This window comes from Aphis gossypii, chromosome 1, assembly GCF_020184175.1.
Source record: "Aphis gossypii isolate Hap1 chromosome 1, ASM2018417v2, whole genome shotgun sequence".
NCBI lineage: Eukaryota > Metazoa > Arthropoda > Insecta > Hemiptera > Aphididae > Aphis > Aphis gossypii.
Window position 1 is genome coordinate 13960326 of NC_065530.1, and position 237680 is coordinate 14198005.

Consider the following 237680-nt stretch of genomic DNA (forward strand, 5'->3'; position numbering starts at 1 on the left):
CAACGGAAAGGAAAGAAAATCGATATTAACATTTGAAAGGTTAAACGTTTTTTTTTTTTTTAATAGTATTCCATTATACCTAACTAACAACTAGAAGAATAAATTAATTCGGACTTGATCAGCTTTTAGAAATGAGCCACAAACTTAATAGTGCCTATATATAGGGGTGGAAAATTCCAAATCTGTCACTGCTTGAGCATACTTCTATATGGCCATACACTCATGCGTACTATGTTCATTGTGAATACATGTTTAGGTATATACCTATGTATAACCTCGAATACCGTGAATGGTCAACGTACAAACCGTAACAATAGCTATATATGTGTAGGCGCGATGGACGTCGGTCTAATCGGATCGAATAATACCGATTAAACAATGTCAGATACATTAAATTATACCACGACATGTACCTCCGTCTAGGGTTCACATACCTACCGCAATATCCGCAGTCGCAGTGTGGGGGTTCGAGTGGGGAAACGTCAACTACATAAAAAGGTTAAGGTTAAGGAAAAGGTCAGGCACCTCGGGCGCGTTTTACGTTTTACTTAGTGTATTTCTAATATTTTACAGGTATACAGGTAGATAATAGTATCATGTATATTATATACTTAACCGACAATAATTATGTTTATGATGAAATTAAATATAAAATCGAAGAAATCCTATAATTTAATGGCTCTTAAGAAGCATGTGCGTTTAACGTAATAACTACTCTATAACCACGCCATTACAGCAGAGCCTTGGCGATAATTTTATGTATCGATTGTTTATTTGACGCTTCCTGATTCTGACAATCGTTATTATTATTATTATTATTAAATACAATGTTATTATATATATTATATTGTTGACTCCGTAATTTTGATATTAACTCTAAAATATCTACAAATAAAAACAGATTATTTATTGTGATTAATCGACCTCAGCGCGTGTTATAAAAATGTTAAGTAGAATAACAAATCGATATTCAAATTATGTGGTTCCAAAAATCCTTGTTTCTACGATTAGCGAGCAATATTTCATACGATTTATGCATAGTTACACCTGAATGTAATGTATAAATTTTAAGTTGGCCTAGGTTAATTCAACACCCATCAAGGACAAAGAGAGTTACTATTATTGTAAACAAACACGCCTTCCGAAATACTATAATTTTCATAATATTAACGATAACAACAAAAAGTTGTATGAACTACACAGATTCAAATACATGTTTTTATAAAATCAAATGATGAGACGTTGCTTAAGACTGATAAAATCGTTTCAATGGAAATGTAATGAAAAGATAAAAATGTTTAACAAAACTTGACATAAAATTAAAATATAATTGTTCAGTCCAAGTCATTCGACTATATACTTACACATAAAATAAAACAATGTTGAAAATCATCTTTCATAATTTTAAATCAGATCATAATATTAATATAATACACATCAAACTATTCATAATATTTAATAGGTAGTATTTATATATATATATCCTTTTTATACCTTTAGTAAAACTACATTTTCGATGAAAATAATTATAGGTTCCACGCCTACCTATCATGCGAATACATTTTGATAAATAAATACATTAAATGTTTCGTTTATAAATTCTATTTTATCGATTATATTATTATAATTTATAATTTTAATTATTTTACGATACAACTCTTAAATTAGGTATCAATAATCTTTGTTCATTGTTCATTTTTCTATAGGTTTTTTTATATGGGCGTGTCGCGTATGTAGATCAGTATCGGTGATCGATTATAATATTATTATTATATCTCAGACATTAATTTGACTAACATTTTAAAATTATGCTGCACGATAGTATACTTGTAAGTTGAACGTACTATATGTTCATTTTTTCAAAAAATTATCATTGCAACCCCAAATAAACGACTTTGAAGTTTGAATTATATATAATCGTATTTAAAGGATACGCCTGCCATATCACTATATCAGTCAGTAACGTGATTCAAAAACTTGGTCACCCTTAAAAAAAACATGGGCGAATATTTACAATAGTACTCGTATATTGCGAACTATGATTTTAATTTTGAAGTGCAAAAAATTGAAATGTGACTATCATAATTTATTTTCAAGGACTTGTTTTTATCATATAGAGCGAGGGAGTGGGTACTACTAATCTGTATTTTATGATGTTAGAAATAGAAATCAACATTTTGACTAAATATACAGTTTTTTGATTTTCTTCAGCATAATAAAATTCCAGTAACATATAATATATATTATAAATAGTAGCTACAAACATAATATTATAATATATGCAGTGTACCTATATATAGTACAGGGGTGGCAAACCTTTACGTGCAATGAAAAATATTATATATGTATATATATATTCAATATTGACCGATAAAACCGTTTGCTCAAAATATTTTTACCTGTTATATATATAGTAGAAATATTTAAATTTTTTGCTTGCCACCTCGGCCACACGTGCCATATGGATTTGCCATCCCTGGTATAGTATATACCTATATAATATGTATATTAATATATTAGATAATATTTATATTAAATGTTAAGTATTATTATTGCTACTCTATGTAGGTACCTATATAATTATAAGCTTTGTGCATTTTCTTAACTAATTTTTCGAACTATAATATTAATAAAGTAGATTTGTGATGTATATCTATATAATAATTATACAGAAAGTATATTTTGTGCATTATTATAAATAATGTCTATAAGTATATGTAAATCATAAATGATTATGAATGCGGATCCCTTTAAAAAAATATTTTCATGTTTAATCTTAATTCTAAATTTGTACATTCAACTAACTACAGGCACACGCTCGTTTATCAAACAAACAAATAAATTAAATTGAATAACATTTTAATCAGTATCTGTATTATGTTATGGGCCATGGTAAATCGACTTCATACGTCATATTTATACTTCATATTTAAAATAGCAATTACTAAATAGTTAATTTAAATATCTTATTAGACCACAATTAATTGATAATTATCATGGGATCAGCTGTGATAATCAACTAGTTATTATACTATACTATAGAGTACCGTTTAAAAAAAATTAAATGCTCGTAGGCTAAAACAAAAAGTAAAATTGATCACATATATATTATTTATTATATGCATATAATTATTATACGGTATATTTATTTATGAAGTTATCTAAAATAATTAAATGCAAATCCCTTAAAATGTATTATATTATTAAGTTATAATATTTTGAAAACTTCAAACTATTTATTTTTTTTTAACACGCGTCTGCTATTTTTTTTATATCTCATTCATATTTTATGTATTAAAAAAAATTTAGCTTTTTTAAAAATGAAATTATGCTATTAGTGTAATATTGTGTACGTATAATTTATATGTATATGGTTCTTATATTTTTTAATATCTATAGTAAAAACAATAATTCTAGGTATTATCTGGTTATTAATAACTATATATTTAATATTACAATCATAATTATATGCAATTAATAAACTTTCAGAAGTATCTTACTTTTGATAAAGTTTACTGTTTCTCATTTAATATTTATTGAAACAAAATGTGCTTGAAGAATTGCTGTGTTAAATCATTTATTTGAATGATCTATATCTATAGACTGAATTCTGTATAAATATTTGCTTAAACTATTTATGGTAATAGTATAAAACAGAACCATTTTTGTTAATAAATTAAAAATGTAAAAACTATATACTCTTATTTGTTGTTGGTTACAAAGCAGAAAATATTTATACTTATAAATAGGTTTTCGATGCCATAGATAATTAATATATTAAATTATATATATTTATCAATCAGCAATCTTGAAGCTTCACGCGTAAGTACCATACAATTGTATAGCAAAAAATATAAACTAGGAAATCTATATCATGACTTTCCAACAAACCGAGGTCAATTTGCTTTCAAAATTCCTCCCGGCTACGCATATACTGATCGAAATAAGCGAACATGTTTTTAGAAAAAAAGATCCTACTTCTTCATGTCAACAATTTCAAATTAAGACGTTTTCTACTGTTTAGTGTTTAACATCTTCGTCCTTGTATGAATGCTTGATAGTTTTCTCCTGTAGATGCTCACTTTAAAATGAGAATATTATACTACGGCTCCAAGGATTCCAGGAAATAATAATTTAAATCGTGTGTATAGGTAGATATGTGCATACACTTAGTTAAATAGTAGCCTAAAATCTATTTCTAGTAAATTTAATGAAGAAAATACTCGTGTAATGCATAGGGCATAAAATATAGTATTAGATTTAAGTATTGCAGAATTTTGCTTACATAAAATTAAAATCGACTATTGTTAAACCATATATATATATATATATAGTTACTGCAGATTCAATAATAAACCAAGTTAGTATTCAAACTATGACTTTGACTACATTTCATATATTATAATAATATATTGTAGATTAAAAATGTTAAAGCTTATAAATAATATTAAGCTAGTTATAATGGTAAAGTTGCTGTGTACACTACTGATACTTATATTTAATAATTAATATATAATATTATAATATAATAAATATATATGTATATATATATATAGAAATACGCATAATAAAGAAAAGGTATTAGGTATTATATTATAATAGAATATATAATATTTTAACGTGATCGTGTACTTATAATTGAACTAACTCTACTTAATCGTCTGCTAGTTACAGAACTTGTTCTTCTAGGTTTCGGTGCCTTCGCTGACTTATTCCTTCTCCTATTGGATGATTCGTCATTTCCTTGTTTGAACTTGAAAATATTGTACAGTATGCGCATGGTTACTATCATGAAAATAAGGAAACCAAAACCTATACACAACATTACAACAATTCCTTGGTAAGTAGATTTTGTGTGTTGATTTTTTTCTACGCTAGGCAAAAATTGCCAAATTGGCGACCAGTCATCTTCTTTCGAATCAGTTGCATCTTCTACTGATGTGGTTGTAGGTGGTTTAGTTTGTTTTATCTTATACGATTGACAAAATGCTGAACGATCAGATCTGTTTGAACGTATTGAGGCGGGCAAGAACACATTTTTCACAAAACTCAATCTATCACCATTAGTTAGTGTAGCGATCTGTGTTTATTATAAATAAAATAGTAAAAATATAATTGTTTAAATTAATGGTACTCATTATATTACCATATCGAATTGAATTGTAACTGTGTTCCACATATACACACTGACATGGTGTGGTATTTCCATTTGAAACCTAACTCTTTTTGGTCCTTCTGGTCCATTCATTATTGTCGATTGTGTCCTCAATAATGATGCCCATTCCATCGGTGGCATTGATTGAAGATTACGACAAATCCCTGGAGAATCTAAATTATACTTACATTTTTGATCTATTGACATTTTCAATGCATTTGCGAATAAATGTACTGCATATGTTATTGGAATAACAGTCGAATCCAATTCATCTTCAAGCGAATCCTAAAGTATACAATTTTATAATTAATTTGAAGTAATCAGTATTGTATTATGTTTCATACTAAACACATTGGATTATGATTGCAACTTCTTTTATATGTTCTGGTTTGCTCGTGGTAACTAATCAACAAAGAGTCATTAAAATATTGTTTGATATCATTTTTCACTGTGAATTCCCTGTAAATAGTTAATGATTAGTATAATTTATTTAACCTATATATAATTTAAAAAGTAGTGATGCCTAATTAGTGTAATAATATGAAATAATATGTAGGTACCTGGTACCTATATATTATTTAAAACAACGAAAAAAAATGTATTTTTTTTTTTTTTTTTGGTAACAAGTAGGTATATAAAATAAAAGTACTTACGTAGCTTCTTGCATAACTATAATTTTCAAATTATCAGACCTTGGAAAATCCCATAACTTTAAACCAACAGAAATGATGTAAATAACGAATGGAGATTTTTGAGAATTAGCACTGTTTGATAGAATCTTCAACAGAGGCTTTAGGGCTTCTGGTTTTTCAACAAGTATAAGTATTCCATCAACTGATGAATGAACTTGACCTAAACGTTCATATGACACATTTAGTACACTATATCCTACTGTATATAGCACTATTTAATTGATATAGATAGTAAAATTATTAGGAGTCAATAAAAAAAAAATCCATTTTATAAATCTATAACCAAAAGATATGTAATTACTTATTATAGATAAAAATAATTTAATCATACGTAATATTAAGATTTATTTAAAAAATTATAATATAGTAAAATTAATGACATCATTTAAAAATGTATAAAATACAAATTTAAATTATTATGTTTATTAGTAAGTAATTACTGATAATTTTAGAAATTTTTTTTACAATTAGTTAACATTTTATGACATTGTATTTTAATCAATATATTAATTATTTAATAATTTTCCGGTCTTGGAAATTAAATATTTTAATCATGTAAATTGTTGTAAATAATTGCTTTATCGCCAATTCATTCCCCCTCACTGTATTTAGCTAGGTCACTGTTCATTATAAAAACAAAAAAACTTTTAACTATTCAAAACTTAAAAAATAAATTAGAATTGTTGATTACATTATTTATGCGTTCACATTTTTACACAGGTATCTAAAATCTTATTAATAACTATCATATTACAAAAATCATACTTTCAATTATTTCTTTGTAAACTGTAGTATAACCATTTTCCGATTTTGGTAACATGATTGGTTTTCCAACTGGACAGATTTTTCCGTCCGACAAATCTACAAGTAAATCTAATAAATTAGTAGTTTGAATGGAATCTTCTACTACTGATATATAATTCTCCCAGCCTAAATTACTCAACATTGTAAGAATGGCCTGTTAAAAACAAAATAATTCAACCAATAGTTACATTAATTTAAATAAACTTCCTTTATAACATTTGTATTACTTTTGCTCTGATTCCAGTCTGGTCTGTTCCAATAAAGAAAACATTTGCAGGTTTTTCTTTCAAGTCAATCTTGTATGGCAAAACGTGAGTTTTGTTTAGTAAAAATGTTATTTTATGTACATTGATAAATGATTCTAAATCGTCTGGTCCTATATATCCTAAATTTTTAAATTTAATATTATGTTTTGGCATTGTGTAATATAGTGATGTCATTTTACTATTTTTGGTAGTTTTTTCTAGAGTATATAGGGGAAAATAATGGCGGGTCCGATAATCATATAAGTAGTTGAAAACAACTAGTTTTAATCGCGAGTCACTTTAAATCTACCCTAACCTAATGACACCACTATTCTAAAGTAAAATTATATTTTAGTATCAAACCTAAAAATAATGGAGATTTAATGCATGTTTGATCCGCAGAAACCAGTCCTTTCATAGTGGCTTTTACAGCTCTATTCGGATTATTACAAGTGTCCAAAATCTGTAAGCCTAACAATTCAAGTATTTAGAAAAAACAAATTAATAATGTACATATTAAATAATTGTACTTACTGATTTTTAAGTCTCCGTATTCACTAAGATCTGCATTTACTTTATTGAGTCCGTATTCCAAAGCAGCCAACTGTTGTATACCTCTAATTTGTGTTTCAGAACAATCGTCACCAGAATGCAATGGTAAAAGTGCACTTAGTACCGCATAGTCTTTTATACTCGGTTGATTGGTGCATATTGGTAACGCAAACACCCCCTTTAATAAAAATATAAACCACCAAATCTGAAATAAATAAACTCTTAAGTGATAAATCAAAATTCATATCTAAAAATTTGAATCGTTTGTACACATACAATCATTATTTATTATTATATAATTATCTTCAAAATTTTGATTATTTATTCCTTTAAAACAAAAAAAATTCCACTATAACAACATTTCTATTAAAATATTCATCATATAACGTGACTCCTGTACGAAAAGAAAGAAAGGAGTGTATTTCGGGGGGGAATTTACAACGATGTTCTATATTGCAAATTGGATTGTACAGTTGTAATCGTATTAGTATTTGGCTTCCTAGTGCCCTTCGTATAAATAGATCAATATCAAAGTTAATGATACAATTTAAATGTTAAAAGTAAGTTTATTTTTTTGGTAAACTGGTATACTAAAATTTGGTTGGGGTTATATGAGTAATGCACTACTCCGGACTCGTATTTTATTGATAATTATTAATATTAATATTTCTTACAATACAGTTTTAAATATAATATCCATTATATTATAAAGTGTACATATAGAGTTAATTTTTCGTATATAAAAAATAGAAAAAAATTTAATATTTTAATAGTTATTCATATTGTTTCGACAGTCTTAAAATTGCTATATTCCAACTTCTACCAATTCGTTTCCTCTAACCGCTCTAGGTCGCTGACCAGTGATGAATTTAGAAATTTGGAGTCCTTGACCTATTCTCAGACCCTGAGTAAAGGCTATTATTTTACAAATCCACATAATTAAAGTTTATATATTAAATAATGTATTACAAAAAAAATATTTAACCAAAAGTATAGTTGAAAAAAAGTAATTATACTAAAATAATGAACATAAAAATTAAATAAACTAATACAATAACAATAATTATTTATATTAAATGATGTATAGGTATTTAGTTTATACTAATATTCTACTGGATTTTATTGCAGCAAATTTTCTAGATATTTTAAAATAAATCTAATGATCTAAGCAGTATATATTTCTTTCATACTTAAAAGTGCAAAGTCTGATAGTCGGCTTTGTGTCGGGCGGGACCTGTTTCGCAAAAAAATGACCCTCACTGTTTTGCTCAAATTTTGTTTTTATATGATTTCCGTTTCGCTAGAGTAGTTTAGATCAATTTAAAATTAAGTTGGTAATGATTACAATATTTGAGCACCATTTAGCGTTATACAAAAAAATGAGGAGGTGATACTTTGTTTTCCAAATTTTTTTTTCACCAAAGTGATAAATTTAACAAATTTAAAATTTAGTCAACAATATTTATAAAAACATCATTAAAAAATCAAATTTACCTCATAATAAAAATTTACACATATAATAAAATCGATTTTAATCGTTCACAATATATTTATTAATACCTACACTTAATTTTTAAAATTATTACATATGCGTTTAATAAATTCATAGCGAGTAATTTAATTTGATCAGTATCTCGTTATTTGTTTCTGATTATGTACTAGCCTTTTAATTATATTTGCATCTTTAGATGTCTTTGGTATTTCGACGTATTTATATATGTATCTGTTTGGACTAAATTTCTCAAAATTTTTCTTTACAGATGTTGATCGATTTCAATTCAATAACGACTGAATTTCTTATGTGTTATCTACTATCGATTTTATATTATATTATTATTTATAAACGATATTTCTTTTGACTTAATTTTCCTAACTCTTCTACTAACTTTTTTTAACTCAATTACCCGTAATTTTATTACTATAGGTTTTATAACATTTCCTAAAATATAATATTTGACTGAACTATTGCCAACTTAATTTTAAATTTATCTAAACTACTCTGGGCGAAACGGGAATCATATAAAAACAAAATTTTGGGCGAAACAGGCTACGCCTTTTATGTCATCGAAATTATCGTAATCTGTTTTTATTAATTTCATTTTTGAAAATGATTGTTTCTCTATCAAGACCATTACATATTCAACACAGTTTCTATATTAAAAAAAATTACACCGTAAACTATTTTTATAAATAATACAGCCATGTCCTTAAGGCTCTAACTATAACTAAACAGTAAACACGGTTATATTTCTTATAACATATATATTTAAATATACAATATACATGATACAAATAATATAAAACAATATAGCACAGACACTTGTTTATATTATAATATATACATTATACTGCGAAAAGGATTATTTTTTTACTTAAAAATATGCTATCCGATTATACCTATTTATCAATACATGTTTACATAAGTATTATAAGATTACAGAACATTAGACTACTGATAATGAACTGGTATTTATCAACATATTTTAAACCAATTTAAATAGATATTTACTAACAAATTATAATTTGGTTAGCATATATCTCACTTGAATATTATTTTAACTAAAAATGTTTGTTTTAAATCTATTTTTCAAGGTAAAGAAGAATATAATATGAGGTGTTACTTTATTCCTCATCATCTCATATAATATAATTAAAATAGAAATTAATAAACAAATATTTAAATGAAAATATGATTTAAAAACATTTTAAATTATCAAATTATTGATATTTTTAAACTAAATTTAACAGGTGTTACTTATAATAAACTACTGCAACAAATATTGCGTACTTTTTCCATCTTTGTCCAGATATTTTCAACACGATTGCACTGATGTTCGTCAATTGCGACATTATTCTTAGAATATAAATTATAAGTACTTGGATTATTTAAATTTCTATTGCGCTAGAGAATTATTACAAATTTAAAAGTTCATATTAGATACTGATAATATTTTTTGATATTAAATTTTAACAAATTATAACTATCTATTAAGTTTACAAACGACGAACGACAAAACGACACGATTTGTGCAATTTAATTTAATTTAATGATAATATTATTATCTTATATGGTTTTAGTTAGTAGATACTCCATTTTGATAAATTTATAATTTTATCACATATTGTTGCTGTTCCATCACAAACGATGTAAATTTTAGGGAAAAATGTTTATATAAACCCTATACGTCACTTAGTCAAACATCATAACTTGTAGTGACATCGTTTATATCGTTCGATGCAATTGATGGATAAACTTTTTGAATCATATATTTATTTATTTATTTACCTAGAAATGCAGGAGTTTCCAAGTATGTCCCGAATGACCCTTATTTAATAATCCTAAGTGATTACCAAAGAAAAAAAGGCTTAATTTTTACTTAGATTGAGTGGGTGCCAGATTATTTATGGTTGAGTTTGATTAGTAACCATGATGCATTGATGCTAATTTATTTAATTATTTTGACTCTTTGGGCAAGTGTACTAATTTTTTATGTTTTCTTTTTATTAGAAAAATGTTTTGTTTGTTTTTTAATATCTAACATACTATATTGGTTTGACATATTATCTAGCAATAACATTATTTGTATAGGCTCCACGTGAAAATTATTTTTGTTTTTTCATTATTCTAATTTCTAACAACACAAATTATGTAGATGTATAAAAAAATATATTGATAACTAATAATAAAATTTACCGATATTACTACACGAAGTCAATACATAATACGCAAAAAAAACGATTTTTTCATCAAAATAACTAAAAAAACATTGCATCTCGTAGAAATTTTGAAATAATCGGTTCCAAATTATACAACAAAATTTAATCTTATATAATAATCCTTCCAATTAATTTATTTTTAAAAAACCTTCTGCAATGGTTATCATTGGAGTCTTCTAAAAAATGATTATATAATAATGTAATATATATATTATTAATTGTAAATCGTTGAAAGCTAATTTTAGTTTGAAAATTGAGTTCATCATATTATACTCGTTTATTTATAAAATCTCAAATTTTACTATGCATCTACCTATTATTTTTATGTATATTTTTTTTGAGTTCTTAAGCCCTCTCAGGCCACAAGTGCCCTCTCAGTTGGGCCTAATACTCATATGTACATGAAATTAAATTATATAAATAAATAAATATACCTTGCATGAATAAGAAAAATTTTCAATTATAATTTACTACTTTAATATAATCAATAATCAATTATTTTTTTGTTTTTATAAAAATAAAACATGTACCTAATATGCAAATACCTTATAAAATAATTCACTTTAATTATTTTTTAAACAATTCAAAACCAATGTAGTTTAGTTTCTTAGTGAATTTTTATTATGGTAAGTTATTTAATGTATAGTCTGGATAACTCGAATTTCAAGGTAGGTAAAATTTAATTAGACTTATATATTTTTCGAGTTACTAATATTGCATTGAATGTATAGGAATCCCCTAGGGACAAAAAAAATTCGAGTTATCGAGATTCAAGACTCGACTGTATTATAATATATTATATGTATTATTATGTTCATAATACATAATATATATATATATATATATATACATACATACACAATACACATACATGGGCGCCCATTGGGTAGGGCAAGATAGGGCACTTGCTAAAAAATATTAAAAACGTGTAGCTCAATAAATATTACCATAATATTATTATTATCCTTATTACCTTACATTTGAGAATTTTTTTATTTTGACCTCCCCTTAAATGTTTCCTATTGGCGCTCATGTACATAGATACATACATACATGCACAGTACACACATTCATATATATATATATATATATTTATACACATTTGTGATGTAACTAATTGGTTTAAAAAAAGAAAAAGTACACATGCATATCATTAATAAAATATATTCTTTCAGATTTAATTAACAATGCAATTTACATATATTAAATTTATTTTGTTGAAATGAAAAAAAATAATAAGTTAGGTTCTTAAAAAAAATTAAATTAAATTAATTCTCATTAAAAATTAATTTTTAAAATATCTTCTAGTAAATTATTAATTATTAATTATGACTTTATAAAGCTACTTTATTACAAGTCGTAATACTTATCAATTATTATTGCGTACATTATAATTATATCTCTTATTTGACGTATATTTTCTTCAAGATAACTCATGATTACTGTCTACTAATAATACAAACAATAAATATTTTTTTAAATGATTTTATTCTATCTAGACACGCTTCATTTGCTACAACTCCTACAACTAACATGCATTTTTAAAAATAACTCAGTATCTGTAAAAGAACGATTGTTTTTTCCAACATTTCAGTAACTACATAACTATTACTCATATAGACGAATCGTTAGTCGTTACGTAAATTTTGAGATTTGAAAATAATTTGCTGGCTACAAATAGAGATTTTCAAAAATGTTTTTTTTCGTTTTTCAGCAAGATTTCGGAACAACAGCCACTGCCCACCACCAACGTGAACCGACACTTCGAGGTTGACGTATTCGGAGAGAAGTGCCATTCAGGTTAGGTCAGATTAGGTTCGCTGTCCGCGTTGACTGCAGTTCGATTGAAATTCAGCTCGCGGCGGTTCGCGCTCCCGACCAGTATGTGAATTACGATCACCGGATGGACAATTTCACGATAGATGAGGCAGTGATCGATATCCGTTCGATGGCAGAGCGACGTTGAACACAAGTCACGACTTCAGCTTCCAAGAAGACTTTAACGGTACAGCCCCGATGAACACGCGGGGCCGCCGACACCTGGCCACCCGCTTATGATCTCGTCGAGTTCGATGATTATCGGTCCATGATTGTAGTCGAGCAATGCATCCAGAAATGGCTGAGTTACGGAATTTGGTTACTCGAGAATTTCGGATCCGTGCGATATGTCATCCAGGGGTGTATTTTAGGAGGACAATGGGGCCCGTTACACCTCCATAATCCATAAAAGTATTTTATACTTTATTTTTTATTATTAAGAGCATTAATATCTTTAGGCTCTTTATATACTCCATGTACGCAAATTTGAACTATTTGTTTGTCCCCCCCCCCATAAGACATTTCTAAATACGCCCCTGGCATCATCCTGTTCAGAGTGTGATATTGCTTGGGGGCCAGACGACTAAGACTATCGCCCTAACGTACCGCACGCAACAACTTACTTCGAGTGATTCGAAATACGAATGACAACCACACGACCGCCGACCGGTACTAGTTCAAAAAATGGGTTTCAACACAAATGTTCAAAAAACAAAAAAAATTTAACCATTTAAAAATGTTTTTATATCATCTTATTTTGCAAACGTGTTACAGATAGTACAAAAATAATTAATATAGTGTACTGCATTGTACTGAAATGCCGCATTTAAAATATATCTTAGATAATGCAAATAATAATTGTTGTGGTTGTCGAAATTCATCAACGTTCCTGCAGAATTAAAACAATTTTTAAATTATAGTAATGGCACAAATTGAATATGAATATATAAATTATGTACCTACATCAAAAAAACTAAAATCTCTTGTGTCATGTCATATGATATTATAATATTATAATTTATAATAAATCACAAACTAAAACAATTAATTATTGGGATTTTTTCGGTACCTACGTATACACGTATCGATGAGTCGATAACAATTCTGTCAATTCTATATAATATAATATGAAATGAATGTTTTCAAAACATTTTACTCCTTCCAGAAGCGGCTCCAGAATTTTGTTAGGGATAGGGGATCTTAAGTCATAATAATCCATAGTAATATAGGTATTTTAAATTATTATAGTTCATTTATTTTATACTCCATATAGTATAAATAATAGCCAATTGCCAATAGTACATAGGTACGCTTAACTACTTACTACTACACACTTGTACGAGTTGTAAATGTAGTCTATACCAGAGGTATTCAAACTTTTTCATCCCAAAGCTCCTTTGAGTCTTCACAAAATATTGACGGCTCCCAAATTAAAAATGACAAAAAAATCAATATTAGTATGAATGTAATTTATATTTTATAATTTAAACTAATTATTCATTACTCGTGACTAATACTGCCACACACGACATACGCACTGATAATTTAACGATGACAATCGATGGTTACAAACTTACAAAATGGGCTATTATTATTATAACAATTTAGCCGCTGTATTGCTATAATAATAGTAACTGGTAGTAATAATAAAGTACTATAAGTAAAAAACTTCAATTTATCGCTATAACATTAAGGAAACAAATTAAAGCTATATTTAGCGAATGATTATTGTAGAAAATTCAACGTTTCCCAACCAGTATGCCTCAATAATAATAATAAACGTTTTTCATAAAAATATTTATTGGTTTTCAATTATATGACCTTCGACAACTCCCGCGACGCCCCTGGGAGCCGCGACTCACAGTTTGAATATCTATGGTCTATACAGTAGTTCAGTGGTGGATTTAAGAAGGGGGCCAGAGGGGCCTGCCCCCATGGCTATATAATAATATATTTTAAAATACCATTTTATTAATATAAGTATTTTTATAAAAATATATACTAATGTAAAAAAATATGGAGGGGGTCCCCCAAAACAAAATCCTAGGTCCACCACTGCAGTAGTTAATGGTATGTTGATTGTTTTATAATTTTGTTTTTAACAATATACATTTTTTTAGAAATACGAGCTTGATGAAGCCCATAAAGTCTCAAAAAATTTGCGTCATTTGTCGAAGAGCCTTTTTTGAATTAGAGTACATTTCGATCATTAACTTATTTTAACCCAAGTAAAAATCGACTAAAGTGTAATTTCGATCATACCCATTCGCTGAATTAAGAAACAATCCTCAAATTAACAAATTTAAAATATATGCATGTAAGTACATGGAAATCTTGATGATAAAATGACCCATTATGTATAAAGAAAATATGCATTTATCAAAAATACGTATAACCTAGCTAAAACTAGAGAGCCTAAACTAGTTTTAAGCATAGACCTTCTATGCCTAAAACGAATTTGTTAGAATCTTGGATCATATACCTTAGGTAGGTCATATAACCTAACCTATATCATGATTTGATCTAAGGTGGTAAGGTTAGAATTGTACCTATATAGGTTCTTAAAAGTTGATGAAATACATATTTTGTAGTTTGAAAAACATCTTATCATGCAATCTAATACCTAATTAATAATATTTTAAATTTAAGTTTTATTTACCTATTTCTTATTTTTTTTTATTATTTACTGTTAATTCCAACAAAATTATATATTATTAACATTTGATATGTAAGGAACTAAGAAATCACAGTAATGTAGTTGTGATGTGCTATTGCCTATTATAAAATTTATCATCTTCAGAATAACAATTTGTTTAACATAAATATATAATTGTTATTTTAGTAATTCGTAGCAGCTCCGTAAAATATTTTAAAGTTTCGATGATTATTATTAACAATTCAAATAATTTTTGAACGAAAATGTTTTTTCTTTTATAAATGAAACACTGTATTATTATCACGACTTTATTTTTATCTTCTTTTAATTTTGATAATAATTCAACAATGGGTTTTAGCAATTAAATTCTAAATTAAGTTGTTTATATTTTTTTCGTTGGTTTGTATTTTCTATTTTAACGATCTTGAAAAAATTCTGTTTCAACTTCAAGTCGGTTTGGTTGAATAAATACAAGGTTTTACAATTACGATTACTCTAGCAATGTGCAGAGTGCAGACAAATATCTTAAGATATCGTGATATTTGTCATTAAAACTATTGAAGTAATCATTTTGATTAAAAAAAAAACATGGGTCGCAGAAGTGGAAAAGCATCAAAATTGAAACGCCATTCGTCTCTGTAATATATCATATAATACTTTTACACAACAGCATTAAGCTTATGAATAATTTTTAAATTTCAGTGATGATTTAACCGGTAGACCATATAGATTACCCATTGACCGGAATCAAATTCGTCAAGTTGACCAAATTGATAATCCTCAAAATGGACATGAATATCTTTACATGGCTAGGTATAAATTATGTTGCCTACTTGATTAATCAATAATTTTATTTTTCCTAGACATTTTGGTAATGTATATATTGTTTTATAGAAAAATGGAAGATAAATTGCCTCCAGTTATGACTGCTACTAATGTTGAACTTCAGCAATTCATAAACAAATTTGAAACCAATACTCCTACATATATAATAGTTAGTATTGAAATATATTTTGTTCATTAACTACTTTGATAAAGTTAAATTATTTGAACAACCAAGTTAACATTTTTCTAGATATACCTACATTTCTTAAATTAATGACACAAATCTTGATTTAATATACAACAAATCATTATTCATAACAATATTCCTATAATATTTTTATCATTTATTTATATGTATACCAATAAGTAATATATAAAATTAGATTTATTAATCTTATTGAAAACATCCACCACCTAGTTTTGTGTCAATTACCATGGCAATTAATATATCCCATTTGAACTACAAATTCGTTTTTTTAACCACTTCTGACTCAACAAAATCTTGGACCACAGTTCTCAAAATATTATGTTCCCTTTCCCCAGTATACGTGATTAATTCACTAGTTTTATTGAATTTTATTAAGTTATCTAAACATTAACTATACATATTGATGGCCCAGATAAAGTTGCTCCATACGCCTACTAGATCCTATTCCCGCTGTTTTTTTTCTTATACGATCAAAATATTCTTATTTCAATAATTTTTTTAAAAATGCTTTCAAGCTTAACTATATTTTTAAAATATATTTTAATGAACTTATTTTTTTTTTTAAATACTATGTGATTGATTTAGGATTTAGGTATAAAAAAGAAAAGGGCATTCTATGTAAAAGACTTATTATTTTAATAATTTTTTATATTTTTTGTGTTATTAACATCAAACTGATAATTTAATCATATTAAATTACTAAGAATTAAATTTGTTATCTAGTAATAATTTATTATTTTACAAATCATTATCGAAATAAAAACTAGTATGATACATTTTTTTTAGCCTCAACTTGAATTGCCTTCTATAAAAAATAAGAAATTACTGCCAACTAAAGCCGAAATAATGTCATACATTGAACAGTATGATGATGCCAGAACCAAAATTCAGCATGCCAGAAAATGTATTTCTCACCCTGAAAATATATTGGTATATTATGTGCCTATATTGTATTTGATATTTATTAAAATACAAAATAATAACTATACTTTCTAATTATATTTTATTGATAAATACTAATTTAATTGTTTTCAGCCAGTGTCTAATTCACCAACAGCTTGGTTCACATTTTTATTTGGAAGACAAATTAATGCTTCTACTCCAGTGAATCCTGTTCATAATATTGACAAAACTATTTATTTCTTTCAAGTAATTAAAAAAAATATATAACCTGTGGGAATTAAAATAATATAAAAATATAATATACTTGTTGTTATCAACATAATTTGTTTAATGAATGAATAAAATATAATTTTTTAGAGCCACTGTGCCGCTGTTATTTCTAATTTTGTTCAATGGATTATGAAAAAAATAATAAACACCAGTGATGTAACTTCTTGGACATTTTCAGTGTATGCCAGTATGGATAGTGATCCATGTGAAACTCTGTTATCAGATATGCGTATACTTACACAGTTATTTATTAATGCACGGGCAGAAATTGTAAGTATAATTTTATCTATACTTTGTTCATATTTAATAATTTTATTTTTATATTTTAAAGGAAGATCATTTGGATGTTTCTGCTTTACGTTATAGTTGTTTAATTAACTTGGTCTCAGAAAAATTTAAACAACACGATCTCGGTGATATTGTTAACTATAAAAATCATTACTCTGGTAGTAGCAAGGTTAAAAAATAAATATTAATATTAAATACGATTAATTGTTTATTTCTTTACATTATATAGTTTTCAGTATTAGTTCTACTATCATAGAACTTTTACATTAATTTTTAACTCATGTATGTTCATAATAATGCTTACTATTTAAACTTATTATGATTTAAGATTTATTTTTATTAATGTAAAATAGTTAAATAATATTTAAATATTATTAGATAATAAATATTAAGTATATCAATACAAATGTGAACTCTTCAGCCATAAAAAGTTGTTATTTTTGTTATGTACTGAAATTTGATATAAAAATGTATAATAAAGCTACTATTTTATACAACTATGTTCATTGTAACTATACAGGGATGTAGTATGTACTACAAATAGTTCATTTTTTGATATTAATCTATATGTATACTATTCAAAAATGTCTCCATATAATTTTTTTTCTTATCAATATTATCATATAATATTTTGAAACATTATTACTATATTAGAAAGTCTCATATTACATTTATTTTAATTTATGTTTTTTTTGTTTTTATTAACTCAAAATAAAATAATTTAAATTTGTATTTTTGTGATTATTAAGTGTCTAAAATAACCAAACTGTTGAATATTCATGCTAAATGCTTAAAAACTAAATCAGTAATATCCGTTAAATAATAAAATAGTTCTTAATGTCTAAGGTTTTTATTGAAGAAAGTGAATGATGTGTAGAACAAAAAAGTATAAACAAATAATTCAAATCTAGTATTATTAAAAATGATAATTGTTTATAATATTATGAAACAATTAAATTACACTGTATGCAAATTTAAAAGGCTTTTTATTATTTTAAAATAAACTTAGTTCCAAAGTTATAAGCAAACTTTTCAAAAATCAACAAAGTTCCACACCAGTTTTGTACAGTAAGTTTTATTATAAAAAATATACAAATGAAATTTTATCATACTTTTTGAGTATTTAGATTATTTATATCAATAAATACAGTCCTCATTGAAATATCAAAATGTTACAGACTTACCATTATTACCGTTACTATTATTACTATTATTATTATTAACTTATGTATAATGAGGGTCAAGGTGAGGTTATCACTTATACAATTAAATTTTATATTTATACTATTGTACTATGTATACTATACATTTACAGGTTTTTTAATAAATAAATAAATAAATACATTTTAGCATCAAGTATATAATGTATGGCGTATAGTATATTATACAGGTTACCAATATGTTATTTAATAATGTGTTGTATAGTCATATTAAATAAAATTTTTATAAATTAAAATTAATATTCGATTAAATTTCCAAGTCATGTTTCTTTAAAGAATCCCTTGACATTTGTTGTATATTTGTTTTTAAATGTGTAAATGTAATGTGTGCAAGAAAAAAAATCATCTGTTATAAAATTAACTAGTAATTAGGCATTTTATATTAATTTGTCCTTCAAAATTATTTAGTCAAATCATAGGACTACAGGACAATGGTATAACTACCGCAGGGCCAACAGAAGCAGTTACTTCAAAGTGTAAACATTTTTTTGTGGGTTCATTTTAATCAACAAAAGATATAGTATCTATTATTTTAGTGACAAAAAATTATTTTTATGTGTAGCAACGTCGCTACTTTATTGTGATTTAATAAAACTGATTAGGTTCTAACCAATGCATATAACTCATAACCAAGATGACTTGCTGACTATGATTCTTAAAACTGGGGTGAGTAATTAGTGATTATTTAGATACTTCATTGAAACATTGAAAACTACTTAATGCTTCAACGGTTTAACTTCAAAGTTAATCTTCGTCTCTTATATTTTAAAATAAATATTTTTCTTTAAAATTCATGTAGGTATTACAGCACTAGGTGGAATGAACAAATGATATAAGATTGAGAGAATAGAATGACTGGACGAAGATTATCCGAAAATTAAAATTAAAGAATAGAAAAGATTAAATCTATTCTATGACTGTAGAAGTGTTTTTAATGCTTAAATAAAGTCACGTTTTTTTCGATATTTCAACGATCGACCTATATACATAATATTTCTATCGTAGATTTTATACATATTATACATTCGATTTGGATAAAAGATCTAAAGACTTTATTTAATTATACGATAATTATTCAGTGTATGATGTTATTATATATTATTATATATGTTATTATTATTATTATATATAGTTCAATGTGTCTTTTATAGTTCTATGCTTAAATCGTGCCCCTCAGGCAGTCAGGTCTCAACCCTCAACAATCGCAATTCGCAATTCGCGGGCTTGTGTATTCAATGATTACATCATCTGACTGTGATAATCAATATCCTATTTTTATCTTGAACTATCCACGTTTGCAGATACTACTATCTTGATATCTTAATTCCTGACACGATTTTAAATCGTGATTCGTGGTAATATCACAGAATAGTTGAAATAATTTTAAATTTTTAAATTATCTGTGGTGCTATTTAGTATTTTGCTAATTTTTGTATCCGAAATTCCGGCACTATTTTATTATTTTTTTTTAGGATATTAATATAACTCGTACATGCCCTAAATTATTAAACTTGAATCTCAGTTCTTATTGTACCTATACGTTTTCAGAGTTAAATGAATCAGATCAAGAATAAAGTACTAAATTCAAACACACTTGCACACTGCTTTCGAACTTGTAAATAGTTCTTTAAAGTAAGTATTATTTAAACCATGTAAATGGCTGAACGACTAGAACTCCGAAATCTAGTAATCGAGTCGGATACACCATCGACAACTTCGCCAATAACGCCAAATGTCACGTCTTCCCCTAAAACGCAAATAAAAGTTCTCGGTTTATTGTTGGCTGCCATATCATCTTTATTTTTCTCTCTGAGTTCGTTAATAGTCAAATGGCTCAAAGACATCGACCCATTTGAATTGGCCGCTATTCGTTTTGTCGGAATACTACTTCCTTCACTACCCATATTGATCTACACCAAACAGAATCCATTTCCCAAAGGACAACGGTTTATGTTACTACTTCGTGGGATTGCTGGGGCCACTGCTATGTCTTTAATTTTCTACGCCATCAGACACATGCCCTTAGCTGATGCTTCGGTTATTGTGTTCAGTGTGCCTGTTATCGTTGCAATATTTGCAAGAATATTTCTCAAGGAACCATGTGGACTGTTTCACTACATAACGTTATTCATAACAATGATTGGAGTCTTATTGATCACAAGACCTCCTTTCTTGTTTGGGCATTCGACCAAACAATACAATTTTTTAGGTCCGTTAGCTGCTTTGATGTCGACATTTTTCGCAGCGATTGTTTATATATTACTAAGAGCTTTGAAGAACTTACATTTCAGTGTTATAATGGTGACATTTTCTGCTTATGCCATCATTCAAACGTCTATCATGGCTTGGGCTACAGGAAACCTATGTTGGCCAAAATGCGGTACTGAGACAATTTTAGTAATTGCTCTGGGTGTGTTCAGTTTCTCTGGACAAATATTATTAACTATTGCAACCCAACTTGAGGAAGCTGGATTGGTAGCGATTGCAAGGACTGTTGATGTGGTGTTTGCTTTCTTGTGGCAGATTATATTTTTCAACGAGGTACCTAATATTTTCAGTATTATAGGTGCAGTGTTGGTGACTTCATCAGTTGTAATGATTGGCCTTAGAAAGTGGATGATGTCTATGCCATCTACATCTAGCATCAGAAAAAAATTCGGATTTCTATTTTTATGACAACCACATTTTTTTTATTTATTGTTAAACTATTGATTTGCCTAGCACCAGTTTTATAATAAATTTAAATAATTAAATCACTCTATGTTTATCAAATATATACGGTGAAACTTCTATTTATCAAAGTCTCATGGGGAACAAAAATAATTGTATTATAGAGAAATTTGTTAAATAGAATTAATGCACAATTAATAATGAAGGTCATGGTTTTCAAAAATAATTTGTTAAATGAAAGTTTATTATAAGGTAGTTTCACTGTACTATGGAGTGTTAAAATTTGGTGAAAATCAAATAAATATAATTTAATCAGCTCAATTTTAGTTTATATGCTTATTAGTAATAAGTTATTACTTTTTAGCTGTAAATTTTAACATAAACCATATTAAGACTTGAATTTTAGGAACAACAGTTTGTGATTGTTAATTATATCATAAGTTTTTATTTTAATAGTAGATTAAAATTTAACAAATTAAAAGTTATGTTTTTTTTTCAATCACGAAAAAGTATAAAATATTTCATATTTTAAATTACATTTTTTGTACTATTTCGTTAAATATAAAATCATTTTTATAAAAGTATGTCAAATAATTTTTTGTAATAATTGAAGTATACTTCTAGAAATAACAAACCTTAAATTATTGTTAACTAACAAATTATTTATTAAAAAAAATTGTATTTGTATTATTATTAAGATTGATGATCTACGTTATAGTCTTTTTGTTGAATGATTTTCTGTAGACTGATATTTCTATGTAAAAAATCTCTAGTCAACATGTTATCAACTGAGTTATTTTTACACATTAAGTACTTGTAAAACATAATTTTAGGATTAAGTTAAAAAAATTTTTAATTTTCATAATGATTTTATGGTTAAAATACATATTTAATTACAAATTAAATTTTACAGTTGTTAATAATATTATTAAACTATTTATTTTGTACTTACACTTCTTAATAATTTATATAAATTAAAAAATTGTTCCAAACACTTACTACTTACAAATTAATATTTATTGTAACAAAACTAATAAATTATACAAGATACTTAATATGATTTCAATGTTAATAGTATAAGTGAAATTTCATCATTATAATAATGTTAATTTTAACTAGCTTGAATTATTTGTTTTGTTTGTTTGTTAATTGTTATTTAAAAAGTTTGTATTAACACTATTAACTAGCACCTATGGAAAAATGCAAGAGTATAATGTTATTTTACGTTCTGAACCGAACAATTAATGTTCATATTGATTTTACAATGACGTATGTTTATTATAATTTTTTTTTTTGTCAAATGTAAATACAACGAATACTGAATAGTTAAAAAAAAATTCTTTAATCTTTAACTTTTAGAATGATTTCTGGTAGAAATTTGAATCTAGGATGTACTTCCAAGAGATAAAATAAAAATTGGAATTTTTACTTAAAACCGATTTTATTAATTATTAGGTGTAACTCAAAAACAAATAACCACATATACCTATTTTAAACTTACTCTGGTTCATAACAGTATTTTAAATACATTATAAATTTTTTAAATATTTGGACTCAAAACTATTTATAGGTAAGTAGAGTGAGTAATTTTCAATTATTGTCGATAAGAAAAATTCAAGCAGAAACTTATGGAGCGGAAAAATTAAAATACCTACCTATATATTATCAAAAAAAAAAAAAAATTATGTTGCTATGATTATTTTAAAATAAATTTTTTTTTACCAGTTTTATAATCTTGACATTAGAGGGAAAATAGTATAATATAGTTCTATGTTTAATTTGCAATATTAAAAAATATTGATAATACTTAGACGAACGATTTGTAAATAATTTGTGTGCTACAAAAGTATGGAATAGTACAAATTGTTTGTAAATAATGGTTAAAGTTTGAAAAAAGTTTAGCTTCATATTGTTGGTCGACATATACATATGTTTTATACTATTATCCTTAAAAGGTTTTAAAAGTTAGCATTTTCAGAAAAAAAATACCAACACGAAGTCATGATATATCAATTTTTTCTTCCTGTATATTAAGGAATGAACATTGGATCATTTGGATATTCCGTTTGTACACTTACCATACAATTTATTTTGAACTATGACAACTTTTTTTTTTATCAAGTTTCGAACCGTCAGTCTTATCCACGATTAAAGATATCTTAAATCGTGGTCTTATCAATAGAAAACTTAGATACCAAGATAGCAGAATAAATACTCTATGATACCATCTTAAATCGTGTGTCGTGCTTATAATGCTTAGATAATACCACAGCAATTTATACATATGATCCAATTATATAGTTACAAATTATAATGTAATGTAATTTTATCATTAGTCATTGACTTTTGATAGTAGTTACTAGTTACTTAAGTAGTTAAGTAATAAGTGTTAAATATTAATAATTAATGTAACATTCCAACTATTAAAGTGATTGAATTTTCACGAAACGTAGGTTTAACTTGAGTTAATTAGGAAGTTTTCATTTTTAAACATGGTTAAATTAAAGTTTTATTACGACTTTTTATCTCAACCAAGCAGAACTTTATACATATTTATGAAGAAAACCGAAATCCCGTTTGAACCAAAACCATTAAATTTAAGACAAGGTAGATAAATGAAAAAATAATATTTTGACCTTATGGCTGAAATTAAAGTAAAACTTACTTTCCTTTTTTTTAACAGGACAGCATCTCACTGAAGAAATTGAAAGCTTAAATCCTTTCAAGAAAGTACCGTTTATTGAAGACAAGGGAACAGTTTTAATAGAAAGGTTATTATTTTCAAAAATACTCCAAATATGATTTAGATTAAGTCTACTTAAAGATATTTTGTCCATTTTATTATTTAATTATCAATTTCTAATTAAATGATATCTACTCAGTTGGCCACTATCTTATTATCTGGTCTCTCTAATGTCTATAATTTAGAACTTATTACCTATTTAAACAATTTGATAGTCATAAGAGTAGTACAAAATTATATTAATTATATATTATTTATGCTTTATCTAGTGTAGCAATACTTCGTTATTTATGTCGAACATATAACGTTGCTGACCATTGGTATCCCCAAGACATCAAAAAGCAGGCTCTTGTTGATCAATATTTAGAGTGGCAACATCATAATACTAGAGCTCATTGTACCGAGTATTTTCGACATAAGGTAATAATTGTTATTGTTGATTTTATTATATTATTATTACAAAAACTTGTTTTTTATCTTTAAAGGCATTATGGCCATTAAAAACTGGCCAGGCAGCAAATGTTGAAAATGTTGAAAAACTAGAAAAAAAAATGATTGAAAATCTAAATTTATTAGAAAATATTTGGTTAAAAGATAAACCATTTTTATGTGGAGATGAAATTACCATATCTGATCTTGTCGCTGCATGTGAAGTGGAACAACCAAGTAAAATAATTAAATTGTATTATAATAGTATGATATTCATGTTTAAAATTTTCTCTTAGGAATTGCTGGTTTTGATCCGTTAGTAGATCGTCCAAAGTTAACCAAATGGATAACTAAAGTTCAATCAAAGTTTTCACCTTTTTATAAGGAAGCACATCAAGTTGTCGAACAAACTGCTGATGAATATAAATATTATGCTAGTGAATTAAGTAAAAAGAATAGTTAACATTTTATATAAAAATGTATATTTGATTGTAAAATAATTTGGTTGTATATATTTAAGCTTTAACGTTGACAATTATAGATATCAAATAATAAATGATGTGTAATTTATCTCAATTTTAAACTAAAGTTCTTTACTTTGAAAATAAAAGTAACTACAAAGTTTTGAAAAATAGATCTTTAAATTCATTACCTAAAAAAATTAAACTTTTCACTGTAAGAACATTGGTTGAATTATTTCTGTTAGGTGTTATTTACATCAAATGTTGTTTTTTTAAACTATAAAAAATTCAAACATTTAAGTCTACAAAAAGGTCTCATTTATTTATTATTAGATATACTTAATTGGTTTGTGGAGCGACTTATTGTTTAACAAAACCAGTATAATATACTTTATTAAATTGGTATTATAATATAACTACAGATAAATAAAACATTGTATTTCCATGTTTATTCATCTTGTTCGTAACCATGAGAGGTAGCATTCAATTTCGGATTATGGAACAAAGTCTGGTCTCCGTTGCCCCATGGGAATCGCTGAAAAAATAATATAATGGTAAAATTAATGTTTGGGTAAGGAATATGTATCAAATACAAGAAATCAATTAATAACATGATCTGAAAAATTAATAAGAAATAAAAAGAACAAGCAATTAGCTTTTTTTTGTACAATAAGAAAGTGTACATAAAAATTAAAACTTTCTGTTAATAATTTAATACAAATTAGTTCAATTAAAAATAATATGTATAAATTATAATCAAAATTTATATTACTACATAGCTTTATGGCAGTTAAGTAGTAACAGTAGCAACTATTTTACTAACATCCTGAACAAAAACTCATTAGTTTCTCTATTTTAAAATTAAAATTTATATTTCATTTTATTCTATAATATTTAATTTAATTATTATTTTTCTTATACCTATACAATTAAAATTGTCGAGTACGAAAAGTCAAACTACGATTTTTGAGCTTGGCTTATACATTTGAGAACTGAATAATTTATATTCTTAAACATTTAGTTTGACTTGAATAATATACAAGGGAATTTTATCTGACAGTAAAATAATAAGTTCAGACATTTTCAAAATCAGACTAATTTGTTTTTTTGACTTATTGAAAGATTATCAATAGAAACAGAAGTTAATAAACATTAGACTTAACATAGTGTATAGATCATGAAAATACATAGGCTATATAAACATAATACATAAAAATTAATATTAATATTTAATTTAAACAATTGATTTTAATAATGAAAGCGAAATAAAAACATTTACCTTGAAATAAATATTAATTAAAAATTGTGTTCTAGTAAAACTTTGACTTTGCCACAAAAGATTTAGAAAAAATTTTATAGGTTTAGTTTATACTTTAAAGTCGATTGATATAGGACTACACGCATAATTGCAATTAATGTCGTATATTAGAGCATAATGGCCACTACACTTAATACTCAACAATAAATTCACTATGATTAAGATATTCTTAACTTATTAATTTATAAATCGGTTATTATATTGTATTCAGATAAATATAATATTGAAATAGGTACACACCCGAGTTCTAATGCGCAAATGTTCATACGGAATAAATTCTGGTCGCGATGTGTGTTTTTCATGTTCCAAATGTCCATTGATGCAGTAAATACTTGCCAACAAGCATCCTGGTAAACCAATAAAATAGGTCACTTTCTTCCATAATTCCAAACCTTGGACGACTTCTGTAATTTAATAAGACACAATAAGTAAGTATATACAAGAATAAGCATTCATTACAACAGTAATAACGTTAAAAAAAATCCACTTGCCGGGTTTTTCGTAGGCCTTGAGTTTGTCGGGAGTGAACTGCTCGTCCATAATGGCGCGTAATTGCTTGCCAGCAGAAAACTTCCGGGAAAACACCCTAAACGACATTTTATCGTTCTTGTTTAAAAATGAACAATGGAATACACGTTCAACGCAGTCACAACCGCTCGTAAAAAAATTTTCGAATGTGGAATTTAGTTTTATACACTTATCCAAGCGACAAGCTACAGAGAGCAGGAATGAAAATTGTAATCATATGGGAATTTTTATCTTTTTGAAGGTTATGATAAGAATGAAACCATCGATGAGCATGAATATCTCATCGATGTTTTATATTGTTATCATTGAGAATTGCCACCACTTTTCATAATTTTCGTTTCGATAAAAAAGTTGAACTACTTTTTATGTTTTCCAGTGACTTGTTTATAATTAGTTCATTCCAAAGCGGGGTAGTCTAGCCTTTTAGGGTTCATTCAGATAACATGGCAAAGTTAATATTTTATTATGATTTATTGTCACAACCATGCAGAGCATTGTATATGTTTTTTAAGAAAGCCAATGTTCCGTTCGAAGGAAAAGTTGTAGATTTACTGAGAGGTGAGTGGATATCATATTATATTATAATCGGTAATTATTTATTTATTTACTTCAACATATTACATGATATGTCTTTGTTGTAGGTGAACAGTTTACACCCGAATTTGAGGCCCTAAATCCATTCAAAAAAGTACCAGTAATCAACGATAAGGGATTTGTTCTTACTGAAAGGTAATAAATACATTTCTATAGATGCAACTAATGTGATATAGGTACCTACTATAATTACATATTTTTATTTTTATTATAAACAGCATGACTTAAGTATTATAAAGTATTATTTTATTTTATAGCATAGCAATTCTACGTTACATTACTCGAACTCATAATGTGGCTGATCACTGGTACCCTAAAGACTCAGTGAAACAAGCACAAGTAGATGAATACCTTGAGTGGCAACACACAAATACTAGAAGCGATTGTGCTCTCTATTTTTTACATAAAGTATGGCTCAATAGCGTACAATTAATTAATAATAAATATTTACAATTTATTATATTAAACTAATATAATCATATATATTTCAGGTATTATGGCCTGTTATGAATGGAAAACCAGTAAATGAACAAAAAGTTGCACAGTTAGAAAAAAAAATGATAATTACTTTAGACTTAATAGAAAATGTTTGGTTAAAAAATAAAAAGTTTTTGTGTGGAAATGAAATTTCTATTTCTGATATTTTTGGTATTTGTGAAATTGATCACACAAGTAAATATATTTTCTCAAAATAATATTTGATTGAATACATGTTTTAATTTTTTTTTTCTTAGGAATGGCCGGTTTTGATCCATATGCCAATCGTCCAAATTTGTCTGAATGGAAAATGAGGACATCATCATATTTAAGTCCGTATTATGAAGAAGCTAATGAAGTACTTGAAGAGCATGTAGCTTTATATAATGAGAAATATGGTAAATTTAATTCAAAAATATAATTTTACTTATTCTATAAATAACTTAAATTATGAAATTTTAAAATTTATATACTTATTAATTTATTATATAGTATCATTATTAATTTACTGAAGTTATTGTATATTTTTTTAGTCCCAATTGTTCAAATTAATGACTTAGGTTTGGTTACATTAAAAATTATTATTGTTAATAATTGGTTGATTATGATTCTTTTTTGATTTGAGTTTTTTACATTAATGGAACACCCTATTAGGCATCTGGTATTATAAATTTACATTACTTTATGCAATTTTACATCTCCTAAATTAAATGTTTACATTAAGTGTTAGGTTTGATTATTTTAATGACATTTTTGGACTGATTTTATTCATGATTAGGTTCGGTTAGGTTGTTACTAAAATACTAAATCAATGAAAAAAATCTATATTATTATTTTTATGATGAATCTTTAAACATGTATTGTTTTTGTTAATTAAACTCGTAACAATCTTGAAACATGTATGTATCCGTCAAGACAAGCTTATGTAATATAATGCCTTTTCAAACTCATAACTAATTTATTGCTTACTTAAATATAATTATTAATTTATATTTTCATAATAACATTGTATGAACCTCTACATACATACATATGTAGCAGGAGAACTGTTTATTGAAATGTTGATTAGTTTTAATAATTTGCTTTAGTCAATTTAAGTTGAATTGATTTTTTGAATACAAGTAATCATAAAATGTACAATAGAGTAAGACATGATGAAATTATGGTCTCATCAAAAATTGTTGTACTATGAGCTTCTCTATATGTGATATTCCCTGTTTCTTTTCTCTTATATCAGGGGTTCTACAAGTTGGCCAATACGCTCATAGTTGTTCTTTACATGTGAATATTTTTTAATTTAAGTTTCCTTAGTAACTATTTAAATTGTGATCTAATTACAATAACATGCAGTTTTCATGGATTTCTATTTTTTTTATTGTGATGGATGGATATACTATTTGGTTCATGATTCTTCTGACATATTTTTATGTAAATATGTCATTGGTAACATTTTAAGAGTAATTTGTGTGGTGAAACATATTTAATAATAAAGTCTAAGAACATAGGCATAGAATGGTGGTGGCTAAGAGGGCTGTAGCCCCACTAAAGTTATGTTAACCCAAAAAAAAATCCGTATCTGGACTCTTGTCATATTTTCCACAAGGAAAAAAAGGCTATAGCCCCTCCATATAAATTCATCACGCTACGCCTATATCTAAGAACCGAGAATCTGTTATTAACTTTCAACATTAAAATTTTTATTTTTAAACATGATGTACAATAAATTCATTGACATCATTTTTATGATATATACCATTTAATTTTTTATTAATGTGTTGATGTTACTATAGGACTCTATTGAAATCATTTACTATAATATTCACTATTCAAGCTTCTTCAAATGGGACATTATAACATTTATTTCAGTCACACTTATATATTGCCTTTTATAATCTATATATATTTCTTTTCTGATATTTTAATTTTTCTGCTTGATCTGAAGGTAACATATTCGCTGTATAAAATAATGGTATACATCATTATTCATAATTTGAAGTGTCATTCAATAGAAGGTTATAATATGCATTACCATTGAGTTAACAAAGTAGTGAGTATCAGCTGTGTATAACAATATTGTCAGTTGGAAAATGAAAGTTGTTATTCCTAGCAATAAATTTGACCTTGAGGTTTATTAATTTGTTTACAGTAAAATCTGACTGTAATTGTGTTTTTATATTATAGTGATAACTTCAAATTGTAAATTTGACACATTACACGTGAGGCAATATCAAGTACAGTATACACAGATAGGTAAACAATAAATTAAAACTAAAAATGTCAATCAACTTAATGTATTGAAATGCATTGATGTCATATACAATTACTTATACACCTTTCAAAAATATAACATCTATAGATAATATTAAATCTTAAAAAAAAAAAAGAAAAAAAAATATATATGATATTAAGAAAGAAAATATAATCTACAGTTAAAGAACGTAGATTAAATGTTTCTGAACATTAGTTTTTAAAATTAATATCAATATTAACGATGGCTTTTGATGAGCAATCAATTAGTATTTTGGAAAATAAAAAAAAAAAATTGTAAGTAAAACCATAGCAAGTCATTGAAGGAAGCGCTTGGATCTCATCACTTTCTGGTTGTTGGATGAGGCTTCAAATTTTCTTCCTTCCTGTTAGTTTCAGTGTTTTGCAATTTAGCTGAAAGTTTCCTTGAGTGACCGCTTGGATCGAAATGATTGGTGTGTTCGCTAGCCTCTTTCTTGCTTCTATTCTTACCTGTATAAAAAAAAAACACGTTAAAAATGTATTTCTAAAAACGTGCAGAGATTTACGATATTGATATTATTTTGTTCATAATATTACCACTGTGTCCGCTGTTGACTAATTTGTCTTGGTCGTAGTTGTACTCGTCGTATTCGTCTTCCATATTCATGGCGGCAGACATCTTCAAATCGTGTTTAAAATGGATTTTCGAATTTACTTTAGCAAGCGCACGCTGACAGTTATATGCGATAATTTCCGCGTTGTTTGTCTTGGACGGTGTGTCTGGTTTTTTTTGTATTATGTTTTCTATCCCCACTTGAAATCTACGTACCGAGTTACAGACAGACCTCTTCTGCGAACGGTTGTCTCAGCCGGACAGTCAGCTGTGTGGCGGTAGATAACTCACAGCAGTGTTGCCAATGCTGGTGACTGCATGGTCGACGGTATGTTTTTTTATAACCTTCTTATACGCGCGATATTTGATAATTCGAAAAGTTCATTAAAACAATTTAAAATATAAAATTATAAAAACTTGAAACAGTTGAAACTATCAATATTTTTTAATAATATATTATTAATTTTTCACCAAAGGAATTTACTTTTAAATTATATTTCATATTATATTTAATTCAGTGCGTAAGTTTATATTGATTGTTAACTGTATGTTGTGTTACATAGAGTAGGTAAAGAATATGGTGTGTAGTAGTAAGTATACTAACACTAATTACTAAGTAACTACAATATATACTATATAGGAATTATAAAAAAGATTTAATCCAGTTTAATAATATTTTTTTAACTAGTATAATACCGCCTATATATGTTCGTGTAACTGTGTAGTCTGTAGGTATCATATTCAGAGGAATTTGATGATTTAAATATTGATAATATAAATAAAAAGGTCTACCTACTGATGGGATTGATTTGAGTTTGATTGTTTATCGTGTTACATTGGTACATTCGTGAAAAATTATGTTACATTATACAACATTTTTTAACTATGCTAGTTTATCTATTATTTACATGTATACAATAAAAAATTGGATTTTAATAACAAGTAATACTTCAACTATATACTTGTAATAAAATAACTTAAATAAAATAATATAGACCTGGGTACCTTACACTGAGTAGTTATTGCTATTGAGTAGGTAATGAGTATATTTTTTACAATATATATAATGGGTAATATGTGATTGTGAACGTTTTTACCTGACTTTAATTTTGCGTGGTTGTCAGATTTGGTGTCAATAACAAATTTTTAAATGATAATTTTAAAAATAATCAAATAGTATCTAATAAAATAAGGGTTTTTTGCTATTACGCCGCATTTTATATTTAAGAAAAACTGGATATTCCTACTAAGGAAAAAATTTAAAAAAAAAAAGTAAAAATGTAGAAAAAAATTTTTAAAACTAGTATTTTGAATGTATTATATTTATATTATTATATTATCGACACTTCAAAAAAAAAAAAATCAAAAATTTCAGTGCTCTATAATAACTCAAAAAAAGTTAAAATATTTTGAAAATTTAACTGTATATAGATAACACTAGTATAAACATTTAGTGAAAATATCAAGTATTTACAGAGAATAGTTTTTGAGTTACAACCATATAAAAATCGATTTAGTCGAAAACTGGTTTTGCGTAAAAATTCCGTTTTTCTGTCACTTTTTTTTTGTTTTTTGTTTTCTTGATTTTTTTGAAAACTTTTCTTTTGACCTCTATAATGCAACGAATATCGCTTTAATCAATCAACATTTTAAATATTACATATTATTTTGTATAATTTTATTTTAGTTTGTAACGAAGAGTTGTTGTTTTAATTGTATTAATTAATTTAATAGTTTATAGTTAAAATAAAAAAAATGGATATAATAGATAATAAATGTTAAAAATAAATACATTTTTAAAATAGTCAGAAATTATAAACTTGGCAACGTAGTCTAAAAAAACGTTCGTAATCGTTCGTTTTTCAGCTAAAAAACAAATTCTTTGATAAGCGTCATTCGTTTGCAATCGTGTTATAAAAAAGGTAAACGTTCGCAATCGTGTTGTACCCATATATAATATACCTAACTACTTAATACAATAATACTAGCTATATGCTATTAACCTAACTTACTGCTCTGCTATGGGTATATTTGTGTATAATATATATATATATATATTTGTGTTTATAATAATAACTAGGGCTCGGATTTTAAAGCATACGAGTATGCTTCTTTTTTTATATATGAGATAGAAATATCTAAGTTTTATACATAAATTCGTTTCACGTCATTCTGATTCTAAATAAACCAATTTATTTTGCCTTTTTTCATGTAAATGCTTTTTTTTGTTGCTTTTTTCAATTATTTCAGCTGTAGAATTTTTATATGTTTATTATGCTGCTATAATAATAATAAGACATTGAATTAATAAGAGACGTAAAAACCCAGATGAGGACCATAATTCGATTAATATTGTTTTCGTTATCGGCTTGATTAAATGTAAGTATTAAATGTATAGATTGTCGATTTAAATATTATAGCCTGACAGCTTACAGTAGGTAAGACTTATACGGTCAGTATGCCTATAACATGGATATGGACCAATTTAAAATTTAAGATTTAGTGTTGTAATTTGAAACTTTTTGTATTAAGTACCTATGCACCGATTACTTCAGTGGATGTAGAGAGTTCGTTTACTATGATAAGTACTTAATTAATGTTTATTATTCTGTCGGACGATCTAGTCATTTTTACTACTGCAAACAGGCTCGGATTAAGGCGTAAGCAGTGTAGGCTTTAGCCTACACAACCACGGATTTAAGAGCACGGGCACCGCATACTATCCTGATGTTATTTTTATTTAAATATCGGAAATTTGAAATTTGAAACATTTAAAATAATGGTTCGTTATTTTTTATAATACGGTTATTTTATATTTTTATGTATCTAAATATATTTTGTTTAATTTTATGTTTTTACTTGTTTTCACATATTATATACATGTACATATTGATGTGGCTAATAAACCTAAAATAATATTTTATTATTTATTCAAGTATCGAGTAGAGAAATGTGTACAATGTTTTTTTAAATAGGGGCACCAAATTTTTTATAGCCTATGGGCACTGTAGATCTTAATCCGGGCCTGACTGCAAATCTATGGAAAAAAACGGTAATTAATTATTTATTTAATTTAAATTAATTGTTTTATTCATTTCTATAACTAGTTTGTGTTCATTTTTGGTAATGTTTTTTTTTTGCATTTTTAGTTGCTTATTGTGCTTTAAAATCTAAGCCCTAATAATAACTCATAAAGAATATCGTGTGCAATGTACTACAGCGAGGTGTTAACTTTTGTGTACGATACACTTGACCATACCATACTATCTTACAAAGTATAAAATTAAAATTAAGCCATTAAAAGCTTATATTTTATAATAATAGGTACCTGCAGCATTACACGGTCAAATTATGTGTATTACAGTCTCTACACTTTGACATAATATAGGGTTTGGTGCCACCGATATTAACATCAATACATTGTAATATAAGTATGGTGACCAGTTATAAAAATCCAAAAGAAAAAAACATTTTAAAACGTTGTTCCTTTATCATAAAAAAACCCCTCCTTTGGGATAAATGGACAATATATTCTAATATTTTACCTGTCTTATTGCCCATAGATAATCTCAATTTATCTACAAAAATTGTTTATTTTTTATCTGATTCAATTTAAGTTTCTGTTTTTAACTATAAAAACTAATTATTTGAAATTATAATTTCATTATCAACTTATTATGTGTATTTCTTTTTGATTAAAATTCTTTGAAACTTAATGCATTGAAAATAATATAGGAAATATTATATTGTATGATTATTGTAAAAAATAAAACTTTAAATACAAATATTTTTAAGTATTTGTTCCTACATAAATATTTAATAATTAACTTCATTAACATTATAGGTACGCATTAGAATGATTAAAAAATATAAATGAACGATCAAATTGTAAAAATCATTACCACGTATAGGTATAGGTATAGGTATTGGTCTGTATTAATGATTTCAAGAAATGAGTACCATTTCACGCTATGAACACTATTGCTAAGGAAGCTAGGACAACACATAAAAAAAAAAGAATAGTGCCCTATGAAAAATAGTTCGTCTGGTCACCAAATAAGTAAAGTATATGCAGGTATATACAACGCAAACATAAAAAATAAATCACACACGCTCAGGGTCGGACTGGCCCGGACCGCAGGACCGCAATCGCGGACTGGGCCCCTGGCTAGTTGGGCCCACAGACTTTAATTTTCATATTTTAAAATTAAATATAATGCCTTTGTTTTAGTAACTGTATTCAAACATTTTTTAAGGTTTCTTATTGATTTTATATTCATAAAGTAAATTAATATTAGGTCTCGATAAGGTTAAGTAAGGTGTTTTTATTATGAATATATATACAATGATATTAAAAATAATATAATTTAATACATTGTTTACCAATTTGAGTCTAGGATTCGTTCGCAACAGATGAACGGCCAAATATTTTATTAACTGCAGATAGATTTAAAATTAAAACTTTTAATTATACACCTATCTACTTGATATTTGTGCAAATAGCTTAGATTAACGACTTATAAGTAATTCAAAATTACTTAGTGATTGCATTTGTTTAGGTCCAAAACAATTTAATTCTCTATAAAAAGTGAAGTACCTGCAAACGCATTACGAGAATTTTCACTTCTAACAACTATTGATAGACTAGGTAGTAGCATATGAAATACAACAATTCGCTTTACAGTTTAATTCTATACTAAAACATGAAAATTACATAAGCTTTTATTGATATTAGATTTATTGAGCATTTGTCATTTTCTAGATAATATTCTTACCTTTAAATTTGATCATAGGTAAATTTACTCTAATATTAAAGCTAACGTTTTACGAATTATGTTTTGCTGAATGCAAATTTATTATGATATAGGCATGTTAATAAGACAGAGACAACACATGTGGGTTTGGCGTCCTCTTATAAATACAAAAATTAATAAGTTAAAAGCAGAGCTAACAATTTTTAGTATAATCTAAGGGCCCCTTAATCAGATTGCAGACTGGGCCTTTTGACGCCAGTCCGACCCTGCACACGCTTAAACGACGTTTGTATTATAATGTCGGGAAAATAAATTAACTCGAATACAAAAAAACAACAAAAAAAAACTTTATAAACACAAAATAATTTATAAATAATATATTATATTTAGGTAGGTAGTTGATGGAGCGTTCACGACATGGTGTTGTTTATGGCCGACAGATCGACGTCGTCCTCGTCGTTGCGGCGTCGGCGATTGTGATTGTGATGGTTGTGCCCGTGACTGCGGAGTCTGACGACGACGTCGTCGCCGTTTCCGCCGTCGTTCTCGTTGGCCGTCGCCGAATCGTCGTCGACGTCGTTTTTGCCGGGCGCGGCGGTGGTATTGTTGCCGTGTCGCTGTTGCAGCGAAAGCCGCAACGGTTTTTTGGGCGGCATCGGGGCCCGCCGGCCCGACTGTTCCGAATCGTAGTTGAGCGACCGGCTGGAACGCGGCGACCCTGCAGCCCCCGACAAGGAGGCCGCACCCGTCAGGTGCGAGTAATATTCGGTGCTCTTCAACCGGTGCGAGTCGGCGGCCGTCGCTTCCTGCTGCAGGTCGAGCGACCTCACGCTGCCGCCGCCGCCGCCGCCGCCGCCCTGCTGAAGCAAGTACGGCGCAACGCCGCCCCCGCCGGAAGACTCGGAGTCGAGGAACCGGAACAACGTCTGCTGGGCCTCGCGTATGTGCCGGGTCCTGCTGCTGTTCCGGCCGCCGGCCGTCGGGTACTTGTTCCGTTTGCCGTGCGCCGCGGCCACGCCGTGCAGGTCGTCGAACGACTTGTAGGCGGCCACCACGGCGTCTGTCGACGACACCAGCGATTCGACCGACGCCGAACTTCCGTACAGTCGGGGCACGGTCCGGATGCGCGTCTTGACCACGGGGCCGCCCTCGGGGGCCCTCATCGCCGCGGGCCGGTCGTCGTACACCACCTGTTTGCGCTTGTACTGTTGGATGGCCGACACGCCGTGCTTGGGACTCTTGCTCCGGACCATCACCGCCGCGTTGGCGCCCCTCTGGAACATCACGCCGCCGCCGCCGGTTCCGTTCGACGAGCCTGCAGTGCCCGCCGACGACGACGACCTGCACTTGATCAGCTCCGACACCTGGTCCTCCAGGTACGACACCCTGTGCGACAGTCTCACGTTTTCCGTCTTATACGCGTGCTTGGACCTGTCCGTTTCCTCGGCCCGCGTCCGGCAAGCGTCCAGCTCCCGCCTGAGCGCCGCCAACTCCATTTGGTGGCCGGCCGACGGCCCGTCGTGCATGACCACCACGCGCACGGACGACGGCGACACCTCCAGCAGCCGGTTCAGGTCGTGGTTGTTCTTCATCGACAGCACCACCTTACCGTTCACTTCCAGTAATCTGTGACGACGGAGAATACAAACGACAAAATGTATATTAATCTGCTAATATGAAATGTAATAATCGTCCTAAACGCGTATTAATATACTCTTGTACCTATCGTTATTACACAGTGGAAAACTGTCCAAAGTTGGAAGTTAGAAGATTAAAAAATAAGCTCATAACGGGTAAGGATCAAATAGTATTAATATACTAAATTAATGTGTATCTATAGGTAATTTATAAAAATGATATATTTTGTTATATTCATGTCGGGTTGCATAAAAAAAAAAAATTAAACTAATGGTTTGCGGAAATTTAACGGACCAGTCGTGGACCATTCAATCATGTTTAAGAGACCATATTTTGCTCAATATTGATTTATTAAATGATTAGTAATTGTTTTCGTAATCTGGCATTAGTATTTTATATTTATGATTGATACATATTGGGAGTTAAGAAAAAAATAATTCCTTTAATCGTTTAATAATAATTATTAATTATTCTTTCAATGGAACATCAAATAATTGCAATCATGTGTTTTTCACAAATTTGAGAACTTACCTATCTCCTTTGGAAAATCCCAAATCGTCAACTGTCCAGTCAATAAACAGGCCAGGCTTATCTTTTCTCGAACCTACACCGAACTTAGGACTCTTTGGATCGTATTCCAGCTCTACAGCTTGTAAGCTTATTACGGCTCTGGGATTAGAAACTAAATAACTAAAAAAAAAAAAAAAAATCCATTTAGGTTATGCTATTGAGTTGATTTTTATTGAAAATTACTTGTATAGTGTGTTATTTTCATTTTGTTCATTATGTTGTTCAATCTCTTCAAGACGACACTTATGTTTGTTGGTTTCTTCCATTAGACTGAGAAGATTAAGTTCCTCCCTGCCCAATTGGTATTCTAATTCTGCCTGTTGTATCCTCGTGTCAATGTTACTGGAACGATTAAAACAAATATAAACAACAATTAAACACGATGATTGTTTAAAAATAATTGGCTATATACATTTTCCTTCTACTTTTTATTTATTTTTATTAAACAGTGCGTCTTGCTTACTCTGTAACATCTAATTGTTCCAGTGACATTTTTATATTTTTAATAGCCAATCGTTTTTGGTCCATGTCATTTTTTAGGCTTTCTATTTTTTGGGTCAGTGAATGTTTTTCACTTTCGTTGACCGTATCGCTTTGTACTTTTTGATTATGTTTGTTCTGCTCATTGGTTTCATTGACTAGATGAGTTTGAAGTTTTGTACTGCAAATTATTATTTTTAAATAGATAAAAAGTTACGATCAATCATAAAATAATAAACCTATCGAAGAAAAACTCACTTGTTTCGTGTAATATTTTCTTTGTCGTGGTTATCCGTCATATACCCATTGCCTTTGATAGGTGTTATGATCTTATTTTGGGTAATCATCGCTGGTTGAGGACTACTTGGTATGACAGGAGTTGAACTTTTTTTTGCTTTTTTTAACGTTGTAGACAGTGAGACTTCAATGCTAGCCATCTGGAAATTTATTTTTAAAACTGTTATCGCACTCTAGTTGTTTTCAAAATCATTAGACAATACATATAATTCTTATGTGATAGGACAGGTATAAAATGTGATGTATTATTAGACATTTCGTTTAAACCGTGATTTTCTACTCAATGGATAGATACTGAATTTATACGTATTAGTTGTGTGTTGTACAATAATCAATTATTTTCGTGCTTATTTGATATTTCTATAAAAGTGTAAAAATTTCAGTAACAATTGTCTGTCTATTGTAGATGAGATTTGAATATTATTTTTTTTTGCTATCTTAGTTTTATAAACTTGTAGGTACCTAGCTATTAAAAATATATGTTTATAATAGTTAGGTAGGTATATCATTTTTCGAATAAGTATTTTATCTAATTATATAGGTAACTAATAATTATTTGTAATATATTGTTATTTTATATTTATACATTATATTTCTTAAGTTAGGTACCTTAGCTTCTAATGTCTCCAGTTGTGAGAGTCTGGGTTCCATAAATTGAGTTTGTGGTGGATGATGTAGCGAACCCTAGAAAATAAATTATTATCTAAATTTAAAAAATGAAACATTACATGATAGGTAATAGGTAATCAATAACAAAATATAATTTGTTTATTAATTAATATTTTACATTAAGAATAAAATTAATATTTTGATACCTATAATAAGAAAAAAAAAATTATAAATAGCTAAAGCCCTAGCTTGGATTTACTATGAAATAAAGTAATAAATAGTAATTAATATGCTACCAAAGCAAAATAGAAAATAAAGGGAATTTAAAAAAGAGTTTTATTGATTTTTGAACAAAATAATGTTGTGCTGAAGATAACAGTAGGTATAGAGTAGGTATGCTGTAGCCTATATATAGGTATTAAGTATCATCATAGAATGACATAGATAGAATTCACACAACTAAAATAATTATGGGCCAAAGTAAAAACTCAAGTTACTAGTTAAGTATCTAAGTAGGTACCTACATGTTACTTTATAATTTTATATATCTATACTTATAATAATCAAATATATTTCTATATAAAGTGGTATAGGTACCTAATACGCATGATAATTTTATATTTATAATTTACCTAAACGTATTTCAATAATTTTATAAATTAAAAGTAAATGAAGTAGGCTTTTACGTAATAAATAAAAATTGGAATGAAAAATAAGACCTTAGACCTTTGATTTAAAAATAGTATTATTATTATTTATTAGTAGTTACATGGGTGTAACTTTGGGTGATTTTTATGGGGAGGGACTTTATTTTATGTCGATATACCGTATACTTAAATAAGATGCTTAGAGACTAAATAAACTTAAGGGGATTGGTGACGGTGATTTCCTGTCTTTGTCTAACACACGCGCAACATAAGAATTCAGACGTTTTTTTTGTCCAACGTACCGATTGATACAGTAAAGCGATAAGAATTCTGAAAACAGATTTGAATTCGTTGTCAAGTCTACTTGAGAACGGTCAGTCCACATTTTTGATATTATCTGCCAAAATCTTAAAATTATTATATTACAAACGAGTAATTAAAAAATTTTCATATTTCAATTATTTAAAAAGTTATATTTTAATATAAAAATGTGGACTGGCCGTTCTCAAGTAGACTTGACGACGAATTCAAATCTGTTTTCAGAATTCTTATCGCTTTACTGTATCAATCGGTACGTTGGACAAAAAACACGTCTGAATTCTTATGTTGCGCGTGTGTTAGACAAAGACAGGCAATCACCGTCACCAATCCCCTTAATAAATACATTTTGATTAATCAATTCATTTTTATTTCTATAATAAATCTTTCTAAAATGTCATACCTATTTTTCAGTTTTCTTGAAAAAATAATTCTTACAAATCTAAAATGCCTTTTTGATAATATTTTTCAAATAAATTAATAAAACATCAAGGGGGCATTGTCCCGTTAAATTTTTTGAAGGGAGTAGTTGCCCCGCTTCTCGCCTCCCTCAGTTTTCGTCTAAGCCTTCCTAAATAGGTGGGTTATACAAAATACAGTTAATTTTATCTTCTAGGTATTTATACATTTTAAACTAGATTTTAATGAAAAACTATTAAAACAAAATACATTTGTATAAAGTTATAATTTATTAAAAACTTCAAACAATAATATTTAATAATTATATCTAAATAATAATATAATTATTATACCTATTAAAGTCTACAAGTTGCATTATTTTGTATACCCGCTAAAAGATCTTAATTTAATCCAGTTGGTATGTGGTTCCGTAGTGTAGTGGTTATCACGTCTGCTTTACACGCAGAAGGTCGCCAGTTCGATCCTGGCCGGAATCAAGTAATTTTTATATTTTTTTTATTTTAATTTTCCATACTTAATCTTATTTATTCTGTGCTTAAAACGTCATTTATAATAATTAACTAATCTTTTATTCAAAAATTATCTTAGAATTTATTTATATTTATTATAGATCAATTAAAGACAACATAAAGGGATGCATTTTTAATTTTAGGTTGTAAAACAATAGGAATAAAAAAAATCATCCTATATTCTATAAGCCTTATAGTATAATAAGTCATAGGTAAGGTGTGGTCATTTTTCTAGTAAAGCCAGTTTTAATCTTTGAAAAGGTTTGATTTTATTTTTCCTCATAATAGCTTATTGTATGACAGCTATGCCGTTTAACTAAAAATTTCATAAATTTTTAGCCTCTTACCTTAATTTAGTATACAAAACTATAAATTATCAATTATTCAATCTTCACCGAGAACTAAGATATTTTATCATTATTTTTTAATTTATCTTGTTTAATATTAATTACCTTATTTTAATCATTTTATCAAGACTTATTATAATTATAGTAATGTTTATGATCAATTGAACATTTATAATTAGTTCAATTTAAGATAATATAATTGATTTTTACTTACGTCATGTATATTATAATAGCCAAATAGGCACTACGTTTACGATTATGTTTATTATATTTATATAATATAATAGTATAAAAAAATATACATGAGTACCATAAACGACATATTTATGGGTAAATAACGCGTAAAAGTCTCATTTTTCGTGCCGAAAATGTATCGCAGTAGATCAACTTATGCCTTTTTTGAACTTTTTTAATTCGAACGCAACTATATCTAAGATCTAACTATCTAATTGATAATAATAATTTCGGACGCAAGTAGTATGTATCTTCTGTATTCATTTTCCCATCATTAAAATTAAGTGATAACATTATGTAATATGTTATTACAGATTCACGATTATTAAAAATGTAATGTAAATTGAGGAGTGAAGACACAAATTAAGAACAACATCCACGTATTATATTAGTCTAAAAATAATAATGGTGGGTATAAACCATTGAAGGACGAGGGTAGGTAGTTAATGTAAGCGTTTTGTAGGTTTGCACAACTCAACATCTGTTATGTCCCATAGAATAGGATATAGTAAATTATAAAAATGATACTAAGTGGTTCATTAGCATTCAAATTAAATTAGGACTACAAAAATTACATCTATTAGGTATAGGTATTTAGGTTTACGTTTTACCTACTTTAGATTTAATTATTATAATACTAATACGTCTATTTACACTCATCGATTTTGAACATATAATTAAATAACATTACAATTTATTATATTAATCGTATTTAAATTTTGTTCTCTAAAGTAAAAATTAATTTTTCACTTAATATTCCTAATTCCTTTAAGTTATAAGAAAATAGGTACAAAATTTTCTTTTAAGTTATTACAGACTACAGTATCATTTTTTATTATCTTATCATCATGTAAGTTGTACTCGTATAATTGGTGTTTAGTTTTATGGGCATAGACGCATAATCGTCTACAGGTAATAGAAGCCGCAATTAATATTTAATTATCTTTAAACCATAAATACAAAATATTTTTACTGTACCTACTATAGTGTACTATAATACGTCTGTACTACACTGATATTGATGACTATAGTAAAACAGAAAAATGCGCATGTCCGACATGTACCCACACCAGCATCGTATTTTCGTATCGTATACTACAACTACCTATACTTATATACGAAATAAATAATTTACTGGTGACTTGGCCAGACGATAATATAATATTACGATCAATTTACAATCGAGGCGGCTATCGGAATCTATACAACTTCTACGAGATTTTTAATGATTTCAAATAACAGGTTGGCCGGATACGGGTGGCTGTGCAGTGTGCAGTGTCTGTGTGTAATAATGTAATATTGTAACATTCAAAATATTGAATACACCGTATTCTCGATTATTTCTCGTATACATACATTATGCGGTATGCGTATCTATCAACAGTAATTATTATTATATACTGATCCGTTAGGAAATACACGACTGCCGAAATATCGCGGTTTCCTTGGCCTCTGGATTGCTTATACTTGCACTATAATACACACACACACACACGGGTATATAATATTGTTTCAAGAGAGGCTTTACTAATAATTGATTGCTGGGGATTATTCTCATGTATTGATATCTGTATTTACTTATAACATACATAATATATATTAAGTATTCTATAAATTTAGGTAGAAGGTATACTACCTATATATATTGCAGCTTGGATGATGTTTGATCATTGATCATAATATTCAAGATACGTTTTATATCTGAAATGCACAACAGCATATCAGTCTTTTTATGAACATCGGGATTCACTAAGCTAGTATGTCCCCATTTTTAAATTTTATAGAGAATTTATTCAAATTCTGATTTTTAGAAGGTTTAAATCTATACTTAAAGACTGTATTTTAAAAGTTTTGTTATTTTTTGTACTACCAAAGGAGATCTTGTGGTGATCCAAATTTCTGATGTTCAAATGAAAACTTCTTTCTATTTCGTCGTTTATTTAGGGGAATATTTTTTAAAAATATTTATGTGCCTAATTTAAAATGCGATCTAGTAGTTTTTCATTTTATTAAAATGTTTAATAAAAACTTAATCAAAGATATGAAAATCTTTATAAATTGTTTGAAAACTATAAAGTTAATTTGCAATTAGATCTAGTGTTTATGTTTTTTAGATTATTTTTACAAATTATAAATATTGATTTTAGATTAATGTTATTACTAAAATATTTAAATAACTATAGCTATAGTATTTAAATCTTATTATTCTTATTATTAGATTACTTCACAAACTTAAATAACTCAAAAATATTCGATCTAATTTTGATTTTAATAAGTTATATTTTAAGAAAAATTATCTGCAAAATAATTTACAGTAAAAAAGGATAGACCGATAGACGGTTCTCATTTGAAAAACAAAAGTTTGTATCTCCACTGGATTCTTTTTAAGTAGTACAAAAGAATTCAAGAATTTAAAATATGGTATATATAAAAATTCCAAAATTCCAAAATTCCAAAATTCAGATTTTGAATTACTGCATTATTGAAGAAGAAAAAAGGGCATGAGGGAATGCTTGGTCAATGGTCATGCAATAAATCACCCTGTGTTTATTAATATTTACAAACTGAACAAATAAGTATTGTTTGTTTGGTTTTACCAAAATAGTATTGTAAAATTATTGTTTATTTTCTTCTGAAATTTCCAATTATATTTTTCAAGCTCCATTTGTTACATCATACGCATTTGGATTAAGAATCTTCAAGTTTAAGTTTATCCTTATAGAAGATAATAAACATTAACTTTATCTGTATAATATACCTCATAACAAATATTACATTTTCGTATTCATAACTATAAATATATATTTATATTATTGAATAATAATATATAGTTTTCTTCGGATATCTATGTAACAATGATTTTTGTTTATATAAGTGTATAACAAATGAAAGGTTTGATAAAAAGTATTTCATATTTATCGTCTGCAAAGAATATTCACCAGTGTTGCGCGACGAATCTCCCAAATACCTCTTTGTTTATACATTTTATTTTTGTGTATAACTTTTAAGTTAGAGTTGGATAAAGTAAAATATAACCGTAACATTAAAATAAAGTACAGATTTAGCACTTAAAGTGTGTCTAAATTTCAAATGTATAAATAGTTCGAATTTTTTTTATACATAATATAGTTTGATAAACTTTCCTCCAACTTATGTGAGTAAATAATGCACAAAAACCACTATGCATATCCCCGAAGGACAAAGTTGTTCTTTTATGTCGTCTTACACCACATAAAGAGAAATATACAAGTACCTATACATGTATAGATAGTCTTAATATAATATATTTGAGAATGAAATTTCAGTGTTCTGAAAGCCACATTTACTGGTTAGGTTACTAGGTTAGATAATGTTGTCAAAACTTAAAATATAATTAATACTTAAAGAAGCGCACTAATACTCAACAATTCCTATTATCGAGAACTGCCTACCATAACTGCATGATTTATTCATTAAAAATAGAATTGATACTCGTAGGTTTTTTATAAAAGGAATTGGAAAAAAAACTAAAAATGTGAATCAATAAGAAATGTTTAAAAATAATTTATTTTGAGCACAGCACTTATTTATTCTATCTGTAGCCTTATATTATATTTCAATGTATACAATTTTTTTATGTATTAGTATAATTTAATTGAAAATAATAATAATTAGCATTTCAAATTTGGGGGAAATAATTTACTTATTTTAATGTGCTTTATATTAATTACTATTCATTTTGACAGTATAACACCAAGAGCTGTGGTACTTACCAGCGAAATGGTTCTTTGAGGCGACATTTTGGCCCTTTGGTCGGCTGCCACCATTTGACTGGCGTATAAATTGTTATACAAATCCGCGATAGTCGAGTTGTTCTTCTTTGACGACCTGCAACGACAGCAAAGTGAGTATGAATGAACAGGTTTTTCGACATTTTAGCGTTCACGTACATGCGAACGCTGCATATAAATAATTATAATACATATCAAGCAGCTATGTAATTATAGTTTAATTTTGCGTGTGTGTAGTTCATCGTAATTATAATAAGATTTCAAGGCAAAAAGTGTCTAACAAAATTGTGTTTAAAAATCAATATAAGTAGGTTAGGCAAAATATTAACAATTTATTAGGTATTTATTAAAAGAAAATACTTCTACAGGTATATTTTTTGCATGTATAAATATAACAGAGTTTAATAAATTGCAAATAAATATATTCGATTTGTATTGAAATAGATTTAATTTTGTCCTTTGTTTTTATACATTATAAATTATTAAATATATTATTCTATATTTTTGTTTTCTCAAGACTACAATGCATAAATATTTATGATATATTTATAATAAATAAAAATAACTTAATTTTTAGTTTTTAAAGACTGCACTATTATATATACAAATATTATTTTAAAAATAATTTAAGACGACAAGACGTTTTATATACTATTGACTTGACATATGTACAGTGTACACATTTATTATATATTGTATATTATAAATATTATTCATGCCTTTATTTTATGAAAAATTATAATATTACACATTACGCATAAATATATTTAGTACTTATGCTATAAAAAGTCAAAAGAATAAAAAACAATTTATAATAGTTTTTCAAATAGACATTAATCATTAAATAACGTCTATATTATCTTTATCTGAGCATAGGGTACATAACTACAACAGTATGAACATATTCGTGTGGATTATTCAGGAGTTCACATAGTAACATACGCGTGTTAGCTAGGAATTTCAGAGAGGTGAGGGTGTTGTTATGAAAAAAAACAACTGATGCATTCAATAAAATACACTATAGGTATGGTATATATTTGTCAATATTAATAAGTATTTATAACATGAAAATTAATTTTTATTAAATAATGCAATAAAAATGTTGAACATAAGCAGGTATATATATTAACATATTCTGTTAAAATAAACACGGTCATGTTCAATCTGCAGATTGAAAATATAAAAGTTTTTTCATAAATATGTAATTATAATAAATACTAAGTAATAACTAAACCTACCGACTTATATAGTTTACAGTGAATAATAAATTGGTTTGAAAAAATGTATTTTTTTTTTGTGTTTAAACACTTCAGTAGAAAAAAATTCATTAAACAACAATTTTGAAAGTGATTTATGGTAGAAAATAGTATCTAATAATCTTCTAATCAGGTATAATTTTGAATATTATTTTACTCATTAAAAGTAAAAATTTCCGGTATTTTTCAAAATAATTGAAAACAAAAATAAAAAAAAAAACTAGAACTTTTACGCAAAATTAGTTTTTGATATTAATTTTGTTTTTAGATTTTATTATAGGTACTTAATTTAATCATGAAAAACTGTAGACATGAATTTTTTATTGAATACGATGAGTCTTAGTATAGGGTTTCCAATAACTAATAAGAAATTATATACATTTGAAAATTTCTTTGCTGTTTTTGTTATACTTACAGAAATTTTAAATTTTGTTTTTTTTTAGTGTTGATAAAAATTGTAGATTTGGTAAAATAGTTTGAAAATTTAATGCGAGACTTCACAAAACTTTTTGTTTATTATTATATTATAGTGAATTTATAATCATTGAAAATATATGCGGTCCCAATTTTTTTTATAATCGTTTGAACTTCAAATTTTAATAAAATTCATTAAAATCATAAGACTGCAAATTATGTTGTAATTATAAATGTACCTATAAAGTTTTTTATTTTAATAGCTATATAGCTTAAACATTAAGTACAAAGTTCTTCATATAGTTTATTCTTACAGAAACCTACCAAAAAATCTCAATAAATATTATATATTCATGATTTTTATTTTAAACATTTTAAGTTAAAATTCCAATAAAATTGGGCATTTAAATAAAAAATAAATAAAAACTTTTTTCCATTATTAGGTTCATTATTATTTACTATACACAATAAAAATTTCATGATATTTACGTTCGTTTTAAACTTTTTATACGATGAACCTATTCATCCATTCTATATTTTTACAATGCGCTTTATTGACTTATTATGTACACAATTAATAACATCATCTTATAGTGTAATATATTATTAAGTATAATATAATGAATGCGAATTGTTATATAGCAAAAAATAATTTCAACCTACCACACTAATTGAAAATAAATGGGAATAGCAATAGAAATATATAATAAAGTAACTATAAAAATATATGCTGAGTGCTTACAGACCGTCTCCGAATAGAATCTTTTTGTCTATGCAATGATTGATCATTGAATACAAATTTAACACATCCATTAAAATAAATTACCTAATGACGAGGTTTACTATAGATATCTAATATATAGAAATGCGACGTCTATAGTTATTTTGATATTTATTCATATGAATTAAATTTAAGGTAATAAGTTTTCTAAAAGACTCATATAAATATTATATTATATATTTAATTTATAAAAAAAATGAACTTTATTAGAGAAGTTATACATATTTTACAAAATATGTACCTACATCATGTAAGTTTTTCTAAGATAACAAATTATATATCTATAAATATGTATACATATTAATAGTAAATTAATACTAGCATATTGTATATTCAAATTCTAAAGCAATAATAAGGTTTAAATTTATGTTTTTCAATCTCAATTCTCAAGTAAAATAAATAAAGTCTGATGTATTTTTAAACGAAATTAGTAGTATTTAGACAGTAAAAAGATATAATATTAAATTGCATAAATGTTATTAATTATTATACATATTTAGGTTATAACTTATAACGCAATACTTATTTCTGTAGCTAAACAAAATTTAATTGAACATTTAAGTTACATAACAAACATATCATATTTGTCCACGCTACTAATTATTATATGAACCATTAATATTTCAAAATTTAATAAACAATTCATTAGTAATTTGCGATAACCTCATAGGTATTTATGAGCATTTGAAGTATTATAGGTAGTAACAAATTGAATACGTTTTGTTAGTTTGATAAATAACTGTAATGGGAATCTTAGATTGTACGTTATTCCTTTTAATTTAAAATGTGTTATTTATATTATTATGATTACTTATACAAGCAATGTTATAAAAATGTTCACTAGATCATTCAATTTTTATTGTAATTATACTGTAACGTTGTGTGTAGATATACAATACAAATTACTTGAAGAAAAACATTTTGAACTTATCATTCGATTTTATTAAAATACTTTTGATGAAAACTAAATTATAGTATTTGTGGCTATAGTTTTGAAATTTTAAAAGTAATTTCAGTATTCACCTTTTGCCACATCGTCTTAGTAAATTGAAGTCACTAATTTGAGAAGCTGTAGAACTCATGATATCACACCATATGACCCTAAAAACACATATAAAGAAATGTTAGATATTGGAATTTATTAGTATGATTAAGTAGGCAGGTAAAGTATTCAGTTAAAAATGATTATAACTTAATATAATATTAATATGTATTTATTATATTATTTTACCTACAATAATAGATAAGTCTTCATATATTAATTATTTTAATAAAATATTGAACTATTAAAATTAAATATTCAAATGATAATTTATTATTATATTGTATTAGTAATTATTATATTTATTATTTGCAACATATATACATATACAATATACATGTATATTTATATTGGTTTAAGATTTAAGATTTAAAATTCTAATTCTTTATATTGATAATTAAATAAATTAAATAATTTAGAATCTAATACAATATTATATTATAATATGGTAATTAATAATTATATAGCTTAAAATGTATTATTATTGATTAATGCTATGTTAATGATACGAGTATAGCTGGTTTGTTTACAGTGTTAATTATAATATACAAAAGTTATGTTAATTTCTTTCTAATTTATTGTTTCAGACATGTTACGTCAAAGGTAGTTTATTTAAAAGAAAAATAGAATCTATTTCTTGTAAATTCTAAACGTTCATTCATTAATCATTTCATATATAGGTTTAATTTCAAGTATCGCAGTTTTCAGTAGGTATACCTACAATCTACATTCTATAATTATAATATGAAATAACGTTTCCTAATTCAAAATATTTTCATTTATAATGTAGTCATCCGAAGGAATGTTTTTCCTCCTACTAGGTATATAGGCGTTTCAAAAACAACTTTGATATTATTGCCTGCGATGACAACTATACAAACTTTACGGTATTTTTTTATTCTTATAATTTCACTTATCTCAAACGTAGTCGCCGACACGATTTTTAAATAATGGTCCTAAACATCGTCAGCTGTATAATATTATGTTTATATTTTATTTGCGACGGCTACATGCGTGACTGTACTATTTTAACGGGTCGTATAATATTACCTACATACATACACAGGGTGATTATATTAATGCGCGAATCAATGTATCTATGTAATCAGTATCTTTAAACATTCAACTAGTCTTATAATTTATCTAAATGGAATAATATTTATAAATATATGTTCTAAAAGTACGTACTATGTTTCGCACGGAAACGTGTCACATCCATGCGATAATTAATAATTTAGTAAATAAATAAGTAATTTAAGAATTAACTTTTTTTTTTTTTGTAACACTTAAACATTCCTAGTTGTGTATCGGTGTGCATCTCGAACCACCCTGTACGCTAATATAATATTATGTTTACAGACGAATTATCCACTCACACTCACATCGCATGCCGCTGCAGAGTTCGTTGATGGACCACGAAATCACGCACGCCAGAGCACACTATATAGTTGCTGCCACACTATAGCACAATGTACACACACGTTCTCCTTATTGTCCAACCTATTGTACGACGGCTTCAGCGTAGGCACAACGGATTGCGTCGTCAGAATACTCGGAATGTATGTTGTATGTATATAATTTGTATTTGTATATATAGTTATATATAAAATCGTATATTATTATAACGTGTATACCTACTGTACCTATTATAGTATATTAACGAAACCGTTGCGTAATTCGCTCATTGAATTTCGCATTCGTTTGGACAATTTTTCGTTTTATTACTTTTATATATGCCCAGGTACATCGTAGGTATTCGCCACCTCTGACGACTCTTGCCGGAGGACTTAAGTACCTATACTTAAAATATGTTGTTACGAGTCGAATCGTTAATAGACAGCGCAGTAGGTAGTGTTTAAACGGACGAACGGACGCACGCACACGCACACACACGCAATCACTATAATATGTATCTATTATTCTATTATTACACTTACGACATACCTGCACGGATGCTGCGCTGCTATTTTCGTGCGAAGATTACGCGCTTCTACACGATTATTGGGCAGGTATATGTACGAGTCTCGAAAATCTTAACTGTTATAATATACCTAGTCCTTGTCCGCGGCTCGCGGTATTTGCTTTGATTTACGAAACGTAATCGAATTATAGTTTGTACGCACTTTGAGATGTGGTAGGTACCTATTATATTATACTAATATAGTGGTAGTAGTAGAAGTTGTAGACAGTAGTTGTAGTTGTAGTGGTGTGAAAACTTGAGACAACACTCGGGGGATTTTGGGGGTAAGAAAAGTTTTTAGGCAAACATTACACTACGCCCGCGCGCGTGTGTAATTTTGCCGCACGTACAGTGTGTTTGCGTGCGTATGTATGGATGTGCATACGAGTTTACCATCCCTTTATGCCACCCCAAGTTCGCTGATGGCGGTGACAACGTGTCTTAAAACATTTCGTCCGTCTTAAACTAATATTACATAACCAGATCTGAAATAACTTGCGTGTATACGTGCAGAGGAAATATTTCACGAAAACCCGTTAAATTTATAGTTCTCAAATATTTCAATCGTTGTTTTGTATAAAAATTTTACAAAATAATACAATCAAGAATACAGCATAATAGTATTAATTAATTATAATTAGTAATAGCGATTATTCATTGTAATAAAAATGTATAATATTATATTTTAAGTAGGTATTTACTCTTCACAATAATATTAACGTTTGGTGCTTACTGCTTTACTCTTATTAGTTTTATTAGACTCTTATTGGTACATTGATAATTTACATTTATTTATTGGCGATTTATAACAAATTAAATATAAAATATTTTTGAGTTCCTAATCATAATTTATTATTCAGAAAACCAGCTACCTATTTCTCAAAATAATTATTGTTTTTTGCTTTTTTTTTTTAAACAAATATTTTCAATTTAATATATTTATTTTAATTATACCTACATAGTTTATTCAATTTGAACATATTTTAAATGGAATTTTTAGAAATTAATTTTTGTTTTACGATACTATATTATAATACAAACATTTCAATATTGATTTTATTATTTATATAATTTTAAAAGTAAGTACAATAAATAATAATTAGTAATTATGTTTATTTAGTTAAAATCTATAGTTTAAAGTCTGTGTGATTTACAATATTTAAATAATATAAAAGGAATTTAGACATTTAAACATAAATTATTTTTAGCAATTTAAATACTATACAAAAAAGTAAAATCGTTGGTAAAAAAAAAATATAAAATATTAATAATAAGTCTAAAATAATTTGTCAAACACGAATCGTAAAACTGAATAATAACGTTAATTTGAATATTTGTAGGTGAATACTTAAAATATATTATTATCAGGTCGTTAAAAACGTCCTTATGTCCAACATAGATATAACTATTATAAGCATTACACATTTACACATACCTATCTTTTAAAAAAATGTATAATGTAATCATGTACCATTCATTTTTCGCATTTTAACATAATATATTGTATAGAGATTGTAAATTCTTTCAAATAAATAAATAAAATAAATAAACGTTTTAGAAAAAATTAGTATATAACTGTACCTACGGTGAAAAATATTAAATTTCGACTAGTATTTTATTCAGTATAGGTAGGTAACTGTAACTGATGTAATAATAAACAGCCTTGTGAATTATTATCGGAAGAGTAATCTGAAGTGGGATGAAATGTAATTTTTTCATTCATATAACTTTCGATTTAACATATTTACCTACGAAATTATGTAAATGATATAAGATATTTCATCAATATCAACATTAATGGATTTTTTCTGATTAGAGTTAATTCAATTTCTAAACAAATTGTAATTTTACGTACGATATGTATTTTTTAACTAATTGAAATATTAATTATTGCAATTAAATTCAAACACAAGGTACATGGATTAAAAACCAATTGAAATTTTACGATCTCTGACAGTATGATTACGTATCTTAACAACTTCACTATATAAAAAAATACCGGAAACTTGAACCGTTCTGAACCGGTTTTACTAGGTTTGAAAATTGTTTAGATTATTTCTGCTCGTTCCCGTTGGTTGTGGTTACTGGTTACCAAAAATATTATTAATAATATTGTTATTCTGTTTTTTTGATTATCGGCACGATGGGACTGACGTGTAACTTGTGTGTTCAACCAAAATACACGCGAAAGCAAATATTTATTCACCACTTTAATTATAGATTTAATATGTACAAAAAATAAAAAAATAATAAAAATACTGTATAGTACCTTTATAGGAGTTAATTCTGTTAAACGCATTTCAACTGTTTTAATATATTAAGAGAATAATGCCTGCTATAATTTTTGAAGCAAACAACATAAAAAAATATATATTCTTGGGCAAGTATAGAAGGGGAAATTATTTGCACACCAAGTGGTAAGTATTAATAATTTATAATGGACTTGAGTTAAAAAACATATATTTTATTTATTTTGTAGGTAGGTACGCGAATTATTGTGAAACACACTACAAAATTAAAACTGGCATTGTTTTTTTTGCGTTAGTTATTAATGTTATTATTATTTATAGGTATTTAAAATGTTTTTGTCTGCCAATACAAATACCTTGGCATATCTACATATAAAGGTAGGTATAGTATATTGTTAAAACGTTTCATTGGTATAATTTGAAAAATAATAATACATATTTTCGACGTTTTAATATTTTATAAGTAACTGCAAAAAACCAATTATGTATTTTTTTGTTGTTGTGTCAACAAAGTTCTATGAAACTCAGGTCTTGATTAATATTTTATTAATACTGTTATATGAAATATATATTATTATTACCTTATTACCTATATTATAGTAACCATCGTAATTTTAAATGTGTAATGAATAATATGTACGTACGTATCCCACTTATAGTACCTATCAATATATCATATTATTTATTGATTTTATAACTTGTGACTTGGACAATTAAAAAGTAGAGTTTAGCAAATCTCATTTAAATCAGCAAACTTTTTTCAAATAATGAATAAGCGTGTTAGTTAATTTCTGTATAAATTGCACATTTTTGTGTATCTATGGCATTATTTAGTACAAACGTAAACTACAGTAATTTAGTAATGTATATTTGCAGTCCATATGTAGGTACCTACTATAGCACTATGGTTATTACATCAACAGAAAAAAATATTTATGTTTAACCGACTTCGATAACAACAACGATAACAAGTTGCATTATTTTGTTTGTAATAGAATACTTTCGAAACATTTTATAGGTATCGATATTGTTAAGTATGGTATATTGTAACGTCACAATGGTCAATCCGATCACGATTGTGTCCGATGCTCAAATAAGGATTTACTGGCATAATAATATACTTAACCGAAGCTTTAAGAAATAACTTTTTTTTCGCGGAGGTTATTAACTGGTTTTCCACAAGCGTCTGCAAATTTACACAAACGATAATAGTTTATTGTTTATTGACATTTATTGTATATTAGTTACATAACTATGGCGTGGGACTTAATTTTTTGTTATCAAACGCGTAAACGGATACATTATGACCAGACAAGATTTATTTAAGGAAAACGGTGCTTTTTACTATTTTATCTTACAAAACTGTTAATCAAGGTTCAAGACCATTCCCACGAGACGAAACAATGACCATGTATATACGGTTTGTCGGTTATAGGCTACAGCCGTTTGAATTTGGATCACGGTATAATGTAAATTGTTTTAATATACATACTTATTTATTTATTTTTTATTAATTCAAACGGGATGAACCCTGTAAACATTTCTAATTTGTAGGTTTTTTTATCTATTGAAATGAATAACAGAAAAAGTATATGTAGGTATATAAAAAAATAATCATAAAACAATACAAAAATATAATAATAATATACATTCAATATGTTACAACAAATAAAATAGATAGGTTAAGAAAAGAGGAATATCACTAAGTTCTTTAAAAACTAATGCATAAAACCGAATTCAATTAAATTTATTGTAAAATAAATTACTTTTAATATTATTATAGCTATTAACAAAATATAAGAGTTAAGCGAAAATAAATGAATATAGTAAATATTTACATACATTTAGCTATTTGAGTTCTTTTAAAATTAATATTATTTCTTCTTTTAATTTTAAGAAAAAAGGATATTAGACGTAGGTATAATTACTATAGGGAATTGATGTCATTATATATAAGTGATATGTTTGCAAGTTTGTTATTTGTTATCGGTAAATAGACATCAATCACGAACAACTAAACACTAATGAAAGGATATTTTCGTCACACAATAATTCATCAATAAACTTGTTTTTTTGAATAGGTATACTATGTATACGGTATGATAATGAAATGGACAGGACCAATCTTTCAAAATAAATGAAACATGAAGAAGTTGGAATCGTTAAAAATTGATAAAAGAGCAACAGGATCCCATAAAAAAATTGAGTCCGGTCAAGCTTAAGTAATATGTATTATATATATTTTTTATTAATGTTATTTCCTTGTATTACCATTGCAACCTACATACAAACATGTTTTCTCTTTAAACACTTGTAGACGCTACACGAAAATATCTACACAAAACGCGTTTAGAGATAAGCTTACAACATATACAAGCTGGTACCAAGTAAAAAGAAATGCTACAGTCAATTTCTTAAAAAAATTTAAAAATTGAAGCTCGAATTTACTACGTGCAGGTATACAATTGTTTATAAATATTATATTGTAAGTACAATATGCAAGGTGTATATTATGTATACATACTTATTAGTATATATTACTTATATTGTACTAACATTATTTCTAGTTTCTATACAAAAATGTATTTAAAAATTATTTTTTCAATTTAAATATAACAACGCATTTTTGAACAAGGGTCATATATTATAATAAATGCATTTCCGGTATAATTGATTTCAAACTCTTTTCTTGCAATGTTATGGGTACACTTATAATATGGTACAATTGTAAAGAAAAATAAGTCGAATGCATCGTGTGTTGAATGGTTCGAATGTAACGGTATGGGATATATTTTATACATGGTTATTACGATTATTAAACACAAAATACACTTGGCCAGCAGACTTGTAAGTTATGTTTTATGTTTTTAACGATAATACATAATAGGTTATTGTTTGAGGACTCTAATTAACGGAAGTAGAGTTATTGACGGCGGAAAGGTGCGCACATGTTATTAGATCCGGTCGGTTAAGACGTTCATTCGTGGCACAGAACAAAATTGGATTATCTGTAAGCACAGAGTATGTCTGTAAGCAATAAGCACCAATGTATAACCTCCATTTTTCACTGTAAATTTATTGTTTGTATACAAATATTGATATAGAAACATATTTATAGTATCATTTACTGGAGCTATTCTCGATACGCTATAAATGTTTATATATAATATATTATGGTATAAATTCATTATCTTTAGTATTTATTATTTAATATGTATATTATATAATATACTAAATCCTAAATAATTATGTAAATTATTATTTAAAAAGAATTATTACGATTTTTTCAGCTTGTAAAAGAATAATAAACAAATAAGTATTTATATAGATGTATAGTACAAAACTACAAACAATGTTTCACCATCATATTTGTTTTGTACGGATTTTCCGGTACAATTACAAGGTAGTTTTTAAAAAAAATGTTTGAATTGCCGGAAATCAGAGGAAAAAATGTCACGGCACCGTCACGAAATCCAATTGATGATTAAATAACTTTTTTTCGTTATTATTTTGATTCAAACATAATTTCTCCTCAGGAAAAAAACATAATATATACTATACATTCACCATACTACCTGAAGTCTACCGTCACGGTGCTATGACCACAGTTACTTATAGCTTTATATATAGGCACATAACCTTAACCTCTACTACCGGCTTTATGCAAATGATCGCAAATATCAAATGTATATTCTCACTTATGATATTATAGTGAATTTACTTCCATCCTCATGACTTAAGCAACAACCAAACAGAAAAACAATATACGGACAATGGATTATGTTTCTAATTTAGGTCTATTAAATACGATGCAAGTACTACTATATAGGGGAATATGATTAAATAAGTAATTTTAACTCGTATTATATACCTACACTGTCTATTTAGTAGGTATATAGACGTAAAGTTAATTTACAAATCCGGTGTCCGATATCCTGCATTCGTCGCGTGTTATTACGTCGGTTACGTCATCACATTATCACAATGCAGAGGGATAAATATCTAAAGTCATTAGGAAGTTAAAAGTGTACATACGCAGTTTAAATAAATTAAAAGGTGATAGTGAATTGATTAGATATTTGAATGAAAATTGAGAGTACCTATTTATTGACTATTTGAAATATTTGATGATTATAATGTGATTTAAATAATAATTAAATTAAAATTCGTGATGTGTGAAAATAATAGCTAAATATATTTTCTTGATTTTCAAAGTCTTAACGATTGTTAAGACGATTGTTCGGTTTAGAAATTAATTCACTGTTGTTTACTAAATTATACTAATTATCTATTTCGTGAATTGTATTAACGTGTTTAGTAGATGTAATAACATAATGATTGTGACTAATTGTGGTCGGAATGTAAAAAAAAAAAAAAAGTAATCCAACCTTATAATAGTACTATTTTATGTAAGACATATCATGTAAAATAAATCATCTGTATTAAAACAGATGACACTATTCATAATTATTAATGATAAATTATTCGTGATATCAATGATATTGAAATAAATTAGCTTATTTTTTGTTATTGTTTTTTTTAAAACCCATTTCATTACAATATATGTTTCGTTAAACGTTTTAATGTTTGGGTTTGCTTACATTTTTGGTTGTTAGATGTTTATTTAAAGGACCATTTTCCACTATCGTGAAGCTCAGTCAATGAATGGATTATTCCCTCAGGTAGTCCTACAGTCACTATTAATTCAATTTAATCATGCTCAGTATAAAGAATATTTGTTAACAAATTATATAAATTATTAATAATAAAAAAACCTAGATATTTATTTCATATTCCTGGAATATATTATATAATGAAATTTTACATTTAACGTCCTTAACATAGCTCAAATTTCAAATTTCCTCAGATTTTGCATTTAATTCTCATCTAATAGCATTAAACTGTTAAATAACATGAAACCAAATCAAATTATACGATGATGGTTTAAACTAGTAACTACTATACGTAATCCATATATTAAAGGATTCGATGATATTCAAATCGAATACAACTACATATAACGAGTGTAACACGATTGTATGTAAGCTTTATAAGTTTTTTTATTCAGCAGTTTGCTCGTTATTGTTCTACGATTTATAGTTTACAGTTGCCTATTATAATGTGGTCTATAGAGACTATGCGCTATAGTAAGTTGTCACAGGCGTTTTTAACCTTCAGCTGTTTGGTTTTGACATAATATTATTATTCTCGCGCATAAAATATACGTTGACAACGAATATCTCCGAGCGTTCAACACTGTTATGCTATTTGAGATACACTGATTTATGTTGTGCGTGGTCCCATATCAAAGCCGTGCGCCGGAATTACGGCGGACAAGAATGAATGATGAGATGTTATTGAGATAGGGAAGAAGACCTGTTATTTTTATTTTTTTCCATACGTGTAATTGCATCCGGTACACTTTGGTGCACCAACACAAATGGCAACAACAGATATGTTTAAAATGCAGGAATGTGCGTTTTCTTTGTACGGGCTAAAAAGTAAATCGTTTGAAAACAAATGAAAGAATGAAATCTGTCTAATGCAACATATTAATGTATATATATACCTACTACATATTATAATATTATATTATTATTATTATTATTGTGAATCAGGCGCATACCTACATATTACAATATGTTTGTTCTGTAATATTATTTATAACACACAACTTACACACAAATACGTGCACACACACACACACACACACACACACTTTGAAAATATAAATTTAAGTACTAGGTATGTGTCAGGACGTATATTATACGAGTATGTAATAATTCGCGGACCGACACATTTTCACGTCGAATCAAAACATATAAATTGTAGGTACGTGTATGCATATACAATTATGTTGTTTTGAGTTTGACTACATAGTTCGCGCAAATAACTATTCGACTAATATTCACATATTATACAAGATAATATACTATTCTAAATTTATGATTTTAAAATAACCTATAATCAAATAGTCTATAAAATAGCCTATAATCAAGAATAATTTCAAATCAACTTAACTTGGAATTATTTCATCTACTATTATTACATTTAAAACGATTGTACATAATAAATAATACCCAATATAATATACCTACTTATATCGAAGATATATATACCTATACTCGTTTATTGTTACAGCATGATTTTTTTAAGAAATCTTTACTAGAACTTAACTGCAATGTGATGAAGTTATACATTCTAAAGAAATCGTACTGACACAATAATGCCAAAGAAAATTAAAATCTATTTTAAGTAAAAAATCGATGCAGGTACATTTTAACATTTTGGTAGGCATGTTTATAATTTATTAATAACATTATAAATTGAATAAATTGTGATCAAACATTTTGTTTAGTCATTTGGATACATTAGCAACACATAACATGATTGATGTTTACAATTATGAATGCACCTACACAAATTTCAGCAAATAGCGTAACTGTGATACGAGTAGGTATATGTGTGTATAATTGAATTTGATACACATAATTCTTTCCTTCATAGTTATATATTATGGCGTATGTATAAAATTATTTTTTGATTACTGATTACAAAACTGATCATTGTTCGTTTATTGGACCAGTAATGACCGGATTTGGATTTTTCAAATAATTTTAGTTTATTCTTTGTTAATTTCTATGATAATGGCAAAAATACTGAGAACCACTGTAAATGATTAGGTAATTGTCATGCAAGGACGCAAACATAATATATATCAAACGATGAAAAAATATAAAATAAGTTTCAAATGTTAACGGTATGATGGTTGAAATTTTATAATAAAAAAAGCTATGGCTCACAAGTAAAAATAAAATCTGTTTACCGTAAATCCACAGCCTTACTTACAAATTCTGTAACTATGCATACTGATTGCATAGTAATGAAACTAATAACAGTAGCATTTACTTCTATTACATTAATAATAGTTATAATTACTCAAAGCCGTTATTATTTTATACTATACGATCAATAATTTATACTTATCATAATAATGTATAATATGCATCTAATTAACATCAATCATTTTAGGAGTAATAAATAACTATAAATATAATATAATATGTGTGTATTCTGCATAGTTTTCACAAAAAATTCGTCTATTTAGGCATTTAGATTATTATATATTATGTTGATAAGATAGATAGTTGGTGTATTTTCGTCCTATTCTCCATTGCGTAAGAGCAACTATGCAGTGTCTCCACAGCATAATTCTCCGGAGGGTTCAAACTAATCGTCGACGATAATATACTTTTATATTAAAATACGTTTTTAATTACAACTTAAGATGCGAAACCATAGTTTTTCTACGGTCATGATATAATTTAATTGTTTTTCATTTTTTAGGCAGTGACCTTAGAGAGCGAAGCGTTTTCCTTAGCTTGCAGCGTCGTGCAGCAGTTATTATTTTTTACAGGTAAAACTATAGCAACGTATACAATAGTAAAATATTGGAAGGAATCGACGATGATGGGAAGTAGAGAAGAATGCTGCACTAGTAAATTACGGTGTGCGTCGTTCTTCGCAATTATATTATATACATTAAGCATGATAATATATTATATACCGTCTATATTATTTGTGGTATATCCGGCATTAGGCCCAGAGCCATCGCTGTAATGCCGCAAGGACATTCGCCGGTTGAAATCACGACGACAACCAAGCCATGGAGTATTATTACTCTATGGACCAGGCACGCATAATGATAATGATCATAATAACGTATAACGACGATTGTTGTGCATTTTCGACGGAGCGCGTTCTGGGACTGGCTGGGTATCCCCCCCGCTCAAATTGTGACGGCGTGCAAAACTCACGTCGACGTTTCGTCCTATTAATCATATCGAGCAGCGGGTGATCGGATAACGAATGGCGGTGGCGGTAATTATACGAAGGTACATATTATTATTATTGCTGAAAACTAATTAACCGGTAGGTATTCGTATTGGAATCGAACGTGACGATTACAGTGCGCCGACAACAGCGTGGGTCGATCGGTAATATTATAAAATAATGTTAAATTTTGTTTTAAAAGTATGATTAAATTATTTGTTGTACTTGTGTATAATATAATTATTGTGGATGAGACGTACGGGCAAATATGAATATAAATAATAATATACATGCTATTATTTTATATAGTTTACCGATACTTCCTAACGTCATGGTCTACGATAAGGTGTTTTAGAGCTTAAATATATATTATATAATTGTGAACTTGAGTAGTATTCATAAAAATAATAGAAAACTATAATGTATAAAATGTAAAAATACAAAGTTGAAGACGATCGCAATGGTATAATGAATAAACGTTTTTATATCTATGTTATCTTGTTTTAAATTTTAATATAGTTTTAAAATGTTTTTTTTTTTTTTTTTTTAAGCGTTAAAGTCACTGCGGTGCCTCTTGCAACAGTTTGCGTCCTCTGTTAAAACTTTACAAGTGTAGATGAGTAACATCACATTTTATTCATTTAAAGTTAACTAAAATATTAGACGCATTCCTTCAGTTATTAGTATCATTTTATATATGATATATGATACATTGTTACATTGTAGTGGCGTCAGGATAAGATAGGTAAGTGGTGCATATTCTGCCAAATAGGAAGAAATAAAAAGTTTAACATTTATTAATTATTATGTTAAATTACAATGTAATTTATACATTGAAATGACTACTGTTCATTGATTCTCATATGAGTTTTATATAAAATAACATAGGTAAGTTTTATTTTTATATATTTCAATTTAAAACGATTTATTAGGTTTTTCGAAAGAAATGAAATTAATTTTTTTTTGTATAGGCAATTTCCTTACAAAAGCGCTCGTATTTTAAATTGTCCTGCCCGTACCGTTATTATAGATATGACCGGTTCACGGATGCGATAAAAGGGTATAAATATTCACGTTTTTATATGGCGGCTGAAAGCAACGCTGTGCCAAGCTGTAACAATATTTTTAAAAACGTAATTTTAATATTTTGCTGTTGCATATCAGATAATATTATTATTATCGTTATATTGTAAGTTTACGAATACATTTTCAATTAAAATTTTAATTTTTATCAATAAAATACCCTTTTTTAAGATTTAACTAGAAGTTTTATTTTATAGTATTTACTCAATATAAAATATCACTGCACAAACTACAGAATTATAGTATATACTTGGGTCTTTATAAAATTATAATTTGCATAGTAATCTCTATAGTATTTGTGTATTTATACACTATTTCAAATAAATATTTAAAATGTGTGAGACAAACTTATTGGCAGTATTTGAAAAAATGTTTTTTGACAATTTTTTATTTATATATTATATTATTATGTTGTTTTCTTTTACTAAAATTTTTTTTTTTATTTATTATAGCGCGCTTATGATATAAATAACTCACATTTTATCTAATTTTACTGGTACCTAATTAAACAAGTTTACCTATATTTTCATTTGTAATAGTGTCTTTTTTTACAGTATGCCAATAACGGGAAATTTATGTACAAGCTATCGAAAATTAATTACCTTTTTTATTACGCAGCGTCTTTAATAATGAGATTTAATTAACTTTAATTTTATCACATACGAATTATTAAATTTGAAATTCATCTGAAAATAAACTTTAAGGGAGAACACATAAAATGTTATTAATGTATAGTAACTTAAATATTTATAAATAATATTATGTGATAATTATAATTTTTAATTTTTAATTGTCACTAAATTAATTATATTTCAACTTAAGCATAGGATGAAGTACCAAGTTTTGCTATAGGCTCCGATCATGTTTTAAAATTTAAATCAACTGCAAAAAAAACCACCTATATGTACAAATTAAATATACAGCATACTATATATACGATTTCCAATAGTACCTATATGGCTGTATATAGTGAGATATGATGATATATTCAATGTGGACGTTTGTATGATTACGATTTCACAATAGCATCACAGCAGTCATATTATTCGATTTCCTTCAAAGTCGCCCACCCATGTACCTATTTATGCTTATTTATTTTTGAATACAATTTTTTTCTACATAAATGTTTTTTTTATGTTTATAATACAAGCGAAACGAATCGTACATGATCCGGCGAGACACGATAAGCTCACATACGTGTACCGAACAACAATAATAATCCATTTAACATTCGACGAGATAAACGACATAAAGTTACAACTCACACACGTTAAAATCGGCTGAAATTGATGAAACAATTTATAAATGGTGTTTTTATAGAGAATCGTCGATACCCGATTCTATGAAACGGGTCCTACTTTAAAGTTTTGAATGGAATTTTCCGTTGACCCAGTTATACATTTTATTATTGTCTATTGAAAAACGGAAATGTTATACCTCGCGTCCTTGCTGAATACATATCGTCAACAAGTATATCATTATACTATCAGCTACATGTATAGTAAAACGTGTATACTGTATACTCACACAATAGAAGCTTAACCGTCCCCTTATTATTTTAAAAGGTTTTTGAGAGCGAAATTATTTGTTATAAAAAATAAATACATATTGATAGAAATTCACATTGTTAAGTACATTTTTTGTTTTATTAAAGTCCATTTATAGTGTTCGTATTTATACTTATGTGTTTAATATAATTTAATATTTTAAACGACCATATAATAAGGATAAGCGTTTGTGATTGTATCGAATGTATTAATATTTAATACTTCAATATTATAGAAATATATGATGGGCAGGTGTGTATTTAAAAAAAAAAAAATTATGTTTCTAACAATTTGGTAATAAAGTTGTTAGTTCGTAATTATAGTAAATTGGTTCTATAATATAAATTTTACAATTGTTTTGACATATGTATTTTGAGAAATTTGAATTATTCATAACATTATCAATACATAATAATTTAAAAACAAATATTTTAGTAGACTGTAAGAATATTATTAAAAACGACTAAATAAAAAATTAAGATTTGATTTAGAAATTCAGTTTGAGATTTTGGTATTTAATTTTTTTAACTTTGTAATCCATTATGTGCATATAATGAAATCAATTAACAAAATAACAGATGATCAAAGAGGTCAACCACAATATAATCCCTATAGAAATAACTTGGTCTTTTAATGATCTACAATAATTTCGATAGACTTGAATGATTTTATAGTAAGCACGATAACTATATAATATTGTTGAAGTATTGATAAATCAACACTAGTTTAATATATAATATAAGAGTATATATACGTATAGGAGATAAAGACATTGTGTGTGTATCGTTACAATGTTACTTCTATTATTAAAGATCATAATATAATAACCCGCCCGAGTGACCCAACCGAAACGAATTTTAAATTATCGATGTGATTTCCACGGGACATTCATTTACGTGATGGAACGGAAAATTACACGGTGGAATCAGGTTATATTATATATATGGTTGCACCAGAGGTGAAAATTTAAATATTATTTTTTTATAATAGACCATATATATAATATTTTGCTATAATATATGGGCGACTATAGTAAACGTTTGTTCTTGGTATACAAACTTTTTTTTTACCTCATTCTCAGCTGAGTATAGTATTAGAGTTTTTAATCCTATAAACAGTGCATCTATATAGAGTAGGTATAGTTAAAATGAATAGCCAAAAGACAGTTTCAAACTAATTAACACGCGTCGAAAGCGCATTGAATTACTGTGGGGTGTATATAATGTGTAATGTTTTAGTTTGAATTCCTTTTGCCTGGGTTGCAAATTGTTGATTACGGTTTTAGTATTTAGGGAATATTTCGTAATCCTATATTAAGCGAATACGTTTTATATAATGTATGTGTTGAATACTAAATACTGTTTAAACATAACGAAATAAACCCAAAGTAAACAAATAATGGCATTAACATTTTAAATATATTCACTATGAAATAAATATATATATATGCATATTATATTGTAAATAATTTGCACCGAATAATAACAAAAAACAATTAACCTTGATAACATATTTAAGTTCATTTCTCATACTGCATTTTACTGCTATAATATTGCGCTGTAATTACGATAGGTATAGTGTATCTTCGTGATGGGACATTAGCTTATTGCATATAAATTAAAATAAATTTAGCATATTATGTATATTGTATTCAACTAATGTAATTTTTATTGAAATTGGTATAGATTGTATACTTAGTAATTTTTGTCAGGTGTACATACTGAAGAATTTATCAGATGGAAGTTCATATAAGTGTTAACTTTTTTGGAAAGTCCCAAAAATATACTTCCGGATCGAAAATCAGTGTATATAGTTAGTAGTTACTCGCGTTTAGGACTGCCGTTTTATTATTCAACCTAACTATTAAGTAATTAAGTAAGTAACCAATGTGAATATATTTTATCGTTTTATTTATAATATAAATTATAATTTATTGATTATAGAGAAGAAAACACCTATAGAAGTCAGCTGTACAGATGTTGATTTTCTAAAATGGCAAGCCAGTATTTAATTTAAATTTTACGTATTTATTACTTTAATAACATCAATACAAATTATTAAATTTTAAGAAAACATGATAGAATCAAATATATATAATAATTATTAAAAAATAGTGTGAAAGAGAACCGTAATGCATAGAATAGTTTTTAAATTCATAACAGTTTTAAACGTTTTAATTCCATTTAGTGCTTTCAAGTACATTATAGCTGGGCATCGCAGATGGATATTATACGTAATTTTAAAGAAATTAAATCATTTTAATTTCAAACGTAAGTACATCAATACATTTTTTATATTGTAATTTAAAATTAAAATAAAAGCTCCATATAAGTTACAAATAAATTATAATCGATGATGCAGTGATCTTCATCAATATAGGTACTTACACTCTTTACGTTAGTCTAAACAAACATCACAGTATTGAAATATAGAGTGTATATTTACTGTATCTAAGTACCTAAGATTTAGACATTTTTTATCGATTTATGTTGTCCATAATATGCCAATTTGGAGATGGCTCGCGTATAATATTGTGATTCGATTACTCGAGATAAATGCACGCGAATAATGTGTGCCAATTACAATGATCGAGTAGGTATAAGCGGAGATCATACTAATTACTTATAAACTTACTACCTATATAATTATTATTAATAACGTAACGACTATTGATTATGAGTATAATTTGAATTTTAATAGGTAATTGAATAATTCGATGTATGATTGGAAATTTTTCTTTTCCCGCGACAATTACCTACTTCGCTTTCCCAAACTGCAGATACCCATAGAACTATCGGAATATACCTACATCACTTAAAAAATTATACCTAAATATTAAAAAACTACCTTAACGATTTACCTGTATAGTGATAATGTTGTCGCGAGAACTCCGTCCGCCGAAAACTCGCCGATTTCGTGGGCACTATATAGCACGTACGCGTAGTTGAGTTATACTATCATTTCACGTCGTCGTCGTCGCCGTTATAACCGAATAAACGCACGTTACGCGCCGGACCCGTGAGTGCAGCGAGTGCGTCGGTAAAAAAAACACGACACATATAATAATGTAATATTACAGAAGAGCGGCGGCGGCGGCGGCGGCGGCAGTGGCGGCAGCTGTTCGTCAACGGTCTTTCTCGTACACACGTTTTGCCGCGTTCCGGCTCGATGGGTAGGCGTACTGCCGATGGGTGTCCGTTGAAAGGGGCGACGACGAGTGGGGAGATATATATATACGCGCACACGCGGCCTATAACGTCTATATACCTATAGCAGGTCTCTTCGTTTCCTGATCCTTTCCCTGCAGCAGTGCAGATCGCATCCGTTAAAATATATTAGTATTTTATTATTATTATTATTGTACGTATATATCTACCTACCGTTGTATTGCTGCAGCTTATGGGGCAAATGTGCACGACGATCAGGCGGAAGTCGTCTACAATACGATATTATATGTAGGTATATGTGTGTTGATAATGATAAATTATGGATATGTATAGTACACGTATTAGAGTGCGAGTGAGGTATAATAATATAATATATTAATCGGTCTTAATATAGTAAAAATATTAATATATGATACTATAAAACTTTCGGCAAAACGCCCATATTTTTTTACCGATTTTTTAATACGTTATATTACAAACAGTCACAAGGTTGAATACCGTATACATAACAAAATATCACCTGCAATTAAACAATAAATATATAGTTACCTATTATACGCTATACAGTGACGTTTGATCGTTTGGTCCAATTCCATAATGTTGTATTACCTATCTAATATTATATGACTTAACGTTTGAAACTTTGAAACGCATTTGATTATGAATGTTTTATACATGATAAAACGGTCTCCTGTATATAGATTATTGTGTACCTACCTATAATAATGCTACACATTATGTATAGTATTATACTAATAGCTATGTAAAAAAAAAGAACGTTATTCAGACGCATCTGCTGGCGTTGGTTTCGTTTGTTAATTAATATACATACAACCGTACCTATGTATAATAATATTATGTACTTGTGTGATAGTTATATGACTATGAACATAATATTGGTAATTTACGCGCATTTTATCGCAATACATATGCATAGGTTATGTAGATTATTAACGTTTATTTTCATTTCATCTGTTTAAAAACAAATATTTATCTATACTGTAGGACGCAAGTATGGATGTTATACCTTATACGAACATCACAAAACAGAAATCTGCGGTATGAACATTTGCGGTATTTCATTGACCGGTATTCGGTATTATAATGATTAATGACTTATTATTAAACATTATCGTTTTTATGGAAATATTTTGTGCCGCAGTAGTTTTAAATTTTTAAGCGAAACCTTTTTCATTTTCTAAAGTAACGTTAAAACTTGAGTTTCGATTATAACGCACCATAATAATATGTATTATTGCGGTCTTAATGTTTTTGTATAAAACACAATAATGAAAATATATTCAACTCGAGAGTTGATTTATTTTTATTAATAGGTAAATATATATATAACATTAAAACCGTTTTATTGGGGTTTGAAAGTCGAACACGATTATACTTAGCTTAAAATCTAATACCGATCTGGATTAAAAAATATTTTCTCCTCCAACAATTTTTCTGAAAGCATTACAAATTTAAAAAACCGGTATTTATCATATTATTCAACGTTCATTATTATTAGTATTACCTATATTGTTATTTATAATTTATAAACATAAATTTGTTTTTGATTTAAAATTAGTATACTAAATCAAATAGCTTGCTTTGATATTAAATCAAGTAATTTGGTTCAAAGAACAAGCATATTGAGTTTGGCCCACTATAAGAATACGAACCGATTTGTTTCTATATACCTATATAGGAGTAATGACAAATGGTTTTATTATTTTCATTTTATTTTATTTTTATTAACTATTTTATAAATTGATTTGAAAGTTGCTCAATTTTATAATAAATTTATGAGTCATTTATTCGTGTTTTCATGATAATTTTTAAGAAAAATATATAATATATATGTATAAAAATGGGATACTCATGCAGTGGTGGAGTGAACATTTTTCATTCATGAGACCAAACATTATTTTAAGGACTACCCACCTCCAAAATTGGTGGATAAAATTCTAAATATTAAAACTTAAGTACTAAAATACTAAAGTACCTACTCATCCAACCAAAAACAGCTTTGAGATCCGGGTCTCATAGAATCCTTGTCACGCTGCTACTGTATTAATGTGTAATAAATTTGGACTATAATAACATAATATTCTAAATTCGAAAAATTCAATAAGTTAATACGTATATGGAATAATTTTTTTTTGGAATTTAAAAATTATAGTATGAATAATACTGAATAGCATTTTTTTAAAACTACTTTTGTAGTACAGAAAATCACAAATTGTTTTCCTTTTGAGTAGGCAACAAATTATGCATGAATGCTATTTGAATTATGAACATTTTGATATTTTAAGATATCGATGTATCTCATATTTTATTTATCCATATAATTGTATTTCATTTTTCTTTAACATAACAACCTAACCGTAGTCATTTTTTCCGATTTACTGTTAATTTTCGATAGTTTTGAATTTTATAATTTATACTTTATAATATTATATTATATTGGCTATTTAGAATTGTATAATATATTGGTATGACATTTGTGTTTAAACTGAAATACTTAAAAACCACTCAAATACCCACTTATATTTATTTATTTATTTGGTGAGATTAAAAGAATTGTTATTAAATCATTGATCAACACAATATTAAAAAAAAAAAAAGTTTCGCATAAGTAAGAATGCATTAGATAAACTTCGACCAATTTTAATAGAAGCTTATTTTTAAAATTTTTTTTTAAATTATAGTAATTTAATTATGTTCCAACTGATTTGTGTAAATTTGAATGTGAATTAAAGTCTATAGAATATTGATCATGTTCATTAATGTGCCCACACACATAAGTAATAAGACGCAACTTCTACACTCACATGTACATAATATATCTATACAGAGCTTATTACTTACTTTTTTACTACTATCGGCATGATTACCGATTTATCTATTTATCAGATAAGATTTCAGAAAACAGGTTTGAATTCATCATTAAAACTATTCTATAAGAAATAATAATGGTTTTACTTAAGAAATAAAAAAAAACCAAGTTAAAGTAATATCAATATACTGCAGTAATCATAATACAATATATAATTATAAAAATTAATAAACCAACTGGACATTTTTATGATCAGTATTTCAAAATTTTGTTCTTATATTATTACTCATGAATTGTTATTCAAATGATAAGTATTACTTTATTGATTTTTGATGCGCAAATAAGACTTAATCTCGTAAACATTGAGATAATTTACTATTTAGTACTAAATGTATCATAATTGTGTTGAATTCGTCTTCGAGTTTTTTTTACTTTTTAAGTGTAATAAATTATAATTATAATCTAAAAAGAAAATATAACTATTAATGTGTATAAAATAAATAGTGAAGTGATATAAAAAAGTTTCTGCTGATCAAAGATGCTATTTATAAGATATAATTACATATTATTTAAACTTAAAAATGGTACAGCTGTACCTATTATACCAAAATAAATCGTAATTATTTAAAAATTTATTACATCATTAATAACACATGATTAAACTTATTATATTCGTATACAATATAATTTCATAATACGCTTGTATTATACTTTAAATGCAGACTCCAAGACGTGTATTCGATCATTATAAATTAACGATAAAAAAGTAATATTTTTGACATTTTATTTCTTTGCTTTGGCACACAGAATCGAAAAGCGTTATGGAAATACGTTATAGGGCGGTTACCCTGGTTAATTCTTTTTATATAATAATCAAATACAGATATTAGACGACGAATCATTGGTGGTTTTTAGTAAAAACCGCGTTACGCAAATTTGGTACAACTACTTTTGGAGCAATATCGCATAAAAATAAGAAACTCATTTTTTATTTTTTTTTACATTTTGATTATTTTTTTTTTTACATTTTTTTCGATTTTTTCAATAAAACTAACTAGATTTATAACATAAGAAAATTATTAGTAACCATTGAGAATTATACTAGAGACATAAAAAATTTAACACAATTTAACGACTAAAAATGCACAATTAGTAAATGACTTACCAACTGGTATGTCACGTTTGTAAGAACAAAATACAATAAAATGTTAGTACTATAATAGTAGAACCTAACTTTTTAAACCTTTTTTTATAAAACAACATAGATCAAATGTATTAAACATTTAACAAATAAAACATGGTATAAGTATATCATAATATACAGAAGAGTATTAATACATGATAATAATAAATTATACTTTTTCTTATCGTCTGGAAGTCAGTCGAGTTTTTTTATACTTATATATTTTTAACCTAACCTATGGATATTCTTAATTTTTAATTTTTTACTGGGTTTAAGATCTTGAAAGTGTAATACATACAATAAGGCTCCTCATTATATTTTGAACATAAGAAATTAAATTAAATTTTATTTTTTTTTCATTCTTTTATAAAAAAAAACATACTTCACATTTTTATTTAACAAATATCTTATAACCTATTTGATATAATGTGTATCGAAGATGAAATTTAATTTCAATAATTTTTCTCAGTTCTAACACAAAATTATATTTTTTACTAAGTAGAAATAGCGCAAGTGATAGATATCTGGATATCTGGTATATTATAGCCGTTATAGTAATAGAACTTATGTGAAAACGATTTAAAATTAATATAATCTAAATTAGTTTAATATTTATTTATGGTAATTTTAATTTTTATTAGTTTTTATGTATGGGGTTGCTATTTATTTTTAATGTGTGACGGCGTAAGTGTATAATAAAAAGATCACTATTCGTTTTTTCGGGCGCAGTTAATATACTCCTTTTCGGGGTACCCAATTTACAAAATAAACAATATTATTATTTAGAACCTAGAACTTACTTATGGAACTATTCTTATGTATAAGAATATAAAAGTGTTAGAAACTCGTTAGAAGTGTAGGAAGTACGCAAATCTTAGTCACGAGTACGTCATCTTAGTGTCCACGACGTCCACCTTGACTCGGACGGGTGTAAGCCGTAAGGACAGTAGTATAATATAATGATTTACTATAACGTACGTTATTGAATAGATTAAAGTCAACAATGTTGAATTGCTATTATTTATATTTTATATTTGTCTTACGACCTACGTCGTGTTAAAACCAGTTAATACAATTATTTTCTCGATAATAAATAATAATACAAAATATATAAAATGACCTCAGTGAAAAATAAACAATATGTTATATGAGTGATCGATACTGATTAAATGGATATTAAATCTATAATAGTCATCTGCAGTGTAGAATATCGTAATCAGCCATGTATTTAATACACTATTTTAGGTATTATATTATACTTTGTAAGGTACTTATACGAATAATTACAGTTTCCGGACGCATAAACAAAAACATAAGGTAAGGAGTTACTTACATCCACAATGACTACGCATAAAAGTATAGTTGGAAATTCATTGTGATGAAATTCTAAAGAAATAAAGTAAAACTTAAAACCACGGCACACTGTCTGACAGTGACTGTCATATTGATCATAAACAGTAATCTTGTATATCTATCGGATGTCATATACGCACGGGGCCAATGCACCTCTTCAGATATTGTCGATTTGTTACACGGTAAGTTGTTCTCAAGAATTTGTTCCAAGTCGTAGATTCCCGTGCGCTTAAATAATGCTTACTGTTAATTTGATTGTACATAATATTTATAAATATAAATGTTGTTTTTTTTTTTTAAATATTTTTACTGAACAATTATTTGTTCAAAAAAAAGTTTTATTTTTACAACACTATATTAGATATCGATATTGTCAATCAAATATCGTTCTTAATTCTTATTCAAATGTAAAATAATCAAACGATGAACGTACAGATGGTTGAAATATATTGTAATAAATAATAAATTCTAAATCGAATATTACATTATGACAACAAATAATGGGTATTGTCATTAGGTAATGACTATACTCGATATAATTTAATAAGTATAAAGGTGTGTATGGGTACTATGTCGGTTGTATTATATAAGTATAATTATTTTCTAAATAATTTATTGTGCATGCAACTTATACAGATACATTATACTCATAATGTTTAATTATTTAAATAATAGACTTTACGTAACAAAACACGAAAGTGTATAGTCAGTTTAGGTACAGTATTCAATTTCAAGCATAATGCACCTGTACAGCTTCCATATTATGGGATTTTGAACAGTATAATATAATATGAGAAATCCAATGAATTAATAAATCCGTGTAATAATATGATTAATGATCGAATTTAAATGCAAACAATTTCGAATAGTTTGCTGAACATATAATATTATAATTTAAAACGAGTAATTTTCGGTTTTGGTTTAAGTGTTTACACATATTAACAACCTGACATGTAGGTAGGTACGAATTATTATTATATAAACGTGATGAATAAACATTCGGATTGAACACCGTACATATTTACAGATTTTACCTTGTGCAAAATGTGGGTGGTTATAATGATGATTAACATCTTAAAAATTTATTTTCAAGGCTAAAAAATACGATTTTTAAAACGATCGTTATGTATCTCTGTGAATTGCTAGTAACCGTATCTGATTTAAATGTAATGAACATTGAACACTTGATGTAATATTAAAATGGTTTTCTAGTATACCTATACATAGTACCTATACACTATATATGGGTAGATTAATTTTCGTTGTACCTACATGTATATAATAAATATATTATGTGCTTGAAGTAATTGTGTACAATTTTTAAATTTAACTTTGGTTTTCAATGGACAATCTATATAGTATCGCTATGAAAAATACACAATACTTTTTAACGAAAATACCACGGTGGTTTTAAATGAAAGAGTCAAACTAAATCTCATGGTAATTAATTTTAATTCAGTGAGATTACATAATGAATCTCTTGACAAGACCATAAAAAATAATAATATGATACTCAAGTTCATTATGTGCATTTTAACGTGAATTTTTTCTACTCATTATTTTTAGGCCAATTTCTCCGCACTTAAGTTTATATAATATTATCGTGTATAAATGTACGCGAGTGCGACTCATTTTTAAATTCCCGTCGAATCGTGCCACGGTGACGCCAGCGCGAAATTGTTCGTCCTGACGCCGGTGAAAACGGTGTTTTATGGACAACGAAGGTTTGACGAAAAAAGGAAACCGATGTGCCGTTCGTGTCGTAAAATTTTGGATCTAGTACAGGATACTGATCCACACGGTATGAGTACGGACCCGTAACCATTTACGTCTAGACATTAAATTCCTTATTCCTTCGAGAAACAAAATAAATCCAAATGGTTTTCCTCCACTGTTCGTTTTACTAAATTAAAAAAAATAAGAAATCATCGTACTTTAATTAATTTAAACGAGCATTCATAGCTTCCTACTATTTTTTGAACAATAAAATACTCGTACTATTTATTTTTATTTTTATTTTTTATGTATAGTTTATAATAAAATATGAAATATATAAAAGCCAAAAATCATTGTATATTCTTTTTTTTTTTTTTAATTAAGTTTTTAGAACTTAAATAACTTTAAATTAAAAACACAATATTGGTGTAAATTCTAAATAATCATTTATTTATACCTAACGAACATTCATAACACAGTTTATAATAAAATAATAAAAGTATAAATTTATAATAAAAATATTATGTTGGCTCTTATTAAAATAAATCATATGCAAAACAACTCAAACCTCTATGGCATGAATACATAAACAAAACATTCTTTTTAAACAAAAAATTTTGGTTTTATGTTCATAACCGTTTATTAGCTTGTACGTACACGTTGTCTTTTTCACTACAATCTATTTCACTACATTTATTATGTCACGCTTTTCAAGAACTTCTAACGCCAGTGTTGCGATGCCAGTTAATACTGTGCCATCCAGGACTGTTACAGACCCATTGTACTTTCGGCGTGTTTTTGCTATGTATGGCCGATCAATTTTCGATACATTTCCAAAGACCGATGCCACCGTGACTTCTGCGATTGGTGATGTCACGATTTTGCCGACCGATTCGGCAAGAACTTTTCCGACTGACGCCACTGCGTCTTTACCAACTGATGACGTCTTCGCGATTTCGGTGACTTCGCCGACCGATTCGGCAGGAACTTTTCCGACTGATGCCCCTACATCTTTGCTGACTGATGACGCCTTCGCAACTTCGGCGATTTTACCGATCGAGTCTGCAGTAATTTTTCCGACTGAAGCCACTGCATCTTTGCCCACTGATGCCGCTACGTCTCTATCATTGCCGGTCGCTGCCAGACCGTTGCGCCGGGTTCCGCCTTTGTACTATCGGCGTGTTTTTCGTATGTACGGTCGATCAATATTCGACACATCTTCTAAGACTGATGCCGCTGAGACTTCGGTGAGTGATGATGTCGCGATTGACGTGAATTTGCCGACCGATTCGACAATAACTCATCCGAGTGATGCCGCTGCATCTTTGCCAACTGGCAATGCCTTCGCAACTTCGGCGATTTTACCGATCGAGTCTGCAGTAATTTTTCCGACTGAAGCCATTGCATCTTTGTCCACTGATGCCGCTACGTCTACATCGTTGCAAGTCGCTGCTAGTCCGTTTCGCAGTGTCGCGCTTTTGTACTTTCGGCGTGTTTATCGTATGTATTACCGATTAATATTCCATACAGTTTTGACCGATTCGGACCCAACTTCGCAAACTTTGTACCGTGTCGATTGATGCCAGTTAACAAATCGCCTTTGCCTTTGTTTTTAGTCGGCGCTACGCCTTCATGGACTTTACCTCCGCTTTTTCGCGGTATATTCCCGCCACATGAGTGAATTATCGTGTCGGCTTCGGGGTAAATTGCCACTCCGTAGTCATGGCTAATTAATAAAAAGTTAGTTTAATTGTTTATAATTTAAAATTGTATAATTTTAATTATTGTTTCATATTTATAGTTTTATTTTTATATTAAAATGTTATATTGTTGTATGTTTAATCAGTGTGTATTTTATTTACAATTATTGAGTATAGATATTGAATTTTGTACTTTTATATACGAGTATAACTCCAAGAATAAATTATTTTATTTATTATTCTGTTTAGAGTTGTGTAAAATTGAGTTTTTTGTGTTTGAAAAATAGAAATTTGTGTATATAACAATACTTTCTACAATTAGAAATTGACTTATGATTTAGCTAGGTAATTACTCGATTATAACAATTACGAAATATAACCAAATTTATTGTAAATACACTAAATCACTTTAAATGGAGCAGTACACGATTGAAGTATTTTTTATAGTTTATTTCAAGTAATAACTAGTCATTTCCAATAATATTATAAATATCCATGAATAATATGCACAATAAAAATAAATCAAATTTGTCGGTTTAAGTAAGTCTTATAATTTACATATGGAAATATAAAAAAAAATATGAGACCATAAGCCATAGGTACCACTAAAACAAGTATTTAAAATTTGAAAGGAATATTACAAAATATATTGCCAAACAATGATCAAAATTGAGTAAAAAATTACGGCTTGCTAACATTTTGTTTACTGATTTTTTATGATTTTCTATTGTTTTTTGAAATATTAACGAGTAATTCGAAAAAGAACCTTCGAAATATTCCAGTTTGATTAAATTTTCAGTATTAATTATGTGTGTGTATAAAGAACTTGGTGCAGATATTGAAAGACTATTCAAAATAGCTGCTGATCGGCACTTTGTAGTATCGAGATCAACCATATTATAACATGCAGGTTAAACACTGGAGAATAACACTGAGAATAAGGATCCGGGGATAACATTAGATATTAAAGTTGGCGATAAGGACTTGGGAATAACACTGAGGATAAAGGTTGGAGATGAGGACTTAGGGATAACATTGCATATAGCACTGGGGATAAGGTTATGAAGAATGTGGTCTTTATAAGTTTATGATCAATGTTTACACTTTACAGGGTCGGCCTTAGACTTTTTGCCGCCATAGGCAATCTAATTTACGCTGTATCCATATTCAATAGTTATTTTTTTTTGGAGTAACGGGTATAAATAAAGACATTCATTTTTTAACAATAAACCCTTGTTTTTATTAAAAAAGAAAAAGTTTTGAGTGACCTCAATTTTATGTACAACATATAAAATAATAAAAATAAAAATGAATGAAAATTGAACAAGTCATTATATTAAGTAGGTACTTGTACAATATCATACATTATTAAATTTATAATAAGTATTTAATTATGGATCGCCGGTGAATAGGTCGCCAGGATAATAATTGATTATCAAACGTCCTAAATACACAATAATTTGGAAATATGTGTATAATTATGTAATAACTAATTAGTATAAAAAAAAATATCTAAACAACTAAAAAAGTTCATTCGAGTGATCAATTATCTTGGTGACCAATATTGTATTCGCGATCAATTGTTTATGACCAAATACCTTAAAATTTAAATTATGATTGGAAAAATATAACTACAAAATTAAAAAATATATTAAATTAAATTTATTTTGTGAGTCTTTTAGCGTGCGAAACCAATCAATATATTTTTAAACTCAAGATTTGTTATCATTTTTTTTCAATTGAGATTATAGCAAGATTACTTATTTTGCTACTATTATCTTTTTGGGTTCATAGAATACCTCAAGGCTGAAATAATACTAAATGCTACAGCTGCGTTTGGTACTAAATTGTCATTATTTATAAAATACAAATTTATTTTAAACTGTAATGGGGTATTATTGGGTTTAAATAATCCAGATTATTGTTAATAACTCTTACTACAACTAAAATATTCAGCATTATTACAATATAATGGTGCGTCATCGGCAAGACGGCAAACAAAATAATATTATTGTCATATATATTTTTGTACTTTGTGTTTCGCATTTTCATTCAAAATTTGTTGCTATAGGGCGGCATAGACGGTTGTTTATTTTACTACCGCTTTTGGTCGACCCTAGTGAAATATATGATTACTTTGAGTGTATTTTAGTTTCTTTTAGTTTGATCGTGATTTTTTTCTCGAATAAATAATTAAGTTATTCTAATGTGAATCGAAAATTTTTATCTAGAAAATTTTTAAAGTTTTTTATGTATATAAATATAATTTCAATTAGTTTAATACAAAACTATGATCAAATGTGCGCAAAATCTTATTTCGCGGTGTCAAAAAACATTTGATGATAAGGACTTTATACAACAATTTTTCGAGGATATTTTTGAAATTCCTATAATATGTCTGATATATTTTTGGTTGATTTATTGTTTATATATATATTTATTATGATTTCTATATAAATATAATATTATATAGGAACTACTGATTGTTAAATAACTGTGTTAATGGAGTAGTTAAAAACCCATTACATTTTTAGAATAAAATATATCTCTAAGGGTTGATAATATAATTGAAGGTCCTCCATAAGTTGTTCTTACTTGAAAAAAAGGTTTTGCATAGGTAGGTGCTTATTATACATTAATAATATAAGACATGGTCGGTGCTCGGTAGTCGGTAGCTATTAGTTGAGTACTGCAATGATTCCCAAAGTGTTGTACCGGTGAAATTAGTAAAACTTAATTTAAATTTATTACGTAGTCGACGAATTAAGTTATTATTAGTTAATACAAATGACCTACTTGATTATTCCTAATACCTACGTACTATGTTTTTTTTTTTACTCATTCGTAACATATAAAATACATTGATTACAGCCTGCGGGATCTTTTATTAAAAACGTTGTAAGTCGTTTTAAAAAAAAATTGTATGCGATGGTGGTAAGTGTGTAGCAAATAACAATATTGATTTTTAACGTCTGTAAATTAAGTGGATCGATTAGGAAACCGTTCAATAACAATTTATTCATTACATTCGTAACTACTTATCCATATACACATTAAATATTGTACAATATGTTATATTATATATTATATATGTTCATAATTTAGAAATTTTAATACGAGTTTTTTTAATATGAATTTAACGAACATGTACGTTTTCAAGTTTTGTTGATGTGCAACTGCAGTAAACATTAGGTCATTGTACCTTTATCTTAGTTTTTGTACACTCAACGTTAATGGTCAAAGTACACAGATGATCTCAGCAATCTAAGTATCGTATAACAGTATATCATTTAAAAATCCTTTTTGTAAGATTATACTATTGACTATTATATAACTCGTATTTTAATTGAAGTATTGCAAAATTATGTTGGCGAAATCGCAAACTAATGTTTTTCCAGAAACAAAATTCAACAATCGACATTGATAATTAACCAAGTTTGTATACGATACTGAAGTAAATGTTGATAAGAAAAAAATTGAGTTGATATTATAATGCTATTTTTCGGTTATATAATTATTATAAATATCAACAAGTTGTCTCGCCGCATAATGGTTTTTAGCTTATAATATTTTAAAGTTTTATTTACGAATTCTAAAAATCAATTTCCAATTACTTGAAATTAATTCTCAAAATAATAGCATATTCTTCGAATCGATCTGATAAAATCGGGGGCCAATTTCACGGACATGTCACATATTACGTATTATGCGAATAATCTTAATATGTTCAACGTTGGTTTTGACATTCTAAGGTCACTTTATTGTCCGAGTTACATGTCTAATCATAACCTACAACGATAGCAATAGTTTAATAGATTCTTCGAGAAGTAAGTATATCATTATTAGTAATATTACCTATGCAGTCCTTAATAAATCAAAATGAAATCGCAGTATATACTATCATACTCTTAACTTGAAAGTACGTAAATGGACGGTACAGAACTACAGAGTATAATACTATTTATTTTTTATTCAATGCATATATTTTATTTTGTATATATTTTTAATTAAATTTTGTTGTAACCAAATAATTGGTGACAAGATCAGCATTAATTATTTTTGAAAAAAACCTGAACAGTTTTACTACAAATTATTGAATTAGTATTAAAAATTGAAAAGATTTTTGCGTTTATTCGTTCATAAATTGTCCTTCATCATTTTTCATAAATAATTCGAATATAGTTATAAAAAATGATAATATCACATTCGAGTATACAACTACTTAAGGGTATTTCTACCCTCCACTTAAAGGCATTTTTGACATACGGGTCAATTTTTAAATTAACTGAATTTCCAAGAATATTTTATATTTTACATATTGATTTGAATTTACTTTCCATTACTACTTACCTAGTACATAATTTAATTTACAAACAATAATAAATTTTGATGCACGACGACAAATAAAGATTATTATAACTGCGTATACACTAGCAACTACTGGATAATGACTTTTATATACTATATTATAATTTATGATAGTATAGTAATTTAGTAAGTCGCAGTATGAGAAATTTTCGGTTAATTTGTAGACGAGTTGCATACGATTAATAAAAATAATATTTATTGCAATCAAGGCGATCGAGTTAGTGTACAGACATAGTGAAAGGTACGATATTATACGTCGTAGGTACATGATATATATATAATATAATGTATGAGCGAATATAATGAATATATGCAACATGTAAAAACTATATATATATATATATATATTATGTTTATTATGTAAAAAGTATGGTGGTGGAAGATGTTGTCGATGTTAAGGACTTGAGATACAGCTGGCAGGGAGATGGCTCGACCTTGTCCGAAAGTCGAGGTCGAACACGGTTAAAATTGCTGCTATCGTAACGATATCTAAATACATATATTACGAAGAAAACTAGATCGATTGTTAATATCGCACCACTACTGCTGTGTAAATTATGATTTATAAGAAATATTAAAGTTTCTAAGAATTCAATCACTTTATCTGGAAGAGGAAATACTGGGTATTTCGAAATTGAAATAAACATGACTATGAAATTTAATATCATAATACTTTGGGTGCTATTCAAAAACAGTTGGTAGTGGATTATTGATTTCAGAAATAATATTTAAGATGAATAAAATTAATGTGAAGCTGTTAAGAGCTGCATATTATCTATTGTCTATTAACAGTTACATGTTATGTATTTTGTTCTTAGTCATATTACTCATATTTAGTTCAAATTCTATACTGAATCGTTTGCAGTTTATATTCTGTACATTGATTTTATTTTTCAAATTTTAATCGTTTATTACCTATTATTATACAAATGTAAAATAGGTATATTAAATATCTATTTAAGTTTAAAATTAAGGGAAATAGATAAATTATTAAAAAAAAGTTTTTATAATTATTTAAAGTTTAGATCTTTGGACTAAATATTGTAAAATATAATATGCACTAAATGGTTAACTATACCTTTTAAATTTGAATTTAATGTAAGTTGTGTATATCGTTATTTAATTAAATTTATTATAAGTATATATTATTCATTATGAATCAATTTAATAGTCATGTAATTTCAACATCACACCTCGCCCATCAGTGTTTCGTCAGTTAAAATATATTCACTTAATTTTAATAACATGTTCATAGTAGCAATACAAATTTAGCTGAAAATATAATATGATTCTTCATGACAGGTTGTATATGCTTACTAATATTTTTTTTTAGCAAAATATCAATTTGCATGAATTAAACCAGTTCCGGGGGGCCTGCGCATTAAAAAAGTAACATTGGAAGTATTTCACTCAGCTCCTGCCAAACAAGTACGTCCACCTTATCTTGGATGTAAATAAACACAATATTTAAGTAATTTCGGCCACATATTTTTTTCAAACGAAACTATTCAATTAATTTGTTGTAATAATATTTCGATAACAACCATAAGAACTTCAGATTTTGAAGAATAAAAAAAATTTCGTTTTCGTTTGTATTATTTAAGTTTACCACTTATGGTTGCAATATACTATCAAACATTTTTAATACATTTTATTTTAATGTATGATCTTTGTATTATTTAATAAATAATAATACATATTCGTATAGAAAATAACTAAAACATAGAGAATCACGACATACGTTTAAAATTTAAATGACTATGACCGAATGATGGCCATTTACTTCATTATCTACTTGATTAAGTCTACCTGTAATTAAGCTAGACTGACTTTATAATTACTATTTTTAATCTAAAAATAAAATATGAAAATCCATATTGGTCTCATCAAATTTGAAATTTGAAACATTTATGGATACAGCTTATTTTCAAAATATTTATTAAAAATTACAAATAAAGTTGTGCAATGACCCATTTAATATTTTTAATGAAACCTTGTCCAATTTTAAATAAATATATAGAACTCTGTCTGAATAATTTTTTTACTCGTTGATTTATCATCGCTTAACGCTTTCAAATTTAAATAATCTCGCTCGAGTGACTCAAGTCATTTACCCAATCCTTGATTACTTTTCATGATGGTCTTTACTTTTTTAGTATATTACATAATATTACAAATGATTTTATTTTGAAGTTGTTGACTAATCCTATATTTATGTTTTTTCATATAATAAATTTTATAATTAATTTGTTATTTCTTGGACATAAATCGAATAAGGTAATTAAATAATTCTAATCAATTAACTCACGCTAATACATTCTGATTCTAGTTGAGGATTTAGGATTTTGGGAGAATAATTAACTAAGTTCGTAATCATGCAAATTTAAATAATATAATTATAAATTACAAATCTGATAACGTAGAACATAATTAAGTAATACTGAAATAGAAAATGATGCTAGTATTATCTTAATTCATGAATTTAATCACTAAATAAATAATAATATTGTATAATTATTTTAAGAATATATTATATTTATTAAGACTGATATTATTTTAGTTTTGTATATTATATTTTAAGTAGTTATAAGAGCGGGTATATTGCAACTTATTTTTTTCATTAGTTAACTAAAGTTTGATTAAATAAATACATAAATCAGACTTATAACGTTATTATAGTCTTCTATTTAGTTTTATATTATACCTTAAGCAATTTTTTGCAATTTTGTGTGGTTAAATATATAAATAAATTTTTCTTTGCTAGTTTTATAATGCAAAAATAACTAGGTGCCGTCGTTGTATAAAAAATATTTTATTAAATGATTCACTAAAACTTAATGGACCAATCTTTGGCCACAAAATCATAAAACATATATGTATGATATGTGTGTATGGACGTAGTATCCGTATGTTTATTTACGCTTAGTATACCAACATTTACTTTCTGCAACAGTTCCAATTTTGTGTTGTTAGCTTAAATATCAGATCGATAATAATAATAATAATAAAATATAAAATATTTGAACCATTATAAATCTTAAATATAAGAATATCGTTGGATTTTTATGATATAAAAATTTTTAATTTGTAAGCGAGTTATAAGAATAAAAATTATTAATATGCTACTTTTTAAATTTAAATTTTGCCGGTAGGTCAATTCATTCTAATATTAAACCTAATTATACAAAATTGAAACTGCCAATGTATTACATTATAGTATGTTATGCATAAATAAGGTGGAGAAGATACATGTAGATATAACGTATAACATCATCCTCTTAAGGGACTATTAGATCACCATTGATTTATTAAATGAATGATTATGTAACAAAGAATACATAATATTATATTTAGTAAAGTTGAAAATATAATGTTGAATAGACATGGATTCTCTTGGGAAAATAATAAAAGATAGATTAATGTCTGTCTTGTACGAAAATAAAGGATATAAAACAATAAAAATGTATTCTGAAGGTTTGGAAAATGTTAATTTTGATACTTAACTAAATTGTTTATTTTTAATGTGTCAGCAATATACAATGATGCCATATGCTGTAGACGTTGAACGCATTTTTTGTTTGCATAAATAGATTTTAAGATGTAACCGATAATATAACTTTTAATTTGACAATTTAAAAATATATTTAATTAATTGCTGTTTATAATTTAAATTCATATTTTTACAATTTTTACAATTTTATCATTTTTATTGTGTATTTTCTACTTCTTTTTATTGCAATTTAATGATTTTATTGTACAACTTTTCATATTTTATTTTTTGTAATTAAATCCGGCTTTTAATTTTAAGATAAATTGTTGGATTATTTTTCTTTGTATTTTAATAATTTTTGAAAATTTAGTTTGGTAATCATTTTTTATGATACTACTGAAAACAAAAATTTGTTTATTTAGATAAAAAAAATTGTTTGTTTTTTTTTAGTATAACAAAAGTAGCATATTATTATAATATATACTGTAATAATATAACGATCAGTGACAAAAATGTTAAGATAATAATATTATATAGATACTACTATACTAAGTATACTACTCGTAGATAGGTAGGTATAAGTTATAGATTAGTAAGTACATATAGGTATTAGGTAGGTTTATATAGATACTTGAAAAATAATATTATTCATTTTATAAACAATATTATAATTTCTATAATAAAAATGTGTTTTAATATATTTAAATATACCTATACATATTTTATTGATGGATGTTAGACTTTCCTATGACCTTATTTGTAGTTAAAAACTGCTGTGATCTAGATCAAGGTTTTATGGGATATAGGTTTGACACTTGAAGGCAACCACATTTTAGTTTCACTCAAAACAAAACATAAACTATAGTCACTTATTGACTATGAATATGAGATAGAATTTAAACAAACATATTATAATCCAAAACAATAATTTATAATATGTTTGAATTTGTCATTCTGCCTTCTATAAAAATTCGAGTACTAAATGTAAGAATTAACTATTTTTGTTCAAACCATATATTATAATGTATGAAGTAAAATGATGTATAATTGTTTAATCTATGACTAAATAAAAATTAAATCATTTTTAAAATTGTATACGTTATTTTTAAAATAAATTTATCAAGCTTACAATCAATAAGTTCTTACCGAAAAAATATCATTATCCAACTATCATGTATGGCTTAATTTAAAAACTTATATACCGTGGTCAAATACTCAAATAATACAATCTTAGCTTATCAAGGTTTATTTAAATATTATATTATGCTGTTTAAATAACACAATATGACTATGTGGTAGATTATGTTATGTACCCAAGTAATTTAGTGTCCTTTCTTTCGTAATAATATATAATATCTATACCACCTATCGATCAACAGCTATCCGAACACCTGGGCGTACCTATACTATTATTGTCTATTTGTATTTGTTTTTAGATAGCAAATTTAAGTTAAATTTATTTATTTGGTCTATTTCTTAAATGAGGGGTTTTTTTAGATATACAACTCAGAAAAAAATATTTCTTTTTTACGTTCAATATCTAATTGTAGTTTATAATTGCAATATAATAGGCATGACAACTTCATCACTACCCTGGAAAACAACTACTTGCAATAACATTCATTGATCTTTGATTATATATGCGTGTAGACTGTAGGTACCTATAGAATACCGATTATTCTTATACAATTTGACAAATTATAAATCCCCATTAGATTATGTTGATTAGGATGACATAGAATATAATATGAATAGTTAAAATACATAGATATCAATATTATAATTATTTTAATAAAAGCATATAAAGTTATGTTTTTGTAATAGGTAAAATCATAGCCTCTAAGACTCTTAACAATATGTAGAAGATACGTATTTTTTATAAAGACATTAAAAACTGTTGTTTATAAAGTGATACAGTTATAAAATATTTTTAATATGATACATATAAATAATATTGAGATCTTTAATTTATATTATGAGTTATAACTATTAATATACAAGTATTATGTTAACAATTTTCAGGGTAATTCTTATGAGCAAAATAACTTTTAACTTAAAGCATATCTAAAAAATAAAAGATGAAATAAAATTAATTACTGAATAAATAATGTTAAAGGAAAACATCATTTTATTCTTTGATTTCTTTTCGATTAGTTTTTAAACTTACTAACTTCTGTAAAAAAAGTTTAAATTGACTTCTATAAATGGTAGGTATATTTGTTTAATCATATTTGCTTTTACAGTTTATAAAACAAAATAATATTAATTGATTGTTTTTTTTTCATCATTTATATTATAATATTACTGCAGACGGCAGCAAGGATTGCAGTTATTACACTTTGCCGTTATTAATACATTTTCCATTTTTTCGTTGGACAATTCCAGGCGTTCGTTTCCGATGAAAAACGACAAGTCGTTAAAAACGAAATGAGACGGAAGGATTTTGTGTCCATACTTTGATTTGATTGAAAACACACGCGTGCTAAATCAGGAAGGGCTATTTTGCATAAACGCCATCGCAATCTGTTATTGTGTCGGAGTAGAAAAAAATGCATACACGTCTTTAGTGTTAGGGTTGAATAAAGGGTTTTTTTTTGTTTTTCCGATGAAATGACCCAGCAAGTTTATCTATGTATAGGAACAAAAAAAAAAAATACAAGCTTGGCAAACATTGTATTTTCTTTTCTTCTTGGTAAAATAATAAACGTTTTTAAGGTGCATACATATTTTCTAAGAAAAAAAGATAAGAAAAAACCCTATATTAAACAGTAGAATTATCCAAACAAACATATTTGTATATCATTTGTATAATATTAGATTAGACAAGTGTAACTCTATAAGTATTTTTCTTGTTATGTTATTGTTTGTTTTACGTTTGTTGAATTACGCTTTGATATACTTATAATATTATATTACAGGTTGTCTAAGATAACCTTTAAGTATTAAAAAATTATATTATTTAAGATTATTAACTGAAATTTAAATATTATGAAAATACAATTTAAGACATTAGACCCTCTTTAATCAGTTTTGAAATAATAAATAAAACTTCCTATTACAATTCGACACAGTGTTTCATTTAGGTATTAAGGCATAGATATATTTCTGAACAACAATTCAATTCAATTTTTCAAACAATTTATTTTTTCATAATATAGCCATATAGATACTTAATTGTATTGTTTACCTATTGAATGTCTTAAAATAAATAAATTTGTATTTTATAGTGTGATTCATAGTTAATTTTTTTTTAATTATAATAATTAATTTATGAAATTGTTTCATAATTTTACGAAAAATATAAAAAACTATTTTTTTTATCTACCTAATTGTATAGTTAATATTTAATACGTTTTACCTATATAACTTAAAATAAATTAGTAAAATAAGTTTATATTAGCAGTATTTTATATGAATACTGGCTTAGTCTATACAGTTAATGAGGCGTACTTACAAAGAGAACCACGCGTCCCTGGGGTCTACAGTTAATTTACCAAGTTTCATAAATATTTGTTTCGGATTCAGAGCGAAGCTATGGGGAGCTATTTTAGTTTCATACAATAATGCGATAATGTTTCGGTAAACACTTTTTAAGATAGAAAAAAAACTAAAAAGTTATGATCAACGACTATAGGGAAATAGTTTTTCTTATTTCTCAGTTGAACTCTAAAATATGGAAATTAAGTCTTTTTAAATCAGTGATGCTTGTTCTAATGAGTAATACGCTAATGAAGTGTAGAAATAACTTTCTGTTATTCTTTTACTCTACAAGCTATTTTAAACTTAATTATTTATTGAATGTAAATAATGTGATAACATATTGATGACTTATTTATTAAATTTTCAATATTTTCATAAACTATTAAGACTTTTATGAAATAATATAGATCAAGTTTAATAGATTCAAGTTTAAATTAAAATATTTTTAACAAGGTAGCATGAATAATTTCAAATTTTAAAATAGGTACCTCCACACTTATTTTTCCTATTATGCGTGATATAAAAATAACACTTTACATAAATTATCTTTAGAACTTCAATTTCTAGCCAAATCTCAAATTTAAAGTTTGCGTTCGCCAAAACCCTCTTGTACATAATCAGAAATGACGACCTGTTTTATTGGAAAATGTTAGTTCGGCGTACAATAAGGATTGTGGTAGACGGCCGACTTATAAATAAATCATGAATTATACTAAAGAGAGGAGAGGTATAAAAAATAGGTCAACGAAATACCCCTGGGCTAAGAAAATAATGAAATACACGCGGGTTTTGTTGGATTGGCATTAAGTTTGGTTTCTCTCTCTCCCTATTTTGTTATATAATGGCCTTCTATAATTTATACGAACGATTCATCTCCATAAGAGTGAATTTCCGGGTTACGTTTTCTTACCCTTCAATATCTGTAAGAACAAATAACATCCAAATACATTTTTATATATGTATATATACGATGCAGATTCACTGATTTTGGAGCTTACGAAATCCTGATGACAATATAGATGGCATTCAGCAAAACCTGATATTATTTATGTATAATACTATTGTTCAATAGATCTTAACGTTTTCTTTAAAATTAATCTTAAACGTTAGGGATTTTCGTATAATTATGTAATTATGGTGATATATAGATTTATGTTATATTTATGTATAGTGTATACATTTTTTAATTGATGATTTTATTAGGTATATATTATTATTTCTATATAATAATTAATTTTGATAAGTTTTTAATAATATAATGCATTGCATATTTTTTTTACATTTGTACAATATTTAAAAAAAACTTTTTTAATATTGTGTTTAACATTTTGAGTAGATTTGAAATAAAATAACAGATAAAAACAAACTCCGTTATAAAATTATTTTATAATTAAATTATAGTTTGTGAAAATTGAAGATTTATTGGATCATTATAATGCTTAAAATATTTGGACTTGAAATTTGGGTAGAAATATTGAAAGTGGGATTAAACCCCGTTATAAACTTATAAATGATCTTTGAATTCGTAGTCATTTTAGGAGTATATTTGTTGGTGTCGTGGGAATTGAATGTTTTGAAAAACTAACTTTACAGCATAGCACGTACTTGAGGTTTGGAATGTTCGAAGTGTATAAGAAAGACCAAGGAACAACAAATTAAAACGAATTTTGTTGGACAACGGCAGCAGACGACATTGTTCTTTCTCATGGGTATTTGAAATTTAAGTGAAAATAACATACCTACCATTCTCTTTTTTGAAAATCAATGTTTGGTTTAAACTTAATATATAGAATGAAATGTAAAAATCAGTAATCCTGTTTTAAAGCATGAAAAAAATACTTTCAGGAATATATAAATGTAAAAAAAAAATAATTCTAATGTAATGCTATAAAAATGATATTTTAGTATTTCACAAATTTTTATTAAAATATTCAATTTTTAATATACTTTATTGTTACAATAGTAGAAATATCGATTTGTTAAAAATGAAATATCGATAAATTGAAAGAGACTATAGTTTGAATTATAAAGGTATATTTTATTAACGGATCATGTAACAAAAACCAACAAAAATTAATAGTGATTTATGGTTCTTATTTTTTTAAACTATTTATGTACTTAGTAATAATATTTAACATAGAAACAGTGGTAGCTATTACTTATACAAAATAAATTTAATCAGTGATCAAACTCGTATTATGGAGAAGCGGGGTAGTTGTAGTTTGTATCTATATCTAACGCCTGTAGGTAATCATAAATTTGGGTACTTTCATAATATCGTATCCGTTACATTGGAATTAAATGGGTGATTAAGGGGTAGACGACGTGTTGCAAATCACCGGTTTGGACGGTCTACGATGGTGTCATTATAGAGGTTTCTATGCCTAGTGGCTAAAGACGTTTGTTAAAGACCGCGTCTGTTGGAACTACTGTCGTAACAGGTGTAGATTTCTCGTCACAGTAGTCCTGATGTAATTATATCGTCGTTTATAGTTAATTATACTTTATACTGTTTTTTTTTTTTAAAAATATTTTTCACATTTTTAATTAGGAATAAAACATATACATAATATTACGTATTATTACAGTATTAGAATACACGTTCAACGTATACTTTGGCGAACAAATACCTATATAGACGCTTTCGGGATTTATAATATAAATCACGCAGAATCGGATTAATCTCCTCTTCCATATACGATGTGTACTACAGATATCAGGTAGGTACTTAATATATGCATGGTATCAGCCATCAAGTGAGTGTGTGACGATGCACGATGAAAAAGTGGATAAACAGTTTATATGCGTGTAATTATATACGATACTTGTACATAACCATGTCGCGGAGTCTCGTACGGATATAGTAAGTCATATTGTGTAATATGTATACTTCGTATACTTCATATTCTATTAACTACACCTGTATTTATTTGTAACTATGTGTAACCTGCGTGTTATAATATGTATAACTAATAATTTAATATTCAATAATATTGTAAATATTGAGTAGAGTTCACAACTTCGGGGCATTCCGAATACCTACTTGAAGTACCCGGGGTATTAACATAATATAATAATCTGATTTAATACATTGTTTTCATATTGTTTAATTTATTTTACGTTTTAAGCGTTAACCACTTGATTTTCACGTTAATATAATTGATGCGAATACAAAAACGTGAATATCATTTTAAAGTAACACGTTAATGGTATATCATAAATCATAATCAATACCTACTGTAATAATAATATTTGCATACTAGCTAGCCCGAGAAAAGTAAGTTTTTAATACTCTAGTAGTGCGTAGAAATGTCATTATGGAGGTTGGTTTTTAATAATTTTTGGAATTTTGGACTCAATTTAATATTTTTTTGTATTAATACCAACACCATTGGCTCTATATGATTGTGATAAAAAATTTAAATATAATGCATACAGCATACATGATACATATGTATACATACGATGATACATACGTATATATTATAATGACCTGACTGAATGTTATCGTTTACAATGCTAGAACTGAATTTGAGAATGATAAAATTAAGTTTTTTGTAAATAAAAAGATTGCTTGTAATATATTTTAAACTGAATGTACATACCTACTTATAAATTATTATTAAACATATTGATTGTTGACATTCAACAATAAGAGTATTTGTAATTAAATAATAATATAATCTAATCAATTAATATTTAATATTTTTATGACTTATATGACTTCATTATAGTGGATTAGTTAAAATAGGTATCTATATTTAAAAAATATATTTTGTTGTTATTAATTGCTTTACAAAATGTAAAAAATATTGGTTTAAAATACATTTGGTTTTACATTTTTGCAAATGTAACCAAAACATAAATTCGTAAAATGAATAAAAATAAATAAATTGAATTTAAGAACACTGCATATTATGAATTATATTTAGGTACCTATATAAAAATTGTTTTAAACTGGATGTTTTTCTTGTATTCTAAAAATTAATAATCAATTCTTTGTTGAGATAGCTGATAAAGCAGCAGACCTCGCAATCGAATAATATACTATTTAACAAACATTTACTTACCTATTGATTTTTGTCAATTGTTGACATTTGACATCAAATTTAATCATCTATTAAATAAAAAAATATATATACGTACTGTGACAGAATTATTAGGAACTCCATTTTTCCCACTAATAAACTTAAAACCTATCTTTCCGATCAACACATAACTCAAGATTCTACGAAGTACCGGGACATACAAATCAGTATTTCTTACCATCGGGCATGGAAGAAGAACACAACAATTATCAAATTTTTAATTCAAAATCAAATAATGAATAGGTAATTTATATCATACAAAAATCATAAACAATGTTTTTAGAATAATCATAATAATATTATTAGTTTTACCATTTTTAAATAGTAATCGTATTATAGTGTGATTTATTTTAACCATGAATATTTTAAGACAACAATATTATTGACAAGTATTCGGGAGTGTCTGACAAAAAATGTTTTTCATAATAATCAACTATTATTACATACTGTGTATACTAATAGTTAGATTATATTTTATAATATCAAATTGATCTAATTAAAAATTATCTTGTTTTAACTATAAACGTCCTTTCACCACTCCTACCAAATTTTTTTTAATGTTCTTATAAAATAACTGATAGACTTCATTATTTTAAATCGTACAATCAATACCTATATTTTGTATATATCGAAAATAATTATTCTTTATTAGTTTTTTTTTTTTATAATAATTAGTAAATTTAATAAGCTAAGAAAAATACTGTTAATTAGTTATTTTGATATGCAGCATTGAATTATTATTATGTAAACATCGCTCGATTGTTGGTTGCTATAGTTGCCACTATCGATATAAGCGCATGCGGTGTTTTTAGAATTCTGACTGACCGGCCACCACCACATGGCCAGTAGACGGTAGTATTCGTTCTGACGCGGTCGTTAAAACATTCGCGCACTCCGTTCATTCTTTAAAAATACTCGTACAAGTCTTGCTTCTTCGTACCCGGAGTTCCAGAAATTTCAAACTAAAAAGGTAAATAAATCAATAGATAAATTTATCATATAGGTATATCATAAGCAAACTCTTCTTTAATAATTATTGAAAATTAACATAATAATCGTATAAATAAAATAATTTTTATGCCACCTAAAGATACAATCCAGATACATATTTTAAAAGATTTATTTGTTTTACTTTAAATACCTATGTTTAAAAAATTAAATACTATTGTAGTTGATATTACGTAGATACTAATATTAAGTTTCATAGAAATAATATATTTAGAAGTAGTAGCTTATTTCTTTAAATACCCAAGTACTCATTAAAATCGTGTAATTTCAATTTTCAATCTATTGAATATTCTATTTTTTTTTTTTTAATTCTCAGCAGCGTGGAGCGATAAATGTATTGATTTTTCAACGATGTGTATCTTATTATTATTTATTTTTGTCGTCTGACATTTTTAGTAAAAATGAGTATATCTTCAATTTCAGTTATTTTTATCTTAACGAATAATAACATTTTTATTTTAAGTAAGTAAAAAAGCTTGAAAAATTTATTCAATATTAATACAGAAATTAAACGATATAGTTATAACTCAGTTATAATTTTTTTAAGTATTAAAAAGTTTAAATTTTAACAAAATTACGAAAATGTGTAAATTATTCATATCATTTTTAATGTTAATATTTAAGGATTAAAAATGTCAAGTATAGGTAATAGGTATACTATAGGTATATAAGTATAGGTAGGTATCCTTAAAAGTATTAATTTATCAAACTTAAGTGGAGCGTAAAACCACATACCTAAGTACATTTGTGATCGTTAAATCGTTTAAAATTTAAATATTGAAGATATTTGATATTATTACATAATATAATAACGGTTTTTCTCTTCGGTGATTTTATTATAATAATCGTAAAACATTCCACTATTAATTAAATTATTATTTTGTATATACGATAAATTTTTCAGTATATTAAGACTTATTTTAATCTATTTTTAAAGATTTAAATTTTTTTGAATACTTTTAGTTTTTTTCCTAAATGTTGCTAGAAATTGTTTGCTCGGTTAAAAAGCTTTGAAATTTAAAATAGATCTTTCATAATTTGTACTTATATAAATTTAAAAATATGAACTTGTAAAGAAAATATAAGAGCACAATATTGTTTAGGTGTATTTTAGTTAAAATTGTTCAACATTACAAAAATTTACAAATTAATTTGTATTTAAAAATTGATAACATTTTAAATCTTAATAATTTCAACTTTTAAGACAAATTTAAATAACTACAAGATACACCATTGTAAAAACATTGAAAATGCTTCATATTTTGTATACTTTTTTTTTAATAAACATTTTAAATTGAAGTATTGATGAAATAAGATTTAAATGAAAAATAACGTTTTTAGTTATTTTTTTTTATGGATTAAAAAATATATTGATATAGTTGAAACTTGAAAGTTTACTTAAATTATTATTTTCTATAAACAAAAAAACTTTTAAAATGTTTAGACTAATTTTAAGCTATATATAACATGTTCCTATGAGCACGGCGTTTTGCTTTACGCGATACTGATATTTAAGTTAATAATAATAATAATACATGATACATTTAATATTTTAATAATTGATTTTAAAAATTAACGCTATGCACTGTATAAGTGTACTTCTAATAGTATTATAAATAAATTATAAAATATCCTTAAATATTTAAGGCACGCGATCTCCGTTAAGAATCGTTTTTATTTTGTAAATCAACGCATATTATCATTAAGTTTAAATGTAACACATTATCCATTACACTGACCTATTTAATATAGATGTACCTACATATGAAACATAATATACAGCAGAACATAACACAGTTATTTTTACAATCTTGAGATTGGTTAATTTCGATATCCTATTCATATCCTATTCTTTTTATGTTATAATACTTAGGAAATATAATGCAGTAGTTTCCTTTTGCTTTTTATATCTTTTGCACTAGCCAGTGGGCACTAAGAGATCTTCAAGTTGCCATTACCAAACATTTTCAATGTCGTTAGTTCTATAGGTACAGTAATTCCCATTGAATGATAGTTACGGGTACTACTGTCCTTGTAAGCAGGATGTTCTGTGTGGATATATTCTTCTTCTACAGGAGATAAAATAATAATGTAGAAAGGTGTTATTATATCAATTAAAATCTCATTTTGGTACTTCAATTGTATTCAGTTATATATAAATAGTAGGTAGTAGAAATATGGAAATATATAAATTTTTTTAGAGCAGTTTATTTTATTTTATTTTTATTAGTTTTTGTCTAGACCGTATTTTTTTCTACTGATTGTTCAGTTAACATGACCATACTTAATAGATTCATTAAATTTAATCCGTTAATGATATAAATCCATAAGGATTAAAAATTAAAGACAGTTTTTGTTTTCAAGGTACAAGTAAATTAGTTCTTTTATAATTTATACATACTTATAATAGGTAGCCATATTTATTATAGTACCCAAATAAATAAGAATTATTTGTTTTATAAATTTGATTTTAATACATTATATTTTATTTAATTGTAATATTTTTGATATTACCGAAAAATATTAATATAATATATTGAATAAAAATTCAACCTACACAAATATTATGAGATTAAAATAAACTATATTAGTATTATAAACTATAAAGTACAATATTAAATTTAGATTTTTACTGCTTATAAACTTTACAATTGTTTTCATATAACCTTACCGGTTAAAGTGTTGTTTTGTATATATAGGTATTTTGAACACTAAAATATAAAATAAAATACGTATTTTGTCAATATTTAAATAATATTAAACAAAACGAATATTCTAATATTTATAAAAACATCGAGATTTATTTTTGTAAAAACAAAAACTTATCCTAGTTTATTTAATGTATGTGTCTTATTTATTTATGTAAAATCATTTGGAATGTAAAAGAAAATATTTAGGTTTGCGATAACTAGAAAATACAAAAAAGTACTTTAAAAATTTTTCGTCATTTTTTACTCGAGTAAACATTAGAAAGATAATAAAAAAAATTCTCATCTGATCGGTAGGTACAGCAGAGCAAAATATTTAGTTTCCTTTGTCAAACTCTATATCTACAAATCGGCGTACCCGATATTTTGTAGTTTTTTTAGTAAAAATTTCTAAATAATGCAAGTTTAATGACCTTCATTATGTATACGGAACCACTATTGTAACTTGCGTATTGAGGTTTCTTGGTTTCGATTTTGTATCCGTTATATTATAAACATTCATGTACACATATGATTTCGGTCGTCCCTTTCTTGTTATTTTCATAATTTACAGTCACCGGTTTCATAAATACTGCCTATTCTAAATCATCAGTCTTCGTACGTGTCAATTGTCACACCAGGATTTGGGTACTGTACTTGGTCTGCATACGTAATTATCCACCAAAAATCAATGTCTCAATATCATTTCCCACAGTGATAGGTACACCATTATTATCCTACCGGAACAGAAGTGGCGATGCCGAAGGTTTTCTAGCTATGATGATTGTGTAAAATATAGATAATAACTAACTTTAAACAGGTATTATATTTCGTGACATACGCTCTTCCTAGCTGAAGCTCTTTCTATTGTTTTATACACTGCATTCGATATTTCGATAACTATAATATACGACGCGAAGACAATAAATAATCTGATGAATAAAATAATCACAAGACTGAGTTCAATATATAATTATTTTAGTTGTCACAATTCTCTCGTCGTTAAGTCTTGATGGTTGTCATCAGATTTGACTTTGACAGAATAGTTAGAAGACTTTATCTATATTTAATACATTATCCCAAGTAAATATAAAATATATGAGTTCATAAAAGTTCCTATAAAAGTTTATTATATAAATTATATAAATACAATAGAAATAGTTTTTAATAACAGACATTATATAGGGACCAAAAATATACCTAGCGAAATACATATTTCGTGTGAAAATAATAATTTAATAATAAATTAATAACTAAAAAACTGTTAATTGTGTACTCTTAATGAAGGTTTTTTATTTCATTAATTATTAGGTTTTTATCGTATCATACATAATTGATAATATTATGCTAAGTAATGGTTGATTATAATGTCATTAAAATATGGAGGTACGTTTTATCACCGCAACCTCCCCGGTATTTTAGATACGGTGTGATGGGTCATCAGTTTTAGTCGTGTTAACCAATATCGTCGTATAAACAATGCTTTTTTATTCACAGATAAACAAGTATTCTATAGGTTACATAGATCTTTACCGAAAGACCATTATAAACGTTATTCGTTCTGCCTATACGTTTAGTGTAAGCCGATGTCGTATTTAATTTATACTTTGTTTGCTCCCTATCGTTTTAAACATAACATAATGTACCCATACGTGTGCACACTGCATATATATATATAATATTCTATCCGTGAATATAGTTCGGAAAATGTGATTTGACGATCGGAAAATAATCAGGTCAACGGTAGCTACAATAACAATGCGACTTCGCGTGTGTGTTGGAGTGAAAACAAATTTCCCCGAATCCCCGATATCGAGTAGGACCGATTGAAAATCCTGCCAATAACAGGTGTGCTCACGTAGTCACGCTATTGTATAGGTAACATGTCGAACGTGTGCTGTTATTGTGTGTGGGTTAGGCGTTCTGCAATGTGTATATAATGTACCTACCTGTATACCTATTCCCCAGTAATGGTGTTTAAGCGACACCTCGCCTGTACACTATATAACAACAGACCAACAATACGGGGTGGCTTTTAATGTGTTTTTATACATACCGATACATAATAGTCTGCGATTAGGGTAGTATAATAATATACAATGTTGTTAAACAGCTCGCGTGCTTGCGTATCTTCGGGACACGACCGACCAATGACCATAGAATGTACACATCACCGGCTTCCATTAACAAGCTATCTATAGAGTCCAGTGCTCACCCCATCTGTTTACCAATACTGTCGTCTTGCTATGTATTTTGATTATTCATCTACACCGATACGCTAAGAGAAATCCTATTCAAAAATTATATTACAAACAAATAAACTTACTGACTTGTGCGTATATCTTATACATACATAATATAATATATATAATAATCTTGCATATACTTTATTGGTAAACTCAAAAATTAACTTTAGTAACATTTTAGTATACTTGGACTATTTTTATAAATTGTAAATGTTGATAAATTAATATTAATGGCCAAAATTTAAAGTCACCATAGCCCTCGGTATTCTACCTAGTTCAGCGAAAAAAAAGTTTCGTGAAAAGTCGCGTAAAAAAAAAGTATAGAAAAGTAATAAAAAAGTATAAAATATTTATTTTTATAAATGCGTAATACTTAAGTACTATTATTTTCTAAATTAATATTTAACTTGTTTTTTATTTTATTTAAATTCACAAAAAAATCATTTTAGAGTGTCTAAATGAATACAAATGTATATGAATATCTTTTATCAACTTAAAACAATATTTACTGTGTAATATATTATAATATATATAAACGTTAAACATACATAATATTATTAAGTAAAAAATATTTATATTTTCACTATAATAATATAGTACACGTTGTAAAATGTAAAGGTTTAATAGAGAATAAATATAATACATTTATTGCAAAGGAGAATGTTAATATACCATAGAACTTATATGAGGTTAATTAATTTCGTGACTAATTCGAATATATAATTGTCTGATTCAGAAGTACTAATATATACAATATACATGTATATTGTATATATTATATATATTGACATATAAGTAAATAACATATTTGTTATTCTATTCTTAATACTGATAAAATTACCTATGGATATATGGGTTAGGTGATTAGTTAATAAATTCACCTATAAATAATAATTTTATAATAGTTTTAAATTTGAGTATTTGTGGACTTATATTGATAAATTTTTACTCTGTTAGTTTACTAGTTTTTTTCGTCAGACTTATTAGTTATCATCGGACTTTTAATTTAAGAATTTATGGCCTTCATATGTTTTATTATATTTATATAATATATATATATAATCATGAATTTATTATCCTTAGTACTAAAGTTAAATAACTTAGAATTCAATTTTGATTTTGTTGCGTCAAAATTTTTAGAAGAATTATCTGCTAAATAATTTACAATTAAAAAGAGGAGGAGGGTATACAAATATAAATTTATTATCTTAGTATCTCACAAAATACTTCTCACGAGTAGAAGGTATAAACAGTTTAAAAAATATGAAAATAAGTCCTTTAAACTGTTAAACTGCATTATTGTAAAAAAAAAAAAACGATAAGCATATAATTGGCGAATCACCGTGTGTCCGTGTATAGGAAATCCGTTCGTAGTGTTAATGGTTGGGCTGCAGTCAGTAAAAGTTGTAATAGAAATTTTAATTCATTTTAAACCATATACGAGTAGAATCGGTATGGTTGTAAAAATATGTGTTGGGTTAAATTTTCGCGGTTATATCCAGTGAAAGACTTACAAGGTAATTGAAAACAATTGCCTGTAGCAGTTAAAATATATAATCGTGTACCTTGAAAAGTTTAAACCGTTGATTTTGTTCTAATTTCGTGACGATCCGGTCGTCCTTACAAAAATAAAAACAAAAGGTCAATATTAGTTTTACCATAAATATTTTTTTATCAAGTTCGTAATTCGTATTAAAGAACGACAGCGTATTGATCTTAATTCCAACATAGGATAAGTATATTCGCCTAATTAAATCTACCGTATATATGTTTATATTACTTAGGTATTTGTAATTATATTATATTTTTTTATAATTATATTTGTATTTACACGTCTTTTTGTCTATCGTCCTATAAAATATTGATAAATATTAATTGAGACTATAAAATAAATTCAGCACTTGGACGTATTTTTAATCTTTTTAGTAAATATAATAATATGAGTAATATTTGGTAAGTTAAGTCTTTCTCATTAATTTAATTTTTGAATAGCTCGAGAAAATTAATAACTTCTTATTGACTATCCGTGTATTTGGTGTAACAAACTATAAAATATCTAGAACGGTTTATTTAAACTATCTTTCTCGACTGATCGAGACATTTTGATACCTAGTTATTGAAAACGTGAATAGAAACAGTAAATTGAAAATAAGAAAGTTACAATGACTGTAATTACTATAATCTGTAATCAAACTGATTATATGTTGTTTAGTTTCGTTAGATATATTACAAGTCGTAATGGGACATTAAAATTAAGATAGAAGTATTTAGCTTTTGTTATTGTACGTAGTATAGAACTAGTAAGGTTTTTGTTTTTAAACATCAATAGCATAGGAACTTTAGTTTTCCTCCAAGGTGATATATTGTAGATTATAGTTTCATGTTGCGTTTACCAGAATATAATGTAAAATAAATACTATATTTATGTATATATTTAAAATGATTTTGGTCTATAAATATTAAATTTATTGTGGGAAATAAAGTGGATGCAGTTATCGATGTCTAATATGACCTCAAATTATAGTCACCTATCTAAGATAATTTCAATGTATCAAACCATAAGAAATATGGATAATATTATATTGTATAATAATTTAAAATATAAACTGTTTATACTTAAAAATATGATAAAGGAAGTTTTTTTTTTATAAAAATCGTTAGTTACATTACAATCGATATTCATTATAGTCTTTTTTTATTCCTGGGCATTGTAATCAGTAGGTTTCTATCAAAATCCAGTTTTATTGCTTTGCTGTCTAAATAATCGGTTTAAATTGGTATCTTTTTTATTATAGGTATACGAATATAATAGCTGTATTTATAGGTTATATGGAGTTTTAGTAAGCCCGACGAACACTTAATGAATGTTTTTTCTTATTACTTTATATATCAAATTAGAAAAAAAAAGTTTTTGTACTCGTTGCAAGTTTAAATAAAACATACTATCCGTGCGATACTTTATGTTACACGTGCGCTGTAAACTCAAAAGGGGTTAGTAGTTACTTATAATAACGAGAACGATCGTGCAGTATGTACATTGTTCAATATATTATGAAAGTCGTAGACAGGAAACCCACATCATCTATCCTCATTCCTCGCGACTGGGGAAAATGACTCGTATATAATATTATTATAGGTAAAGGTAAAATAAACACTTACTTGAAGTTGGCGTCCCGACTTTATCCAATCGGTTTAATTTTTGGCGTTTTATTTTTGCCACAAACATTTGACGAAAATGTTATTATAAATATGTTTATTTAAATACCTTTTTTGCGGTCGTGGTTGCCGAATAAAGTCAATTCAAACCAAGTCAAGTGCAAACAGATATGTTTTTATCAGACACCGTGACAAACACTGAACAGTTATCCCTCATAGGTCTCATACATTGGTGGGATGGTTTTAAGCTCTACATTTTAGGGAATACACACACATTATTAATTTATTATAATATTATATATACAAAAATGTGCAAAGATATATATAATATGATGGGACTGATGGGTCACTGATCACGCGTCATCCTTATAGCCTTATAGGAAAGCGAAAAACGCGATAGCCCGCATCAGATTTTACACGTCCAGCCACCATTAATCCCCGCACTTTTGGACACAACCCTTGGATTAGAAATGTGACGCACCCGTGACGCGCTGCGGCAAAATCAAGTTGTAGGACCACGATGTGACCGTGAATACCTTATGTGACTTTCGTTATCGGGACTTGGTCATCGTTTGGTGGTAATTATACGCTTGTATGTATCTTATGCGAGGGTGTGCACCATGCAGGGTAGGTGTTTATAATTGGAGTTTTCATTAAATCAGACGTGGGCCGTCGTGGAGTGTGATGCGGTAGCGTAGAATCGGCGGTATTCCGTAACCTCGCTGTAGCGGTTAGGCCCCCTGAAGGTATTCTCCTCAACCTTCCTATATTCACACAAACCCCCTCCATGACACTAACCTATAATATGTTCATGTATGTGTGTGCGCGTTGCCCCGAGACTTGCTTCACTACCCGTTTATCACTTCGGGCCACCGATGACTGTGCACGCGTGAAAAACATAAGAGGTATGTACAATATATAATAATATGTGTATGTGTACATACAGGACGGATTACCGTGTTTTCTTGTTCCATTAAATAAGACTAAATGCTAAAAATCGTGAGGTTCACCCTGTATATGCTTATTTACAACAGGTTAGGTGTATACGGAGAGGAAAACGACTTACTGCAGGCACGATGATAATATTATGACGGAAAGAACGAAATGAGTTAAATTAAATTTTTCTTTTACAACGTCTGTGGTGTGTAGATATTATTAAATACGACTATGCGGTGTGTAAATATATCTTCTTATTTCCACGTTCTTTGGCGGAAAATAACTTGGTTTCATTTTCATTTTCTCACTAGTGTTTTGCGATAAGTAATTTTTTATTTTTGATAGACAAGAAAATTATTATAAAAGTTAAATACTATGTACTTAATAATTGTGTTTGGTTGTTGCATTTGAAACTTAAACAATAAAAGTAAAATGAGAACTTGAACACATTAATATTTAATATAGTTATTAGTATTTTAATAGTTTAGTTTATGAAAATAAGTAATTAGAAATGTGTTTGTTTTGATTGTTCAAACAATTATTATTGTTTGACATTAACGATAGATCTGCGTCAAACTATTGATTATTTGTTTATAAAAGTTCATTTAAATAAAACATTAATCCATTAGTTAATTAAATTAATTTAACTTTAATTGAAATAAACCTATGATAATAATATTTAGTAGTATGAATCCGAACATGAATCTTCTAATAACGTTAATTTTAGTTCTAGTTTGACACTGACTGTTTTCATACCGAGATGTTATAGTCCCAGTATAATAAATTTGTATCGGATGAAAAAATCTGCGTTTGTGTGACATCTGTGAAAGTTTGAATCAATTCTGATCAGCTGAAGGACATTTTGTAAAAATGACGAATTTCTCATATCGATAACCTCGAAATCTGTTAACGCGTTGTATAATACTTATTATTTTAAGCCTTAGGCATTAAAGCTACTGTATGTTTAATTTTAATACAACACCAACACCTTAAGTTGTTCGAGGTATTATTTTTTTTCCGTCGCACTCACCGTTAACATGTCTTATTATTAAATAACTCTTTTTAACTGTAATCCATACACATGTGTATTAATGAATTGATTTTTATTTGTATATTAGTCTATTTTATTAATAAAAACTTATTTTTATATATAAAAAAAATGTAGTTTAATATAGTTCTATCAATGGGTGTAGGATAGATATTTACAGACATTGTTTACCAATATATAACTAAAAATATAAGTTCTTAAACTAAAGCTGATTAGGAGGGTGTATTTCACATATTTTTGATGGGTATGAGGGCTAATGTCACTCTTATGTCAATTTCTAATCCTTATATAGTTTTAATTACCTATATTTTGAATAAAATGATATGACAAAACAGAAAAATATAATAGATTGTTATGGATAGGTACTGTATTATATTCGTATGTGTATATTATACACCTATATAATATATTGTATTAAATACTATCAGTGTGTGCCACACTATATTTTGACATCGAGCATTCGGAATTTGGCCATACGACGGGATAATGTTCCGTATATTAAGGTCGAGTCGCTTGTAACTAATTGCGGTACTGCACCGAGGGATTTATGATGACACTGTCCCGTCCACCCACTGAACGTATTTACTATAGGTATTTGTTACAGCCACTATCATACATTTACAAATATACACACCGAACCACAATCGACTCCAGATTAAATATTACATTATATATATAATGTCGACGTGGTTATCTCATTTTGATGGCGAAGTATTGTAAGTACATACACTGCTGTATACATATATATATATATAATACAATGGGACCGCACTATTTGTATGATTAATAGTTTTCTATTAGGTATAGGTGTATACAATAGTCGTTCGATTGTTTCGAATTTCGGCCCTTGCACGAGAATATCACTTTGAATAGTGATACCCAATCGTGTCAAAATTCTTTGAGTATTCTAGTAACCATAGAAAGTTTTTATCTTGAAACGGTGAAACTTAGCAGCAGACTGATTTTAATCGAAAAAGTTGAAAGTATTTTTATCAAAACTTAAAAAAAAAAAAATTGTAATATTGTTGCATAATATTACTCTATATATCATTATAAGATCGTTGGATTATTATCGAAGTCAAATTCTTAGTGTTGGTGTACATCATTTTGATTTCACATAACGTGTATATAGTTATTGACGTTATTGTATTGAACCAATAGTGCTCAGTTGTTTTTTTTTTTTTTACCAAATTATTTATTATTGTATATCACAATAATTTATTATGATGTAAAATTTCGATTCAGTCTCTTTGTGACCAGATTCCATCGGGAGAAGATCTTAGAGTTTTCGCCTTTGTTTGTGAACTATATAAAATAATAATACTCGTAAACAAAAGCAGACATATTATGTTATATGCCTGTATAACTTAGCAAAACTATTCAGCTTTGATCCAAACTACGAGTCTTGGTAAGTCCGATAGTATGGTTTCTTTTATAAGAAAATTTTAACGGTCATCCGTAATATTATACAATATATACATGTAACGATGGTAGATGCATTTATGTGTATTTAGCTGATACGTCATTGGCTACGGGCAAACTATAAATTCTGATAATGACTATAAAATACTTTCGAAATTTCGTTTTATGTCGCTGCTATAAATCAATCGATAAGAAACTTCTGATGGGAAATATCAAATAATAGGTAATTATTAACATATTCGAAAGATTTATATAGCAAACCAGATTTTTATCGATTTATAAATTATTCGTTTTTTATAAAATAAAACTCTTAAGTAATATACTATAGTATTTATACTATTTTTCGAGTTTTTTGTTCGAATTAATATTATCTTATAGTTATATTTTTTGCAGTTTCCATAGTTTTTTGGCATATCATTATGCTGATTGTTTTTATTGTAACAATTTGAATTTTAAACTTTAATTATATTTTTTGTAAAATACATCATTATATATGCGAGAGGTAATAGTTAATTTATTTATACTCATCTAGCTATTATACGTACATACGTAATATTATCATATATATGTAATAGGTAGTAGTGATTATACATAGTTAATCGTTATATTATAATTTGTTTGTATTAAAAAAATTATTTTTACCATAGAATTTTTTTTTAGTATACGAACTGGTTGCAGTTTTTTTCGGCTTAAAAAAACCCCGTAGGTACGCGTAGTACCTATTATTATAATTTCTGAGTGACTTTTGTTTCGGTGTCAGTGTTTATGCCTCCTGGTCACCGCATCGGCATTCAAAACACAATCGTGATTTATCGACCTGGCTAGTAAGAAAAAACGGACTAAGAGTGAGAGAGAATGAGCGCAATGAGAGACGTATTTTACCCTATCCTTTCCGCGTGAAGATTTATCGTCATGGCTCATGTTAAATACTGTCCACGTCGTGCTGTAGCGTTGCACGTTTTGCCCCTTCTCTGTTGATGCACCTAATTTAATGAAAAACAGATGTTTCCTGTATAGTTATATGCTAAGCGATACATATTGTGGAGGATTTATGGGGGGTCCACGTGAACGAAATATACTAACCGTAGATTATTCTAATTATTATTGCCTTCTGAAAGACAACTAAACGAAGTTTTCAGCTATTTTAATGAAAAATTAGATTTGGAAAAATTATGTGTAGTTTAATAGGTAATTGCTCTGTTTAATAAAAAACGAGATTATAATTTAATATACTGTAGACGTCAACATTGGTATAAAATTTAAAAAAAAATGAATAAAAAAGTAAAACTGACAAACGTGAAAGGTTAGTTTTTTTACTGTTTATTTATTACCTGTTACCGGTACAAAAATTTCCACTGGCAGAACTTAATTAGTTATTCGTCTTTCAATATCCGCACTTTTGAGTCTTACTACTAAAATCAAGTTGAACCATGTTTGAATTGCAAGATTTTGTTTGATGTTCCACCGACCCAACAGTTAACGTGTCAAAATCGAAACGGACAAACGAATAGTTTCTACAGATTTCACGGGGTAAACTCTTTACTTGTAGACATTCAAAACTGGTCTTCTTCAAACAAAAATTCGTGTAAAAATAAGAATTATAAGATTTTCTACACTCCTGTTAAAGTAAATAGTAAATATTATTTGCAGCTAATTTCAAAAAGTCAAAAAAGTGTATTTTTCTTCTTTAGCTTCATTAAATATGTTCCGATTCACCTTAATAATTTGTTATAATAACCATAAATAGTATTTATATTAGTAAATATGTGCAGAGATATAACAAACAGCATATATTTATGATGAATTCATTGACCCCACTGCGATATAGATGTTAGTCATACTATGTTATTATATACCTAAATTATAAAAAATATATACGATATTTATTGTAAATTAAAATATTATTATCTTGAAGAAATCATTGGATACTAATGATTACGATATCTAGTAATAATCTGTGTACGTTTATAATTGTAGTTTCAACCCATGCGTATGGCCGTATTCATTATATACACGTGATTAATACAAATAGGATTAAGGGAATTCAATAACGATGACAATCATGAACCCACTGACGATCATTGAAATTATAACTCAATTTTATTTACGTAAGATGTGAGATATTTATTCTCGTTTATTAATTAATGTACATAATATATTAATATTGTGGTACATTGCTGCCAAGTTAAAATAATTAAGAAATTGTTTAGTATAGCGAAAAACGAGTACACTGAAACGTAGTACGTATACTGTGTTTTGACAAATTAATAATAATTGTTCTTGGAGCTCGGAAGTCCTAACGAGAGTCATAAATTAATAACACAAAGTATTTATTTTGAATCAAGCTTTGAATGTAACGAATTTTCATACATCAATTACAAAACAATTTAATTGACTGCAAACGATTTGAAATCAATTTCGGCTTTTAAAGAGTTGCATTTGAGTAAACTGTAAACAATAAGTCGTAGCAAAAAACTAATCTCCGTTTATATTATAATATATAATATTTTATTATTTTTGAAATTCAGCATTATTACTTATTATCAATCACATTCATATTTTCATCATTAAGAAATATTTATATATTATGTTGAATTATTATCTGAAAAAAAATTATGTGAGATACATTTTAAAGTTTTGAGTTGTTGTTGAACTCTGAGTAAATTGTTTTCTGAAATAAAGTAAAAATCATCACATTGAGACTTATATACTCGTACTTATATTCGCAATATTTACAATAACTGGTTTATAACTTGAATACCTGGGTAATTAGCATGAGAACCGTATAAAATGTCGAGATTTATTATAAAAACTAGCAGACTTACAAATACTAAAGGAAATAATACGTAACTCAAGCTTTAAAATTTTTAAATATTTAAGTTTAAAGTTATAAATTTATATTAAAATTTAAAATTATTTAATCAAAAGCTGTAAAAAAATTACATAGGTACCTACAAGAAAAAACAATTATAAGTTCATCGCGAATTTAATGAACCGAAAATAATATAATTGTTCGATTAGTATATTGCTCTAAATTCTAGTATCTATAATATAATAACTCAGTTACTTTTTTCTTTAGAAGTCACATTTTTATAAATAAATATGAACCACTGAAAAGGCCAAGAGTTCAGTTAGTATGCGAGTGGGTGTTTCACGTCTAGCGAATGTTATTTGATATATAGAAGTTTTCTTAACCTTATATACCTAACTTCTAGGTCAACGACGACCAATAATTATAAGGTATATATTATTGATATGTGACATAAACAATTCACGTATACAGAGCTATGTTTTTTTTGTATCTTTCGTTATATTATATTATACTAGCTGTCCCACCCGGCTTTGCCCGCGCAAAAGTCACCTCAGGTGAAAACCGAGATTTTTTTTATATTATATTAATAATAATAATAGGCGGCCTATTAATAATAGCTGACCCGGCAGACTTCGTATTGCGTACTTCGTTTTGCACTTCGTTGCCCGTTAAAAATGCCAATTCTATATGACTCAGACTTTGTTCAATACGGATTTTAATATTCGATGGATGATGTTCTAGATTTATCTTAAGTTTTCTGTTGCCCGGAATAAAAATTCTGATTCGCAGCAGTATATTATCAGGTAGGCAATCTACCTGCGGTAGATCGCGGACCTAGTGCTGTTTGTACGTAAATGTATGATTTAACTCTAATAAAGTATCAAAGTTATACTAAGTTTTACATAATACGGTAGATTAATATAATCAATTAATACATAATCCTAACCTAGGTTTTGATTCTCGAAAATCTTGAATAACCCGGCTTTGACCGTGTACATTTTTTTGTGTTACCTACTATAACTTTTATTTTATCAGTTTATATTTATAACCTGCTTTTAGATGTTATGTTTATCCTTGGTTGCCCATGTATTATAATATTGTAATTTGTTGACAAAAAATTACTTTACATTATGGTGTTATAAAAACCAAAAACAAAAAAATATTTGTATTGAAATATTTTATTCATCTCAATAACTCTTTATTAACAGTATTTTTGGTACTGCCTTTTAGGGCTAAAATAACCAAACTACTGGCAGAGCTAACTCTAGAACATGTGATATAGAACTATCCATGTGAAAAACATTCTTCTCTCAAGTCAATCCTTGTCATGCTCAATGATTGTCCTTGAGACTTATTAATAGTCATAACAAAGCAAACTTTGAGTGGGAATTGTATTCTTTTTAATTCAAAGGGATAATCAGTTGGAATCAACGTTATTCTCGGGATTAAAACTTTATCTCTTCTAGCGCTCCCAGTGATAACTATAGCGTCTATTACATTTTTGTGCAGAGCTTTAACTTGCAATCTTGGTTCCTTTCTGATCTAAATTTTTCATACAGTTCATCATTGAGGTATACCTCAATAAATATCAAAAATTATTGTCCGGCTGCCACCAGCTCATATTCGACAACCATATTAATTAGTTTTTATTAATTTGTAAGAATTTAAACAATTTTAGATAAGAATTAGAAATAACCGTTCATAAACTGGGGTGCATATACGAAGACGCATTAATAATTAATATTCGAAAATAATAAGTAAAATACCTTGTCCTCGTGTATGCGTAAATGCGTAGGGTATTTTACAACTTCATGTTATCATGTTTTTATATAATATAATAATTAGCTGCAATAATAAAGTGATAAATGTGTTAACACATAAATCAAGTCGTTATAGCAACCATTTATAAACAAAATTTCCATCGTAAATCTCAAAATCCTCGTTTGAGCAACACTTTAAAATGTGGATTTTGAAAAATCCTTTCTTAGTGCCCGATGAAATTATTATAAAAATCTATCCTCGAAATTTCAAGTCGATAACTCAAATAGGTTCGGCTCTGCGTTGATTATGGTAAAGTACACTTTCCTTTATAATATATAGAGATAGAGATATTCTTTATCGTTTATTTGTTATCTTCTAATCGTTCGTATACCACGTTATAAATATGTAAAAACGTTCTGAATTTCCTATTGTGCTATGTATCTTCTACCAGGGTTATACTCTTTAACCCTTAAAAAAATATTCGTAGAAACAATTTTTTTTTTTTATAGAAACATGTAATATAATCGTGTTATTTTAAAATTAATAAGGCTGAATTAAAATAAGTATTAATTACTAATATTATACCTACCTAATTATTGGCGTATAAGCAACATGTTTTATAGAATATTCTTTTCGTACCAAACAAATTTTCTTATAAATAAAACTATTTGAATTATTTATAATAACCCATTTATATAATACGTATTAAATACGCTTTTTTTTTCAACACCATGTATGTTAAACAAACTTGTTAGTATTGAAATAATATTTGTAAGCTTTTAAAACTAATGTACTTCAAATAATAAATATATTGACTTATTTTTATATATTTACGTGTAGTTACCGATAAATAAGTACACACGAGCTAAATAACTCTATTTTTAGTCTTCTATAAAGAAGACAAAATGTATAAAAATATTTTATAGTCACATAAACTTATTGTTTTAATATTACACTATACTACAGATCGACATTGAAAGTTAAAAAAAACGTTATGTATTTTAGAACACACTATTTAAATATGGGTTCTGGAAAACCCTGAACTTGGTTTTTATTACCGTCATATGTCTATCTGGTTTGTGTAATATTTTACGAAGCAACGAAACTTTTTTCAAAAGAAAATGAATGATAATTTTTAGGACTATACGTATTAGTAGTTACAACAATATTTAAAATAATATAGTAATAATAGTATATTAGTGTATATAGACTATCATAAGGATCGTGAGATTCCCGAGAACAGTCAAACTCTCCACTGAATTATATGTTTAATGCAGTGGGTATATTATTTGTATACAATTTTGGTTGTTTAAAGTTTTTTGAATAACTAATCGATGTTATGTCATTATACGTAGTTAGGAGAGTAAAACTGTTCGTATAGTTTTTTTATCTATATTTTCATAAAGGAATATTCGTGTCTTCCCATTAACATTTATAAACAACCACGCACGTGTTGTTTTTAATTGGCTTGCACCTCGTACGATTTATGTAGATAAATCTGCCAGTTTTTTCGATGTTTGCATGTTCGGGATTTTTCTGTAGCCCAACACTCGCCCAGTACTATGTGTGAATTAACAGTACATACATAATGCATTATATATTTGTGTGTGTATTATATACACACGTAATGACCACATTCCTGTATACATACTCATACGTAAATAATATGCATAAAAATGTATAAAGTGTCTCATCGTACTTGCAATTTTCGGAAAAATTACTTTTTCTCCACTGAATATCTTTTTTTAAATATATTACTCTGTCGGGGACTACACCTGTTATTAGATATTATTATTTTTTTATAAATTTAAAATTAATAAACTAAAATTGTTATTACTTTTTTTTCCACTCTTGTAAACAAGTATAATTTTTAACAAAGTAAAAGAATCAACTATACAGACTAATGTTATAATTAAATAAACATTAAACTTATATAGAATTTATTGAATAAGTTTCAAGTACTTATATTTTAGGTTGAAATTATTCCATTTTCAATAATATAAGAACCATCCATATGATATTTATTTTTTGTTGTATCTGATCAAAAATTATTTTAAAAATTGTTTAAAATTCGATTAGTTACGGTCACATGTCACAGCGTTTGGAACAATGCGAATAATTGGGTTAAAATCTATGTACGTAGAATTATCGTTGTTGCATTTTTGCTTCTTTGCTGCTTGTTTAACGAGGACCAAATATTATTGGTACCTATTAGGCTTTATTTTCAATTCCACTAATCCAAATCATCATTCATCATACACGCGCCCACAAACACTGTACAGAATATATTATACATTCGTTAAATTTTTAAACGAAAAGTGAATTCAGTCGATCATCATCAGAACTTGTGTACTCCTAGTTATAGTGTAGACATATAAATTATAGTTGTGTGTTTGTGTGTGTGTGTGTGTGTGTGTGTGTGTGTGTGTGTGTGTATTTTTTCAGAGATATAAAAATATAACTTATTATATTTTTTATCGTAACGAACATTTTTTTACGATCGGTAATAATTTTTGCTTATACAGTTTTATTGGACCGTCTGTATATACAATAGACATATAAACATAGGAATACCACTATATTATATTGACTGTCGTCTGTTTATTTTTAACGGCAATATTTGTATCGTAACACTTTCTCGTAACCGCTTTTGAATGGCTATAGCGTGAAACGCCGAACCCGACCGTTTTCCACACATATACCTAATAACAATATTATTGTTGAATTTATGATTTTATGCATTACGCGCCACGTGAACGTATTTTATTTTATTATTTAATCTATTCAAGTCTTGATACTCTACCCCCATTAACGAATTTTGATAAATTATTATACACGTATGGGCGTACTATGTTGCATGTGCTTATATTATGTATAGTTTGGAAACTTTTCAGTTATTATAATGCAACTGATATGTATGTATATAATACGGGCATGATAATTGTTGTCTTTAATACAGCCACACGCGGCGTTTAATTGCGGCATACTGATGATTTACCTTTTACATTTAGAGCTGATTCGAAAAGCGGTTGCTGATATATCATTCTTTAATGTCTGGTTTATATGTATATATTATTGTAGCTCCACCCTTTGCAGCAGGTCGTCTTACTATCGTATTGATCGAGTATTCGATTTATTAATATTATGTATTACGTAATAAGTATAGTATGAGTTGTCGCCAGTGTCACCTATTGCGTATACCGCCATTAGCGTCACAATTAAATTAGAAATTAATGTTTTACTTTTTATAACACACGGCGTTACGACAGACGTGTAGTACAACTAATAATTATAACTAAATAAATTATTATCAACAGTCTGTCTGTGAATTTAATGAGCTGTGAAAAATGTTAATTTTAAAATTTCAAAACATTCATATTTTGAATAGAACTAGAAAAAATTGATACAAAAAATAATGACTTATTTCAAGATTAAGTTTGATATTTTTTTTATTATTTATACAATTTAATTTTTGAAAGCATTGTTTTGTGTTTATGGATACGAACAATAGCATATTACGTGATAATTATTGATTTTTTTATAGATTTTTATTTATCGATAACCAATATATGTGATGATTTGTGTATGATTTTTGATAATAATAGACAATGGTAAAATTATAATAATTATGATTATAAATCAACTGTCACTAATAAAAAAACTCATCGCCAAAGTGCAAAAAAAAAAATCTTAATAAATAAAGAGAATTTATATAATATATATTATATTCATAAAGTCTCAATACCTAATATAATAAAGATGTTGATTGAATTTATATAATAATTTATTTTAAAATATCAAATAAAAACCAACGAATGCATATTGTAATGTAAACTATTTTGATTTCAAATGAAATTTTCAAAATTGTATAAAAATTATAGTTTTATTTTATACAATATAATATAGATTAAAGTTTTTCATTTTTGACATCACCTGCGAATTCTATCCCCGTACATATGTTACCTACCTTTCGGGAATACCGTGTCACTAGAGAAACAAAATAAAAGATATTTTTGCCCTTTTGTTTTCCTATAGATACCGTCGATTCCAACACTCATTGTTTACTCCTTCATAAATTCTATTGTGTTTTTATTTCTTTGTTTAAGTTTTACTTTTAGTTTTCGATTTTGCCCCAACCTTTCTCTGAAAACTGTTTTTCCTTTTTTAATATATTCGTATATATATATTTATAATAACTTTATTAAAAATTAATATTATAAAAAATGTACATTCAAAATGATATCATCGATCAAACTGAGTGCGTTAAACGTCATTGTTACTTTATGTGAATATAAAAATACTTACTGATAGTTTCATTAATAATTCTAAATCAGACATTGTTATGTTAATATTCAGAAATTAAATATAGGCTGCAGGTTTTGTTGAATTTTTCTTTTAGAGCAATGTTCAATTGTATAGATTGATTTAAAAACGCAGGTAGGTCATTGAGTGTGATGTATACTTATATAATATTTTAAATGTAAAAGAAGGAATCACTCAAAAACGTCACTCAGACTTTGATAACGGCGAATTATGGTGTATTAAAGAGAAATATATTCAAAATATTTAGTAGTGAAGTGTTTATTCGTGTCGATTTTCACGGTGATCGATGAATTTTATGTCTCCAAAGTCAGAATCTTTCATCTTATGATAAAAATTTGAAATAATATTAAAAAAAATATATTTCTAACTGAATAGAGACGTGGTGAGATCACGATGGGAAATAGCAATGCGTGGTTATGTGAAAAATAAGAGGTTCCCATAGGGAAATCAAAAGTCTGCCTTAAAGAGTATATATAAGAGAATCATATTCTCGTCCATCGTTTCGTTAAGTTTTTTTTTCCATAACCTTTTCCATACTATGAAGATTCACGGAAATTTAATGATATATATATTTTTATATACAAACAAAATATGAAAATCATGAATATTGAATAGTCTACGGGAAGTTTGATGTTAATTAATTGCAATTGTTGTAGTGGTCGAAGTAGATATTTTTGAATAGGAAATAATTTGCATATATTCTTCAATAGGTAGTCTATATATTATTATATGTATGTAAATGTATACCGTACGACGCTATGCGTGATATGTAGACGTGAAGTGGTCGAAAATTGAATAAAAATAAAACCAAAAAAAAAGTTTTGATCGTGATCTAATTTCAAAAAGATTTAAATTCAACGATTGCATAAAACAACGAACTATTGGATCTGTCAATCGTCAACGCACATTGCTCTCGTGCGGCTGGACACTTCAAGGCGTGGGTGTAAGTCTTAGAGAATGAGAGAGACTACAGACAGAAACATAAACATAAATATAATACTATACCTCACAGTTGTATAACGTGGGTTCATTATAATATATCCGAATCACGTGGGATGCAAATGACAGTGCTGAAGTTTTATATCTGATTTTTATTTTTTAATATACATTATTAGAACACTCTTTGTAATATTATGTAATATATTTGAAAAAGAACAGCCACCGTCCGAACCTCCGTCGACCGGTTTCCGCATGGACCCAGTAACGTGCCGTTAGGTGCCTACTTTACATCCTATGCCTCATTATTAAGCTATATTTATTTTATACGAAACTAAATAAATACAATTATTATTATATATTATTATCTAGAGAGCTGAGCCATCGCAAAACGATCGATTAAACGCACACGCGCCCATGGTATTTCCAATAAATAAATGTCTCGTTTAATAAAATTAGTGTCGTTTACACAACGACGGTTTTAACCGCGTTATCATTATATATTATTTTTATGTGTGTCGACTAGGAATTCTGGAGACTTCTGTATGTGTGCGTGAGTATGTGAGAGAGGAGAGAGAGAGAGGTATGATACGTATAATAGCTCGGTGGCAGTGATCACTGGCCGGATAAGTTCCTACTACCGCAGGGAAATCGATGGTATACCACGCTGAGATAACTTGTGCAAAAGTTATATGTACCGAAGTCAATATTACAACATTATCGGGATGCCAAGTGTGTTATTATGAAATGGACACTTACTACTTACTACTAAAACTAAAATATAGTTTTAGTGTGTCTTATAATCGTGATATTAAAAACGTATCACCCAATGAATAATTTCTGTCAAAAAAAAAAAAAAAAATAATGATAAACGAAATTGTAAATTGATATTATATACGAGTATATTGGTAAAATTTCAAGAAAATTCATAATCATTATTATCATTTTTTGTAATTATACTAATAGTTTTTATGAGATTAAGCAATAATATTAATTTAGTGTTATTCATTAGATCATTCATTTATTTATTTTGGTTTTTGAACGTAGGATGTCGGTATATGGTGGACTCTCATATTAAATATTTTATGTGGTTGTCGCAACCGTTACCACGCATAAGTAACATTTTACTGTAATAACTGAATAACAATATACTTTAATAAACCTAATATATAAAATACTTTCATTAGTATTTTTCTGCATCACGGGTGATGAATGTCATGTTGTCCGTAATTACGTATATACATATGATCATACGCAGTGGTCGGCCACCTTTTTGAACTATTGGCCGCATTCAAAAATTAAAAAAAAACACTACGGGTCTTGTTGAAGAAAAATTAAAAATATTTAGTCTTATTTTAAAATATTTTAATCATCATGTAAAAAAGTTACAATCAAACAGTTACCAATTAAAGAACAATGGAATTACAACTGTTTGAACACTTGATGAATACATTTAATCTGTTTTTTTTCTATTGGATTCTGTTCATTATTTTTTTGATTTCCACGTCAAAAATAATTGTACACTCTCTAAGCACATGATGTATTGAGATGATCATTTATTAGCGTGTTCGGTGCTAGTTTATAATTTTTTTCATATGAGAAAAGGGCTGTTGGCACATATACTTAGATTCAAATATATACAATAATATTTTGCAGCTACATTTTTAATTTTTAAAAATAATAGAGTACGTTCAGCATAAAAATGTAAAGGTGATTATTTGAATGGATTTTTAAGAACATCTCGGGATTGAAAATCTATTATTTCCATTTGCAGCTCAACAGAAACATCATCAACATCAATATTAATGGATTATCAAATAATTCAAAATATTGTGAACATTGTTTAAAATCTTGAAAGTGATTACTAAATGTCGAAATAGATTAAACAAATTTGACTGATAAAAATCAAAATCTTGACAGTCAAAAAGTTTTTATAAAGCAAGAAAATATTGTGTTAATTCATTTTTTTCAAGATTAAACCATAAAAGTTTCAACTTTTCTTCAAAAGACTTAATATGAGGATGTAATAGGAATAAGTTAATCTTTATCTTTTAGTTTTATATTAAGTTCATTCGTTTACTTCATTATATCAACAAAAAATGCTAGTTCAGCAAACTTCATTTTTAAGTATAGAAGAGTTTTCTTCCCTTTCTTCCAAAAATTCGTAAATGTCTTGACGTAACATAATGCCAATGCGCATTAAATAAAATAAAATTTAATCATTTATACATATAAAACATTCAATTTAATTGCCATTTTGGAGAAAACAGTATGGAATAGTATCAGTCACCAACCACTGGCCTAAAGAAACGATTTTTTTTCAGATCCGATGACCTAGTTACATAGCTATCCGATTAGTAAGTTATCAGTTTAAAATTGACTAATATACGTAGTATAATATCTAATGAAGTTCACTGTTAGAACCAAGATGTTTCCCACTTGCCTTTAATAAAAGTACTAAAAACTTCACTCAAGTATTACCTTCAGTTAATAATATATATAAATCAAAACAAACAGTAATATACTAAAACAATTTATTGCCGTTATACAAAGTTGTGTATAATATTTGCACTTATACTCTCTTCTTTTTTGACACGAATTACATACACTAAAGTTTGTACGATTCACATACATTTAAATTTATGGTTAAATAATTATGAAAGTAATTATTATGTTGTACACTTAAGTAATAATTGTGTTAGATGTATAATAATTAATAATAAAAGTACGTATTTAATAATACAGTGTCAATACATAATGTAATTGAAATTCGACGACCAACCAGAAAAAAACGTCTTAGTGGCGTAAGATAACATAACAAATTTATAATAATATGTTTTTTAGAGGACAAAAAAATCAAACCTGTTAATAAGTTTTCTAATTTACTCGTGTTTTACTTGATTAAAAAAAAAATACACTTGCAAATCATCGTGCAAATCAATGCAATAATAAATTGTATGTATTTTACGTTTGCTTCTTTTGTAGATTACAACATTCTATCGGACCCACAGCAATGCACTATACGCATATGTATACATTAATACACGCAACACTGATTGGCTTTTATTGTATTAATTTTAAATTGGCAAACTTTCCAGTAAACTTGTATGTCATTAATTTCCTCAAGTTTCTCGTAGACCGTTGGCAGCGAAAATTAATCAATTCGTGCATGCATACCTTACCAAAGTTAACATTAATACCGATTACTATGGGGCGGGGAGGGGAAGGATGTGGAGGTTAATTCTTATAAGTGCATTTGGAAGGAATTAATTTAAAAAGTCGGCCTGAAATCTGAATACTGCTTGTATAGAGGTGATGATCGGGCACTCGATTCACCATAGTTCATCTCGGCATTGTATTAATAGTGTACTAATGGTTCTATTCAAAAAGTTAATTTCTTATATGATTAATTACTCCTATATTATAGACTATAGTGTAGGCATATAATTTATAATATATTTTATTTATAGATTATATTATAGAAACGAAAATTATTATGTGTTTTCTCAAAGAAAAATTTCAATGAAAATCGAACTATTACAAATAGTGTATTGTTTGTTTTTTTTTCATGAAATTATATTCACATTTTATAACTCTTATATTTAACACTGATAAAAATATCATAAGCTACTAAGTACTTAAAGTACGCGCGTTATACATTTAGAATACATTTTGATATTATTTACAGTTTACGAAGGTATTTATTTTCAAAGTACCATTATAATATGATAATTAAAAAAAACCTTTTTATTTTACCCTTTATAAATAAAATATATTTCAAATTAAAAACTTTTTTTCTAAAAAATGGGTTTAAGCACCTTAGGATGTCAGAGGACTTAAACTTTTATTTTTATTTTTGAATGACTAACTTTTTTTTAAATATTTTTTTCTATCAAGAGTTTTCCCATACACATAGAAATCAAAAGGTACCGTAGTGATTCACGGACACAAACATTTTTGAGTAGCTTTGTGCTTTGAAATTTCTTATTAGAAAGTTTGTTTAAAGAATCCACACGTGCTTTAACTGCAAATTTCGCGTAAGACATATTATTCTGCAGCGGTGACTAGTTTCAGAACCCAAAAATATTATTTAATATAATAGTATAATATATGAATATAAAAATATTTTTAGATATTCAGACATTTATAAGATTATAGTTTACATGATACTACGCTTATATTTTTGATGTTACTATATTGTCATATACATATTTGAGTATTGTAAATTAGATAAATAAATAGTTTGCGTCGATCATTACTATTTATGTAAATTGCTTACGGTTTTATTTTTTATTAATACAGTTAATTATGAATGGTATTTGTAATTAAAATCTAAAATCATAAAAAATAGTCAAATGATTTATATACCTATTTAAATATTGTAAAAGTGGAAGTGTGACACACAATGATTAAATCATACTTTCTACATATATTATTATATATTTATACTTTATAATTCGAATACTACAATTTAATATTCATTTGGGTTTATTTAATATTACTGTATAGACACCTAACCTAACCTAACCTATTACTCATGACCGTATTCTACGCACAATAGGTACGCGTACTACACAACTCTGTCTTGTATACACTCATGTTCAACGTTTATTCTATATTTAATCGGACACAAGTGTGATACGACGCCTATATACCTATTCGGAACATGATGTACTATCTGTACGACGACCACCGTGGTTGCATTTAAATAAGCTTATAAATATGCATATGGTATAATTATTGTATATATATATAATATTATATATATACAGTATACACCGGATGTATAAAGGAGTGCGGCTAATTGTGTGCCCTCCGAGAGATCCACATGCTCACCTTTGTACTTGCATATATATATTGAACGAGTTGTAGCTAACGAAAATTCAAGTACTCTGCGATATACTCGGCTTTTGTCCGTTGAAACGTGAAACAAGCGTGCACATACGTTATGCGCTATGCATTATAAGGGTTCACGTTACACACTGGCTTTTTTATATGCACGGATGGGGTTATTATTACCCTTATGTCCGATATATAAACAAAGAGCATGTGACATGAGACCACTTTTGTTTTGAATTTTTCCTTGTTGTTTATTTTCTTTACATGCACCCTATAATCGCGGCGGTGAGTATATTGCAAAGGCTTCGATATACTTATATAATTTTTTTTTTCATAAAATAATACGTGCACGCAAAAACTGCATAATGCATAATAGCACTGTGCACACATATTATAATATAGTAATTACCCTATCCACAGGCCCGACCCCCGATTCACGCTCTCACACTTAGCCCTTTCACCACCCCCTGTTCACCTCCGGACTTAATCGTAGTAAATATACATACTATACAGGATCTCTCTATACGCAGACTAAAGCGCACTTGGAACAATCGTGTGTGTGTATGTGTATTTTATATATGATAGGAACCCCGAGGACTCAATTTAATTACCATTTGTCGTACAGCCAACTCTAGTTTTGTATTCGCTGCAGCACTTCGCGTACACCTATATTGGGTGGCGTCATGCAGCGAGCAAATATTATGTACGCATTATTTTCGTAATCATACTCAGTTTTGATAAATGCGCGTGTCGCTTATCATCAAGAATAAAAACCGAATCAAACATAGAGTGATTTTTTTTCTCATATTTTTCTTCAGTTCTTATTAGAGGCAGCGTATGATACACAATCAGTCATGTATAAAAGACAATTTTTAGACTTTCCAGACGACGAAAGATGCTTATATATATATATCATTTTTCTTGGTCGGTTACACTTTCAAGTAGATGTCTTTAGTATTTCAAGTTGAAATCATCATATAAAATTATACTAAATCGAGGTATAACATAACTAAATAATTATTGTATATATTATACTACGTAGTTGTTTTAGTATTTAGTATTAATTATAAAACATATATACAATATACATATATATATAGTTGTATTATATTCCTACCTATATAATATTATATAGCGGGACAATAAGGGGTTTATATAGGGGTACAACTTACTAAAATATTAATTTTTAAATTAGAAATAACCAATGATGGCAGAAAATAAAAGTTTTTGTAAACTTAAAATATAGTATAATTTTGGTATACACTATATAATAATTCTTATATATGATTTAAAATTTTGTATTTTTAGGGGTTTCTTATTATTTAATTTAATGTAGAAATTTTGTATGACTATAAATTTGTTCAACTGGTTTAATAATAGAATATATATATAATATTAATAGAATATAATAGAATTTTGTCATCGCTGGTCTATCGAGTTTTTCAAATTGAAAACTTACTCAAGATCTTCCTTTTACGTTTTTGGCCTCGGGTAGTTTTAATTCCGATTGTTGACTATCACAGTAATACAGACCATTCAATATTATATTTGAACGTGAATGGTAACGGTCTCTTGTAACATATGTATGGTACCTACCACAATTTCGATGTTAACAAGAACAGTTACTTTTTATATTTCGTTTACTGCATTTCCCTTTCTGTCTTTATTACTCTCGCTTACATGCTTGTACACATATGCTGTATGCACGCAATTTGATCTTACGATAGAGATGACTTGAACACGCTTCGGATGGCTAGCAGAGAAATAGTATGTTAGTAGATCTCGTGTTACAGAACAATATTACAAACGGTAAACAACCACAAACCTATACATATACAGATATACTGCGATAGTACATATATTTTTAAGCAGTGATACGTGCACATTTGTAGTGTTTTTAAACGTAAAGAGCAGTATTTTTTTTGAAAAATTCGCACCTTTTGTTTTCTAGTTTTATAAAATGGTATGCGCGGATGCATTTCAATATAATATTATGTTATGTTTATGGACTACAATATAGAACGATTTACCAAGTATGTTCATTGCATTTTTTTTAATTCATTCGAATTCTGATTTTTTAAATATTTTAATATACTTAAGGCCATATTTTCAAATTCTTAAGATATTTGATACTACCTACTTGAGGAGTTTTTCAAATGAGAACCCTTCTTTTTACTACAAAATATTTATTGGATAATTAAAAAATATATGTTTATGTACCAGGTACCTACCTAATTTAAAATTAATACTAGTGTTTTTCACCTACCTATTTAAGTATTTATACTATGGATAAAAGTCTTTAAAAATGGTATTACAATAATAAACAAAATATTTGTGTATTTAACATCTAGCGTTTATTATAATACTTAGACCATTTTTAAGAATTATAAATATGAATAAATTAATATTAATTAGTAAAACTTTCAAGTGAACTTAGCCTTTACATCATCCAAACCCATTATCATGGACCTATTATCTTTAATGCACAAAGTTAAATAACTCAACAACTACTTCTTAGATAGTACAAAAAATCTCAATAATTTTAAAACACAGTCTTAAAGTATTTTTGAAAATTCTTAATATTATATTTTGAATAACTACACTATTAAATTAGAAAATGGGGTGAGCGTGTGCTTAGTGAATCACCTTGTAATGCTTAAAACAAACCGAAGGATTATAATCTCATTACGGCATCACATAATATATACTCTATAATCTATATCATGTGTTATACTACACATTTTATTGGCGTTAATAATTTGTTATGAGGTTAATCGTTAGAGAAATGGGTTGAATTATGTGAAAATCTATATTTTCTGACAACTTAAGATTGTATAATTTATGCAAAACAAGTTACTCGTTATTTGAAAGCGCCCATCATTAAATAATGTCTTAAGTATTATAATTGATAATTGCTATATGCACTTATGTATATCAAGCGTGTATATAGTTTCATGGAAAATTAAATTAAAATTTTCAATCGACAAATAAAAACAATTATAGTTTTAAGCTGCAGCTGTTACTCTACGTAGTTACGTCCACCTGTACGTTGTTATAATATATTCGGTGAAAAAATACTTCAAATTATAAAATACACTTATTTAGCATTTTAGGCACCTAAAAAAAATAAACCAGTTAATTAATATTTTAATTTTACGGAGTGCAAAAAATGATAGCAAATCGCTTTTTATTTAAATTCAAAACCTGCGCTCTGTCTGTTATTTTCCATTCGAACCTATATAGTATCGAGGTATATCATAAATATATATAAATACCTATTACCTATAGTATTACAATAGGTACATGTCTAATAATATTATTGCTTGGGTCGTTGAAAAATTACAAGCTACATATAATAAAACCAATATAATAATAAAAAAAAAAAAACAAAGATACCCTACTGGCCGACGTGTTCACGAGTGGTAAATTATCGTCGATGTTTATCAATACCCTATACTCTCTTGTTAGGCATGCGTGGGTGGGTAAAGAGCAGTGGTCGTGTCAGAACGATGGCTATTAGTATCAATAATAATGATAATAACAATAAAAGTGCGTATCATAATATTATATAGTATGAGGTATGCAAATGCATCCGCGGTGCACGGGGGTAATATATACGAGAAATAATATCATATTATATTAGGTAGTAAAGTATAGTATATTACATACTCGTATTCTTCGTATATGCACACATACCGCGCGTTTACACGAAGCGACTGTAATACGACAACGGTTGCAGATGATAGAGGTTAGTGTAGGTATATAATATTATGTACATACGGTATACTCGTATAGGTGTACTTACGTGGCTATGTAATACGTGCGGGTATATACTGAAACGACGTGGAATGAGCCGCGAACGAGGCGTTTTTTACCGTCCGACTCGGACTCGATCGTGACCAGATCCAGCAGCATGCTGTGTCCGATAAATCTTTTTAATATATTTCTACGCTACATTATCGTATATGAGTACACGCGTGTACATAATATTTTTATCCTTCTACCGACTTCGCCGCCATCGCGGCTGTACATTATTCAACCAATAGTACCCCCGTCAACATCGCAATGTGTGCTATTTGTGTATAACGTACAGAGCGATCCATTACTTAATATTACAATTACAATAAACGGTATACGAAAGTTTCTTCCGTCATCGATTTTTAAAAATTCAGAAAAAAAATTGTTTTTAGATAGTCAAAATAACAGATAGGTACCTTACCTATAATCGTCATTTTTACTTGAACAGTACATAAAAATAAAATGAAGTCTTTACATACCATTTTTTTTTTTTATCATAACGTTTAAATGTTATGCCCTGTATCATTATAAAATTTAGTTTTCTAAAAATATCTCATAAGTATTTAAATAAATTTTTTTTATTCAAAAGCATTCCGAGTTTTGATGTAATGAGAAAATTAGATTTATCAAATTTAAATGAGAATATAAAGTATTACTATACGTTATATCTATATATAAATATAAATGCATAGAGTAAAAAAAAATTATTTTTAATTTTTCAGCATATATTTTTTTAGAAATTTCCGAGGAAATTAGTTTGTTCCGTTAAAGTATTAAACTTAAATAAAACTGATCACTCTGTATAGTGTATAGTGTTCGCGTGCTTTACGCTATAAGGTCATTAGACTTGTTGTTAGTCCGCCGTTATTCCGTATTGTGTCGCCGCGTTTTTTTGCAAAAGATGACCGCCCTTGATAAGTCTGCGCCGTCGGCTGATATTTTGCAAATCGCGGCGATCACGAGAAAATAATGTATTTTTCTCGTTTACCCTCTTCTTTCCACTTTTGGTTTTTTTCTTTCCTATCTATTCGTTCTTAAACGTCGTCGCGCCCACCGCCTTTACTATATAGTTTTCATGACGATCGCCTCTAGGCGATGAGTTGATGATGGGCGAGGATGGAGAGGTTGCTCACGATTTTATTTAAACGACTGCCGGTACCTATAGTACATATTAAATGAAAATAATTTATGCCAGATACAACAATATACTGTAATATATCTATGCATATTTAATACTCAAAACAGGTGTCTATTAAAATATTATCAGCTACTATATCGTTATATAATTTCCCAGCTATAATATATACAGTTTTTAATTTTTTTTTCTATTTGCAATTTTTGTTTTTTTTTTGTTTTTGCTAACCGGATCTCTGCGGCAATGCATATCTCGTTATTGTACCGCGCTAACTTTATTATTATTATCTAAATTTATCAGATTCAGTGTGTAATTTAATGTATATATATTCGGTAGATACATCATACATTGTATTTTGTTTCTGTACTATTATAATATGAAAATATGTATTTTGTATATTAAAGGCCGTTCTTACAATGTCCGGTTAAATGTTGGTTAAAACTAACCGGTAGAATTCTTCGGTTAGCGTTATCAGGCACCAACCGAACAATGTTACATTTTTTACATTTTTACATTTTTATTTTTGATCATTGCAATATAATAAACAATTTATCTAATTATTATTATCAAAGAATATTGGGCTATTAACTGTAAATTATAATAATATATTAATATGTATATTGTATAATAAATATACATTTAATTATTTTTATTTATAAGTATTTAATAAACTATATTTTTAATTTTAGTTTAAATCACCATAATTATTTAAATAAAACAAAAATGTTATGATTTGATCATTTTTGCATCGAAATTACAATATATAGAGACGATCAGAAATTAAATTTCCATTTAAATATTTTACCATAATGAAACTTTTTTTATAAATAACAAAATTTAATAATAATTTTAAATTTATGGAATTAGTTTCGATTCTTCTAAATGTTGGATATAAATATTGAATATGTTGGATAATAAAAAAAGAATAAAACGCTTATATTAATGACTTTTGTCGCTATTGTTTTAATCGGTCGATCAATTAATTCTACAAATGCGAGACATAATATTATTTAAGTGTCCCATCTATCATATTCTATTGTGCTTCGTTGTGTTATTATAATATGTAAACAGAGTCTGTGTATTGTACATAATCATTTCACATCTTCAATTATTATTTTTTTTGCATTTTTCTTTCGGTTTTCATCATCTTTCCCCTCGTTTTTTTTTATCATCATTCACAACAATTGTCATAATAAAAAAAACCAATTCAGTCGGTTGGTGAAATTATAGTTCCCATGCTTTAGTACATATATACAAGAATATATTTCTCTTCAAGGATGACTACAAGAGTCCCGCGATATAACATATTATGTACACCATCAAGTCCGCATATTTTAAATGAAAATTTCAACAAGGATTAAAATACTGAATAAGTCGATTCCTGATATCTGATATAGGTATTATATTTTATATAGAATAAGTCAAAAAACAAATAAAAAACAATGAAAATATGATACTGCATATACGTATAATATTATATACTTAAATAACTTAAATTTATTACCTAAACTTTGTTAGATTGTGTGATTTAATGTACAATAATATGCATAATTGGTTGTATTACGTTTTGCATATTTTCTAGTTATTATTTATTATTATAATTGTTATTACTGTGTATATAGATACGTAGGTTAAGGTACCTAAGCTTTTACATAATCGTTATGTTATGTGGGTCTTGAGATTTATCATGTATATACAGTAGAATACATGCTCTCCCTACACACACACACACATACATACTAAACCGTATGTTAGGTAATTTGTCTCTGGGAAAAACAATCGATAACTTACAATTCGTTTGATTGCGGTGGCGGCGGCAAGACGCACTTAGACCGAGACTTTTGCTGTGTATATACTGGGTATACCTATATAGATGTATTATATATATATATATAGTTGATGTGTTCGTGGAGAGTTTGTAGCGTAAAACTTATAAATGTATTCTTTTTTTATCGGGTGCCATGTATACTTACATACATACACACACACGCTACCTATATATACTCTATTCGCAAGATTTTTCTTTGGCTCTTGATGAGTACCTATATATTATATTATGGCTTTTACACGTAAAGAATAAACGCTAACTATATATATATATATAGTAATCCCTCGCAAAGTTGCACTGCCCCATTGTTGTAGGTCCTTATCGGATTCCAGTCGCGACTCGTGAATGGATTTTTCTCGTTACCTAGCCATAGACCGATTGGCCGTCGTCGAATCGTTGTAATTTTGTCCCAATAAAATGGATAATATCCGTCCAACGATCTACGATTATGTACTTAACTATTTTTGTCTTCTACTTCTATTCTTATGTTTGAAGATAGAGATAAAGATAATTTGCGTTTTTCTTTTTTATATAGACCCACGGTTCTGTAGATATGAACTTGTTCTAACCGAAAATCTAAAGTAGGTAATGCACATTTGTTAAATATTCATCATGTGAATTATGACAGACCAAATAGGTATGTATTGTATTCCAACATTTACCTGTCCTATATACTATATAGTATAATATAAGTTATAACTTTGTAAATGTCGATTGGTGTTTAGTAAATAATAAATAAATATTATTTAAGTTTAATCGTTTCACATAATATATATCACATCGATACTACATAAAAATAATATTATAATATACAATATGATACAATGTATATAATATAATTATATATATCCTATTGTTAAATAAATGCAAAACAACGAACTTACAAGTTTTGTTGTGGTAATTAAAACTTGATTATGTAACTATTTGGATAATAATATAACATATTATAATGACGGGGAACTTGAATTTCGTATTTGAATTAATTTTCGTAGAGTTCAAAATAATCTGTTTAAATTACGCTTTACTATATGACATCAATCATCATATATACCTTATTCCTTTGCAATGAAAAAAAAATATATGCATCGTACGCTTGGTATATACTACCTAACCTACGCTTGTTATTTACGTATTATATTCCTACGTGCATATTCATTGTAACCGAAACATTTTCGAAATATTATAATATGATATTTTAAAGATTCGTATCTCTATATTATAATATATCACAATTCACAAGTGAGATTCCTTGTTAACGTTTTTATAGAAATCCTAATTTTAAGAATTTATATTGTGTATAATCAGTATGCAAACTAGTAGCAATTTTAGTAAATGTGCGCTAACTAGGACCGTCCTAGTAAACACATGATAGAGTGCATCTTGGCAACAATGACGCTCAGTAGTTTATTACATTATTATTATAATGAGCTTTGCTGTATACACATAAAATGTTAACGAATAGTTGAAAAGCTCACGTTAACATTTGAACACGATGATATCTCTAAACCGTTTTAAAATTATATTTTCTTCTACCGAACAACATCGTGGCCCCTACTGGTGACATGCACCTCACACGAATACCTACCCGTTACAGTATTATGTATGTACAGTAATATACACTATACACGGTATACCTCCATAATCATTTATTGGTGACTATAATATTTATATATATAATCATCACTACAATGTAATAAATAAAAAAATTCAAAAATAACGTATTTAATATAATATAAAATATAAATATCACGATATGCATATATACGTTATTTTTGCGTTTTTTATTTATTACTTTGCAGTGGTTATGTGTATATACAATATACTTTATATATAAATATATGAGGATTCGAGTGCGTATAATATAATATGTGTGAGATTTCCGATAATATACTTACGTATTATGTAAGATATATATATATATTAAAATATATTATCTTTTATCACGGGTGGTATGTGCGCTAGCGTTTATGATATAATATTATAATGTATAACTTATATAATATAGTGAATAATAAAATATGTTTTAATATGGGCGAAATGATTTTTATTATCTTGCATGTGCGAGTTTACCTATATGGACGTATAATATAATATAAATACGTATCTTTATAAATTATGTATATTATAATATGATGCTACTCGTATATGTATCGCAGTGTGAGGCGGTGAAACGATATACATGGACGATGAAAATATTAAATTAATAAAAATATTATTATATTATATTATAATATTATAATGCTGATCAACATTAGCCCTTTGAATTTGACAAGTCATTTACATATATAATAGCAACGAAATTCGACCTCGTTATATTATAGTATAAATTGAGAGGGTGATAGTATTATTTGACAAAACATTTTTTCATTAACTTTATTGTGCGGAAGACACTAAGCATTTTGTTGTTATTATGTTCTACATCTCGAGAAAATAATTAATCCCATTTTCTTTTCAATTGCTTAGTCATATTTTTATAAAGTCACTGCCAGGAATTGAAAATTCGAAGTTTTCGAAAAAATAATAATAGTATACATTCCATTTATTTGTTATTTATCTTACAGAATATTTAGTATAATGTAATACGTATAGGCCTTATTCAATATTCATGGACTTTAACAGAATTGTAATAGTACTCTTTTAAAATACAATTATTCGATGTTATACTAAATAAACTTTTTTACATTGCAATATTTTTACACAAATATCAATGGTATATTAAATTTTAAATAATATTTTTATATAATAAATCTACGTCGTTTTTAAGTGCAATTCTAGAAATTCTAATCTCCTTATTATTTGAATAAATGATGAATATAGTGCCTTAATGACGTTCTCAGAACTCTTTAGAGGGGTACATAAAAATTGATTGCCAAGTTATAGCCACGTGGTCTTAGCCTACACAACCTTTCACAATAACAATATAATGTATATTACATTTCAATACCTAAATATTATGATTCGTATTAAAAAAAGCTATGATTTTCAATCATTGTATAAAAGTATATACATTTTTCTTGGTATTTGTACCATGAAATCAATATATTTTTCGTTATCAATAACCATGCTAGATGGTCAATAATGTTAACCCAATAAAACGTTTCAAAAAATATGACATTACATTTTGAAAAACTTATTAATAAGTATAGATATTCTTTACTCTTCAGTCATTGTATTTAAATTTGATATAGGCTTTCGGTCTTTTCGTAGATACATGAAAATGTTCTCTCGAGAGTTAACGTTTGGTGCATGGATACTTATATACTGACATATATAATGATGTATATGTATAATAAATAATATGATTACTATTGGTTAACATACTGAGAAGTATTGAATCAATTTGCTTTTAGTTTTTTTTTTTTTTTGCTGCCATATTCTTAATTCAGCGCAATAACAATTTGAATGTCTGAGCCGAGGTAAAATGTAACAAGTTTTTCAAAAAGTTGTTATTGATACTCAACTCAAATATAAAAAGTATACCTGTTATTCAGAAATATAAAAAAACAGGCCATATGGAGGATTTATCCCCTTTGTAACGCTCCCCGTGTGAGAAAGGCCATGGTGGTGCAAAATGTGACGACTGAATTTACACAAGTACTTCAGAGTACTATAGTTCAGACGGTCCTCGAATACCACGCTGGTCCTTTTCCGTTGACACGCACAGTCGATGCAGCGTTAAAGGTCGTCACCCTCATCACTATATGTATATTATATATAATAACGTTTTCTGCTTTTTATTTTTCACCGCAGCAAGACGTCATATCAGCACGAATACAATAATATAAACATGAGTACACAACCCCAGAGTATAGTATTACAGTTTAATATACATATACCTATAATACGACTGTTGAGTGTATATAATATAATATATATATTATTGATAAATATAATATAACAATCGAAATAAATCTCTCTTGACAGGAAAAATATGACGAAACCTTTCTTAGACGTACACTAGCGTGGTGGCATTATTATATTACAATGCTCCCAGATTATTATATTTTCCTTTTTGACCCGGCGACGTTCGTCTACCCGGATCGGCGTTTCCGAAGTTCGTGAAAAATTATCTTAAAAAAAAAAAAATAAAAAAAATAAAAAAAAAATATATAGCGTGCACTGTACACTGTTCCATAATCAGTATGCGTAAAAATACTCGCCCGCCGTTTAATTAAACTTGGTACATATTATAACATTACATTGTGTACGTGTGTGTTATTATTAGAAGTAGTCTTCTTCTTTATTTAAAATTTACCAACCGAATCAACGTACATGCCTATACATTCTTATACTTTTATATTTAACGATTCTACTAGAAAAAAGGTTCCACTATTATAGGTAATATATTAATATTATATATATATATGTGTGTGTATAAATATATACCTGTAATAGTTGAACCTTCAAATAAGTCATAAGTTATAATGTGATATCATACACACATCTGGCCTTTTTACGATTATTTTTCTATTATGAATAACAAATTAAAGTTGTTAAGAAAAAAACTACTATCTCTAAAGAAGTTTTACATGAATCGTTATGACGTAATATTTATAACACTATACACACCCATTTTGAAATAATGTGCTAGGTATTTATATCGCCGAAAAGTTAGGACTATTAAAAACCGTCTGAATAAAAAAAAAAAAATGTATTACACAATATGTTATGACAAATCATATTATTCTGGTTTAGAACTGCTTATTTATTTATTATTATTAATTTTTTTTACAGACAATGGCACCCAAAATCATGTCGCTGATCATCTTGTCGGTTGCGTCCGCTGCAGTGTTAGTCTCGGCCGCTTCCCCGCCGTTTGTAAGTACACACTTGAGTCATATAATATATATATGTATAAATATTATCCACCGTTTAAACGTAATAAAAACCTTTCGTCTGTTAAAAAAAAAAATCTAAATTTTGAAAACATGCACATGCACCACGGGGGAATCTCATTTAAATTTTAATTGCCTCAGAGGCGACCGATTAATAACAATTATTAATATTAATACCTCTACCGCGGCATATAGTTCGTCACGTTTCCCAGGCGGACCTCCTATTCCTCGACGTTTTTTCTATACACGTTAAATTAATCGTAATTCATAATTTATGTAGGTGTGTATATATATCTACGCGTAAATTTAATATATTCAAAATATACATACACGCTATAAAATATATATATACATTGTACTATGTGTAATAGAAAAATAATGATTCCCGGCTACTGTTGTATAATAATAATAATATATTGTATCGGCTGTAAAAACGCCGATGGAATCGTACGGGGTACCGGTTTCACGAGTAAGACGGAGAAATAAACAAAATAAAATAATAACGATTCGCTGAAAAACGACGACGGATCCAAAAAAAAATATCGGACCGTCCGTTACAATATTTTTATCATATAACAAATTACATTATGACGTACACGCGGTGTTCGCCTCGAAGACCAGATCACGTTTTGGAATGCACTTTATATAAAATACTATTGGCCGCCGTCGGGTGTGAATTTGACATTGAAAACCATTAGGTTTGCCGGCGGTGTATCTAAACATTTATATATATATATATATATTCGTATATGCCTTAGCGGTAGCGAAGTAAATATAGCGGGAGTAGTAACCCTTTTTTATGAGAATAATAAAATTCTATCATTTCGACATTAAAATTTAAAACGCATTATATTATTATGTATCTTGATAAAATATTAATAGTGCCTAGTCCGAGCATAAGAGGTCGGAAATTGCATGGTGTCATTAATACCCGCACTTTAAGACATTATAATATTATAAGCCATCCGTGTCGCTGCAAAGAAAAATCCGGGATGCCATCGTACGTTACTAGTAGTTTCAATAAAATACCTAACTTTTGATAAATATTTAGATTTTTATTCAACATTAAAATATACTTACCTGTAGGTATAATACCGGTATAGCAATAAAATATTCGAAGTAAACAGTATATACTGTTGAAGACTGCAGCCACGATGATAGGTATATTATATACTTTGGTGCGTGGTTAATGAATTGTGAAAATATAAAAATGAATTGATTTTAAATGGAATCTTAACTTTTATTACCTATTTTAAATGTATAAAACTCCTGTTAAATTTTATACTCTTTTTAAATATTTATTTCATTTTTCCACTTTTAAGTAAACTTAATGTATCGACCTATTTCATATGTCACTATATGCGAAATTTATGTCATGTTTAATATACGTGAATTCATGTTAAATATTTTCAACTTGGAGTTTTAAAATATGTGTGTATGAACGTTATTGTGCCAACTGTAGTAATTACAAACCAAGTTTTAAAAAGTGAATTCTTTCAAAAAAATAAATAAATAAAAAGTAATGAGAAAAAATATAATGTTATAATATGGTTGGTCATATTATGTATGTGATGAAATAAACTATAACGTACCAAAACGTAATAAATAACTATTTTACTTAGAACATAATTCATTACACAAATGTATAACTAGGTATACGCACGAGTATAGTAGGTACACGAGAATGTTGTTTAAAGTCATGACAAACAGATCTTCTTTCATATACACTTAAAGAGATTTTCTCATTGGACGTGATATTTTTCAAACTATACGTTGAAAAATAAACCATAAACTATAAAGCTATATAATATACCTATTGCATACGTATAAGTATATTGTGTGTGTATGAAGTATAATATAATAGGTATATACAATTTGTCGTATTAAGGTCGTATATCCTAATTTCTATAAATTGTATTATATAGGTGACCATCCGCACCCGTGTGTATTCACGTAATATTATTATAATATATGCATTTATAATTATTATGCTTTAAAACGTATTGTAATAACACAATACTATTATACTTATGTATTGTGCTCTACAGTTAAAAGGTCGCTATTTTACAATTTCGTCCCATGACAGTAAAATTTATTTTGATCTACTTCGTATAAAAAGTGGTAACTTTACTATAGCGGATGTTGAATAATTTATGTGAGACGCCGGAGCTATAATAGTATTACCTGTATATTATAATAATATGTATAGTAGTTTATAAAACAAAAAGCGCCTTCTGAAACTAACAAGGTGGGCCGCCGTGTTAATGGATTTTTCTTGCAATTATATGCGAGTGTAATACAAGAATATCAATTAAGAGCCGCGGCGAACTCGTATAATTTTTCGGTATCTATATACCTATACATAAGATGTCCTACGATTTATAATAGTCAAGTATTTTGAAATATAACGCACGTGGCACGTGTTCATAATATTCATAACGGCGGTACGACTTTTCGTCAAACGTTCTGATTTTGGCACGCAAATCCGTCAACAAATCTCCACCGTTCAAAAAACGAATCCATATGCACGTGAAGATATTACCTAATACATACGCTGTAATAATTAATAAATAATAATATATACGCGATGTGACTTTTGACGGATGTTTCGCTTTGTAAACATAATGTAATATTGTTTACGCTTAACAGATTAAAGACGTTCGCCGAGATTAATTTATGGTCACGGGTGTGGTTTGTACCAGAGACCACCGTTGGCGCCAACGGTAAACACTGCACGCACTACGCGTACACCGTACGCAACGAACGGGCTAAAACCAAAACTGTTATTTGAAGTGGTTTTTTTTTCGTCGTCGACCAGTATCGATCGAGTTGCAGTGTTTTATTTTAATCTCGTGCGGTTTGGCCGTTCGAATTTCATTGTATCACGTGTACACATATTCTATACTTGTATACATGCCCCGCATGATTATATACATTATAAGGTCAATAAGATATAGACGTATAGAAGAGCAATAGTAAGTACATTTTTTCGGATTTTACTCTGTCTATAAAAACGAAACACTATATGGTCTAACGTTACGGATATCTATACCTATATGTATCGATCGACGATGAAAATATATTGGACGGGGGCGAGTAGAATCACCACTTCGGCCGAGAAAAAAAACGGAAATGAAAACGTGTCGAAACGATTACCCACCACGTCTCTCTCTTCCCTATAGGTGGCCACGTATATAGGTATAATAGTTTTGCTGACGTGTTCACAAGTCACAACACTATAGCACTATGTTTGTGCGGTGCGCGAATAAGGTGTCAATGAGACACTATTGAAAACGAAAGTATTCGCGTCTTGAAATATTATCCACCGGAAACGCGCGATCGATCCAATCGATATTTCATAAACCGACGGTTTCGTTATTCTTGAGAGCTGCGCGCGAGCCGCGATGGCCGAATGACGAGGACGCACGCTGTTCGTGTAATGGTCCGGAAACGTCGACTGACGGATGTCACGGTCGAAGAAATGCAAAAAAAAAAAAATACCCTGAATGAAAGAGTCGAAACTATAAGAGTATACTAGCCGAGTGAAGCCTCAAAGGTGACTCCGCTGTTAACCATCGCCCCCTCGTCACCGGAGTTGACTCAGAAACGTATCAACAATTTTATACTTATTTATATATTTCACTATTAAAGATAAAAACAAAACTAATAACAATAAATATGTTTATCTGCAGAGCACATCTTTGTCCTTACACACAGCATATTTTGATCAAAAAACTACATCACTGTGATAACGTCATAATAATTTATAATATACAATATATATGCTAGAGCATTTGAACGAGTTTTTTGTTTTTAAACGGTTTAAGTTATCGTAAAAAAAACGCATCTCACCGTGACTTGTTTTTCGTCATAACGTCGTAACTGTTTTAAGATGTGACGCTGTAATAATGCACTCGAAGAATTTCAGTAAACATATATTTTAATCCAACGGCCTTACCCGATGTGACTATATAGATCTGGCGTACTCTGCAGCTGCAGTCCGTATATACAAGCGTTACATTACATTATGTCTTCGGAGGAAATTATCCCCTACAACAGTGTTCTCAAAAGTCATTATTCTGAGTATGGCAGTAAAAAACGAAATAAACTATTATACAGACAAGGCTCGCTATAATAGCTCGTCGGTATCCAAATAGTACCTACGCGTAGTATCAATCGATTGGGTACATAACGACTTACGATCGTCGTGTGTTCGTGCGCTCGTGGTGGGTTTCAATAATTCGTGAAAATAATATTATATTATACCGCGGTACAACGCCTAAAGACAAATGTAATAAGTTATAACATACACATATTACATATACAACCGAATGCCACGCCAGTTTAATACCAGAAATCACTACGTTATCATTGAACTACGCTGCACCGCCTATATTATAATATTATAGCCAGGATCATCGACAATAAATAATAGAAGTATTCGTAAGACGTGTACACGTGGAACAGAAAATAATTATTCACAAAATTAATAATTCTTGGCGATGGTATTTCGTTTTTATTTTCATCTATTAAATATTAATTACGCGCTTGTGATCATATTGTATGATCAGAGACCGCTATCAACAAATACGAATATATATTATACGTATTGCTATGAACTTGTATTCAGCAGTTTCAATCATGAATTTAGAATTGTTTCATGAGATAACTTTTGTTTGTAAAACATTTTTATCTTTTCTTCTTTACTTTATGAACGTCGTATCCGTAAAACGAATGTAAATACTTATGTCATTATTTAGATATATACGGATCATTCTCAATAAGATTGTGAAAACATCAATTAAAAAGAACAAACCTATCGTCATCGTGAAAAACGGAATGTTTTATTTCAAAAACTTGACTGTATATTAATTTGTTCAATTAAAACATAATAAAACTATAAAAATGCATTAAATATCTTTATTTATGTCAACGATTTTACTGGAGAAGAACTAGTTGGACGGTATTCGTTAGACTCGTGGTAATAACAATGCAATAGTTAATTGTTTTTAAAGTAAAAATTAATAAATTAAATTGTTAATTATCTTATGGTATAACCTAAATAATTATTATTTACTATCTTATCTCTATTCTCTAAGAATCGGTCGAGAGTAATTAAAATGAAAGCGTGTCAGACGAGGTTCGTTCATTTGTTTTAATTAATAATTATTACTTTATTCAGTCAGATGAAACCTTGCAATCGGAATTGCATTTAAGATATTGCTTACTTCTCCAAGTGCTTCAATTATTGTACATTAACGACAAGATTTTTTAATAGAATATTCTGTATAAATCAGCTTATATAATCTCGTAAAACTTCTTATAATACGTATATAATATATATATTGAAGTTTTATGCTTGTAACATTGTTTAATATTCTATATTTTATAATATACACTATACAGTCTACACTTATAAAAATGGTGATCTCTGTTTAGATTATATTTCGAAGAAGAGAACCAATTGTATCTTATAAATGCGTATACTCTCAAAAACCACTAAGAGGTTGTAAATTGAAAAAAAAAATCAAAATGAATCATGATGAAAATCTTGTCATGATCTCACAATGAAAACATAAAATCACTCGTGTTGAAGCATCAGTCGCTGCTATCTCGACAGAAAAAATAACCTCCATTATTGTTGCAAAACCAAGAGATTTCGTATTCCTCCTTTTAGTAGTGAATTTTTTCCGTATAACATAATATAATAATATTATTATATTATATATTAAGTATATGACATATAGATCTATGTGTAACTTTTATAACGTTCAGCGCGCTATTCTCCCCCTCCCCAAACGGTCCTATTCGTCGCCATCTTCGACGATTTTTAGAAAAAAGATAACATAACGCAATGGCAATATCGTACAATATATTATGTGCACACGATATGAACGATATTATTAAGTAACGTGTTGGTGACATGCATTTTTCGAGTCTATTATATTTTTGTCGAACATCCGTTGCTCGAGATATTACAGTCGTTGTAAAAAATAATAATAATAGTACGATAATAACAATAATCGATCAGTAGACTTAAAGACGCGGACACATCGCCAACGGGTATATATACCTAACAAATTGTTGTAGTCGGAGGGGTTGTGCCGGTTGTGGTTAAATATTGTTGTTGCGGATGAGAGAAACCGTAGTGTTAGAACGGCGGCGTCTACAATCGGCCAACACCGACAAAATGACTTTTTATTTGTATAGATTTTTTTAGTTATTTTTTTTGTTACTTTTCGTCTTGACGTTTTCACTGACGATGTCATTTGCAATGCTATACTTAATAATAATATGTTGCGGTATGGCAGTATACGCTTCTAAATTGCTATGCCAATCGATTTTGTTGTTATACGACTTTTTTATTTCCCTTCGATTTTCCATACATGATAATATAGGCATCATGGTACATATTATATAAATACAGAGCGATTCATCAAGCACGTGAAGTAATATTTTTATTAAAATTCTTGAGATTTTTTTTTTGAAACTTCTGTTTTTTAAAAACACAATTTGTTCCTGTGAATAATTTAGTGGACAATTTTTTATAAAATGTTGATGTATCTAAACCAAAAATCGAACGAGTAGTTTTTTAGTTATTAAAATATTAGTATTAAGGATAATAGTCCTTAAAAATTATTTTACAAAAATATAATTGTTTTAATACCATCTTATCTATTATTTATTTATACTCGGATTATTTTTAATTCATAAAAATATTAATTATTAAAATTTTCAAATTACCATAACCCCGTACCTTCTAAACCTATTTATATTGAACAGTTATCCTTAATAGTTAATGTACAATGTTAAAAAATTAAAAAACTACTTGTCCGAATTTTGATTTACAGTAGGAAATGAAGGTTGTCTTTTGAAAACAAATTTTTGTACCTAATTGCACAGCACATTCTTTAAGGAGTACAAATTATAAAGAATTATCAAGAATTTGGGAAGTACCTATAGGTATATTCTAAACATCAGATTTTGAATAATTGTATTATTGCAGATGAAAAAAATTCATTACCATACTTGCAGGTGAATCACCCTGTAGGTATAATATATAGGCATAGTTATTTTCATGTCGGGTCAATCGACTCGTCTCCGTATCGACGACTTTTATATTTATGTCAATCTGATGATGTATGTAATATTATTACTATTTAAACCTAATATATGTATATGAGATCCTAAATAGACTTCCCCTTTCGAAGAAATATACCTAACTAATATATTTGTATTATATGTCGCGTCGTCCGCAGCTCTTGTCAACAACAATAATAATATTGGCAATATAAAATATTGTAAGACCGTAAACCGTACTCACCGCATTGAACTTTAGCGATCTACGAAACTTTCAAGTTTTTCGACTATATATCATGCATCTCTCCGCGGTAGTCTCATTCAATATTCACCGAAAGAATGTATATACATATTACGTATATTATGTAGTAGTTCTATTACCGCGTATGGTTCGTTCTTTTTTTTTTTCATTTTATTTGCTTTCGAAACAAAATCAATCGTATTTGCTCGTTTGAACAAATATATTTGCATTTATTATATTATGTACACGTCTTCACTGTAGGACTACATACATATATTATACATAATACAATACTTTTAAATTACCTGCACTGAAGCTTTGCATGGGTTACTCGTATAGTTTCAGTATTTTCATGGTATGTGAGCATTTTTAAAAAAACCGCAATTCCTTTATTTAAAATTTTAAAATTAATACTTAGGTATGTGCTGCTGACAGTTTAAAATCGAATTAAAAATAAAACGATTCATAAACACAAAATATTTTATACATGATTTAAATATAGTTACTTGTATACTATATATAGATAACGTATTTCAATATTTTAATTATTATTAGGTATAGTTTATCTTTAAAAAAAAATATATTTACTCGTGATATAATTGGTACAAAAAAAAAATGACAAGAAAGATAATGTATCAATATTTATAATTTTTTTAATGCATTCGTAGAAAAAAATAAAATACTTCAAATATACCTAATTCTCTTTATTTAATTTAATCCTAAATTGAATATCGTCAGCGATACTATATATAAATATAATATCATTGTAATATAATACTCAAAACGTTCTGAAAATCATTTTTATAGAAAAAAAATATAAAATTGTTAAATATAAAACTTTCCCTTTGATAATATTAAAAGTTTTATTTATCATCAAATAAATTAATTTTTATTTGTTTGTTAAATCATTACCATTCCATTAATATACATATTATATTTATTTAATACAAGGGCTAGTAATAATGGAAAACTTTTCGATCCATGCTGCGTTTTGTCGTTTAATTAGTTTGTTTTTGATATTTTATATTTTTCATTTTTGTTTTTGACAGTTTGGTATATCCTAAGTAATGGTCAATAGACCTGTTTCATAATTTTTAGGATAAAATAGACTATTTATTTACCATGTATATGTAAGTACGTTTTGATACGTGCGCTGACCTGTAAAATAATGTGCTTTGTACTTTTATGGCCATTTTTTTTTAAACTTATCAACATTTATTTAAATTGTTTTTCTTTTTTAAATGTATAGCAAGAACGCAAAGCCATAGTTGTTCTCAAGGGACCCGGTCAGGTGAACGGTAACGTGACATTTATCCAGGCTAATCGCGGTGGCCCGGTTATGATAACAGGAGTGGTGTCCGGTCTTACCGAAGGACCACACGGTTTCCACGTTCACGAGAAAGGAGACGTGAGCAACGGATGCATATCCACCGGATCGCACTTCAACCCACAAGGGGTGAGTAATAACACGTTAAATCTGATAAAATAAAATATTACAACATTTTAACATTACATGTAATTTAGAACAATAACCCTTATAAAAGGCAGTTCAATTTTTTTTTTTTTTTATATTCAAACATCATAAGTACTTTTAATATACAACGTAACTGCCACAGTACAACAACAATATTATAAGCAATTATTATAATTTCGTATTACGAAAATGAACTTGCTGTGCTTGATCATTTCACATTTTATATAATATATCCTTACTAAGTATATAGAATAAAAATATAATACAATAGTAATAATAAAGATGAGCTCCTTCGTGATAAATAAATTCGACGTACTATTATAACTCTCATACCTAACGAATCGAACATTTAAATTTTAACTGGATGGTATATCATATTATATTATACGTATAAATACTTGGCGTGGTAAAGCGTAATTTTAATATTATAGTTTATCTCTTGGTATTTTACTCGAAAAAAACATTATTAAAACATTTCAATAGGTTTCTTCCGACGAGACATCTCGCGTTCGTATATAATGTTTATAGTTCTTCGAGTACTTTTAATGGTGCGCGCTATTCAGGAGACATTGCCGCCGCAGCAGGTATAATATGAATACAATATAATAATGTAATCTGTTATACAGTCGTAAAATATACGCGACTGACGCACGGACCCAACGCTTATACGAGAGCATAATTTATAAAAGCCTCGGTTTATTTTATCATAAATTTGAGATTATTCAACGATGACGATTATGTAGAAGTTTTTTATATTATTATTATTATTATTATTATTGTTGTTGTTATTATTATCATAATATTATAATTGTGCTCTTAGTAGTTTTAATGCGACGATTCAAGTTATAACCCGCATATCGGTAAAACATTATTAGACATATTTTATAAATCGTTGTAGGTATACTAAATTTAGTCGTTTTTGTGTGAATTTATAAATCAGAACTGTAATACGTGCTTATAAAAATACATAATAAAGGACTTATTTTATTTTACGATGTCATAAAATGTGGCTTTGAAGTTTGAGGGTTAATTAAGAAATTTTTGTTTCGTATAAATCATCAAGCTATTTAACCGATTTAGGTACCTACATTAAGATTAAATATAATAATACAATAACTAACCACTTAAATTTCTGTACTTCCATCTTATTTCAAAAGTATTTACGCATATTGACAAAATCAGCCCAAACAATAAATCGTAAAGAATTTCAGTAGATTTTAATTATTTTAATCATTGTTTTTGTATAAATTCAAATATATACTAGAATCTCGTTTATTTGTGTTTCATCTATAGGTAATTTAACTTTTTATAAATTCAATTACAATTTAAACGTTTTGAAGTCACTCGTGCAAAATTTTAAAAAAAATCTTAAAGTTTTACATTTATAAACATACAATATTGAATCGGTTTCATACATAAGGCAAACTAAGAATAGTATATTATTACTTATGAAAACTGCATATATAACTTGTATACTTTAACGACTAAAAATAAATCAAAAGCATTTATCGTTTTCATATTTTTTTTTTATAAAAATATAATTTTTTTCTGATGAAATGAGAAATGAGTCATTACTAATGACTGACTATAATTAGTGACCATTAAAATTGTTTCACAGATTATTTTTTAATTTAAATTAAGTGATATTTAGTGAATACGAAATTACATCTATAAATTAATTTTGAAACATTTTATATACACATATATGATATATATTTATTCTGCAAACTATTAAAATTATACTAAATGTTTCCTAAAAAAATGTCATTATCCATATAATTTATCATATTACGTATACAATAAAATTTATATGTCAGCACAAATTACTAAACAATTCTCCAACTTAAGCACAATAATAATAAATAGTATGTTTATTTTAAGTTTTTTGTATAACCAACTATAATTGTAACTTTAATGTATACATAAAATACACAGTATGAATATACCTATTATTATGACTTAAGAACTTGTTTAGTAGATCGTATTTGAACTGTATTTAATGCTCACTAGACTGAAAATGTAAATTCTCAAAAAATATAATTGCTTATTTTAACGAAGCAAATTAATAAAACCATCTATTGTCCAAGGTATAACAATCACATCATCATTTTCGTAATGAGATTAAATAACACCATTGTCCATTACGTATCACGAGATAAACACATATTTTCATGAACGATATTAATTATAATTGAACGAATAGAGTTCGATTAATAACTGCACTGGCGAAGATACCAAATGTACACGAGTAATCACGAAAGAAAAACTGTCCCGAAAATTCGTCGATTTATTCGACAGATAACACGACACACATATCCGCAATACGTGATTAATCGTTGTAGCATCGCGCCCTTTCTCTTCTAAAAGGATTTTCTGGACGCTTTTACCTCGGTAAAAGCATTTCCGTGTGACAAAAAGTATTCTGTTCCCCGCATGTAGACTGCGATAAATCGCCAATCCTGAAAATAAGAGCAGTGATCTAGTAAAAGATATATTATAATAATTATACATTGTATTGTATTATATTGTGCGCGTTTAACGCTGTCGATCAGTGGGGTATAAATTAAAATGTTCGATCGTGTGAGAGGGTTGAATGTGTGGAAATAAAACGTAGAAAATATAAGTATTGTTTTTAGGTGGTCTATACAAATGTCTGTAAAACTAGATTTTTAGCATTACTATATTCTTTAAAACTCGCGTTTATCATAATATCGTGATTGTTTAAAATCTGATGAGTAAAACATCAAAATAATTATATAAAGACAATAATATGAATAAATCTATTACCACCTCGTATCCCGTCCGTATGTGCGCTTGACGTGAGTCGGCGATCGTGACTTAACTCAACGGTCGCCCCTGAGCTGTCCCGTCGTCGTGGTCGCGCGGAACGAGGAGGAAGACACGTCTCGTTGTCGGTCCGCGTGGGAAGTATTCGTATTGAAGTGTTGTGGAAACGTTTTGTGCTTAACTAGCTATTGTTTGTCTACATTATATAATATAATACATAGTGGGACGACGATTGTCATTGCCACAAAGCGAACGATTTCAATTGTACCTACAATTCCCGACGTGTAGAGTATGCGCTTGTTGTGTGCGACGCGCGTGTTCTTCACGGGTCCGCGACGACGGCAGACCGATCACTGATGGACACATAATAATAACAATAATAATATAATAACGATAATAAGATATAATAGAGCTTCACAAACGGTTAGCAGTCGTCGCAGTGTCTATACAGTAGTGTGCATGTACGTAGTGTAATAATATGCACGGTCGAGAGACGTGTGCGTGATGAGGAACTACGACATAAAAGAACCATTCGAAAACAAATTGAAAATACCGATCTGTGTAGGCGTGGGAAAATTATCGCATAGTTTTCAATATGTTCGAACGTTAAGTACCCATAACACGGTAATAACAAATTTTTCGTCACGTTAAACCGCACGCGTCGCGTTATCGACGTCGGCTTTATTATATGCAATGCAACATTATTATTTTTCTAGTTATACCGTGACTCCTTGCACTCGGGAGACGCCAGCTGACGTCTCTAAAAGTTTAGAAGTTATTTGTAGCTCGACTAAATCGTCTACGATGTCATATAGACTGCCGATATTAAAATGATTTTTGTATACGAAAATTCTGAGCAGTCAGTGTGTGCAGTATTCTAATCGTTGTCACATAGGCACAAAAGATACACGTCTAAGTAGCGCACACCAGCCTAGGTGCCCATTTTTTTTTCGCAGAATTAAAACGTTAAGGGTTTTAATTTTGTTACGATATTTGTACTATACAATTGATCGAGTCATTATATATTTTATGCTCACTTATAATTTATATAGACCATATACAATATCGTGAAAATAGAATATGCATTACAACTGATGTTTTTCATTGTTTGGATAAAAGTTTATCATATAATGTAATATTATCGTTAAACGTTTACAATCTTTAACATTAAATTGTCTTAATTGTTTTTGCGCCAGTAACATGCGTTTTAATTGCCGGTACGTGACGCGTTGTCGCGAAAGTCATTAAAAAACACAAAGAACCTGTTGGAAAAAAATGTCCCATTTATTAGTTGTCGTTAAAGCAAATGTAATACTTACTTTATATTAGTCGTAGGTAGCTGAAACGAATGATGCAATTTAACAGTATATTAATTTTACAACTGGCGACTAGAAGCAGCTTATATTTTCCAATTTTCAATCGTAAAACAAATATATGACTGATATAAAAATATTTAGGTCCTATATGGACATACAAAACGCCTTTGCAGTTGGTTTACGACCGCAGCACAAAAGTGCAGATCAAATACATTTACTTACACGATATGAATGCTTTTTAAATCGTGAAAACATTATATTCGTGTACTCCGAGTTTACTTATAAATTATAATCATAACATAATATTATAAAATACATTAATTTGTAGCATACGGCATAAATATGTGAGCTCTAAACTGCGATTATTGTGCAAAATTAAGAATTATTTTAAATTAGATCTTATCAAGAAAACAATTTCAAGCTCTATAGAAAATCCGAATAATTTATAATTATAATATCCTATAACAATTGTCGTCGTCGACATCGTACTCGTTATGTCAAACACAACTAATATGCCGAGGTATTTTTGTTTATTGAGTAGCAAACTTTAATTTTCATATACATTAAACTTAAAATGTGGTTCTATATTTTTTAGTTTAATAACATCGCATAACACAAATATATGTATATATTCAATATGGACAAAAATAATAACTATGCGGCTTTATAATAAATTGATAACATGTGACAAAATAAGCAACAGTATAAATCTTCAAAAAGTTGAACGTTTTAACTCCATTTAACATCTACGTAAATAATTAAATACACCATTGCCCAAGTACACGTAATGATATATATATATATATATATATATATGTGTGTGTGTGTGTATACTTCTTCATTGACGATAATTATTCGCAACTTCGGTAATATTTGACTAATCATTTTCAAACTAATCGATTATTTCATTTTCGCGATCGATTATACTATTTTTTTTTTTTTTTGTACATTCGGTTATACTATATCGATTTACGTCTGGGCAAAGGTTATCGATAATACCGCCCGTGGATAACCTTAGAATATACTATAAATTATTGTATTCAGTTGTTTTCACTCGTTCAATGTGCAGCCATCAACGTTCACAAATCCCGAAAACCCCCACGGAGCATGAACACTTTTTATTTGCATTATTACTTCCCAAGACCGAACGGACGTTATATCCTATAGTATATAATTTTCTCATTGACGTGTTTTACGTACCGACCGATTAATATTATTATTTGTATGCATTTTTTTTTTAAATTTTATTATGATGACATACTTAAATTTATGATTACTGCCATTTAAAATTTCTTTCACGTTGCAATAATTATTAATATTTATAAACATAATAAATTATGATATAGACATATTATATGTCCTCATAGTATAATATGCAAATATATTATAATACATACTTGTATTTAATATGTAACTTTTCGCTTTTCGTCCTAAATGTAAAAGATAATTTTTCTAAGGTTTTGTCTGTTTTCGGGTAGTCACGTAGATATAAATATTATTAAATATATATACAATATAATGAATATATATTTAATGTATACATATAAAATTGAATTACATTGTATAAACGATTATACATTATAAATTATAATCTTATGATATTTGATAATACGAGATAAAAGCTAGCGTGTTCGGTTTTATGAATACTTAAATTATTTAATATTCAATTAAATTTACTAAAATTAATAATAATATTTCTATTGAATTATATATATAAATATATATATATATATGTATATGTATATATAATATATATATGTAAGCATATATAATTACTTAATTCATTAAATATTTAAATTTACATAACATGCTCAACTAATCGTTTTTTGAACTGTTTATTGTATTTGTACACATTTATAAAAGATTAGCAGAGCTTAATAATGTGTTAAAAAAATTAATATAAACTTAAATCTATGCAATATACTAGTATTAAATTTAAAATATTTTTTTATTTAACTATTAATTTAAAGTATTTTATTTTTAATATGCCAGTTCTCTTAATATGACTTTATATTTCTTTAATTTGTATATTATAATATTTTGTTTCGAATCTCATAATATTGTATTAGTCATTACTCATTACTCATCACATTATTTACTAGAGCTTGCGCAAATATTATTTTTTATAAATTATAAATTATTATGTCATCTTAATAATTTCAACTAAGATTATTATACAATATATATGATTTAAAAAATTGTATAAACTTGAAGACAAATTATTATTTGTGATGATGACTTAGTGAATATTTAAACAAACACTTCCTTAAGAAAAATAATATTGAAATTAAATACTTTGTGGTTTAATAATAGTTATAACATAAAACTTCAAAGTTATTATACAAGTAAGTTTTTCATTAACTTTCAAATTGAAAAATTATCATTTCCACTCATAATTTATAATACATCATCAGAACTAGATAGAATGAATATTGTTCATATAATAATACAATCGTAAGGAACAAAGCACAAATAATACTAAAATCTTTACTTCCCGTTCAGTAGAGCAAGAAATTGAAACATATCAGTCTTTTGAGAAACTCCCATTGTAATTATAACATTAGCGAAATTTCATTTTTTTTTTATTTATACACAATTTAGAACTATTTAAGTTTTTCATTGAAATGGCGTAATTAATAACCTAGCTAATAGTATTATAAATTTGAAATACCTAAATAATATAAAATATGGAGTTTTTTTTTTAATTAAATATTATTTAATCATATTTTATTTAAGTACACAGCTTAAACTCTGATTATAAAAATAAACATGTTTTTCAAAATAGTTCTTTTATCATTCCACGTTATTATTTCATTGAAATTTGTTTCATACTTTATTTTGGTCTATTATAGAAATATAAAATCAATTTCTAATATAATATAAAATAAAATATGTACCTATAAAAAACATTTTTTATTTTTTCATTTAACTTAAATATTAAAAAATAATTGTTAAAAACATTGTATACAATATACACATACAAAATTAATTAATTAAATTAAAAGAATAATAGTTTACTGCAGTTAAGTTAAATGATAAATGTAAAATGTAATGTGAAAAATTAATTATTGCTAATTTTTACTATAATTTGCCTTGTTATAAGTAGTAATAAATCCACATTTATTTCAACGTAAATATACCTTATAATTCCATATAAACTTAAAAAATCCCAGTTCGTTGGTAATTAGAAACATTGAACATCATAGTTAAAATTTTAATTGTAATATTGCAATTAATATTTTATACATAGTGATAAGGTATACCTATAATTATTTACTCTATACATTACTTCTTTATGAAATTTAATTAATTAATTAATTAATTTTGTCGAATTTAATTTATATTTAGGTACTATGAAAACTACCGATTCTCATATTTATTTTAATGAAACCCGTTGTATAGCTAGTTTCTATAGTATAGGTATTATACTACATAATATTGCACTCAAATATTTAATTTTTTCAAACTAAACTTCTAAGCCACTAACTTATTTCGATTTAAAAATGTCGAAATGTACGTTCAACAAATTACTACCTATATGTTTTGTATACAAAACCGACAATATAATATATAATGGCATTTTTCTTCTTACCCGCCCCCTCAACTTCCGGGTCAAGATTGAAAGTTCTCGGAAGAGCCACGATATGTGTCAACTGTCACTCGTGCTTAATCATAGTGTTTATTTTCTCACACAACATTAAACTTAACGATTCTCGTTTGTATCATGTTCTGTGTACGGTTGTTTTAAATCATGCAATATTTCATCAACTATAGCGTACAAGTTAAAAGTCAAAAAGTATTTAAAATATCGCACAAATTCATAACCACACCCTGTACACAAACAAAATATTTTACTTTGTGAATAATATAAATATACACAAGGCCGTACCCAGAGTACATTTTTGGGGTTGTGAACCCTTAATAATCCAGCTAGGGTATTGAATATATATATAACCAGTACATGGTCAACAAGAAGATATTTGCAAACAGCGCCGAAAATTGTATTACATGAATATAAGAGCCAAAAAAAAGTTTTATTTAAATTGCGAGTCATTATTATATAACAGATTAAATTAGATTTCGGATTGTTCTGCAAATTCTCGTGCAAGTTATGTCTAAAATACTCAAAAATATTGTGAAAAATTAAAATATTTTACTTCAAAGTAGGTTTTGGTTTTATAAAAGTATCTTTATATATAAGGTTAGGATAAGTACATTATCAATATAAATAATAATAAATCATACCACAAATATCATTTGAACAACATTTTTAAAAACAACTTTAAGAAATGTATTAATAAAAATTGATTTTCGAGCTAGTAGTTAATTACCTAGTTGTATAAGTATTTAAATTATTTATGAGCAAAATGAAGTTGTATGACGGTCTTCCACAAAATGTGGTTTTATAATACAACTTCTCATTCAAACTTACACTTATAAATAGTTAAAATAATTAATCACCATACGTTAAAAATTCAATTTTGTTATACATGCCAAAAAAAAGCTCCAAAAAATATTATGCTTTGAAATATTAAAGTAAAAAATTAAATTGTCTTTCAAAAAAGTTTATTTTAATATTATATTTAAAATATTAATATTGATTTTAAGTATTTTACATAATTTTTATAAGTCATTGTATTATAATAATTGTAATTTATATAATGATCGCTTTTATTTAAATTACCGTTCAAATTATTAATCCATCGCTTAACATATTTTGACCTTTGAACAGATATGGTAAAAGTATAAAAACATCTATTGAAGTCGGTCAGCTCCCATTTCGCCGCGGTAACATTTCGCCGAATTTATTTTTTCGCAGTTCCATTTCGGCAAATTTATATTTATATAATTAATAATTTTTTTTTAACTAGTTAAAGTTATTCGTTGTGTTTAATTAAATAATTCTTTCATTTTGAGACTTTGAGTTACAAAATCTCCTTCCTGTCTTAAAATGAAGTTCCAACTTCTTTATAAATCTATAGAAATAAATAAGTAAATTTAAATTTAGTGTAGGTATCTAATATATACTATATAGTTATCTTTATATATATACCAATAAATTAAACTATCTATAAGTGTGGACGTAGTATATTATTAAACATCTTTAATATTTAAATAATTTTATCTTAAAAATCGTAACTTTTCTTTTAATTATTACGTATACAGTACAATATAATTGTTCTTCTAAATTTAAATTATTATTATTTCGTATTTTAAATAAATAAATAATAAAGTGTGATCAAGTGAGTAACGCTCTGCTGTATAGTAGGTCACTATAATAATTGATATATTAAATTTGAATCTAATGATAAGTATCATTGTATACGAAAAACAATTCTGAACGGAGATGATTTGTCAGCCTAGAATATAATTTACAGTGGTTGGTATAAAAGATGGTTTATGTTTAAATGGCCTGAATACACCAAAGTTTTTATAATTATTGTTAGTCAAACTTATGGAAAAATCTTGTATTCTATTTTCAACTCTTAGCCACTTATACAAAATTTTTTATGAATTATACCTACAAAATAATTTTCAAATATTCATGATTTTGTGAAATTTTTGTCAATATTTGAACTTCAAACACTAATAAAAATAAATTGTGCTTATTTATTCTTATAATTTTTGAACTCAACCAAAAATTTTTTAACGATATTTATATAAAAAAAAAAAACTAAACAAAAACAAATATTTCAAATGCCTATTAATAGCATTAAAATAAGTGAAATATTTTAAAAATTAAATTATGTAAAGAAAATTCCAATCTAAATAATTGGTGAAATTTTCAAGTACCTACAACTTATACTTTTTGAATTATAACAAACTTAAATTCGTTTGAGAATAAGTCGTTATCGTTACGCAAAAATTTTCCTATAATAATGCTTAGAGTTTTCTCTATATAGCTACTTGAAGGAAAACTTATGGAAAACTTACTGTTGAATTTTTACTTGACCTTAGATAAAAAATTTTATGATTTTTTAACTACCTACAAAATTACTTGCAAATTTTCGTGATTCAATTTTCGTAAAAATTCAAACTATAAACGCTTACAAAAAAAATTGTGACTAACGATCTTTGATTTGTTTTAACTACAATAAGAACAAGGCATACATACGGCACTGGCTGTGTTGTTACTTGTTAACTTTATAGTTATCGCTGCGTCGAAACACAATTCATTCTATTTTTTTTTATAATTTTTGAGGATTTATCAATCGATAACTTCAGAATTAAGATAGAATTATAACACTTAAGTCCGGAATATACGTGGATAGTTTTTCAAGAAAGGATAGCTAGCTATTCCCAGCACCCATCCTGGCTCAAAAAAAAAAAAAAAAAAATACATAACCATGTTTTAAGAAAAAAATTATTTGAAAATTTTGTGGCAAAATGGGATTAATTTGGCGGCGAAATGGGATACGAACATTGAAGTCTAATGAGAAATAATTAACTTTTAATATAACCATATATAAAATGGTAACTATTATACCTACTGATTTAAATTTTAATAGGGTGTAATTCAAACAAACTTGATAAAACAAAAATAATATATTATTTTAATTTTTTGATTAGCAATTAAAGTAGTTAACAGTAATCTATATTTTTTTAAAAATAAAATTTTATAGTATGAAATTTAACAAAAAAGTAACTATTTTACGTGAATACCAATAGATTTCATGCAGTATGTATACAATTATTGTAAATTGTAATTCGGTATTTGTTATTCCTTTTGTTTTATTTCAATACCAAATATTTATGTGTAAAAATAACTTATTGCCATACGTATAATATTATTATTTTATATTTTCAATGTTTAGTCGAAAGGCAATTATAAAACATTCAAGCAAAATGAAAACGTTTTGACACTATTCAAAAAAACCCGTTCCTATATATTTTAGTTAAATTTAAATACATTGCATTTCCGCTGTCCGTATTTTTAAAAGATTATAAAATAGGACGTGAGAATCCACTTCGGTTTTTAAATGACTTATAATTTTCCAATGGATACTATTTATCTCACTTTTGACATTCCATCGGTCACATTGTGTACGCATTTTTAAAAAACTTTGTCTGGGAAAAAATACTTTTGTGAACAAACAATAACAATATTATGAACACCACTTTAACACCATTACAAAACTATAGCATAAAATGTAAAATTTTGAAAACATTATAATGCTTTTATAAAAAAATAAATAAAAAAACCTTTTATGAGTTTAGTTCGTTTAGTACGAACGTTTTGAGTATAATATCTATTATATGTGCCATTGGACATGTCTAGAGGAGAATTCAACTGCCAATAAAAATCTGAACTTAAACATTATTATTGTTCATTAAAATATTATTTATCGTTATTATGTACTCGTATAATTTTAGTGTAGTAGCGTGTGAAATCAAATAATCATATAGTAGATAATTAACTAACAACACATATTTTAGTTGTCAAATAGAAAATTAAATTTTACTTGGTGTGTTTCTTCACCAAACGTATACCCATATAGTTAGAAAAAACACAAATAGGTACAAAATATACACTCACTGTCGGTTGACACGAAATCGTATTGAAAAAACCGCCTGCTGTGGATAAAACCGTAACGTATTATTAATATCTATTCATAAAGTATACGTACTTACGGCCTATACCTACACACGACCAGATCTATTCGTTACAAAAAAATTAAAATAAGATAATACGTTGTTTAGTGTACTATAACCGCGATCGTAACAATTAAACGTCGATAAAAATGATGATTACAAGCAATCCGAACACGGTGTCCGGATGGACGATCGTATCTAATTTACAGATTTTTTTTTATTAGTTTTATAACTTAAAATCACTATACGGTCTGATATAACCGGTTTTGAGTTACACGATAGGAGCTAAAAACGTTCACAAATGTACCTATATATATATATATATATATGTATCTGCCTACATGTACTCGTATAAAGGTACTATAAATATAATAATAATAAACAACACAGGCAGCTACACGTATGTATACAACAATACTGTTGTGTATTACCTACCCATTACGAAACGACCGGTAAAATAATGCTCACACGGCTTCAATGAGGGGAAAAAATCTGTATTTTTCGATACTGCGATCGAATTTCGTTCACGTGGGTTACTCTACACAAGCGACTCTGAAATGTTTTTACAATCATAATATGATATGACTTGTTATGTTATGTTATATTGTACGTTAACAGCAGCTATACATCCAAAGACCTCGGAATCCGTCGTCAGAAGGACGCGCGATGCAGAATACGTTTTAAATTTATGTTTTTTAAATAGCGCATTCTTTGGCGACGAAACAAAAACGACAATATACGTGAGAGTATGTATATATTATTATTATTATTATTATATAGATACTATTCTCTTCTCGTAAATACTGGTTTCGATCTCGCGAGGGATGAGAGGACCAATAGACGACGGAACAGACGACTCGACTGCGCGTACAATGTATACGTATAAAAGACGTGTACTCTAACTATATAACACACCATCACTAAACCGAACGAGCTGACATGTGTACCTACTTATATCCGTGTAAGTCTTCGTCGTTATCGTAGCCGGGCGCCGTCTCGTGTACGCCTAGTGACTAGTGTTAGCTATATATATATAAAACATTATATTAGTCGTAGTTGTTAACCCCCTCGATGGGTCGGCTAATAAGTCTTACCGCCGATGATGGATGTGACGGCTGCGGATGCGGCATAAAACTATATAACGAGAAAACGGATGTATACTATAATATTATATAGGTACTATATATTACATCTACACACTCACAAAAATTCTACGATTATGTTTAATATTGCGTTACATATTAAGTGCAAGACATAGCTGGTACCTACTTTTAAGTTATGAGCTATAACAATAAAAACGAAATCAAATTCTAACCGACACTTTGTGTCATCGAAAAAAAACTTTTTCGGTAGTACCGAAAACGCGCCGTTCCGGATAGTACCCGAATATAAAGAATGACAAAACTACAAGCACGTGAAAGTCATTAGCCTCAAAAGATCAGAAGTCGTCGTGTGTGTCACACGTTCACGTGATAAATTTCAGTACGGATCGGCATTATAAAAATATCGTGTAGGCCGTAATTATTTTTTAAATCTAAATTCCTATAGTTACACTTCCAGTAGCGAAAATCTCATATAAAAAAATGTGATATTATATTACCTATTGAAATCTCTGACTGAATTGTGTGCTATTGTTATTGGGATTTAACACTCGCGTATTAGTCGTTTTAGAGTACATCTTAATATGTATACACAACATAGGTATGTACGATCTTTTGATCTTCTGAAGTCTTTTGTCTTGGCAAGCTTAATCGCTTAATGTATTTGAATTTTAATCAGGTGCGTAATCCACAAACGAGCAGATATTGTTATTACTTCCGTACCTAATGGCTAAACTAAAATTAGTTTTACATGATTAATCATCATTGATGATAATATTATATTTATGTACGATAATTTATAGATGATACTCATTTATTAATATTTTAACTATTCGATATACAAAATTTTTTCGAATATTTTGACTTTTTGTCGATTATAATCGAATATAATGTCATTGTATTATACAGTATATACTATATAGTATTATATATACGTACGTCAACATCATGTATTTAATACAATAGAAAACGTGCCGTCGATGTGTTTTACGGATGTTTATACGACGAGGGCGGCGATCCGTCGTCGGAAAATTTAATTAAATTCGATCCGAAAAGTTTGTTTGGCGTGCGCTATCCCGCCGATCGCCGTTAGCTTAAACGTAGCCTGAAGTGCATATTATAATATAGTTTAATATTATTCTACACCTATATCAGCGATAACATTTTCCAGCGATTTTTATAAGTATTTTATATTTAATAATCGCTGGCGCGAAAAACAACTGCAATGTCGGACATTAAATATATATATATACGAATTTGTGTTTTCGTTTTTTGGCGAAGTATTTGAATTTTAATTGACGATGGCGAAACTTTCTTATAATCAATGATAATGTCTTTGAACAAAAGTATAATATATAGTATATACTTGAAACTAGCGGTAACCAAACCGATGAAAATTGTTTCACGAATAAGTGAGTCTTGAAAAAACAGTTGAAAATTCATAAATAAATAAATAATTGTTAGACGGTTACTGCTTACTTTTCTATTTATACGCCTATATATGCAGTCTTTGAACACGGAGTACGTTACAAACTGCACACAATAATACATTATATATAAGTGATATGTTTTATAATATATGCGATAAAAAAATCAACAAGGCCGAGTGATAAATCTTTTTTACCACGATAAATATTTTATCCTCGACGAGAATCGCTGTTGGTATCTTCGCCATTGCAGTCGGTTTTGCCCGGTAGTTTTTGTATTTTAAAGGCGTATTCGCGTGGAATGCAAATTTAAAGGTCTATGCGCGAGAACGGTAGAGGAGGACGAAAAAAAGGTCAATCATAAATCACTGCACCGGTCTGTTATGCATATAATACGACGTCTTATACAGAATCGCCTTTATAAATAGTTCGCCTGCAATGGTGTTTCTATTATATACACAATATATATATTATATATATATTTATATATAGTGTACAAGCAGGGCTAGCTTTCGAGTCCTTACATAGTTAGAGTTGTTAGTTTGTGTCTTCAGTGTTAGTGAAACGTCCAGTGTACATTCAGTAACCCTTCAGTCAAGTAGATAATACTATAACGCTAAATCATGTCTTCAGAATTATTAGATTTGAATTTAAGTTATGAATTATGATACGATCAAAATATACCCCTACAAGTTTTCGTATATGTACATAATAATGTATTGTTCTGATATAATAGTTATCGTAATACATTCTAAGATAAATTATTGAAATAAAAAATTTTGGGTCGGAAATGAGGAAACCCTTACAAGTTTTTTAGGCTTCTCTTTTATCATCGCATTATTTAGTATAAATCTAGCAGACTTCCCGTAAACGATATTTTTAAACGTTCACCTATAATACTAAACACTTGCATCGATTTCGATTTTGGGGCTGTGAAACGTACGACTAAATAGAAAACATTATTTTTTTTTCTCAAACCAGTGTATATAGTAGTCCTATACGTCATGTAGTACATAAAATAATATATATAAATTTCTTTTAAAATATTTACAAAATGTTTTGACACCCGGAGAAGAAGCTGAATATTGCAGTCAGCGTGACGTTTCTCATCAGCTCTCGGATCGCTGATTAGACGGCGTCCCGCAGAGCATGCCGCCAACGAGTACGGTTTAACACCGATCATTGTACAATGTACATACAAGCGGGACGCACGTCGTATACTTAATACTGTGTTGTTTATTGTGGTGGATTACGAGCCGCTATTGTTGTCATTCGGTTTTTATTTACCCACTCATACCCCTCCCCATCTTTTATTTCGAATTATTTATCGTCTTGTAAGTAGTAATAAACACACTCATATACACCCACATTACACAGGGTGATTCACCAAGCATGCTCAGTGCCTCAGGGCCTATTTTTTCGATAATAATGTAGTTATTTGAAACCTGATTTCTTGGAATTTTTTAATATACTTAAAGTTTAAATTCTTGAGATTGAAAGCTTTACTTGAGGAATGTTCTATGAAGAATGAAGATATGAACTTCTACTTTTCAAGTGACAACCCTCTTTTTCTATTATAAATTATTAGCAGATATCTTTCTGAAAAAATTGAAATATATCAAAATAAACATTTTAACGAGTCATTTTTTTTTTTTTTTTACAAAAAAATAGGTATATTATATATTTATAATAAACTAGGGAGATATTTTGAAATACATTTAGTAATATTTATAATTTATAAAAATGGTCCAATATGGAGTAAATAATCGATCCAATAATATTACATCTATATTTTTTTAAACCTATTTTAAATGTCTATTATTCTGTACTTACAGAAATAGACGATTAGACATTTTAATGAATCTAAAATTACTCCTTTTGCGTTTTGAATTCATTTATCAACATTTCGAAAAAATATTATCCATTAAATATAATATTTAGGGGAAAAGGCGGGTTTTCATTTAAAAAACAAAAGTCTGTGTCGCCACAGGACATTCCTTTAGTAACTCTTAGTACAAAAGATTTCAAGAACACTATATAAATACTAACATACATATGTGATATCACGATTATGTTGAACATAATGTTTTCGGTATTTGTACTTGTATTTTTCATCATCTCACAACATAACGCGATGACCGTCACCGACGAACATTTCAAAAGCGTTGGGGAAACATGCTTCGATCGGTGCAATTTCCAAAATTAAAAAAAAAGCAGTTTACTTCGTCGAATATACACCCGGTAGGACTCGGCGATAGCGAGTTTACGTTAAATTATTAAACAGTTTTCCTCCTTAGCATTTTTATTATTGGATTCGAGCCGCGTCACGTTAACAATACGATAACGCCGCTATACATTTATTACAATACATAGAACGTACCTGATGTTTTGTGTGAGACGACGACGTGCGACAAGGCGGCGACTGCAGTGGTCCATTGTTATTTGTTCCAGGGGCCCACCGTCTTTAGTTTATTGATTTTTTTCATTTAGTTAATTTACAGGAGCTAATTTGACGTTGTGAGGTCGCCACATAAGGACATGGTCGTTAAAGTCGTCTCTGGACGGCGTGTCCGGAAACTCTATCTCTCTCTCTCTCTCTTAATCTATCTGTTTCTCGTATTATATTTTTTATTATTATAACATAAATGCACTACGAGCGTATTATATCGTAACGACCGTCGAATTCCACTCGTCCTTTATTGAATTATAATATCACGTATTTGTTTACCCGACGTAGATAGGTTTTGTTATACAATCCAATTCGATCACGCCAGAATAGTGTTTAATAAGTATATTGTATACTGTTTTAGGATAATTATTATTATTGTTTTCAAAAACCAATTATTGGAATATATTTTATAATTGCTTTTAATGTACCACGTATAGTAGCACATTATTATTAACTTAATTATTATGTATTATGTATTATTATTACTGTTATATTATTTCGGCGACGAGCTACAAAGTGATTCCTATTGTGTATTTTTAAATTTAAATGTTTCGTGCTTGAGAACGAAATTTACGTTTTTATACGTAAAGGTGTTTGTGTATGCGTGCGGGTGCACTTTTTTAGTTTTTATTTTTGCTTATTTTTAATTCACAAATAGCCAATAGGGTTATCGATTATTCATTTATCTCTGCACGATTCACATGTTGATAAATAGTTTTTAATTTATTTATGATTAGACAACGCTAGTTTTCGATTGAGAAGATTATGTTCAATGACTATTGAAGTATATACTATAATATTATATCTAACCTAAATTTAAATCTAAAAACTATATAATTATAAAGGTATATCTACCCAACAGTTCAAAAATGTTGAAGAACATCAATTTCATACATTATTATAACTTTCATGATTCTCTAAAGTGTATTAAATAACTATATTATTATTTAACGTGTATAAAACAATTTACCATACTACTATGATGTGTAAGTAATAAATGGCTTTTCATGCTTTTCAGTCAAATAATTAATTATTTTTTTTATTAATTATGTTTATTATCAAACATATTATTATCTGATTTTTATGATGGAATTTTATGTGAAACTGAATAATATTTATAAAATTAACGTATCTTTATGCTATATTTATCAGCTAATATAGTCTAAGTATATTTTTGATAAATTGTGTTGCGGGGGACATCGTAAACGTTTCTCCACATTAAGCTATACCTATATTATACTTATTAGTTATTCATGTGTATCTCTAAGTACCTATCCATAATAACCGTAAACGAAGGTAATTTTATCATGCATGTTCTTAAATAACGTGTACATAATACTGATGTGGGTTTTTGCTCGTTCGATTTGATCCCCCCCCCAAACAAAAAAAAATTATTTCTATGCATCTGTGATTTATATATTTTTAAAATGACCATCTCCCATTTTTGTCACTCAATCGTAGCGGGGGCTCCAATGTCAATACTATTATCACGAATATTCTATACGTCATATAATTTATATGACGTCGTTAAAATACGATTTTAATTTCATAATCTTCATCAGGTCGTGTACACAATATATTATATATACAAGCTCATCCGTCATTTGTGATGATGTGAGATTGGAAACGATTCGTCTTCGCTCCAGCAACATATTATGAATACACATCTATAAAAAATACAAATAAACGTGATTTCAATTTACAAACTCGCTTATACCAGCAGCATATTATGTATCTAATAATAAAATATTATTATTATTATTCATAACTTTATACATATTACATATGTATGTATATAAATGACATATTATACCGCCGCAGTCATAGGTCTGACACTTATTACCTACATCAGAGACATCCTGATGACGTAATTTGAACGATCCTTCTTTGATCTGTAACACGTCTTAAAACTCTAACGATAAACTTGAACTTTTTTATTATTTATATTACAATATATACGTATGTGTATATGTGTGCCGCATATATAGTATATACACATAAATGTTCTAACGTCCTGGCAGATAGGTAGTAATAAAATATTTTCACGGCCTAAATATTTTTTTATTAATACGAAAATTACGTATGTTAACGATTTATCTTGATAAAAATATCATATACTACGTCCGTATAATTCACACAAGTTTCAAAGTATAAATAATATTCATAATTCAAGATTTTTAAGTAAACTAAGTAAGCGAATTATTTAAGTAATTCTATGCGTATTCGGAGTTTGTAGTGAATTTGTTAACTTGTCTTTTTAAAATTCTATACTTAATATATTATATACACTATATCACTATATAAAATATATATTGTTTATTTTTCAAAAAAGTACATACCTAAAAGTCTTTAATTTTCGCCATCACTTCGTGTACAATTGTTGATTATTATAACTTCAAAATTGTATTAATCTAAATTAATTTATCAAACTAAGATTTTATTATGAAACCTAATTAACGTATCGCCGCCTTATTATAGGTTTAGTCTCAAAATAACGTGTAATGACTATAACATTTATATAGGTAATAAAATAATGCTTTGTATACATCATAGGCGTACTTAAGACTACTAAGTATAATATCAGTAAAGTAATCTTTTAAAATATTTCTTAGTAAACGTTTTCCTGCTCACAACGTAAATAATATATATGTTTCACGAAACAAAATCTCCACATAATCTACTACTACTACTATTACCCTCACTCGCTTTCTAGTTAATTATCATTTATCAATGTCTATTGCAAGCATTGCATCAACGTGTGTGTAGTACACTCCATGTCTCGAAACGAATTACAATTTAAATACGCACTTACCGACACGTAATAATTATATAAAAAAAAAAAAAAAAAATCGAAGGCGTAATATTATTATGTTAATATATGAAGACGAGAGACAGTGCTAGGCTCACAGTTTTTTCGTCCGGGAGCAAGTATTTTTTTTGTCGCCCCAATTCATCTACCCGTTTTGAAACCAATTAAATATACATAATGGATAATCATAACTAATTGAACATTAATTTAATCCATTTTACAATGTTTTCCCGCCCCTGCTCCTTTCATAATACGTCTTGGATGTAGTGTTGACGATTGAAGGGCTATAAGTTGTTCTACCATAAGGACAATACAGATTTTTTTGGCTTTTGATGATCCGGGTTTGCTATCTTTGCGACCGCCTAGGTTATGTACGCAGTTACATTTCTTATTGTAATATCATCTGAACTCTGCTGTGATAACATTTATAACTCATTATAAATACGACTACACCATTAAATTGATATTATGTTATACTAACATATTTATCGTTTTTTTTTTTTCGCAGAACAAACACGGCGGTCCCAATGACGAAACCAGACACGCCGGTGACTTGGGCAACATCCAAGCAGACAACACGGGGGTGGCGCAATTCTCTTTCTCCGACCCTCTCATCTCGCTGGTCGGTGCCCACAACATCCTCGGCCGCGCTGTGGTCGTGCACGCCGACACCGACGACATGGGCCGTGGAGGATTCACCGACAGCCTGACCACCGGACACGCCGGTTCCAGGGTGGCATGCGGAGTCATCGGAATCCTGTAGGCACACTGCACAATTTATAATCGCGCAATTATTAATATTATTATTCTCTTAATTTATTATTAATCATACACCGTCTATTATATACACGCGCAATAAGCACGAACTTATCGGGATGTTTGTCTTTCAAGGGCTTTTGTGTATTAATGTCTTTACAGAATTCTACCCGCTCGTCTATATCTTCCTTCGCTCTCTATTCATTATGGTTTTCTATCTCGGTCTCACGTCCAATCTATCTATATCTTATTTTTCTATTTTTTTATTTTTTTTTAAACGTTTAAACGCACAATACGCTTCTCTTATATTATAGTATTTATTTAGCCTTATAATTTATTTATTTGTAATTTATTACTATTTATATCAGTATATTGAGCATAAATAAACGCGGGTTTTATCTTGCATTTATCTTAATTTCTGTATTTTGAGATTTCACCCCAATAAAGAGGTGCAAAAACTTATGTATAAATTGTATAATATTAGATACGTATATACAATGCGCTATACTGCGCGATGATATATGCATACGGGCGTGTATAGACTTTGGTTTCAGGTACAATATAATACTATGTCTATCGATTAAAAACAACGAATTTGTAAGAAACAGTTAATTATTTTATAAGATTTAATATTTCTTTTTCTGACGATGAGTTGGTATGTTTTTCATAATTTATATGAAATATTAGAAATATACTATTTAGTTGTAATAGTGAAATATAGAAATAAGAGATAAACAAAAAAATAATTTAACATGTTTTAAATTTTTGACACATTTATAATTTCAATACACCTCTCTTTAACAATTTATATTAATCATATTTTGTTTTTCTTTAAGATACAGAAAAATAAAGTATCTACATTTTCATTAACTTAAACTCTCAGTAATGATAGGCGTAATTTTCTAATACTTTAAAAATTTAATATGTGGCCCATTCATTTTTTTCAATTCGACTTTATTTGTATATTTATTTTGAATTTCGAGATACAATCAATAAAGGTATTTCATTTGAGAAATAATTTATTTTCATTATTCACAATTTTTTTACATTCTATCAACACAACACTCGTTACCTATTATTCAACCGTTGTTTTGTTATTTTTATTACATATTATTGGCACATATTTTATCGTTAACTGGTTGTTTATAAACGTTTTATTTCAATTTTATCCCCATTGGCTACAGATAAATAAAACAATATTCAAAAAATATTCACTTATGTAAAATATACAACACATTACACGTGTTTCTATAATGTATATCGCTATATGTATTTCGCTTTCAAAGGTGTAACATCTTTTGCAGCTCTTGTTCGCTTAGTTATTATGATATCACTACTTATGTTCCCTGCTTTCTATATATAATATGAATGTTGTTGCTTTTTCGCATATACACGTATGACATCTAGGGCGTTCGCTTTAGTTGAATAAAATAAATAAAATATAAATATATGTTTAGCTATTAAACTCGGAAAAAAATTTTCCCATGCCTTCTACGATTTAAAATTTTGTTTGAAATTTCTTAGCTGACTAGTCGGTAATCCGTTGTACTATAGCTATAACATCAACAGTATTGGTTTTTAAAACACGCTGTTGAAAGTTTTACGCATGTATGTTCACATTATAAATTATGAGTGTATGCTTTTAAAGTTTTAACGATTATAACATTAATATTTTATTTTTATACTTCAACGTGTAGTGACTGTATAATACAATCTTCTATATATAGGTACCAATTATATATATGAAAACAATGACCCGCACTGAATACGCCGTGACGCGACGTTATAAAAACGGCTTAATAAGTTTTCGGGTCGAGATCGAGGGTATAGAGCGATTTAAAAATTAAAAGTTTTTTTTCTACCGTCATAAATAATAACGACAGAAATATGTATGATTATTACCTACTGTTACAGTACTAGCGTACATTATATTATGATAATAGTCTTCAAAAGTTTTCGGGGAAAAAAATAAAACACTTCAGTTGCGGGTTATATTATACGTTATAGATTTAGATTGCACGTGGGTTACTACTTTTCATTTTAAATCCTCTATAGTACCAACACACCTATAATAATATTATAATATAAAATATAGTGTGTACAATATGCCTGCAACGGCTGCAACTATATTTACGCTTATAAAATGTAAAATATCTGTACATACCTAATACATTATTGCTAGTAATATTGCGTGATTGATGCGTATACGAAATAAATCTTATGTCAGCGTGGATATAAGACTTGATGCGGCCAAAAAGACGTAAGAAACTAATAACTAATAAGTAATAACAGTATCTACCTATCATAGTAGTAACATTTATAATAATTTTTTCATGAATTATCATTTATTACATATTAAATACATAATATATCGTATAACCTTCATAGGTTTTCGCGGTAGTTTAACGCTGCAGTGCGTAGTTTATATACATACAGTCGTCGCGTGTCGGTAAGACAGCGATTATATCTTCCAGGGTCCACCGACCTCCGTAATCCTCGTCATAACCCAGATTTGTACGTTTCCCATAGACAGTGAAATACCTACTTTGAAATTAATAAATTATATGTTTTCACGTCGAAGCAAGTTATGGTGTGTTCCAGGCGTAGGTCCCCCCAAAAACTATATAACTAAAAGAGGAACAGTATGGCCTAAAAAGGGGTCATGAGACTTTGGGGTAAATAAAAATACGAATAACCATGATATCAATTAAATAGTTCAAATAGCAGTGAGATGAACATACAAATTTTAGAAGAAAAAATTCAGTGTTTTCCTTACTGACAGTGACATCCACGACCACCGCGTATTTATTATATAATTTGTATTTTTTTTTCCAATAGTTTTTACCGATTTAATATACTTCCTATAATATTGAGAAATTTTATAAATCTTAAGTGAATTATTATATTTTTATAACAAGTAATACGCCGGATGGCGGTCGTCGGTAAATAAAAAATACTACACGCGTTAATTACTATACCGATAAATAAACACTGTTTCTAGTTGTCTACTGTATAATATTTTCCCTTAAATAATTCTCCGATCGTCATTAAATCGCGTACGTATACATTTTATCGACCGTTGTCTGTCGAAAAAACAAGTTCATATTGATAGGCGATGTCAAATAGGTTTATTTTTCGAATACAGACTTGCAAAAATAATACATTCTCTCGCGTACATCATTATAATTACTGTTTTGAAACGCACAATTCAAACGATCACTTCGCGTGCAGCCCGTAAACGATTATTGGACGGCGGCAAATATAATATTATATGATAATAATATGTATAAGTAGGTAAACACGTCGACGCAGACCGATTAAATCTCATGCACACTCGGTATGTGTATATTATAATTTACTGCTACTAAACGTCAATTTACGTGCTGCCTGTGGAGTTACCGTTTTAATTTATGCAGGACGATTCACTGAGTATACTCATCGCCGACTCCCTTTTATTCTTCAATAACGCATTTACTCAAATTCTGATTTTTGGAATTTTTAAGTAGGTACACTACTTTATACCATCCTTTAGAAAAGGATTACTATGCATTTGATGATTTTTTGACAATGTTGATGCGTATTTTTAACGTTAAAAACTTTATAATTCAATAATAAAGATAATAATAACCCTCAGTAATAGATTTATATAAAATATAAAATAATTCTAATATTCAGTCTAGTACTTCCTTGTTATACAAAAACAATCTTTAGACAAAACATATTATAATGAATATTTTCTGACCAAATATATTAATTACTGACTACTGTGATTTTAAACCCTCATATTGTCTCGACAATAAATTACAGACTACACAGTAAACTATATGGTACCAAATTATAGATATTATTTTATTATACTATTATATAATTTAGTTTAGATCTTTCGTATTTATTTATAATACGTATTATGCTTACCTATACAAATACCAACTGCAGGGAGTCTACAATGAAATCATATTTAATGTAAATGTATTATATTTATTAAACTGCCATATTATGCTTGTATAATGTACGAGTATATTGGGAAACCTCTTCGGAATAATATTATGATATTGTTTTATCAGACTCTCGTGTATTTCCCTTGTTTTACCGAGCTTAAGACTTGTTCATAATTAAAATATATAGTTGATATAGTAATTCGATTTCACGCATATCTCATCTAATGATACTCGGTCAATAATTTCCAAACAACGGATATAAATACCTTATACTATATTATAACCATGTATTATACTTGCTCAAATATAGACTAAAGTTTAATTTAAGACTCGAAAGTTTAGTGTAATATATTGTTATAAAGTGCAGGAGCAAAAAATACACCTGAATAACGCGCGTCTGGCTCAGTTCCATGGGCAGCAATGAGGGCGATAAAAAAAATATATGAAATATATCTAACATGGCAAATCGGAAAAAAGCTGGCCAAAGCAAATTGTTATTTAATACTTATACGTACGCATACAAACGCGCTTAAAAAAAAAACCGCTTGTTAGATGCGATTTATGTAATAATAATATTAATAAAACATATTTTCCCTCGTCGAATTTCCCTTCGACAACTCTACCACAAGCACGTCTCACTCTCTCTTGTACCCGATGTCCGAATACCGTCATATATTATACATTATTATATTATATTTGTGACGATTGAAACTGTATCGAACTGCGTAATTCTGCACAACTGCCGCAAGTATACATGTATAATAATACGATAACGACAGTTTGAAAACTACATTGCAAAAAGCGCGTGGCGTTATTTTTTTCATCCCCATACGATTATTACGTTTTTTTTAAAAAAAAAAAAAAAAGTTCAAGGATATTATTTTTCCCCGCTGTTATATACAAAAGGTTTTGCTATCCTTTTGTCGAAATTCTTTTCTTCGTATGTGTATGGAATACAATATGCATTTATCTGACACAATCCCAAGAAGACACCGTCACACACACACAAATCGCAAATATGAGGCTTATGTGATTTTTAAAAGTGGTTAGCTTTATAAAATCCACCTACTATACTTACCTAAGTTAATTAAATTGATGACTACGGTTAAAATTCGTGGTGTATCTATATAAAATAATTATATTATGTTATACATTGCGATAATAAAAGGTACTTAATACCTTTGTACAATCGCTGCTAATTGATTTCACATATAATAAGTGTCTGTATACTTTCAACTAATATCGTACATCGTTTGCCAATCAACATAAAAGATAAACAAAATGTTGAAAAGTGCATACGTTGTACAGCACATATTATAGAACTTTTAATACCACATTTTAGATGGCATAGAAAATTCAATAATAATTTTTAACTGTTATAATATTCACAAGTCTATAAATTATAATAAGTATATAAATAATTACATAATTTAAAAATAAGTTGTCTTATTCGATTACATTTTAAATAATAATAATACACATAGGTACATAATCTATAAAAATCTATGAGTTGGTCACACGTACACTTTAGTTGTTCAATATTATCGTAATACAATATTGTCTATAATATTTTTAAACAGAAATCCCTGTACATAATATTTAAAAATTAAGTATTACGAGCGTTAAATTTTAAGCTGAAAGCTAGGTAAACATGCTACTATATTAGTACTCCTGATCTCTTCTAGTTATATTGTAAAATATGCTAATCGGAAAAAAAGTAATAAAAATGTTTAAAAATGCCAAAATAGCCCAATAAATCAAAAACATCAAAAAATACAAGAAATTGTAAAATAAAATGTTTGAAATTGGATTTTTAAGTGCCTAATTTAAATATTGTGTCAAGGAAGCAATATTTTACTGTAAGTTAAAAATCGTGTATTTTTTTTTACAAATTTACTAATCTGAACCACTCAAATTTCAATAAAGAGTATTTGCAAATTGCAGTCGACTAATAGGTACTCATTTATTTATTTAAAGAAACATTTTTTTTTGTCGTCATGCTATTGTGAATTCGTGTCGGTCACCATATTATTATATTGTTATTGTTATTATTTTTAATGTGAAAAAACGCATGTTTAGGCATGATTGTCGTGTTTTCATTATTACATTCAAGGAAATTGCAATGTAAGAATATTTTCATCGATTTTAATATTTGTATTCAATGCTTGTAAAAAAAAAAAAAAAAATGATTATTAATTATTCTACCGTGTGACACAGATGTCTATACACTAGCGAAATAACTGAAAATGGCTGTTGTAGAACAATAAAGAAGAAACCCTTAATGAACGTACAATATACTATATAACACTCGTATATAAATAATTATCGCGTATTTATAATCGGGACGTAATCAATTAATAAAATCGAATATAATTGCATGTCGTTTCGCAGTGTTTTTTACCATTTGTGTCATAGAGTATAGTGTATACAAACGAGAAAAAAAATAATTAATCGGTTCGCATCGAAACGAAAATTATTTTTAATTCAAAACCATCGTAAAATGTGGCCCAGGCGCTCGTTTTCGTCGGGTATTATTATTATATTGGAAAAAAAATATCTGAAAATATTTTATATTCACAGTGTGGTTTCGAAGAGCGATATAATAAAATATATTATATCATGGCCTGAGACGAAAGTTTTCGAGAGAAAAAAATAACAGCAATAATACTGTAATGAAAATAGAAGTTACAATTTTATTGTATATTCGGTATTAAACCGAGGGCAATCTAAGCGCACCACAGCGGAGGCTGTGGCGGCGTGGAGGATGGTTGTCATTACTTATTACACCGTCTTCACTGCAGTTTCGCAAAAACGTCCAAGAAGTTTCTCTACGCACCTAATCACCTCGGGGATCGACCGAGAAACTTGCAACGCGTATATGAAAAAAAAAAATAATCGGCTGACCTTGACCCATTTAGAACTCGAATACATTATTGGTGTAATTATATAATTTCGTCTGACGTGATCTTGAGCGGAATACGCGCTGTCGGATTGTAAGGTACAAATTATAAGCGCGAATCCTGTAATGCGATACTGTATACAGTAATTAAAGATCGAGGACACAGTTTAAACGTTTCGCTATATTGATTTCAAGATCTTAGTCGGTTTTCGATGTCACAACTACTGTCAACTTTACAAGGAATATTACGAGCAAGTGTATAATATATTATTGTGAGGAAAACTGTAAATCCTATTTTTGTCGGTGACTCGATGTGCTTATTAACAATAATCGCTGTTCAATTAAATCCACGACTCGATTTGTCACGCTGCAAGTCTAGGAATATTGACGGAGACACGGTGCACAGGGCAAACGTCAAATCCTCACCGACGGATTAAATGCGTATTAAAAATTCTTGATATTCCGTTGCGTTTAATATAATCCCCCGAGGTTTTATCCGAACATGGTATGTAATTATACAATTTCAGCGCCCGCGGTTTAATTGACGATGTGTTATGTAATGGCTGGAAATTAGTTTGAGCAACTATTTCGGCGAACGATGTTGTATAAACATTTCAAGTCCGCAGTTTTAAAAACAAAACCTAAGCTGTTTTTGATATTCTTAAGACAGTCATCTCGGAGGATAAAATAACGCAATATTTACTCAAAAACAATAGCTTAATGTATAAACAAATTGCTTTTATTTCGTGAGAAGTTAAAATACATAATATACGCGTATGTCACGTGTACAGTGTTTAATATTGTAACATTTAACATTGTTTAAATTTCATTTAAAATTTAAATCGATATCTAAAAATGTTTTTAGAAATAAAATTATAAATTAACTTGAATTTATACGACGTCCGTACACACAAAAACCGATTATAGTTGTACTTTAAGATGCGTCTTAGTTCCATAGTGTGGAATCCACAAAAACCAGCATGGTTTTTTAAATTATCAAAATTTGATATGAACCATATCTACGCCCGATTGAAATGTATAAAACACCGGAGTTTCGCATTTTTTATCATAAACCTGAAGTTATATCGGTACATAGTGGACTACATTCAAAGTAACTGATTTATAATTTAAAACTTCGGAAAAGTCTTATTATGATATCTTCATGTAAAATCGTATTAAAATCAAATTCTTACCTTCAAAGACATATTTAATCATTGAGTATCGATAAATTCCCCAACATGTTTACGTGAGTTTAGTTAACATTATTGGCCGCATACTATTTTAAGAATATTACATTTTTGTTTTTTATCCCAACTTACAGTGTAATAAGTAGTAATTATTGATATAGATACGCGCTAACTAAACCTATAAAGTATATTATATAAATTTGAATTTAAAAAAGTTTCTAGCGATTTCCATAGTTATGCTTATTGCTTAGTAATTTATATTTTATTATTATGAGGACACCCCTCTCACGTTGTTTCTGTTAATTTTTTTAACGAGTTATAAGCATTTTCTATACTCATAACTCTTTTTAATATTAATATATTGTAAAACCTAACGATAAAACATTGATCATGTTCTAAATTTCCAAATTCGATAATAATTAATAGGTCGATTCACTTTAATATTAAGCTAAGAATACAAAATTAGTTTTTCTCAAGATGGAGAAAACGGGTATGGCATTCTCTTAATTTTTAAGTGTAAAGTTTATATGCTGTTTATAATATAAAGTTTATAAGTGAATTACATACATAACAATGACAACAATAGTAAAATACATTTTTTCGTTAACTTGGCTTCGGCCGCTAAATAAACAAAATTCTTGACTTTACATAATATTATAAATATACCTATGTGTGGGCACTGATTAACACTCTTTTTGATTGTTTAAAGATATATTTATATTTCCTTTTTCATTTTATACTTATATATACAATTCGTCCGGCGGCAGTGAGGGACTATTCATATTTAGTAGCTGTACCTACATATAATGTAGGTATCAATATATATATATGTATTCTCGCAAGCACGATACACGCCCCCGTCGACGTCGACGTCACGAGTGTGTGTGTGTGTGTTAATAATAATAATAACAATATATGTGATTTAATACGAAATTCGAAAATGTCGGAAGTGTATGACATATAATATTATATACATATAAAGAGAGAGAGAGAGACGAATTTTCGTAATACCCCGACGACGAGGCCGCCGCCGCCGGCGACTCAACAATATTATAATACTGTATAGTGTATATTTTTTTTATTTTTTTATTTTTTTTTGTATAAACTCTATGACATATAATATTGCAATATATAAACCACCACGGTGACGACGGCGAGGGGCGAGAGGTTAATTTCAAGAAAATTTTCACGAAAACTGCCGCCCCTTAAAACCGTATAACAATGGAACCCGATAAAGTGTCAAAGATTAAACATAAATCATATCTCAATATACCACACACAAACATACAACCTTCGCATGTATGCCGTGCGCACAATCTACACGGCATATATTATGTTATATATATATATATATATATCCGTTATTGTTGTCCATGGCTAGAACAGAGGTATAAAGAGAGATTGAATAACTGCAGCGGCGTGTTGCAAGTCCCTAACGATATTTGTGTAACACAACATTATTAAATATTATGAGAGCATAATAAAAAACGATTATTGTTTTTTTGTTTAAAAAAAAAAAAATCGTACGTATATATACTGAATGCCTATATTGTTATATTATTTACAATGCTGCGAGCGTGTCGAAACTGATATAAAATTAAAAACTTTGGACCCTTAAAAATAAAACTAAAAACTAAAATCACTATATAATCATTTATAATCAATGTACAGCAATTTGGTAGTATTTTTTTCGATTCCCTCGCTGAATAAATTTGTCTTTTTTACTGTCGCGCCCACCAGGTTTTCTCCCTTTAAAATTATATTATTAACTCGATAAAAATGACGGGCCGGAGCGGGGATTATGCAAATTATTCGTCATTCGTCACCCGCTTTCGGAGAAACGGAAAAGACAAATTCTCCTTTTTAAATAATAATAGCATGCATTATAGATGTATAGCTATTGTATAGCTATAGGTACTTATAGCTAGTGTTTAGTTATTTTCATAAGGCGCGGACGAACGGCCGTTAATTCGGTTCAATCGAAACTCGAAGTTTTTACCGATAAAATTTAATTACCTATGTCGACGACGAGACGCTTTAGCGAAATAGTATTGAAAGTAATAAAAACGATTTTTATAAATATCTACTCAATTTTTGCGCGCTTGTATTTTTTTTTTCTTTCGATAATCGTTTACAATAATTGAATAAGTACAAACAGTACAATAATACGTTTATGCCTACTACCAGGGCAGTCACTGTATAGTAATATATTATGTGTCCTCGAAAAACAACCGAGATAATTAATTAAATACAGTAACCGCCTTGCGTATTTACAAGCGCGCGTTATTTATTTGATTCTCTTAAAGGGCAACAAGTCGAGCTTTTTCACGTTATCAATTATTATAGTCAGGTCATAGATTATTGCGAAATAACAACTAATATGCACTTACTGCAGGTCCATAGTTATCATTAGGGTGCGCGATTTTATATGCATATACTTATAATATTGTCGTCTGTGTGACATAATATGCAGGTTGACAAGAATGCTACTTTGAACTTTTCCTTTTTTTTTTTTTTTTTTTTATTTTTTTATTTTTTTTTGTATAAACTCTATGACATATAATATTGCAATATATAAACCACCACGGTGACGACGGCGAGGGGCGAGAGGTTAATTTCAAGAAAATTTTCACGAAAACTGCCGCCCCTTAAAACCGTATAACAATGGAACCCGATAAAGTGTCAAAGATTAAACATAAATCATATCTCAATATACCACACACAAACATACAACCTTCGCATGTATGCCGTGCGCACAATCTACACGGCATATATTATGTTATATATATATATCCGTTATTGTTGTCCATGGCTAGAACAGAGGTATAAAGAGAGATTGAATAACTGCAGCGGCGTGTTGCAAGTCCCTAACGATATTTGTGTAACACAACATTATTAAATATTATGAGAGCATAATAAAAAACAATTATTGTTTTTTTGTTTAAAAAAAAAAAATATCTTTCGTATATATACTGAATGCCTATATTGTTATATTATTTACAATGCTGCGAGCGTGTCGAAACTGATATAAAATTAAAAACTTTGGACCCTTAAAAATAAAACTAAAAACTAAAATCACTATATAATCATTTATAATCAATGTACAGCAATTTGGTAGTATTTTTTTCGATTCCCTCGCTGAATAAATTTGTCTTTTTTACTGTCGCGCCCACCAGGTTTTCTCCCTTTAAAATTATATTATTAACTCGATAAAAATGACGGGCCGGAGCGGGGATTATGCAAATTATTCGTCATTCGTCACCCGCTTTCGGAGAAACGGAAAAGACAAATTCTCCTTTTTAAATAATAATAGCATGCATTATAGATGTATAGCTATTGTATAGCTATAGGTACTTATAGCTAGTGTTTAGTTATTTTCATAAGGCGCGGACGAACGGCCGTTAATTCGGTTCAATCGAAACTCGAAGTTTTTACCGATAAAATTTAATTACCTATGTCGACGACGAGACGCTTTAGCGAAATAGTATTGAAAGTAATAAAAACGATTTTTATAAATATCTACTCAATTTTTGCGCGCTTGTATTTTTTTTTTCTTTCGATAATCGTTTACAATAATTGAATAAGTACAAACAGTACAATAATACGTTTATGCCTACTACCAGGGCAGTCACTGTATAGTAATATATTATGTGTCCTCGAAAAACAACCGAGATAATTAATTAAATACAGTAACCGCCTTGCGTATTTACAAGCGCGCGTTATTTATTTGATTCTCTTAAAGGGCAACAAGTCGAGCTTTTTCACGTTATCAATTATTATAGTCAGGTCATAGATTATTGCGAAATAACAACTAATATGCACTTACTGCAGGTCCATAGTTATCATTAGGGTGCGCGATTTTATATGCATATACTTATAATATTGTCGTCTGTGTGACATAATATGCAGGTTGACAAGAATGCTACTTTGAACTTTTCCTTTTTTTTTTTTTTACGTTTAATTCTTCATTTAAATGCACCAATACGTTTTCATCATTAAAATTTATTCAATTTGGTCGTAAATTCGTATATTTCACGGCAGTTATTCATAGTCACTATATAAATTCGTATTTTATGAAACTTGCAGCATATCGCAATTTGCAGCTGAAAAAAAATCAAAGCGAGTGTTGTGTGTTATTATTATAGATTTTATAACACAAAATCAATCGTGTACATGTATCTTAAATACACATACCTATAGTACCTATACTGTAAGTCGTATCGAGATTTTTATATTATTAATAATGTATAAATGTTATAATGATAAAGTGTCGTGTGTACAACTCGTGTTGAGAAAAACACACTCGTTTAATATTACGTAGGTACACTGCGACAAAAGCATTTTGTTGATTTCGTCTGTCGCAAACAGGTCAAACAGTTTATTTTCTATAAAGTACTTGCGTCTATATAATATATACTAATATATTATTATACGTTTGCGGGTATAACGATAATGACACGATTAACATAATAATTAACAACGTCAACATATCAACAATATAATAACCAATGCTGTCCGTTAGCATACCCCTTTTTTCAATGCTTGTACAGGGTACATTTTTAAAAGTACATATAAATATGTATACACACACATTGCCACCCTCGTCGCGGGGGAAATTTTCTTTGCGGGTACCTTAGACTGCTCAGTTATTGAATATTGACAAGTGTTGATAATGACTAGTTTTCTAGATTTAAAAAAATATATAATAAATCTCTTGAAATTACCGAATTTGACCGCCCTAATTTGTGAGGGGCGAAGTATTAACCGTCATACCCCCAACCAGCAATCCATAAACGGTATAAACAATTAATAATTCAAATATAACAGTATAAACTATACCTAGTGACGATTACCATTATAAACGATTAAAATAAATGTTTTCGAGCAATAAAATTATGTAATTAATCATTAAAATTTAAAATAACTTTAAGTAGTTTAATAAATATTAATTTATATATTTCTTTTTAATTATCAATTAAATTGTAGTCCATTGGTAGCTGTTGACATAATGATAATAAGATTTATATAGTTCATAAAATTACATTTAATATCTTATTCAATTAGGTTTTTTGTATAACAACAATTTTAAAAATAATGTACCTACAACCTACGTTAAAAAAATATTGTATAAAAATAGCGTACGACTCGGACGTTAACAAACGTTCGTTCACTGTACTAATAAAAAATAATCAATAGAAGGATGCTCATCAAGTATAAAAAATAATATAGGAACTCCCCACCTAATTCGAGCACTGGCTTTACTTTAATAGCGATATTATCTACGATCGGACTTCAATAAAGATAAAATACTTAAATCATAGACTATATGCCTAATGAGTATACATAAATTTCTGGTGATTGGATTTTCGAAAAAAGTTTCCCGCAAAACATCCCTAAGGTCAGAATTAAAATAAAAAGATTTTTATATATTGTTGTTATTGTAACGACTGAGAAAAAATGAATAACATAATCGTATTGATAAAATAGGTGATAATTGATTATCCAGATTTCATTTGTAAGCGATTATAAAATATATTTACAGACATTGCCAATTGACAATAATCCCTGGTATGATCACCTTGTCGGTAAGATACACATAGAGTATAAATGTTTTTAATTTTTTTATAATCGATCAATTGTTTGTTTAATCTGTGTATTTTTCTCAAACTTGTATTCTTTCGATTTCTAATTCAAACATTAATTTTCATTTGATATACCCACATGCTGCATACACATCACTCGTTATCGCCTTTAGCTTGTGTGTATTATTTTATTTCAGATAGAGCAATAATAGTATACGTACTAGCAAATAGAAATTCGTTTTAGATGACATTTAAAAAAAATAATGACTACCTAACCTATCAGTGGGTTAGTTGTCACTGGCGATTTCGATTGCATTTCATATTATTGATTTTTTTTATTACAACGATTGTTTAAAAATGAATAGGTCATAGGACGCGTCACGTTTTTTAATGCACCGTTTTCTTGAGTTAATTATCTAACCAGTCAAAAGACGGGTACGAGTATTTTTATCATAAATAATAAACATTTAGGTGATATTGGGCTATAATATTATTACCTCTGAGACTATTTCGAGCTCAATATAGATGAATTATTACGGCTTACAGTTAAACATGTTTCGAATTTGCACGTTTGGTATTCATAAAAGTCTCGTATAATGATATTTTACAAAATATGTATACATAAATATCCTACGCATTAGCATAAACTATGATAATATATCATTAATATATATTATGGTGATGGTGATCATAATAATATGATGAGTTTAGGGTGCCGCACGAGACACGAGTGCCACACCAGTTATGGGTTAAGTCTCTGGCGAGAGGATGTAACTGTTATTATTATCGTACGAGAAATTGTTTTTTTTTTTTCAATTTGTTTCTGTAAGCGAACGATACTGTACCTACACCTAATATTTTGTTTCGGAATACTAATATCATGACTAATACTAAAGAAAGATGTAATATTAAAAGCTAATTAGAAAAAAAATGATATAATATTTATGACGTGCTTCGATATGGATGATAATCCCGCAACTGCTGTGTTATTATTATTGTAATGTAAATATGTAATAATGATGATAATAATATTATATTACGGTATAATATACGTGTGTGCCTAATCCATAATATTATAATAATATATATTATTACGTAACGAATTGATATTGTCAGTAATGGTTTTTAAACGTGATATTTAGTGATAATAATAGTAGGTAATAAAAAAATAATAATTTTACAAGATCCTCGAAACCGAAACGATATCATTTTAAAATCGCGCGTTTCTCCGAAACTCGAATGTGATACGAATAATTACATTATTATATAATACAAAATATTATACGCGCAGAAATATTCGCCGTAAAATGATTCGGTGCAGGATATTCGAGGAAATCGTATTAATATATTATAATCAAAAATAGACTGCTCTATACACGCGGTCGCGGTGTAGGTACGTGTCCGAATTATTAGCATAATATAATAATATTATACACTATTGACTATATCGTTTTAAGTGTAACAAAACTGCAGCTGCAGCAGGACGCACGCTCGAAAATTCTGTCTATATTATAATATTCGCCCGCCACATGTATCTATATATGAGTACTCGATAATCCCTCAGCGACGACTAGCAAAACCATATTATATATATATTATATTTGTGTATTTTACTTTCGTTTGTTCTGCAAAACTTTCTCGTTTCGTACGTAATATACGCTGCAAAAGCCGATGAAACTACGACAAAGCATTTATTGTCGTCGTCGTCTTCTCTCTATATTATTATATTATTATTATTACATTATTTATATATATATATATATACAGCCTCATCATATATATATATTTAATATAGTTGTCACAGATGGAACCATCGTATCCCGTCCTTATGGCGCTTACATATAATAATACCTCTTTACTGCTTATTATTGTTACGGTTGTAGCAGAGGAATCGCAGGATCAATTTAATTTCGTCCGAGTGTTGGTGGATATCGCTGAAAATATAATTTAACGCTTTGACAGCTTTTTCAAGTTCGTGAAATGTTGAGAATTTGAACGCTCGTTTATGTACATATTATATAATTGGAAGCTTTTTAAACCGTTTTTATCATCACTGCGGCATGTCTCTATATAATATAGCGTACATATAATATGCACTTTCCTACGGTCATAGATATGACATTTTTTTGGAGAGGGCTAAGAAGTCCCCTAATAACACTTGCAAAACAAAAACTAAATAACTGTGTAATATTAATTAATTTAACGAAATACAAAACCGCGGTATTTTAAAAAATAGTTATTGGCCTTATTTTATTACAAAATATATAAAATAATATACAAAATTGTTACTCTTGGTTTTGAAATTTTTCTATTTTTATATCTTTTGATTTTTAATAACTGTGTTCTTAAAAATTATTTATAATTTTTTTTCTGTTTACACAGTGATCCAGTTACGGCGTGGGACAAATCGGCGGGTCACAGAAGTACGACCACATCACACGTTTTGTTACTGACAGCCGTGGCCGCGATAGCATCCACGTTGGCCGCCAATTCGTTGTAATCTTCTATGCGTCTATGTCTATGTCTATATGCTCTATCCACCTGCATCTCTACCGCTACGCCACCGTTGCGCGTCATCACAAAAATCTTCTGTTATGATATTTTTTTTTTGTTTGAAAAACCATTATTATTATCACTATAAATTAAGACCTTACTGACCCCCCCCCCCACCAAAACAAATTCTAGTTTTTCTTAGTTATTACGTAGGTTATACACACTTGTCGAGCTATACCCACATACATTGGTACATCACACCAACATATAAGTACCTACACACAGATCCTTGGTAGAAATTATACTCGTAATACGTAATGCGATATTTTAAATAGTATAATATCACGTTGCAAAGATGAGTTTAATATTATATAACATTTTATTTTCCAAATAGTTAAAAAACACTTTAGAATATACACATAGAAATTGGTGTAGCACGTGCGGAACCGTGGTCTATTATATTATTATTATTATTTATATTAGTTATTATTGTTTTTTTAATTAAAATTATTTTATTATAATAATAACCTATTACTTTTAGCGCTGAACATAAATTATAAACTATATTATTATTATTATAAAATATTGAATTGTACATATATATTATATATTAATATGCATTAAAATCGTGTTCTCGCTTATTTTATTAGTCAACATAGATTTTTTTTTATACAAAATATAAAGAAATAATTTATTTACTAAACGTCTGTCATCACGCGTAAAATCGTCGTACAAAACGATACTCGGGAAATAAACTATTTAATAATATTATATAGGTACATACAAATAATTAATATTACAGATATTTTAAGATTTATAAATGTATTTTAATTCGTATCTACATGTATAAATATGAAAAGAAACTATTGTACTTAAAACATAATAATATTATATTATATACCTATACACCTATTCGTTAAAACCGCGTACTCGTTATTGTTTCGTACATACCAACAAAAATACATCTAATACGCAAACATCCTCGTCGGGCACCGTACCACCCATTACGAGCTTAATTACCAAAATTGTTTTTTTCCTTTCTATATTATATTACGTTTATATATTATGTCTATATAAATTATATTATGTACAAGAATTATTATTATTATTATTATTATCATTGCGACAGTTATACATAATATTCACGTAGGTAAAACACTAATTATTATAATATATTATATATCTTCCATAATACTATAATATACCTATTTTATATATTATGTATAAGCTATCTAGATATACGGTATTTTCATATTTATATAAACGTAGGTACACTCAAACCGTTTTAGACATTTTAGTCAAATATACAAATAAAATAATTTATTGCGATTAAGAAGTCAACGAATTATTGTTAACCCGGCATGTATATGTTTTTGTTTTTACTCCTGGGTAAAAAAAAGATCCTATATAGTGATCCTATTCATCAGCTAGTCGTATAGCCACTCGTGTTCAGAGTTATTGTGCCATTGGGTGCATATAGGTTATCCCCCCTTTTACTACCTCAGAGGATGAATTTTTAAAAATCCTTTCTCATCCAGTATTTACATTATGAAACTAAGCTACTGTCCCATTTCATATTATACACATAGGTCATAGTTTCTGCGGTTACGGCTTTTAGGCGTAAGGTGTTGATGAATCAACGAGTAGGGACAATGGCGACTATTACACATCTAAAACGGTGCTCAAGCACCTCTTTCATGGATAATTAAATGAAAAATGAAAAACCAGATTAAAATAAACTTTAAATATCGGTAAGGGTACTGTCTGTACTAAGTTTTTTTTAAGTGATCACCTGTACAATCTTTCGAGGTAGCCGTTACTGTCATCCGGGTTGTCACGCCCCAGAGACCCTATAGGTATTTTATACAACACTTGCACTCTACCTGTCACGTAACCGGCTACAGCAAACGTGAATATAGATAACCAGTAAACATAATAGTTCAATTCTCACGAATACCATCGATTTTCTTTCCACATTATTTTATCCGTGTATCCTGTGATGACAGTTAATTTTAATTTATTTTTATTTAGTTTAATTTTATTAAGTATTATTATTACATAAGTTTTAGTTTTATTCAGGACTGCTAAATTTCCACACCACCCTAGGGGTATTAGCATAGGCGTGTTTTTTTATAGTGGTATCGCCAGGAGCCATATTCCACTTATACTTACCTTGTCTGCGGCACTGAATACTTGTCTCTGGTCTGTTCGTCAAAGTAACTATTCTGAAGTCAGCTTCACTGCAGAAATGTCGGACGCGCCGCTGATCATAATTATGTTATTATTTCATCATTTTAATTAGTTTACAATGTAAAATAATGTGTTAGTTAATCATATATGTTGAATAACAACAAATAACTAACACCACCGTTAATCTTGCAGTGTTCTCATACAAATCGATGTGTCACACTACTTTTTTTTTAGTCGGCGATTCGAGCGTCAAAAACACAAGCTCAAAAACGATGTGACGTCTCGATTCGTATGCGAATTTCGCAAAAAATACAATTAGAACGTTTATTTTTAGATAATATTCTAAAAATAACTAAAAGAAACCCAGATTTTGAAGACAGAAAAAAAATTTAAAAAAATCTTCATTGGTTCATCACAGTGAGTAAGCGTATAATAATGTCCTCATTCATTTCAGAAACATCCTGTATAAAACTCTAGAATTAATTTCCAGGATTCGAGCTTGTAATCCATTAGGTATATGTTTCTCGCATAATTGTCGCACCGTTATAATATGATTGGCCAACAAGGTTATTTTTCCAGTCCAAATTATTCCCTTCCATCACTGATTTAAATTGTTCAAAAAGTGCTTCCCCTGTAGTATTTGATGACTCGGTTAACGCTAACAATCTTTCATGAATTTTTCCATCAAAACTGTATCTGACAATGAACGAAAGCTGCTTTTTATGAGATACATCAAATGTCGAGTCAATACTCAATACATGTACTAAAAAGTTTAGCAGTATTAATTTGTGATTTAATTACTGGTAACACATATTCAGCTACAGATTCAATAAGTAAGTTTTGTCTTTCCCATGAAATAAAAGAATGTTCTTTTCAAACATGGTAAAATAGATAAACAACTTGAACTTATTTTAATTTTCAGTGAGGCCATAATATGAGTTTCACATACTTCATGATTGACTATGGACTATGTCCATTTTTTTAATAACCATTTTTCCAGTAGTTGAAGCCATTCTTAATCCAAGCACCATTTGATTTGACACTATAAAGAATACAATACAAACAAAATATTTTGTCAAGCTTTGAAGAATAAGTCAGCCATTCCCGATTTACAAAGCTATTGTCAATTAATTTTCTTGTGTACCAAGAGCTATGAAAACTTCTGTTGTAAGTATTTTTGGGAAAAATTTTGTTTTCTAATTTATATTTATTTGGCTGACAAGGACCTAACTTTAGAACCATATTTCGTAACTCTGGAGTCCATGATTTAATTTTAATGAACCTAGCAGGATCATTATTAAAAACAGTATTTTCCTCAAATAACTTATTTTGAACTGTTAAAGTTATAATCTGAAAAATTCAAACAATTGTAATTTGAAATATTTTTATGGTACATATTTTAAAACCTATATTAAATTTATTATTCTCTGAATCCATTGATATAATATTATTACAAATAATTGTATTTATATGATTATACAATTTAACATTCTCTATTTCTCTGTACAATTTGATTTAACATATTAAAAAAATGTATTATGAAACAATGGAACTGCAGTGTTATAAAATAATAATTTTAATTTATTAGTGTTTTTATAAATAAAAAAATAAATTAATTATTGCTATGCAAAGTATGAAGAATTATTCTAAATATTCTAGAATAATTATAAGTTATAGTATACATATTTAGTTTGAAAAAAAAAAATTTGATTTATTTTTAACTAATTATTGTTTTTAAAATTAAAGATATATTAATACTATGCAAGGTTTCAAGAATTATTTACCTTAGTTTTATCTAACTAAACTTCATCATTATCATTCTGAAAAGATGGATCATTTATTCCAGTTTTAACTTGATCTACTAGAATTTCCTAGACAAAATGAATAAATATTTAGAAAAAAATTTAAAATAATTATATTATGTCGAATAACATAATACACATATACTACTATACTAAAATATGGCCACCTTATGGCTTATTTTTTATAAGTTCAAATTAATAATATATATTTTTTAGTTTGAAAATTAAAACATATTGACTTTTTTAAAATTAAATATATTGATGCCTTGCAAGTTTTAATGTTTTAAGAATTATTTACCTCAATTTTATCTGGTTGAGTGTTGTGCAGAATCATCATACTCTAAAGATTCATCATTTATTCCAGTTTTAACTTTATCTACTAGAATTTCCTAGACAAAATTAAGATATTTAGAAAAAAATTTAAAAAAATTATATTATGTAGAATATAGTACTATACTACACTTGTACACTTAATTGCTTATAACTTAACTACTTAAGTAGAGACAGGAATTTTATGCACTATAAATGTGGCTAATATGCAAAGCAAAAGGGCAAAACTATGCTGAAATATGCATCATCAATTTATAATACTTTAAACTTTAAAAAAAAAACCAATAGTAATTATTTCATTGTATTTTTGTTTTGATCATGAACTATCATTTTAATAAGAAAATTACTAAACTAAGTAAACTTTATTATTTACAAAATATAAAAATAATATGCACTTACAAAAAATATGCCTTAACCCTCCAAATATGCAATGATATGCAAAATTAAATTGGTTGATGGAATCAATATCAAATTTTCATATTGATGCATACATTCAGTATATATAGTGACATTCAGTGATATACAGATACAGTATAAAAATATTCTGTCAGACAATAGTCAGTTTCACTACTGCAAATCTTGGGAAATACATGATAAATAATTCTTTTTTTAATTTAAATTAATTTTTATAAATAGTTCATGTTTATTTTTGGTCATGCTTATTTTTTGCTTTTTTTAAAAAAAAATATGCTTCTTTTTTGCATTTTTAACACAATTGTATGCTTTTTTGTTGCTTATTATGCTTTAAAATCTGAGCCCTATTTATAATATATATTAGGTATGAAGTTATAATAAATTAATAGTATTTTCATGTATTTAGAGTGGAGAAAAAAACTATTTTAGTCATATAAATCCCCTCAAATAAATTCTAAATATAGGTTATCCATTTCGACTAGTGAAATATAAAAAGTAATACAGTACTAAATTTATGAACAATATAAAACATATATTATTAAAAATTAACTTTTTTTTACAAAAAATAGATGTTATAATATTATATACTAATCAATAGTAAATTTAAACATAAAAAATTGTTAACTGTATAATAGCTGTAGGGTAGGCAGTCTAGTATTTTTAATTATTACAGAGTCAAATATCGTGATTTACACAATTTTTACAAAAGTATAATTTATATAATTATTTTACACATTTAAATAATTTCAAAATCAATAATAAAACTGTATACTGTATAGTACTAAAATAGTAATACAGCTTAGTTATTGAAAGTATAGTTAATATTTTTCACAAAAAAAAAAAACAACATTGTATAAAGTACCTGTACTATAATATTACTATATATTATATATCTTACAACCAAAGAAACCTTTTAAAATAGTTCTTAGATTTTGAATAAAAATTGAATAAAAGGTCATACAAATTTTTGATTATTATTCAATGATAATGTAATACGAGGAGCATAAACAAAATATTTTTTATGTTTGAGTATCATCTAGATCAGTGGTTCCAATCAGTTTGTATCCGCGCACCACCTAGAATCTAAAATCTAGATTTAATTAGGACTACGGACCACTTTGGGTTTTGGTTTGTTTAACCACTACACTAAAAATATAATTTTTCCAATATTACACGGATCAGTATCGGCGTCGGTTCGCAGACTAGCGGTTTAGAACCACTGATCTAGATCATTAGTCTAACAACCTTCAACAAAATAAATACAACTTGTACAAGATAACACTAAGATATAATTTGCATTAATGATCAGCAATTTAAAGGGAACTTTTTTTAGTTTAAACCTTTTTCAATGATAAAAATATTGTTAAATGATAATTGTATAAAAGTGAACAGCCACAGTTTACAACTGAAAGTTAGTGTGCTATAGTGCTCAGTTGTGTTCTAATGTGCTGGCAGTACTATTCTCCCATTGTACATCTGACCACTGACTTGAACACGAACAACGACAATTGCCATTTAAACTAGATGTGGCTTCTATCAGTTCGTGTTCTTGTACAGATTTATTGATTCGCGTGTCTAACAACATGACATTCATGGTCTCTTCCAGGATACGTGTCTCTGGAAAATCCACCTGTAATCAATCCAACAAATTATTGTTTAGCTTTTGTACACTGGTAATTAAAAAAAAAAAGGCAATAGTATAAATATAAGCTTAACCTTTGTATGTTTTTTATCTGTAGCATATACTATTGAAGTGCAACACACTTCAGCAACTTTTTTTACAGCTCCCCCAGGACCATAAAACGTCCAACAGCAAATTTCATTTGATCCAATAACATCTTTAATGAATAGACCACGTTCTTTATGTTTTTCTGCCAGTTTATCAAACAGTTCAATGTTTTTCAATAGATTATCGTCAGATGCCCTGTTGTATAACAAATTCATCATAATCAATCCCATGGATTTTTATTAAAATATAGTAATACACAAACATACCCTGTATAAGAATATTTGTTGTTGTGACGATTAATTGCAAATTTCACCACCGGCTAATTGAAAAAGATTTTAAAATTATGTAGGTTACATGCAAATAATATGTAAAAACATATTTTGAACAAGCGAAATGAAAAAATACCTTCGATGATACTGATATCAGTTTCTGGGCTTCATTCTGGGATGTTATCAATGTGACCCATGTTATGTTTGTATTCCGGTTTCTTTTCTTCTGTAACGCCTGTTCGCATGCATCGTGCAGTTCTGAGATGCCGTAATATTTGGTTTCGGCTAGTATTTCTGATATTTCAACGCACGTTTCGGGTAATGGTACAGAACCGTCTCGCAGGAAATTGAGTATGGTGCCAAAATGTTTTCCACAACGATCAATAAACACCCAACCTTTCAATAATAAAAAAAAAAAAACAAATAAATAAACAAATAAATCAGTAAAGCTAATAATGGCCCACGAATCACACAATTAATTAATAATTTAACAACAACTGCAATAAGTACCTTCCGATTCTAATGTTTCAGCATTTTGTGCCACTTCTGACAATACCATATCGCGTAGCTTTGAGTCGAGTTTTGAAAGCGTTGTCACAGTCGTATAAAACAACGACCCACCGATGTTCAACTTGACATAATTGGAGATTTCCGATTTTGGTTCGTTCGCCGCCGTAGCACCCATCGTTACACGGTCACACGAACAGGCGATCTAACTATTACTAATTACTATATTATGAATTACGATATTTGAGGATTGACGAAGAACGGAAGAAATTCATTTTAACAGTTTCAACTTGAAACTTTCAAGTTTGTGAATAATTGTTGTTATTATAAATTATAATCGTGTGATGTTATCAGTTATATTATGATTATTATTAGTGAATCAGTGTTATTATTTTTATCGTGCCGTCGTGAATTCGTGATAAGAGAACTGACTGAATTTGACATTTTTGTACTCACTGTAGACTAGTCAGGTCCTGATTTATGCAAGTGCAGATGGAGCACTCAGCAGTTAGCACTTGCACTTGTCACTTTTATACAATTATCATATAACAATATTTTTATCATTGAAAAAGGTTTAAACTAAAAAAAGTTCCCTTTAAATTTCTGATCATTAATGCAAATTATATCTTAGTGTTACTTGTACAAGTTGTATTTATTTTGTTGAAGGTTGTTAGACTAATGATCTAGATCAGTGGTTCTAAACCGCTAGTCTGCGAACCGACGTCGATACTGATCCATGTAATATTGGAAAAATTATATTTCTAGTGTAGTGGTTAAATAAACCAAAACCCAAAGTGGTCCGTAGTCCTAATTAAATCTAGATATTAGATTCTAGGTGGTGCGCGGATACAAACTGGTTGGAATCACTGATCTAGATGATACTCAAACATAAAAAATATTTAGTTATGTTCCTCGTATTACATTAATAATGAATAATAATCAAAAATTTGTATGCCTTTTTTATTCAAAATCTAAGAACTATTTTAAAAGGTTTCTTTGGTTGTTAGATATATAGTATATAGTAATATTATAGTACAGGTACTTTATACAATGTTGTTTTTTTTTTTTTTTTTTTGTGAAAAATATTAACTATACTTTCAATAACAGCTCTATTACTATTTTAGAACTATACAGTATACAGTTTTATTATTGATTTTGAAATTATTTAAATGTGTAAAATAATTATATAAATATTATACTTTTGTAAAAATTGTATAAATCAAGATTAATTTGTACTTAACAATACAGTTTTTTCATGCGTCACATTATTCGTTGTCGAGTACATAATTGTAGGAGTAGTGTTCACGGTTACACATATAATATTAAAACATGTACTGAGATAATGCATATTTATTATTCATAAATGCAGGTATAGATATTATTGGCATGCAGTTTGTATGCCAAAAACTTTTAAACTGCTTAAATTTTTGCACTTTACACCTCTATAATTATTATTAAAAACTTAACACAGTGGCAACAACTCAGACACTGACATAATACTATGATAGGAAAAGGTCTGACCATAAACACTGGTTGGGACCATCAGAATGCAATGTATTGTCTAATGTACAATTATCATACTTGATTTACAGTGACCAGTTTTTTTAAGCATATTATACAAAGATGCATTGAACAATAAAAACCAAATTATACAGAAAGTAAAGGTATTACATGATAATTAGCAATTAAAATGTTATTGGAAAACAATTTTTCATCAATGTTATTATATCATTTTATTTTTTACATTTAATAACTTTGTACCGAAAATAATATCTATATTGTAAAACAATAAAATTGTATTTTACAAAGATATAAAATATTAATATTCTGTTAAAAATTAAATAAATAATTTTACAATAATTATATTATTAAACAGTGGTTATAAGTCTTCACTATATGTGTGTATTTATTTAAGAAATGTTTAGGAATTACACCAAGCACAAACGCTCAATGATTCACCTTACATACATTTATAAATATATATTAATGATTATCAAAATAGAGATGTGATGCATGCCGCTACATGTATATTGTACAATATATAATAACTTCAGCATTCAATTATCTTATATGTATAAATATATATGTGTGTGTGTATGTGTGTAAGTATGTCTAGAATACAGTATAATAATTATTACAAGTACTAATAGTTAATTATAATTTCCTAGACTGGAAAATGAACAGATGGACTTGGTTTTGACCACAGTTTATTAATCAAATCTAAAGTTTTATCAGTTCTGCCAAATTTATACACTTTTGTTATACCAAACCAGTATTATGTAAAAATTATTTTAACATAATTTTGTTTCTTGGCATACAATACATAATACATAATATTATAATACAAAATGAGTATTCAAAGTCATAAATTAAAGCGTTCAGAGATTTCAGAAAAAATACTTTAAAATAAAGTACAGACTAAAATCTAATTTAGTATAACAGTGTTATTCTCTTAATTGCTAATTGTGCATAGGCATTGACATGGCAAAATAACAGATATCTTAAAAATAGAATGACATTTAAATAGTTAATAAATATTAAATTATGTACACATAATAATATAATTTGAATGGGTACCAGCACCTTATAATGATAATCAAAATATTACAATAATATGATAAAAATGGAACAATCTGAGATACGGACAAAAAAATTGGAGGGAAAACAATAATAATAAAGTTAATGGTAAATTTTAAAATATGAACAAAAAAAAAATAAAATGATTCACATGGGAAATAAACTCAATAACTTAATAGTAAAAACTATGTAGGGCAGTTATAATTCGATATGCCACATAGTATCGTTAAGCTATAATTCTTCTTTTAATAATGTGTATCGATTCTTAGATGGTGCCAGTTTTTTAAAAGTAGATTCCGGTGGCATCGTCTGTTCAGCAGGTTGGTTATTACCATTAACTATTTCTATGGCAGAAATTTCCTGAGGACCTAAATGGTACTCTCTATGTAATTTACCTGAGTACAGATCATCAATGAATGCTTTCAAATGCTCGTGATTTCTGTGATCACTTTTTGCAGGAAACTGATACATGTGCTTGAAACTGTCAATAACGACTACAGGCAAGTCAGTATGTCGTTTCCCCAGGTGCTGTAATGGATGAGCAAACTTAACACCATCAGCTGTTAAAAAGTTTACCCGTTCTGAAACAATAATAATACATTAATAAAATTAACTTATAATGGTTAATGGTTACTACAATTAAAATAAATATTAAATTGTCAATACTTACGCTTTTCTTGTACTAAATGAGTGCCAACAATTTCTTTAAACAGTTTAATTGACTCCAAATCATCAGGATGATAGAAAAATAGTAAGAATGGTAATCCTTCTTCTGTGATTTCTTCAGCATTCTCAAATGTTATTTCACGTACTAATGGTAAGCAATTGTCTGTCGCCCATATATTTAATGAATCATAATCGGCTGAATTTCCTGTGAAAGTATGATGTTCAGATTTGGGAGATGCTCGATCAGGTCTAAATTCTATTATTGTTTCGTTGGGCGGATGCATAGCACGGAATGTTTCACTATAAATTGAAAATTGAAATGTCATATTTATATTGTTGATATTAAAATATACAAAAGATTAATGATAGTTACCCAATTCCAGCATAAAAAAGACAATCGTCTTTGAGATTTGTTGCCACTTTTCTAAATATTTGGTATTCTTGAGATTCTTTGTTTTCAAAGTATCCGATTACAACTCTTGACTTCACCTAAAGACAAAAATTAATGTAAAAAAAAGAAAACAATACCTTTAGTCTATTCAAAATGAGATTTGTACGGGTGGTCAAATACTGTGCATGGGTGTGGCTCTGTTCCATGGCGGCGGTCCAATGCGCCACCACCGAAGAGAACGTCACATTATTTACTTTACATTATTTACAGTATCAACTCTCGTTGAATTAAAATAATTTAAAATGTACAGAAAGCACGACGCACGCACATCTACCTAGCACTACGAAAGTATGGGCAACTGAAGAATCCTGAGAGAACACGACAAGTTGAATCAACAATTTGCCTGCGCGACCCGATGGAAACTGGTCGCCGCCGTGTACAGATCTCATTTTGAATAGACTATACAATGTTATTATTCAACTTACATCAGCTGCACTAAATAAGTTTGCCACTTCTTGTATGGGATCTTCAAGTTGTTTTTGTACAAAAGACACAAAAGCTTCAACTGATCGCTTACCTCTATATTCTCTTTTAGCTGGTTGTCCATTTATTAATACTTTTATAGTAGGATATTTAGTAATTTGAAATCTAGATGCAATGGAAGCTGAAAAAAAATTGTTTAATCATGAGTAAAAAATTTGTTTTCAAATGTGATTACATATGTATTATATTATTTTATTGTTATTATAGTTTAGAGCAGCGGTTCTCAACTTTTTTGTACTCGCGTACCACCTACACAGTTTGAAAATTTTTACGTACCACCTGACCATATTTTTGCTTTTTTTTTTTTTTTGGTTATTAATAAATGTATACGTACATGTTTTTTATAAAGGGAGGATTTTTTCGCGTACCACCTATGAGCTTGCCACGTACCACAGGTTGAGAACCGCTGGTTTAGAGTCTTGTATTAATACATAAGTTATGTTTGCCTTTATACACCTGAGCATACAATAATTGCATAACTACCATATTATGTATACTATGATTTTATTATAATTACTACATTATTTATTATTTAATATAGCGGTTCCCAAACTTTTTTAGCTCACGGCGCCCTTTTTGAACTAAACTTTTCTCAAGGCGCCCTTCCCAAAACATAGCATAACTAATCATAAAAAATGAATAAAAAACTTTCTCTACCGATATTATAGTAATCGGTTTTGTCGCATTACCCTCGCCGCCGTCATCGAGTTAAAATTTATTTTTAGACCAGGTCAATTTCTACGGCGACGCGGCGCCCCTGAAAAGACATTGCGGCGCACAGTTTGGGAACCGCTGATTTAATACATACAAACTAATTTATACTTAAATTTATAAGTAAATAGGTTTTCTTAAAATGAAAAGTCAACAACATTTGAATTTCATGCATTTAATGTATTAGGTTAGGTTAGTAGGCTAAAAGAATTTTTGCTATTGACTATATACTTAAATATTTTTTATGTTTGAATCTATTCTGTTACCATTTTTTGTATTAACTTTGAGGTCAATAATTAAATGTTTAAAACTTTTAAAAATAATTAATATACATAATATAAGTCTAAATATAATATATATATTTCAATAACTATAAACTGTACAAGGAAAAACAAAAACAATTTATATATATATAATATATAAATAAACTTTAAAGAAATTCTCAAGTTTAAATTTCCAAGTACTTATTATAGGCTGTCTATATTTTCATTTATTTAAAGTTATAATAATAAATCAATAAAAATAAGATAAATATTTCATAAGCATAATTTTAATCTTAACATGGCACTTAATAATTATTTGAATCTTTATGCATACACTAAATTTAAAGTGTTTTTGTGTCTAGTTAAATGTATTACATCAAAAATAAACATAAAAATCACAATCAATTATAAAATATACATATTAAGAACTTTTAATGAGAATTGATAACATAATGTATAAAAGATATTTTAGAATGTAATTGACAATTTAAAAATGGCAGTATTTAGAATGTTTAAAATATTGATTAACCAAATATGACATGAAATTAAAACTATATATATTTTAAATATTTTTTTAAAATATATTTTCATTAAATTTTAATTTTGAGTCTAAATAACTGTAGTATAAAAACTGATACTTATGTGATAATATGAACATGATAATATGAAATGCTAATTTTATAAAAACATTAAGTACTTTAATCATATCCCCAACAAAGCTACCAAAACATATATTTAGGATAAAACTTTTAAGGTTATCTTGAGTCATGCACTGTTGCTTATAATAAGGGCAAATTTATATTTATAATAGATAGTAATAGACTTAATGACTAACAATAGTAATATATATATATATATTTAAATATGCACATACATTTATCTTTATAATTATTTTCTTGGTAGTACCTAATTCAGTTTTCATAAAAAACTTGTCAAAAAAACAATTTGAAGTTCATACAAAGAATCAAACATATTTTAAAAAAAATTAGAAATATTACATAAAAATAATTTTAGTATTTGGGAAATTAATAATAATTAAAAACTAACATGATTAATTCCTATATAATTTAACAAATTTTAATATCATCAATTAAGTTTAAATCTTTTAAGTGGATATCATTATTATTATTGTCATTAATAATGTTATCTTCAGGTTATACATAATGTATAATGTGTTCTCCAAATTATACATAATGTAAGCCATTTTATTTGAATATAAAAAAAAAACATATTTTAAAGTTAAAATTAAGGTTAGAATGGTTAGATACTAAATAATTTAGAAAAAAATAAAATATGATTACTTACTTTCACTATCACAGTCGACTTTCCCTAATACAACTTTACCAGAATCTGGATAAAGTTCAGAGACTTTTGCAGCAGCTTCATCAAAGATTGGAGTAAGAATACCACTAAACCGACACCAATCGGCATAGAAATTTATTATAACTAACTCATTGGATGCTAAAAAAAAATATTAAACATAAATTACTGAAAATCATTAGGTGGTTTAAGTGTTTCAGTGAGTAATATTTGTTATAAATATAAGTTTTATGGCTGTTCATACAATGTTCGGTTAGTGCATGATAACACTAACCAGAAGAATTTCTCATATGTTAACCGATAGAATTCTACTGGTTAGTGTTAACCGACACTTAACCAGACATTGTTAGAACGTCCCTGAGTATTTTAAAAATATGCTACTATGGTTGAGTACAAATTTTTTCTTTTTTAGAATAACTCTAAAATTTGGAGAAAAAATCAGATTAACCAACAAATTCTTTATAACATAAATAGAATGATTGAATGTAATCTGAAATAATTTGATTTAAGGTGAAAAGGACTGATAGGCCATTTTGAATTTTCCATAACAAGTGTATATACATTTTTTATAGATATCGTAGTGTTTTATAAATGCACGTTCACACCAGTTGTTAGACATATTAAGTTATTATTATTTAACACATTTTTAATCAATAATACACGGAATTGAAACAATATTAATAGTTACCCAATGTCATATCAACATTTTGGCTGGTGAGTTTAACAGCATTGCTGGTTACTGGATTGTAGAACAGATAAGCCTAAAATTTCAACCCATTAGACAATATACAATATAAATTAAACATAATGACTAACTAGTCAGTATACTTACGGTGAAAAAAAACAGCAGGAACAATTTATTAGCGAATATTTTCCAATAATTTTGATTCATGGTATTTTGAATACTATGCTTGAGGTAACATCAGGGTATGGACTAATTCTTTATTTCTTTTGCAAGAGAATGAACGCAATTCTTTGTGGAGTTTGGACAGTGGAAATAACAATCACAGAATTCTACTCGATGATGGATTACGACCAACAGACCATCACACAATTTTAGAGAATATGTTAAATAATTTTACCTTTAGGAATAAAATTTGAAGATATCACGAAAACCATTAGACGTCATCCGGCGAATGTTCGTTGATTACGACACGTCGATTTGTTCCATGAGACTGATAACGGTAACGTGGAGAAGAAAATACGACAATCAGAGGGACTAGTATAACAAAGACTATTTTTTAATTTTTATATACCTAACTAGTAGTAAAACCACGGTCCACGAATACGAATAATTAAGATATTATAATATATTGTTATTTATTATAAGACTACAAACAGAATAATAATTATTAATTTTTATTTTTCAATTTTTCTGTGATAAGATCGCGTGTATTGTGTGGTAACCGTACAATTTCCCCCCGGAAATTTTCCCCCCGACTGTTTTTGGCGTAGTAGGACATTTTCCCTCCAACATATTTTCGATGCGGACATTTTCCCCCCATTTTTTTCTTAAGTTTATTATTTAATAATTTAATATTATTTATTACTTAGTAAGAAATTATTTTTTTTCATAAATATAATCAATTATACTACAATAAACTTTATATATTTATACTATAAATTACATTTTTGTTTTTTCATAAATATAATAAAATTGTATAATAAAATGTAAAAAAATTATATAAGTACAAAAGGTTAAAAATATTTATGAAATATAGTCTAAAAATTTAGACATAAAAATGATATATTTTGTAAAAAACATTTAATTTCTGATACTTTTTTTATATTTAAGCACATATTTTGTAATCGTGTTTCATATTTATTTATTATTTTTTTTTTTGTTAAAAAAACCGTACCTGTTTTAATTTTTAACAATTTATTAATTTTAGATACTAGCGAATAATACAATATGCTAGTACTATTACTTTTTTATTTAGACAATCTTTTAAATAAAATATTTCTATTATTTTATTGTTTCAAGTAGTTGAATTGATCAAAAATATACATCTACTATAATAGGTAATTATAGTATAATTGATTATATTTTATTGAAAAAAATAATTTCTTATTAAATATTAAATAATAAACTTAAAAAAAAAATGGGGGGAAAATGTCCGCATCGAAAATATGTTGGAGGGAAAATGTCCTACTACGCCAAAAACAGTCGGGGGGAAAATTTCCGGGGGGAAATTGTCCACCAATCGTATTGTGTAACACCATCGATTTTAAAATAGTATAGGTATAATCTATTTACAGTATACACCTAGAGAACCTAGATAATAATATAATAAAGGTATAATTTAATAACAGATTTTTTTTCCTAAACGACTGTCTGTGCCAATGTAAGTTATAACTTATAATCAATTATAAATTATATCACCTGTTAATGAATCATAAGCAGGGTAACATTTTTGGAGGATCTCATATTTTAATTTCAGCGAATTGTATGTTTTTTTTTTATTATTATTTATAGAAAATAATATATGTCAAATCCGCGAATACCTGTAAGTAGATACCTAACGTAACAACTTACAAAATAAAATCTTTCTTCGTCCTCAGCATAATCCATCATAGACATTGTAGAGAATTTTTTTATTAAGAAATCTCATTATGTCTATCGTCTATGACGTAATCCATAGCTACGTATATTAATTTTATATAAAAGTATGTAGAAAGAAAAATATCGGTGGACACCACAGCTGGTATATTAGGTATATATTTATATACATGCGCTATATTAAATAATACAAGTAAAACCACAAGTCTGCAACAGTAGAATAAGAAGTATATTATCGTTCTGTGGTAAAGTACCTACCTATTTTATTCTTATTTTAACCTTATCACGTACACTTTTTATGATATCTCTAATGGCTGGATCTGCTGTGGATGTATTTTTAATAATAATAAAAAAGAGACCTAGAGGAAGTACCTATATTATAAAAATTTGCCACACGTGACGTCCAACAAGCTATTTTTATGTGCATAGAATATCATGTATTACGTATTATATATTTACATATAAATTCTCAGTATGTTTCAAAATAAACGGAAGAACAAACAAAAAATCAAGGAAAAACGGGAATTTATACCACAAAACCGATTTTGTTTTTTTAGTTGTAATTAAAAAAACGAATGTTTGTAGATGCTTGAAAGTTTCACCAAATATTTATACAACCATTTTCCGTGCATGATATAATTTTCAAAATATTTTGACTTTTTATACTAATTATATAAACATGAGAATTTCGTTTTTTTATTAACGGTGAAAAATAATTTTTGAATTAGTAAATTGAACTATTTGAATCACATTATACTAGGAAACACACAATTTATATTTTTATTATATTATAACTAAGTGTGTATGTGTGTATACACACAAAATATAAATAATAATAATATTAACGCCGTTGAGTGGTTTTATATAGCACATCGAAAAAACTATACCTAAAGGGCGCCCCAAAAGACTTGAAAATTATACCTATACTACTAATAATAATACAAAATCTCAGACCAATATTGTCGAGTATAAAAAATATAAAATTTATATAACACTTTTATTTAACACTTAAATATAATAAAATAATAAATGAATGAATGAAAACAAAATTTACGACCTGGCGACGTCAGTCGCAATAATCACACGCGATTCCACTCCAGCGATCAAGACTTGAACTGAGCTGGAATCAAGTGGCGGCAGCGACAGTACTCTTCCCATAAATCGCAGATCGTGAGACTGGAGGCTCCAGGAATGCTGATTATGGTCCGCTGGCGGGACACGAACTCGGACTGCCGTGGCTCCAAAACAAAACACGCGGTACACAAACACGACACTCTTATTACGCAGTACCCGTGAAAGATCAACGTGCGGTCTCCACCGATGATATCGTCGTTTTTTCAATTGGTATGGATACAACACGAACGAAGGCGGCTCGTGGTATAAAAAACACACTTGCCAAGTATAACGGGGCACACTGGCTGTTATACGTGATACAGGCGGGAACTGCGGAAAGGTCCTTCAAGCTTAACCTCGGAAATACGACCAAAGGTTCTCCCAATCTTTTGTGATCAGGTCCAACGCGCTCGGGTCGTTTGCTGTGGTCGCTTCCGTCGTGATCCGGAAACTCGCTGTTGCCGAGCCGCAGCCGGGACAGACGCTACAGACGTAGCAAACGCCACAGTCGTCTCCACTGCTACCGGCGCGTGTGGAAGACAGGTGGCGTGACCAGATGTTGGTGTACGATACACACTTGTTTGTCGGCTGCTTGACGGCCTTTGCGACTAAATAGCGCCTAAATAAAACGTTCGCACGTTACGGTAGAGTTTTGAGGGTGCGTATCAACCATGGACTCGACCGGTATAGTAAGCTAACACCGTGTACGGGTTTGTTTTTTTCGACAGTGCACGGAGGCCGTCGATAAAGCATTAGCCGGTCAGCCAATCGTATTGTGCAACGGTAACCGTGTTTTGAGCCGTTCGACAAAAAGCAAATTATAAAAAAATTAATACACGAAAATAATAAAATAACAAAACACGCCAATTTGCAGTGACAAGTATGAAGTTGCTATAGTAGCTATAGAAAATATAAATAAAACAATAGATGTGGCGATTAACGCTCACAATATATAAGTATTAATAATTAACAACAGAAACAAACTTAGGGACAATTAGTGTCCACAAAACATGACTAATAAATACTATAAATATAAATATAGAAATTTGATACACAATGTGCACACACGAAATAATACAAAAAAATAAATATTATGATTTTTGCTTTTTTTTGGAACGATTCACGTTTACCCGGTCGCCGTTGCACAGTATAATTGGCCGACTCGCTAGCGCCCCATCGACTGAATCTGCGTTTTCGAACACAACAAACCCGTACTTGGTCGGGTTCAGATTCCGGTCCACTCCTTGCTTGATGATCACCTTCATGATCGGACCGTAACGGCTGAACGTTTTCTTAAGGTGTCCCTTATTCACTGAGTCCTTCAAACAGCCGACAAACAGATGGTTTTTGTTTGAGGTCTGGTCGCTGGCCGGTGGCGTTTGAGGCGTCTGTGTCGTCCGAGGCGTCTGCGGTGTCTGCGTCATCCGAGGCGTCTGCGGTGTCTGCGTCGTCCGAGGCGTTTGAGGCGTCTGCGTCGTCTGAGGCGTTTGCGGCGTCTGCGGCTTAGGCACAGGCTCGGCGTCAGCGCATCGCACGACCAAGACGGCGGACTTAACCTGTTTGACGGGCTGCTCGACATGGCTGGACTCGTCTTGACCGCCGTTCTTGGCGTTCCACCAACTCGCACGGAAAACCGTCTTCCTTACAATCGCATTACCCATAGTAATTATATTGTATAGACAATATTTGAATAGCTTTTAAGATATCAATATAACAAAATGTATTTTGATGTTTTCTGAAGGCTAACCAAAACTTGACTGACGTTATATGGTTTGTTAATCATTGTTACCAAGAAAACATTTTTATTACTAGCCAGCAAGTAAAAATATGTTAAATTAGATTACTGGTTTGGCCAGCCAATATAAAAAAATAAGAATAATAAATAATACCAATAATATAATAGTTAGGTACAATAAAATAGTTTTTTTTTTTTTATTTATTGATAAAAAAAATTACTAACATTTACATCGAATTTACATAATGAAATATGAAATATTTGAAATATTAAATAGTTTGATTAAAATAAATTTTTTTATATGGTTGTAACTCAAAAACTAATCACTGTAAATACTTGAAATTTTCACCACATGTTTGTTTTTTAGTTTTGTATTAAGTTTATTATTAGCTTTATCTATACATGGTTAAATTTTCAAAATATTTCGCTGTTTTTAATGCTATTTATAGGCATTTGAAATATTCGTTTTTGTTTATTTTATTTTTTTTATAAATATCCATTAAATTTTTTTGTCCGAGTCAAAATACTTGAAAATTTAATACAAAGTTCCTCATAAATTAGTCTTATAGTAATTAAAAAATTATAAGAATACCAAGGCACAATTTTTTTCTATTAACATTTGAAGTTCAAATATTGACAAAAATTCGTCAAAATCATAAATATTTGCAAATTATTTTGTTATAATTTTTGTATAAGTACCTAAGAGTTGAAAATTTAATACAAGATTTACTATAAGTTTGGCTTACAATAATCATAAAAGAACTTGAATGTTGGCCAATTAAAAAAAATTATCCTAAATTTAAATAAATTGTATTCACTCGTTAAATAATGATTTACTATCAAATAGTTTTAGATTTTTGTTATAGGTAGTCACAAATTACTAATCATCCTTGGCTGACAAATCATCTCCGTTCAGAATCATTTTTCGTATATAATTATACCTATCATTGGATTCAAATTTAATATTCCTATATATAATAGTGAACCACACGACACCTAATATACAGCTAAGCGACACTTGACCAAACTTTTTTATATTGCAACTGATAAGATATAATTTTGTTACAATCACAAAACATAAAAATAAAACATTAAAAAATTTAAAAATTAAATTTAAATTTAAGTAAAATAAATTCACAATTATGTGGAAAAAATATTAGGTTTATTAAAAATGTTATTCATTTTATCTTTAGATTACAGCAATTTAACGTTTTTAAAATATTCTTATTGCTAATGTCAAAAATAAATATTTCAGTTGCTTTTTACTCACAAATAAAGTGAAACTTAAAATTAATTCTCTTTGTAAAAGTTTATATAACTTACAGTACTACAATAGTCAATGTTTATTCAGTTTGTTATTAAGTAGGTATTTAAAATGTGCATTTAAGAATGGATAAATACCTATTCAAAAAATGTCCATAAGTACGAAACTTATAATTTCCAAAGTAGCCCGGTCCTACGAAATAGGGACTTAAACAAAAAATGGATATCTATGATCCAGATTACTATAAAACATACTCATCTACTCTTTTCAGATGATATTTATAACCCTTTCGTCGAAGAGTAACAACCACAAAAAAACCTTTTTCATAAATTATTTAATCCAATATTTATTGACACTTATTTTGATGTATATTTTTCTCAAATTATCTCACTAAAACTTAAAAGTATAAAATCATCAAGCTTGTACCAATATTTACTATTATGCTGACTGGTGATAGATTTTAAATTTTTAAATTTTTAAATAAAAATAATGTAAACGTAAACTATGCGCATTTTAAATAAACAATAGTAAAAAATCTCAGAGTACTAAATATTTGTATAGTTATTTATTCAAAAGTTATATTTATTTACTAATTACTAGCCTGCTAAATTAAAACGATATATGTAGGTATATAATTATATGCGATAAGCAGGGAACAAAATTGAGGTCGTGTGCGTGTCACCCAATAATGTACTTCGTGATCATATTATCTAAAAAAACATAAAACAAATTAAATCAAATGATTCAGACACTATTTTATTTTTGTTCTGGTGTAAGGATTTTTAGGAAGGATCAATGTTTACCGTTTATGATGGGATTTTGATGATTTTCTAATCGATAAAAGAATCGTTTATAAGAATTGCTATTTCTACCTACAGAAGAGTTTAATTAAATTAAAAACCAAAAATCGTATGCATTTAGTGTTATATTAATTGTTAATACAAATTAATATCAATATTTGATTAAAATGTATTGTACAAATAATTGATTTCTATGTCAAATGGAAGATTGTATTTTAGACTGTAGAATATATTATATATATATATTTGATTAAGTAAGTATATCATTATAATAATAATCACTCTATAAACATAATTTGTTGATTAATAACAACTATATTATTTGCATTCAAATTATCATGGATGATGATAGTAGTATAAATTATAATTTCACTATGTATAACAAATTAGTTGATTAAAATAAACAGGTAAGTTACGTATATAATACCTAGAGTTAGAGAAGTAACCTAATAAATCCTGAGAATTGACTAACAGTTCATGATATCTATTTCAGATTCTAAGTGGAGTAATGAACGTAGGTATTGTAATAATTATGGCTCTACAATTATGTGTTTTCTTTAAATTTTTTCTGTTATCAATTTTTGAAGTGAAAATGTTTGACTTTTTTACTTCAATGATGGTTTTTAGTAAATTTTATTTAGTTGATACTTCGCTGGGTATAGTATTTTAAAACATATTTTGACTACTTAAAAACATTCGAAATTATTTACTTTTAAAATCTATAGAGTTGATCTGATAAATCCATTGATCTTACAATGATGCATATTTTATAATTTTTGAATTTGTTATCACATTTTGGGCCAGTAAAAATTCTTTGATCTCCAATTTCAATATTTTTACTTATAGGAAAGTGAATCTAGTTGGTATGTTGTAAGGTAAAAAGTAAAATTTCCTATTGCTTTTTTTTTTAACTTTTTTTTCGTGGGCTGCTCCTGCCGAATTTTCAGCAATGAAATTTTCAATATATTTAGATTAATTTTAAACTATTGATAATTTTTATCGTAATACTAATAGTAAAATACATTACTATAATAACAATATAAATATAATATTATAATAAAAATACATACTTAGTAATATACAGTGACAGATTGTCTCCATTCACTATCAATTTTTGTACCTATATGTAGTGATTTATCATTGAATTCAAATTCAACATATCCATTACAGTGGCCTACTCGATGACAAGGTAAATTCAACTCCATCCGTACAGCAGAGTGGTTACCTCATTTCCTTATTACATTTTTCTATAAATTTTGATGAATGTTTATTATGTTCATCTAAAAATTCTCGTAAATTGTTTTTACCGGAATCAAAAAAAAAGAAAAGTTTAGTGTAAAGCTAAATTAATTTTTATGAGCGTTTGAAGTTCAAATTATTATGATATTGTATATTTAAATAAAAAAAATGAATTTAGTTATTTTTTTTTGTAATTCATAAAATATTATATATAGGAATTTTAAACATTTTGTCAATATTATAATATTATTTATTATATGCAATGATATTTTAAAATAATTAGATTTATTTTAATTGATGTACCTACCTTATGTAACACGAATCTTTTCAAACAATACATCATTCAACTATATGTGGCATGTCGTCTACTATCAATATCTACTCAATAGTTATACACTTATAACTTATTACTATATAATGGTGGTAAAATAATATCTAATATTTTTCTGCTATTTCTGATAATCATAAATTAAAATATGATGATGACCATTAAAGTCACTGCGTGTCTTGAGTGTAATTTTTCATTAATTATGCAATTTTTTGAGGAAAAATAGTGTAACTTAATGTATTATTTATAAAAAAATTGAAAATACTCTAATATAGATTAATTGACTGTTTCCGTGTAAAATTGTTTTTCGTGTACATATAAAGATATAAAATATTATCAAATTTTAGTTTAACACTTCCAATAAAATGACCTATTCGATAACATTTGAAATCTTTTATTCGGCTGAACGAATTCCTCAGTTTTTAATCTAATTTATAAACTTATAATCAATTGAAATGTATAGGTATTTAATTTAAATTTAAATTATTTATTTTCATGAACATTGTACATTGTACAATAATAAATATAAATAGGTATAGAGTATAGACTATACCTACCTAGTACAGTTATTCAAATTTTTATATTATAAAATATCTATAAATAATTATATTTTAGTATGAACAATCGTTATTTCTTTAAGGCATTGCATTACAGTTAAGCATGTTTAACTGTAGGAAATTGAAGACTAAAGAAAAAATACGATGTAATGTTAAATTGGATTATTTCACAGCTTCACATCACGTGTAGGATTGTGAAATAATAGCACGCGTAGATGAGATTCTCTATTTTCCGTTATTCAGTTGAAACAATGTTAAGCATTTAATAGTTATAAATGTAAGTAATCTATTGAAACATTAAAATAGTTGTTGAAGTTTTTCCTAAATATTTCGTGTCATAGAATTTGATCAAGTGTATTGGTTACATCTTACATCGTGGATGCCAGATGGAGCCGTGTCGTGTTTCACGAATTTTTTTAGTTAAATGGCGGGACGGGTAAAAATAATTATACTTTTCTAAATATAAAATTAAACACGGATATTTTTAACGGCCAATAGCTTAAAAATTACCTTCAATAAAAGTATAAGTAGCTGTTTTTATGCTTGCGATCACGACGGGAAATATTTCACTCTTTGCATTTACTCTGCAGCACCCGAGCACAAATGCAGAATGTGTCAATGTTAAAAGGTACTATAAATATGATGGTCATGTAATATTATTGCTATAACTAAAATGGTTAAACAGAAATATAATAAAATTTTGTATAGGTATAAAATATAGTTTTAACCGTTTTTTCTGATGGTACTGCATAGGTTTCGAGAGTTTTCTCAACACATATTATATAATATTATTATTATCATGGTGTCTTGTGTCGACAACTATCAAATACAGCATCCATCATCAAAAGGGAGAATGTACCTTGGCCTATATTTATTTACACGTCTATAATTCTGCATGTTGTACGTATTAGATCCTAGTGAGATAAGAAAGTAACCTTTTTTCTTTTCTCAAGTCGAGCGCTAATATTATTTCTAAAATGTCAAATTTCTCTCCACGATGTCCTATACGTGTCATGGGTAGAGCCATAGCGAGTTTGCTGCCAAGTACGCGGAAATTAGTTTTGGTTTTGGTCCAGTGATTTGGGCCAATTTCCACAGCCAATACCAAAATATATTTATTAATCAAGTAAAGCCGCACACAGTACGATGCATTTTACGATTTTGTGAAGTTTATTGTTGCTTTATAATATTTTTACGTGATATTGCCGGAAAAAATTTGCAATTGAGTTTTAGAGTAATGATATAAATATTATTAATATTCAATTTTAATGTAATACAGAATATTTAAAATATTTTTTATAATTTTTCTGACAATAATCCCGTTTAATTGAAATGTTTTATAAATGCATATTATAATATTATTATTATGGTGTCTCATGTTGACTGAAAAAATTGAGTATCGAAAAATCAAAAGTTAAAAACAATAAAATGATGAGAGTAGGATCAATTCATTCAAATGAAAATTCACAATGAGCCAAAACGGTTTAAATATATATTATATATATATTTTTTTTTGGTTCGAAAAATACATTTTATTGTTGTCAAATTGCATGTACATTCGTGTAAATTAGAAATTGTATACGAATCAAACAACAAAGGTTCGAGGTTATTTGTTTCATTGAAGTTCAAAACTATTGAAGTGATTATTTAAAATCATTCAATATTCCCGGGTGCTAAAAATATTCTGAGATTTTCAATATTACCCATAACGCTTTTGTATAATATAACAAATAAAACAATAGTCCTCGTTCGTATAATGTTTTTATATTTTTCCGAACAACTATATTAAAACTTGTGCAAAAGTTCTCGTCAAACGTCAGTCGCTGGTATTGTATTGATATAATAGTACTATATGGCCTAAACTTTATCGCAAAAAAGTTGCTATGATTATATTGTGCAGTATTACTATATTATATTGGGCCTTTATCGTTATTTCTCGACTGCCACAAACATCTTCCGAGTTATCGCTATGGTCGCTGTGTGTTAGTCGATATCGGCTCCCGGGAATGAAAATCTACAAGAGCCAAGGGGAAAAATGTAAATCAATAAATATACAATCGCCAATAAGAACAGTTTTAACCTGCGCACATAATACTCACTATTTAGTATTTTATAAGCGTTGAAAATTGTTAATTGGAACAGTTTTGTAGATGTAATTTGATATAAGTATTATTATATTGATCAGATTTCTTCCATCTTGGCTAGAGTTTCGAAATATCCCCCTCCCCCTTAAGACGATTAATTAAATTTAATAATAAACGGAACATGCTAGTAATATACAGTTATAATCCGACCGGCACAATTCGGGACGATTGGAAATTGTTTTGAGCCCATTAATTTTTCGAGAGATTACCTAAAGTCACAGACGTTTAAAGATTTTAAATAAAAAATTGTTTGAAACTCAAAGTTAAATACGTAATTTTAGGAAATGTTCTTGTAAAAAGTCTATAAATTGTTTTGGCACAATATATGTGTAGCCGATATGTGGAGAAGGGGTGTAAAGACTCCTTATTATTGCATTGCTAATCTTTAAGCAACATATCCTAAAGATATAGTTGTTGTAAACAATTTCATATACGTTTTTAATTACCCAGCACCCTTAAAAGATCCGACCACCATCGCATTTAGAATACTTAGAGTAAATGTAATACTAAGTCGTTCCGTATTTAAACTAAATTTGTAATATGGAGATTTTTTATTATTGTGATTGTATGAACTGCAATTAATTATTGAATACATTCTAAGACACTTATATATTACATTGATATATTATAATATGTAAGTAAATAATTAGTTTTGTACGTATAAATGAACTATATTCGATTATATATATATATATACCTATCTAACTTGACTTAGGCCCACGTTAATTTTTTATCTGCAGCACTATTTATTTTAGGGATTATCAGGATTTTGATCTATATCATGAATTATTTTCAATTCTTGAAAATATTATATATAGGTAAATGTACCTACACATTCATTCAACGCCTATGCGATTATTGTATGTACTAGGATCCACCTATAAATCTTCAGGCTTAAAAAAAGACGAAGGAAAGCAGCCGCACACAAATAGGAGTAATGCGACGATTAGAGCCACGCGTCGAAAAAAATTGTCCAACATTATAATGATCAATTTAAAAGATAAATTTATATAACGTTTGTTACCTACCTTATTTAAACGTATGTGACAGTCAGAGAAATCTAATTTTAATGTTACGAAATGAAATTTAAAATAATTTTTTTAGCGTTTAATTTTAGATGAATATTATAAATATTGTAACTTAAAAGTTAAATTTGACATCAATTTAAGCTAATGATTTCTTATTGATTCCACAACGAAATTTAACTACAAATTTCATGAAAATAAATATAATTATTACCTAATTTATTTATCATTTATGTAATAATATATTACGAATAAATAAACAATGTACCTGCTAAGTTATCTATTTAATACGACTCGATTGATTACCATATTTAATTTAATTACGTTTTTAAAACTAAAACTGGGTACATTCATTTCATGACATTTTAAAATTATTATAGCTGTGGAGAGTAATATATTATGGTATATTTATTTAATTTATTTATTTTAGATTAAATATGCATTTTAATTTTTAACAAAGTTGATATTTATTTTGTGTAATAATATGTTAATCTATGTTTAACACAATTATTTTGGTACAATATATATTTAAATCCTCAATTTTAAATATTTTAAGATAACAAAACACATTATACACAATTATAAATCCTATTTATCTTATAAAATAATATTGAAGTATTATTATAAGGTCACATTGTAATATTGTAAAAAAATCAATATACTTTAATATATTTTACTGGTTGAAGAATTAGGAACCATCTTATTCAAGTTTTGAGAGAATTTAATTTACCTATATCAGATTATCCATAAAAATCGATAACTTATTCATGAACTATATACCTATTATTATATTTTCTCACCTATTTCTCCCTATTCAAGCGATGATTTCTCTGTGTTGAATTTTCATTTTTCATGTAAGCTATATAAATATTTTTCCCTAATATATTTTTTTCGTACTTCTAACAAAATTCAAAGTAACCAATTAAAATTAAAAAATAAAAATAAAATATGAATAACTAGTAATATTTTTGGAGAAAGTAAACCACGAAATTAAGCTATTATTATTTATTTTATTAACTGTAAAATTGTTTGTGGTGTAATTTTTTGTGTATAATGTAAAAACTAAAAAAAAGTACATATATTTTAAATGTTATTTACATTGTAATTTTGAGTTTATAACTTGTTGTTTATATAGTATAGGTATAAAATAATATAAGGTGTATAATGCCAATGATGAAATTTTCAAGCCGATGAAAAAAAAGTAGATTCAAGTCTCGAGAGATTAGTGAAATGAAAAATAAACACGATTATGGTAAAAATCGGTATAACAAAAACACAACCTGTTGATAGTGTTATGAAAGGTTACTTTTATTATTGACAAAATATTTATCAGCGTTACTTACAGGTATAATAATAATTGTAAGTTATAACTCATTAAATAACTCTAACTTCTAAGGTAGCTGCTACACTCTATCTATTTAGAATTCAAATAAATAGACGATAATGATGTATTTCCAAAGCCGGTAAAATGATTAAAGAAAACGACTTTAAAAAATAATTGTCTAACTAAATGGTTCTTTCTGTATTGTGTATAACTATCGCGTTTAATAAGGTTAGCCTGAAGATATCACTTTAAAAATCCAAATGGAGTTATCACTTATCTTATTAGAGTGTCAGCTAATGGTAATGTGACATTTCAGCTTAATCAACGTAGTATACGAAATCTAACACACATCATAAATAAATATATAAAATAATATACAAAGTATTATAAGAAAAAATATGTATACAAATTTAAATTACGTGAATATAATATGTATTGTAACTTGTAAGTAAAAAATAAAAAATAAATATTTTAGTATAAATAAATAAAAAGGAAAATAAATTAGTAGGTACCACTCTGATGTACTTTAGGTGTTCAGTATGTCGTCAATATTATAGGTGTGTTAAATTAGAATTCTGTACATTATGATAAGTCATTATATAAAAAAAACTATTTTGAGTAAAAACGATCTATCTGCAGCTTATATCGCCAAGTAGTGATATATATATATATATTTGATATAACTATTCAAGTCATTTATCTTACTTTTAATATAATATAGTAGGCTGATCAATTTTTTCCGAAAATATTAAATAATAAATATATTGTTAAAATTTAACTATTCTAATAACAAATACTTATCAATTTATAATAAATTAATAACTTTTTTTTATAAATACCGTAAAACAGTAAAAACATATTCATAGTACGTACAAATACATCTTTTTTTTAAAACAAATCAAACATTTTGTTGCTTATAGTAAAATTCATAATGATATAAAGTAGGTATATAAAAGTTTAAGTTCCCACTAATAATGTTTTTAAATTATAACAAACATTTAACGTTATAAATAATAAATTATCGTTTAAATAAGTAATCTCGTCCAAATTGGAACTTAAAATAACTATAAAAAATTATTGTCTGTTTAAATTCTTTAGATTTTATGGTTTCAATATGAACAACTTATAAAGAATCTCGTATTCAATTTTCAAACTTGACACAAAAAAAAGTTTATATGAATTTTTTTACTAAAAAAAAAAGGATTTTCTTGCAATTTTGACGATATTCTAACTTTAAATGCATATAAAAAAATTGTCTATGTATGTTTAATATTTTTATAAAGCTATAAGAATACCTTATATGGAATCTTATATTCAAGACCCAACGAATAATTTTTTATCGACATTTATAGAAACCACAAGAAAAAAAAATGAAAATTTATTACACTCATAAAAAACTCAAAAAAGTTAAACAATTTTGAAAAATTTTGAAAATTGTAGCAAATTGACAATGTTGACCTAAATTAAATCTGCATTTAACACTAATGGCCACACAATTAATAATGATAAGTGAATTGTTTTTTTAAAATCAGACCCAAATTTGACAAAATCAAATAAAATCGGACACAATTTGTGTAATCGATATTTAACGTGTAGAATCTTATCAGAGGACTTAAATGTATTGAAATTTTGTAGATTAAAAATTGAAAATAAAAACATTGAGTTTTATGTAATAACATGACTACATTGTTAAAAATCATTTTTTTAAAAGAATTTTAGTGATTTTTGACGAAATGTAATAAAAATGTTTAAATATTATTCAAATTGTTAATAAATAATAAATTGTAAGTATTTTTGTAAAATACAAATACTTATATAAAATATATAAACCAAGTTTTTTGCATTCAATAATGTATCAAAATGTAAAGTGTACACTTATTTAATAAACAATAATTATTATTTATTATACCTGAAAATTATTATTGTAAACAAATATATCAAAGAATTCATTTTTAAAATGTTTATTTTTTGATAAGATGGTAATCTTAATTTTTGTTTCATATTCTTACGAATACTATAGCTTAAGACAATTAGATCTGGATAGTACCATTGGTTGTAGACTAAAACCCTCTAAGTTGTTTGAAGTGCATAAGCTGGCCCTGTGTTCTAAAATCAATCAAGTACTTCCCGAAGCAGTATGCGTAAGTTCAAGATTATTATTAGCGCCCGACAATATTTTGATAGGTAGATGATTAAAAGTATTACTATAAGAACATATTTAATATTTTTGTGCTCATCGATCTGGAACGACTCATTAATATAATTAATACTTTGGATTCAAAAATGTATTAGTAAAAGTTTACCTTATAGAACAGATACACTTGTTCGAGATATCTGAGATGTTAAAGCTATACTTTAAACGAATACATAATATTATATGGTACACAGTGAAATATTAGTATATAATTATTTAAATTCGGGCAGTATCGACTCGGCATATCATAATAACTCTTGCTGATTGCTACCGCGTCCAGTGATTTTTAAATTTATAATAACTTATACCGTAGTGTTTATCGTACACAGTTTTTAATCTATTTACGTTATGAAACAGTTATTTGACTATCAAAAAAAATTCATTTGAGTGATTATGTATGTAGCGTTACTTGTTTGCTTTTAAAAACTACATAAAGTCAATATCGAATATCATCCGACTCAGAAAATTCTCGGAAACCCGTAATATTAGAAGAGTCAGTATATTATTACGGCATTATCAAAGACAACTAGAAATTGTAAAATCCCTTTACTGTGACCAGAATTGAAATCGACAGTATTCTGAAAAAGTTTTTCAGACGCACGAATGAACGTGTTAAATTCAATTTGAACTAAATTATCTAAGTAGGTTAGGTATATTACCAGAGTGTTTGCTATCACGCCCTCGCATATACGCTGTTGCCCAAGTACATCTATAAAAGTGCCTTTGTGTTAGGTACATTTATCAGTTAGTAAAAACAAAAACAATAACTTGTGGGTTGTTCGCATTGTCTAAAACTATAAATTAAACAGGTAAAATAGTTACACTTGACATTTCTTCTGTTCTTCAATAACCCACCGATGAATTTATATTTACTTTTCGTGAAATAATTTGGTATTTTCAAAAAGAGAAAAAAACTGAAAAGCGTGCTCTATAACACTAGTTACTATATATAATATAATATATATATTCGGTCGTATTTTTCACTGTACACAAACTCCTATGTAATGCAATATTGTAACTACTCAAAACATGTCATGCCAAGTGCACAGTGGTGATTACTTTCACTACCTGCTAGGTTTTTCGTGTTTGTCTTCTGACTAGCCATGATGGATTAGGTAATAAAATATACAGCAGTGAGGTAATGTAAAGACAAACGAAATATGGAGTACGTATTACGTGCAAATAACAAAGCTTTTACATCGATCGTGTAGAAGACATATTGACAGAATGTATACGACTGAACACTATAGAGTTGTTCAGATTTTTGTTTAAAGACTGCAGTACTATATTGTTTATAATAATTATTAGGATACTTATTGAGTACCTATCAGAGGTTGGAATTTACTTTGGGCTACTTATTCGATTCAAGATTCAGATTTGGTTTCATAAAAATAATATACAGTCGTTTTGGTACTGGTATCGGTTTCATAATAATTTTTATGTTGAAAGGTTAATTATTGGTCTTGATCAAAAAAAAAAAAAAAATATAAATACTTATATTACTCAATATTTTTAATTTTAATATGTTTATAATATACACAACTTTTAAATTTTAAATTGTACATACATACATAATATGATCGTAAGTAAACAACTCTTGCCATAAATACATTTTTTAGTGTGTTCATATTATTATTTATGTATTTAGTATTTTTTTATCCACTCTATAAAGCGGTCATTTGGAAGTATTGCACTTCTGTTAACGGTAACCACTGTAGGACGGCCAACTCTATATAGCGATCATTATTTCCGGTCCCTTCGGTGACCGTTACATGGAAGTTTTACTGAATTATGTTGCAAATTACGTGCAATTTTTTTTTAATTTTTACACTGCCATTTATATTCATATCAAAACGATTTTTATATTGGGTACACGATGAGTGACTATCGCCGCTTAATTGCCTGGAATCGAGTCGACGGTATACGAACTAATAACCAACACAGGTTAGGTAGGAACTCGGATAAACATTGATTGATTCACTTGTTCGGTTGTCAAACGTACGCCATTCTATACTAATTAATTTTACCTACTTGCCTATTAGATATTGTAAATCGTAATACCAATTAATTGATTTTATTTTATTGATACATATCATTTTCATACTTAATTTATTAATTGCGTTTCAAGTTCTAAACTAAGCGAGGAAAAACTGATTAGCTGAAAAAAAAATGTTTTTATCCTTTCTTTTTATATGAAATAATAAAATCTGTGTAGCAGGTAAAATAAGTAGTTCGTAAAACAGAAAAAAAAAATGGAAATAGCATGAGTTTAAGCTACCCCTTTGGCTTGGATAATCCCACTGGATATTATTTAAAATTTATTTTTCGCAGGTACCTATATAATGTACGCAATATATTATGTTGGAATATTTACTTTTTAAATTATAAATATGAATATTAAAACTATTAAAAATATATATATTAGAACTATTTTTTTTTTATAAACAAATTATATTTATTTCTTGGTTAATAAAAAAGCATCTTTAAAATAATATACTGAAAGTTAACTATAGAACTAAAAAACTTAATTTTTTCATTAACTTGAATTTTTTAAACCATCATAACGTTATTAATAGCATTGATTATAAATACAATATAATCAATGTTAATAGGTAAACAATTTATAAATAGTGATCATTTAGCAATAAATGTCTGTCATATTTTTTAAAATTAATTTTACCTAAGTACTTAAAATTTAAATATAATAATATTTTATTAAATACCTCTTAAAGCTAGCTTATAATTGATGATTTGATGATACATTTAAAAATATGAAAATTAAATAAATAAACAACCACTTTTTAACCGTTTTGCTGATAGTTTCTCGCTGCCAACAGGTTTTTAAAATATCTAAAATATGTAAAACTAGAATACTTAGAATGTTCAATAAATATATCTCAATTATATAATTATATGTTAAGAAAACTGTACATTTATTATTTAGTTTAACACAAACCTTTTTATGTCAAATGTATTCTTACACATAAACATATTTGATTACTTTAAGTCAAAACCCAAAAATCTATCAACCTTTTTAAAGTCAATATTTTATGATGTTAAATTATTTTATTGAAACCGTGTAATATAATAAAAATAAATCATTGAGGTATCAAAAATAAGTTCCTTAAAAAAAAAAAAATATATCAGATTTCAAAAGATATCCAAAAACCACAGGTTTCATAATCTTAATCTTTTTTTATTATTTATATTTATATTTTTTTAAATTTTAATTCATGAATCTGAAATTCAATAACTGTTCAAATTTATTTTTTATGATATTTATTTAATACCTATACAAATCTATAATAGGTAAGGCTATTGAATATTATAATGAGTTTTTTTTACAAATTTTTATTTTCGACATAATTTTATTTTTTTTAATGTATACTAAGTTATGATATTATGAAAAAATAAAAATTTATGAAATTTATATTAAAATTATATTAATTTACCTAACATATTATTATAGACTGTAGACACACAAATTGTTAATTATTATTTACTTGAATTAAAAGCAAATTATCAATAAATAGTTTAAAATTCCTAAATATTTTGAAAATGATATGATGAAAGACATTGTAAATACTCGGTCAGAAAAAAAAAAGTTGTACTTTTTAAAATAATTATAACAAAACAATTAAACAATAAAATCGTCTTTCTGGAAAATTGATATATTTCTTGTTTTTCCAATTATTTTGAAAGGTATCAAACTTTTTGTACATTTGAACCACTTAAAATACCAACTAGTTATTATTTAACATTAGAAACTATGCTCAATGTTAAAACCCTCAAAGCATTTTTACTGCTTCAAAGTGAAATGACCGATTACAAAACAATAACAATTTAAAACACGTTTCATTGTAAAAATAAATATAATTTGTTTCATTGTTGCTTCACTTAAAATTTTATTTTTCATTTATTTAGACGTAATATTACAACTTTTTCAACCATATACTTTATACGATTATCTAACATTCTGAGTGCATAAACGTAGCTGATTGTTACATTTTCCATTATCACTAGGTACTAAAAATGATATACTAAATTGCTAAACCATGTACAAAATTTCCGATTCACGTGTTCCGCGTTTCGTTCAACGAGTTAAACCTGGCGTTGCCGCGTTGGTGTGGCATAAACCTATTGTGTTAATAGAACATTTTGAAAATGAAAAAGAAAAAATATATCAAAAAAACCGTACATGTGTTTCTTCTAAAACGAATTTGAACTGAAGAGGTATTATAGGTGAATACGTATTCAGTGGCGAACAAAAATCCATCACTTTCCTTCGATATATTTATATATCATAATCTTTTTTTTTTTTTTTACACGCGTTAACAATCATTTACACTTAGGTACATTTTATAAAGAACATAACTATACATGATTGAATGATGGTACCTACCAGCGTAGGCACATCATATCTTATATCATACTTGAAGACGACGCGTTGAGCATTTCACAGGTCTATTTTCCATCATTTACGTATAAGCATTTATTTGATCTTTTCATTTTATTATTTTTATCAAAGAAAAACTGTCTTGTGTCAGTTTTTTTTTTTTACAAGACCGGTCGATATAATGATATAACATGTTATTATTATTTTTTCGTAACGATGTAGGACGATGCGTTATTTTTATATTTATAGAACCAAATTCTTGAAACCAGCGCCCATCACGTTGTCTTCGTCAACTCTCATGGAAACTGGTGTTTATCGAAATTAGATCTTGTAAGGCACGTTCTACGAAAACCATAATAATAGATATTCTATACACGCGTGAAGTGATGTGCTTGTGAACGACATGTAATTCAAATCATCTATGTTTATATTTATAACACTATACTTTAAAGGTCACATAGTTCCGATAATCTTTGACCAAAAAAAAAAAATTATATATTAGTAATAATAAACCATTTCATTTATCATCTAGACTTTCTGACGATTATACATGCAAGTAGACGATCACGACTTCGTTGTATATCTTCAATAACTGAATATAACCTTATTTTGACTGTAATGGGAATTTAAAATGACCATTATAATTTCAAATCGATTATGACGCGAGAATATAAATAACTCGTGCCATTTGCCATTTAGAATAGATAAGAGTATGTTTGTTTTAAAATGTCCTTTATATCGTCCGGTAGATATATTATATTTACGTGAAGCTAGGATAGACATATAACGTCGCACGTCCGGTAGTTGTGGAGATAATAGCCTACCGGATATCCGACTGCCGTTGCATCGGAAAACAGGTAGGTTTTGTGGACGAAATATTATAGAAAGAAACCACTCGCATTGCATTAAAATTATAATAATACAAAGTATAGTCGTGAGTACGTCAACGATATCTGAATCCGGGGGTCGCATTATGAAAATGATATATTTGAACAAAAAAAAAAGTATAATGACAATATTCATCACTTGAAAATATTCGTTTTCGTCGATACGTGATGTTGACGCGATATTAACGTCCATATCCAAGCACACCAGGGGTCGATCGACAACCGTCGCCACTGTTTGTTTGTAAATGTATTTTCACAAATAAAACATACCCCTAAATACAAGAGAATTACATTATTTAAGAACGATGTACTTATATAAATCATATCAAATAACATATATGAAGGTATTTCGCGGAAAACGTCGTAAACTCGTAAATCGCGTATTGTTGCACTCGACATTGTATTAAATCTAGAAATGCTTTTTCTATTATTAAAAATAGTTCCTTTTTTTATATTTATACAAAAATCAATTTTTTGAGTTAAATACATATAGATATCGGTTCGGTTGTATAATAGTGTTTTATAATTATTATTTAACGCTCGCGTTGTGCCCGTGTATGTGTTTAATCTAGTATATTATTATACACGTTTAATAAAATATGTTACACGTATTCAAAAACGACCGAAAGCAATTTTAAAATCGTATACGAAGTACACAAAAGTGTTACGTTTAAGTAATTTATGGTTTCAGAATCAATAGAAATTCAAAGGTTTGGAGCACGTTGTTATGCGTCAAGCGTAAGGCATATTCCGAAGTAGAATTAATTCGAGAGTTGTAGTTATGAACACATTATGAAAATGATTAAAATTGTATTTATATAGCTGTTTTTGAATAACGCGCACGCTAGGCATTGCAATATGTATAATGATTATTGTATTATATAATATACTATATAACTATATAAGTAGGTATGTTCTAAAAACTACCGCTATCAAACTTGAGAGGGGTTAGTTATAATACTTCGATGAAAAATGTTCATGATTGGCAAAGTTCTTTAAACAATAAATCGAAAAAAATTAAATTTACGATTTTTTGGTAAGATTTTTCCAAAATCCCATTTTTATGACCAGAAATCATACTAAGATTAATAATAATAGTATCCCAGTTATGATCAGAACATCAAACTAAATTCAAAATAGTTGATGTTTGAAGTCTAATTTGACTTCGAAAACGAAAAATTCGCAAATCTACAAAATAAACATACGATATATGTCAAAACAATATTATGTATATTATTGTAAACGGACTTGAATAATTAAATCACATGATGATAAAATCATGGTAATAGCTTCATCATTTCACTTAGAAACGAAAAAAGTTTTTTTGAGTTACACAATTAACTACGGTATTCGGTTGGTCATCTGTAGTCACATTGGTATATTTTTTACAGACGTTTATTCTTTTTGGAGAATAAATTTACGTATGAGTTATGTGTAGCGCAATGCTTTTAGGAGTGTTTACTACAGTAGTAGTATACAGTAAACACAGTAGGAGTGTTAACCTACTTTATAATGCAAAAACAAGACCTTTATTCTAGGTAATTTACTATATTTAATTGAAGTTTTTAATTTAACTGCATTTATACATTTTATAAAATATATAGGTAAGTACATTAAAATAAATATAATGATAATAATAATAATAATTTGTTAATTTTAATAAAGGACAAATGAAAATAGAATTAAAATATTATGTAATTAGTTATTAAATATTAAAATTAGATTAGGTAAGTACTTACGCATAATTTTAAAATGTTTAGGTTTGTTAATATCAAATGTCTATTAAACATTTAAAATTTAAATTCTATATACTATGCATATTTACTGAAATTTTTTTAAAAAAAAACGCTTTCTAAATAAGGTAAAACTATGATTACGAAACTCAAAAGATTAAAAATTCAAAATAAAAATAAAAATTATAAATAGGTAGGTATACTTGATAGTTGATAGTCATGTAAAATATGAATATTTTAAGTTTTAATGAGGTAGGTGCTATTTTGTATTCAAAACATTTTTATTTATTTTTAATTATTAAATAAAATTTGTTCGTCAAACATAATTAAGTTCTTTTGATATACTTTATCGATCGTTTTTTATTATTTATTTTTATTAAATTATTTTAATTTTTCTTTAATATAGGCCAATTACAGGAAAAAATATTCTGGTGTTTCTGGTTTTGATATAGGTAGTTTTCGTTGTAGGTACATCTTAAAATTGAAATATTGTAGAGATAGCATTAATTTGTTCAATTATTATATACTAACTATAAACATATTTTACAAGATTTTATCGATTTCAAATTATTAATTCGTTTTATAAATTCGACGAATATGTTCTATATAATAATTCAATTTTATAGTTTTTATTATAAAAAAAAAAAATATTACACTACTCTTTTGATTATTAATTTTATGATTATACAAACAAATTTACTGTCAACATTTTTTAGTTTAATGAGGGCGTATTAAAGGATGTTAGACAGACTTAGGCCCTACCTAGTTATTAGAACCCGAACCCTCTCCTCCAACCAATTTTAGCTTATATACGCAAATAATTTATTTATCTCCTGCAAACTTTTTGTAATTTTTTATCTACTTATGTTTAATGATAGTTAGGTACATACAAACGTGAGTCATTGTAATAATTGAAAATACGTAATTTTAATAAGTGCAATAACTCTAATTAAAGCCAATAAAATTAATGACAAAATACCAAGTAAAATAATGTATGTTTAAAAAAAATTGTAAATACTTTATTTTGTTAATATAGGACATAGGTTCTAACCAATACAGTATGAATTTTGTTTGTAATTCTCACAGGGATTTAGCCCCCCTCCCCTGTTTAACAACACTAAATACGCCCATGGGTATGTATGTTTTTTATTATTTAAATTTAATTCATAAATTATAAAAATAAAATCTATAATTAATAGATAATAAATAAGTTCCATATTAATTGTATTATGAGAACATTATGTCAAACCATATTTTAACATTAGAATGGATGAAAATGTCCTAAAATCGTAACCACGTATTTAAAAGGTATCACCATTATGACATTATATGTATGAAAATTTGACTTATTTCTGGAATTTATAGGCTATACTATAGGAAATTATAGGCTGCTATAGGTAGTATAGGATGAACACAATAATATATCTTTGTAGAACACCGGTATTATTAATTTTCCATTTCCCATTTTTTTTTTTTTTTTTTTTGATTTGTTATCTTACCTTAGGTAAGTAATGCGTGCATAGAGGTAGTTTCATACGTGTTGAGAATGTTGAGAATGACTAATTATTATAATGTATTTCCTAAACAAACAGCTGGGAACAAAATAATTGTTGGAGGAAATTGTGATGATTTGAAATTAATTTATAACATAAAAGGTATTTCCTTTAAGCTGGCATTAAAGTAAAATAACAAAATTACTCTTCGTTGCAACTTTTGCACGTTTATTGTGTTATCAACATTATAATTATCACTCGCTATTATGTTTATGTTTTGTAAACAATATGCTAAAAGAGCTTCATTGTTTTTAAGAAAATGAAAACGAGAGAAAAAAATCTTAATTATAGTGAACTATTCATAACGACACTGGAATACTTTCACGGGTCCATTTATCACGAATATTATACCCATTCAAGTACAAAATAAAGTACAATTGAGTAGAAAAAAAATTGTTGTCTAAGAAAAAACACTTTTATTTTGACGTGATATTTCAAGACAATTGACTAAATAGATATTTCAATTCACATTGGATTTTACAACTATTGAATTATACAATATGGTTATATTGATTTTTAAAAATGCATAGTCACATAACTTATTGGCTCTGAAAGAATTAAGTTTTCTTGTGATATTTACATTTATCTCAAGAATTGATTCAAGAGAATGCTGGAATATTCGTAATAATTAAAATATACGATAAATATACTTTGTGCTATAGATATCACAGTATTTGAACATATTATACTAATACTATATTACTATTATTAAACTATTTAAGTATTAATAATCATATTAAACAATTAAAATTAAATACTAAACAAGTAAACAATACCTAATTACTTATAATAGTATCTAAACGATGTGTTGTGAAAAATGCTTTAAAAAAATATATATTTTATAATTTACCGAAATACTGGTCTCATAGTCTCAAAAATCACTTTTATACAGTACCTGTTTCAATAATTACTTACAAGAAAAAAATAATTCAAATTGTATTGTTATGTAAATATTTTTCCAAGGCTACTAAAATATGATTTACTACGATTATGAGAATGGATGGTTAACAGACTACATAGAGACTTTTTATCATTTTACATTATTGACATTTTATTTTGGTTATAAAATATTATGTTCTATTGATATCATCAATTTTTTTAATAATTAAATGGTTGTTGTATAATATCTTGTAAATGATATTGGTAAATTATTCAATATCTACCAGAAAGTTGTATTTAAAAAATGTATTTTAAAGTTTAAACATAATCTTTTTTGAATAAATAGTATTTAAAAAATATTCAATTTTAAGAAAAGTGTTTGTATACCGCAGTACTTACCCAAATTCCAAATGGTTTACAATACTGTTAAAAGTTATACATGATTATGATTGTCAAGAGTATTCATAAGAAAAAAGTATTGGCAATAGACCTATTTTAACATAACTTTTGAAAATATTATAGCGTATTTTGATAAAAATCCAAAATTAAAAAATTCACATAACAAAATTCTATTTATGTAACGTAATCTTGTTTATTTCATAGTTCAAAGAAGAATATTTTTTTAATTTAAAATTTAATCTTGAACGAGTACCTATTTAAAGTATTGTTTTCCTAAATGGTTGTTCACTACTCCACTTATCTAATCTTAAGCTACTTTAAACTCGTTAAACTAATTATTCAACATAATATGATGTACCTATGAACTTATCAGAAATATTTTTACTTCAAAATATAATATTAAAGATATATTATGTTATTATTCAAAAAAATAAAAAAAATACTACATAACCACAATTATTTGTAGTAGTGACTTCTAAGTTTAAAGTACAGAGAGTATAATTCTAAACTGCTTCGATTTTCCGCTGTCCAATACTTTGTAATATTAATAATATTACTAAAAACTATTTTTTTAACCGAATTTTGAAGCACCTCCGTATTGCCTTCATTGAATATGAAGTACACTTACTTCCCTCATCCTGTCTTCACAGCAATAACATAATATCATTATCTCGGTGTTTTCAGGTATTCTAGTATTTTTTTTTTTTACGTCAGAAGCTTTAACGGAAATTATATTTATAGGTTAAGTTTATTAAATTTTCAAAACATCAAAAGATAAATCGTTGAGATTTTACATTTTTAAGTTTATTATTAAAAATTATTTTTTTCTTGATACTAGAGTTATTATGCCCGCATTTCGAACCTACGTTACCTTACTATTCATTGAACTATATTATCAAATTTTCCTATAATAATACATATTGTGTTTAAATTTATTTATCGTTAATAATAAGTTACTTTGAGAAAGTAGTTAGAATATTTAAATATTTTAATAAATTGTTGATTTATAATTGTTTTATAGGTACAATACCAATGTTAACGGATCGCAAGGGATCGCAGTAGCAAAGAAAAACTTGAAAAACATTCAAGTTTTTTTTTTTAATTTTATAAAATATTTATTAATATATATTATTAATAAACGACTCGAACTACCTATACTAAGATTATGAATTTATTTTTAATCAATAACTTGTATTCAAGTTAATATAAATTTAATGTATACGATCCGTTACAAAAATATAGCGTTATATTTTAGACGTATTTACTACAAATGCTGTGAAATCACGAATGCGTAACAGGTGGTTAGATATCAATCATTTAAGCGTGAGCGTTTTTCGGATAATTATTGGATGGTTTGAAGGCAATCCGACTACAAAAAATCAGTACGTGTGTTGGGTGTGAATGTCTGATAATTTTTTTTTTTTGTATCTAAGTTCGTTTAGTTTATAGGTCTTTATCTAAAATGAGCAAACATTAAATTTTTAAATTTTTTCATAACAATTTTAAACTGCTAAAATTGAGATAATTTATATTTATAGGTAGTATTTAAATTTATTATTCATCACTTTTTTTTTTTTATGAAATATATAGATTGTAAACAAACTAACATATTCTATATTCTATTTTTTTTACCATTTTAATTCCAGCATTAATGGATTTTTCTAAATTATGTTCTATATTATATAAAAGATTTAAAGACATATTAGTTGTTTTTCTTTTGTATAATGGCCGTGTTTAAATTTAAAACTTTGAATGGAAAAACATATCTGACAACATATTATCATGCCGCGCTTATAATGAATTGTGTTAAATTTAATAAATTTAATTCTTTAAATAATAACACAGAGCTTATCCTCTATATTTTTTTTTAAATAAAAAAAGTATGGTGGTATCAAGTAAATAGTATTGGATTGATTTTTTCCAATGTTAAAACTTGTTCTGTTAAAACTAATTGGTTAAAAATGACGTATATGTATTATAATAATATATATAATATATATATAAAATAAAGTACACTTTTAAATTTTAATCACATAAGCCATAACTAAAACTAAATGGATTTCAAGTTGATTTTTTTTTGTGTATAGTAAAATCTGGACAGTTTTACTTTTTTTTGTTATCTCAAATTTTAGGTTTTGTTTTGTGTTTTTTTTTTTTTGGATTATTTTACATAATGGTTATTTTTATATACTCAGATACTCATATTCCAAAAAATTGTATTTATCATAAATTAGTATTTAATTATTATAATAATAAAATTTTTTACCGTTTTATATGAATTTATTTATAATTATTTAACATTTTAATAACATCTTTCTGTAAATGCCTTAAAAACAGTAAAAATAGATTCATAGTATAAAATATAAATAGATAAATTTTATCTTAAAACAAATCAAAAATGTTATTGAGTATAGAAATATTCGTAATAATATAAAATACGTAGAAGTTTAAGTTTTCGTGAATAATTTTTTTAATGTTTAACTAAATGATTTATGTTATTTATTCTTTAAATAAGTGATTTCGTCTAAATTAGAACTTAAAATAACTGTAAAAAAAATAATTGTCTTTATACATTCTTTAGATTTTACAGTTTCAGTATGAATTGTTTATAAAAAATCTTGGGATACATTTTCAAAATTCGGAAATAAATAATAAAACGTTTGTATGAATTTTATTTCTAACTACAAAATAATTTGTACATTTTTGAGATTTTGATAAATTTTATGAAAATTTTAACTTTCAACGCTTATTTAACAATAAATTGTTAATATATATAATATATTGATAATAGATTTTTTAATATTAAAAAATTGAGGAGTTTTGTATTACATTTTTAAGCATTACTACCTATCATATAATTTTTTAATAAACATCAAGTTTCCTTATGTCAATAAATAACTCAATAATAGTAAAAATATTGAAATGATTCTAAGGGAAAAAATCCCGTTGGCTTCTAGAAACTTTATAACCTAACTTTCATCACTTCAGCCCTCAAATTTTATTTTTTTATCGCTCTAGGATTTTGCCACGACTTAGAAAAGATCACAGACATAATATTATATATGTCTGTGGAGAAGATATATATAGATAGGTAACTATCATAGATCTTATAGTTTATACTACCTACTAGATAAGCAACGAGCGTATGGAATGCATAACAAGATAGAGGGCGCTGTTTGATTACCCGATTACTCGTACGCACGGTAATATTGGTAATTCCTTAGCATGGGTTATTTATATTGTATATTTGAACTATAATTAATGATTTATTAGCTATTTTATTAATTACCTAATGTCACAATTTATTGTTACACAAATATTTCTAATATACATATTATGCACGTCTGTCGTCCAAAACGGCTTACATCGCTGCGGGATGTTGTTACGCTGTTCATAATGCCGTTGTTATCTACAGTTTCTGTCTAGTAGTACAAGGTCTATGGCACGGACTAAGATTAACAGGACTGGAAACGAAACTTTATCATTTGAACAAGATCTGTTACGCAAAGTCAATGAACAATTGTGGCGCTGTCTGGTGTTATAAAATTAAACAAATCACTGAAATACTGAATACAGTTCATGAAGCTGATGAAAAACAAATTTATTTAAACTATAAAAGTATAAAATAAATATCTTACTATAACAAGTAACATGTAACTATGTAAGCATTGTTTTATTCTGTGATGTAAGGTTTGTACAGTTGTACACATTGACTAGGAGATGGCGCCACAATCGCTCGTTGACTTTCCGTAACAGATGTGGATCTTTTCATTATATTGTGCAGTATTGTTCGTTTCCAGTCCTGGTAATCTTAGTCCGTGGTCTATGGTAACTATACAAATAGAAGATTTCAATTCATTTCAATTCTCAGATAAGCGACGTTAGATACACCACCAAAAAAAAAACGAGAAAATATTATAGTAATTAGTAGCTTTATACCCAACTCATCACTTGGGAGTAATTCGTATACGGTACACAAATTATTATTTTGGTACACATTTAAATGTTCTCTTTAGAACTAATTGAATTATTATAATATTGATCAAAATTATTACGCAATAATTAAACTCGTTTATTGTGTACAAATCTTTTCTACTGCGTCATCTGCTCGACGACCAATATAAAAATCATTTTATTTACGCCGACAGACTACGCTAGATGGCTCTGCTTTTTTATTCCACTAAGACATGTCCGTGAGCCACGTTAGTTATGGTTTTTTTTGGGTGTCTGGAGCAGTATTTTAGAGTTTATCATTAAAAGAGACTTCTGTAAAGATTAAGTCTATTGTCTAACGTATTTCGATCAAAGTATATCGGGTCCTAAAGCGCCGATTATGGTAGCTCTTGTTATCTGTACTGCTAGGATCAAGCGACTAGTTTGCGTTTTAAATATCGGTCGGCAAAACAGTAATGATCAGGAATCGATGCGTTTATTTCAGGGTAAAATCTGTAATTTATGTGTCGTTCCTAACATCACCACGATGATGAACCGTGTTCAAACACTTTTGCGTGAGGGGTGGCTGATGGTCATGGCTAGAATTACATGCTACAACCATCAGCGACGATGATCTGCAACCAGACTCGTGTATACGAGATAATACTGGACAGTGATTGGACTACCTGAGTGGTAGATTTTAATTTTATAAGTCGTTTATAATAAATTTAACGACCTTTAATTTTAGTCATTTGAATGTGATATGATTAATGTATGGTTCGCGAAAACCTAATCAATAACAGATTACTACTTGTCCCGATAGGTCTCAGACTCTTAGATAAAATAAGAAAAGGACTTTCTTAAAGAAGCCAAATATTACTTATTATGCATTTAAAAACCGTTTATATGCAAATAAGCAATAACAAATTGTAAAATACAGAAATATTCAAATATTATGTAGCAAATACATGTCAAAAAAGCGGATAAGTGGGTAGGTACTGATCTGCTGTACATTAGGTACCGAGTGGATCACTATTATGTATTATATATAGGAGTGTTAAATTTGAATCCAATGTTATCATTGTATACGAAAAACAATTCTGAACGAAGAAAACTCGAAGTATCATAATAGGAAAAAATTTTAAGTACGTTTGAATTTTAAATTTTTACGAAATAGCGTAACGATAACGATATATCCTCAAACGATTTAAAATATTTGTTATTTTTCAAGAAGTATAAATCGTAGATACTTGAAAATGTTACCAGTTATTTAGATTGGCACTTTCTTTACGTGGTTTAATTTTCAAACTATTTTGACTTCTTTAAAGCTATTTATAGACAACTGAAATTTTCAATTTTTCTGAAAAAGTGTCGATAAATTTTTTTTTGGCTCAATCAAAATACTTGAAAATTTAATAAAAAGTTCCTCATAAGTTATTCTTATAGTGATTAAAAAATTATAAGAATACATAGCCATCATTTTTTTTATTAGCATTTGAAGTTCAAATATTGACAAAAATTCATCAAAACCATGAATATTTGCAAACATTTTTGTAGGTATATTTCATAAAAATTTTTGTATAAGTAGCTAAGAGTTGAAAATTCAATACGAGATTTTCCATAAGTTAAGCTTATAACAATTATAATAGAACTTAAATTCTGGTGTATTCAGGCCATTAAAACATAAACCACTTTTTTCACCAACCATTTGAAATAATATCCTAGGCTAGCAAATCATCTTCGTTCAGAATCTTTTTTCGTATACAATGATACCTATCATTGGGTTCAAATTTAGCATTCCTATAATATGTAATAATGATCCATAAAACACCTAATGTACAGCAGAGCGGTACCCACTTACCCACTTTTTTTTACATTGATTAGAAAAATAAACTATCTGTAATATTTAATAGTTAAATATGAGCGAGAAAAAGAATATATAAGTAAAGTATAAACGCTTGAGGAGAATACCTACTTACTCAGCAGTAAAACCATCACACGATATTATACATCGTTGTAAAATCAATAGGTACAATGTACATTTAGGTATCTCTTCGCTTAGAAAATTATACCAATAATAGTATTACATTCTAAAATGAACATTGCTCAATTCAAAATAGTATTTTTTTAATTTTAAAGTTGTAATAGCTTTATAGCTTAATATACATTATAATGTCATTTATAAATAAATTTATATAACAATAGGAAATTTTTGTTTTGTATTGGATATAGAATAAACGTCATTAAAATTTGAAGTTTTACTAAATCGAAATTTCATACAAAAATGCATAAATATTTTTATATGCCTATTGTTGTACCTCCTACATTTATAAGTATGCTATTAGTAAATATTTAGTACAATAGAACTTCGATTATCTGTCAGGTACCGGACTAAAGCCCTGACGAATAATCTAATAGACGGTTAGTCGGATGTATTGAATTTTTTTTTTTTTTTTTATGAAAATAAAACAAAAATGATTGATCTTTAACTTTTAATATAATTTATCATACATTATCGAATAAGTGTATCGAATTTTCAAACTATATTTTCAGCATCACAGAAATTTTGAATAACGATAACAATTTTTTATTTATTTAATAATATTTATAATTAAATATTATGGTTATTCGGAGTAGTTAATTACTAATCAAGTGACGGTTAAACGAAGTTCCTCTGTAATCTATAAAAGTATTTTCAATACTATTAAATTGTTACGAGTATAATGTAGCAATTTATACAAATCTTTTCTCGCTTCAAGTGGCAATTAATGGTTAGTAAATATTGATAAAGCCATCATTATCTCATAATGAAACCAAATATGATTTGACATTAATATGCGTAAACAGACATTAAACACTTTAAATTTTATGCATATTAATTTTTAATGTCACTTTATAATACCTATATTATTGTTCACATACTTATTGCCGCTAGTACGTACATTATATTTTAATGTATATTTCATCGAAAACATTATATAAAAATACGTGAGTTATTATTAAAATAATAAAAACATCAATACGACATTGGCGGTTACGATTAAATTATACGTTATATTACTTCTTAATATGCAAACCGAATCTTCTTTGGAATATGTGCTGATAAACTATCGATGGATGTTCGTGATTTTCTTTCTTTTGCCGTGTACCGTGTTGGGTAAGATATGGTCGGTGTTCGAAAAAAGTTTATGGTCACGTCATTCCGGACTGGAACACGAGAAAAATGTTAGCAATATTCAACGTCAGGTGAGCGTCTGATGTTAAATAATTTGTGCACGTACCTATATAATATAATATGGTACCCGCTGCAATCGTACCGATAATTTGTTTTGTAGATCCGACATCGAAATCAACATGCTCCCGACCGAGTTATGTGTACGGCTAGACCAAGTTGGAGGAGTATGACTATAGCTGACATGATTTACAAAAAATACATGTTCAATATAAATGTACATCTGGATGGAATCATTTCGATCGATGCTAATTTACGAGTAAGCAATCTAGATAATAATATTGTTCATTATACAACAATATAAAATTCAAGTATTTACCCAAAGCACCTATGTTGATGTGACGTTAAGCATCATAGTATTTTTGATTCTAATAACTATATTATTACAAACTAATGTGCATTAGATAGTCCGAGTAGAGCCGGGTATTACCATGGGGCGATTGATTCCCATTTTGATTGAATCCGGTTGGACGGTGCCCGTGGCCTTAGATATGGAAGATCTAACCATCGGTATAAATAGTTGTAACAATCCAATATTGTTTTATTTTGGAAACAATAATTCACAACTGATTTAAATATTTAGGCGGTCTCGTTATGGGAATTGGATTGGAATCGTCATCGCACAAATTCGGAATATTTCACGAATCATGTATACGTTACGAACTCATTACGGCCAACGGTGATTTGATTATATGTTCAAAGGTTCAGTTACTATTCATTTTTAATTAAATGTTTAATTTTTTTATGCATAAAATCCAATACATAGTTATTTATTTGATGTAATTTAATTGATGATTATGCACAGTCCGTGAACACAGACATTTTTGAATCCGTACCATATTCGTATGGCACTTTGGGATTTTTAACAGCGGTCGATATTCAAATAATACCAGCGAAAAAGTATACGTTCTTAAAATCAATAATTTGGTTATTATTTAAAGTAAGAAACCGTTTTTTAATAATTTAGATATGTAAAACTTAAGTACCGTCCAATTCGTACTTTGGAAAAAATGGAGTCTAAATTGATAGTGGAAACTAATGATTTAGAGCATAACGATTTTGTTGAGCTTTTAATATACAACAAAGACGAGGGAGTTTTGATGACTGGAAAAATGACAGATGGCCATAAAGACACTAAAGTAATTCTTAAAAAAAATATTATTTATAATTATTATTATTTAGAAAAATGTATTTTACTTATTTTACTTAGAAGAACGTGAACAGAATTGGTCGATTTTACAAACCATGGTTTTTCAAACACGTCGAATCATTTTTATTGACATGGAAAATTGGCGAGGAATACATTCCACTAAAAGATTATTATTTTAGACATAATAAATCATTATTTTGGGAAATTCAGGTCCCTAAAAAATTATTAAAAACATTAATTGTGTTTTTAATTAATATATGATCTATATGTTTAGGATATAATACCTTTCGGTAATCATCCAGTTTTTCGTTATCTACTAGGATGGTTGATGCCAGCAAAAGTGGCTTTATTAAAATTGACACAAACAGATACAATCAAACAGTTGTATGATAAACATCATTTTATAGATGACTTCATACTACCAATTTCTACTTTAAAAAAATCTGTTCAACAATTTCATACAACTCTTAATGTAACTAACAATATTTGATACCTAATTATTATTACCACTAAAATTAATACAGTATATAAATTATGATTGATTAATTTTAGATTTATCCGATTTGGGTGTGCCCAGCAGTTTTGCGTCCAGGAAAAGGTCTTATGCATTCACATACAACAGTAGACGATATGTATATTGATATTGGCTTATATGGTGAGCCTAAAGTCTCCGAATATAACGCGACTATTGTAAGAGATTTAGAAATATTCGTACTCAAATTAAAAGGGTTAGACATATTTTATAAATATTTATGTTTTTTAGAATATTTAATACTACTTAAAATAAACCCAACTTAATTTGAAACTATTTTTCCATTTTATTTAGATTTAAGATGATGTACGGAGGTACATATTTAAACATAGATGAGTTCAAGACAATGTTTGATCATCGATTGTACGACCGAATAAGACAACATCTTGGGTGTGAATCAAACTTTCCAGAAGTATACGACAAAGTAAATAGGAAAGTTAGAATATAATACATTTTTAATTTATATTAAATAAAAATTGATTTATAAAATTATTATTATATTTTAACTATTCATATTTTATGAACAAATCGTGCCTTTATAAATGTTGATATTTACATATTTTATATTATGTAACCTCTTTTTTCCAAGAAGAAGTATGATTAAAAAGTAAAAAGTAAACTGATTCGTTATCGATCGTAATTCAAATGGTACCAACAGATAAGAATTTGTTAACAAATATAAAAAACAAATTTATCAACATTATTTCCGTCAACGATTTAAAATAATAGTATAATATTGCAGTTAATATTTTTAACAGTAAAATTTCCGTTGAAATGGTTACTTGCAAAAAATAATTATCTATTATTTGTTTTTTTGCAAATGTTGGTTTACAAATAATTTAAAATTCAATGTTATACTATTCTATTGTACGTATGATTTATATAATTATACTAAAATAATATAGTATATAATATTGAATAATTATAGATTTATAATACTGAATTCGTATAGACTACCTAACAAGGAAAGTCATATTAAATTAAATATTTATATTTTTTGTTGCTTATCAAATACCATGAAATCTTGATCGTTAATTTAAAATAATACTATTATGATAAAATAAACAATGCTGTAACTCATGCCTTGGCTTTTTAATCATAGGTAACATAACCCTTCTTATATGTAATATAACATTGAGTTTTTCCGAAACGACGTAGCACTTGAAACACAATGGTATAACTGTGTCGATATGTACGCCAAACCGTTTCAAGACATGTTTTTTTTATTTGATGTTTCGCGCCGATCCGTTTACCTACATATTCGACACAGTTTTTATGACAGTGTTGTTTCAGGCTGATCCCAGACAATATTGTAATATATGAATATATTACTTTTACTTTGAACTTTAAAGTTACGTGATGTTTTTGAAAAAAAATGCTTATAATTTATTTTATTTTTAAGTTTTTACTTTTTTTGAATGATAATATATTTGTAATTTCATATTTAGAAGCGGGAATATATTGCAGAGGAATTCTTATGTGTATAAATCGATTTTTGAATAAAGTATTTATTTTAAATTTAGAAAAGCAAACTAGTAAATAAATTTTTTTAGCAAGGGTATTAATTTAAACACTCGTTCAAAATTCAATTTCTAAGAATTAGTATTCCTAAAAAAAGAAAATATACATTCAACTTCTAATAATAAATTTTAAATAAAAACGATAACTTCTGTATATATATACATTTTAAAAATGTTGTTTTTTAATGACTTTAAATTTAACATTATTTTGTTATGCTAAAAAAAATATTTTCAAAAACATTACTTTTAATCAATGTATGAATGTTAACTACTAATAGATTGCTTACTGTTTCAAGAGAACAATCCATGTATAATGATGTAATTTTAAAGATGTCTATCATAGAGACACGTACCTCGAGTATAACAGCAACATATTTAGCATAAAACACTGTTAATTAGGAATAATGATTATTATTTATATTTTTGCACGTCATAAAAAATGTAAAGTAAGAATATAATTTAAGACCCACATAGGTTATTTTTGATATTTTAATATTAAAAAAGATACTTATAACTTGATTCAAAATTAAAATATTAAAAAAAAAACTTTAAGGAAGTAGACTATAATAAAAATAAATAATATATATTTTTAAATCTGACAACTGCAGGTAAATTTACTCTATTGTAAAAAATAATACACTAAAATGGATTATACTGAAAGTAAAACTGGCGATGTCAAGACTCTTACAGCTAGCACAGCACATGCGCACATGCAGCGTCCTCTCAGAACACACACTTGTAAAATTAAATGTATATTTTATACTTTTTATAATATGAAATTTAAAACTATAAGTAGGTATGTAAATGACTGAGTTTTTATTTTTGTACCTCAAATTTCTCACCCACCCATAAAAATCAGTTAAGTTACACTCGACGTCACACACACACAGTCCGAGCGCCACTAACGAACAGATCGGAATATTTATCACACGACGCGTGTAATATGAGTTCCGTCGTACCACATAAAACGCAAAGGGGAACGGATATAGTACTATCGCTGACATCGAACGACGACCATTTAAGATGATGTTTCGGTGTAATAACAATAATACTACGACGCATTTGGACGACATCGGTTCAGAAGACGTCTATCTTCTTCATAATATCTTTCTTCTTATTTCTCATCGTTGATTTTTGTCTTTTCGTTCTAGATATTTTATTCTCGGTTTGCACATAAAATCTTAAGAAAAAAAAATAAAAACAAACGGTTTTAGCTTTGTTTTATTTTCGTATCCCGGAATTTAAAATTTTTAAATGTATATTATATTAAGAGAAAAACCAAACGGGTATAATAATTACCGTCGTTTATATCGGGCATGTGCTTTTTTATTAATTCGTCCATCTGTCCGGCGCAATATTCGAAACAGCAGTGCACATATTATTATTATTTGCTTAAAATTTTTCTATTGAAATGCGTAAAATTTTGTGTTTGTTTCTTATTATTCGAAACCGTAAAAACGGTCTCGCGCTGTTGAAATATGTATTGATGCAAAAGGGATTAATATTGTATAAGTAAAGCGGCTTTTGAAATTAAAGGATCTCTTCCTACCGCCTTAATCAAAATTCTGCGAATTCTCTTATTCACGAGTATAAAACTGTTTTGAGTATAAAAATTGTTCTTATTTTTCAACTAGTTCTCTTTTACCTTATAGTGTAATGTGTTTATATTTCAAAGAAATATAAAATGATATATTATTAATCCAATTTTGTATTTATTTTATTTGAAAAAATATTTACACAAAAAACTATGCTTTTCAAAAATAACTTTGTTATAGGTAATTGAATATATTACGTATATGAATTTATTATATGGTCTAAAATTGACAACAACGCGAGCGCTGTGATTCTCGGCATTTGCTATTCGCATGAATTGACCGACAAACTTTTATTATTGTGGTGTCGTTGTAATCTGAAAATGTTGGTACTATTTTTATCGAAGTTAATAATTTATAAATAATACATTTTTTATTTTTTTTATGTAAATATATTTTAATACCTAACAATTATTTTTAATTTACTAAAATATTAAATAGGTACCTACATTCTCGTTCTCACTCATCTCCAATTTCCTTGTATTTTTTTATTTCAAAATTTTTCAGAGATAGTAACTTTTTTATATTTCTGCGCTATATATCCATTTTTCTTAATTAAAACAAATATTATAACACAATATGGCTTATAAATATGTTGTAACAATCTGAAGTTTGGCCTTGAATATTACGGGGCGAGAGTTGCCTATTTTTGTAACTTCTTCTAATTATAATTTTTAATTGCAACAATTTAACTCAATTAAAACGTTTTATTATTAAATTAGAATAAATGCGCACTACATTAAAAATTATAATTTTGATTACTATTTGAAAAAATAAACCAACTTTTATAAATACTAGCTATACTTGTAAACCTACTATAATAGTATATCTTGATAATTAAAACAACAGAGGAATGTGTCTAATATAATTATTTGAAATAAATCTGTATCGATAACTATTTACTATTATATTATAATCAATAAAATGGTCACACGAGACATCCGTGAGATTTTTACTTATATAGTTATTCACGTTGAACGAATTACAACTACATTTTATACTGAAATAATACATAATATTATCTTACTGTCACACTTAGAAATTCCGATATCGTGTGCTTGTATGAACAAAAAAATTATTTATCTATTACCTATTATGTGTGTGTACTTTATTATTATTTTTTTCATCCTAAAAAATTCTATCACCTGTTTTTCGCTGGATTCGACAGTTTGACGACGTGTTTAGCGTATATTTTAGTCGAATAAGTCAATAGCGTGTTACGTTTGGCGTAACAAGCCAATATCGGTTTGCGGTGCTTTACTGCTTTACATAAATATTATATTGTAGGGGAAAAAAATAAAGCTAATAGAAATGTTCAAAAACTTCACTTGGCGTAAATCAATACTTATATTATTTTTAGACCCTGCCACATTTTCTAAACTTTTGGATGACCGAGCGCGCACCAAAAACATTAAAATCCGGCGATGTGGAAAAATGTTCCGATTTCACATAAGACGTATAAATACTTCATATCATTAAAGGTTTCTGTAAATGACTTTTGTAAGTTGGATTATTGGATTTGACCGAGGTTGAGATTTGTTTTCTTGTTGATGCTTCCGTTTTATATTTTCCTGCAAAGAATATTGAATAAATGTTTAATTATAATATCGGAAAAACGGAAATTTTCACTCAAAATCAGTTTTTGACCAAATCGATTTTTTATATGGTTGTAACTCAAAATCTAATGACTGTAATAAACTACTTGATATTTTTACCAAATTTATATATTAGCATTATCTATACATGGTTAATTTTTCAAAAATATTTTGACTTTTTTTGAGCTATTTATAGACAGCTGAAATTTTTGATTTATCTGAGAATTTTTTTTGAAGTGTCGATAAAAAATGTTGGATGACCAAAAAACTCGAAAATTTAATACGAGTACAAGGTTTCTTATAAGTTGTTTTTTTTTATAAACGTTTTTAGTTGATTTTTTTATGAAATATGTCAAAAATGCAAAAATTTGCAAGTATATTAATTGTAGTTGAAAAATCATAAATTTGTTAATGTTTATATCTATAAGGTTAAAAACTCAAAACCAAGTTTTCCATAGGTTTTCCTTTAAATAGCTTTAGAGAAAACTCGAAACAGCATTATACAAAAAATGTAATGTGCGTTTGAATTTTAAAATTTTTACGAAATTGCGAAACGATAACGATTTATCATCAAACGTTTTTAAATATTTGTTATTTTTCAAAAAGTATAAATCGTAGATACTTGAAAATTTCACCAGTTATTTAGATTGGAATTTTCTTTACATGATTTAATTTTCAAAATATATTGAATTTTTTTGAGCTATTTATAGACAACTGAAATTTTCAATTTTTCTGAAAATTGTTTTGAATTGTCGACAATTTTGTTTGGCCCAATCAAAATACTTGAAAATTTAATACAAAGTTCTTCATAAGTTGTTCTTATAATGATTAAAAAATTATAAGAATACATATGCACAATTTTTTTATTAGCATTTGAAGTTCACATATTGACGAAAATTCATCACATTCATGAATATTTGCAAATTATTTTGTAGGTACCTAATAGGTATAGGTAATTCATAAAAATGTTTGTATAAGTAGCTAAGAAGAGTTGAAAATTTAATACAAGATTTTCCATAAATTTAGCTTATAATAATTATAAAGAGCTTAAATTTTGGTGTATTCAGGCTATTAAAACATAAGCTACCTTTTTCACTAACCATTGGAAATTATATCCTAGGCTGACAGAACATCTTCGTTCAGAATCGTTTTTCGTATACAATGATACCTATCATTAGGTTAAAATTTTACACTTCTATAATAATAGTGATCTACACGGAATATAATATACAGCAGAGTGGTACTCACTTACCCGTTTTTTTTTTTTTAAATATAATTTTATAAGAAAACAGCATAAAAATATTCTTGATTTATTTTTTCTAAGAGGGCTTTAGTGTTTCAAAAATAATTTTCATTGGTTAAAGACGATTTCTTGCACTCGCTTCTCCAAATGTCGGTACTAGCATTATATAAAATAATACTCTTTAAATATGTCTTTAATTTTTGATGCGGAAATTATTGTGCAATCAACTATTATTTGTATTCATTAAAGTGAAACTTTATCTTTTTAGAACAACTTAACCTTTTCATTGATATTGATACTCTTCATAAAATAATAAACACATTTGTTTTCAAATTAATTATAATTTTAAATCTATTTTCCCCAAATGACATAATTATAAATTTAAAAATACAATTTGTAGAAATAAATAACACAAAATGTTTAAACATTCAAATAACTAAAAATTAATTAGTAAATAGTAATATTAGTTTATTTTAAAAAGAAGTATAATTTAACATTGATTTACTTGACCCGATGATATTATATTGTAAAATGTCAAGTGTGAATCAATTAAAACTTTCACGAAATATAATTCATTTAAGACAAATAAAAAATGAAAAATACATTATTAACCTTAATTGTATAATTATTCACTTATAATGTACGTAATATTGTTATTCTGTTTTAGAAAATTTAAACCTTTAAAATATTTTAACGATTTTATAAATTAACAATTATTATGATAACGCTTTTCACTTCATCAGTTCATATTTATTCGTGTGCTATAATATTTTCCAACGCAATTTTTAAAGCTTACGGCATACTATTTCATTTATGTTAAATGTGTAATCGATGCAATTATATTATAACTAGTGTTTTCTGTATTTTATGCAACTCTACATGCTTACTTGTAAATTACTTGAGGATTACGAGAGAAAAATATGTCTATTCATATTTATGATAATAATATTATGTATGATTTAATTTTAAATTTTTACAATAGCGTTTGTAATTAAACTTAAATTTTAAATAAAAAAACATATTTTTATTAAAATCTAATAATAATTTATTAAATATCATACATTTTTTTTATAACAATTAGACGTTATTTTATGTTATAAATGATTTAATATCTGTTAATTTACTTGAACAATACTGTAAGACTTTAAGGTTGTTTATTAATTAAAATGTGATTTACCTAGCGACTTATACTCCTGAAGAGTTGTAATAAGCTTACATCATAATTTATATGAGTCTTACGTTGAGTACACCAGTAATAGAAATATGATTACACGGCGTTATAGATAGGCATTTTAGCTACGCTACTGTGGTCCATGTTTCTGGTATTTCATATTACTATAATATAGTATCATAGACATAAATATAATATTTTGTTAATGACTTTCAAATTTTGATAATAAAACTATGAAATATTGGATTTCACAAAATATTTGGCATAATACCTTACCTGTTTGCGTTCTAAGTCAATATAGATCAATTCTTTTTAATTTTCAAATGTTTATTATAATATTTTTATTTTCATTGTAATAATAAAATATTCTCTGAAGTTTCAAGTATATAATCAAAACTAATTATCATAATATTTTTAATTTTGATAAATAAGTATATAAATAGCTAAACTTAAAACGAAGAAGCTTAGGTATTAAAAATGTAGGTTTGTAAATTGATGGTCAGTTTGATACTAATATTTTAGCAAAGTGATTCTGAGATGAGGTAAATTTTGTATGGACTCCTAGTCGTTTATATGGAACGTCGGTGATCTCTCGAATATCGTGCAAAAATCCTAAAAAAACTACATTTTTAACACGAACACCTTCTATATTATGCCTTTGAAGTGCACGAGACGTTCGGCGACTACGACTGCAGAAAGATGCGTGTACATCAAAAGGTGCTTAAAAGTGGTACCTAAACGTACCTTTACACGTGCATTGTATAGGGATAAGTCGCCGTGTTATAATATATTGATGGCACAAGGTAAACTGTTTATGATGGCGGAGAGTACGCCAAAAAGGTTTAGTACCGTTTTACCAGTTACGAGGCGTAACCCAGCTGTAAACATAAATCAATATTATATACTATTTATTGTTTTTGGAGATCTAAAGCGTATTATGTACAATAAAATCGCGTGTTGTTATTATTAGACTACATAATCGGTACCCGTCGGCGTGTCCGCAAAACGTCTACGGAAAAGTGGGTTGAGTGAGCTAAAAACAAAAAAAAAAAAAATAAAAATAAAAAACTAAATCGCGAGAGGACTGAACGTCCCGCGAGACTTCTACCTGATTGCGGTCACCTGATTGCGGACCGCAATGATTTTTATGAAATCAAATTATGCTGATTAAAATATACACAAATAAATAACCCACACGCCGTACGGCATTATGACGTACTGTTGTTTGTTTATTTAAGTTGTTACATTCACGTGGCCCTTGTTGGCTTTGCGCACCAATTTCCGTTGTCTGTTTACCGTGTAATTTTTTATTTCGATAACCGACAGGACTGGCAGTATGTTATTGTGTCCGCCGTCGGAATAGTTTGCGAGTTTTCAGGTCCGACCTCAGTTCGTAATAATTGGCTGTGCGGTATCGTAAATTCGTAAACTTAAACTGTAAACACAACGCCGCATCGTGCTGTTTTTCTCTGTTTTTTTCTCTGGTTTTTAATTTAATTCGCCATTGCTTTACGAAATGTCAAACATGTACGGATTACTGAAATCGAAGAATAATTATTAGATACATTTCGAAATGCTGAAATGTAAACATTTTCAATTATTTAGCTTATATAGCTATTAAGTTTTGTATGTCAACGTGTATCAATAAGATAAAATAGGACAACGACTTAAATAAAACATAACAATATATTATATAGTACCTACAAAAAATCAGTATATAATTATTTATTATACTATACACGAATAAATAAACAAAACAATTTTATGTAAAAATAAAAATTGGTTTTCGTTATTGTAAATAATTGTTGATCGTAAGAACTTGAACAAAATTTAAATATTTATATAGTAAAAAATTATTGATATAGTTATTTTTAATTATATTTAATCTTCAAGAATATAATATGTATATTAAAAAAGTTACGAAGACAATCAATATCAATATTAATTTAAGTATGTCCCTAATATTTTTTATATCGAATAAAATATTAATCTATTTGTACTCAGAAAGAATCATAATATAATATGGTTATAACTATAAAATACATACCTAAAATAATATAATATATTAGATTTTTTGATTTACTATTTATGCATAGTATACAGGTCACGAGAGGCATGCATCAAATACAAAATATTAAATATTAAAGCATTATGCCCTCAATATTTGAGTATGTATAAAATTATATTCATTTCAAAAATAAATATATAATTCAGGTTATACGTATTGCAGTTATTATGAAAATAAAAAGCGTATAACAAAATAAAATTTTGTATTGTTATTGAGTTTGGACTCTACATTTTCTATTTAGTAAATACACTATCAAAAGTTTTTTTTATTTTTATGCTTTATAATAATATTGTATAATATTATGGAATTTCTAAGGTATATAACTAAATGGGTTAAAATTATAATACCAATAAAATATTGAAAACCTCATAAACTCATTCATTAATCTTTATTCTATAATTCGTAAATATAAATAAAGATAACGTTTTATTTATAGTATAAATATAATGTTACGGAATTTACAATAATGTTTGCGGATTCGAGTACAAAGTAAAGCTTTATAAAATATTATATGTTTATTAAATATATTTATTCTTTTTACACCGAATTGATTACGTGATAAATATTTCTTAAGATTATTATATTCATTTTTATAATGCATCGATACGATTTATGATAGAAACATACACAAAACAACAATAATAAAGAATAATTATTAAAAGCTTGAAATAAAATTAAATGAAAAAATACTTATAGGTATGTGTAGGTTAGTATACTGCATGTTTGATTACAATTGTTTTAAAGTGTAAACATTGGGTTTATACATAATACTCATATGCACTTCTTCGCAGGTATGAATTGTTGTTTGGATAAGTGCCATAAAGTGGGTCAGTCAGCGGGTTTAAATTTTGTTAGTCCGTAATTATGGTTTTCGGAGCGTAGGTAGAAAAAAAATGTTTATTGTAGCCGATTTGATAGCTATTTTAATTCGACCGTACGCGGTGGACAGGTATTATAGCCTACCTATGGGATTACGTAGTGGTGTATTTCCCAATAAACAAAGTAAGCAGGTGTTTAGGCAATATTTCAGGGGTGGCAAATTTTTGCCGTAATGGTTCATTATTTTTTTCACAAATTTATTAAAGTTTGGAGACATATTATATGAAACGAGACTTGCACATTTTTCAAATTGTCAGAACCCAGAGCATCTCAATTACCTACTTATTCATCGGGTTTCCAATTTCAATCCTATATAATACTATATAATATTATATAACTTGATGATTTCAAAAATAATAAAAGTTCATATCAAATGTAAAATAAAACAATTTATTAATACACCTAAAGAGGCGGGATTTTTTTTTTTTTGTGCTTACAGTGGTACGGTAATTAAATCCGACCGATTACCATGGCGTTGCCGACGAGTTGGACCAACGAAACCCTCACCGGACAACGATTATCAAACATTTATTATCGAATAATTGCGATTCTGTCCGCTTTCAAAGTCAGTGTACTATGTCATTATACGTCAAAACTTTGTAAGGGTCGCTATAGTACGAGAAGCCAGTTGATACCGAATGACGGGATTAGAGACTATATGGGCACAAGCCTATCAAGACGATCACGTATCCCATTTCGCCGAATTCCTTGTGGGACATTTGTACAATAATATACTGTTGATATGAATACGTTTAATACGTAAAATATATCGCTGTTGTCAGACGACGTTGCGTAACTAGTTTTACTATAGGTATATTAGGTTCACTAGGCGGTTTTTAGGAAGATTTTATTTTAGTTTTTAGAGTTCAGAGTAATTACGTTTACGGATTCAGCTATTAACCCAGTAATGATATATTTCAAGTCTTAGAGCGCGCAATCGTATTAATATTACCAGAGTTCAATAATAAATCATATTTTTATACAAATATCATAGTCGCATCAATTCGTTATACATTTCAACATTTTTAAAATTAATGATTTTATTTAAATCGTATTAACACATTATACTGTACGATAAACTTTGTGACGTTGTGATGTGTTATACATTCATGTTTCAATCAGAATAATAAAACGACACGTTGAACGTTTCCACGACATCGGCGCACGATCGTTAATAGCGACTGATCGGTGAAAAAGTCCGATTGAGTAGGATTATCTCGGGTCTAGCTATAGTCTTTCCTCACGTCCGTGGAACGCGTCTAGGGAACTTATTTCGAACATCGAAAAACGACCTATTTGACTGTATATTACATAGACGCGATTTCCAATCTTTTTCGCCGCCGCGTAAACGCGATTACGAGCGTAACCGACTAGAAGAAAAAAAATCCGTTATCGTCGTAAAACAGCAATACATTCCGACCAGGCCCGCGAACATCTATAAAACATGACGTGATGGACTTAAAACGTCTTTCTAACCCACCCCTCCCCAAAAAGAAAATACGTGATATGCTTAAACTCCGTCTAGTCGTGGCGGTGTGAACCAGCGTATTACACACTATATATTATATACACTCACCACTCACTCGTTGGTGTACCGTCAGCGATGATATTTTAGGCAATGACAAAAACGACTAGAAATTTAAATTGATTATGACCGTCATTTAAAGTTGATATTAAAAAAAAAAAAAAAAAATGCATAGTTATTGTACAGCACACTGTTTGCTTAATGATTATTTTTTAGAACGTAAATACGTTTGTCCAGAAAAAACCAACAGATCAAATTTAAAACAATTATTTTATTATATCAATTAATGCCAGACACCATTAGTCACTACTTACTGTAGTATTGGATAAAATATACAAAGTTTAATATAATTAAAAGTAAAATAAATGATAGTATGACAGCTATACGCAAACGTCTTAGAACGTATAGGTTTTATTTATTTATTTATTTTTTGGAGAAGTCGATAGAATGATTACGTCTGTAGAAAGTTGAGTGAGTGCCGACGTTGAAAAATTAGTAATTTATAGTTATGTGAAGTGGGAAACAGATTAATGAAAGATAATCGTCTTAAAGATAACTTGAAGATTTTTAAATATATCGAAGACAAGTGAATAGTATTGGAGAAGATGTTTAATTTTGAAGTCGAATAGGATTATTAAATTTGTATGTCAGCAAGACAAAATAAATCAATTTTTGGGAGACAGATGGGACGAGTCGACTACAAGAACTCGTTAAATGCCACTGAACAATTTAACTCGAAACTAAAAAAAAATAATTATATCGCATCAATATTGGAATTAGCTAGTATATCGAAATGGGATTTTAATGGAAACCGCTTACAAACAAACCAAAGCCTTTATCCTGAACAGTCACTTAATTGTCATAATCTAAATTAAAATATTTTTTTCACAAAATAAAGTAAGTTTTTGTAGGTTTTTATTTTTATTTTTGAATAAATACATTTAAAATGTATAGACAACAAAATTACAAGAACGTTATAAAAATATCAAGTTTTGTTTAAAAATAGTCATAAATAGTACTGTACGACTGGTTCAAAGTGTTGTCATCATCACCATAGATTAATCTGCTAATATACGACATTACTTACAACAATAACTTGGGACAATAGAAATAATAATATTAAATAATAAAAAGTATAAAACACTATAAAACTATAGATATATGCATTTAGTTTTGATTTACTTTTATAGTATAGGGCTTAATAAATAAGAATTAAGACACGCGTTTTTCATATAAACCACTAAATCGTATTTATTTTTTTGTAGTTTTTAATTATATTTTCAAACTGTCCAAATATAAATAGAATATTACAATAGTTCAACAAATGTCTATATTTAATACACAATAATATATGTAATAATAATAATGTATGTAATATTCAGTCTGTTTTATTTATTATACTTCAATTATGACAATTCAAAAAATGCTAATTTATTGATATTATTAATTACAATAATTTTAAATCATCATAACGCCCCGTACCTATTATTATTAAATATAGCAATTATCTTTAGTTCACAAAGTAAAATAACTCGGGAAACTAGATTATAGTAACTGCTATGTTCACTCTAATCGTGATATAGATGAGTGGAATGTTGAAGGAAACACTTTTCTCAACCATGGCCGTACATGAGGGGGGGGGGTTCAACCACCCAACCCCTACATGTTTTATAGATTATGAATTTAATTTATAAAAGTAATTTATTTATAATAATATTTACGTAATAATGACAATATTATTTGATTTGAATCCCCCTATCCCGACGATTTGTTCCAGCTACGGTCGTATGTTCAACAATATAATATTATAATATACAAAAAAAACAGTTCTCATACGAATAAAAAAAAAAAAGTCGACATAAAAAATCTATGTATTCGAAAACCAAGAATGGCTTTGACTCAAAAATCGCAAAAACAAAAAAATTTTAATAAACGACTTATTGATAATA

General features: G+C 27.7%; 11 protein-coding genes, 2 long non-coding RNA genes and 1 other non-coding gene across 17 annotated transcripts; 8 read left to right on the plus strand and 6 right to left on the minus strand.

The window, feature by feature from the left end:
• Positions 1–4442: 4442 nt before the first annotated feature.
• LOC114120648 (uncharacterized) lies at positions 4443–7862 on the minus strand. The gene is made up of 9 exons (XM_027982619.2): positions 7725–7862; positions 7431–7653; positions 7260–7367; positions 6879–7036; positions 6613–6805; positions 5809–6007; positions 5500–5614; positions 5147–5440; positions 4443–5080 (listed from the first exon to the last, which is right to left on the minus strand). The coding sequence occupies exons 1-9, from the start codon at positions 7728–7730 to the stop codon at positions 4616–4618; spliced, it is 1761 nt and encodes a 586-aa protein (XP_027838420.2). The 5' UTR covers positions 7731–7862; the 3' UTR covers positions 4443–4615.
• An 8095-nt stretch (positions 7863–15957) lies between these two features.
• On the plus strand, positions 15958–19113 carry LOC114120638 (uncharacterized). Its single transcript, XM_027982604.2, has 7 exons — positions 15958–16277; positions 16342–16452; positions 16534–16633; positions 17459–17602; positions 17708–17821; positions 17933–18115; positions 18177–19113. Exons 1-7 carry the CDS (start codon positions 16228–16230, stop codon positions 18312–18314), a joined length of 840 nt encoding a protein of 279 aa, XP_027838405.1. The 5' UTR covers positions 15958–16227; the 3' UTR covers positions 18315–19113.
• A 446-nt stretch (positions 19114–19559) lies between these two features.
• On the plus strand, positions 19560–23402 carry LOC114120646 (solute carrier family 35 member G1). Of its 2 annotated transcripts, none has more exons than XM_050210799.1 (2): positions 19560–19873; positions 20902–23402. In XM_050210799.1, the coding sequence occupies exon 2, from the start codon at positions 21010–21012 to the stop codon at positions 22027–22029; it is 1020 nt and encodes a 339-aa protein (XP_050066756.1). In that variant the 5' UTR covers positions 19560–19873; positions 20902–21009; the 3' UTR covers positions 22030–23402. The 2 variants fall into 2 exon arrangements, with proteins under 2 accessions (XP_050066756.1, XP_027838418.1); XM_027982617.2 differs by having other exon boundaries at positions 19871–20019.
• A 945-nt stretch (positions 23403–24347) lies between these two features.
• Positions 24348–29530, plus strand: LOC114120641 (uncharacterized). Its single transcript, XM_027982610.2, has 10 exons — positions 24348–24630; positions 24707–24794; positions 25036–25186; positions 25252–25432; positions 25492–25652; positions 27922–28060; positions 28144–28231; positions 28354–28504; positions 28588–28768; positions 28831–29530. The coding sequence occupies exons 1-10, from the start codon at positions 24516–24518 to the stop codon at positions 28992–28994; spliced, it is 1419 nt and encodes a 472-aa protein (XP_027838411.2). The 5' UTR covers positions 24348–24515; the 3' UTR covers positions 28995–29530.
• On the minus strand, positions 25952–27704 carry LOC114120643 (cytochrome c oxidase subunit 6A2, mitochondrial-like). Its single transcript, XM_027982613.2, has 3 exons — positions 27466–27704; positions 27215–27378; positions 25952–26191 (listed from the first exon to the last, which is right to left on the minus strand). The coding sequence occupies exons 1-3, from the start codon at positions 27569–27571 to the stop codon at positions 26105–26107; spliced, it is 357 nt and encodes a 118-aa protein (XP_027838414.1). The 5' UTR covers positions 27572–27704; the 3' UTR covers positions 25952–26104.
• Positions 29531–30848: 1318 nt separating the features above from the next.
• On the minus strand, positions 30849–31641 carry LOC114120645 (nuclear protein 1). Its single transcript, XM_027982616.2, has 2 exons — positions 31400–31641; positions 30849–31312 (listed from the first exon to the last, which is right to left on the minus strand). The coding sequence occupies exons 1-2, from the start codon at positions 31479–31481 to the stop codon at positions 31164–31166; spliced, it is 231 nt and encodes a 76-aa protein (XP_027838417.1). The 5' UTR covers positions 31482–31641; the 3' UTR covers positions 30849–31163.
• Positions 31642–36445: 4804 nt separating this feature from the next.
• On the minus strand, positions 36446–67243 carry LOC114120640 (uncharacterized). Of its 2 annotated transcripts, XM_027982607.2 has the most exons (9): positions 67034–67241; positions 49483–49560; positions 45991–46105; positions 39764–39838; positions 39116–39294; positions 38841–39038; positions 38561–38719; positions 38339–38497; positions 36446–37795 (listed from the first exon to the last, which is right to left on the minus strand). In XM_027982607.2, exons 2-9 carry the CDS (start codon positions 49539–49541, stop codon positions 36580–36582), a joined length of 2160 nt encoding a protein of 719 aa, XP_027838408.2. In that variant the 5' UTR covers positions 49542–49560; positions 67034–67241; the 3' UTR covers positions 36446–36579. The 2 variants fall into 2 exon arrangements, with proteins under 2 accessions (XP_027838408.2, XP_050066754.1); XM_050210797.1 differs by lacking the exon at positions 39764–39838 and having other exon boundaries at positions 67034–67243.
• On the plus strand, positions 37791–66214 carry LOC114120644 (uncharacterized). The gene is made up of 12 exons (XR_007606985.1): positions 37791–37962; positions 45964–46121; positions 50861–51060; positions 54032–54088; positions 55792–55932; positions 56028–56167; positions 59852–60000; positions 60069–60163; positions 61058–61605; positions 62095–62288; positions 65885–66048; positions 66117–66214. It is a non-coding gene; the product is annotated as an uncharacterized LOC114120644 (long non-coding RNA).
• Trnav-uac (transfer RNA valine (anticodon UAC)) lies at positions 41552–41624 on the plus strand. Its single transcript has one exon. It is a non-coding gene; the product is annotated as a tRNA-Val (tRNA).
• LOC126555870 (uncharacterized) lies at positions 56340–56901 on the plus strand. The gene is made up of 2 exons (XR_007606986.1): positions 56340–56489; positions 56598–56901. It is a non-coding gene; the product is annotated as an uncharacterized LOC126555870 (long non-coding RNA).
• A 25106-nt stretch (positions 67244–92349) lies between the features above and the next one.
• LOC114120636 (superoxide dismutase [Cu-Zn]) lies at positions 92350–175622 on the plus strand. The gene is made up of 5 exons (XM_050197127.1): positions 92350–92518; positions 130218–130301; positions 138889–139095; positions 159103–159353; positions 175339–175622. The coding sequence occupies exons 2-5, from the start codon at positions 130221–130223 to the stop codon at positions 175454–175456; spliced, it is 657 nt and encodes a 218-aa protein (XP_050053084.1). The 5' UTR covers positions 92350–92518; positions 130218–130220; the 3' UTR covers positions 175457–175622.
• Positions 175623–181366: 5744 nt separating this feature from the next.
• LOC114120635 (BTB/POZ domain-containing adapter for CUL3-mediated RhoA degradation protein 3-like) lies at positions 181367–183053 on the minus strand. The gene is made up of 5 exons (XM_027982601.2): positions 182694–183053; positions 182320–182579; positions 182181–182233; positions 181902–182109; positions 181367–181815 (listed from the first exon to the last, which is right to left on the minus strand). Exons 1-5 carry the CDS (start codon positions 182866–182868, stop codon positions 181615–181617), a joined length of 897 nt encoding a protein of 298 aa, XP_027838402.2. The 5' UTR covers positions 182869–183053; the 3' UTR covers positions 181367–181614.
• Positions 183054–184397: 1344 nt separating this feature from the next.
• LOC114120634 (endoplasmic reticulum resident protein 44) lies at positions 184398–190447 on the minus strand. The gene is made up of 7 exons (XM_027982600.2): positions 189994–190447; positions 189850–189922; positions 189147–189302; positions 186810–186988; positions 186307–186422; positions 185938–186233; positions 184398–185848 (listed from the first exon to the last, which is right to left on the minus strand). Exons 1-7 carry the CDS (start codon positions 190051–190053, stop codon positions 185499–185501), a joined length of 1230 nt encoding a protein of 409 aa, XP_027838401.2. The 5' UTR covers positions 190054–190447; the 3' UTR covers positions 184398–185498.
• Positions 190448–222110: 31663 nt separating this feature from the next.
• LOC114120652 (delta(24)-sterol reductase-like) lies at positions 222111–224666 on the plus strand. 2 transcript variants are annotated; one of them, XM_027982623.2, is made up of 10 exons: positions 222111–222470; positions 222560–222715; positions 222861–222966; positions 223040–223158; positions 223262–223356; positions 223424–223595; positions 223670–223816; positions 223881–224078; positions 224159–224334; positions 224433–224666. In XM_027982623.2, exons 1-10 carry the CDS (start codon positions 222294–222296, stop codon positions 224584–224586), a joined length of 1500 nt encoding a protein of 499 aa, XP_027838424.2. In that variant the 5' UTR covers positions 222111–222293; the 3' UTR covers positions 224587–224666. The 2 variants fall into 2 exon arrangements, with proteins under 2 accessions (XP_027838424.2, XP_027838422.2); XM_027982621.2 differs by having other exon boundaries at positions 222112–222470; positions 223667–223816.
• Positions 224667–237680: the final 13014 nt, after the last annotated feature.

What these genes read in the sequence shown, in the direction of transcription:
- LOC114120648 (XM_027982619.2), bottom strand. An exon ending in TTACAAAGAAATAATTGAAA is followed by an intron (nt 6,008 to 6,612) that starts GTATGATTTTTG and finishes ATGAACGTTTAG; the next exon opens with GTCAAGTTCATTCATCAGTT. An exon ending in ATAGTTATGCAAGAAGCTAC is followed by an intron (nt 5,615 to 5,808) that starts GTAAGTACTTTT and finishes AACTATTTACAG; the next exon opens with GGAATTCACAGTGAAAAATG.
- LOC114120638 (XM_027982604.2), top strand. Translation starts at nt 16,228, where the DNA reads ATGGGTCGCAGAAGTGGAAAAGCATCAAAATTGAAACGCCATTCGTCT. An exon ending in GAATATCTTTACATGGCTAG is followed by an intron (nt 16,453 to 16,533) that starts GTATAAATTATG and finishes ATTGTTTTATAG; the next exon opens with AAAAATGGAAGATAAATTGC. An exon ending in AAACTATTTATTTCTTTCAA is followed by an intron (nt 17,822 to 17,932) that starts GTAATTAAAAAA and finishes ATAATTTTTTAG; the next exon opens with AGCCACTGTGCCGCTGTTAT.
- LOC114120646 (XM_050210799.1), top strand. Translation starts at nt 21,010, where the DNA reads ATGGCTGAACGACTAGAACTCCGAAATCTAGTAATCGAGTCGGATACA.
- LOC114120641 (XM_027982610.2), top strand. Translation starts at nt 24,516, where the DNA reads ATGGTTAAATTAAAGTTTTATTACGACTTTTTATCTCAACCAAGCAGA. An exon ending in ACCATTAAATTTAAGACAAG is followed by an intron (nt 24,631 to 24,706) that starts GTAGATAAATGA and finishes TTTTTTTAACAG; the next exon opens with GACAGCATCTCACTGAAGAA. An exon ending in GGAACAGTTTTAATAGAAAG is followed by an intron (nt 24,795 to 25,035) that starts GTTATTATTTTC and finishes TGCTTTATCTAG; the next exon opens with TGTAGCAATACTTCGTTATT.
- LOC114120643 (XM_027982613.2), bottom strand. Translation starts at nt 27,571, where the DNA reads ATGTCGTTTAGGGTGTTTTCCCGGAAGTTTTCTGCTGGCAAGCAATTA. An exon ending in CAAGGCCTACGAAAAACCCG is followed by an intron (nt 27,379 to 27,465) that starts GCAAGTGGATTT and finishes ATTAAATTACAG; the next exon opens with AAGTCGTCCAAGGTTTGGAA. An exon ending in ATTTGCGCATTAGAACTCGG is followed by an intron (nt 26,192 to 27,214) that starts GTGTGTACCTAT and finishes TTATTTTTTCAG; the next exon opens with CGATTCCCATGGGGCAACGG.
- LOC114120645 (XM_027982616.2), bottom strand. Translation starts at nt 31,481, where the DNA reads ATGTCTGCCGCCATGAATATGGAAGACGAATACGACGAGTACAACTAC. An exon ending in AGTCAACAGCGGACACAGTG is followed by an intron (nt 31,313 to 31,399) that starts GTAATATTATGA and finishes TTTTTTATACAG; the next exon opens with GTAAGAATAGAAGCAAGAAA.
- LOC114120640 (XM_027982607.2), bottom strand. Translation starts at nt 49,541, where the DNA reads ATGAGTTCTACAGCTTCTCAAATTAGTGACTTCAATTTACTAAGACGA. An exon ending in GAAAATATTACACGAAACAA is followed by an intron (nt 39,039 to 39,115) that starts GTGAGTTTTTCT and finishes AATAATTTGCAG; the next exon opens with TACAAAACTTCAAACTCATC. An exon ending in GAACAATTAGATGTTACAGA is followed by an intron (nt 38,720 to 38,840) that starts GTAAGCAAGACG and finishes TAATCGTTCCAG; the next exon opens with TAACATTGACACGAGGATAC.
- LOC114120636 (XM_050197127.1), top strand. Translation starts at nt 130,221, where the DNA reads ATGGCACCCAAAATCATGTCGCTGATCATCTTGTCGGTTGCGTCCGCT. An exon ending in CGGCCGCTTCCCCGCCGTTT is followed by an intron (nt 130,302 to 138,888) that starts GTAAGTACACAC and finishes TTAAATGTATAG; the next exon opens with CAAGAACGCAAAGCCATAGT. An exon ending in TGCGGAGTCATCGGAATCCT is followed by an intron (nt 159,354 to 175,338) that starts GTAGGCACACTG and finishes CTGTTTACACAG; the next exon opens with TGATCCAGTTACGGCGTGGG.
- LOC114120635 (XM_027982601.2), bottom strand. Translation starts at nt 182,868, where the DNA reads ATGGGTGCTACGGCGGCGAACGAACCAAAATCGGAAATCTCCAATTAT. An exon ending in TGAAACATTAGAATCGGAAG is followed by an intron (nt 182,580 to 182,693) that starts GTACTTATTGCA and finishes TATTATTGAAAG; the next exon opens with GTTGGGTGTTTATTGATCGT. An exon ending in CAGATAAAAAACATACAAAG is followed by an intron (nt 181,816 to 181,901) that starts GTTAAGCTTATA and finishes GATTGATTACAG; the next exon opens with GTGGATTTTCCAGAGACACG.
- LOC114120634 (XM_027982600.2), bottom strand. Translation starts at nt 190,053, where the DNA reads ATGAATCAAAATTATTGGAAAATATTCGCTAATAAATTGTTCCTGCTG. An exon ending in AAATGTTGATATGACATTGG is followed by an intron (nt 189,303 to 189,849) that starts GTAACTATTAAT and finishes ATTTTTTTTTAG; the next exon opens with CATCCAATGAGTTAGTTATA. An exon ending in CTTTTTTATGCTGGAATTGG is followed by an intron (nt 186,234 to 186,306) that starts GTAACTATCATT and finishes TTCAATTTATAG; the next exon opens with TGAAACATTCCGTGCTATGC.
- LOC114120652 (XM_027982621.2), top strand. Translation starts at nt 222,294, where the DNA reads ATGCAAACCGAATCTTCTTTGGAATATGTGCTGATAAACTATCGATGG. An exon ending in TTAGCAATATTCAACGTCAG is followed by an intron (nt 222,471 to 222,559) that starts GTGAGCGTCTGA and finishes TTTGTTTTGTAG; the next exon opens with ATCCGACATCGAAATCAACA. An exon ending in CATTATTTTGGGAAATTCAG is followed by an intron (nt 223,817 to 223,880) that starts GTCCCTAAAAAA and finishes CTATATGTTTAG; the next exon opens with GATATAATACCTTTCGGTAA.